The following is a 288358-nucleotide window of genomic DNA, read 5'->3' on the forward strand; positions in this document are numbered from 1 at the left end:
CTGCACAGGTCCTGGACCTGATGGGCCACCGCGTGAGCGGACTGCTGGGCGCGATGGACCTCAGGTCTGACCCAGCGGAGGCATTTCTTATGTTCTTGTGTTCTTATGACATTTTTGTGAAAAAAGCCAAGTTTTCAGGTGCTTGCGGAATAATTGGAGGGAGCCCGTGTTCCGCAGCGGGATAGTAAGATCATTCCAAAGCCCTGTGATTTTGAAGAGGAGGGATTTTCCCAGTTTACCCGCATAGAGGATACCATGTAGAAAGGGGGAGGCTAGTTTATGTCTTTGGGCGGGTCTGGTGGAGTCAGGACCCGAGGAGTTATAAGATAGAGGGATTAGGGGAGGGAGGATGCCATGACTGCATATATACTGAAACTGCACTATATCCTATCTGTACAGCATCCCGAATTCTATAGCCACCGGAATAGCCCAATCCTTGCCGTATCCCATTCCCTAAATTATACTACACCATTCTTCTTGCAACTCCTCTGGAAATGTTCTTCTTCTTGTAACTCTTCTGGAAAAGTCCAGAAGTCTCTTTGTAATCATCCTGGAAATGTCCAGATGTCCAGAACTGCAAGGTTGAGGCGGAATAGAAATCAGTAATGTAATGATCTTAAAAGCCAGGCAGGAGCATTTGAAATGGATTCTGGAAATCACTGGGAGCCAGTGAAGTTTGGCCTTCGTAAAAGGAGCCCTAAGTGCCTGGCTTATTTGCATATTATTTGCATTGTCCTTTAAGAGGCCAGCTTTAGGAGAGTACATGTAGAGTTGCCAACTGGCTGATTTTCGGCTGGCCTGGCTATTTTTTTGATGGCCGGGCTGGATGTCAGATCCTTAAAACTGGCACCAGAAAAAGTGAAATTTCTGTTACTGAACCCAACAGTCCAGCCTCAAGCCATCCTGCCACTCCAGACCAGTCAGGCCCCTCCCCCTCCTCTGTACAGGTCCAGTGTTTCTACCTCACCTTTTGCCTCCCTAAACTTGCCTTCACTGCAGTGGCTGGCCCTATCGGTAATTAAGGGCTAGATTCACTGAGCAAACCTATCGTGTACCAACCCGATTTCCCTCCGACCCAATTCACTAACCTGTGTACCGATCCGATGCCGATCCATGCATGCAAATGAGGGGATACAGCAGGGACGCGATTCACTAAACTTTTTTCTTGAACACCGATTGGGCTGGCCGATTAACATGAAGCGACTGCTGGGGACCAGTCACTCACGTCCTTTCCAACTGTCCTGCCAGCCCTGCAGCCCTGAAATAAACCTGCTCTCTGCCTCCCCGACTCTCTCTGGCTCCCCTGCTCTTTGCCACGACCTGTTCTCTGCCTCTCCAACTCTCTCTCTGGCTCCCCGCTCTCCTGCTCTCCGTCGCAACCTGCTCTCTGCCTCCCCGACTCTCTCTCTGGCTCCCCTGCTCTTTGCCACGACCTGTTCTCTGCCTCTCCAACTCTCTCTCTGGCTCCCCGCTCTCCTGCTCTCCGTCGCAACCTGCTCTCTGCCTCCCCGACTCTCTCTCTGGCTCCCCTGCTCTTTGCCACGACCTGTTCTCTGCCTCTACGACTCTCTCTCTCTCTGGCTCCCCGCTCTCCGTCATGACCTGCTCTCTGCCTCCCCCGACTCTCTCTCTGGCTCCCCTGCTCTTTGCCACGACCTGTTCTCTGCCTCTCCGACTCTTTCTCTGGCTCCCCACTCTCCTGCTCTCCGTCGCGACCTGCTCTCTGCCTCCCTGACTCTCTCTCTGGCTCCCCTGCTCTTTGCCACGACCTGTTCTCTGCCTCTCCGACTCTCTCTCTGGCTCCCCGTTCTCCTGCTCTCCGTCGCAACCTGCTCTCTGGCTCCCCTGCTCTTTGCCACGACCTGTTCTCTGCCTCTCCGACTCTCTCTCTGGCTCCCCGCTTTCCTGCTCTCCGTCGCGACCTGCTCTCTGCCTTCCCCGACTCTCTCTCTGGCTCCCCTGCGCTTTGCCACGACCTGTTCTCTGCCTCTCCGTCTCTTTCTCTGGCTCCCCACTCTCCTGCTCTCCGTCGTGACCTGCTCTCTGCCTCCCCCGACTCTCTCTCTGGCTCCCCTGCTCTTTGCCACGACCTGTTCTCTGCCTCTCCGACTCTCTCTGGCTCCCCGTTCTCCTGCTGTCCGTCGCAACCTGCTCTCTGCCTCCCCGACTCTCTCTGGCTCCCCTGCTCTTTGCCACGACCTGTTCTCTGCCTCTCCGACTCTCTCTCTGGCTCCCCGCTTTCCTGCTCTCCGTCGTGACCTGCTCTCTGCCTTCCCCGACTCTCTCTCTGGCTCCCCTGCTCTTTGCCACGACCTGTTCTCTGCCTCTCCGACTCTTTCTCTGGCTCCCCACTCTCCTGCTCTCCGTCGTGACCTGCTCTCTGCTTCCCCCGACTCTCTCTCTGGCTCCCCTGCTCTTTGCCACGACCTGTTCTCTGCCTCTCCGACTCTCTCTCTGGCTCCCCGTTCTCCTGCTGTCCGTCGCAATCTGCTCTCTGCCTCCCCGACTCTCTCTGGCTCCCCTGCTCTTTGCCACGACCTGTTCTCTGCCTCTCCGACTCTCTCTCTGGCTCCCCGCTCTCCTGCTCTCCGTCGCGACCTGCTCTCTGCCTCCCCCGACTCTCCTGTTCTCTGCCACCCTTTGCTGCAGTGTGAGCCCGTGGTTTTAACCCGCTTTAAACCTGCGGGTTAAAACCACGGGCTCGCATTGCAGGGAAGGGCGGCAGAGAGCAGGCAAGTCGGGGCCAGTAAAAAAAAAGTTTTAAAAAACCCCTGACAGCAAACACATGCGCAGACCATTTACAGGCAAAGTAGATGGTCTGCGCATGCATCGGGATCGTTTCCTAGCGGTCCGTGTCGACAGATGGGGGCATGTCTCCAATCGCCCCCATTAGAATATTCTGCTTCCAGAATCGATCGGCCCTGCCCGGATCAGTAACGATCGAGCAGGTTAGTGAATCGGGCCCAAAGACGGGATGCCTCCATGGGGCTTTCCCTCTCTGCCAGTGTTTCACCTTCTCTGATGCAATTTCTTGTTTCTGCACAGGTGAGAGGTGGTAGAGGGAAAGAGGCAGCTTGTCTTAATTATTGCTAGCCACTGGCTGGACATACTGAAGGTAAGAACAGCAGTGGGTTGTCCGTAAGAAAAAATTAAAAACATTTTTATGGGAGCAGAGCTACAATGCTGTTGAGGACCAGAGGCACCAGGAGGGAGGGGGGAGGGAAAGATGCTGCGGCAGTGGAGCCTGGACCGAAGAGCAGACAAGGATCGGGGGTCAAAGGAGCAAGAGGAAGAACCAATGGACCCATCAAGGACCACAGAAGGGGCAGAGAGATGCCCTGGCTCCAGGGTTGGGGGTGCAAGAGGAAGAGGGAAGGAGGTGGGACAGGAGCATAAAGAAGAAATGCTGGGGGGAGAGGGAGCATAGGGACAGTGGGGCACACAGAGCGGCAACGTGGATGGGGGCCATAGGGTTACCAAAAGGCTCCATAAAAAAAAGGACGGCATGATATATCCAGGTTTTATTTCCACTGCTGGGATGGATAGAGCCATCTGGATTTCACTTCCATTGAAAGAAATGGGAAGTAAAATCTGGATGTCCCAATCTCTGTTTTCTGGAGCCATATGGTTACCCTAGATGGGGAGGGGATAGGACCAAATGCTGGAAAAGTGTGGGATAGGGATATTGAGGGTGCAATGCTGGAAAAAGGGAGAGGTAGAGCAATGCTGGAGCTGGAAAAAAAACTGAGCCAGGGGGTCATGATGATGGAAAAGGGGGACACAGAGGGGCAGGCAAGGGGGAAGGTGGCTTCCGGCGCATCATACTGTAGCTTTCCATTGGAGTTGCCCCGGGTGCGGGGAAGGTGATCCTCTGCTCTCCAGTAGGTGGCGCCCGAGGCCCGCAGACACCTGCGGGTTTGCGGCGTCCCTAGTGCGGCTGCGCGGACCCTTAGCCCGGAGGAGGGAGCTCGAGGAGGCTCAGCAGAGCTCGGACGTCTCCACCGCATCCCCTTGCCACTGAGTGAGCGCGAGCCGCCGTCTGCAGGAGGGAGCACGCGGAAACCCTCGCGCCGGGGGCAGTGAGTACCGGGGCAGGAAAAGTTCGGTTGCAAGAGCTTGCAAAAAATTTTAACAATTGCAAATAGTCATAAATCCAGATGGGGGTGAGGAGGAAAGGGCTGAAAGTATCTCTTCTGCCCCCCCCCCTCCCCTGGGGGTGCGCGTGGCTCTGGGTATCAGGGTAGAAATAGACGTGCATGGGGATCTATTGACATAGACGCCTAGAGCTCTCGTTGAGGTGCAGGGGCTGGGCAGAGTTGTGGCTTGTCTCGTTGCCCCTGGAGACGACTCGGGCAGGGGAGGCGACCCCCAGGCTCGGGGGCTCGTCCCTGCATTTGCAAAACGTTCACCATCTGACTGGAAACGTTTCCGGAAATTCTCCCTTTTTTGTGCGTGACAAGTTTTAGGAAATTGGAGCACAGGGACCTTGCAAGACTTTACAAGGCTGTAATCCATTGTATCTAATGCTGATTTAATTGTGCATGTTGCTAAAATGTGACCCCTGGAGCAAATCTCTTTTCTTGAATCCTGGGCTTCAAGTCCAGACTGGAGAGGAATTTTTTTTTTTTTTTGCTACTGCATCTGGCAGAACTGGGCAACAGCTGGGGACCCTCTGCAGAAGAGGACAGGCTAATTTCAGCTGCAAGGGTTTGCTTCAGGGGAGTGGGAGCAGCTTCTTGGCAGGTGTCATAAGCATCCTGGCTATTTAACTGACTGACACCATTCCACAATTACATTCTCTGCACTGAGGATTTGGATTTATTTGGCCAGTGGAAACTGGCCTTCCCAGGGCTAAACGGCATGGTAAGGGGGCTACCGGCAAGACAGTAATGCAGAGGGCTAGCGGGGTTAACACGTGCGACGTTTCATCACGCGTTAACCCCCGCGCTGGCCTAAAAACTCAAGGGAGGCGGTAGCGGCGGGTGCGGCCGGCGGTTTAGCGCGCAGTGTTACACGGGTTAAACCGCTAGCGTGGCTTGATAAAAGGAGCCCAGAGTCTTGTTGCATAAAATGGGAAATAAATTCATCCCACCTTCATAACTCCCCTCCCCGCGTCACCTTTTAAGGCTCCGAAAATTCTATAAGGTTAGGGCTTGTCCTGAAATGCTGAGAAATTCTTCCACATGGAGCACATGTATTCTCTTATCAGCTCTTAAAATGTTTATTTATTTTGATTTATGAACTGCCTTTTTTTTTTTTTTTTTCATAAAGGGATTCGCCCAAAGCATTGAATAGCAATACGGTACTCTAGGACAGTGTTCTTCAATCTTTTTACACCTATGGACCGGCAGAAATAAAATAATTATTTTGTGTACCGGCATCGGTCCGCAGACCAGCGGTTGAAGAACACTGGGCTAAGTCGTGAGCCAGGCCCTGCCCCCATAGTCCTAATTGTAACACTATTTTTCATATATACACACAATATAATCTTATTAACAACGCATTGATAGCACTGCGGACCAGCAGTTAAAGAACACAGTTTTGGGCCTGATGCACATGCTGGCCCTGTGAACCGGCAAGAAATTTCTGTGGACCAGCACCAGTCCATGGACCGGTGGTTGAAAAACACTGCTCTAGGAAGCCAGTAGATGATTCAGATAGACCTGTGAGGCTGTAGGTTGACCTTGAGCTTCATTAGGACGGGGTTGTGCAAACGATTTATGACAGAATAATAGATCCATAAAAGAAAACCGAAAGCTTATGCGGCGTGACCCGAAGCAAGGACCGATTTGTTCTTGAAAGTTCAAGCGCAGGCTCTTCTGTCTTCTGCATCATTTTCACATTCTGCCAGGAGTTTTGGCTAGACACAGATCCTGGGTTTTCTCCGGGACCGCCAAGACTCGGCGTTAGGAAACCGTAAATCAGTGGTTCTTAAAGCTGTCCTGGGGGACCCCCCAGCCAGTCGGGTTTTCAAGCTATCCCTAAGGAATACGCATAATTTGCCTATAAAGTAGTTTCAAGTTTTATTAGGATTTTATATACCGTCTATCGAGGTTAGCTAAGCGGTTTTTACAATCAGGTACGCGAGCGTTTTCCCTATCTGTCCCGGTGGGCTCACACTCTATCTAACGTACCTGGGGTTATGGAGGATTAAGTGACTTTAAAAAAGAAGAATAATAAAACAGACAACCAATATGGTGTTCTGTGTATGCTATTCTATGAAAATTTTGTGATATTTTTGCAAATTTTAAATTAATAAATATGTACAATATTTCTAATTTTGAAATTTGAGTACATTGCTCTGATATTATAGTATATTTTTTTGTGGTGTATACTCTTTATGGATTTCTTTTTCTTATCTTTGGGGTTAAGTGACTTACCCAGGGTCACAAAGAGCAGCGCGGGGTTTGAACCCACAACCCCAGGGTGCTGAGGCTGTAGCTTCAGCCACTGCGCCACACACTCCTCTAAGTGTTAGGCATGCAAATTTCTCTCATGCGTATTCCTTAGGGATAGCTTGAAAACCCGACTGGCTGGGGAGTCCCCCAGGACAGGTTTAAGAACCACTGCTGTAAATAAAATAGACATACACAGCGCTGTACAGAGCCACAAAGAAGCCAGTCCCTGCTCAGAAGAGCTTACAATCTAACTTGGACAAATAAACGTGACATAAAGGGTTGGGGATGCAGAATCCAAGGTGAGGTTGGATCTTCTTTCATGATGTTCTTCTTCTGAAGCAACTGAGGGGGGGACCTCCTTTAAAACAATTGGGTGGACAGCAAGTGAAGAGATGCACAGGGGAGCTAAACAGGTACGGAGGAAGGGGACTGCGTGCGTTGGGAGGGGCGTTGGCACCACCGTCTTGGACATTTCGCTACGCCACTGACTGAGGGGGACTTTTAAAAGGGTGCACCCTCTCGGACAAGTGTCTGCTAATAATATTGGTCCCGTTTACTGATTCTACAAACAGCGCTGTACTGCCGCCTAACTTAATTGCTTTAATTGGTTTTAATGGGCGCGGTAGTTGACCCCCGCCATTAAAAACTCGTTAGGAAAAAAAGTAGATGCCTCTGAGCGTAAGCTTCATAAACGCATCTAAGGGTGTGTCTAACAGTGCCTGAGGTCAAAATAGACGTGGTTAGGGGTGGCGATGCCCTTAGGCGCCGTTAGACAGGATTCTCAAAAGAACTTAGGCATCTGCGGTATACCCTGCCCTACATGGCACATGCCTGAGTTTTGTGGTAAGTGCGGTTAGCCGCGATTCTTTAAATGGCACCTAAGCAGTGGGGTAGTAAGGGAGGGGGTGGACCACCCTGGGCACCGTCATGGTGGTGGCGCTGGCACCTTTCTGCCCCTCATTCCTCCCCCGTCACGTGCGTACCTTTACTCCCCCCACCATACCTCTAGCTCATCGCTGACGCAAGCAGCAGCTCCAAGCTGATGCTCGCACTGGCCTTGGCGCTCCCCTCTGATATTTCTTCCGGGTCCTGCGACTAGGAAGTGATGTCAGAGGACACGGGCTGCAAGTTAGAACCTAAGAATTGCTATACTGGGACAGACCGAAGGTCCATCAAGACCAGCATTCTGTTTCCAGCAGTGGCCAACCCAGGTCCCAAGTACCTGGCAGAAATCCAGAGAGTAGCAACATTCCAGAGCAGAGATTGTGATGTCACAATGCCTCATTTCACCAATGCCTAAGAGCCAAACTCATCCGTGATGTCACAGTGGCTTGATTGTCCTATAGTTGGCTCAGAACAAACAACAAAAGAAAAAAAAACCAACAGGGTCTGCAGTAAGAAATATGAAAGCAAAATAAGAAGAAACTGCAGACAGACATATTATGATGCAGGCCAAATTTATTGTATCAAACTAATGAGTGCGGTTAATTTTACCGCCTTAGAACAAACCAAGGGACCCGTTTTGGTTAACACGCCTTCATCAGGGGTCCCAGCTTGAAAAGGTATCAGTGAGAACCGCAAACAAAAGCCATTAACCTGTGCAGCAAACAATCGCCAAAGAGCGGCCTATGCATAAACTCCCTTATCAAATTGGGACCCCTGATGAAGGCGTGTTAACCGAAACACGGACCGTGTCGGGTCCCTTGGTTTGTTTTAAGGTGGTAAAATTAACTGCACTCATTGGTTTGATCCTTTAGTTGGCTCCACAAAAGAATTGCCCAGTATCCTGTTTTCAACAGTGGCCAACCCAGGTCCCAAGTACCCAGCTAGATCCCAAGTAGTAAAACAGAGTTTAGGCTGCTTATCCTAGGAATAAGCAGTAGATTTTCTCAAGCCATCTCAATAATGGCCTACGGACTTCCCTTTTAGGAGGTGCTGCGCACGCTGGGGAAGGGAAGGGAGACACGCATGAGGCAAGGGGGGCTGGGAAGAAGGAGGGGGTGCCTCCCACCCTCGCTACGCCAGTGCACCCAAGCGTGATTTTTAAAAAAATATATATCTTTATTAATTTTTCAGTCTAAAAACAGTGCATAAAGGAATACATACAAATAATTTGAAAAACAGCACTTACATCCATCATCAATATATATAAAATAAACCATTTTCACCCCCCTCCCACCCACCCTAATTCCAATGTATACAATAAAACCATACAACAGTACATACATGTAATTAATAAACAAATCCGAATATAATATCCCTCTCCCTCCCCCCTTCCCTGGATGTGCAAATCAAACCGGTAATGGGGGAATAATCCATTTAATTAAAATTAATAAAATTAGTCAATGGACCCCATGTCAGTTTAAACAACTTATTATTACAGAATTTTTTTTCTCGTATTTATAACACAAGCATAATGAATTCTACCAAAAATTGAATCTATCAAAATTCTTCCAATTTTTAGTGACCATTTTTGCATGGCTGCCCCAGTCATTATACCAAGTAATCTGCTTTTATGTCTGTCCGTTGGAGGAGTAGGAGATAACAATGTCCCACAGATTACCGCTTCAAACGACAGCGGAACCACAGTCTCCAGAATCAAATTAATTTGTCCCCATATAGATTTCCAAAAGTTGAGTATCAAAGGACAATAGAACAACCGATGATCCAGTGTCCCTATGTCTAGATGACAGTGCCAGCATCTATTAGATTTTGAACTATCTAACTTTAGTAATCTAACAGGGGTCCAAAAACTTCTGTGCAACAAGAAAACCCCAAGTTTGTCTCATAGATGCTGACGCTGTACATCTCATCCTCCAAGTCTAAATCCGTGGCCATTGAGTAGCAGAAATTTGTTGCTTTATCTCAATGCTCCAAATGTCTCTTAGACTAGTTGTAGTTTATTTATTCAGATACTAGTCTTTAAGCCCGTTACATTAACGGGTGGTAGAATAGATGTGTCTGTCTGTCTGTGTTTCTTTCTCTCTCTCTCCTTGGCCGCGGTCTGTATCCTTCTGTCTCCCCCTCCCCCCGAGCAAAGCTGTCTGCCCTCAGCACCCACCTCCCCCCCAAATGTCTCTCCATGGCCCTCTTCTGTCTTCCCCCCCAGAGCAAAGCTGTCTGTCCCCAGCACACCTCCCCCCAAAGCAGCCCCCTTTCCCTATCTCTCCATGGCCCCTTCTATCTCCCCCCAGCACACCCCTCCCCCCAAAGCAGCCCCCTTTCCCTCTCCCTGTCTCTCCATGGCCTCTTCTGTCTTCCCCCCCAGAGCAAAGCTGTTTGCCCCAAGCACACACCCCCTTTCCCTCTCCCGCTGACTCTCTCTCTGGTCTCCTTTCTCTGTCTGTCTTTCTGTCCCTCTCCCTGCCCCTGTGTCTTTCTTTTTTTCTGTCTCCCTCCCTCCGCTGTCTGTCTGTCATTTTTCCCCATTTCCCTGTGCAGCAGCATTTCCATCCCACTTCCCTATGCAGCAGCAACAACATTTCCCTCCAGAAGCAGTAGCAGCATTTTCCCCCACCCCCCTTTCCCTTCTCTTACCTTCTCTTCCCTGCTCTGTTCGGCCCCTCCCCCTTCTTTTACTGCCGTTGTCCTGCTCCATCCGGTCTGCTCCTGACCCTCCCACCGCCGACAAACCTCGGGGCTCCAGCCGCGTAGGCAGCACTTTAAACACGCTGATTCGCGGCTTTCTACTGCCGATTTCCTCTGCCGCGTCTGTCTCCGATGATGTCATCAGAGACGCGGCAGAGGAAATCAGCAGAGAAGGGCGCGAAGCAGCGTGTTTATAGTGCTGCCTACGCCGCTGGAGCCGGGAGGTTTGTAGAGTCGTGCGCCTTCAGCCCCCGCATGCGCCGTGAGGTTAGAATGTTGCCACAGAAGCACACCTCACGGTGCCACACCGCACGAATTTTCGAGAGCGCATGCGCGCTCTAGCGTTTTATTATTATTGATTCAGATATTAATTTATACCACTTGGCTGCCTGATACCCTAGCACAGTGGTTCCCATCCCTGTCCTGGAGGATCACTAGGCCAGTCGGGTTTTCAGGGTAACCCTAATGAATATGCATGGAGCAGATTTACATGCCTGGCACCTTCATTATATTCTGATCTCTCTCATGCATATTCATTAGGGCTATCCTGAAAACCCATCTGGCCTGGTAGACCTCCAGAACAGGATTGGGAACCACTGCCCTAGCAAATCCGTCTGGAAGCATAGGCTCGGCAAACTATACTGATTTTTTTAAGTTGCGCCAATCAGAGAACTCCTTCTGAATGGCCTGCTTCAACTGCAACCATTTATATGCTTGAGATTTTGCGATACCGAATGGTTGTTGCAGTTGTGAAAAGTCAAGCATTTTCCCATTTGATAACACATCATTCCAAAGTACGTATACCTGCCTGCAGCCAGTGCTTCCAGAGGATCTTAGACTCGCCAATTTGAATCTTGGAGTTCAACCATTCTTTGCACCCAAGTGTGATTGACACGTGGCTTTTGATTTAGGAATTACCGAATCTGGCTCTTAAGTGCTTAATGCATGTCACTAAAATGATAATAATAATAATTTTATTCTTATATACCTCCAGACTAAAATGGTTCTAGGCGGTTCACAACAGCTAAAACAGGTACATACAAAGCAGATAAAAGTACATTAAATTATGAATGTAAAGAACTCAATAAAAATTAAACATGAAGTAATACAAATCTATCAAATAGTTGTGTCTTTAACAATTTTCTAAAATCAAAATAAGAAGGAGCATCTAACATAATTTTACTGAACCATACATTCAGTTTAGCAGCCTGTAATCTGCGTGTAATCTTATCTGACTGGTTCAAAGAAAAATGAGAAATAAGATAGCCTGGTGACGTACCGAAAATTGATTTATGACAAATGCATGAAAACTTAAACAAAACTCTAGACCAGGGGTGTCCAACCTTTTGGCATCCCTGGGCTGCATTGGCCGAAAAAATTTTTTTTCTGGGCCCGCGCAAACGCTACAGCAAGACAGAGGAGGGAGCCGGCAAGACGGTAAACACCCGGGGGCAGCAGAGGAAAACACTGCACCGCCCTCGACCGGGACCGCACAAAATACTTCACGGGGCCGCAGGTTGGACACCCCTGCTCTAGACTCATTCGGCAACCAGTGGAGTTTCTGATAAAAAGGAGTAATATGCTTCATTTTTTTAAAACAAAAATGAGTCGGACTGCAGTGTTTTGAACCACTCTCAATTTTTTAAGAATTTTCTTATAGGCACCCAAATATATAATGTTACAGTAGTCGAGAATGCTTAAGATAGAAGACTGCGCTAACAAATGAAAAGAAGCCGTGAACTGTTTTGGATCCTAAGGAAAAAGCATTTTTCGCTTTTGCTTTGTTTTTGTTTTTTACTCTGAAGCAGGGGTGGGCGACTCCGGTCCTCGAGGGCCGGAATCCAGTCGGGTTTTCAGGATTTCCACCATGAATATGCGTGAGCTCTGTTTGCATGCGCGGCTTTCAATGCATGTTCATTGGGGAAATCCTGAAAACCCGACTGGATTCCGCCCTCCAGGACCGGAGTCGCCCACCCCTGCTCTGGAGGAAGTGTGAGCAGCAGTGTAGTCGCACACAGACCCCTAAAAGGAGTGATATTTTCCTTCTTATTCAGAAAGCTGTTCTGGCATCTTTTTGCTGGGAGTAGAATGAAACGGGGGACAAAATGTTACCGCATTATCGGTTTCCCATAACAAATAATTACCGTTTCACTTTAGGTTTTGTTTTTCTTTAGTTATCTGTGCAAATAATAAAACATTATCAATTAGGCGAAACAAAGAAAAATGTCATGCATTACAGAGCAGAAGACCCATTATTTAACAGAGTCATCTAATGCTTTCCAAACCCAACCTAAGATTAATTAAGATCCTCCTACAGACTTGACAAAATCACAATGATCTTTCTTTTCCTCTTCTAGGAGTAGAGACACTTTTCTCTGTGGCAATATAGAACTTCTATAGGAAGACAGTGAAGGGAGAACGGGAAGAAGTTGAGCCTGAAGTATGTCAAGGTAACCAGTGAAAGGAAAGCCAGAGGCCTATCGCAATCTGTCACACCACCGAAGGAAAGAAATTGCACAGACTAAATGGGCCGTTCATGACTTGTGGTGTCATTACCGTTTATACTCAAATATAAGTCGATCCGAATGTAAGTCAAGACCCCCATTTTCCCCCCAAAAGGAAGAAAAATGGTTGACTTAGATATAAGTCGGGCGGCTTAATATTCAAGTGCCCTGCCAGGCACCGCACCCAGCCCTCTTCCCTCCCTCCCTGTCAGGCTCTGTACCCAGCCCCCCCTTCCTCCCAGGCTCTGCACCCTTTCCCCCCCCTCCCTGCTCTGTCCTCGTACCTCCTCTGCTGATCCCTGGTGGTCCAGAGATACAGCAGGCAGGAGCAAGCTTTCCGCGCTACTAACCCGGTCGGTGGTGGCTGCTGCGAGATCGGGTCTCTTCAGCCGCTGAGCGACACCGAGCAGGAGCGCGCTTTGGCGCTCCTGCTCGGCGCTGAGCGGCTTCTTGACTGGCTGTCGCGAATTCTCACGCAAGCAACTTGATCGTTGGATTCGGATCTTTTTAGGATTTTAAATATACTTTTTCCACATATGCGAAAAACAGTCTTTTACATCTTGAATCCCTGAGGAAGGCGTCTTTAGCCGAAACACGGCCCGTGTGGGGTCCTTCTAAAAGACACAGGTGGAATGAGTTTTTACTACTGTTTTATTGTTGTTTGCTTTTATCAAGAAATCTTGAACAAATTATCTCCAAGGTCCGAGAACATTGTAGTTCCACAGTCTCGTTTGTTTGGACTCTCTCATTTCCTGTGGAAATTTGGGTCTTCCTGCTTTTTGCAATTTCTAAAACCATAAAGTTCTATGACATCACAATGCAGGTGTAAAGAGCCTTAGCCAATAGGGAGAGGAGATAGTGGATGCTGCGGAGGGGCCATTTGGCCTTTATCTGCCATCATGTTTCTATAACCATAAAGCTCTATGATCTCACAATGCGGGTGTAAAGAGCCTTAGCCTATAGGAAGAGGAGATGCAAATGTTAAGAGCCTTAGCCAATAGGGAAAGGAGATGCAAATGTTAAGAGCCTTAGCCAACAGGGAGAGGAGGAGGTAGTGGATGCTGCGGATGGGCAGACTGGATGGGCCATTTGGCCTTTATCTGCCGTCATGTTTCTATGTTTCTGTGCTAAATAAAAAAATTAACAGCATTAGCTATTCAAGACTGTAAAGTGCTGTAAGATATTTGGCACAAGGAAAGTGTCAAATGGTTGCTGTTCAGGGTTGTTCATTGTATCTGACTCATCCTTCTCTAGAAAGATCCCCAGGAACCAAAACAGGAATGTGAGGAATTTAATTTTAAAACTTCATAAAGATAAAAAAATAAATAAATAAAGCATCCAAGAGTTTATTCTTTAGAGTTTAGAGGTATCGGTAGACATTCTCAATTATTTCCCAGCTATTTATTACTGTTGAAAAGTGAAGAATGACTTCGCACTAAAACAAAAGGCATTTATTATGAAGCAGGGCAAAATCAATAGCAGAGTCTCAAACATGGATGCGATGTTATGACCCTATCGAAATGTAATGCCGCTCCGTATTTATTTTGCCAAGCTCCTATGATATCGCCCCGCAATCAACCCCAGAAAAGCAACAAAAATACAAATTTCAATCTGCCTGCAAGAGAATTTTCATCCAGTTCACTTGCCACCACCACCACCCTCACCCTCTGTAGGCCCTCCAGGCTCCTCTTTAATCATTTCTGGGGTTTAGTGGGGTCAGGGCAGGAACGATTCCTAGTCACTTCCAGTTTAAAATGATGTCGGTGAAACAAGCAATATTCTTGCAGTACTATGATTAGGAGTCAAGCCGCAGGCCCTCATGCAGCAGCTTGACCCACTAATGGTAGTACTGTGAGACTACAGCTAGGGGTCACCAGTGCCAGCACTGGAAGGATTGCCCCTGCCCTGACCCACTCCTCTCTTGTGGGTCTGGTGTGTATGTGTCCTCTCTGCTGCTATTCCCCGTGATTCCAGCATTGGTTCCTTTCCGTTCTCCCTATGGTCAACAGGCTGCTTTTGGCCAGCCTTTGGGTCTTCCCTCTGCCATGTCCTGCCTCCTCCGATGCAATTTCCTGTCATAGCAATATAAACTTAGATAATTGCATGTCATGTATCTTATGATAATACCATTATGTAGGTTGGTATATTTATTTATTCTTTTTTATTTATTTTTCAGTGGGATCTCTTAAATCTCTTGGATACAATGTTTTATGGGTCATCGGTGTCGAGCATGTCTCCCTCTTCTAAAAACAAGCTGAAGCGTCATAGCAGGATATTCACACAAGTACTTTACCGGACATTGAGCTACAGGGACCGTCGCTCGGTGTCCGCTCTCCCCGACCTTGGGAGCGATGACCCTGCTGAACTGTCTACCCAGCTCTCTGCACCCGGAGTCCTCAAGGTATTTGGGGGCAACATTTGCGCAGGAACAAACTACAAAAGTGTCCTGGCTACACCATGCTCCAGCGCCCGGGAGCTCGTGAAAGAGGCCCTGGAACGCTACGCGCTGAGCAAGCTGCACTCCAGCCACTTTGTGCTCTGTGATGTGATCGGGAGGTTTGAAGGCCCGGAGAAGCAGTGGCAGACCGAGTGTTTGAGGGTTCTAGGAGACAATGAAAAGCCCCTCCTGATTCAGGACCTTTGGAAGCCCAAGGAGGGCTTCTCGAGGAGATTTGAGCTGCGCAAGAGATCGGAGATGGAGGAACTGGCAGCAAAGGAGGTAGACACAATCACTGCTGGTAAGCAAATCAGACCCAAGTTGGAGCAATAGGTGACTAGATTATTCTTGCTTCATTTTTTCTCTGTGATGAATCGGTTTCTTAAAGAAAACTCTAATCTCTTCTTATCATTTGACAAGTATTCATTTCTAATTTAATCTTTGATATTTTTTATACCGATTCATACATTTACAGGCTCAGATTTTGGAGTCAAATTCTGTTACTGGTGTGAATGGCTTTATGTCTTGGGAAAGACTGGAGGGGGGTGATCTGAAATTCTTTTCAACAGAAAAAGAGGAGTCTTCCTTTGCCCAGCACAGCAAGAAGGAAAACACAAGAAAGGCAAAGCCGATGTTCCAATACAACACGTGGGATTTTATTGAAAGTTCCTACGGGAAGTCCCAACTAGGTTTCTTTTTTCCTACACACTTTTGGTTCTCACTGAGGACTCCTTGATAAGTTTCTTTAGAGGTTTGGCTGTCGGTACGTTCCTAAAGGTCTTTTTCAAGACTACCTGAAGTAGAGATATCACTCTACTATCCTGTTATCGGTTTGGTATGTCCCCTGAGGAAGGCCGTGTTCTGCCGAAACCAGGATCCTAGTTGGGACTTCCCATTGGAAACTTTCAATAAAATCCCTCGTATTGTATTGTGACATTGGCTTTGCCTTTCTTTTGTTAGGTCTTGATTTAAGTTTCTATCATTGTAAAAGATAACCGCTACCCTCTTGTCTGATTCCGCATTTTGCCTTTCTCCTGCCTTGTTCTGAATCCGATTTCCCGTTGATTGAGGAGCATAAAGGAATCACTCTAGTAAAGAATTATGTTTAATGTTTGTGGTCAGCCTTGTACTGAACCAACCCGGATTAGATCTGAGCCTTTGTTCCAACTACATCATGTTATTAAAATTGGAGAGGGCTACCCTGACCCAATTCATATTTTAGGTAATTTTAAGGGTCTGTGAATCCATACCAATCCAGTTTCTGAGCTGGTTCCGGAGTATGGAAACTCTGTATTATCAGTGGCCAATAAGGTAACAACGGTTAGATAACAAGGATTCAGCTTTGGTTGTCTTGTTTGGTTTGTGATTAGCTTCTGACCTGATGGACTACTGATACAGTTGCATTGTGGATTAAATCCTGGCAGGAAAAACTAATTCAATTCCATTCACACATTTATGATCCAGTGTCATAGAAATGCAACTGGATTGGTAGGATAGAATGTTCCTACTATTTGGATTTTTGCCAGGTACTTAGGACCTGGGTTGGCCACTGTTGGAAACAGGATACTGGGCTTGATGGACCTTTGGTCTGTCCTAGTAAGGCAGCTCTTATGTTCTTATGTGAGCCAAGTAAAGGACAGTCGAGCCATTGTGACATCACTGATGAGTCTCTTAGGCATTGGTGGAATGAGGCATTATGACATCACAATCTCAGCTCTGGAATGTTGCTACTCTTTGGGTTTCTGCCAGGTACTTAGGACCTGAATTGGCCACTATTGGAAACAGGATACTAGACTTGATGGTCACCATTGGTTATTCTTATGTTCTTAAGTCATTTCCATTAATTGCAGATTTTTGTCCTGTGGCATTTTGCCGAATTCCTTATTTTTCCTATTTTTTTCCCCCATATGTATCTGTCTCTGTTGGCAAAAATTGTTCTGACGTTTGAGATTATTGACCATTTTTGCGCTAATGTCGTTCGATAGTCCTTTTACTAAGGCGCGGTAGCTGATTTAGCGCGTGCTAAATGCCAACGCGTCCATAGGATATAATGGACGTGTTGGCGTTTTGCGCGCACTAAAATGGCTAGCACGCCTTAGTAAAAGGACGCCTTAGGGCTCCTTTTACAAAGCCGCACTAGGGCCTTAATGCGCGGAATAGCGCCCGCTAGCCGAATTACGTCCAAGGAGGGGCAATTTTCATCCAGTTTAGCACCCCCAATCATTTTGAAGAGTTGACCTGCTATGCATTGGCCATACCACTCTGAATTTAGGGTAGGGTGACTGAAAGGTACCGATTTTCTTAATAGGCATAACACTGATACAATTTGATTAATGTCTGTTAATTGCAGTGTCAACTGCATCATGTTTTGAAACATTGGCCTCGGTGGAAGTTAATTCTCTGTTCCCTACAATTTTGTTTTCCTTTTTTGCTTTCCTTCAGGCAGAAAAATCTGAGCAGGCCGCGGTTGGTCATTGAATCGGTTGACGTTTTTCCCTTTTCCTAATTCAAGGCTTCAGCTGTCACCTTGGTAACTGACTCACGGGCATCCTCTCTTCAGGAGAATGGAATCCATTCATCCTCGCTCTTTTGGCCTTAAAAGCACAGAAACGGACACACCACATCCAATACAGGACATGACCCGTTCCTCCAACCATCCGTAAGCCGTGTGCTTTCCGAGTTGCTTCTGTCCCGAAAATGCGCCTGGCTCCGTTTTTCCAGCTTATATCTTGCACACCCGCTGCTGTTTCTTAATCGGAAAATTCAGAGATAACAAAATACCTTTTCGGGAAGCCGAAGCAAAAACTCAGTTGTTGACAGCTGGGTGTTTTCTCTTAGTGGACAGAAGTTACACCTAGGCAGGTAATTATGAGTAAGATGTGTTATAGCCGTAATGCGTGTTAGTATTAGTTACTGCAGGATATATACTAATGAGATGCAAAGCATTCAAAACACCTCATTACTATGTAAATCAGATAACGCAGGAGCGTCGGGCCACAGAACCACAGCTCGTGGGCTGTATTTTAAACGGGTCGAGCAGTAATGAATAATCTCGCTCTTCTCCCGAAGCCCCCGCTGCATCGCCTCCCTGGCCCCTCCCTCCCCCACAGGCCTTTATTTAAAGAAATATTTCCTTGCATTACTCTTGAGTTTGCTCCTTCCATCCTCATCCTATGTCTTTTGTTCCAGAGCATCTTTTCAATAGGAAGACGTACATTTCCTGTACACATGGTAATAATAATAACTTTATTTTTAATATATCGCCATACCACAAACAGTTCTAAGCGGTTTACAAGGGAAGAGACTATATACAGACAGTGACATTACAGAGAACTTTCGAAATTACATTGGCATGTTTATCTGGAAGTGTTTTGGAAGTATATCCAGGTTGAAGTGGGGTCAGAGGAATTTGTCAAAGAGATAAGTTTTTATTGACTTCCTAAACATTTGGTACGAAAGTGCATTTGAGATGAAGTTGGTTAAACATTTATTCCATTTGCCTGCTTGGAACGATAGTGTTCTATCAAGGTATCTCTTGTAGGTGCAGCCCTTTGGGGATGGAAATGCGAACAAGTAGGTACTGCCTGTATTAGTTGTGCCTTGGAATTCGAATTGGTGAGACAGATAGGTTGAGGATGTATATGATATGCATTGAAATACCTTCCCGATCTCGCCTTTTTTCCAAAGTATACATATGCAGATCTTTAAGTCTGTCCACGTGTGTTTGATAACAGAGACCATTTTATAGTTATCTTGTCGTTATCGTTCCGTTGCTGCGGTCTCGCCACAGACGGACAGAGGCACTATCGCCTTCTTTTCTTGCGGACCATCTCTTTCTCCCTTCGCGTCCAAGAATCCTTCTGGCTTTTACTGTCACCTTTTTGACCATAAATAAGATCATCAGATATGATCACCCCTAGACTCCACTCCTTTGTGCATAGATCCAGAAAATATCAGTGACATCTCGTCGATCAATAAAAAGCTTGAAATAATTCAAAACTGGCTTAATTCGAATAAATTGGCATTAAACATAAAAAAGACCAAAACAATGTTTTTCACTTGGAAAAAAGACAATGACTTGAAGACCCCATTTGTCCCTAATAATACCCCTTTAAATTTAGTTTCCACTTTAAAAATTCTTGGGGTTGTAATTGACGATAAACTACTTTACCATGAACATATCTCTTACATAGTTAAAATTTGCTTTTATAAGTTACGCTTAATCCGATCAACCACCAAATTTCTTACCCCCAAATCAATCAAAATACTGATTCACTCTCTGATTACCGTATTTTCACGTAGATAATGCGCACCCGTGTAAAACGTGCACACGGGTATAGCGCGCGGGGAACACAATAGCGCATGCTAAAACCTCCTCCCGCCTACTCCGAACCAGCATCCTCCCCCCCGCTCGCGTCAACCCCCCTCCCCCTCTGATCCGAGATAATCTGATCCGGCATTCCCCCTGCGAACCGGCATCCTCCCCCGCGATCCTACATCCCCCCCAGCACCGCTCTGAGAGCGAGACCAGAAGGCTTTGAGCATGCGCAAATGCTCAAAGCCTAGTCCAGCCCGGCAGAGGAAGAAGGAGGATCTCTCTCGCACCACCCGGCCCAGCTCAGCCCAGCCCAAACCAACGAGGGAGGATCTTCGGGCACTGGCACTGGCACATGCTGTGCATTGGTGCTGGTGCCAGTGCCCAATCAGGTAAGAGTTGTATTTGCGGTGCTGGGGGGGATGTAGGATCGCGGGGGAGGGGGGATGACACGAGCGGGGGGGGGGGAGGATGCCGGTTCGCAGGGGGAATGCCAGATCAGAATGTAAAAAAAAAATTGTAAAACGCGCTCACATGTATAACGCGCATGGTTATGCATGGTTTGTAAAATCGTGTATAACGCGCGCGTTATATGCGTGAAAATACGGTATAGCAAAAATAGATTATTGTAATGCACTTTTACTCAATATCTCCCAAAAAGAAGATTACAGATCATAAAAAACACAGCGATCAAGTTAATATACAACGCCAAGAAATAGGATCATGTTTCGCCATTGATGATCGATGCCCATTGGCTCCCAGTCAGCCATCGCATATCCTTTAAGGTCATGCTGCTTATATTTAAAACTTTAACTTTTAATGAACCTCAATTCATATCTAAAATGTTAATACCTCATAACACCTTACGTCCACTTCGGTCATCATATCAACATCTCTTATCTGTCCCTTCCTTACAAATAGTAGGCACGAGAAGATCAGCCATGTTCTCCGTAATGGGCCCTCAATGGTGGAACTCTCTGCCACAATATATTAAAAATGAAAAGGATCTTACATTTTTAAAAAAAATCGCTAAAATCTTATCTGTTTAAAGATGCTTTTAACATTTAAATTTACCATAAATTTAAAATGTGCTCTAGTTTCAACCCCCCCCCCCTTTCCTTTTGTATTTTCCTTGTTTGTCTATTTCTTCTAAGATAAATTGTAACTTTTCCTCCTTCCCTCCCTTCTCATGTTTGTATTAAATTATAGAATTTTTTTTATTTGCCTTGTTTTTATGTAATTTATGCTATTTTTAAATTTTGTTCATCGCTTAGTAATTCAAATAGGCAATTCATCAAATGCTAATAATAAACGTGAAAACTTGAATAAACTTAAACATAGAAAAATTTCACCTCCTATACTACATAGTAAATTTATTTATTTATTCAATTTTCTATACCGTTCACCCAAGGGATCTCAGAACGGTTTACATGAATTTATTCAGGTACTCAAGCATTTTCCCTGTCTGTCCTGGGGGGCTCACAATCTATCTAATGTACCTGGGGCAATGGGGGGATTAAGTGACTTGCCCAGGGTCACAAGGAGCAATGACAGCAGATAAAGACACGAATGGTCCATCCAGCCTGCCCAACCCTACATGCTCCATAAAAATCATTTAATTACAGCTGGTTCTTGATCTTCCTGGGGCCTTTCGCGGTCTTCCTAGAGGGGGTAGCCTTTGGTGTCGTAAGGTGTGTCTCCTTGCTCGCAAATGCATTTTGAAATCTTGGACTGTCTCGGAGCCTCCCTCTTTTTGGTCCTGGAGAGCGATGGTGCATAATTTGGCCATGTGGGAGGCCCGTGAGGCTGTTGGCCACCCTCGTCGCCGACGTCATTTTTTGCTTGTCTGGGGAGTTTATTTGGACTCCTTAACTCCTAGAGGGCGTAGTCTCCTGTTGAATCCTCTGGTTTAGCTGGGCTGAGGCTCTAGGCATCTCCTGGGTTCGGGCACCGCTCCCCCTTTCTTTTTTTTTTTTTTTTTTTTTTTTTTTTATTTTATTTTATTTTTTTGTTTTTTGTTTTCTTTTTCCTCTTTTTATTAGTTTTCTTCTTTAGGGTTGTTGAGGGAGGGATGGGTGATTCCTTGGGTCAGCTGGGGGCCACCAGAACACGGGCCTTCGGTATTTGAAAGTTACGTCTTTTGGCTTCTGTTTGTTGGGGGTGGGGGTAGGGGCTGTTTTGGGGGGGGAGGGTGGGGTTGGGGGGTTGTTGGCTTTGTACGACTTTATACTGCACGGATTTGGGTATTTTTGGAAGCTTAGCCCTTTTCAGTGTGGTAGTTGTTATTTGTTGCTTTCTTATTCACTTAATAAAAAATAGATTTGAACATAAAAATCATTTAATTAAAATGGTCCTTTTTCTTAGATATTTCTGGGCCAGAAACCCAGAGCCCTTCCCAGTAGGGAGCTTAGGTTCCATCTACTGGAGTCTCCATCAAAGCTCACTCCAGCCCATCGTAACCATTGAAGCCCTCCCCATCCTGTCCTCAACCGAATGTAGATATTGGCCTTAGTTCCTTCAATCTATACCCATTATTTTCGGATTAGAGATGCTTTTTTTAAAACTCTGTCACTGTTTTCTTCTCCACTGCCTCCCTCGGGATCACATTCCAGGCATCAACCACCCTCTCCATAAAGAAGACTTTCCTAACATTACTCTTGAACCTACCACACCTCGACCTCAAATTATGCCCTCTGGTGTTACCATTTCCCTTTCTCTGTCCTTCTCCCTTTTGCATCCTGAATGCTTGAACATCCTCCACCTTTTACTAAGCCACTGAAGACAGAGAAAGTCCCTGTATATCAGGGATCTCAAAGTCCCTCCTTGAGGGCTGCAATCCAGTCGGGTTTTCAGGATTTCCCCAGTGAATATGCATTAAAAGCAGTGCATGCACATAGATCTCATGCATATTCATTGGGGAAATCCTGAAAACCCAACTGGATTGTGGCCCTCAAGGAGGAAATTTGAGACCCCTGCTGTATATAATATGTAAAGTGCTTTTGTTGTACCACAAAAAGGAATTTCATGATTTACAGTGCCAAATTCCCACCTGTGCCCTGGAAATTTCAAAGGGGAACTCTAAAGGGAGCTCCGCTGCAAAACCCAATGTGCATCTCCATGGGTTAAGAGAGACCCACAAGTCTGTTAATCAAAGCACCGATTTTTGAATTTGTTTCATAAAAGCCAAAAAGAAATTTCTTTGCATTGTCAGCCTGCCCCCTGTCTCTGACCCCTTTGCAATGCAGGTGAGGAAACTATGAACTGCAAAATGGGAAGACAGTTTTCAATAAACATTGAACGCAGGGAAAAATTGTTTTAACAAAAAAAATCACTCTAAAAATATTGGTTGCTGGCTTGTAGAATTACGTCTTGGTGGAAGAATGGCCATGTTTACAATTTCTCATGATCAGTTTGGCAGCTTCTTTCCAAAAATCGCTTCACAGCTCATTTTCTCGGTGGGGGAATGCCGGAGAAGTCAAATGCGTGTATCCGAAATCCAAGTACCACTGCATCAGACCTGAGTCGGGAAACCCAGTAACGTTTAGAAAGAAAACATGAGCTCTCTGAACAGATGCAGAAGACTAATTGTCAATGGCTACGTATAGAAATATTTAATTTACATTGCATATGTATCCAAAGAGGCTAAGATGAGATTCTGTATGTTTTGGACCGGGCCCTTCAGGGGGGGGGGGGGGGTGTCAAGGCATTCAGTGGCATTCTGTGGTTTTGAGATAGTGGTTGCATCCAGTCTAGAGAGAAACACAACAGCTAACAGCTACGGAATTGAGGATTTTGGAACTCAGCCGAGAGGTGGTAGACAGGAAGAGACTTGTGGTAAAGGGGCGAATGGAATGTTGTGTAGACCAGTAGTTCCCAACCCTGTCCTACCAGGACTACCAGGCCAATCCGGTTTTCAGGCTAACCCTAATGAATATGCATGACAGAGATTTGCATATATTGGAAGTGACAGGCATGCAAATCTGCTCCATGCATATTCATTAGGGCTATTAGGGTTTTAAAAAAATGGGAGCATATCACTCCTTTTTATTTGAAACTCCATTGGTTGCCGATAGAGTCGAGAATTATGTTCAGATTTTCTTGTATTTGTTATAAATCAATTTGGGGTTTGTTACCAGGTTATCTTGTGTCTCATTTTTCTTTGAGTCGCGCCAAAAAGACCACACGTAGAGTGCACTTGTTTTCATATCCCTCCATAAAATCAATGTACTTATAAATGATCTAGAAACAGGGACGAAGTGCGAAATAATAAAATTCGCAGACGACACCAAATTATTTAGTGGGGCTAGGACTAAAGAGGACTGCGAAGATTTACAAAGGGTCCTGAACAAACTAGGAGAGTGGGCGACGAGATGGTAGATGAAGTTCAATGTAGAGAAATGTAAAGTCTTGCATGTAGGAAACAGAAACCCGAAGTACAGCTATACGATGGGAGGGCTGTTATTGGGTGAGGGTACCCAAGAAAGGGACTTGGGGGTGATGGTGGACGAGACAATGAAACTGGTATTACAACCAGAATGAAAGAAGTTATCCTGCCGTTGTAACGGGCGATGGTGTGTCCGCTTCTGGAGTACTGCGTCCAATATTGGTCGCCATACCTTAAGAAGGATATGGCGATACTTGAGAGGGTTCAGAAGAGAGCGACACTTTTGATAAAAGGTATGGAAAACCTTTCATACACTGAAAGATTGGAGAAACTGGGGCTCTTTTCCCTGGACAAGCGGAGACTTAGAGGAGACATGATAGAGACTTACAAGATCATGAACGGCATAAAGTGGAGAGGGACAGATTCTTCAATCTTTTGAAAACTACAAGAACGAGAGGGTATTCGGAAAAGTTGGAAGGAGACAGATTCAAAACCAATGCTAGGAAGTTTTTTTTCACCCAGCGGGTGGTGGACACCTGGAATGCGCTTCCAGAGGGTGTGATAGGACAGAGTATGGTATTGGGGTTCAAGAAGGGATTGGACAATTTTCTGAAGGAAAAAGGGATAGAGGGGTATAGATAAAGGATTGCTACACAGGTCCTGGACCTGTTGAGCCGCCGCGTGAGCAGACTGCTGGGCACGATGGACCTCTGGTCTGACCCAGCGGAGACACTGCTTATGTTCTTATGTTATCTTAAGTGTGTTTTGACTTGGGCATTGGTAGGCACCTAACTTCGGTGCCCTTATTTAGGCCAAGAAACCCCTGGCATAAATATTTATTTATTTTTAATATTTATATACGGTATAAACCTAGACGGTTTCTATACATACACAATAAAAAATACAAGAAGGGGATGACATGGAGTCATGAAACTTACAAGTTAATCCACACTTTTCATTTCAATGAGGCAAATGCATCTAGCAAATGGGCCCAAGTATACGGAAACCAAGCCATTGTGACATCACCGATGAGGTTGGCTCTTAGGCATTGGTGGAATGAGGCATTATGACATCACAATAGGAAGGGCCGCTGAAAAGTTTTCAGGCCAACCAAGAAGAGAACGATGTGGAGCCAGGAAACTTACACGTTATTCCACATATTCACCCCTTAAGTTCATCATGTCTGCCCCCTGCTTCTTCCCACACCTCCTCCGCCACACCCATGCCTTCACTCCCCCCCCCCCCCCCCCCCATACCTCTAACTCTTCACCGGCATGAGCAGCAGCTCCAACCTGCTTCTCGTAAAATTATTATTATTCTTTAAGATTCTGTATGGAATGTTGCTACTCTCTGGGATTCTAGAATCTTGTTACTCTCTGGGATTCTGGAATCTTGTTACTCTCTGGGATTCTGGAATCTTGCTATTCTTTGAGATTCTGAATGAAATGTTGCTACTCTCTGGGATTCTGGAATCTTGCTATTTTTTAAGATTCTGTATGAAATGTTGCTACTCTCTGGGATTCTGGAAACTTGTTACTCTCTGGGATTCTGGAATCTTGCTATTCTTTGAGATTCTGTATGGAATGTTGCTACTCTGTGGGATTCTAGAATCTTGCTATTCTTTGAGATTCTGTATGGAATGTTGCTACTCTTTGGGATTCTAGAATCTTGTTACTTTCTGGGATTCTAGAATCTTGTTACTCTCTGGGATTCTGGAATCTTGCTATTCTTTGAGATTCTGTGTGGCATGTTGCTACTCTTTGAGATTCTAGAATCTTGTTACTCTCTGGGATTCTGGAATCTTGTTATTCTCTGGGATTCTGGAATCTTGCTATTCTTTGAGATTCTGTATGGAATGTTGCTGCTCTCTTGGATTCTGGAATCTTGTTACTCTCTAGAATCTTGCTATTCTTTGAGATTCTGTATGAAATGTTGCTACTCTCTGGGATTCTGGAAACTTGTTACTTTCTGGGATTCTGGAATCTTGCTATTCTTTGAGATTCTGTATGAAATGTTGCTACTCTCTGGGATTCTGGAATCTTGTTACTTTCTGGGATTCTAGAATCTTGTTACTCTCTGGGATTCTGGAATTTTGCTATTCTTTGAGATTCTGTGTGGCATGTTGCTACTCTTTGAGATTCTAGAATCTTGTTACTCTCTGGGATTCCAGAATCTTGATAGGCTGCTATCTTAATGCATTCTGCTTCATTTTTTTCAATCAAGTTCCTTATATTCAACTTGATGTATTTGATCTGTTCTATGTAGTGCAAGTCAGAATCAGATTAGACTCCTAACAATGACTTCTGATACAGTGGGGCTTCAGATAGCGAACAATGCAAAATCAAGGTTATGCAAAACCTTTAACCAGGATTTCTGGAAGAGCCTTGTTTTTAGATTTTTTTGCAAAACAGGGCACATACATGGTGGTCATGAGAATTTCCATGGGTAATAAATTCCACACTTTTGCAGTTTGACAGTTAAATGAATTGCAGCGAATCGTCTTATAACTGCAAACAAGCGAGATAACTGTATATAAGCGAGTTAGCCAATCGGCGGCTGTTCACGGCCAGTTTAACTCCCTTTAAATATCAGCCCGAAAGAAAAGCTGTGAATATGTGTCTCTAGCAGTTACAGGGAAAGCATCCGCCTCTCTCCATCGGAAAACTGGCATAACTTAACCTCCACAAGGTTGAAAAAATTATACAGTACATTTCATTGAGTTCTATTTTTAACACCTATTAGCTCATTATCACATTTGGATAAATAAACCTTGTAAAGTATTTAGATGAAACACCAATTTTTTTTTTCTAGTTTTTTCCAGCAGTGTTTTTTCCCCCCAATTCAGTAGAATCAGCTGGAGTAAAAGGAAATAGTGTGACGGGCCAGTTTCCATGATTTTTCAGAGGAGGAAAATAATATAAAAATGAAAAATTTTCCCTCCTATAGGACGTGGGAGTTACACTAGTGCAGGGGTAGGCAATTCCGGTCCTCAAGAGCCGGAGCCAGGTCAGGTTTTCAGGATCTCCACCATGAATATGTATGAAATGGATTTGCACTCACTGCCTCCTTGAGATGCAAATCTATCTCATGCATATTTATTGTGGATATCCTGAAAACCTCTCGAGGACCGGAATTGCCTATCCCTGCACTAGTGGGGAAAAAAAACAGCTGGGCTATTTTTGGTGGTTGGAACTGGAATAAATATATGTTGAGGTTGAGGCTTGAGGGAAGAAATACGTTTTCATATCTACATGGATGAATAGTTTATTTGTGAGTGGGAGAAGAGATGCAGCGGTGTCAGATAAAAGAAAAGAAAAAAATACGGGCTTCACTTCCTTCGTATGCCAAATATTTTTTGAAAGTTTGAAATCACATTAAATGGCACCGTGTATCCCTGGGAGAGATTCAAGAATTTGGATGTTTAAAAAATATACAGATGTAATGACACTGTTTGAAAATAACACAAAACCTCTTGCAGTTTTTTTTTTTTTTTAATTCTGTACAGTGATCTTAGAATATTGCAACGTACACCCTTGCCAAAAGAAAATAACTATGAAATTGCAAGTTATTGTTTCTGTAATTACAGGGCTTTCTTCTGGCTTCCACACACTTAGCTGCTCTGTTGTTTCCATCTGGGCCCATCAGGAAGCGGCTTTGGGAGCCCGACGCTCCCTGGTGGAGTTTGCAGGGAGCTGGAACACTGGTAGACAGATAGTAACCATTTCATTTGAATTCCAAACCCCAAATTATGGAGAAGGAAGCACATTGTAAAAGTTGCTCTCTCCTTTGAGGGTTTATGGCACTATAGCGTAGCACTATGTGCCCGGTACGTGGGTAACATTTCCTCCTGTTTCATGTTTTCTGTTAGCTGGATGGTAAAGTGTGGTACTGAAAACGTGGGAGACTTCAGCAGGTTGCAAAGAGCAGGGGGTGTTGATGCTGGACGCTCCAGGTTCTGCATTATCTCTTAGATTCAAACGGTTTTATTGATGCAAACATCATCAAATACAACACATATAACATCAAGGCACTGATTACAAGAATAATGCATCAATCAAATATAATAAAATAATATGCATAATAAACATATTCCATTTTCAATAAACCCCCACTTTATCTATATGTGACTATGTGTTTGAACCTTTCAATAACCCTCCCCACCCCATCCAATGGTACTCTCTACCCTAATTCTTCACTGTCTTTATATTTATTACGACTGGCCAGTTTTTGAGGCAGTGACGGTACAGGAGTTTAGAGCAAATCAAACTGACCGATTTAAATATAATGTTTAACGATATGCTTATCACGGAAACTATACTTCTCCAACCACTATGCACATCCAATACTTACAAATTTTTATAAATTTTTTGTGGACCTTCAGCAGTGACCTTCTCAAGGAAGTGTCAGTGAGAATACATATTCATCAAAATCTTCATCAGTCCATTGTTCATAATTCAATTCATTCAATCACTGAAGATTCTTTGTGTAACTTATATCATGAAGTGAAATATTACTTATAAATCAAAAAGGTTTGGGCTTTTTTTAACTTATCTCAATTGTATTTTTTTTAACTTATCTCAATTGAATTTTTTTTTTTACTTATCTAAATTAATTGTATTTTTTTTAACTTATCTCAATTGTATTTTTTTTTTTTTACTTATCTCAATTGTATTTTTTTTTAACTTATCTCAATTGTATTTTTTTTTTTTACTTATCTCAATTGTATTTTTTTTTTTTACTTATCTAAATTAATTATATTTTTTTTAACTTATCTCAATTGTATTTTTTTTTACTTATCTAAATTAATTGTATTTTTTTTAACTTATCTCAATTGTATTTTTTTTTAACTTATCTCAATTGTATTTTTATTGCCCACATGAATTCATATTTTGCCCATAAGGAAGGGGGGAAAACAGCCTTGAAACATCTTATGGGCGAAACATGAATTCATGTGGGCAATAAAAATACAATTGAGATAAGTTTAAAAAAACACACCTTTTTGATTTATAAGTAATATTTCACTTCATGATATAAGTTGCACAAAAGATTTTCAGTGATTCACGTATCTTGTCCTGTGGGTTTGTCATAGTCAGATTGTAAGCTTTTTCAAGCAGGGATTGTCTCGTGCGTGTTTAATGCACTGCGTTGAGTGGGTCTGATATTGCTATAGAGATAACAAATAGTAGCAATGTATGAAGCTGAATCTGTGTGAAAATTGGAGACAATTGCAGCACAGGATGGTGGATTACTGGAGAAGATGGTTCACAGTCACCATAAAAAAAAACAACCTAGTAGAAACATAGAAACATAGAAATAGACGGCAGATAAGGGCCACGGCCCATCTAGTCTGCCCATCGCAATGACCCTCCCCCACCTAATTCAGTGAATAGATCCCACGTGTCTATCCCATTTGGCCTTAAAATCAGGCACGCTGCTGGCCTCAGTGACCTGAAGTGGAAGACTCTTCCAGCGGTCAACCACTCTTTCAGTGAAAAAGAATTTCCTGGTGTCACTGGTCCTCCCCTGATTTTCCACGGGTGGCCCCTGGTTGCCGTGGGACCCTTGAGAAGGAAGATATCTTCTTCCACTTCGATGCGGCCCGTGAGATACTTGAACGTCTCGATCATGTCTCCCCTCTGATCGAGACGTTCAAGTAAAACAGACAACTGCAGATTGATTGATCGATTTGGTTGGTTATATATCCTGCCCTCCCCAAAGAGCTGAGAAGGGGTTACAGTTTTACTATCATGGTGTTACAATGTACTGTTACCGAAGGAAAATCTGGACCCATGGCCACTGCAGTAAACAGTCCCCGTGTCATTCTCTAAAAGGAAGTTCTGGAGTGAGGGAAGCATAGGATGAAGGTGAAAGGGGGAAGTTGGGGAGTAATCAAAGACAGTGCAGTACTTCTTTACCGAAAGGATGGTAGATGAATGGAATGATCTCTCAGTGAAGGTGGCAGAGATAACGATTGTATTTGAATTCAAGTATTCTTGGGTGAAGCCCAGAGGATCTCATAAGGGAGACGTAGGGATAGTAGACCTTCATAGTTGGTTTGGGTAGGCCGACTTGATAGGCCATATGGGCTTTATCTACTATCATTTTCTACGTTTCTATGAGTGAAATGGTGTGGTGGCTTTGCTAGTCCACTTTCCAAGGTAATATAAAGAAATAACGAAAAAATGAACACTAATGTGTCTAATGATGTTGATATTTTTTCTAAATGAGGAAAAGATCTCAAAACTGTAACATCTATTCTATTGTGTTGCAAGGACACATTAGGGCAGGGGTGCCCACACTTTTTGGGCTTGCGAGCTACTTTTAAAATGACCAAGTCAAAATGATCTACCAACAATAAAAATGCTAAACATATATATATATATATATATATATATATATATATATATATATACACACACCGAGTGTACTTTGTATTTATGTTCAAATATTTTTTTATTATACAGCCCCCCTCCCCCGAAGGCCTGACCCCCCCCGAAGGTCTGCACATTCCCCCTCAAAGGTTGACTCCCCCCCTGAAGGCCTGCACTACCCCTTGAAGGACTGCACTCCCCCCCCCCTCCGAAGGCCTACCCTCCCCACATCCATTTACCTAATTCCAGCAGGGAGCAGTCTGCAGAGAGGATCGCTGGTACTTTAGCGATCCTTGCAGGTTGCCATAGGCCTCAGGAGCTGTCTTCCCTCTGCCCCAAGCCTGTCTCTGACTTAGAGGAGGGGCAGGACCACGGCAGAGGGAAGACAGCTCCTGAGGCCTATGGCAACCTGTAAGAATTGCTAAAGTACCACCTGCCACCGGCCGTCTCCCATTCGTCCCCTTTGGAGATCCCCACAGGAATAAGGAAGTTAAATTAATAGAATACTTAGGCACAGAAAAACAAAGAAATACTTCCAAGAACTGCCCCATAAGAACTGCCTGTCACAATGCTCATTAGTGGAACTGAATAAAAGACAAGTACAATGGATTTAGAAGGGGGACGATCCGCCCGGGTGCACAGCTTGGAGGGGTGCACAGCCGGCCAGGTCCGGGTCATCCTGCCTTTCTTTTCCCCCGGTCCGCGCTCGGGGCTTGCGCCTGCCTGGTCCCGCGCCGACGCTCGAATGGTGCCGTCAACTCCCTCGAGTCTCGCGATAACCAACAGCACCATTTGGGCGGCGGGTGCAAGCCCCATGCGCAGACCGGTGGAAAGGAAGGGCAGGAGGACCCGGACGGCTGTGCATCCCTCCAAGCCGTGCACCCGGGGCGGGGGCGGACCGCCCCACCTCGGTACGCCACTGATTGGGAGGCCGATTTTGGGGTTTTTAAAATTGTATATCTGGCAGCATTAGGCCTCGCTCTTACCTCAATCCTTACAGGCGCTTCTATTTCTTGTGATGCGCTGAACTCCGTCCCCCACCGACCTTCACCCCGCCCTTCCAGCATTCTGATTGGCCAGCGTTCTTTAAGAGGCGGGCCAGTCAGGAGGGGAAAAAAAGAGAAGGGAAGAAGGGAACCTGCTGTGCGATCGACTGGGGTCACCTGAGCGAACGACCTGTCGATCGCGATCGACGCGTTGGGCACCCCTGCATTAGGGCATAAGTTGATATCATGGATCAAAAACCTCGTGTGAGTGCTTTTTGTGAAAACCAAAAAAAAAACCCTCTGTGGAGTGACGATGTTCCTAAATGGACTTTATTTGAAAGTGTCAAAGTTCCAAAGGTGCACTGAAATCATCCACATAAAATAATTTCATCCACATAAAAATAAATCATCCACATAAAATAATTTCATCCACATAAAAATAAATCATCCACATAAAAGTAAATCATCCACATAAGAGCCTTAAAGGACCTAGTCCGCTAGGGATACAGGACCCACGGTCCGCGTTTCGACAAAAAGTCTTCTTCAGGGGTCCCTGGGGGTCCTATAAAGGTGAGTACGTGGGAAACAATTGTGTGGTGAGACACTGCTTGTGTTTGCAACATTCTAGAGCTCAGATTGTGATGTCATAATGCCTCATTCCACCAATGCCTAAGCTCCGTCCTCATCTGCACAAGCCTCAAACACTTTCAAATCATAAGTAGCAAAAAACAAAAGGAATTGACCCCAAAATATCCACAAAGAAGAAAATCCAGAGAAAACCAAAAAAACTCTGTGGCGTGACGATGTTCCCGAATGGACTTTATTTGAAAGTGTCAGAGTTCCAAAGGTGCACTGAAATCATCCACATAAAATAATTTCATCCACATAAAAATAAATCATCCACATAAAATAATTTCATCCACATAAAAATAAATCATCCACATAAAATAATTTCATCCACATAAAAGCCTTAAAGGTCCTAGTTCGCTAGAGATACAGGACCCAACACAGGTCCGCATTTCGACAAAAAGTCTTCTTCAGGGGTCCCTGGGGGTCCTATAAAGGTGAGTACATGGGAAACAATTGTGTAGGGTCCTGTATCCCTAGCGGACTAGGTCCTTTAAGGCTCTTATGTGGATGATTTACTTTTATGTGGATGGAATTATTTTATGTGGATGATTTCAGTGTACCTTTGGAACTTTGACACTTTCAAATAAAGTCCATTTAGGAACATCGTCACTCCACTGAGTTTTTTTTGGTTTTCTCTGGATTTTCTTCTTTGTGGATATTTTGGGGTCAATTCCTTTTGTTTTTGGTGAGTGCTTTTTGTGCCTTTTCACCTTAAAGGGTCCTTTTATCAAGCTGCGCTAGCGGGATTAGCGAGTCGGACATTTTATCACGCGCTAACCCCCGCGGCCGGCTAAAAAACTAATGTCTGCTCAATGTGTGGCAGGCGGTTTAACGCGTGGTATTATGCGCATTAAACCCCTACCGCAGCTTGATAAAAGGACCCCTAAATCTTTTAAAATCTTTTTTTTTTTTCAGTGCTTTTTTAAATTTTAAATAGCAGATGCTTTAAGTAGACAAAATCACTTATCTCCTTCCCGATGGTGGCCAATACCGTTTCACATTTAAGCTTCATCAGGGGTGGGTTTATGTTTGTTCTTTTCCGGATTGTTCAGGCTCCTACCAGAAATTCATAACATCATTGTTTTCAGGCATCTGTTTTTCTGAATTTAGTTTTGCAGAAATGATGCATTAAAAAGTGCTCCCTTGATGAAGCCACCGTTGGGAAAGAGATAAGTGCTTTTGTCTACTTAAAACAAGTTTCAAGTTTATTAAAAGTTTGTTATTCACGCAATATCAAATAATTTCAATGCGTATGACAATAAAAATTTTAGGGAGACAAAATAAAACAATTTGTACAAGTAAACATACAATGTATGTACACAAATAATTAGTGATACATAAGGGAAGAAGGGTGAGCTACAATTTTTAAGGAAAGCAAAGATACATTTAAGGAAAAAAACATCAGGAGGGTAATGAAAAAATGTTTTACAAATATGGCTAAGCCTAAAAAGAGGATAGGGGAGGTTGTGACCTATACATAAGGTCTGGTTAAATTTAGGTATTTGAGTCTGGGATTGATGATAGAAGAATTATCCTATCTATGACTCAAATGCGCCTTTGTACAGGTAGCGTTTTAATGTGCTTTGAAATTTTTCTAATGAGGTTTCTCCACGTAGATAGATTGGTAAGTTGTTCCAAAGCTGGGGTGCTATGACTGAAAAAATCGTAGCTCTTCTGGTACCTATTATATTTAGAGAAGGGATAGTCAGCAAATGTTGTTCCGTTGATCTTAGAGTCTTGGCTGGAGATTATGGTATCAAAAAACGATGCAGAAATATTGGTTTGTTGGATTTTGAAGGATATCAGTGCAATTTTAGAGATTATTCTGTGTGAAATTGGTAACCAGTGTGCTTTTCGTAGAAGAGGTGTGACATGATCATATTTTTGGAAGTTGGTAATAATTTTTATTGCTGTATTTTGAATAATTCGTAACCTTCTTATTTAGAAACATAGAAAATGACGGCAGATAAGCGCCATAGCCCATCAAGTCTGCCCACTCCACAGACCCACTCCCTAAGTCTGCTCTAGAGCCCCCGCTCTAACTGACCCATCCGTAACTTCACCCTCTCAGGGATCCCACATGGGCATCCCATTTACCCTTAAAATCTGGAACGCTTTTGGCCTCGATCACCTGTATCGGAAGCTTGTTCCAGTGTTCAACCACTCTTTCAGTGAAGTAATACTTTCTGGTGTCGCCCTGAAATTTCCCTCCCCTGAGTTTAAGCGGATGCCCTCTTGTGGCTGAGGGTCCCTGGAGAAGGAAAATATCTTCTTCCACTTTGATACGCCCGGTGATATACTTGAACGTCTCAATCATGTCTCCCCTCTCCCTACGTTCCTCGAGAGAGTAGAGCCGCAATTTGTTCAGCCTCTCTGAGTTATGCCATGATACAATGTATTGCAGTAATCCAGCCTGGAAATAATCTGCTATTTAAATTTTTTTTTATTTTTTTTTTTTAAAAAAGCATTGTAAAAAAACAAAACAAAACAAAAAATTGAAAAAAGATTTTAAAAGATTTAAGGTGAAAAAGCACAAATAACACTCGCCACACACACGAGGTTTTTGATCCCTAAGAACTTGTGTCCTTGTAACACAACGGAATAGATGTCACCGTTTTGAGATCTTTTCCTCGTTTAGAAAAAAATATCAGACTCGCTAGTGTTCATTTTTTGTGATTCTTGGAGTGATTATTTCAACATAGTTGCTCTCCTCTATTTTGCGGTTGGACTAGAAAGACATAAAATGAAGGGCTCCTTGTACTGGCGTTTTTAGCGCATGCAGGATTTTAGCGCGTGCTAAACCCGCGCTACGCTTCTAAGTTAAGGCCTAGCGCGTGGGGCAATTTAGCACGCGCTATTCCGCGCATTAGGGCCCTAACGCACCTTTGTAAAAGGAGCCCTAAAAAAACCAAAGGAAATAGGGCAATACCTTTTTTTATTGGACTAACTCAACGCATTTGAAAATGCACCATAAAATGCATTGAGTTAGTCCAATAAAAATAGGTATCACCTTATTTCCTTTGTTCTCTTTCTTTTTATTGCCTATGTTTGTATGAAAAGCTGCCTTCGTCGTGTTATTTGTATACTAGTCTTTAAGCCTGTTACATTAACGGGTGCTAGAATAGATCTGTCTGTCTGTCTCGCTCCCTGGCTCCTTGCCTGCCTATCTCTCTCTGTTGCGCCATGTCTGCCTGAATCTCCGTGGCCCCCTTTCCCCCACCCCACCCCGACCAAAACAAGATTGCTGCCTGCCCCCAGCATACCCCTCCCCCCAAAGCAGCCACTTTCCCCCTTCACTTCCCTGTCTGTCTCCCTGGCCCCCTGCCTGCCTATCTCTCTCTCTGTTGCGCCATGCCTGCCTGTCTCTCCGTGGCCCCCTTTCCCCCACCCCACCCCGACCAAACCAAGATTGCTGCCTGCCCCCAGCATACCCCTCCCCCCAAAGCAGCCCCCTTTCCCCCTCCACTTCCCTGTCTGTCTCTCTGTCTCTCTCCCTGGCCCCCTGCCTGCCTATCTCTCTCTGTTGTATCATGCCTGCCTGTCTCTCCGTGGCCCCCTTCTGTCTCCCCACCCTGAGCAAACCAAGATTGCTGCCTGCCCCCCAGCACACCCCTCCCCCCAAAGCAGCCCCCTTTCCCCCTCCACTTCCCTATCTGTCTCTCTGTCTCTCTCCCTGGCCCCCTGCCTGCCTATCTCTCTCTGTTGTGTCATGCCTGCCTGTCTCTCCGTGGCCCCCTTCTGTCTCCCAACCTGAGCAAACCAAGATTGCTGCCTGCCCCCAGCACACCCCTCCCCCCAAAGCAGCCCCCTTTCCCCCTCCACTTCCCTGTCTGTCTCTCTGTCTCTCTCCCTGGCCCCCTGCCTGCCTATCTCTCTCGTGTCATGCCTGCCTGTCTCTCCGTGGCCCCCTTCTGTCTCCCCACCCTGAGCAAACCAAGATTGCTGCCTGCCCCCCAGCACACCCCTCCCCCCAAAGCAGCCCCCTTTCCCTCTCCACATCCCTGTGCAGCAGTAGGAGCCGGACGCCTCGTAGCACCCACACCCTGTCCGCTTCGTCCAGGCCAAAGGACACCCTCCTGCCGTTGCTCTCGGCGCCGCTCAAACTGCCGCATGCACCGCAAGCCGACGCACGCTGCACGTGATGCAAATCAAACATGGCCACGGAGTCGCACAACATGGCGGCAGGGATCACGGAATCGTAAGTGTGCATGCGCGCTTACGGTTTTATTATAGAGGATATCACTGCTCTGAATCTCCAGAAGAAGTTTTCTTTGTCTCAGTGCAAATATTAAGAAGAGCACTACCAGTAAAATTGAGAGGCAAAATCTTATCAAATATTTCCTGGCTTAAGTGAGATTCATTCTTTCATTGCATTTCAAGAGACAGCCCCAGGAGAGAGAAGGAAATGAAGATGCACTGCCTCGAAGGAAAAGGGAAGAGAGAGAGATATTATGGTAGGGAACGTTCAGACATCTGGCAGGTTTCCATAAAATGCTAAAGAATTACTTTTTCCGCCAGGGCTGGAAAGAGGGAGGTTTCGGATGAAATGTGAAGAAATGTTTCTTTGCTGGGAGTAAAAGATGCCTGAATTCATTTACCAGTAGTCATGGTTTCAACCAAAGCAAAGACAAATTATTTGGACAGATATACAGGGAAGCGATAAGGAGAAGAGGGAGATGCCTGGATGTTGAATACAGCCCTGCCGTAATGCGGTGAATGGGAACAGCCGAGTAGACTTTGGGGGCTAAAAATAAATCTTCTCTTGTCAACACTTGCGTCAATATTGGTACTACAGGTTCACGATCCTTTATCCGAAATGCTCGGGACCAGAGACGTTTCGGATTTTAAGAATTTTTCGGCTGACATCACTTCCTTTTTCCTTCCTGGCTGGATGTGACAGAAGCGGGCGGGGCCACAGTAGGCCGCGAATAGGAATGGCCGGAGTTGAGGCCTAGCTTCCCTGACTCTCAGCCCCATTGCTCTAATCAATAGCCCTCTTCAACAAGATGCATTTTACTGAAGGAGGCTAGTGCCAGGTCCTGTTCTACCTTTTTATTTTTCTTGTAATTCCTGATTCCCTCTTTTCCCATGCTCTCAATTTACCTTTTGTCTTCTTTCTGTTCTGTTCTCTTTTTTAATATCTTTATTCATTTTTAAGCCATACATAAGTGCAACATAATATACAATCATATTACACTATAAAAGCACTTAAAATCAATCAAATTGTAATCTATGACAAATAGATATATTACCCCCCATATTCAAAAATTGCACTCAAATTAAAAAATTTAATATTTTCTCACCCACCCACCCTTTACGTCAGGGCTGCCCAAGTCCGGTCCTCGAGATCTACTGGCAGGCCAGGTTTTCAGGATATCCACAATGAATATGCACGAGAAAGAGATTTGCATACCAAGAAGGCAGTGCAGGCAAATCTCTCTCATGCATATTCATTGCGGGTATCCAGAAAACCTGGCCTGCCAGTAGATCTCAAGGACCGGACTTGGGCAGCCCTGCTTTACGTGCATGACCAAAGGGCAAAATCAACAATCACTCTTTGCAAAATTTTGTCAATGGCTCCCAAATCTTCATAAACTTTTTGTAATGTCCCCGTTGTATAGCCATAATTCGTTCCATTTTAAAAACGTGACACAGAGACTCCCACCAAAAGGTTCAATCTATCCCAGTTTTTCCAATAATAATAATAATAAAGAGAAGTTTATTTTTATGAGATGCTATTTCTGTTCTTAACCTATTTAATTTGTTTTAAAAATTTTTGTATTGTATTTTTTTTATTGTAAACCGCTTAGATTTTGTCTTCTGGTTTTATATTTGTGGTATATGAAACAAATTGAACTTGAACTTGTGAAACGGCTGCATCTCGATCAACCGCAAGAAGTAAAACAGATATTTTCTTTTCACAGGTTAAATGTTTCGTTTTATCAAGTGTGGGTTAAATAAACTTCAAATGGGTTGAGCAGAGAAGTCATAAAATTGTGGAAAGGCTTCTACAGTTTTTTAATCATTGTCTAAGATGTGTTGAGACTAGTATCAATATGTAAACACTTAAGTTTGTCCCTTTCCCCTTCCCCGCACCGTGTCATTAGATTGCAAACGTGTGGAGATTCTGGTTCTTTCTTGGGGTTTTAATCAACTTCAGCAAATCATCAAGAGTTTTATATGAGCTAATTAGTTTCATTCTCATAAATGATGATCCATTCATCAATAAAATGACTCGAGTGCTGTAACATATTAAGTTTAATCATGAAACACGATTATTTAAGTATTATCATGTGTTTATTTTAATTACCGTCCTCATCCAGACTGCAGTAAAGCTGCTCTTGTAGGGAATTTGCAAACACAATGGCTGCTTGGATTTGAATTTCCTACTACTATTTATCGTTTTTATAGCGTTGAAAGGCGTACGCAGCGCTGTACATTTGACATTCAATAAACGGTCCTTGCTCAGAAGAGCTTACAATCTAATTTGGGCAGACAGGACATTACAAGGTTGGGAGGTTTCTGGCAGAAGGAGTAATAAGATCATAAGAATAGCCTTACTGGGTCAGACCAATGGTCCATCAAGCCCTGTAGCCCGTTTTCACGGTGGCCAATCCAGGTCACTAGTACCAAAACCCAAGGAGTAGCAACATGCCGTAAAGAATCTCAAAGAATAGTAAGATTCCAGAATCCCAAAGAGCAACAAGATTCTAGAATCTCAAAGAGTGGCAACATTCTGGAATCCCAGAAAGTAACAAGATTCTAGAATCTCAAAGAGTGGCAAGATTCCAGAATCCCAGAAAGTAACAAGATTCTAGAATCCCAAAGAGTAGCAAAATTCTAGAATCCCAAAGAGTAGCAACATTCCAGAATCCCAGAGAGTAACAATATTCTAGAATCCCAAAGAGTGGCAACATTCTGGAATCCCAGAGAGTAACAAGATTCTAGAATCCCAAAGAGTGGCAATATTCCACAATCCCAGAGAGTAACAAGATTCTAGAATCCCAAAAAGTGGCAACATTCTGGAATCCCAGAGAGTAACAAGATTCTAGAATCCCAAAGAGTGGCAACATTCCATGCTACCGATCCAGAGGCTTCCCCCATGTCTTTCTCAATAACAGACTATGGCATGGTAGATGATGACAGATAAAAGAGCTGTACGATCCATCCAGTGTCTATACAGCCTAGCATCCTTTTGGCCATAACTACCGCCTTGTCACGGTGGCTGCAGCCAGAGTCAAATCAGCAACAAAGCCTTCACAAACCCTCCCTCCCCCCTTTTACTAAACCACAATAGCGGTTATTAGCGCAGGGAGACGCAGTGAATGTTCCGCGCTGCTCCCAATGCTTATAGAATTCCTATGAGCGTCAGGAGCAACGCAGAGCATTCAGCGTGGCTCCCTTCGCTATTGCGGTTTAGTAAAAGAGGGGGAAAAGAACAAACAAAAGGCAAAAAAATCATAAAGAAGCTAATTAAAAGGAGCAAAATATTCTCCATACCTTTCTTAACCTTGTGCTTAAGGCTAGTTAGATATATTTTTTTTAATCTTTATCTTTTTATCTCTATTAAACTTCATATACTGCTGGGTCGCTGAGAATGTAATAAAATAAATACATAAAATCATAAATTTTTTAAAAAATTACCAGATTTCATGGGAGAAGATGATTCCCTACCCCAGAGGGCTTATCTGTGTTTGTACCTGAGGCAATGAAGGTGAGAGTAACAGAGCATCTGTGGGAGAAGGGGGGTTTGAACCTCCGCTTCCTTGAGTCTGAGTCCACTGCTCTGACCTGCTAGGCTATTTCAGCTTTCCCCATGCAAACATACAAAATAGTTTCAAAATTATGATAGGCATTTCCTTGGTTCCAAAATGCAGCTTGCTGTTTATCTCGATTCTTAAGGTGTGAAAGTGCACAATGCTGCCCATCGGAGCACCCCGTTTCGGTTCATCAGGGGAGCAGGGCAGGTTTCACAGCCGTCTCCACGGGAATCTCGGTGTGGCAACAGCTCTCCCTCGCACTTACAGAATGCCATTGGGAAACAGGAAAGAAAACGGATAAAGGCAAACTAATGGAACCCTCATAAACATCACACATTGTAAATCTAGATAAATATGGCAAAATTATAATTAATAATATGTAGCAAAACCCCCTCTAAAACAATTTTAGTATTTCAGAATACTTATAAATGGACCATCAGAATGTGAGTTCCATTAAAACATATTTTCGTAAGAGCACTCGCTCAGCTCTAGAAAATGATACGGGGTGGGGGGGGGGATCTATTTCCATCCCCATCCTGTCCCCACGAGTTCTGTCCCTGTCCCTGCCTCATTCCTGCAAACTCCGTCCTCATCTGCACTAGCCTTGAACACTTTAAAAATCATAAGTGCTCGAGGCTTGTGCAGATGACGACAGAGCTTGCAAGGATGGGGACAGAGACAGAGAGAGATCCCATGGGGACAGGGACAAATTTGTCCCCTTGTCATTCTCTACAGTCAGCTCCTCATTAATCTTTTCCAAAATCTTTCATATAAAAATTATTTTCAAAGTCCGTTATTCTTGTTCATTTGTTCGGGTTAATTAAAATTGCTATAGAGGTTGTTTGCTATTATGATATCTGACCCTCTGTTTAAGTAATTTATTAGATGGACAGTCCTGAGAATTCAAAAATTGTAATTAAAACACTCCCCCAGATGTTGCACATCATTAAATAGTTTTGTAGACACTGCTAAGAAGGATGGGAACCAACCTTGCTTAAAACTGATTTGTGGGGAAATAGGACAGCCCTGGTATGGTGGCCCTTACAAATATATATTGCATAAAATGCAATTAAGAATTTTCATTTATTTATGTAGTACCCTTTGGATTATTAAATGTGATTTTGGTACTATTACTTTAGTGTCTTCTATTCTGCCAATATCTTTTCGGTTCTAGGCGGATTACAAAAGAAATTGGTCTGGGTATACTCAGTGAAGTTACAAGATACATGATTGGAAGAAGCGGTAAGGTCCGGCGGTAACTTGATAAATTCCCTGAATAACTTGGTTTTTAATTCTCTCCTGAAGGTTTGGTAGTTGGACGTTGCGATGAGCAGGTTGGGAGAGGCGGTGGTCTAGTTTCACTGCTTGGGTGGATGGTAGGCCGTCGTACATTTTCTTATGCTGTATGCCTTTGATTGGGGGGGGGGGGGGTGAGTGAAGGGTGCCTGTGTTCTCCTTGGTCTGAATGTGTTATTCCTGGTTAGGCGATTGTTTAGATAGGTTGGTCCATCGCCATTCAGGGCTTTGAATAGCGTTCAATAGAATTTGTAGAGTATGTGTGCTTATATAGGGAGCCAGTGTGAGTTTTGGAATGCAGCGGTAACGTGGTTGTAATTTTTCAATGAGTATATCAGTCTGAGCGTTGTATTTTGCACTGTTTGTAATTGTTTAATCATGTTGGTGGGGCATGACAGGTATACGAGGTTACAGTAGTCTAGGAGTCCTGGAACTAGGGACTGAACCAGGAGTCTGAATTGTTTTTTTTTGTCGAAGTATTTTCGGATTGACTGTTTTGTTGATTTGGAGTTGCGTGGGGCAGCCTTTGTCTGTCACCGCTCCCAGCAGTTTTAAGTTGGGTTGCAAGGGGTAGGTGATGGAGTTTATTTCAATTTTTGTTACGGTTGGGGGTTTTGCTTTTTTCAAGAAGTAGGAATTTAGTTTTGTCTTGGTTCAGCTTTAGTTCATCCATTGTGTCACTGTTTCTAGTGTTATGTGTAGTGTGTTTGTTGTGTTGGAGGTAGGTTGGTCGAAAGGAAGGAGGATGGTGATGTCATCTGCGTAGCTGTATGAGGTTATGTCTAGCTTGTCCAAGCAAGTACCAAGTGTGGCTATGTAGAGATTGAAGAGTGTTGGCGAGCCTTGGTGGACTCTGCAGGGATTGGTCCAGGAATCCAATTTTTCTTTGTTTGTTTTAACTCTATCTCCTGGATTGAAGGTCTACCTCCTATGATTCCTGTTGTTTCCATTCAAGCCTTGGGCCTTTAAGCAGGCAGCTCACAGGTTAGATGCAACAAAAGCTTTATTAAATAGTCCAGAGTTCAACTTGAAGAACTTTTAGTCTAAACATAAGAGAAGAGAAAATTCCAGCCTGCAGGGACCCAACCAGGAAGTAATAAAGACTGGGGTTAGGGAAGCCCAGAGGGAAGAGGACAGAACTTCCAGGATGGGCTCCGAGACTGCTGCTGAGAAAACATTTTTGATGCCTTATTGAGGATTGGCTATCGTAAGAACGGGCTACTGGGCTTGATTGGTCTGACCCAGTAAGGCTATTCTTATGTTCCTTACATGATTAGAGGAGACAACTATGGAGAAGCCGACTGCTTTTGTAGCCTGCTGGAGAAAAGAAGCTTCTTTGGCCTTGTTAAGGTGGCTTGGTGAGGGAATGTGTTTTAGAGGTTGACTGAATTTCAGTTTCGATGCCTGGTTTTGGTCTTGGTCAAAAGGCTGCAGCCATGGTTTTGGTTTCAGCCACAACTGACCCCCCACCCCCATGTGTTCGATGGAAGCTGAAAATTAATGCTATGTCTCCGTTCCTCCTTCCCTCTTTACAAGAGTTGCCTTTCCCCCCTACCCTTCTGTAGATGCACCCCCCTCAGGTCTATCTTACAATTCCTGGCAGTCTAGGAGTACGAGTCAAGGCTGTCCTGCCCTCAAAATGGCTACATTGAGAAATGTCGTGCTCATATATAAATGATAGGGTCATTTTGTATTGATACTTATTTAATAACCTAGGCATGTGGCTATAATAATAGGCATGTATTTGACACGATATAGAAAAGGGATGGAATTCAATTAATGCAAAACTTTAATGGCTAATCTAATCTAATCTTCCATTTGTGAGTCGCACATACCTGTACAGGCTCAAGGCAACAGATCGGAGAGGGAGGGGCATGGAGAAGTGACGGGGCATTTTGAGGATGGCAGGTTTAGTAGGAGAAGTAAGAAGAGGGACCTAGGGGTGGTAGATTCAAAGGCAATGTTAGGAAATTCTACTTTACGGAGAGGGTGGTGGATGCCTGGAATGCGCTCCCGAGAGAGGTGGAGGAGAGGAAAACGGTGACTGAGTTCAAAGAAGCGTGGGATGAACACAGAGGATCTAGAATCAGAAAATAATATTAAATATTGAACTAAGGCCAGTACTGGGCAGACTTGCACGGTTTGTGTCTGTATATGGCCGCTTGGGGGAGGATGGGCTGGAGAGGGCTTCAGTGGCTGGGAGGGTTTAGATGGGCTGGAGTAAGTCTTAACAGAGATTTCGGCAGTTGGAACCCAAGCACTGTACCGGGTAAAGCTTTGGATTCTTGCCCAGAAATAGCTAAGAAGAAAAAATTTAAAAATTGAATCAGGTTGGGCAGACTGGATGGACCATTCGGGTCTTTATCTGCCGTCATCTACTATGTTACTATGTAGAAGTAGGGGGTGCCCATCACTAAAATGGCCTCATAGCTAGAAAGAGGTTGGGACGCGAGACCAATACCAGGCAGCCCTTCTACAGCCTGTGTCCCGTAAATGGCATAAACAAATCGGGATTGAGGCTGGGGTGAGTTTCAGCAACGCCAAAGAGTTGGGAAGTGGGACCGCTGCTGGGCAGACTGCCGAGTTTATTTATTTAAAAATTTAGATACCGCATATTCCCCCTCTTTTACTAAGACGCGGTAGCCGATTTAGTGTGTGCTGAATGCTAATGTGTCCGCTCAAACTCAGAGGAGGGAAATTTAGTGGTTACACCAGGAAGTATTTCTTCACAGAAAGGGTGGTAGATCACTGGAACAGACTTCCGGTGCAGGTGATCAAGGCCACCAGCGTGCTCGATTTTAAGAATAAATGGGACATCCATGTGGGATCCCTACGAGGGTCGAGTTAAGGAACTAGGTCATTAGCATTCAGACTTAATGGGGTGGGTCAATAGAGTGGGCAGACTTGATGGGCTGTAGCCCTTTTCTGCCGTCATCTTTCTATGTTTCTATGGACGCATTAGCATTTAGCGTGCGCTAAATGGGCTACCACGTCTTAGTAAAAGGACCCCATTGACTATGCGGTTGACAGATTACATACAAATCAACTCAAGAAACATAGAAGCATGACGGCAGATAAAGGCCAAATGGCCCATCCAGAGCATCCACTATCTCCTCCTCTCCCTATTGGTTAAGGCTCTTAACATTTGCATCTCCTCTTCCTATTGGCTAAGGCTCTTTACACCTGCATTGTGATGTCATAGAGCTTTATGGTTATAGAAACATAGATATATATATATGACAAGCTGAATATCTTCAAATATATAACCACACCAAATTGATATTCAAAATAGTTATACTGTCAAAAAACAAGTATAGTACTCTTTTCACTTTATATAAACGGTGAAAGACCTCAGTGTTTCTCAGAACTGAGAAACTAACTATGACAGTAAAGATACTATCATAGAGAAATACATCCTTGGCCTTATATTCTACCGTTTATTTTTTAATTCTTACTTAAACTTTTTTTCACCTAGTTATTATCATGTGTTTTTTTATAAAAGGATTTTATAAGTTTCTTAGAAAAGTGAGCACTTATCTTAATTTTTTCGCTGACAGAAAATCATTGAAGCAGTGGCTCATAATTAAAAATAATCCCCTGATGCAGCCGTAGGGCGAAACAGGGCCTGTTGGGATTTTTATGTGAATTGAACCAGCGTGAAGCGGAATTACTCATGATACCGCATTAGAACCTTTGAAAGACTCCTGCGGTGATTTTGCACTGTTAAAATTAAGATAAGTGCTCACTTTTCTAAGAAACTTATAAAATCCTTTTATAAAAAAACACATGATAATAACTAGGTGAAAAAAAGTTTATGTAAGAATTAAAAAATAAACGGTAGAATATAAGACCAAGGATGTATTTCTCTATGATAGTATCTTTACTGTCATAGTTAGTTTCTCAGTTCTGAGAAACACTGAGGTCTTTCACCGTTTATATAAAGTGAAAAGAGTACTATACTTGTTTTTTGACAGTATAACTATTTTGAATATCAATTTGGTGTGGTTATATATAGAAACATAGAAACATGATCACAGATAAAGGCCAAATGGCCCATCTACAGCATCCACTATCTCCTCCTCTCCCTATTGGCTAAGGCTCTTTACATCTCCATTGTGATGTCATAGAACTTTATGGTTATAGAAACATAGAAACATGATCATAGATAAAGGCCAAATGGCCCATCTGCAGCATCCACTGTCTCCTCCTCTCCCTATTGGCTAAGGCTCTTAACATTTGCATCTCCTCTCCCTATAGGCTAAGGCTCTTTCCACCTGCATTGTGATGTCATAGAGCTTCATGGTTATAGAAACACTAACGTGATGGCAGATAAATGCCAAATGGCTCATCCAGTCTGTCCATCTGCAGCATCCACTACCTCCTCCTTTCCCTATTGGCTAAGGCTCTTAACATTTGCATCTCCTCTTCCTATTGGCTAAGGCTCTTTCCACCTGCATTGTGATGTCATAGAGCTTCATGGTTATAGAAACACTGTAACATGATGGCAGATAAAGACTAAATGGCCCATCCGCAGCATCCACTATCTCTTCCTCTCCCTATTGGCTAAGGCTCTTAACATTTGCATCTCCTCTTCCTATTGGCTAAGGCTCTTTACACCTGCATTGTAATGTCATTCAGCTTTATGGTTATAGAAACATGATGACAGATAAAGGACAAATGGCCCATCCAGTCTGCCCATCCGCCGTAACCATTATCTCTTTCTCTCTCCGAGGGATCCCACGTGCCTGTCCCAGGTCCTTTTGAATTCAGACACAGTCTCCATATACAAACACTGGTAAAACGGATAACAACAGGAGTAACGCAGGAAGGCATTAGTAGTCAGATGCGTTTTTAACATGCTCTTGGAATTCATCCTCCCCACACTGTATCACAAAATTCCAGAAAAACAAGAACAAACAGCCGGTCAGGTTTCAACAGGATTAAAACAGGTAGACATTAATAGTCAGCTGCATTTTCAACATACCGGTATCATCCTCCCAGCACAATCTCATAATATTCCAGGAAAGCATTAACAAACGCAAAGAGGCATTAGCACAGGAAGGCATTCACAAATAGCTGCGTTTTCTTGAAATTAATCCTCCCAGCACAAAGTCGCAGAATACCAGGCAGTGCATTCCAGAGCTTGATGCCTGGCACAGACATCGTTGTTGCCCCAATCCTAACATGAGAGATTGACAACTTACCCTCTACCAAAGTACCAAAGCAGTTTACATTATAAAACAATTTTATGGAAAAAAACAAACAAGGATAATTAAAAACAAGGGAAGGGCGCACGTGAAAATTTGAAATTTTCAAGACATGGCACAGGAGGAAAAAAGGGGAGGGTTTACAATTTATAAAATAAAAAATTGAGAAGCTAATGGAAAGAACGATATGGAGATGAGGAAGACTTAGGTGATCCATTTATCTAAATCGCAAAATCATCCTTAAAGAGAGAAGCTTTAAGGCTAGATTTGAAATGATTAAAGTTAGTTTCCAGTCTTCTACAGTCTGTGCCCCCAAATTGGTTATCAGGTCAAAAGCGCGCCACGACAAAGGCGCGCCCAGACAATTGAGCGCAGCGCGGAGGCGTGCGCCGCTCTAAATTACTGATTTTAGGGCTCCGACGGGGGTTGTGGGGAGGGAACCCCCCCCACTTTACTTAATAGACATCGCGCCGCGTTGTGGGGGCGTTGTGGGGGGTTGTAACCCCCCACATTTTACTGAAAACTTAACTTTTTCCCTGTTTTAGGGAAAAAGATCAGTTTACAGTAAAATGTGGAGGGTTACAACCCCCCAAACCCCCCATAACGCCGGCGCAATGTCTATTAAGTAAACTGGGGGGGTTCCCCAACAAAATCCCCCTTCGGAGCCCCTAAAAACTGTAATTTTGTGCGGTGCGCACCTCCACGCTGCGCTCAATTGTCGGCGCGCGCTTTTGTCTTTCGCGTCGTTGTCTATGAACCCAAAATTGCCAGGGAGAGACCACCATTAAATATTGGTATACCATATATACTCGAATATAAGTCGATTCAAATATAAGTCGAGACCCCCGATTTTCCACCCAAAAAGGAGGAAAAATGGTTGACTCGAATATAAGATAGGGGCTTAATATTCAAGTGCCATACCCTGCCAGGATCTGCACACAGTGTTCCCTCCCTCACGCCCTCCCCTGCCAGGTTCTGCACTCAGCCCCCTTCCCTACCAGACTGTGCACCCAGCCCTCTTCCCTCCCTGCCCTATCAAGCTCTGAACTCAGCCCTCTTCCCTGCCAGGCTCTGAACCCAGCCCCCCTTCACTCCCTGCCAGGCTCTGCACCCTGTCCCACCTTCCTTCCCTCTAGTTGTTTAATGGTAGGCCGGGATAGGAAGGATCCCTCCCATCTCCCGTCCCGGCCAATATGAACAATTACCCCCCCCCCCCCCACATTCATGTACCTTTTCCCTGGTGGTCCAACAGTGTATCCCGTGCTGAATCCCTCCTGCCGATCTTGTGGCCAGCAGTCAGCAGTGCACCCAGGCCGGCACGCAGGAACGAGCTTTTCGCGCTCCTGCCTGGCCCTGCGCCACTCCCTGAATGGCTGCTGCGAGAGGTAATTGTTAGTATCGATGGGAGACGGGAGGGATCCCTCCTGTCCCAGCCTAACAGCAGGCCTTCAGCAAGTCCGGGAGGGTGTCCAGGGGGGGGGGGGTCACTAGGCGATGACCCAAATATAGGCCGAGACCCCCATTTTTGGGCCTTTTTTTTTTGGGCTCAAAAATCTCGTCCTATATTCGAGTATATACGGTACTTAATCTTAAAGCGGAAGTTGTGCAGAGGACCAGATTCAACTCTGGCCATTTTGTTGGGCAGATTGGATGGACTGAGCAGGTCTTTATCTACTGACGTTTACTATCGCTGAGTTTTACCAAATGGCTGTAGAGGTTTCTGCCGCGGGCCGGCGAGTTAAATGCTCCGACCGCTCATAGAATTTTTATGAGCATCGGAGCATTTAACCCGCCGGCCCATGGTGGAAACCTCTACAGCCGTTTAGTTAAAGGAGGCCTATATTTTGTTAGTATTCTTTTAGAGAATTTTTTGAATACGATAAGCTCAAAATAAGCATTTTCCTGTTGCCTAAAATTGTCACCCTTTTAAAGAATTCTACTCCGTTTTATGAAGTTTTATTTACACAGGGTCTGATATCTTGATACTGGTCAGTGGGTCAATATGCTCTGGGCTGGTGCCGCCTATAGGAGGGTCATCTTACTTCATTTGTTTTCAATATGCGAGATTCTAAAAATCCATTCAGCATCGTTATCTTAAAAAAAACCACAAAGTCAGACGGGAAACAAGAGCTTCAAATACAGAAGGGAAAGAATACAAAACAGGTTGTGCCCCAGAGAATTACAAAAACAACCCAAGTTTGTAGAGGGATTTTGATTTGTTCTGGAAAGCAAAAGTTTATCTTTCCAGTGTTATTCACAATCCCCAGCTGAGCCCTGCAGAATGAATTGGATCTATCAGAAAAAAAAACGCCCTTTTTAATTAGTTTTGCCACATTAAAAAAACACAGATGTCTTTTTTTTTTTTTTCCCCTTTGGATAAAACTCGACATGGTAACACTCTCTGGGGATGGCAGAGGACAAGTGTTTGGTCCTTTCTTCCTCCACACCCATCGTTAGTTTCACAGAAAAAGGGCTTTTTGAAAAGATAAAGTTTATTTTCTTTACAGAAGAAAGCTCTTCAGTTTGCACGTGGTCGAAGCATAAATAACTCTTTTATGCTGTACATGGTGGGGGATGCACTTAATGGCATATTACAACATCAGCAACCAAAAATTTGGCAAAGCTGAAACCCTCAGCTGCAGCTTTGTAATGCTCGGCTGTCTTGAATCTTTTTTCATTTATGTGGATAAAACCAAGACTGCATTGGACACAGTAAAAAAGCATTGGGCTTAACTCAGGTGATATTAGAGCTTCAAGGTGCAAAATACAGTATTAACATAAGAATTGCCGCTGCTGGGTCAGACCAGTGGTCCATCGTGGCCAGCAGTCCGCTCAAAGACCAGCGCCCTAGCTGAGTCTAGCCCTACCTGCGTATGTTCTGGTTCAGCAGGAACTTGTCCAACTTTGTCTTGAATCCCTGGAGGGTGTTTTCTCCTACAACAGACTTCGGAAGAGCGTTCAAGCTCTCCACCACTCTCTGGGTGAAGAAGAACTTCTTTACGTTTGTACGGAATCTATCCCCTTTCAACTTTAGAGAGTGCCCTCTCGTTCTCCCTACCTTGGAGAGGATGAACAACCTGTCCTTATCTACTAAGTCTATCCCCTTCAGTACCTTGAATGTTTCGATAATGTCCCCTCTCAATCTCCTCTGTTCGAGAAGAGGCCCAGTTTCTCTAATCTTTCGCTGTACGGCAGCTCCTCCAACCCCTTAGCCATCTTAGCCGCTCTTCTCTGGATCCTTTTGAGTAGTACCGTGTCCTTCTTCATGTACGGCGACCGGTGCTCTATGCAGTATTAGTTCAGAGTGGTTTGTATATGTATTTTATAACTTCTTGTTGTTATGTCCGTTGACTCATGTTCGAGTCCTAGCGACTCGATGAACTACAGATCTAAAAAGAAATCGGTTTTGTGCTAGTCCGGAAGGGTCTTCCAGCGTCATCCCCACAGTTGTTTTCAATGTGTCCAGCCATCTGATTGCAGATCTGGTTCCTTCGATCTTCCCAAACACGATGTCCTTCTCCAGTGAACCCCTCTTCTGATGGTGTGACCAAAATAAGATAGTCGTAACGTCATCATTTGGGCTTTAGCGACGTAGCCGGATCGATTTCTCCCAGAATCTATTTGTTAGTTCTTCTGGCGGTCCTTGGCACGCCTAAAATCCTTCTCCCGTACCAAAGCTCAAATGAATCAATCTTCCTGTCTGGTTTCCGTAATCAAAACATCCAGACATCCAAAAACCCACCTAAGTCAGCACCAGGATGTCCTAATTGATAAGATGTCCAAGTGCCGATAATCAAAACCCTTTTCCTGGACATCGAGTGAGACGTTTCTCCTGTTGTAGAAACATAGAAACATAGAAAAAAGCAGCAGAAAAGGGCTATAGCCCACCAAGTCTGCCCATTCCAAGTATCCCCTCCCCTGAATTTACTCCCTTAAAGATCCCACGTGAGTATCCCATTTTCTCTTAAAATCCGTCACGCTGCTGGCCTTTATCACCTGGAGTGGGAGTCTGTTCCAATGATCCACTACTCTTTCGGTGAAGAAGTACTTCCTGGAGTCGCCATGAAACCTCCTTCCCCTGATTTTCAGCGGATGCCCTCTGGTGGTCGAGGGTCCCATGAGCCAGAGCTCAAAGAGTCGGGTTGGTAGGAGTGTTATGGGCAGCGTTTGGGCAGAAAAAAAACCTCCCTACTCTGTATAGAGGGAGAAAAAAAAATCTCTTGTCAAAAAACCGGGCAAATACCAAATGTAATATAAATACATACACAAGGAACATAGTGGCACAAAAAATTCCAAGTGAGGTTATAAATTCCTAGTGGAAGCTGAAAGATCACACCAATATCTAAACATCAAAAGCATAGAGGCTATCAAGTACCATAACACTTAATTTTACGGCAGGCAGGACACCACATTCAGGGCTCCTTTTACAAAGGTACGTTAGGTCCTTCACGCGCGCTGGCCTCTACCGCCTCCTCTTGATCAGGCGGTAGTTTTTTCAGGCTAAAAACGCTAGCGAGCCCTTAGTGTGCTGCGGCTTCGCAAAGTTTGCGAGACACTGATGTATATATTGTTCGTTTACTGCTTAGCTATAAGCTATGGCTATATAGGTACCAGAAACTCCCCGACCCTGAGACGTCCTGTGTCTGTCTGTCCAAATTAGACTGTAAGCTCTTCTGAGCAGGGACCGTCTATTGAATGTTAAATGTACAGCGCTGAGTAGCCCTTTCAGCGCTCTAGAAATGATCATTAGTAGCGACAGTTCAGTGGCTTCTGACAGGGCCTTCATTAGTCTTTCTGACCAGCCTGCAATCCCGCTCAGGCCGAGCTCGTGGCCGTCACTGTGTGCAAAGTGCGTGCTTGGTTTAGCATCATGTTTTTTCTGGCTGTCGCCGGTTCTGAGTTAAGGAGTTCACGTCTTATACATTGTCCTATCCCGAAATAATGTTTATATCTGGATGATACACCTTCAGTCCGAGGTCAAGTTTTGATGGATTTCTGCTGGACATTTGGCTGGATTTGTTTAACATGGAATACAGGAATGTTTTCCTTGTAATTACTACTACGTTTATCATTTCTGCAGCACTGTACATTTAATATACAATAGATGGTCCCTGCTCAGAAGAGCTTACAGTCTAATTTGGGCAGACAGACAGGACATCTCAGGGTTGGGGCCTTTCTGAAAGAAGGAATGATACAATGGGTAAAGGTATCTGACAACAAGTTTCGAAAAAGTGGGCTTTTAGCTTGGATTTGAATACTGCTAGGGATGGAGCATGACGTATTGATTCAGGCAGCCTGTTCCAGGCATACGGAGCGGCAAGAGAGAAGGGACGGAGTCTGGAGTTGGCGGTGGAGGAGAAGGGTACAGATAACAGGGACTTACCCCATGAATGGAATTCATGGGGTGGGGAGCATAGGGGGAGATAAGTGAAGTGAGATATTGGGGCGGGGGGAGCTACAGAGTGAATGCACTTGTAAGTAAGAGGAGCTTGAACTGTATTCAGAAACGGATGGGGAGGGGGTAATGTGAGGAGCCATGATTCCTGATTACTATGCTGATAAAACAAAGGAATCGATATGTATGGTATAAATTTCGTTCTTAGAAATGGATACATAAATGAGCGCTTACTTGGGGAGAAGCGTGAGCCATGCTTGTAAAGAAACACTAACGGGATCTCCTTGATGTTGTAGGGATAAACGCCCAGGCTCGCAAACTGCAGAGAAACCGTGCCAAAGGAGCGACGACCGTGACGTCGGGATGCAAGAGCATCTCTGCAGCGCCGTCGTTTCGCCGCACTGTCAGTGAGACCAGCCTGAACCATGCTGAGGCACAAGATGAGAAAGTGAAGAGGCATTACTCAACGCTGCCAGAAGCCCTGTGGATCGAGGACTCGGTGAATGAAATGCATGGACCGTCGGGAGAGAGGAGCGGTGTCGCGCGATGCTCTCTCTATCAGTGCCCTCATCTCCTTCTCCTGCAGGGATACAACCAGCAGTATGTAAGCACATTCTCAAAGCTACCTGTTTACGCAGCCCACCCGTCTCCCACCCCTCCCTGATGAAATTCACAGTATGAAAAATTCCCTCTCGTCACTAGCAGATGAATCTAGACCAGTGTATCGCAAATTGTGTGCCCCGGAAGTTTCCAGGTGTGCCCCGAGATGCCTGCGAGGAGGAGAAGCACTGGCACCGGTTGACTGCTTACAGGACGTGCCTCTCACAGTGAGAGGCATGTCCTGTAGTCAGTCAGCCGGCGCCTACACCTCTGCTCCTTCTCGTCACCTCTTTTTCTGCAGCACCCCCCCCCCCACCCCCACTGACAATAATAGGAGACTCAGGGCCGTGGCTGGAGGACGTCCAGTCGTAGCCCTGAGATTAGTATGCCAGCAGCTTGAAAAGTTTGCGGCACACTGATCTAGACGAATGGGTTATGTCCGTCCACCAGCAGGTGGAGATAGAGAGCACTGAACTGTCTTCTGTAATAAAGGATGGTACGTTCTCTGGCTAGGAAATGCCGAAATGTGCTTTTTGACGAGTGATTATAATTGAACACTTCCATTTCTATGTTTACTATACCACCTTTCCAGGCCAGAGACACCTTGGGGAGGGGGGGGGGTGTCTTTTACTAAGCTGCCATAAGCACTCAGACGTCCTATGATACATTTTAGATCTGTGTGTGCAAATCATTCGTTAAATAAAATCTTTTCTGGGGAAGGGGCATGTCTGAGGAGCACAGAGAGAACATGTCTATGGATAGGGACAGATTCTTCAGACTGAAAGGGACAGCGAATACGAGGGGGCATTCGGAGAAACTGAAGGGAGATAGGTTCAAAACAAATGCAAGGAAGTTTTTTTTCACCCAAAGGGTCGTGGACAATTGGAATGCGCTAACGGAGGAAGTGATCAGGCAGAGTACGGTACAGGGATTCAAACAGGGATTGGACGGATTTCTGAGAGATAAAGGGATCGTGGGATACTGAGGGAGGAGCTGGGATGTAACACAAGTATAGAAAGCTAACCAAGTAATGAGTATAGAAACCAAACCAGGTCGTGCATGTGCAAGACCGGAAGGTTAGGACTTCGATAGGAAGACAGGACTTAAATGAGAAACCAAGGTGGCAAGGGAGCCTCTTCTGGTGATACAGACAGGTCATGACCAGTTTGGGCCGCCGCGGGAGCGGACTGCCGGGCAGGATGGACCTATGGTCTGACCCGGCGGAGGCACTGCTTATGTTCTTATGTTCTAATCAGTACATCTACATTACCACATGAGCCCTTAGGACCAGATTCTCAAAAAAGCCAAGTTAGGTGCTGGCCGGCGCCTGCCGGCCCCTAACTTAAATGTTTTAATTGGCTTTAAGTGGCATGATGATTAATCGTGCTATTAAAAATGGATTTTAAAAAATTAGGCACCCTCTGGGACGGTGCCTGAGTCCATGGCACCTATTGATGCCGAAAGACTGGAAGTGGGCGCGCTTAAGGGCGGCACCAGACTTTAGCGTTACTAGGTACCGCTGGCTGCGATTCTACAAGGACCCAGAAAAGCAGGCCTCTACATTCCTGATGCCTGGGGTCCTTTCCAGCTGCGATTCTGTAAGCGGCACCTGTCCGTGGTTGACACGTGGAGGGTGCTGCTTACAGAATCAGCCCCTTACCACCTACAAAGGAAGAGGAGGCTGCGAGGGGACATGATCGAGACGTTCAAAATACTGAAAGGCATCGATAAAATAGAGCAGGAAAATAAATTATTTACATTGTCCAACGCGACACGGACAAGAGGACATGGTTTGAAGCTAAGGGGGGACAAGTTCAGGACAAATGTCAGGAAGTTCTGCTTCACGCAGCGAGTGGTAGACGCCTGGAATGCTCTCCCAAAGGAGGTTATTAAGGAATCCACTGTGCTAGGATTCAAAGGCAAATTAGATGCACATCTCCTCACGAGAGGCATAGAGGGATATGGGTGACTAAAACTACATCAGGTGTATACCTGACTGGGCCTCCGCGTGTGCGGATCGCCGGACTCGATGGACCATGGGTCTGATCCGGAGATGGCAGTTCTTATGTTCTTAAGTGCTGACGTGATCATTTTTTGTCATTGCTGCATGCCAATGGCAAAATTAGTGAATGATCATGAATAAAAAATATTTATAAAAAGAGAGAGAGAGAGGAAGAAAAATTGCCTATTTTCGCATGGAGGTAAGGTTATCAGACGTCCGGATTTCCCCGGACGTGTCTGGGGAGTCTCTGGGCGGCTTTTCAAAACCCGGCACTTTGTCTGGGTTTTGAAAAGCTTCTATCAAATCGCTGCCCTTCTGCCTGACGAGAGCAGGGGGCGGGAAGGTACCCAGGAGACCTGAGCAGGCTCTCTTTTCGTTGCTCAAGTGGGTTTGTAGATCCCTCGCACACACTCTGGAGTGTAGACGTCGTCTGCTCGACACAGTGGGATTCATATCAGCTGCCGGGCATTCCAGCCGGAGATAGTGAGGATCTGAATTTCTTGGCAGTGCTGACGTTTCCATGTAAGTTAACAGGGCGACAGGCACGTCCTGTAGGCAGTCAGCCGCGCCTCTCCTCCTCCCCAGTGTGACGTGGCACATGTGAAATCTCAAGAGGCGCACTGGCATGCCGCAGCGCACAGTTTGCGATACACTGATCTAAAAGAAAGATACGAGTTTACAGAATGTGAATCATAAATGAAAAATACTGTACATCTTGTTTTATGGAAATGGTACCTTCAGCACGCTACCGTGTTTCCCTGAAAATAAGCCCTAGTTAATATCGACCCCCGAAGCCCCTTCCCAATGTCCCCAACACTCTCTGACTCCATCCCTGACACTAGTGCTACCTGATTTGCCGGCGGCAGCGCTTTCTCCCCCCCCATGTGCAGCATCTTTCCACCCATCATCAGTGACATGGCAGAGGGAAAGCCCCGGCGGGGAAGGCCGCGAAGCAGCCCATTCAGAGCGCTGCCTCCGCCGCTGTTTTTGGAGGCCTCAGAGCGGAGGTATGTTGGTCTCATGGTGGGAGGGTCGGCGGGGTTCTGCTGCACAGGGGGATGAGAGGGAGGGGAGGAAAGATGCTGCACATGGGGGGAGGGAGAAAGGAAAGAGGAAGAATTGGAGTGGAGGAGAGGAAGGGAGAGATGATTGTTGTACATGAAAAAAATAAGACATCCACAAAAATAAGCCCTAGTGCATTTTTTGGACCCAAAATTAATATAAGACACTGTCTTATTATCGGGAAAATACAGGTATTACTGTCAGATTAATTCTGTTTTTAGCTTTTATGTTTGTTTTTTATATTGTAGGACAATCTGGTTTACCTGCTAAACTGCGAACAGTACACAGTGGGCCAGAAGACCCCATCTAGCAAACCTAACATCATCCTTTCAGCTCCAGACATCTTACCTCTTCACTGCACCATTAGAAAGATCAAATCGCCAAGTCGATCTGGGCATCGCTCCGATGAAAAACTAGCTCTGGAACCTGGTCCAGGGGCCTATATTTTAGTCAACTTCTCTGAGGTTGGGAAAGCAACACTGCTTCGCCACGGAGACCTCCTCTCCTTGGGACTCTACTACCTTCTCCTTTTCAGAGACCCCGTCAGTACTCAGCCTCTGCCTGCCTCGGCATTGGGCAGGCTGAAGTCCCTGAGCCGAGGTGCCGATCCACGGGCCCTTTCTACGTGCAAGGTGTGTGGCAACGTACTGAAAAGCCGGTCATCCAGGAGGCACGGCCTTTCCTCGTCGTCATCCCCATGCAGTAGGAGTAACAAAGCCCCCCGGAAGAAACTGCACCTGGAGTTTGGACGGGCTGTGGAGGACGTGCTTTTGGAAAGAATTTTAGCGCTGATTGAACCAGGGGGGGATGACCACAAGCTGACGCCCGTCTTCCTGCTCTGTCTTTGCATTCAGCACTCTGCTACCAACTTCGAGCCTGGCGAATTTGGCCAACTGCTGCTCAAGATGGCAAAAGAAATGCAGAGGATAGTGTGGGTTAGTTTATAAGAAGAAGGGTTGGTTTGGGGTCAGGGGGGTGGGGTTTTCATAACGTTTTCCCGACATAAGAGCGATTGTAGATGCTTAGAATTTTGGAAAGTAAGAATGTGTTGCTAATGCATAGTCGGCTTCTAGGTCTCTCACCTGAGCAGATGTCCGGAAAATTCTAGCAGTGTCATCTGGAAACCTAATAGAAATACCCCTGGGCTTCTGGTAAGTACAGTTATAAAGGTGCTCTGGATAAGCCTGTCTCGAGAAGGCCTTTAATAGCGACAGCCTATGCCAAAACCCAAATTCGTTCTCATCTTGCTTCCCTGATTATGGCGCACCAAACCTTTACCGTAGCTCGAGCAGCCTAATATTAATATTTAAATGCATCGACGTGAACTGCTTGTTTATCGCACTTAACCCTCCCCACTAGAGAATGATACGGTGACAAAATTCATCACCGTTCCCGTCCCTGCGGATAACCGCGGGAAACCATCTTCATGTCATTCTTTAAGGAGAGAGGGAAGAATCAGAGTATAATTGGGCACAACCACTTTGCTTTGAAGAATGCTGGTGTAGAAGGACCGAGGTTGAGTAGCAACATTCCAGAGCTGAGATTGTGATGTCATAATGCCTCATTCCACCAGTGCCTAAGAGCCAATCACATCAGTGATGTCACAATGGCTTCATTATCCTTGGCTCACATAAGAATCAGAGTATGAATGGCCACAACCACTGACCCACAAGCTTTGCTTTGAAGAATGCTGGTGTAGAAGGACCGAGGTTGAAATAGACACTAGAAAATGACATGGGATTATTTCACGCGGTTATCCGCAGGGATGGGAACGATGATGAATTTTGTCATCGTGTCATTCTCTACTCCCCACCACCACTACCACCGTCTGGAATACATTATTTCTTTCTTACGTATCATGACGTCGAGTACAGCACAGAGTTTCAGTATCCACCTAGGTTAGCTTTTGGGTGGATGTTGGGTGACGGGACAAAAGCGCGCCGACATTGGAGCGCCGACAATTCAGGGCAAGACACCCCCCCACACACACACACTTTACTTCAGACTGTTCACGCTGCTGTTCGGGGGGGGGGGGAGGGTCAACCAACCCCCATATTATAGAGAAAACTTATCTTTTTCCTAGAAAATCGGGAAAAAGTTAAGTTTACTCTATAATGGAGGGTTCCAAACCCCTCCCCCCAACAGCAGTGTGAAGAGTATGAAGTAAACACCCCGCGTCGGAGCTCTTTAAAAGTCACTTTTTAGGCGGCGCGCTGGTATCTTGCGCCAAATTGTTGGCGCGCTGAAGTCTCGCGCGCAAATGACTATTAACCGGATGTTGCCGTGCTCTGGAGTCGCCACCATGGAAACCAAATATGGACAGAAAACTTGCGGTTATAGTTCTGTGCTCTATCAGTAACTGCTCAGTATGGTAATTTATGCAGTCCAAACTCAGTGTTAGTCTCCCCATCCTCTAGTTCAGGGGTAGGGAACTCCAGTCCTCGAGAGCCGATTTCCCCAATGAATATGCATTGAAAGCAGTTCATGCAAATAGATCTCATGCATATTCATTGGGGAAATCCTGAAAACCCGACTGGAATACGGCTCTCGAGGACCGGAGTTCCCTACCCCTGCTCTAGTTATAAGATGCGACAATTAGATGCAGGTCATTTTAAAAGGGTTCAGTGGCATTTACACTTGGAAAAGAGCACAACGTGAGCGCACATGGAGTTCAGGGCAGGTTTTGGGCACGGTCTGGGCGAACTTTTTAAATTTACATGTGCTTTCCGTTTTGCAAGAGGAAGACTTTTTTTTTTTTTTTTTAATGTCCCCAGCGGCATTTACACCTCTTTCTGAATCATGCATAAGTTCAGCTAACTGATGGGCTGGCGCTCTAAACCTAACGCCGGTGTTGGGGCCGATTTGGCGCTGAACTAGCACTGGCGTAAATCTGTGCAGAATGTTCAGAGGATTTTAGCACAAGAAACAATGTGTGCACCAAAGATTACTACAGAAAATATTTAAATCAAACAAATGTTAATGAGGTCATTAACTATTCCCTTCTTTATTTTGTGCTCTGGGACAAATGCTGGGTTTTGGAAAGTCCGTCCGGTCCTCTAAAAAGAGGACATGTCCGGGTTTTCCCAGACATCTGATAACCCTAAGTTTTATCAGACCTCAGGTCGTGCCAGTCACCTTGAAGTTAATGGAACAGGATACAAGGCTGATGATTTACCTAGAGCAGGAGTAAGCAATTCCGGTCCTCGAGAGCCAGAGCTAGGCCAGGTTTTCAGGATATCCACAATCAATATGCATGAGTTAGATTTGCATCTCAAGGAGGCAGTGCATGCAAATCCATCTCATACATATTCATTGTAGATATCCTGAAAACCTGACCTGCCTGTGGCTCTCGAGGACCGGACTTGCCTACCCCTGACCTAGGGCAGTGTTTCTCAACTCGGTCCTGGAGTACTCCCTTGACCAGTCAGGATTTCAGGATAACCACAAGGAATATGCATTAACTTGATTTGCATTCGCTGCCTCCATGATATGCAAGTGTCTCTCATGCATATTCATTGTGGATATCCTGACTGGCAAGGGGAGTACTCCAGGACCGAGTTGAGAAACCTAGGACACCTGATGCCTTTGTATTAGTCCTGAAGGGAAGGGGCTGGAATAGAGCACCCCCTGCTGCCCTGGAGGCTGAAAAGAAGTGTCAGAGCTGCATGCCAGGCAGTCCCCCACCCCATTAAGCCCTGGTTATATTATATAGTGCTACAGAACATCTGTGGTACTATACAGATACCCCACTGGAGTTTTGCGGTAAAAGATTCATGACTTTATGGTTTGGAGCATCAAGTGCCTGCACAGTCACAGATAAGGACCCTTTGCTCCACTTTAGTGACTGAAGTTTACTTTTGACTTTTAATCTAATCTAAATCTTAGACTTGTATACCGAATCATCTCTTAAAGTTAAGAGCTCGATTCGGTTTACATCATTAGGATTTCAGAAAAAAAGAATCTATTAATGCTCGGAACTGTTACCTAAAAAAAATGCTGGAACAAGTCCATTTTCAATGATTAGCAGAAAATCTGAAGAAATAGACAAGATCTTAGCCAGTCATAGAAGGTTTGAAAGGGGACAGTGGAGTGTCGTGATGGTCCCCAGTTGAATCTTTTGCAGCTCATCTGCAGGAGACTTGGGTTCTGAGCATTTCACATACACAAATTTATATGTTGACATGACATGGCGTGCATATATATATACAAAAAAGGTTTTGATAATTAATATGGATTTATCCTATATTTTTTGAACTTTGAGCACTATACAGATATATATAAAAGAGAGTCTCTTTCCTGTATTTCAGTCAACTGGGCAAAACCCATAAGAGAACACATCTGTTATTATAGATATAGTTAAAAGTGCATCTTTGCGGCTGTTTTGGAGATCAAGGAATTAAAGCTTTAAAACAGCCCATTGTATAATGCTTTTACCAGCAACACGTGACAGCTGAAAATTTATGGGGAAATAATAACATCGTAATAATCGTGTGTATTACCATCCATATTACGAGGGACCTTCAAAATGTTTCCGCACTTTTTTTTCCGTTAGACACTTTTTATTAAATATCTCAAAAGCAAATTACATCGCTTTTCCACATAGTCCACCCTGTTTTGACCGACTAGTCACATGACATTCTTCAACACGCCCTCTTACCGCTTCTCCCGCCCCCAACCATTTCCCGTAAAAATATGACAGTGCGGAAAGTTTTTGAAGGGTCCTCGTATAATAATTTCCCAGTTAGTGAATTCTTAGGTTTAAATTAGTTTCATACAATGTCTGCGTTATCTTGCGGGCTAGAAATTGTTGGAGGAGGAGGAGCCTAATGGTTAATGCAGTAGGCTTTGATCTTGGCAGACTGGGTTTGATTCTCACTGCAGCTGCCTGTGACCTTGGGCGAGTCACTTAACCCCCCATTGCTCAAAGTACAAAAAACTTAGATTGTGAGCCCACTAGGGACACAGAAAGTACCTGCTTGTAATGTGTATAGCACTGTGTATGTCTAGTAGCACCTTAGAAATGGTTAGTAGTGAGTGAAAACCTTACCCAAGTTCACTAGTGTATCACTGGTACAACTGCTGCTAGGTAAGGTGTCTCACCACTGTGATCTGGGGAGATCCTCCTAAAACCCTGGAGGCGCTCTTCCTTCTGTTTGCAAAGGGTGCCGGTCACACTAAATCCAGGGTACACTATTATAAGCGCGGAGGACAACGGCGCACCAATAATCCTGCGCTGACATTTCAGCGCAGGAGAAATGCACGCAGCTGCTTCTGCCGCTTTGAGGCTTTCCATTTTACGCTGTGAGGAGGGGTGTAGGGGGGAAGAACCCACCAACTACAGTAGAACTGTTCGCGCTCCCGTTGGGGGGGTGTTTGGAGGGGGAACCCCCCCAGTACACTAAAAACTCCCGTTCTCCTTCCCGTTTTTGGTCTTCGGGAGTTTTCAGTGTAGTGGGGGAGTTCTGCCCCCACCCCACCCCCAACGGGAGCGCAAGGACTTCTAAGTGTAGTGGGGGTGTTCTCCCCCCACACACCCTCTTATAGCGCAAAAGGGAAGGCCTCAAAGCGGCGGTGTGCTTTTCTCCTGTGCTCAAATGTCGACGCGGAATTGTCGGGGCGCCATTGTCCTCCGCGGTTTTGATGCATCACCAAATCCAGCCTTGTGTACTAAGACTACAACTGCCCTACCACACTTCGTTACGAGTCTTAATGCAATCTGTGTCCGGAGATAGTTCCTTTCTGACTTGTCTGTCTTTCCCTGTCGACTGTGTCCTTCTGCCTCACCGCTCTCTCCATGTCTGTCACTCTCAACGTCACATGTGTTCTTTCTTTGCAGGACAGAACTAAAGAGCTGGCAGAAAAGCAATCACAGCAGTAAGTTTCTTTCATCTGCGTAGCCGCCTTAAAACAGTAAAGTAAGCCAAGAGGACAAATGGCTTTGTAGCGCTATTAAACGAGATACAGATGGACAGATTAACAAAAATACTGGGTTTTTTTTTTTTAATGATAGCTTGGTGAAAAAATAATGTATATGTTCCCATTTGCTCAAAATTTCTCACTTATCTTTTTTTGTTTCACATACCAAATTTACGTATGTAGTGTTACTTTCAAAATTTATTTATTTTATTAATAATAATAATAATAATAACAACAGTTTATATACCGCAGGACCGTGAAGTTCTACGCGGTTTACAATGATTATAAAGTTACAGATTGAGTAATACTAACAGAGTTAAGATTTAGCGGTCAGTTATTGTGGGGAAAGATTGTTCAGTGTAGCTGCCTAAGTACTTTAGGAAAAGGTATGCTTTTAGGTGTTTCCTAAATTCCCCATAAATATTCACGAGCATGAGTAATTGTTTCAGATCTTTACCCCATAATGCTGCCTGATATGAGAAGAGATGTATTAGTCACCGAACACCTAGGTGGCCTATAATAAAAACATCCATAGTCACATTAAATAATACTTCAAAACAAACTTTTCTTATAGATGAGGAGTGAAGTGCAGATATAATAGATGGACCCAAGATGGGTAACATATGGAAAACATTAATGACAATAAGCTACTAGAACATAAAAATTGCCGCTGCTGGGTCAGAACCGGGGTCCATCGTGCCCAGCAGTCTGCACACGGTGGCGGCCCTCTGGTCAAATAACCTCACCCCCCTCTGCCACCCTATACCCTTCCAACCCCAACAATATCTGACTTCAACCACCCCAAGGAACATTACATTACATTAGTGATTTCTAGTCCGCCATTACCTCGCGGTTCAAGGCGTATTGCAAAAGGAGTTATCTGGCTATTTCCAGAGGTGTTCAGAGTAGAGCGGGTTGCTTTCAGAGAATTGGGATGAGTCTTGCGGTGTTAGTTTGTCTTCAAGGATTTCTTGAATAGCGGGGTTTTTATTTCTTTTCTGAATGATTTGTAGTCTGGGGTCGTGATCAGTAAATTGGAGAGTTGGGAGTCCAGTTTTGCTGCTTGTGTGGCCAGAAGGCCATCGTACAGATTTTTTTGTTTGACGTCTCTGGGGGATGCATGAACGGTTTATGGTTTTCCTATGTCTGGTTGAGGTAGTTTGGATTAGGCGGTTCTTTAGGTAGGCTGGGCTGTCTCCGTTTATGGTTTTAAATAGTAGGCAGTAGAATTTGAATTGTATTCTTGCTTGCATTGGGAGCCAGTGTGAGTCGAGGTATGCCGCCATGACATGGTCGTGCTTCCTCAGTGAATAGATAAGTCTTAGCGCTGTGTTTTGAACTGTTTGTAGTTATATCATGGTTGCGGTGCAGGGGAGACAGAGGATGTTGCAGTAGTCTAGAAGACCTAGGACTAGGGACTGGACCAAGAGCTGGAATTGTGTCCAGGGGGACAAAATGGAACTTGCTCTGTATGCCCTAGCAGGGGAGAAATATGCCCTGTGAAAGACTGTTATGAACATTATCATTCCAAGCAGGCAAATGGAATACATTTTAAACCAACTTTATTTCAAACGCACTTTTCGATCAAACTTTCAGGAAGTCAATTAAAACCTATCTCTTTGATAAATTTCTCTGACCCCATTTCTGCCTTGATGTATCTTTTAAGATACAGTGTTCCCCCGGTTGTTCGCGGTCGGCGGTTCGTGGTCCCGGTCATTCGCGGTATTTTCGGACCGCGGACCGCTGACAAGGAGAGGGCAGCAGGAGAGAGCAGCCAGAGCGCCGCGAGTACAGGAAATCACTCGCGGTACGCTCCAATCGCCTCTTCCTGCACTAAGTCGGGCCTTATCCAATCAGGAGCTGCTTTGACATTTGCTTTCTATTGCAAACGCAAGCAGTGTCTCACTTCCGGCTCACCACACAATTGTTTCCCACGTATTCACCTTTATAGGACCCCCAGGGACCCCTGAAGAAGACTTTTTGTCGAAACGCGGACCGTGCTGGGTCCTGTATCCCTAGCGGACTGGGTCCTTTAAGGCTTTTATGTGGATAACCTATTTTTATGTGGATGAATTCATTTTTATGTGGATGAAATTATTTTATGTGGATGATTTTGGTGTACCTTTGGAACTTTGACTCTTTCAAATAAAGTCCATTTAGGAACATCGTCACTCCAGGGACGCACAGCGCAGCGATGCTGGACCCCCCTCCGCCCCAGATACCCCCTCCCTCACTATGATACTGTTCCCACAATAGAGAATGTCCCGTCTTGTTTGTAACGGGTTAATCTTTTAGCAAGCAGTAAACCCACTTAACACAAGTTAAATGTTTTTAGTGCATATAAGCTCCAAAAAACAACCCACACTGAAGGAAATGAAACAAAGACCACCTCCCTTTTTTTCTATTTTAACTGAACTTTTCCACTGAGCTGTGTTCTATCTTGACAGGCAGGATCCTGCATCTCTGTCTCGCCTCACCATCGCAGATCTCATCCCCGATCTCCAGCATATTCTCTTTTGGATGTCCAACGCCATCGAGCTCTTGTACTTCACCCAGCAGAAATCCCCCATCTACATACAGAGCATGGAGGAGGAGATGGACATTAAAGGTACGGCCTCTCTTCATATGTTATAATGCTCACCCTCTTTGGCTAATAAATCTAATAAAGGATGCTGAAGCTTCAACCTATTCCTCCTTTTATCCTGAAATGTTCTTCCCCATCTGCAATACAGGCAGCCCCCGGGTTAAGAACGAGTTACGTTTTTAATGCTGTTCTTAACTCAGATTTGTATGCAACTCAGAACTTGTAGATTTTAAGACTCTTGCTGCTTATCTCTGCTCCTAGGGTTACCAGACGTCTGGATTTGCCTGGACATGTGCTCCTTATGGGGACATGTCCGGAAGGCTTTTCAAAGCCTGGCACTTTGTCTGGGTTTTGAAAAGCTTTCCTTCACATCGCGTCGGGCAGGAGGGCATCTGTGCATGGGCGGACGTCCTGCCCGACAAGAGCAGGCAGTAGGGACGGGACTGTGGTGGGATGGGTGGAGCTGGGTGGGCCTGGGGGCAAATCTAGGGGGTCTGGATTTTCCAAAAGGAAATTCTGGTAACCCTACCTCTGCACCCAGCTGACACAAGGGCCAACTGTCCCTACCAGTGTTCCCTGTAAGGTATAGCTTGCACAACCACACACTGTTCTTAATGTGGCCATGCATCAGTCCTGAATCTGCTAAAGCAAAAATGTAGGGAGCCTATGCCACTGGAAATACCGCTCAGTGAAATCACATGAAGCCACAACCATGTTCTTAAGTAGCAACATTCCAGAGCTCATATTGTGATGTCATAATGGCTCATTCCACCAATGCCTAAGAGCCAACCTCAGCAGTGATGTCACAATGGCTTGATTATTCCTATACAGGCAGTCCTCGGGTTAAGAACGAGTTACCTTTTTAAAGCTGTTCTTAAGTCAGATTTGTCTGTAACTCAGAACTTGTAGATTTTAAGATTCTTGCTGCTTATTTCTGCTCCCAGCTGACACAAGGACCAACTGCCCCTCCCAGTGTTCCCTCTAAGCTACAGTATGCACAACCACACACTGTTCTTAATGCGGTCATGCATCACTCCTGAATCTGCTACAGGAGAAATGTAGGAGTCTGTGCTCCTGGAAATACTGCTCAGCGAAATCAAATGAAGCCGTGACCATGTTCTTAAGTACGAGTTGTACTTCAGTTGGGCATCTAACTCGGGGACTGCTTGTACAATGTTTCTGCAAATTTAAAATGAATCTTCCTTAGCTTTTTTTTTTTCCTGTTCTCAGCACACACTCTGCTCTGCTCTCTGAAACCTTTGATATTTCTATGTGATTGTACTGATGTATCAAAAGCACTAGAAGTAGAAATTATTACAGGAAATGAGTTGATCCTGGAACCCGTTATACATTTGTTGAAGAATGTTGCAAAAGATGGGGTGGAGGGGGGGGGATGTGCACATGTTTTTCGTGGCCTTGTGACTGCACAGTGTGTTTTTGGAAGGCGCTGGAAAGTTATAGAAGGACACGACAAAGTGCTTGCAAAACTGACGGAGGTTTGTCGAACAGACAGAGAATTGACGGTTTGACAACACACGTTGCAGAGAGCTAGGAAGAAATGGCAGTGTTTTGAGGAGCGATATATTGCTTATGGTAGTAGTAGATGACGGCAGATAAAGACCCAAATGGTCCATCCAGTCTGCCCAACCTGATTCAATTTAAATTTTTAAATTTTTTCTTCTTAGCTATTTCTGGGCAAGAATCCAAAGCTCTACACGGTACTGTGCTTGGGTTCCAACTGCCGAAATCTCCTTTAAAACCTACTCCAGCCCATCTATACCCTCTCAGCCATTGAAGCCCTCCCCAGCCCATCCTCCACCAAACGGCCATACACAGACACAGACCGTGCAAGTCTGCCCAGTAACTGGCCTAGTTCAATATTTAATATTATTTTCTGATTCTAAATCTTCTGTGTTCATCCCATGCTTCTTTGAACTCAGTCACAGTTTTACTCTCCACCACCTTTCTCGGGAGCGCATTCCAGGCATCCACCACCCTCTCCGTAAAGTAGAATTTCCTAACATTGCCCCTGAATCTACCACCCCTCAACCTCAAATTATGTCCTCTGGTTTTACCATTTTCCTTTCTCTGAAAAAGATTTTGTTCTACGTTAATACCCTTCAAGTATTTGAACGTCTGAATCATATCTCCCCTGTCTCTCCTTTCCTCTAGGGTATACATATTCAGGGCTTCCAGTCTCTCCTCATACGTCTTCTTGCGCAAGCCTCCTATCATTTTCGTCACCCTCCTCTGGACCGCCTCAAGTCTTCTTACGTCTTTCGCCAGATACGGTCTCCAAAACTGAACACAATACTCCAAGTGGGGCCTCACCAATGACCTGTACAGGGGCATCAACACCTTCTTCCTTCTCTCTTTATACGGTGAATATCTTAACGTGGAGTACTTGACCTCATTTCGAGGGACCGTATTGTAAAGGGAGGGGGAAGGGTAATGGGGTTTGTTAGGTGTTCGAGTGATTTTGTCTCGCTGGATTTCGTTTGTAAGAGTACATATTAAATTTTTCAAATTATAAATGTTATTTAAAAGGAGTAGGTTTCCTTAAAAATTTTAGAGATCGGTTTTCAGGCGGCGTGGTCACCGTATCTATTTAAGCTTTCTGGCACCCGTGTGGCACGTTCTGGCACCCGAGTAGATATCTACAGAAACTTTTCTTGTGATTCAAAAAATACTAATACCAAACATCGCAAAACCACTAATAATTGAGATACAACGGTAAGGTTTTATTATATAGGGGTTCAAAGGCCTCAGAATCCGGACTTATGTACCCAAGTAGGGTTACACTTCTCCCTCCGTATTTGCGGTTTCTGCACTCGCGGTTTCGCTGAGTCGCGATTTTTCGCATGCTGTCTCCGCCCCAAAAAATTACATCATGAGTAAAGTTCCTTTTCCTTTACTGTACCGATAAAAAAAAAGTTTAGCGCTTTCCAACATTCACTCTGAAAATCGCTGCTTCCATGCTTTCTCCCACAAAATCGCTGCTTCAAATCTTTCACCCTCAAAATCGCTGCTTCCCAGCGTCCATAGAGAGAAACACTGCTTCCCAGCATGCATGGGAAAAAAATCGCTATTACCCTGAAAATCGCTGGGAATTGCTGCTTGCCTGCTATCAGCCTTTTTTTTTTTTTTACCCTGTTGAGATTATTACTAGAGAATGACACGGTGACAAAATTCATCACCGTTCCCGTCCCCGCGGATAACCGCGGGAAACCATCTTCATGTCATTCTTTAAGGAAAGAGGAAAGAATCAGAATATAAATGGCCACAACCCCTGACCCGCAAGCTTTGCTTTGAATAATGCTGAGATTGAGCAGCAACATTCCAGAGCAGAGATTGTGATGTCATAATGCCTCATTCCACCAGTGCCTAAGAGCCAATCACATCAGTGATGTCACAATGGCTTCATTATCCTTGGCTCCCATAAGAATAAGAGTATGAATGGCCACAACCACTGACCCGCAAGCTTTGCTTTGAAGAATGCTGGTGTAGAAGGACAGAGGATGAAATAGAAACTAGAAAATGACATGGGTTTATTTCCCGCGGTTATCCGCGGGGACGGGAACGGTGATGAATTTTGTCACCGTGTCATTCTCTAATTATTACTGTGCTACTGTATTGTTATTCCTCCCAAAATTGCGAATTTCAATAGTAATAATAGTGTCTGTTTCCAAAAACCGCGAATAACATATAAAAAGTTATTTGCGGTTTTTCCATATTCACGGCTATGTTCCGCCTGCATCCACCGCGAAAACAGAGGGAGAAGTGTATATTGTGAACGTTTCCACATACTTCAGTTCACGTCACAGGCTTATCCCCCTCACTCCCTAGTTTTATTATTTTTTTCAATCAATTTATTTTCTTTAATATCTCATTTTCTTCTTATCTTTATTCTAATTGTTTTGTTTTGTTTTTTAATTATTTCTTTAAAAGATAGATTCAGTATTTCTACCCTCATCTACCAACCGGAAAATCTGGTAACCCTATCCCTCCCCCATGTCCAGCATCTCATCTCCCCTTCATTCCCTCGCCCCCATGTCCAGCATCTCACCCTTCTTCCCTTCCTCCTGCTGCTGCCGTCCTTTCCTTCAGCTGAGTCAAATTCCCAGAGACATTTCAGCACAACGATGGCTCTCCAGGAGAGGCCTGCACCCAAGCACTACCCCAGCACAGGCCTGTGCTTAAGGCCCCACCTTAACTGCATTGAAGTGATACTTTCCTGCTGTGTGAGCGATGTGTCGCTGACCCATAGGGGGTTCCAACTTTTCAAAATGATTGAGAATGCAAATTGTAACACCATTATAGAAGCTCATAAAAACCGCTCTGAATTGACTCCCCCAGTCATTAGCAGCGATGCAGAAGATTTCAATAAACAATTTATTTTAAAAATTTCTATACCATTTAGAACTAAACGGTTTACATAATTTTACATACACAAAAATTGTAAAAAAAATAAAATCAGACAAACAAACAAATAATCCTCAGAGAACCATCTATAAAATAAATGCCAAAAGGCTTATACAAAGAGTCATAAAAAAATTCTTCAACCAGTAACACTCCTTAAGAATCACTGTCATAAAAAAAAGACATCTACAAATAACACTAAAGAATTTATACCTTCCTAGACACAATTAAGGAACTCGCTCGATATTAGGGTTAACCGGCTTTCACAGCACCCTCGTTGCTGGCATCTCTGATCATTCTCGAAATTCCGCTGTCCTGTTCAGACACCTAGTGGCAGGGCTGTTCCATAGTGCTAACACCAGCCAGCCCTCCTATACCGTGCTCCCAAAGCAAAATGATGGCGAGGGGAACTAAGCCCCTGTATGAATTGAATAAGGCAGGTCAAGGTAAGAGGGGATTCTCGTAACAAGATAGAATTGGCTGAAATTCACCCTGTTCGTGTCCTTGATTTCATCCTTTACAGCGAAAGTAGCAAAAAAAAAAAACAACAAAAAAAAAACCCCTGAGGAAGCTAGCTGAGTGTCAATTATGTGCTGGCTCTGGCCTCTCTGAGTTCCCATACTGATAAGATCCAGAAAGCAAGAGTGAGACAAAAGGAACAACAGCAATGCATTCCTTCCGGTTGCATTCTCGACATTTTTCTCTTATGAGCTAACTGTGATGCACACAGAGGTAAGACACATGCAAAATACAGAACATCTGCACCAGAAGAATGCTGCATTAATTGGATAAAATTCCAAGTTGCCGTACTTTTAAAGGGTATCTGGAAACTCTCTAATAAAACATTCAAACTTCTTACATCCAGACAGGTTTTAGGCAACACCACTCTACAGAACACTCATTAATAGGAATGACCACTTCCATACAATACTTTTTAGATCACCACCAATCAGTTCTATTAATTTCATTAGATCTTTCAGCTGCGTTTGATACGATCGATCATGAGCTCTTACTAAACAGGCTTCAGTCTATTGGAGTCACAGACCAGGTACTTTCTTGGTTCCAATCCTATCTATCCGATCGTACATCACATGTGTTATTCAATAATGAAACCTCTAATAATTTTTCTTCTACATTCGGTGTTCCGCAAGGTTCTATTTTGTCTCTACTTCTCTTTAACATTTTTCTTGCTCCACTTCTTACTCTATGTCAATCCATCGGCTTTAATGTTTTCGCCTACGCCGATGATATTCAATTATTACATCCTATTGATACCACTAATCCTGCGGATTTCTTAACAATCAACACGAAACTTGAAAAAATATCTCAATGGCTAAATAACAATTGCTTAGCATTGAATATTAACAAATCAAACATATTACTCTTCCCCTGGAAAGACAACTTCAATCTTAACTTTCCAATCACTATCAAAGGTCAATCACTGCAAGAAGTTAAAAACATAAAAATCTTAGGAATCATATTTGATCATAAGCTTACATTTCATGATCATATCAGCAGTATCGTTAAATTCTCTTTTTTTAGGCTCAGACAAATTCGTTCTATTTCCCAATTTCTCTGCGCTAAGTCTCTTAAAATCCTCATTCACTCTCTTGTTATATCTAAGATAGACTATTGTAACGCTCTGTATAATGGTATTGCTCAAAAGGAAATCAAACGACTTCAGATTATACAGAATACATCTATTAAATTAATTACTAAAGCAAAGAAGTTCGACCATGTTACACCGCTACTTAGGGATGCTCATTGGCTACCAGTTACACATCGGGTAATTTATAAAATTTGTTTGCTTACATTTAAGACTCTTTTTTTCAAAACTCCTGCATTTATCTATAAATATTTGATTCCATACTCCACCAACCGAACATTAAGATCCACAGAACAACATTTATTATCAATCCCATCTCTAAAAATCATAAGCACCCGTCGGCAGGTAATTTTCTCTGTATCAGCTCCCCAACTTTGGAATTCTCTCCCTATCTATTTAAGGGAAGAATCCAATATAGAAAAATTCAAAGGTAAACTGAAGAGTTTTCTCTTTAACGATGTTTTTGCTAATTAACCATCTAATTTTTTTATCACAGTATATTATTAACTCATAAGCTTCATTGAAGCTTTAATTCTTTCCCTTTCCCCTTTTGTGTTTCCCTTATTTGTTCCTTACTCTTTAAACATATTGTAACTCTTCCCCATATTTTTCCTCACGTATCTTGTTTTTAATGTATTGTCTGTCTTTTAATGTATTTTTCCCTCAAATTTGTAATTTTAGCAATTTGTAAATCGCTTAGAATTTGGATTAAGCGTTTAATCAAAATACAATAAACTTGAAACTTGAAACTTGAAACTTAATGTAGTCAAAAATATGCTCAGAGACCTAGAGGCAAAAACAAGGGGCGAACCCCACGAATGTCGCCTCGCCACCCAATCATTGCATATATTTGGACAAACTTTAAAAAAAAAAAAAACGTACTTTCTTCGCTGCTTATGCAGTCCAAATGATGGTCTATGTAATTAGTTGAATTATAACAAAAGAAGTTATATTTTATCGAGGGTTACGACGTGGCCCGTTTCGTTCCTGCGTCAGGGAACCGATAGGCAAGATTCAAAAGATTTTAAAGGTGGTGTTTGTCTCAAAAACAATTTAGTCAGCTCCTTCGAAAGTGCAGGCTGCTTCCACTGCGCTCAAAACGCGTAAGCAGCGAAGAAAGTACGTTTTTTTGAAGTTTGTTCAAATCTATGCAATGATTGGGTGGTGAGGCGACATTCTTGGGGTTCGCCCCTTGTTTTTTGCCTTTAGGTCTTTGAGCATATTTTTGACTTCATATGGAGATATCTTTATCAATTTAAGAAGTTTGAAAGCTCCTTTTACTAAGGTGTGCTAGCGTTTTTAGTTTCCCCTCTGTGTAGAGAAGGGGTCTCAAAGTCCCTCCTTGAGGGCCGCAATCCAGTCGGGTTTTCAAGATTTCCCCAATGAATATGCATGAGATAAGAACATAAGCAGTGCCTCTGCTGGGTCAGACCAGAGGTCCATCACGCCCAGCAGTCCGCTCACGCGGTGGCCCATCAGGTCCAGGCCTGTATAGTAATCCTCTATCTATACCCTTCAATCCCCTTTTCCTTCAGGAAATCATCTAATCCCTTCTTGAAACCCAAGACCGTACTCTGTCCTATCACACCCTCTGGAAGCGCATTCCAAGTGTCCACCACCCTTTGGGTGAAGAAGAACTTCCTAGCATTAAATATTGAACTAAGGCCGGTACTGGGCAGACTTGCACGGTCTGTGTCTGAGTATGGCCGTTTGGTGGGGGATGGGTTGGGGAGGGCTTCAGTGGCTGGGAGGGTGTAGATGGGCTGGAGTAAGTCTTAACAGAGATTTCGGCAGTTGGAACCCAAGCACAGTACCGGGTAAAGCTTTGGATTCTTGCCCAGAAATAGCTAAGAAGAAAAAATTAAAAAAAAAAAAAAATTAAATTGAATCAGGTTGGGCAGACTGGATGGACCATTCGGGTCTTTATCTGCCGTCATCTACTATGTTACTATGTCACATTAGTTCTGAATCTGTCCCCTCTTAATTTTTCGGATCTATGTGCATGCACGGCTTTCAATGCATATTCATTGGGGAAATCCTAAAAACCCGACTGGATTGCGGCCCTCAAGGAGGGACTTTGAGACCCCTGGTTTAGAGGATGTAAATTTAAAAGACATCATCAACATCTTTTCTCACATCAAGCAGCATTATAGGATAAAGAGCTGGAACAATTGGTTATGCCTACTACTTATGGGGAATTTAGGAAACACCTAAAAACATATCTGTTTCTGAAGTACAGTACTCCCCTGATATTCGCAGGGATTCTGTTCCAGGAACCTGGAGAGACTGGAGATTGTATGCTGTATGCTCCGACCGCCTCTTCCTGCACTAAGTCGGGCCTTATCCAATCAGGAGCTGCGTGTCACAGAGGCGGTTGGAGCATACAGCGAGTGATTTACTGCACTCGCCAGCGCTCCGGCTGCTCTCTCCTGCCTCTTCCACTGCCCTCTCCTTGTTGGCGGTTCGCGGTAGAGAATGACATGGTGACAAAATTCATCACTGTTCCCGTCCCTGCGGATAACTGCGGGAAATAATCCCATGTCATTTTTTAGTGTCTATTTCAGCTTCAGTCCTTCTACACCAGCATTCTTCAAAGCAAAGCTGGGCCCATTCATACTCTGATTCTTATGTGAGCCAAGGATAATGAAGCCATTGTGACATCACTGATGTGATTGGCTCTTAGGCACTGGTGGAATGAGGCATTATGACATCACAATATCTGCTCTGGATACCAGAGACTGTCATTCTGTAGTGTCTGTTTCAACCTCAGTCCTTCTACACCAGCATTCTTCAAAGCAAAGCTTGCGGGTCAGTGGTTGTGGCCATTCATACTCTGATTCTTATGTGAGCCAAGGATAATGAAGCCATTGTGACATCACTGATGTGATTGGCTCTTAGGCACTGGTGGAATGAGGCATTATGACATCACAATATCTGCTCTGGATACCAGAGACTGTCATTCTGTAGTGTCTGTTTCAACCTCGGTCCTTCTACACCAGCATTCTTCAAAGCAAAGCTTGCGGGTCAGTGGTTGTGGCCATTCATACTCTGATTCTTATGTGAGCCAAGGATAATGAAGCCATTGTGACATCACTGATGTGATTGGCTCTTAGGCACTGGTGGAATGAGGCATTATGACATCACAATATCTGCTCTGGATACCAGAGACTGTCATTCTGTAGTGTCTGTTTCAACCTCAGTCCTTCTACACCAGCATTCTTCAAAGCAAAGCTTGCGGGTCAGTGGTTGTGGCCATTCATACTCTGATTCTTCCCTCTCTCCTTTAAGAATGACATGAAGATTGTTTACTGCGGTTATCCGCGGGGATGGGAACGGTGATTAATTTTGTCACCGTGTCATTCTCTAGTTCGCGGTCAGAAAATACCGCAAATGACCGGGACCGTGAACCACCGACCGGCAACAACCGGGGGAACACTGTATTTAGGCAACTAACCTGCACAAACTTATTCCACAATAGCTGATCCCTAGAGATGTTAATCACTAGCTTTTAACTTTGTTAATTCCACTCAATTTGTAGCATCTTTTAATCATTGCAAACCGCATAGAACGTCACGGTCCTGCGGTACGTAAACTGTTATTATTATTAGCGCGTGCTAATCCCGCGCTACGCGGCTAGAACTAACGCCGGCTCAATGCTGGCATTAGCGTCTAGCGTGCGCGGTATTTTAGCACGCGCTATTCTGCGCGATAAAGCCCTAATGCAGCTTAGTAAAAAGAGCTCTGAATGCTTTATAGGAGACTGTTTTGTTTGTTTTTTTTTGCAGTTTCTAGATTTCCTTTCTTCAATCACTCCCAGTGATACTAGACCAAAAGCTTTTGGTTTCCCCAGTATTGTTTTGACTTACCGTATTTGCCGGCGTATAAGACGACTTTTCAGTACCTTAAAATCCTCCCCAAAGTCGGGGGTCGTCTTATACACCGGGTACTGTTTAGAGAGCTGCACGGGGACGCCCCTAGGGTCGCGGGGATCCCGTGGGGACGCCTCCGAGGGTCGCGGGGCTCCTGCGGGGCTGGATGCTCAGTCTTCTGGATGTACGCGGCTCTTCTTCTCCCTACCTTCTCTGCTTGCAGCACAGAGCCGAACGGAAGTCTTCCCGACGTCAGCGCTGACGTCGGAGGGGAGGGAGGGCTTAAACAAAGCTTAAACAAAGCCCTCCCTCCCTCCGACGTCAGCGCTGACGTCGGGAAGACTTCCGTTCGGCTCTGTGCTGCAGGCAGGGCAGATAAGGAGAAGGAGAATAGCCTTGCGGTTCGAGTGGCTACCAAGGGAGAGGGGCGGCCGCCCCGCCCCGGTTGCAGCACAGCCGGCCAGGTTCCCTTACTTTTGTGGCACTTCCCCGACCGACCGATAACAGCCCGGGTCCGACAATCCTCCCTGCCCTTAACCGCGAATCTAAATTACCTTCTTACAGCTGCTGTAAGAAGGTAATTTAGATTCGCGGCTACAGGGCAGGGAGGATTGTCGGACCCGGGCTGTTATCGGTCGGTCGGGGAAGTGCCACAAAAGTAAGGGGACCTGGCCGGCTGTGCTGCACCCGGGGCGGTAGAGAAGGTGTGCGAAAGAAGGGGTAGTCAGAAGGTAATTTAGATTCGCGGTTAAGGGCAGGGAGGTTTGTCGGACCCGGGCTGTTATCGGTCGGTCGGGGAAGTGCCACAAAAGTAAGGGGACCTTGCCGGCTGTGCTGCACCCGGGGCGGTAGAGAAGGTGTGCGGAAGAAGGGGTAGTCTTATACGGCGAGTATATAACAAAACTCTATATTTTAACTAAAAGTTGGGGGGTCGTCTTATACGCCGGCAAATACGGTAGTCTATTTTTAAAGGGAGCAGTTCTTGGTTCATGCACTCCAACCAAGCTTTTCTGCTTCTTTTCTTACTCTCATTTCCTAAATATCCGGTATGATTCTTCTACGTATCATCTGAGATTTGTTTGTGTTTCTTCCATTAAATAAATGACCAGCAGAACCTTGAGCTCAGATCCTATGAGATTTCAAAGCTAAGCAGGGAGAGATCGAGCCTGTATTAGGAGAAAATATTAAAAAACAAACAGGCCCTGCTGAAGTGTGGAGAGAGCTAAAAAAAAAAAAAATTCAGTTGCTCTTCCCCCTGAGCCACTCCAGTTACTTATTTAAAATATTTTACGTCCCATTTTCTCCATCAAATAAAAAAAGGAGATTTCGCAGTAACTAAAACAAATTCAAGCCCAAACAAATATCCCCTAAGGAGTTCTCTTGAAAAGGTATTAGAACACTCTGTGCTGTTCAAAATACTAAGATTAAACATTAAAACATGTGTGAATCTCTTCCTTGGACATTTGGCGGAATTTTAATATAGACATTTAAAATCCTATAACGTGGTTGGAATCTTAAAGATATTCTGACTGGCGGGGAGTCACAAGCGGTGTGCCACAGGGATCGGTGCTGGGGCCGTTACTCTTCAACATATTTATCAATGACTTGGAAAAAGAGGCAAAGTGCGAGGTCATAAAATTTGCAGATGATACCAAACTGTGCGGCAGAGTTAGGTCCAGGGAGGAGTGTGAGGACCTGCAAAGGGACCTGGAGAAGCTGGAGGACTGGGCAGACAAATGGCAAATGCGCTTCAATGTGGAAAAATGCAAGGTCATGCATATAGGGAAAAAGAACCCGTTGTTCAACTACAAAATGGGGGGGGCATTGTTGGGAGACAGCAGACTTGAGAGAGACTTGGGTGTGCTGGTGGATGCATCACTGAAGCCATCTGCACAGTGCGCAGCAGCCTCGAAAAAAGCCAACAGGATGCTTGGCATCATAAAGAAGGGCATAACAACCAGAACGCGGGAAGTCATCATGCCATTGTATCGAGCGATGGTGCGTCCACATCTGGAATACTGCGTTCAGTATTGGTCGCCGCACCTCAAGAAGGACATGGCGGTACTTGAGAGAGTCCAAAGGAGAGCAACGAAAATGGTAAAAGGGCTGGAACACTGCCCATACGCCGAGAGGTTGGATAGGCTGGGGCTCTTCTCCCTGGAAAAAAGGAGGCTCAGGGTAGATATGATAGAGACCTTCAAGATCATGAGGGGCATAGAGAGGGTGGATAGGGACAGATTCTTCAGACTGAAGGGGACAACAGGTACGAGGGGGCACTCGGAGAAACTGAAGGGAGATAGGTTCAAAACAAATGCAAGGAAGTTTTTTTTCACCCAGAGGGTCGTGGACACTTGGAATGCGCTGCCGGAGGAGGTGGTCGGGCAGAGTACGGTACAGGGATTCAAACAGGGATTGGACGGATTCCTGAGGGATAAAGGGATCGTGGGATACTGAGAGAAGTATCCAGGAAATAAGTATAGAAACCCAACCAGGTCGTGCATGTGCAAAACCGGAGGATTAGGACTTCGATGGGAAGATAGGACTTCAATGGGAAACCAAGGTGGCAAGGGGGCCCCTTCTGGTGATTCAGACAGGTCGTGACCTGTTTGGGCCGCCGCGAGAGCGGACTGCTGGGCAGGATGGACCTATGGTCTGACCCGGCGGAGGCACTGCTTATGTTCTTATGTTCTTATGTTCTTATTGTCATCTGTGGCTAAATTTCCACAATTAATAGGAGGATCTAACTTGCCAGAATTCACCCTTATAGAAATGAATTTATCAGGATGATTTAAAAAAAAAAATCCTGCCCCTTTGCCAGATGTCAAGTTCGTATTCCGCTCTTCTCCAGAAAGCTCTGAGTGGATTGCAGCATCTTTTTGGACAGTCCTTTGTGGTTCCTTTCAATCTACGATTAACAGGAAGAAAACAAAGGCATTAATAGTTTCAATTTTTAACTATTTGAAGGGGGAAAAGCATCAGTTTTACCTGCAAAAATGTCAGTGTGAAGATTGCAGAGAGAGAAAAAGTACATTTAAAGCTTAAGATAAGCATCACGTTACCTGATTATTCACCCTCACATCCAAGGTCTAGGGATATATAGATCATCGAGCACCAAAGCAGGACAAAATATAATCCCAAGCTCCAAATACCAAGCCACCTTCTAGAACAGGGGTAGGGAACTTCAGTCCTCGAGAGCAGGATTTCCCCAATGAATATGCATGAGATCTATTTGCATGCACTGCTTTCAATGCATATTCATTGAGGAAATCCTGAAAACCTGACTGGAATACGGCTCTCGAGGACCGGAGTTCCCTACTCCTGATCTAGAACTTCTGATTTACATTACATTAGGGATTTCTATTCCGCCATTACCTTGCAGTTCAAGGCGGATTACAAAAGAATTATCCAAGATGTATTACAACAAGAACTTACAAAAAAAAAAATAAATAAAATTGGTCATTTTCAAAAGGAGTAAGAAATGGGTAAGGTTATTTGTTTGGGGTAGTTGGCTTAGTGAGAGGTGGAGTTTGAGACTTGCGCTATTAGTTCTTTTTTCAGAGTTTTCTTGAAGAGTATGGTCTTTATTTCTTTTCTAAAAGTCTTGTAGTCGAGGGATGTCGTCAGTAGATTGGCGATTTGGTTGTCTAGTTTGGCTGCTTGAGTGAACAGGAGGCCATCATATAGTTTTTTCCGTTTGACCTCCTTAATTGGGGGGTATGAGAATGGGGTGTGAGTTTTCCTATGTCTGGTTGCGGTGTTGTGGATGAGGCGGTTATTCAGGTAGTTTGGACTATCTCCGTATAAAGTCTTAAATAGTAAGCAGTAGAATTTAAATTGTATTTTGCGAAATGAACAGTTTATGAACGTATTCAGATTGAAAATGCTGTCAAACCACTGCATTTAAGTTTGTATTGACTCCTGACGTAGGCGATCTTGCCGAAACACGGCCCGTGTCGGGTCCTTTTTATGTCTGACTGTGGTTTAATAAAAGTGCTTAAAGAGCCCTGCGGTGCTCGCTGGTTACTGGTCATTTCTACTGATCAGCTCCGCTGTTGCGCTGCTGCAGTTATAGGGACCATTTCTCCAAAGGAAGGCTATGTAAAACTTAAGAATAGGGGATTGCGCAATACTCTTCCTGAAATAGCTGCATTCCTTTTGCTTTGGTTGAAGTTGGGCCGTGAAGCGTAAAAGCGCCGCCTCTCAGTTCAACTCTTTGTCCTGTTCAATTTTGCAATGTGTGGCGCAGTGGTTAGAGCTACAGCCTCCGCACCCTGAGGCTGTGGGTTCAAATCCCTCGCTGCTCCTTGTGACCCTGGGCAAGTCACTTAATCCCCTCATTAAGCCCCAGGTACGCTAGCTAGAGTTTGAGACCACCGGGACAGATAGGGAAATATGGTAAAGTACTTAGGATATAAGTTGGCATATAAATAATTAAATAAATAAATAGGCCCGTGGTTATGCAACTGCAAGGCATTGCTAAGAAAGATTTTGTCTCGGATCTATATCGTAGTAGCACGGTGCAGTTTTCAGATTGAATAAAGAACATAAAAGGTCAATATTCAAAGAAAAGCCGAGTGCCTAAGTTCAGCACCTTTTTTCTGCACATAAAGTTATAAATTCAACTAAAAACAGAGTGGAGTTAGGACTGTATCTGATTTCAAGAAAGCATAGAGGGATCATCGTGCTTAGTAGGTGGTATGGGTGGGCAGACTGGATAGACCCATCATTTCCTGTTTCTTTCTAAAACTGAGCCTCTTAAATTAAGCTTACTATTTATTCATCTACATTTTGGTGACTAAAGGGGGGGAGGGTTTATCCAGCTGCCTTAGGGCAACTACCTGTGTTATTTGCCCCTTAACTCCACTTAAAAGGGTGCTAAGGTGGTTTGTCTTGCGCTAACGCAACATTAATAGTGCATGTAAAAAAGCTCATATGTAAATGTTATATGGTGGCACTGGGTATATCGCAAGATGTTGCATAACCGGTGGGCTTATTTTACCATCTGGGAGCATTGGACTGCAAAGCCACAACTCGATGGCTCCAGGTCATTGTGTAAAGGGACTGGCAATGGGGCCTGCCTTTAAAGCTGAACTCCCTCCCTCCTAGGCCACTCCCTTCACCCTCAAAAGTGATCCCCCCAATCTGACTAGCCCCCTCTAGCAGCAATTCCCACCATAAAACGCTCCCAAATCCTGAACCCCCGGTCCTCACTCTCTGAAGGATCCCCTCCTAATGGTAGTACCGTGAAGCTATCACTAGGGGTCACCAGTGCCATTTTGGATTACAGCACAAGTGAGGGCAGGAGAGATTGGGCATTGCCTCTGCTCAGACCACTGACTATCAATGGTCTACCTACTGTAGGCTGAGGTGGGGAAAGGGTTGGAGTATTTCAGGCTTTGGGGGGTTTCATAGTGGAGACACCACCACTAGGGGGCAGGGGCTAGTCAGAAAAAGGAGGACAGATTGAGGTATCCGGGTTTTATTTCCATTGAAAGCCAAGGAAGTAAAACTCGGATGTCTTAATCCGTCCTCCTTTTTCTGGAGCCATAAGGGGGGACAGTTTGGGGCTCACTGTGCAGGGAGCGGTTGTTGGGGGGGAAGGGTGCCCTAGAGGGTCATTCAGCTTGAGAAGAAAGAGGCACATCCTGTAGGCAGTCAGCTGGCACCAGCGCCTCTCCTACTCCAGCACCCTCTACTGGCGGCTCAGGACCCCGTCTTTGCGCTTGTGCAGATGTCGACATGAAAACATCACGCGTGCGCATGTTGTCATCACATCGACGTCCATGCGTTTCCGGGTGACGTCCAGCCGCGGCCCGGAGTTTGCAGTGCCGCCGAGTAAAAAAAAGTTTGCAGAGCACTGATCTAGGGGTTTGACTCCTTCGATCTCTGGAATATCAGGCCTCATTCTATTTCACGTAGGTTCTGCCTCTCAATTATCCTTATTGGGAAGTTCTGATGTAAAATACAGCGATGTTGGTTTGCTTTTTCCCCGCTCTTCTGTGCTGCCCTCGCAAGGCATACAGACATCATCAGTTACTTCTGGACTGAAGAAGCCTTTTCTGGAAACGTCAATCGCTCCTCCTAAACTTACTTGCTCCACTTCATCACTGACGCTGAAACCGTGGATTGAAGACAAAGTTTTATTTTATTTTTCTTTCCAGCTTATGATTTATCTTTAATCTTATCTATTGTTTTGCCTTTTGTCTTTGTTTTGTTCTATTTCTATTATTTAAATTTCTCCAGAATTCTACTGTTCAACGGCTCCCCCTTCTGCTTCTATTGCTTTCTCTCCTCTCTTCTACCTTCCAAAATGTCTTGTTAAAATGTTTATTTTATTTTTATTTTTCCTCTAACTCTACTTTTCACTTCTCTATTACCCTCCAGGTACTTTAGTTAGATTGTGAGCCTTCGGGACAGTAAGGGAATTTTTCAAGTACCTTTCTTATTTCTAATCTTAATGTATATTTTCTGTAAACCGCTTAGAACCTAACGGATGTAGCGGTATATAAGAAATAAATTACATTACATTACATTACTTTGAAAAATGGGCAGGGAAACGAAAACGCATTTCAAGCAAGTGCTTAAAATGAGCCTTGTTTGCACACATAATAAATATTTATGAGAGAGCTGCCGAGTTTATACATTCCACCCCGGCAACCATTTATTTCTGCTGACTTGGTATGATAGAGAAACATAGAAACATGATGGCAGATAAAGGCCAAATGGCCCATCTGCAGCATCCACTATCTCCTCCTCTCCCTATTGGCTAAGGCTCTTAACATTTGCATCTCCTCTTCCTATAGGCTAAGGCTCTTTACACCTGCATTGTGATGTCATAGAACTTTATGGTTATAGAAACATGACATCAGATAAAGGCCAAATGGCCCATCCAGTCTGCCCATCCGCAGTAACCATTATCTCTTATCCCACTTGCGTATCCCAGGCTTTATTGAATTCAGACACTGTCTTTGTCTTCACCACCTCTTCCAGGAGACTGTTTCACGCATCTACCACCCTTTCTGTAGAAAAGTATTTCCTTAGATGACTCCGGAGCCTGTCGCCTCTTAACTTCATCCTATGCCCTCTCATTCCGGAGCTTCCTTTCAAATGAAAGAGAGTCGACTCATGCACATTTACACTAAATAGGTATTTGAACGTCTCTTATATCTCCCCTCTCCCTATTGGCTAAGGCTCTTAACATTTGCATCTCCACTTCCTATAGGCTAAGGCTCTTTACACCTGCATTGTGAGGTCATAGAGCTGCCCATCCGCAGTAACCATTATCTCTCTTCCTATCCCACACCCTCTTGAATTCAGACATAGTCTCCGTCTCCACCACCTCATCCGGGAGACTGTTCCACGTATCTACCACCCTTTCTGTAAAAAAGTATTTCCTTAGATTACTCCGGAGCCTGTCGCCTCTTAACTTCATCCTATGCTGTCTCATTGTAGAGTTTCCTTTCACATAAAAGAGAGTCGACTCTTGCACATTTACATTACATAGGTGTTTGAACGTCTCTTATATCTCCCCTCTCCCTATTGGCTAAGGCTCTTAACATTTGCATCTCCACTTCCTATAGGCTAAGGCTCTTTACACCTGCATTGTGAGGTCATAGAGCTGCCCATCCGCAGTAACCATTATCTCTCTTCCTATCCCACACCCTCTTGAATTCAGACATAGTCTCCGTCTCCACCACCTCATCCGGGAGACTGTTCCACGTATCTACCACCCTTTCTGTAAAAAAGTATTTCCTTAGATGACTCCTGAGCCGATCACCTCTTAACTTCATCCTATGCCCTCTCATTCCGGAGCTTCCTTTCAAATGAAAGAGACTCGGCTCATGCGCATGGAAAATAGAAGCTAGATGGAAGAAATACTCTGGAGGTTATCAGAGGCTGAAACTTTTCACACTATTATATATTCAGTTTTCTATACCATTCTCCCAGGGAGCTCAGAACGGTTTACATGGATTTATTCAGGTATTCAAACATTTTTCCCTGTCTGTCCCGGTGGGCTCACAATCTATCTAGTCTCCCTGGGGGCAATGAGGGGGATTAAGTGACTTGCCCAGGGTCACAAGGAGCAGCGTGGGTTTGAACCCACAACCGCAGGGTGCGGAAGCTGTAGCTTTAACCACTGCACCACACTCTCGCCACATATATAGTGTAATAATGCAAATGCAAACACGATACCCTAGCCAAACAACTAGGAGGCTGACAATCCCAGTGGAATCCAACTGAATCTGTATTTAAAATCCGTTACAGATGTCTTTGAAAACCGCTCTGAATTGACTTCCCGGTCATTAGTACTGTAGTGGTTTACAAGCTTCCGATAAAAATATGCAGATCCGTCAGCCAAGCAAAGAAACTGAAAAGTGGTTTGCTGTGATAAAATGGCGTGAAGACTTATGCAATCAAGTTGTATTTTTCTAGAATTGTTTTTTTAACATTAAAGGTCTATTGTATAGGGGGAATCAAGATGGCGTCGGAGTGAGTCGAGCTACCAAGTGGCTCCTGCTCTGTTTGGCATTTTTTTCAATTTTTCAACTCTTTCTTATAGAAGTTTACCTGCTATGCCTAAGCGCAGGGGTAAGCAGAGGAGTGTGCTTCCTGCCTCCTCTTCCACTTCACTGACTCGGCAAACGGCAATAACATCTTATGTCGTCCCAGTTGGAGAGGGCGCATCCGCTGACCGAGGAGGGCAGACCTCGGTCTTGGAAGGCGACGTTTCGCTTAGCCCCTTTGGGCCCGGAGTTCCTCCGCGTCCCGGGATGATGTCGGGGACGCCCTCAGATGCACAGGAAGCGCCGGAATTGATGTCTCCGGCGGCGCTGCAGGTCTCACCCCTGACCCCGGATGGAAACCACAGCTTGCTGACTTCCTTACAGTCAGCATTGGAAACCGGAGGACCTGAAAGTCAGCGGGAAGCGGGGAAGGTGGAGATGGATCCTATGGTGGAGTCCCCCGGAATAGCTACCCCTGCTCCCCTGATTAAACCAGCCGTGATTGACATGGAGGCATTATGGAGCGCTATGGAGACTTTACATAAGGTATGCTCCCAAATTGTACTTTCCACACAAAATACTAATACTAAATTTAAAACTTTTGAAGAGAAACTCCAGCAACAGTCTCTTAGAATGGAGAAATTGGAGAAATCTGTGGCAGATGGGAAGATTACTACTAATTTACAACTTAAGGAGAAAGCTTTACTTGCTAGGAAAATTGAAAATTTGGAAAATGCTAATAGGAACCTAAATTTGAGACTTTTAAATTTTCCTGTTTCCAAGTTTCAATCTCCTAGGGATCTATTTCATTCTTTTTTGAATACTGTTTTAAAATTTCCTGAAAATAACATGCCACCATTACAAAAGATATATTACTTAAATTTACCAAAGGAGGATAAAGATAAAGGGAACGCTATACCGGGAGAATTGGATCTCACTGGTATGCTGGAGACATCGCAAGAAGATTTAATGACTAGAGCTACTTTATTGGTAACTTTTGTCTTTCTTCAAGATAAAGAATCAATTCTTCGTCTATTCTATAGGACTGAAAAGGTGGAATTTCATGGATTCAAAATTTCTATATTTCCTGATGTATCTAAGTGGACACAAGCCAGACGTAAGAAGTTTTTGGCTTGTCGTCAGTCTGTTTTGAGTTTAGGGGCAACTTTTCAATTACGTTTCCCCTGTAAATGTTGCATTACTTATCAGAGTAATAGATATATTTTTTATGAACCCGATCAATTGCAGTTTTTTCTTGAAGGTAAAGTAACCACAAGAATTCCAGATACCTCCATGGAATCTACCCAGCAGGCCATTAGTTAAATAACTCCAACTGCACTCTGTTATTTGTATTGTATTAATTTAGTTTATTTCTTGAAACCAACTACCCTTGGAAGTGATTGATTCCTTCTCCTCTCAGATTGTGGACTTTACTCATAGTTACTATGTGGTATTATTTTATAATTAATAATTGTTTTTCTTATTGGATTGTTATATTTCCTTCAAGCACTGATTGACATGTTAATTTGTAAAAGTATAAATAAAAAAAAAAAAAAAAAAAAAAAGGTCTATTGTATATATCTCTGAAACAAACCCCTACGTTAGTGCAATTTGAATTGCAATTTTTTTTTGACAGCATGACATAAAATGTGTGTCAGATATGAAGGCTTGAAATTGACCCTATTCTCTCCACAAGGAGAACACACGAGAAAACAGAAAATTGTGGAGAGTTGATGTCCAAGCTGATGGCTTGATTGGTCCATATGTTTCTAGAGCAGGGGTAGGCCATTCCGGTCCTCGAGAGCCGGAGCCAGGTCAGGTTTTCAGGATCTCCACAATGAATATGCATGAGATGGATTTGCATGCACTGCCTCCTTGAAATTTAAATCTATCTCAAGCATATTTATTGTAGATATCCTGAAAACCTGAATTGCCTACCCCTGTTCTAGAGGTTCCGGCCCTAGATGTATTTATGTGAATTGTTTGTTTCAATAAAGCCATCAGCTTGGACATCAACTCTCCACAATTTTCTGTTTTCTTATGATATGAAGCCTTAACAAGGCTCTGTAGGTTGGTCTCCCATTCGTTACCCTTCAGATTTTATTTTAAACCACTCTGATGGTAATCAAAATGGTAGTATAGCAAGTCAAATCAACTTAACTAAACGAATCCCTTTGTTAAGAAAGTGCATTAATCTCTAGACTCTGATTTCCATACTGTACTGCTTCCTTGCATGGCGCGTTCTCTGATGTTCATTTATCCAGTCAGCTGAGGTATTTTATGTAATGCGATATATTTGAAGCCATGATGTGAAGCTGTGTGATAATTTAGTGAATCAGATTTATACATTCCGATGTCATTATAACGTTATGTAGATTTAGCTTTAATGAGAATTATGTTTGTATTGTCAAACTTTTATGTCTGTTTCTATCTGATCCGCGTAGGTTGTATGTAGTATATATATTTTTTTAATAAATAAGTAAATTATGTACCAGTTAATATACGTACTCGTACTCATATTATCTAAAATAGTTAAGTGAGAATAATTTTTAAGCTGTATGACTCTTTTTGTTTTTATTTTAAAATTTTTTTTATAACATAAGAACATAAGCAATGCCTCTCCTGGGTCAGACCTGAGGTCCATCATGCCCAGAAGTCCGCTCACGCGGCGGCACAACAGGTCCAGGACCTGTGCAGTAATCCTCTATTTATACCCCTCTATCCCCTTTTCCAGCAGGAAATTGTCCAATCCTTTCTTAAACCCCAGTACTGTACTCTGCCCTATTACGCCCTCTGGAAGCGCATTCCAGTAGTCCACCACTCGTTGGGTAAAGAAGAACTTGTACAGTACTTCGCTTAGAAACACGTGATTTCTTTTAGCTTGATTATTGGTCATTGTTACCCGATTGTTGTATACCTAAATTGTTAAAATGTCAATAAAGATGATTAAACTAAAAAAAAAGAAACACGCGATAAGCGATCAAGTCAAATTTTAATAAAACTTGAAATATATATATATATTCCATCCAGTCGTGGTACTTTGACAGTGCTCCTAAAATACTCACATACACAACTACCATGATGCAGTTTAAGTGCTTATTTCCAAAACCCACCAAGGACCTGATTCTGTATAGGATGCCGTTAATAGTGGCTACCTAGGTGGCTGCCAATCACGTCAGTCATGCATCGGCATCCTGTTTAGAATTGTGTCTACACTCCTGGACAGACACCTTAAATGTAGGCCGGCATTTAACGCATGTTGTCTCACGTCTACAAAGATGTGTACCAAAGTTTAAGCCCATCCAAGGCCACTTCCAAGTGAAGCTACACCATGCCCCACCTTGGGTGTTCTTAAGCGTGGGTACGTGTCTCCATAGACGCCCTACAGAGGCCTACAATGTAGGAGTCCTGCCTCAAGACACTTTTTTTTCAAACATGCATCCCGATTGGCTGCCAAGTGGCGGTAGGATGCTACCGCAGCCTGCAATCGGGACATGCGTTTCAAAAATCGGGCCCTATCTGGTCTTAGCTGATTTTGGAAACAAATCTTACTTTAACTTGGCTGCAGGTGAAGGACAAATACACTTTTGATCTCAACAATTAATTACATTGGTAGATAACAATATCCTTTCATCCATATGAAACTATAGGTCAATTTTTTTGCCAAAAGTGGATTTAGCAGGTTTAGTAAATAAGCCCTTCAATTTTTAATGAAAATTAGAGAATGACACGGACACAAAGATAATCCCTGTCCCCACCCCCCACTCTGTCCCCATAGGCTCCATCTCCATCCCTGCCCCATCACCGCGGACTCTGTCCTCATTTGCATAAGCCTCAAACACTTATGATTTTATATTTAAATCTTTATAGTTAAGTATAAAAAGAAACAATATTCTGTAAAACTGTTTATAAATCCCAAACAGAGCCTTCCATTTCTATCCGGTTTTGGTACAACCTTCCCTAAGATTCGGTTGCCTATTTTCTTACCTCATCTGGGAAGGTAAATGGATTGCCTTTCAGACATGGGTGTAGAAGAGAACCTGAACTGTAGTGGATGGACAGGAAAATAAGTGTCTAATTAAATGTTAGAAATGTTCCTTGATGCCGGCAACGATGGATGAATCTGTCGCAGTAACAGTAAGATGCTTGAGCAGGTGGGCACATGATGGAAGGATGTTGCAGATGGAAGACAAGACTCAAATGATGTCATTTAGTTCATTGAAATCCAAAAGCAGCTTCTGCGGGGGGTTTTAATCATTGAATTCAGTTGACAATTATATAAGATATGCTAAGTTTTTACATATTGATACTAGTCTCAAGTTTTTAGAGAATGACATGGGAACAATGTTTGTCCCTATCCCTGCAGGCTCTGTCCCCCATCCCCATGTCATTCTCTAATGAAAATCTTCTTAATGACCTAGAGCAGGCGTAGGCAAATCCGGTCCTCGAGAGCCACAGGCAGGTCAAGTTTTCAGGATATCCACAATGTATGAGATGGATTTGCATGCACTGCCTCCTTGAGATGCAAATCTATCTCATGCATATTTATTTTGGATATCCTGAAAACCTGACCTGCCTGTGGCTCATGAAGACCGGAATGGCCTAACGTTGACTTAGAGTCAGAGTTTTGATAACCCTTAAGGGACTTCCAAGAGCCCCTAATTTTAAAATTTATTTTGTAAAAACAGTGTCTTATCAATAGAGCAGAGCAATTGGGAGCTCCTTGATACTAAACTGATATAATTGTTTAAGACATATAATAAATTTAGCTTTGTTCATATATTTCTGTCTTCTTCAGGTTCTAAGGAATCGCTGTTTTCCTCAACAATAACAGCCAGTGAAGAAGCAATGACTATTTTGGAAGAAGTTATCATGTACACGTTTCAACAGTGTGTGTATTACATCTCCAAGGTATGTACCTACCATCTCTCGCAAATCTTCAACAAGATAGGGTGAGGATATATCCAGTTGTGCACACTGCATGGTAACATACACTGTAAAAATATACAAATGTTTATCATAGTTCACTTGCTCTTTGTCTCTCTAAACTCTGATGCTTGCTTTCAAAGAGACATATACCCTGTGCTGTATGAGGGATATATGTCTTTGAAAGCAAGCAGAAACATAAAAATCCCCATGCCTTATCGTCTTCATCAGACCAGTCCAGAACCTGTGGCTTGTACCCGTTGACCAATGGATGAAGACAGAGAAAAAAATGTCCTGCATGTTTCACCCAATAAGGGCACTGTGTAATCTTTGCTCAGTATTTCTCTGTTTCCAGCAGATGGTGACAGGTGGACTGTGCAGCTCCTGATCTTTAGACTTTAAGCTCTAAAATAAAACAAAAAGGGTATAGAAAATTTAATTTGATCTGGAGCAGGAATGATAGTTTAAAGTTTATTTAAAATTTCTTATACCGCCTAATCAAACTTCTAGGTGGTGTACAAAATTAATATAATACAGTACTCCCCCGAAATTTGCAGGGGTTCCATTCCAGGAACTCCCGTGAAATTCAAAAAACCGCAAATGCGGTTTTTCACCTGTCAAAAGGCTGGAGAGGCAGGAGAGGGCAGATGGAGCACCAGCGGGTGAAGAAAATCACTGGCGGTCTGCTCTGACCGCCTCTCCCTGTAGTGAAGTCGGGCTATACCAATCAGGAGCTGATTTAAAGCGCAGCTCCTGATTGGTGTAGCCCAACTTTACTACAGGAAGAGGTGGTCGGAGCAGACCGCGAATGATTGAGTCCATGAACTGCGAATTCGCTGGGGAATGCTGTATAATAAACAGAAAAGATACCTTAAAACCAGATTAAAAATTAACAGTGCAAGACAATACCAGGGTATGTTAGTACAACAAATAACATGGCGTACAGACTTACTTCAAAGAGATGGGAGATGGGCAAGAACTAGAATCCAAGGAGAAAAGGGCACACGGCTGTTTTCTTCTTTCCCTTAAAGGGGTTTAAATAATTTGGATGGGAAATTGCTTCCTCACCTCAAGACATCAGAAGAACTCTGCAGTATTTGTCCCAGATTACACTAGCAGTTAGCAGAAACAGGTGGGAGTATGCACTCCTACTGTGAGAAAGGGATGGTTTTGTTTCCTCCATCTAGCCTCCAAGAGCCGGCGGCTGCACTTTTTCCAGATCATTAGGCCAAAGCACCAGTGTTTCCTACTGGCTCTTCCAACATGCCTGAGGTAATTTTCGGGGAGCACTTCAAGATTGGTGGAAGGGGGGGATAACTCAGAGAAGTCCAAGTTCCTTCCCCTCCCTTGCTGGTGGGCTACCAATAGCTTTGGCCATTAACCTTTTGATGCTTACAAAACAGGACTTCAGTTTTCCTCTCCCAACAAAGCAGGAACATCAATTAAACAATTCTATTCTTTCTTCCAGAAGTGGTATCCTCTTTTTAGGTATATCATATATTTACGTTTGCTCCATGTCTATTGTGTGCATTACATAAGAACATAAGAGTTGCCATACTGGGACAAATCAAAGGTCCATCAAGCCTTAGTATCCTGTTTCCAACAGTGGCCAACCCAGGTCCCAAATACCTGGCAGAAACCCAAATAGTAGCAATATTTCAGAGCTGAGATTGTGATGTCATTACGCCTCATTCCACCAATGCCTAAGAGCCAAACTCATCCGTGATGTCACAATGGCTTGATTATCCTATACTTGGCTCACATAAGAACATAAGAATTGGCATACTGGGACTGAGCGAAGGCCCATCAAGCCCAGTATCCTCTTTCCAACAGTGGCCAACCCAGGTCCCAAGTACCTGGCAAGATCCCAAGGAGTTAAACAGATTTTATTCTCCTTATCCTTAGTAGTACATAAAAATAACCAACCAGTTTCCAAAGTTGGGCAGATTTATTTTTCTCTTTGCAGTTTTAGGTAATACAAATCAACTTCTAAGACTATCATTGCCCGGTAGCTGAAGTAATATTTCATTAATACTGAACATTTTCAGCTGCACGGTGCCCTCACTGGGCAAAGTACGCAGGTCTTCTTCTCTTTCTCTGATTGATGAACACAACCCACAGGTCTTGAACTGGTCTGGTGGGACTAAAGGAAAGAAAATTAGCAGCTAAGATCTATGGGTCCAGTTTTTAAGTAAGTAAAATCTAGTAACCCTACCAATTTGGGAACATGACTCTCGAAAGTAGGACATAAATACTTTGAATAGCCATCCCACATATCCCCATTGTTAAACAAGAAATATATGTATATTTTTTTGGGTTACCCTAATCTTGTCCAGAGCATGCCCTCTTTAAATCTGTGTATCCTGTAAGCTCTGCCACATCCCTAAGCCTTCTAATTATAAATAAATTCTACAATTCTACCTAGCAGAAGCTGTCCAATTTGCTTATTTGAAGAGGAGAGAGACAAAGACAGGCAGTCTCTTCAGGTGCTATAAGGTCCTCCATTACCTCCTGCTTCAGCAGCATTATTAGGGGGTTTTGTTTGTATCCGTTCCCAGCGGTGTTACAGAAGCTATATTGTTTGGACTTGGAGTTATGAAATTGTTTTCCACGCACGCCGAAGCGTGCCAAGAACTGCAAACCAAAATGGGAGCAACGTCTCAGAAAATGTGCTTTGCCCCTCTGCTCCCCTCCCAGCCATATAGCTGTGGAAAATTCCATACATTGCAGCATATGACCCCTGGATGCATTTAGAACGTAGGGGGCCCTTAAACTTCCCCGGCCGCCCTACGTTCGTTTTGGAATTCACTGCACAATAGCTGCTCTGATCATGAATAATGAATGCATTCACGGAGGTGGCCGCGGTGCTTCTAGGAGGGGGTCTCTGGTTAGTCAGCACAAGTTAAAACCGTTCTTGACGGCCAGTGGCAAGGAAGCGTTAACAGTGCTTCCAGTGTTCTGGAAGAGACAGAAAGGCTGCTTGTGTGTGTCGGGCGGGGACTGCTTCAGAGACGTCGAAATGAACAGCACTCTGTGATTTCGGCTTTTCTGTGGATTCTTGCTGTCAACTCGGGGCAGATATCTTAAGATAACACACTAGCCAGAGAACTTCTGGTTTCTTTATGGTGGCACAAATAGAATCCAGGCCTTCTGCAGGAATAACAGGGTTTCCGACCAAGATAAATATTTCGTTTGTATTGTAACCTGACCTGTTAGGGGCATGTTTCCATTGAAAGAAAATTTAACCTATCTAAAGGAAGTCTCCCAGGGTAGGTTATAGCCTTATACATTTGTAGGAAGGAAAAAATAACTTTTTAAATGAAGTTATAGACTTTGATATTTTAGGGCACTTTCTGAGCCCTGTACTTAATTGTCCTGTTCTGTAATCTGCCTCTCTCAGAAATTCACGCAGAGTGCAATAAAACACACGTACAAAATACCTAATCATATAAAATCCTCAGTTGGAACCTAGCAGACAACACAGGCTCTGTTAGAAATGCAGGGAAGAGCCATAGAGGCATTGTTGCCCAGCCGGGCCAGCTCAACCATTGGATCAGACGTCCGGATTTCCCCGGACGGCTTTTCAAAACCCGGCACTTTCTCTGGGTTTTGAAAAGCTTCCTCGAAATCGCATCGGGCAGGAGGTCGTCCGTGCATGCCCTCCTACTCGACGAGAGCCGGCAGCAGGGGCGGAGCTAGGGAGGAAGGACTGGGGGGGTGTAATGGGGCGGGGCTAGGGCGGGACTGGGCAGGCCTGGGGGCTGGGCTTGGGAGTCGGAATTTTACTAAAGTAAAATCTGATAGCCCTAGTCCTAGCCCAGAGTGCCGGAAGTACAGGGGGTCAAAATCCCTGGTCCCCCGAGTTCACCGCCAGTGCTTCACTCGATCTAGAGCTTTCTCCCCCCTTCTCTCACCGTTCAACATTTTTCCCCTTCTCTCTCCAGCCCCTAGTCTGGCATTGCTCCCTCTTTTCCTTCCCTCGCGGCCCTCTGCGCATTACCTCTGCAGCGGCAGGAGGCTTATGGCCAGCCCTGGCTCTTCCCTCTGCTGCGTCCCACCTCTCTGTGATGCAATTTCCTGTTGGCAGAACGTAGCAGAGGGAAGACCCAGGGCTGGCCGAAAGCAGCTTGCGGTGCATGCTGTTGCTACCGGCAACCAAGGTAATGGTTAGAAGGCCGTGGAGGGAGGAGAGGGAGCAATGCTGGGCTAGGGGCTGGAGAGAGCTTAAGCTTTGGGGGCTGGGGGACTGCTTAACGCTGCCGTCAAAGTTGGCTCAGGGCGCCATACCGCTTTGAGTTGGCCCTGTTGCCCAGGAAGGAGGATGGTAATTAATTTGGTATCTGTAAATAACAAGTGGCGTAGAAAATGGGAGGGAGGGGGCGGTCTGCCCTGGGTGCAGTCCTGGTTGGGGTGCCAGCACCCATCCTCCTTTCCACCCCCCCCCAAGTATTCACCCCTTCCCTCCCCTCGTACCTCTTTAATTTTCCCTACGCAAGCACCATTACGAACTTGCTGCCCATGTCAGTGTTGCCTCTCTCCGACGCCACTCCCGGGTCCCGGGTCCTAGGAAGTGACGTTAGAGGGATAGCCTGGAAAATATCTTGATTGTGAGTGCTGCTTTTATGACGTGTATTTGATATGTATATGATATTTGTATGATTTATATATGTAGCTATATGATTCGCTGATTGTTCAGTTCTTCTTGATGTGACCCGCCTAGAACTTATTGGTGTGGCGGTATACGAAAATAAAGTTGTTTATTATTATAAAAAGGTACAGGGGAAGGAAAAGGGGGGGAGGCGTGCGGCGGGGGTTGGGGCGCTCCTCACCCTCGCTACGCCCCCATTGTCACCTCTTTAAGAATAAACGCTATCAAGTGTGATGAAGGCGTCTGGACAGCTGCCTTTGTTGTTTGTTGCAGTCTCTGTATGTGTCCCTACCAGCTCTCATTGAGGGTCACTCGTCTCCCAACGAAAACTGGCACGTTCCCTCCCATCTGCCCGAAGAAGTGTGCAGGGTTGTGTTGATCTACCAAGCGACACTGGACCTTCTGCACCAGTATGAAGTCCACCCGGAAATTGCGTCTCAAATGTTCGCCTACCTCTTCTTCTTCTCCAACACGTTGCTTTTCAATCAACTGACTGAGAAAGGTGAGTGATGCACAGATTTGCGACGCCTGGGATAGATGATTGCAATTCAGTATATTGTGGAATGTCTTCGTTTAATTCGCGTCATCTTCAAACTCTGCAAAATTCAGCAGCACGATGGTCACGTAAAGCGAAACTTTGTGATCACGTTGCCTCCATTTTTGATATACAGTATTCTCCCGAAATTCGCGGGGGTTGCGTTCCTGTAGCCCCCGTGAATTTCAAAAAACCTTGGCTTTTCAGTTCATTTAGAACCTGTCCCCTTAGGTTTATAAGTATCATCTGCCCTCAATTGCACTTCCCCAGAGAATTTTCTCCTATTTTAGAAACCCACATTCAACCCAGCCATTGTATTCAGTCAGTCATAAACAATTTCTGAAACAGAGAACTGCACAGGTATGGAGCTTGTGGGAATCCTGCGGGGATGGAAGGAGTTGCCATGGGGGTTTGGTCAAAATCTCTCAAGAATGAGGTTTAGAATGTACTGAGAGGCAGAACTGGGCATCACCATACCAGGAGCGTACCAAATTTTGGAATGTATGGAAAGAGAATGACGGAGCGTTAGAATGAGGCTTGGAATGCCCAGAGATGCAGCTGGAACACCAGACTGAGGCTTGGAACGCACACTGATTGATTAGTGAATACAAGGCTGTTGGGGTTGGGAGGAAACAGAGAGCAAGTAAATAATAGTGTCAAGGGATGGAGGAGAGTAATCGTGGAGATCAGTGAGCACGGAATGGATCTTAGCAGGTATGGGTTAGATTCCATTGGGGATGGGCAGGGATGGGTGAAATTTACATTACATTACATTAGTGATTTCTATTCCGCTTATGCCTTGCGGTTCTAAGCGGATTACAATTAGAAGAGATCTGGACATTACCGAGAGAATTACATAAACAACGATTCAAGTAAATTACATGTTATGGTAGAATGTTTCAAATTTAGAGATATCTGGAATTTTTCCGATAGACTTACATAGCAAGATTCTGGTAATTACAGAATACAGTGGGGGATAACAATAAATTTGGGTAACCGAAGAGAGTTACCTAACATTGAAGGTAATTTAAGGATATAGTGGGAAATTTTTCAGATAAAATTACATAGTAAGATTCAGGTAATTACAGGATACAGTGGGAAATAACAATATATTCGGGTAACAGAAGAGAGTTACCTAACATTGAAAGTAATTACAGGATACAGAGGGGAATAAAAGTATATTCAGGGTAAAAGAAGAAAGTTATCTAACATTGAAGGAGTAGAGGTATTGGATACAGATGGTAGATGCTTATGTAGGGATCTGAATATTTTAGGTAGGTGTGGTTGTTCATGGGGGGGAGAGCATGTGTGATTGGGGAGAGATTAGTGAGTAAGGACGTGTTTTTTGAATAGGAATGTTTTGATTTCTTTTCGAAACACTTTGATGTTTGTTGTTTTGATCATCAGATCAAACCCAGTATGAGTGCACTCTTAAGTGTGGCCGGTAGATATTACCACTGTGCAATGACTGAGACTTCTTGTCTCCCTCCCCCCCAGGTCTGTTAACACCGCCTCCTTATCATCCTCAGCTTGGCTGGCTCAGGAGCAGAACCCAAGTCCTCCACATGGCAGTACATATAGGGTTACCATACATCCGGGAAAACACGGACATGTCCTCTTTTGAGAGGACACTCCGGGCGCCTGGAGGGATTTCCAAAAGTCTGTCTGGGTTTTGGAAATCCTGAACTCGGAGGCCGCGTCTGGAAACCTTTGCACATGTGCGGCTGTCGCCGTGATGATGTCATACACACGTGCACATGCAGCTGACTGAATATTAATATTTATGTCAGCTTATCTAGTCCCTAGTAATTTCACACTGTACCAGGAACCGAAACTCTTCCAAATCAGACTTCATTTAATACAAAATATTTAGTACCTCAAGAAATACAATCGGGTTATCCCTTTCTGAATCCTATTTAAAGTCCTGTCCATTGCTCAAGTCTTTTATTCCAGCGTTTTCCTTCCTTCTCGAATTTCAATTGGAGGGGCTCCTTCAACAAAAACTCACAGCAGTTTGCTTAAATCATACCAACTACTCACTGCACACCAGTGGCGTAACGAGGGTAGGAGATGCGGGGGGGGGGGTGTGATGCCCCCCCTTGCGCATTTGCCACCACATGTGTGCCCTCCCTTCCCACCCCCTACCTTAAAGCTTCTCCAGCCTGCTTCTCGTGCTGGTGTTCCCTCTGATGTCATTTCCTGGCCCCGTGACCCGGAAGTAATTTCAGAAGGAGCCAGGCCAGCACGAGCAGCAGGCTAGAATAGTTACTTGCGCTGGCGAAGATTTTTAAAGAGATACAGGGGGATTAGGGAAGGGAGGACGTGACGTGAGGGGGGAGAGGTGATGGCACCCCCCAGCAAGACAGCACCTGGGACAGTCTGCCCCCCCCCACACACCCGTGCCCCACCCCTTACACTACTACTGCACACTTCCATCTCATAAGCAATAGCAAAACAACCTCTTCACACAGACGCTTTTTGCCAACTGAAGTGAAGGGAAAGATAGCAAAGAATAAGTGAACACGTAGTGTGTTAGTGCTGCCCTCTGTTGATGAATTATGGAGGTGAAGGCATTATTTTTCATGTAACCTGTGTAGAAGTGCAATTCATCTTTGTCGTAATCTTCTGAGTGTATAGTTTCATAAAATGTCTTTTCTCTGTGTAAAACAGGTTCTACATGTGGTAAAACCATTATAGAATTACCCTCAATGACAACATTTGATTTCAAGATATAAAACAAGCTGCAAATATGATACATAGTTTGGGTTTTTGCCAGGTGCTGGTGACCTGGATTGGCCACCGTAAAGACGGGCTACTGAGCTGGATGGACCATTAGTCTGACCCAGTGATGCTGTTCTTATGTTCTTAGCACATTTTCTAGTCCTCTTGAGCTTTGCGTTGTGGTTTCCCTGCTCCTATCCAGACCCGTAGCAAGATATTTGCTGCTTCCAGGGTGCAAGGTGGCAAAATTGCACCCTGTTCATTGCCTCCCATGCTTGGCCAGCATCTTCCTTTCCTGTATCTATACTCACCAAGTCCATCCATCCCTTCGCAAAAGCCCCCTTTCCAAAGCCCGTCCCCCACCTCCCCACAGGCCTCTCGGGCCTACCTGAAAGAGGCCCTGGTGGTCTAGAGCAGTGTTTCTCAACTTCTTCAAGCCAAGTACCCCCTAATAGAGAATGACACGGGGAAAAATTCTGTCCCCGTCACTGCCCCGTCCCCGTCTCTGCCGTCCCCTTCACCGCCCCGTCACCGTCCCCGCTGTCCCTTTCACCGCCCCGTCCCCATCTTCAGAGTCTTCTCCTCTCCATCCCCCCACCCCCAGCACCCTTCATGCGGTCCAGCAGCTCCCTCCCGCCGGCCAGCCTTGCATTTCCCTCCCTCCCTCCCTCCCTCCTTTTCCCTTACCTTTTCTTGTTGAAACTGGCGATTTCCATAAGGTTATGAGCTGTATTACAGCCGGAGCCTTGAAGTCGCATCGGGTTGCCTGCTAGAAAAGTCTCCGATGCAACCGGAAACAGGAAGTTGCGTCAGAGGAGACTTTTCTAGCAGGCAACGAGACGCAACTTCAAAGCTCCGGCTGTAATACAGCTCATATCCTTATGGAAATCGCCAGTTTCAACAAGAAACGGTAAGGGAAAAGGAGGGAGGGAGGGAGATGCATGGCTGGCCGGCCGGCGGGAGAGAGTGGGCTGCCGGATCGAACGCTTGTTCACCGCGCGTTCACGCTTGTTCACCGCCCCGTCTAACCATTCACCGCTCCACGGGGCGGTGAATGGCCTTGTCCCTGATCTCGCGGTGACCTTTTTTTTTGTCACCGTTTTGGCGGGTTACCCGTGTCTAGCCGCAGGTAACAACCACCGTGTCATTCTCTACCCCTAAGCCTAACAAATACCAACCGAGTACCTCCGCCCCTAACTCTACCCCCATAATAGTACTAATTGTAACGCAATTTCTTCTATCCATTTTTCATACACACACAATATAATCTTATTAATACATAATGGCAACCACAAAATTAAAAAAAAAAAACCCACAAAGCACACTGTATGCAGAGAAAATGTTAATTATCATTTATATTTGGGGAGGTTTCAAAGAGGTCAAGGCAGATGATTTTAAAATATGCAATCAGTAACAACTATAGACAAATATAGAGCAAAATATAGACAACAGATATAAATTCACAAAACTGACACATTTTGATCACTAAATTGAAAATCAAATTATATTTTCCTACCATGATTCTCTGGTTGCATTTCCAATATTTCTTTCTTTCTGCCTCCCGCACGCTTCCTCTCCTCCGGACCCCATTCCCTTCCCCAACATCTCTCTCTGTCCCTCTATGAGTCCAACTTTTCTTCCTAACTCCTCCATCCCTATTGGCAATATGTCTCCTTCTCTCTCTTTCACTGTCCATCTGTCTTGAGAGATCCAGGCCTCTCTCCCACCCCCCTCTACTGCCACATGTCTCCCTCCATCGCTATGTCCAACATTCCTCCCCCTTGAATCCCCTTCAATCTGCCCTCTCCACCACCATATCCAACATATATCCCTCTCATCCTTCTATTCCCCATGCATCTCTACCTCCCTCCTCTCTTTCTCTGCCCAATTTTCCTTTCATCCTTTCCCCATGCGCACCAACTCTCACTCATGCCCATCAATTCTCCCTTTCTATTTCCTCCCTCCTATGTCCCAAATTAGTGCCCCCATGTGTTGGCCTCCCTCGAAGCCAACACGCTGCATCACCTCCCCCCCCCCAGCAGCAACTCCACGCAAGGACAGGCCATGACGGCTGAAGACCCGCTGTGAAAGTCTTCATCAATGACCTCACACGACAACCCAATTAGCTGTATGTTATATATATTTATTAGTAATCAATAATAGTCAACTTACAAAGGAGAAGTCTCGGCCAATTGGGTTAATAGAGCATATACAGAATGCCAGCCTTTTGTATACCTAGTGTCTGTTCAGATTAATCCATTAATAAACTGGCCTTTTATACATTCTTAGTATCCTAGGACCATGTTAGTACATGCTATGTTCTTGATTTCTATTGGATATTTATAATTGCCATTTTCATTATCAGTTAATTGATCAGTCAACACTTATACTTTCTGAGTCATATTGAAGCGTGATGTCCTGTTTGCCTAATTTCCCTGACATATGTTCTTTTAATATCAAGAATCACTAATTTCCGAGCAAGGCCCATCCCATTCCTGTATTTATTTGCACCGTTATCAATTTCATATCCTTATGGTTGGTATTGTTTTCTGGTAAGTCCACTTTGACCTCAGTTATAGGGATGCGATAATTCCCTTCTGATGCTGGTAATTTCCGTTCTCACAAACAAACTTCTTGTTTATCATTGTCAGCAGATGCTAGTTTTTGTGTGAAAGATGAGTTTCGCACGAAACCTGCTTATATTAGCAGAGAGAGAAATCATATGAGACATGTGACTGTTCTAATAGTCTGTGCTTTCAGGCCTATGATAGTATTGTTGCCATGTCTCTGTTAATCTGAGGATTCACAAGGGTCTGTCTTCAACTCCAGTTTCATTGGAAGTCTTAGGATCTTCACCTGTACAGGTTTTTTCTCCTCCCCCTTCCTCACGGCACATGCATCAATTCACACGCTGCACGCGGCCAGCTCACAAGCCTTCCCCCTGTTCCTGTCAGTTTATGAATGTCCGAGATCTCCCAGCCCATCTATTAGATCTTCCTGGATGGATCTGGCTGAAATATGTCAGTAGTGTTGGAATCTCAGTGAGATACTCGCTGACCACGAATGAAAAGAAAACTTAATAGATCAAACTCAAAGTGGATTTATTTTTTTTGTTTACATTAACTCTTTGTTTTACTCCTTGCCATAAAGGGCCTACGCTGGGGTGTTTTCGTTGGTCAAAGGGGGTGAAAATCCGTGCCCGCCTGAGGCTCCTTCTGGAATGGATACAAAATGCAGGGTACGGGCACCTTGGACAGCAGTTCTTCGGTAAACTTTTGAGCGTGGCCAACCTCCTAGCCACACCCAGCTCCCAGCTGCTGCAGGTAAGAATCCACTTTCCAGATGTTTCTTTACTCAAGCCGCCACACGGCAAAGTTTCTCAATTATTTGTGTCTTCAACTCATTTATCCTGATTTCCCGTGTTTGTACAATGTTGACGGATAATCACAAGCCAATAAATTATGCCAGCAGACAAATAGAGGAAATATGATTTAATACTCTGATCACTGATAAGAACATAAGAATAGCCTTACTGGGGTCAGACCAATGGCCCATCAAGCCCAGTAGCCCGTTCTCACGGTGGCCAATCCAGGTCCCTAGTACCTGGCCAAAACCCAAAGAGTAGCAACATTCCAGCATCTCAAAGAATAGCAAGATTCTGGAACCCCAATGAGAACAACATTCCACAGCTGAGATTGTGATGTCATAATGCGTAATTCCACAGTACCTCAGAGCCAACCTCAGCAGTGATGTCACAATGGCTTGATTGCCCTATATTTGGCTCACGTAAGAACATAAGAATAGCCATACTGGGTCAGACCAAAGGTCCATCAAGCCCAGTAGCCCGTTCTCACGGTGGCCAATCCAGGTCACTAGTACCTGGCCAAAACCCAGGGAGTAGCAATATTCCATACTATCGATAGAGGGCAAGCAGTGGCTTTCCCCCTCTCTTTCTCAATAACAGACTATAGACTTTTTCTCCAGGAACTTGTCCAAACCTTTCTTAAAACCAGCTACGCTATCCGCTCTTACCACAACCTCTGGCAACGCGTTCCAGAGTTTAACTATTCTCTGAGTGAAAAAAATTTCCTCCTATTGGTTTTAAAAGTATTTCCCTGTAACTTCGAGTGTCCCCTAGTCCTTGTAATTTTTGATAGAGTGAAAAATCGATCCACTTATACCCGTTCTACTCCGCTCAGGATTTTGTAGACTTCAATCCCATCTCCCCCTTTATCCGTCTCTTTTCCAAGCTGAAGAGCCCTAACTGTTTTAATATTTCCTCATACGAGAGGAGTTCCATCCCCTTTATTGTCTTGATCGCTCTTCTTTGAACCTTTTCTAGCGCCGCTATACCTTTCTTGAGATAAGGAGACCAGAATTGAATGCAATACTCCAGATGAGGTCGCACCATGGAGCGATATAGGGGCATTATAACATTCTTAGTCTTGTTAACCATTCCTTTTTTAATAATTCCTAGCATCCTGTATGCTTTTCTGGCCGCCACCACACATTGGGCTGAAGGTTTTATCGTATTGTCTAAGATGATACCCAGTTCCTTTTCTTGGGCGCTAATCCACAAGTTGGACCCATGTTATTCTTCCCTATGTGCATCATTTTGCATTTGTCCACATTAAATTTTATCTGCTATTTGGACACCCAGTCTTCCAATTTTCTAATGTCTGCCTGCAATTTTTCACACTCCGTTAGCATTTTAACAAGTTTGAACAGTTTAGTGTCATCTGCAAATTTAATCACCTCACTCGTCGTTCCAATTTCCAGATCATTTATAAATAAGTTCAATAACACCGGTCCCGGTACAGACCCCTGCGGCACTCCACTGTTTACTCTCCTCCATTGAGAAAAATGACCATTTAACCCTACCCTCTGTTTTCTATTCGATAACCAATTCCTAATCCACAACTGAACTTTGCCACCTATCCTATGACACTTTTATTTTCTCAGGAGCCTCTCGTGAGGAACTTTATCAAAAGCTTTCTGAAAATCTAGATACACTATATCAACTGGCTCACCTTTAGCCACATGTGTATTCACATCTTCAAAGAAGTCAAGCAAATTCGTGAGACAAGATCTCCCTCGGCTGAACCCATGCTGACTCCATCTCATTAAATCATGTTTGTCTACATGTTCCACGATTTTATTTTTTTTATAATTGTTTCTACCATTTTGCCTGGCCCTGAAGTGAGGCTTACCACTCTGTAATTTCCCGGATCTCTCCTGGAGCCATTTTTAAAAATCGGCGTAACATTGGCCACCCTCCAGTCTTCAGGTACTACAGACGATTTTAGCGACGGGTCACAGATCACCAACGGCAGGTCAGCAATTTCATGCTTGAGTTGTTTTCGTACCCTCTTTCTGTCTCTAAGATAGCGCTATCGGTTCCCCCCGAGAAAAAGAAAAATGAAAGCACATAAAGATTCATTAACTGCATTTATGAAGAGATTCAGCCAAGGCGGGATACAGCATAGAGTTTGTTATCGTTTGCCAGTTTCTGAGCTGCAGTTAGACAGACAATTTCCTCAAAGCTGTGGGTAGATCTGTTTCAATGGGTATGAGTACATATTTGCACATCATTGGCGTAGATATAGGGCTCGTTTTACAAAGGTGCTTTAGGGCCTTAATGCGCGGAATAGCGTGCGTGCTAGCTGCTATGCCTCCTTTTAAGCATAGAAACAGAGAACATGACGGCAGAAAAGGGCCACGGCCCATCTAGTCTGCCCACACTAATGGCCCACCCCTTAACTATCTCCATGAAGAGATCCCACATGCCAAATAGAAACATAGAACATGACGGCAGAAAAGGACCACGGTCCATCTAGTCTGCCCACCCTAATGGCCCACCCCCTAACTACCTCCATGAAGAGATCCCACATGCCAAATAGAAACATAGAACATGACGGCAGAAAAGGGCCAAGGCCCATCCAGTCTGCCCACACTAATGGCCCACCCCCTAACTCCCTCCGTGAAGAGATCCCACATGCCAAATAGAAACATAGAACATGACGGCAGAAAAGGGCCACGGCCCATCTAGTCTGCCCACCCTAATGGCCCACCCCCTAACTACCTCCATGAAGAGATCCCACATGCCAAATAGAAACATAGAACATGACGGCAGAAAAGGGCCACGGCCCATCCAGTCTGCCCACACTAATGGCCCACCCCCTAACTCCCTCCGTGAAGAGATCCCACATGCCAAATAGAAACATAGAACATGACGGCAGAAAAGGGCCACGGCCCATCTAGTCTGCCCACACTAATGGCCCACCCCCTAACTATCTCCATGAAGAGATCCCACATGCCAAATAGAAACATAGAACATGACGGCAGAAAAGGGCCACGGCCCATCCAGTCTGCCCACACTAATGGCCCACCCCCTAACTCCCTCCGTGAAGAGATCCCACATGCCAATCCCATCTTTTCTTAAAATCTGGCACGCTGCTGGCCTCAACTACCTGTTGTGGAAGATTATTCCAGCGATCAACCACCCTTTCGGTGAAGAAATATTTTCTCTTGTCGCCAGGCGGTAATTTTTCTGCCAGCGCACCTTAGTAAAAGGAGCCCATAGAGTTTTGTGTCCATTGTCTGAAGCAAAGGTTTAAGGTAGAAATTAAATAAAATGGGAGACCGTGTGGTTCCCTGTGGCGTCCCATAGTTCAGTGCCCAAGGTAACGATGGGATATGGCTGAACAGAATGGATTATTGACTGTCTGACAAATTGGAATTTGAACCATGTACTGCCACTGTAATACCTGTTTCTGCCAGTCTTGTAAGCATATTAAGAACATAAGCATTGCCTCTGCCGGGTCAGACCAGGGGTCCATCGTGCCCGGCAGTCCGCTCCCGCGGCGGCCCCCCAGGTCCATGACCTGAAAGTGTTCCCTACCTAACCTAAAATATCCATACCCTATTCGCTCAATGTCCTGTAAGGTACCTCTATCTGTACCCTGTAATCCTCTTCGCTTCCAGGAAGTCATCCAGTCCCTTTTTGAACCCCAGAATTGTACTCTGTCTTATCACCTCTCCGGGAAGCGCTGTGTCCAAGGCTGCTGAGAAATCCAACAACACTGGTATTGAGCTATTTAGTCTGCCTATCCATACCTGAATTTTATTTCTCATTGCAGGAGTTATTATATAATTATTTTCTTAAGCTGATTGGAAGAGCACTCAGAAATCATTGCATGCCCATGAAACACTGCTTCTTGGCAGTGGCATAGCAAAGGAAGTTGCTTTCCAGTGCGCCCCCCCCCCCCCCGATGTGCCTGTCATCACCGCGCTCCTCACATCTTTGCCATCAGTGAGCGGGCTGGAATACCCACTGCTCGCGCTGGCTGAGCCTTCTTTCTGACATCACTTCCTGGCCCTGCAAACAGGAAGTGATGTCAGAGTGAGGGACGAGGCCAGTGCAAGCTACATGTAGGACAGCCAGGGAGAGGAAAGGTGCCAGTGCCCTCTCGAAGTTGGCACCCTACGTGTTCCACCCCCTTGCTACGCCACTTTTTCTTGGTTGCTCTGATAAGTTCATTTTTAGTGTATCTTTAGAAATAAATATAATACATTTTGGGATTCTGACCTTTGCGGTGAATATCCTGGTTTAGATGACCTGGCACAACCTGAGGGTGGAATTCTCTGCCTTGAGCTGCGCTCAGCTCCATTGTGTGCTGCGTAATTATCAGTTGGCCTCGAGCTTGGGGGGCCTCACAGCTTGGCAGCCGAGTGAGGAAGACCATGCTGCAGCCTTCAGGACAGGTGAGACCCAAATTAACCCAGAATGTTTTTTCTGTTTATTATTGTAGAGCAGGGGTTCTCAACAAGAGTCCTCGAGACACCCCTGGCCAGTCAGGTTTTCAGGATATTCACAGTTGAATATGCATGAGAGAGATTTGCATGCTCCATTGTATGCAAATGGATCTCATGCATATTCATTATGGATGTCCTGAAAACCTGACTGGCCAGGCGGGCCACAAGGACTGGTTTGAGAACCCCTGATTTAGAGGATACATCTATGCCAAATATTCAAAACTCAATATATGTATTGGAGTAAAGTGGCAAATGAGCTTCAACATAGGGAAATGCAAGGTCATGCATGTAGGGAAAAAAACCCCGATGTTCACTTACAAAATGGGAAACTCACCACTAGGGGTGAGCAACCTTGAAAGAGACCTGGGAGTGATGGTAGACACAACCTTGAAGGCGTCGGCACAGTGTGCGGCAGCCTCAAAGAAAGCAAACAAAATGTTGGGTATCATTAAGAAAGGTATTACGACCAGGACGAAGGAAGTCATCCTGCCACTGTATCGTGCTATGGTGCGCCCGAGATTCTCGGCGAGAGGGAGAATTAGAAGGGCTTGAGCATGCGCAGATGCATGCTCAAAGCCGGCAGAGACTGGGAAGAAGATCTTCAAGCGGCACCGGCACTTGTGGGCTGCATGCTGGTGCCAAAGGGGGGTGAGTTAAAGTTGGTTGGGCGGGGGGTTCCTGTTCTCGCGGGGGGGGGGGGGGGGTGCCGATTTGAGCGGGAGGGGGCCCTTTGCGAGTGGGGGGGGGAGCGATGCCGGTTATCGGGGGGTGCTCGCAAATCGAGTTAACACTCGGTGTGCGAGAATGTTTTGCTTGTCTTGCAAAACACTCGCAAACTGGGTTACTCGCAAACCGAGGTTTGACTGTATATCTTTTCAAAAGTTGTTAAAAAAGTATAAAATCAAGAAAACAAGAAAGTTGATAATTTATTTATAGAATGACCTTATGACGATTCGGATGCACAAAGCCAAGTGTCATGAAAATTTAATTGAACACTTGGTGGCATTTCAAAGGGTCTGAAGCAATATTATATAGAAGGTACTTCAGGGGTAGTTTAGAACACTTTACCCCAATACATATATTGTGGTTGGAACCTTCTATTAGCATTGAATAGCTAAGCCTACCATTAGAATTCTTGATGGAAATATTCCAAAACTAACACGTGCTGTTTAAAGTCTTTGCTGGGATTTTCACATGACTCCACATAAGACAGTAACAATTATATGCACAAGGACAAGTGGAGAAAAACAGCCCTCAATCTTTTAGCTCTAAACGAGCCACTATCATGATAGGTGCTGGAAAAAAAACTCCACTTAGACATCACGCTTCAAAGTTGTGCTTCCAAACATATGTTTCACTGTAAATTATATGAAACGCAAAGTGATGCAGTGGTTAGAGCTACAGACTTGGCTCCCTGAGGTTGTGGGTTCAAATCCCGCACCGCTCCTTGTGACCCTGGGCAAGTCACTTAATCCCCATTGCCCCAGGTACATTAGACAGAGTGGAAGCCCACCGGGACAGTTAGGGAAAAATGCTTGAGTACCTGAATAATTGTATAGGATATCCGGAATATAAATTATTTTAAAATAAAAAATCAAATAGAGGCAGTATGATTTAATACTCTGATCACATATAAGAACAGCCTTACTGGGTCAGACCAATGGACCATCAAGCCCAGAAGCCCGTTCTCACGGTGGCCAATCCAGGTCCCTAGTACCTGGCCGAAACCCAAAGAGTAGCAACATTCCCGCATCTCAAAGAATAGCAAGATTCCGGAACCCCAATGAGAGCAACATTCCAGAGCTGAGATTGTGATGTCATAATGCGTAATTCCACAGTACCTCAGAGCCAACCTCAGCAGTGGTGTCACAATGGCTTGATTGCCCTATATTTGGCTCACATAAGAATAGCCATACTGGGTCTGACCAAAGGTCCATCCTCACGGTGGCCAATCCAGGTCCCTAGCTCCTGGCCGAAACCCAAAGAGTAGCAACATTCCATTCAGAATCCTAAAGAATAGCAAGATTCTGGAATCCCAAAGAGCAACAACATTCCATGCTGCCGATCCAGGTTAAGCAGTGGCTTCCCCCATGTCTTTCTGAATAACAGGCTATGGATCTTATGAGTGGTGATAGCAATCCAGTTGTAGGAGGCAAATATGCAAAAGAACGGTGGCTACCAAAAACGCAGTGTAACAACAGGGTCCCCAAGTTTTTTTTCCTTTGAGACCGTGTTGTTACACTGCATTTTGGGGAAGGGAAGACGCGAGTGTGGTGGCACAGAAGGAGTGGGGGGGAGGGATGCAGAGAGGAATATGCAGGGGGGCGCCTCCTACTCTCGCAGCGCCACTGGGTGGGCGGAGCGTGGACAGGCCATTGGGTGTGGCTCCCAGGGATGCGCATAACTAATGCCATCGACATGGCGTGATTGGTTGTTCCTGAGGCATGCCTACGTCAAATTGCACTCCTTCTCTAGAGTGGCTTCTGGTTTTCCGTGTGGTACCATTTTGCCCAGGGCATAGGTTCCCTTTGAAAATTGACAGCTTTTGTGACAGCTTTCCTTGTGACGGTTCATAGACAAAATCGCGCCGACAACTGAGCGCAGACAACTGAGCGCAAGGTTGACGGCGCGCCGAAGAAAAGCACTATTTTAAAGGGTTCCGAAGGGGGGTGTTTGTGGGGAACCCCCCTATTTTACTTAACAGACATCGCGCTGGCGTTGTGGGGGGTTTGGGGGGTTGTAACCCCCCTCATTATACTTGAAACCAAACTTTTTGCCTGTTTTTTAGGGAAAAAGTTCCGTTTTAAGTATAATGTGGGGGTTACAACCCCCCAAACCCCCCACAACGCCAGCGCAATGTCTGTTAAGTAAAGTGGGGGGGTTCCCCCCCATGCCCCCCGTCGGAGCCCTTTAAAATAGTGCTTTTCTTTGGCGCGCCATCAACCTTGCGCTCAGTTGTCGGTGCGCCGTTGTCTCGCGCGATTTAGTCCCGTCACCCCTTGTGACAGCTTCTACTGAGCACAGATTTCTGGACCTGCCTCCGTACAGGGCTGCAGAGCGCTCAGGTTTTCTTGTATTTTCTTTTGCAGAGGACCTCCTGGAGTCTTTCGACAACCACCCACCGATTATTTTGCCCAGTGAAGGGTTTAAGGTGGACCTAGACAAGGATTCTCTGGATGACAATATCTATCGACATCTCCTCTATATACGACACTTCTTGTGGAGCTTGCAGAGCAAAGCCTCCGTTCCCAAAACCCTTCCAGAGACTGACCACCAGCAGGTAGCACACGTTTTCCTAAGCTGAAACCCTTATCTGACCAGCATATACCTGCCCCCACTCCTCCAGGCTCATCAGATGAAAATGAATGATAAAGAGGGTTACCAGATGGTGTCAGGTCAAAAGCACGCCGGGACAAAGGCGCGTGCAGACAATTGAGCGCAGCACGGAGGCGCGCGCCGCAGAAAATTACTGTTTTTAGGGCTCTGACAGGGGGGGGGTGTGGGGGGGACCCCCCACTTTACTTAATAGAGATTGCGCCGTGTTGTGGGGGGTTTGGGGGGTTGTAACCCCCCACATTTTACTGAAAACTTCACTTTTTCCCTGTTTTTAGGGAAAAAGTTAAGTTTACAGTAAAATGTGGAGGGTTACAACCCCCCAAACCCCACACAACACCGGCGCGATCTCTATTAAGTAAACTGGGGGGGCTCCCCAACAAAAACCCCCGTCGGAGCCCCTAAAAACTGTAATTTTCTTCGGCGTGCGCCTCCGTCTTGCGCTCAGTTGTTGGCGCGCGCCTTTGTCTTTCGCGGGGTTGTCTATGAACCTTACCAGATTGCCCCAAAGGAAAATCCGGACCCATGGCCACGCCCCCAGTCCTGCCCCGCCCCCCAGATGGCATCCACACATGCACAAATGCAACACAATAACATCGCACATAAGCGTGCACATGTCATCACCGCGTCTGTACATGCCCCTTCCCGACGCAATTTTGACGGGAAGCTTTTCAAAACCCAAAGTCTGGGGAAATCCGGACGTCTTGTAACCCTAAATAAGGGCCTCTGTAGAACAGCGTAGCGAGGGAAGGAGGAGTACAGGGCGGTGGCTGCGCCCCGCCCCACGCAACCCCCTCCCCCAAATAGCACATAAAATAAACAAACATAGATATTTATTACCTGTTCAATTCACACTTCTAGGCAGGGAACAATAAGACACATAACATTTGTTGACCGCATTACCCTTCAGATCGATGCGGTTTAACAGAGTAAAAATTTGCCGCAAACGCAAAATATGGTACAAAATCGTTACCAAGTTCCTAATTTCTTTTCCCCAGCATAAATCTGCCCCTAAGTTTAGGAGGTTAGTGGAATTTTGAGTAGAAATTTAGACACTCCTAGGGTTACCAGATTTTCCAAACAGAATTCCTATGCGCGTCGGAGCTGTTACCGCCGCAGCCGCACTAAGAACCGCACTACTGTTTTGTAAAACGGGGGTGGGGGGAGGTCAATGCTCTGCATCGTCTTTTACATTTTAGAGGCCAACGTCCGTAACATGCGCTAGGCCCCGAAGTCGTTAATTTCCGTCTCCTTCGGTGTCTGTCTTGCACGAAGCTGCACAATATGGTATACTTGTAAACATAAAATAAAACAGAGAGCTACAGCCAATAAACAACAGGATTCAAAAGTAAATCTCAAAGATAAGAAAAAGAAATCCCTAAAGAGTATATACCACAGAAAAATACTATAATATCAGAGCAATGTACTCAAATTGCAAAATTAGAAATATTGTACATGTTTATTAATTTAAAATTTGCAAAAATATCACAAAATTTTCATAGAATAGCATACACAGAACACCATACAAACACTACAAACAAACCAAACAAGATATAACAACATATAACAAGCACTATCAAACCAGGCTGGAAAAGGCTACACAAAAAATCATACAATGATATATATATATATATATATAGCTGTGTTCAAAAGTTCATAAATCACTTAGCTTGAGAGTGATTTATGAACTTTTGAACACAGCTATATTTATATATCATTGTATGATTGTTTGTGTGGCCATTTCCAGCCTGGTTTGATAGTGCCTGTTATATGTTGTTATATCTTGTCTGGTTTGTTTGTAGTGTTTGTATGATGTTCTGTGTATGCTATTCTGTGAAAATTTTGTGATATTTTTGCAAATTTTAAATTAATAAACATGTATAATATTTCTAATTTTGCAATTTGAGTACATTGCTCTGATATTATAGTATTTTTCTGTGGTATATACTCTTTAGGGATTTCTTTTTCTTATCTTTGACACTTGTAAACATAGCATAAAATTTTATTTCTATCCTACAAAACCTTAACAGTTCAGTGCTGTTAAAATAACCTTGATGACTCTTTGCCAATCTATTGGGGCTTTTTTTGTTGTTGTTTTTTTTTTAAATTTATCAAGTTTCAAGTTTATTATAAAATTTGATTAATTGCTTATTCAAAATTCTAAGCGATGAACAAATCAATAAAATTACAAAATAGGGGGACAAACAAAAGTAACAAAAAAAATGAACCTTACAAAACATATTGAAGACTAACTTTACAAACATAATAAAATGTGAGGAAAGGATGGGGACAGAAATACAATTTGGTTGATAGAAGAAAAGACACTTATGGTTGAAAACAATAGGAAGGGAAAGAACGAAGAATCTCAAAGAAGTTATGAAAATAATATGAAACTCCTAGACAGTCCTTGTAGTCATTAAATGCGTCTTTAAAAAGAAAGCTTTTAAGTTTTGCTCTTAAATTTATTACATCATCTAACAAATACAGGAAATACAAAAGTTCAAACATAAAGTAGTTAGAAATCATTTGCCAATCTATTGGTTTTAATGTATTTGCTTTGATATTCAGCTTTTACATCCAATAACCCTCTGGAAACAATAGCAATCAACAAGAAACTTGGAACAGATTCACAAATGGCTTGATGCTAACAGACTAGCTCTCAATGTTAATAAATCAAATGTTATGCTCTTTCCCTGGAAAGATGGTCCTAAGCTTAATTTTCCAATCACTATCAAGGGTTCCACTTTACAGTCGATCAGTAGCATTAAAATTCTAGGGGTTATTTTTGATTATAAACTAACCTATCATGACCACATTCGTAGTATTGTTATCATTCAGTTTCGAAATTCTTATGTCCAAAGTCACTTAACACATTAATTCATTCTTGGTAATTTCAAAAATCGACTATCGTAATTCTCTATTTAAGGGAATAGCCCAAAATGAAATCAGACGTTTACAAATTATACAAAATGCCTCAATCAAACTTATAATGAAAGCTAAGAAATTCGATTACGTGACACCTCTCCTTAAGAAAGCGCATTGGCTCCCAGTTGCTCACCGCATAACATATAAATTAAGTTTGTTAACTCTCAAATCTCTTCTTTACAAAACTCCCGCCTTTAGTCATACATTATTGATTCCCTACACCTCAACAAGATTGCCGAGGTCAAACGACCAACATCTATTAAGAGTTCCCTCACTCAAAATCATTAATACACGACGACAATTCATCTTTTCTATCACAGCCCCCCCATACATGGAATTCTCTCCCTATTTATTTAAGGGAAGAACGTAATCTAGACAGATTTAAGAGCAAGTTAAAAAGCTTTCTGTTTAAAGACGCATTTGATAGCTAGAAAGCCTGACTAGGAGCCTCAATTGAATCCTATTCCATAACTTTTTGGAAGCACATTGCTTTCTCCATTCCTTTTGGTTTTTTTCCAAACGTGTCTTACTTACTATCAACAACTTGTATTTCTCTTCCCATCCTCTCCTTTTGTTTCAATATGTTTTTGTTAGGTTAGTTCTAAGTGTTCGTTCTGTTTCCCCTTAAAATTTTGTAATTTTATTGATTTGTACATCACTTAGAATTTTGAATAAGCGATTAATCAAATTTATAATAAACTTGAAAGAGAATTATAAAAGCAAACCTTAAAGGACTTCTTTTTTTTTTAATTTCTTTATTCATTTTTAAACTTACATCAAGTATACAGTAAATATCAAACAATTATAATACAACATCACTTGAAAAATCTTCAATATCATACACCAAGAAGATTTAACCCCCCCCCTCCCAAATTCATATATAACTAATATATACCACATGAAAATAATATCTTAAGACAAATCAAATATATATACTTAATGGAAAACCAAGAAACCCCTCCATCCCAATTCCACATGTGTATTTAGATTGGGAAAAGTGTAACTTATTCATTACTATAATTTAATAAAGGTCCCCACACATCCTTAAATTTATTATAATAACCTTTTTGAACAGCCAACGCTCTTTCCATTTTATACACATTACAAACTGAATTCCACCAAAAACAATAATTCAGTCTTCTACAGTCCTTCCAATTATGTGTTATTTGTTGGATGGCAACTCCTGTTAATATCATCAAAAGCTTCTTAACTTTAGAAAAGCTGTGAAAACCTCCCTCAACCCTTCACCAGCATCAGTAACTTATCCTGGATGTAAACTGTAACCAGTTCTGAGCTCTTTGGGGAGACCGGAATAGAAATGTAAATACATACAAATACAAAACCAGCAACACCCCCGCCCTGAAATTTCCTACACAAAAACGTTTTTAACAATCTCTTATAATGTAAATAAGATGATGATTTTTTTTAAAAATTAAAGAACGCAGAGAAGTTAATCTGAATTCATCATTCTAAAGCAGTAGCTCCCAACCTTGTCCTGGAGGACCACCAGCCAGTCAGGTTTTCAGGATAGCCCTAATGAATATGCATGAGAGAGATTTGCATATCATGGAGGTGGCATGCATGCATGCAAATCTGTCCCATACATATCATTAGGGCTATCCTGAAAACCTGACTGGCAAACCACTGGTTTAAAGGAAACCTGAACAGAACTTTATCAATGGTAGATCCAGCTTCTTCCTCACTATTTTATAGAAATTCAGATCATAACATAATAATCAGCTTATATACCGCAAGGCCGTGAAGTTCTATGCGGTTTACAAAAGGTTAGAATACAGAGTACGGTACTGGGGTTCAAGAAAGGATTGGACAATTTCCTGCTGGAAAAGGGGATAGAGGGGTATAGATAGAGGATTACTGCACAGGTCCTGGACCTGTTGGGCCGCCGCGTGAGTGGACTGCTGGGCACGATGGACCTCAGGTCTGACCCAGCGGAGGCATTGCTTATGTTCTTATCCTCTATAATAAAACCCTAAGTGCGCATACGCACTTAGGGTTTTGTGATTCCTGCAGCATGCTATGTCCTTTCATGGCTGCTTGAGGCGGCTGTCGGCTTGAGGTGCGTGTGGCAGCTGTCAGCACGTGCAGGCCGTGGTGGCTCGAACGGCTGTTGATGTGTGCAGGCAGTTGAGCTGTGGTGAAAGGTGTTGTGAGGGTGCTGACAGAACAGGAGGGCAGACTCAAATGGAATGGAAGCTGGATGTTGGACAGGGGGAGCAGGAAAGAGGTGCTGCTGGACAGGGGGGAGGTAACAGGAAGGGAGAAGGCCTACTGCTGGACAGGGAGAGCAGGGAAGAGGTGCTGCTAGACAGGGAGGGGGGTAACAGGAAGGGAGAAGGCCTACTACTGGACAGGGGGAGCAGGGAAGAGGTGCTGCTAGACAGGGGGGGAGGTAACAGGAAGGGAGAAGGCCTACTGCTGGACAGGGGGGAGCAGGGAAGAGGTGCTGCTGGACAGGGGGGAGGTAAAAGGAAGGGAGAAGGGCTGCTGCTGGACAGGGGGAGCAGGCAAAGGGTGGTGGTGGACAGACGAGGAAAGAGAGAGACAGAAAGAAAGAAAGACAAACAGACAGACATATCTATTCTAGCACTCGTTAATGTAACAGGCTTAAAGACTAGTGTTCTTATATACAGTTAGAAAGAAGTTAGATGCCCAAATAATTAGAAATAAAGCTACAAGGTCTGAACGGTTTACTAAATTTGCAGTTTCGGTGTAAATTCAAATTAAGTACCCAAATATTTAGTAAACAAATATGTTTTTAACTGTCTCCTAAATTCCACGTAGGAGCCTGAAGAAAGGATCAAATGTCCTAAATCCCTGCCCCATAACGCTGCTTTCATTATTACATTTTTAAAAAAAATTTATTTATTGCAATTTCAAGTTAAATAGCATACACATGCATCAGGAAATAAAATTCAATTTGCATTCCAAATGATTAATGCAATAAATTAACCGAAATTCTGTATCAAAATATTAAGCAAATGAATTTCCTATAAGCCCACTATCAAGGGAGAGGAAATCTCAGGAAAAGAGGCATCTTTAAAAAAGAACAAACACTACACTTCAAACAGAAAACCGAGTACCTAGATGGCTCTATATTTATGGGTTTTCTTCCCTATTAAAAATAGAAAACTAAGTTTCTTCATTCAATTCCTCCTATCTGCGCTTGGGACCTATATTGGCCGTTCATCATTACATTTCATTTCTGTATTGTGTATTACAGAACGAAACCTCTGGTTATCATCCCCTTACAGAGAGGAACTCGGAATATCAGAATTCTTGCACGACCGATGGGAATTCCCTGAACCGATCACACCTGAATCGACAGAGAAGCCAGATAGAATTGGAGGCTGTAGGAAGAGCTTCTCTTGGTTGTTGTGCCAACGGTCAAGAAAGAGGATTACCCTCTTCTGAAGAACGTCTCAAGGAGAAACTCAGGCAACTTCAGCTGCAAAGCAGTCTGGGGAATCACCTCCCCAAAGCAAGCATGCAGCCACTGGACTCCTCCTGTCTTCTGACCCCTCCCAATACACCTTCGAACTCAGACCAGGGAACCACAGATCCACTGCAGATCGATGACTGCAGTAAAGCTGTTCCAGAGCCCAGAAGAGATGAAATCAAAACTAAAGCCACAGAAGGTAACAGAGATGTGTTTAGAGAAGCATGTAGCCGAGCTCTTATGTTCACTGCCCACCCGTTTTCAGACGGATTACTGAGATTGCTATCCTAGCTCAAGTACATTCAAAGGAGAGAAAAAAAACTGTATTCAAGCCTTGGATAAGATGTAAGCTTATTTTTCCATTTCTCTGGGTCCTAAGTACGAATGTGAAAATGTTCACCGACTAGCACCCGTTTCCACTACAACTTAAAAAAACAAAAATAGTCCCATTGGAATGGTGGTGTGGAAAAAAATTAAAGGATCCACTAGCCAGAATTGGATGTTTCCTGGTGGCCCAATGGGTCCCAAACTCTCATTCCCCAGCCACAATTTGGGCTAAATGTTTTAAATTCACCTCAAAGCCCCGCTCCTTAAGAAATAATGGTGAGGGTGGGATTCCCCCTCCCCCCCACTCGTACCCTGACTCACCCCAAGGCATTGGGGAGAGGGAGGAAGGTGAGGATAATGAAGGAAGTCACTTCTGTCACAGAGGCTGCCAGTCAGCTTCAAAATGGCACAGGATGACCCCTACTGGCAGTCTTGTGGTAGTACTACAACTGAACTCATCATTGTATTTTATTAAGGGGCAGGGCTCCAGAAGGATTGAAAATTTAAACCTTTTAATTGTGCTATGGAGCTGGGGAGCAGGCCACAAAGAAACTAAGGTTCCTGTGCACAGGCAGCTTCTATGGGGATAATTCTAGAACCAGGCACCTCTGTCTATTTAGGTGTCCAGAGTGCTTGATTGGCACATATTCTTTTAAAGTAAAGTAGGTGCCTATTTTCCATAAATATAGAAATCATACATCTTTGAAAGTTTATACAGATTCCTCAAATTTATTTTCAGGAATTCTGTACGGAGCAATTTTATTTTTATTTATTTTATTTCTTCCATTTGTGCGTTGCACATACCTATACAAGCTCTAGGCGACATTACAGAGGAAGGGGTTAGAAGAGGGTAGGGAGGACTTTGGAGGGCAGGAAGGAGTGGAGAGGAGAGAAGCATGTAGAATATTTCATAGATAGGAGCACCATCTATGTAAATGAATTAAAGGAATATGTAAAAAGGAATAGAAGGGAGGAACCGTTTAGAATTCAGTTAATAAAAATAATAGGAGTAAAACCAATGGAATAAAATTTAAAATTTCTAAAAATTAAGTCAGTGGATTAGATAGGCTTGCTGAGAAATTTCTCCCGTTCTGTGTCATCGTCTTGGCTTTATTTATCCAACCGGACGAGCAAGGACAGATCAGATCAGAGTGATTGTAGAGCATTTTGCTTGGCCTATTAAAGAATGTTTCCACTTTAGTGTAAATTCAAACCCAGATTAAATCAGATAAGTAATAACTATGACACTATTCTCTATGGTGACAGGTCAAAAGCGTGCACCGACAAAGGCGCGCCGAGACAACTGAGCGCAAGGCGGAAGCCCGCGCTGAAGAAAAACAGTGTTTTAAGGGGCTCTGACGTGGGGTGTGGGGGGGGAACCCCTCCACTTTACTGAATACAGATCGCACCGGCTTTGGGGGGGGTTTGGGGGGTTGTAACCCCCCACATTATACTGAAAACTTCACTTTTTCCCTAAAAAAACAGGGAAAAGTTAAGTTTCCAGTATAATGAGGGGGTTACAACCCCCCAAACCTCCTACAACGCCGCCGCGATCTGTATTCAGTAAAGTCAGGGGGGGGGGGTTCCCCACCAACACCCCCCCCCGTCGTAGCCCCTTAAAACACTGTTTTTCTTCAGCGCGGGCTTCTGCCTTGCGCTCAGTTGTCTCAGCGCGCCTTTGACTATGAACCGTTCTCTATAGTTACCACACGTGAGAATTAAAGCATTTTTTTTTTCCTGTAAAGCCATGTCACACTTAGAGGTTTCTTTCCTGGGGCATGATTCAGTCATTCCTTCATTCAACAGGTTTATATACAGTACTCCCCTGAAATTTGCGGGGGTTCCGTTCCAGGAACCCCCGCAATTTTTTTTTTTTTTTTTTTGTAAATCTTTATTAAATTTCCAAACTACCATAGTGCAAACAAACAATTTCAATATACATAAGTTTACACGAAATGCACATTAAACTTATAGGGCTCCTTTTACGAAGGTACGCTAGCTGCTACCGCCTCCTTTTGAGCAGGCGGTAGATTTTCGGCGAGCTCGCACTAATCCGGTGCGTGCGCTAAAAACACTAGCGCACCTTCGTAAAAGGAGCCCGTAGACATTAATGTACAACTATTTCCCCCTTCCCCCCACCAAATAATCAGACGAAGTATATATCTACAAGAAACCCTCCATATATTCACCAAATGAAATTCCAATGCAAAACCCTCCCCCCTCCCACCCACCCTGGATGTGTATGATTAAGGGTCGATAAAATAAAATCAGTTATCATTCCTTACAGAACTTAGTCAATGGTTCCCAAACATCCATAAATTTCTTATACCGTCCCTGTTGTACGGCCATCGAACGTTCCATTTTAAAAGTATAACAGAGAGATTCCCACCAGAAAGTGTCATTTAACCTGTCCCAGTTCTTCCAGTTCTTCCAAATGAGTTGAATGGCAACCCCTGTCATTATAAAGACAAATTTATTATTTTGAGCAGATATTTGGCTTTTAGCCCTCATTAACATTCCAAATAGGATGGTATTGTACGTCACTGCCACTGGATTTTCTAATATATTGTTCACTTGACCCCAAATAGATCCCCCGCAAATTTTGAAAAACCGCAAATGCGGTTTTTTGCCTGTCAAAAGGCAGGAGAGGGCAGCTGGAGCGCCGGCAGGTGAAGAAAATCACTCGCGGTCTGCTCTGACCGCCACTTCCTGTAGTAAAGTCAGGCTACACCAATCAGGAGCTGCTTTGACACGCAGCTCCTGACTGGTGTAGCCCGACTTTACTACAGGGAGAAGCGGTCGGAGAAAACTGCGAATGAGCGAGTCCGCGATTTGCGGGGGAACACTGTACTGCTTATCATGACATACCTGGGTGGATTACAACCATACATACATAAAATAAATACCACACTGAATTTTTACATAAGAGTAGTTGGTTTTTTTAAGCCAACAGCAAAAGTAGAGTAACATAACTAGTGCCATGGGGCATTGTAGGCCTTCCTAGAAATCTTAGTTTTTAAAAACTTCTGCCTTTTTTTTTGTTATAGGGAGCTTGCTAGTGCCTTTTGACTTCCCTACACCAGCTTCTTCCAGCCGTAGCTCGGACACAGATGAATTTTGCTACGTTTTTGTGGTGGAGCTAGAAAAGGGGCCCATAGGACTGGGGATGGGACTTATTGATGGGCTGGTGAGTATTTATTTAGCAAACGTAAATTTGCAAAGCCATTAAACTACATAATGTAAGTTTTTATTTCTATATTGCATAAGCCTTCCAGTTCTATGCAGTTTTCAAAAGAGGCAAAACTGACCAAAGTCAGCGAGCTACAACATAAGAGGTAAAGTTGATCAACGTCAAAGGACGACAAGCTGAGTAGGAATGGCGGTTAGCGTAATTACAAAGGTTAACCACTGGAGTAGGGGAGGAGGTCTACAGTTGGTAGGTGGAGTTGCATATTTAAAGTCTCTTTAAGAAGGGTTACAGAATTTGGAGAATAGTTGTGTTTTTAGGAGCTCATTATCTGCGCTTAAAATTATTAACCAAAACAGATCTCGGGGGTAACAAAAATAGAATCAACACTCACAAAATATATCTCAAAATAATAGTGCCTAAAAAATATATCATATACTGTAAAATTTATGCACAAGCATAAGAATGAAAATAAAAAGAATACATAAAACATGCAATGATAATGCGTGATGAATGTGCTCCGGACCGGTCAACGGAAATGAAGACCAATGAAACGGAGAACCATCATAGCAACACTCGAGTTTGCATTTGTTCCACTGTTATATTTGCCTTCTTTCTGCGCTCTATGAGGTATATATACATCTGGGTTTTGGACTAACGGAGAACTCAATGTTGCTATGATGGTTCTCCGTTCCACTGGTCTTCATTTCCATTGACCGGTACTGAGCACATTCATCACACATTATTATTGCATGTTTTATGTATTCTTTTTATTTTAATTCTTATGATATATTTTTAGGCGCTTATTCTGAGACTTAAAATGATTAAGACACCACTTTGTTTTCTAAAGATAGCCCTATTCATCAGAATGTAACATGGTAAGTGATAGCATTGAACATACTACCAAAAAGAAGTGGGAGGAGTCAAAATGCAATAAAAGCTACCTAACTACCCAAATCCTTTACCTGTCTTTTAATCTCTTTTCCCATCACTGTCCACCATATCAGTATGTCCAGAGTCTGTTAAAGTACTAGCCTCTACTATCTCCACTGGTAGGACATTGCAGGATTTTAAAGATAACTTCCAAATTACTATCAAATTTTTCAGTTCTATCAGTATTTTACTCTGGCATGTCTACCATCCAGTTCAGGTTATTTCCTATTCTTCATTTTATCAAATTGCCCCTTTACATCTTCCAGTGTTAGAGATTCGTTTCAGTTTCTCTGACTCATCAGCACTGAATACTACTTCTGGCACTGGTATCCGTGGTGACTGAAGCAAATAATTAATTTAATCTCTCCACTATGGCCTTTATACCCCTCGGAGATCTCGAGAATCTCGGAGAGAGCAGGAACTAAGGCCTTGAGTATGCGCAGATGCTCAAAGCCCAGCTAAAAGGACAACAGATCTTCGGGCACCAGCATGTCCTGTGCGTTGGTGATGGGTTCGGGTGGGTGATGGGTACAGGGAGGATTGCGGATCACGCGGGAGGGGGGGCCTTCGTGAGCGGGTGGGGAGCAATGCTGGTTTTGGGGGGGGGGGGAATGAATCAAGCGAGTTTCCCTTACTTTCTATGGGGAAACTCGCTTTGATATACGAGTAATTTGGTTTATGAGCATGCTTCTGGAATTAATTATGCTCATAAACCAAGGTTCCACTGTATTATGAAATGTGCCCTATTAAATCAGATTAATTAAATGCCACTGAAAAAAAGAGTTAGGCATTTCTGTGCCTGGCCTATGCTAGCCTCTAGGTCAGTGGTTCCCAACCCTGTCCTGAGGACCACCAGCCAGTCAGGTTTTGAGGATAAGAACATAAGAAATGGCTTCGCCGGATCAGACTCTAGGTCCATCCAGTCCGGTGACCCGCACCCGCGGAGGCCAAGCCAGGTGTTCCCTGCTTAGAAACCTTGTTTACTCGTAACCCTGATGAATATGCATGGAGCAGATTTGCATGCCTGTCACTTCCAACAGACATGAAAGAAAAACACACCTGAAATTTGTCTCCCCACCGGCTAGAGGGTGTAAATATAAGAGATACCATCAACAACTGTTATCGTACCAAGCAGCCACATGGGGCAAAGACTTAGAAAAACTAATTGCATATACAACCAACTATGGTGAATTTAGGAAACACCTAAAAACATACCTGTTCTTGAAATACTTAGATAACGAACCAGAACATCAGCCCCCTTTATAATACCACAACATACCCAAATCATTAAATTATAAACCCCAACCCAATCACCAACCATGAACACTATATTCAATTTAAGGAACATTTCTAATCATGTGTAAGCAGCACGGCACACAAACTGCTGTTAATATTTATTAATGTTGGAACTACCAGATGTACAATGTTATACCCTTTAATCCGCTGTATGTACAGTCTCTCTTTATTGTAACTACAGTTTATCTATATTGTAACTACAGTTTCTCTATATTGTAAACCACTTCTCTTTATTGTAAACCGCCTAGAAGTCGCAAGATAGTTGGCGGTATATAAAAATAAAGTTATTATTATTATTATTATTATATGCAAATCTCTTTCATGCATATTCATTAGGGCTATCCCAAAAACCCAACTGGCTGGAGCTCCTTCAGGACAGGGTAGGGAACCACTGCTCTAGGTCATGTTGCCATTTCTCTAATGAATGTGCGGTTGAACTGCTTGGTATCATTTGCAGCACACCCCTCTAAATACACCTGGGATTTATATCAGAACGCTGCTACCCGACAGTCCTGTGGCCTCGGATGGTAGACTTTCTATAGGAGACCGCATCCTGGCAGTGAATGGGACCAGCCTGATAGGAGCGGATTACAAAAGGTACCAAAAGCATGCTTCTTCCCTGGAACTCATGCCAGTGTCTACGTCACAATCCACTGTACTCTGCTCTTACCACACCTGGCTGTAATTTTGGCACAGAATTCAGTGGTTGTAGTGGCAGAGATGAACAACACCAAACAATGCATGCTCTGTTGTAGTCGTGTAAGCCAGCAGTTGGCACTGCACTCATTTGTTTTCAGTGGAACGATGCCTATTGAATATAGTTCAGCGACATTGCACTGCTTTTTGTCACACTCCTTTGCAGGGACGTAACCAGACGTGGCAATCTGGGTGGGCCTCAGCACAAAACGGGAGTGCCCCCAAATTCAAATCAATGCCTGAGCTAGCAGCAAGCCCCACAAGCCGAAGAGGTCCTGCTCCAGCAGCCCTGGATATTTACTGTAGCCAGAGGCGCTCTCCATAGGCTGTTGCCACTAAGCCGCTTTTCCCCACTCCTATTTATGTAGATAAAAAAAAAATGAGCATGTATGGGAGAAGGGTAAGCTGGTTCCCACCTGTGGCTCTGCCACTGGGGTAATCAGTAGTGCTGCCCGATTCAGGGAACATTTTTTTCAATTTGATGTGATTCAGCCTATTGAATCAATTTTTCGATTCGATTCACTTTTCCTGCCCAACTGGCTGTTTTTTTTCAAATACCCCTCTCCAACCCTACGCCAACGCTGTGGTGTAAACAAATAAAATATATGTTCTCTCTTTGTTAGGTCCTAGTTTACGCTCGCTAACACCAGCTCTGGCAGGATACACATTTCAAATCCAACATATTGTAATCACAAAATAGAAAATAAAATTAATTTTTTCTACCTTCTACTGTTATCCAGCATTTGCTTCTTTTACACTGTCTACCATCTCTGTCTCTCTTTTCCTGCCTTGTGCCTTGGGGGGTCAAACCTCTCTATTCCCCTCCATGCAGCATCTCTCCCTTCCTCCCCTCCTTTTTCATGTGCAACATTTCTTTCTCTCTCCCCATGCACCATCTCTCCCTGCCCTCCACCTTATTTCCAACATTTCACCCTTCACTCCACCATATGAAAGATTTCTCCCTCCCTCTCCTCTGTCCCCAACAGTTCTTCTCTCCCCCATGTGCATCTTTCCTCCCCTCCCATGTACACCAGCACCGTCCCAATCCTCCCACCGTGAAACCTGACATACCTCCAAGGCCTCCTAAAGCAGCAGCGCTCTGAACAGGCTGTTTCATGACCTGCCCCCGATAGGGCTTCCTGCTGCCATGTCACAAATGATGTTATTAGTGATGCAGCAGAGGGAAAGCCCCAGCGGGGAAGACCACAAAGCAGCCCATTCAGAGTGCTGCCGCCGCTGTTTTAGGAGGCCTCAGAGGTATGCCAGTCAGTTTTCACCAGGGTGGGGGGTCATTGAATCGTCAAGTCTGATTTTCTCAGACAATGCATCGATTCATATCAGGCAGCATTAGTAATAACTGGTTTGCTGAAGTATATACCATGTTCAACCAATTTGTAACCAAGAACTCTTAATGCCTTACCATGTACGCTTCCCACATGTACTCGTTGCCTCTACACTGTGCCTATCACTCTGACTTTCTCCCACTCAACTTGTATCCGCCCTCTCCACATGTTCTCAACGACTTCATTGTAATTATTTTCGCTGATTGTCCGGCTCTTCTTGTTGTAAACCGCCTCGAACTACCCTGGCTTTGGCGGTATATAAGAATAAAATTATTATTATATTTGGTGATGCCCTCCGGTAGTGTCTCATAGCCCTAGACTTATGTCGGCACTAGCCTACTCCTCTTTCACACCAGAGCAGCTGTTTAGTGCACTCCGAGTAAGGCAGAGGGCTTGTTTTTTTAAGTCTAACCTCTGGCTTTCTGGCTCCTGTTTTGTTACAGCGCAGTGGATCTGATCCGAACAGGAGGAAAGAAGCTGCGATTCCTAGTTGCCAAGTCCGACATGGAAATAGCTGAGAAGATCAGTTCTGGGTCCTCCTGTTAGCGCTTGTGTTGCAGTGGTAACTCTGAAGCAGGCATAGCCTTTGAAGCCAAATTGGATCACTGCTTCTGGGACCCTCTTGAAATTTGCACTTGAGAGCAGCTCTTGCTTTGGTTTGGTTTTGAGTTACATGTTACACATATTGTAAAAAGAAAATTGTATAGTTACATGGTTGGAAAAACCTGATTAGAATATGCCACTGTGATGGGCCCAGACTGCACTCCCAGGGCCGCAGCATACCTCAGCAAAATATTATTATTTTGTGGAATAACCTAAAAGTGACCAACAAAAATAAATAAATAAAAACAAGCAAAAAGAAACCTGAAACGGACAAAACAGCATTCAAGAAAGTATCTAACTAACCAGACAGCCAAAAACAGTCAGCAATAGCGATCAGGAACACTATTTTTTTTGGCTTTGGCTCCTACAAATTCTTTGCTAAGACCTGTGCTTTCTAAAGATATGTTTTTGGCTTTATAGTCTCCAAGAGCTTTGCTTGTAAGTGTTTCTAAATATGCCAACTTCTCTACCCGATCAGGCTCTGAAGTTGTTCATGCTCAAAGGCTCGATACTAAGACGTATGTGTTCCTAAAACGTTACCCTATACCAGGACGATTAAAAACCCACACGAGTAGTAAAGTCACGGGGGTGAGACTGGGAACTGGATTTTTTTTTTAAAAAACTTGTGTTCTATGCCACCTAGTGGGTGGATAGAGGCAGTGCACTCCAGCTCTTGTTGAACATGCCAACTGCTAGCACAGGTGTGGGTAGCCCCAAATCATTCAGCTATATTTGCATATAGTGGCTATAATAGATGTAAATCCTAAAAACATGACTGTCCCTCAACGATTGCGGTTTCACAGTCCTAATCTACAGCTGTAAAGGGAAATTAAGGCACATCACATGCAACTATAAAAGAATCTCATTTTATTGATCAGGTATCAATGGATAGTAGAAAGGACACTTACCTAAATTCTGAGAATGACACGGTGTATGTTGCCCGCCAAAACGGTGGAGGGGGGGGGGGGAAGGTGCTCACTGCAGGTACGGGGACTAGGCCATCCACCACCCCGTGGAGCAGTGAATGGCCTTATCCCTGCAGTTAAGGGAGGGAATGCGCACAGCCCCCTCCCTCCTTACCCACCCGAATCTGTCTAATCTAGCTAACTTCCGGTTGCATCACAGGAGAAGCTTCCGCACACAATTGCACAGACTGCGCCAGAGGGAAGGGTGGGTGCTGCGGGGACGGGGACAGATTTTATTCCCCATGTCATTCTCTACCTAAATTCTACAACATGGTGAAGCTGGAACCCCATCCACACCCTCAAAATTTAAGAGAGCCGTGAAATGTTTTCTGTTATTCCCCTAGAAGCCAAGAGAGTTAAGTCATAGACTGAAGAAGCAGGTTAAAAGTTACTTTCCAGATATGTATTTATTTTACAACTAATCACTACAAAAAATATCAATACTGACACTGGTATTTTTTATTTTTTTTGCTCTCACCATTCGTAGAGGCCTTTATACACTTATGGATTTATCTCATGTTTGAATGAATGTTAATACTGTACATCTATATATAATTCAGAACTAATGCAAATATGTTAATGTGCATAATTGTCTGTTCTCAGTATGAAAAATAACTGAATTAAAATCTCATTTGGCAAATCTCTTGCTGCACTAAATGTCAGTGGAAAACAAGAGACAGCTAGAAATAGCTTCAACTATGCCCGCTATGGCATTAACATACAGCTACTTTCTCCTAGAAAAACAGGACCTCACATGCAGAGTGCTGGGCTTAGGGCCCTGGCCGAAAACTGCTTTGTAACTGTTGCAGGCAGCACCTCAGATAAACTGTTATTACACTTCCCCTTCCGAATCTGTGGTTTCAGCATCTGTAGACTCAGTTATTCGCGGTTTTAAACCCATTTTCATTTTTCAGGCTATTTTAAGCCCTGTAAGCCTTACCTGGTGGTCTAGCGGGTTTTTGGGGCAGGAGCGATCTTCCCACGCTCCTGCCCGGTGCAGATCGCTCATAGGAAATGGCTCGAGAGACTACGAGAACTCAAGGCAGCCATTTCCTGTGAGCGATCTGCACGGGGCCAGGAGCGTGGGAAGATCGCTCCTGCCCCAAAAACCCACTAGACCACCAAGTAAGGCAGGGGGGGGGGCTTACAGGGCTTAAAATAGCCGGAGGAAGCGGGGATTAGGGGCAGAACAGGCCCAAATATTATTTGCGGTCCTGCTCTGCCCTTAACCCCTATGGATACGGAGGGAGAAGTGTATTAAAGACCCCCAGGTATAAGAGTGAACTTGGCTCTTACTTTCACAAAACCCTCAAGTGTACTCGAGGGATAGCTAAGACCCCCACCTTCCGCTGCAGAATCATCCTGCCAAAGGAATGATGCCATCTTAAAATGTCTTTGAGGCCCCAGAATGAAGCACAGTGTGTGATTTCAGTCGTCACTTAGCATCACCAGCTAAAAGGAAGCGATGCTGAAGTCAAAAGTGAGGAAGGAAGGCATACTGCTTCTGAACTAGATTTAACTCTGACAAGATCAACTTTTAAAAGCACCAAATACAATGGAAGTTCTTTAGAATGAGATTTAGCTTTTAGAGTACGATTACCTTGCTGTTGCCTATAATTACTTTTCCGTTAATCAAGAGTGCCCGATATCTCCGTGTCTTAGACTCAGAACTAAATGCACATCCCTATTTAGTGTAACTTTATGGGGAATGTCGCTCTTGTCCCATGATTGTTCTTTAGAATCGATTAGCAACCGGTTAGGCCGTGCTTTCATCCTGGTGCAAAGCCAGAGTCCTTTTGTAAAAGCCGACTGACGGTTCTCATGGCAAGAGGCAGGGAGACGATGGCATCTCGATGATACCGCACATTGTTGACTTCAGCTGATGGGGTCAATACAAACTGGGCAACGGTGGGCATTTTCAAGAGGTTCATTAACTCAGTTGCTCGGTTGAGGATGTCCTCACTGTCTTCCTCACCGTACATCGAGATCATCGCTGAGCTCTGCACACAGGACCTCATCTTGGACAGATAGAGTAATACTCTGCAAAAAAATAAGAGATTTCTCACTGAGCTGCTGCCTCAAAAGGAATTTGGGTTTTGAGGACAGGCTAAGGCCCAGTGTATTTTTTTTTAAGAAGTAACACAACAAATAATAGCATAGAAAACAACAATTTTAACCACCCAGTATGTATATTTATTCTTTTGACACAAATACCAATTACAGGATATGACCAGTTAAGATGTTCTCTTTACCCAGGACCATCTTTTCCATTAGTCCCTCCACCACCCACCTTTTCCATTAAATAAATGCAATATAAAATGAGGCAATAGTATTAATGTAGATGCTGCCCATTGATCAGCACAAACTAGCCCTCAGCCCTACCTATGCAAGTGCTTGCATTTCTACAATGATTTCTAGTTAATCACAAAACCTATTTAAGATTTCTTACATTTCATATTACATTTTTTGAAATGCAATGGAGCAGCCCTGGAGTGGCCTATAACTTTATATAAAACATTTTAAATAATCTAATGTGGCATCATTACAGTAACACATGCTGTGTGCCCTCAGGTTGATGAAACAACTTAACCTGTGTCCCCCCTTCTACCCTGCCTCCTGAAGTATAAAGAAATGAGCTTCTTACCAGCTTGTCTTCTTTCTTTTAGTCCCTCCAGACTGGCACAGAACAGATAGGTTTACGCTCCTCTGCCAGCAGGTGGAGACAGACACAATGACTTTTGGCAATGGTACAAGTGGGCTGTGCAGTCCCATTTGCAATCAGTCTAACAAATAGCCAAGCAGAAACTAACTAGGCTGAAAGCAGGCAAACTGGGAAAATCCCTTCTCTTCAAAATCACGGGCCTTTGGAATGATCTCACTACCCCGCTGCGGAACCTGGGCTCCCTCCAATTATTCCGCAAACAACTGAAAACCTGGCTTTTCTCTAACATATAACTTTATTTCCCTGTTTATATTCCCTCTATTTATATGCTCCTGTAAATCTCTCTCCTTTCTCTTCTTATATTTTTAAGCTTTGTAAACCGTGCCGAGCTCAACTTCCGTGAAGAAGATGCGGTATATAAACTTAAGGCTTAGTTTAGTTTAGAAAGCATTCCAACTCCACGCTCACATGGAGAACACAAAGGAAATGCCTGAAGCGGACATGTGAACACTGTTGGATACCGATTAGAACAAAAAAAGTCCCTCACAGTTCGCCAGCTAAACCAGACAAACCAAATGCCGCTGCTCTTATTATACTCCCCAACAACCAAAACAAAAACACCACTGCAGAAAAAAAACTATACTCTGTGAAAAACACCGATAAGGTGGAGTCTGTGCCGGTCTGGAGGGACTAAAAGAAAGAAAATTAGCAGGTAAGAACCTAATTTCTCCTTCTTTAGTGTCCCTCCAGACTGGCAGACCAGATAGGATGTACCAAAGCAGTACCCATCATGGATGGGACCCCTGAAGGGCCACATGAACACACTCACTGAACACCACGTCCCAATGCGCCTGACCGTCCACACGGTAGTGGCGAACAAAAATGGAGAGAAGATCGAACCGAAGCTTTATAGATATCCACCGGAGGCACAAGAAAAGACTTGGCCTAAGAAGCAGCCTGACCCCAAGTGGAATGAGCTTTGAGAAAATCTGGAACAGTTTTCTTCCGAAGAAAGTATGCTGAAGCGAAAGCCTCAGAAGAACCGTTCCCCTTACAAGGACCTGTGAGAAGGATAAAAAGATGATCCGACTGACGGAACTCCTGGGTCTGCTGAACCTAAACACGAAGGACCCTATGGACATCCAATTTCCAAAGAGCCCTCCCAGCTACCCAAGACCGGAAGGACAACAAACTAGTTAACATGAAAAGGATAGATAGGTTCCTAAAAGAAAAGGGGATTGAGGGGTACAGATAGAAGTAGAGGTAGGTTATAAGAATAGTCAGAAACCACTTCACAGGTCATGAACCTGATGGGCCGCCGCAGGAGCGGACCGCTGGGCACGATGGACCTTTGGTCTGACCCAGTGGAGGCAACTTCTTATGTTCTTATGAAAACACCTTCGGCAGAAAGGAGGAAACCGGCCGCAGCACAACCGCTCCCTGGCAAACTCCAGGAATGGAGGCCTGCAGTTCAGAAACACACCTCGTGGAAGTAATAGCCACCAGGAACACCATCTTAAGAATAAGGTTCTTCAGGAGCCCTCCTCCCCCCCCCCAAAACAAAAACCCACAGCTAAACAGGCAGTCCCTGCCGGCTCATCTTAAGCATGGCTCTGGAGCCATGACCAGCTGAGCAGTAGGGGAAGCACCGAAGCCGCCGATCGGTGGTTTTGGGGAGTCCTGCTGGCACAGCTTAGGCTCCAGAGCCGCGATCAAGATGAGCTGGCAGGAGGGAGAGTAGCAGTGGCACAGGAAAATGGATGGAGCTGATGAAAGAGAGACGGATGGGGAAAGAGGAGAAGTTCCTAGTGATGTGCTCAGGGGAGAGTTTGGTGCAGTGCTTAAAGCTACAAACCTAGCACCCTGGGGTTGGGGGTTCAAACCCACTCTGTTCCTTGTGACCCTGGAAAGTCACTTAATCCTCCCTATTGCCCCAGCTACATTAGATAGATTATGAGCTCTCCAGGACAGACAGGGAAAAATACTTGAGTAAATGAATAAATTAATGTAATGTCCCCTGGGAGGACAGTATAGAAAATTGAATGAATAAATAGTGTAACAAGTTTCAGCCTCTGATAACCATTGTGACATCATAATGCCTCATTCCACCAATAAGAGCCAACCTCATCAGTGATGTCACAATGGCTGGATTGTTCTATACTCAGCTCACTTTTACTACATTTTGCTTTCTAGAGTGGTGCAGTGGTTAAAGCTACAGCCTCAGCACCCACGCTGCTCCTTGTGACCCTGGAAAAGCCACTTAATCCCCCCATTGCCCCAGGTACTAGATAGATTGTTTCCGGATGCCAGTGAGCCCAACTGCTTCCTCTTCCGGCGGTCCCGCCCTTTCTCTGATGTGAGCCCACCGGGACAGACAGGGGAAAATGCTTGAGTACCTGAATAAATTCATGTAAACCAGGGGTGTCAAAGTCCCTCCTCGAGGGCCGGAATCCAGTCGGGTTTTCTGGATTTCCCCAATGAATATGCATTGAAAGCAGTGCATGCAAATAGATCTCATGCAGATTCATTGGGGAAATCCTGAAAACCCGACTGGATTCTGGCCCTCGAGGACCGACTTTGACACCTGTGATGTAAACGGTTCTGAGCTCCCCTGGGAGAACGGTATAGAAAATTGAATAAATAAAGAAAGTTCCTCTCCCTTTTTCTGGAGCTGCTCCACACCTTGATTGAAAAGAAAAAAAAAAAAAAAAATCCCAGCACTGTATTTTTTACCATATTATTAACCCCTCTCCACTTGTAGTACAATACCTGGGAATAAGGTCCTGGCTACGTGATGCCAGCTTGGTCAGAGTTGTCATAAGGACAGTAATAAGTCTGGGCGAACTCTTGGGAACGCCAGCTGAAGGGCGCAACTGTGTGATTTCAAACAGCAGAGCCTCCAAGACTTCAAAGAACTTGTTGATCTGGTCCACAGTGCATCTTTTATCGTACGAAACGGACAAGTATTCCCCAATAGCCCACACCTATAAAATCAATAAGGACACAATTGGTTAAGAACAGAAATTAAATACAGGTGAAGCAATAAAGCTATCGTCTGGCTCAGGACCACAAAAGCTCATACGTCCAGTTTGTTTCTTGTGGCATTTCATAAGCCGACAGCACCGTGATAAATATAGATTCCATCAGCTCCCATCCCAGGAACTTCTCTCTGCTAGCAGAAGGCAAGCGCCCTGAACAGATAAAATTACCGCTAACACAAGTTCTCATCTCAGCTGGTGCCCTTCCTTTAGGTGAGCTCCCACCACAAATCAGTTCAATAAGAGAGAGCTGAAAGCAAGCCGTGCCTGAGCACTGTACAGACACCTCACAATCAGCTGGGTTAATTGTGCTCCTGTGCTAAGAAAGGAAACTACCCTGAGGACATTTGCTAGAGGTCGCAGGGTTGCCTCACATTTCCTGTTTCCCTCCCTCCTCATGAATGTGCTTTGAACAACTATCCTCCAATAGAGGCTAAAATCTTTTTTCTTTTCTGGCCAAAACCAAATCTGTGGCCAAAATTTGCCAATTGGTTTTGGCTGAAACTGAAGCCAAAAGCTGCGCCACCCCCTCCCCTCTTCTTCCACCGAGCATAGCTAGCCCCACCCCAGGCCTGCCTTAGAGTCACTGACGGTCTACTGGTCAGTAGAGGCGGGAGGGGTCTGCTGTCGCTCCTGCCCGGACTGGCTCCAAGCACTGTTACTGAAGATCTCGGCAGCTACTCTGATGACAGAGACAGCAAGGCAGGAGCAACTGGTGATTGCTCGAGCCACTAGACCCCCCCAGGGACTGTAAGGTAGACCTTGGTGGGGAAAGGGGGGGGGGCAGCGTTAAACCCGTTACTGCTTCACGGAGGAGGAAGGAGCACACTTTGGGTACAGAGGAAGTTTCCATTTCAACCAAAAGTGAACCAGCCAATTTTGGCTGAAACCAAATCAAAATGCAAAAAAAACCAAAATTCAGTTGTGGCCTCTCTCCTCCTTCATGCTGTCAAGCCATTGCTCACATTAAACCTTTATTCTTTTTCCACTTCTGCTTTGACTACGCTTCTTGATTTTATTGTCAGAACCACGAAGGGAATATTTTATCTGCTGCAGAGATGGAAAAGGACAAAGTTAGTTCACAAAGGAATGATTTAAAATGCTTTTTATTCAAGGATGCCTTTAACTTATTACTTTTGAGCTCTTCCTCTTTCCCTTTCTTCTTCTTTTCCACGCTTCTTTTCCTAATTCTTTTTTTTATGTTGATACCTTTTTCATCATTGTATAAATTTATTAACCCATTATATACATTTGCTATGTAAATCCTCCCTCTTTTTTTTTAAATTTAAATTGTATTCTTTGTATAAATTGCTAGTTTTATAGCGTCTTATATGTTATTTCTTATTTTAGTATTATGTTTAATTTTATGTCACTTTTATATATTGTAATTCGCTTAGAAACAATTTTAATTAAGCGATTAATCAAATATAAATAAAACTTGAAACTTGATTTAAAAAAAAAAAAACAACAAAAACCCCTGAAACCCAAAAAAGGTGGCCTTTGACGGTGCTGTTTTGTCTCAGGGTTACACCCAGTTCTTACCACATGAGTGAAGAAATTTTCCTTATTCTGAATATTGGTAACAGTTCCAGAAAACTCCAATAACTCCTTGGATTGTTCCACTATCACAGAAGGGTACAGTTTACATAACGCCAGCAGCTGGGAACTCATCACTCTGCCAAAAAAGATGGGTGGATTGGGGTTATAGTCATAAGTCAATAGCTGATGATATAAATAAGCTATTACAGGCGTTCTCAGCCCTTTTAAAACAAGAGACTTTCTGCCAGGAAAATGGAGAAAAGGTTTATGTTCCACCGCGTGTGGCCAGTGGTTTTCAATCCAGTGCTCAGGAAGCACCTGGCCAGCTGGATTTTCAGAACATCCACAGCGAATATGCATGAGAGAGATTTGCATACCAAAGCAAATCTCTGCCATGCATATTTGCTGTGGAGATCCTAAAAATCCAACTGGCCAGGTGGTCCCTTAGGACTGGAGTTGAAAACCAGCAGTGTATTCGACTATCAGAACGCTTCCTGCTGAAAGAACTTTCTTCCCATGGGAATAGACCACTCCAGATGTGCAAATTTCAAAAGGGATCACAATTTATCAAGCATCTATTTTCTGCATGACCTACAGAAGCAGAGGCTAAAAATGAAGAGCCCAAGAATTTTCTGATTAGAGATCCTCTGTGTTCATCATATGCACATTAATTTTCTGACTAGATGAATCTCTTATCAGAAAATAATGGGTTTATATTGAAGGAACTAAGGCCAATAATGGGCAGACTTGCACGGTCTGCGTCCCGTATATGGACATTCAGTTGAGGACAGGCTGGGGAGAGCTTCGATGGCTGGGGATGGTTAAGATGGGCTGGTGTGAGCTTTAACGGAGACTCCAGTAGAAGGAACCTAAACACAGTGCCAGGCAGGGCTCTGGGTTTCTGGAAAAAGGACCATTTAAATTAAATGATTAATTTATGGAGCAGACTTGATGGACCATTTGGGTCTTTATCTGCCATCATACTATGTTACCATGTAATTGACAATAAATGCTGACACCATGTGCATGAATAATTGTGAATAGATTAACAGGCATGCACGGTGCTGTTTCTATGTGGAAGTTGCTTTGCCGATCATGCGTGAGCCAATATGCGAGGCTTTTGCAGGTTTCAAGTTTCATAAAAAATTGATATCCGGTCTTATCAGTCTTCTAAGCGGTTTGTACATAATAAAAATTGCAAAATAGAGTAACATACATTAAAACATACGGGACCTACTGGAACGATGGGATTAAGGTAAAGAAGTGCATTATAAAGTAGGAAAGAGAAAAATGGCGTTTAATCATTACAAAAGGATGTTAATGGCTCCCAAATTTTAATAAAGTTCTTATAATTTCCATGTTGTATAGCCATTTTTCTATTGAAGTGTACATCAGTTATTGTAGGGAGGGGGGAGGGAATTATATTTTATTGTTCATTTTAGAATATTAATGGGTTTGATGGGAGGGGTGAGGGTTAAATATATGTATTATATGATACAATAGTAAGAATATCAAGTGATGTTTACTATGTTACTGTTTTGATATTTGTACACTTGATGAAAGCTTGAAAATGAATAAAGATATAAAAAAAAAAAAAAAATAAAGTAGGAAAGAGAGCCGTATAGGGGAAATACAAAAGGAAGGGAGATCCCATCTGATAACCAAAGCAGAAATGAAGATGTTTCATAAGGTAAGTGCATTAGAGCAGTGATTCCCAACCCTGTCCTGGAGGAACACCAGGCCAATCGGGTTTTCAGGCTAGCCCTAATGAATATGCATGAGAGAGATTTGCATATGATGGAAGTGATAGGCATGCAAATTTGCTTCATGCATATTCATTAGGGCTAGCCTGAAAACCCAATTGGCCTGGTGTTCCTCCAGGACAGGGTTGGGAACCACTGCATTAGAGGTTGAATGCATCTTTAAAAAGAAACGTTTTTAGTTTTCCTTTGAAATGATCTAGCATGGGTTCATCCCGTAGTTCCGGGGGTAATGAGTTCCAAAGAGATGGTTCCCAAAGCAACGAGATCCTTCTTTCTGCAAAAGTATTAGCAGCCTTCCAGCCTCACCTGTGCACATCGGTCTGGAACCTGGGGACGCTGAAGAGCAGGCCGCTCCTGTCCAACAGCACCGCCACGAGCTGGTTTATCAGAACGCCATCTGCAAACTGAAGTCGTATCTCCGTCAGTGGTAACTACTCTTCGCGCAGGGCTGGGCCGCTAAGCAAAGTGTCTACACAATTGTTTAGGATCTTGGCAGCAAATGAAAACATTCTGCGCCACAGCAGGAAGAGGGAAACATTTTAAGTTTTACAACAAGTTGTTTAGTCCAGTGTCTTGCAAACTTTGCCAAGCCGCGGCACACTAAACATAGTGGCCGCGGCTTGAGGTTTCTGGAAGTGCACGGACGTTGACGCGATGAGAGGCACTTCCTGTAGGCAGTCAGCCGGCACCTCGTGGGTGCACCTGGAATTTGGGGCGGCACAAGGTTTGCGATACACTGAACTAATCCCTTGCAGCACATCTAGGAAGCTGTAAAAAGAAACAAGACCTGCACTCGATTCCCCTCCATCGTTTCAACATTCATTGTCCCAGCCATCGATGCCTGACGATCCCACCACCATGCCTGAACATTCAGCCAGACGCTTACCTCTGCTACCACCTTAAAAAACAGCTGCAGCAGGACAGGAACCGTTTCTATACACTGCGTCACTCGCGGGCAGCCAGCCATATCTACCAACATCTGGCGAAGCAAATGGAACCTGCTAGTAAGAAACCAGACCTATGGATTGCTGTTATTTTTATGAGAACATTTACACATTCTGCCTTTATCTAGTGAACCCAGAAGTAAATAATTATCTGCACCAGAGGACAGACTTGTAAAAAAATGCAAAGCTTCAATAGCTGGACTTAGGCAGGGAAACTCGTAGTGGCTTTATTAATGTCAGTTTAACTATAGGTGATGTGTTAGATGCCATCGACTCGTGTTCGAGTCTTAGTGACAATGATCATCATCAAGTTTTTGTGGCAGAATTCAGCAGATTGCCGGGCCTTTCTTCTGTGCAGTATAAATTAGATGTCACCATTGTCGCATCAAATGCGATCCTCCGCCTCTAACACTGACCATCTGCTGCTGCCCAGATGGGTGGTACATCATTAAATCTGACATCTCTGCCGAAACTCGTTTGCTTTGGGAGGCCCTGCTGGGAGTGAAACTAGCATCGATCAAAAAAGGGGGTATTTTGGATAATCCACTAAATATATTTTTCAAAAAATTTTTTCACACACTAGTGTCGCAATTTATCTGTAACTCAATGTAACATATAAGAATTGCCACTGCTGGGTCAGACCAGTGATCCATCGGGCCCAGCAGTCTGTTCTCGCTGCGACCCCTAGGTCAAAGACCAGTGTCCTAACTGAGACTAGCCTTACCTGCGTACGTTCTGGTTCAGCAGGAACTTGCCTAACTTTATCTTGAATCCCTGGAGGATGTTTTCCCCTATAACAGCCTCCGGAAGAGCGTTCGTTTTCTACCACGCTCTGGGTGAAGAAGAACTTCCTTACGTTTGTACGGAATCCATCCCTTTTCAACTTTAAAGAGTGCCCTTGAGTTCTCTCTACCTTGGAGAGGGTGAACAACCTGTCTCTATCTACTAAGTCTATTCCCTTCATTATCTTGAACGTTTCGATCATGTCCCCTCTCAGTCTCCTCTTTACAAGGGAGAAGAGGCCCAGCTTCTCCAATCTCTCACTGTATGTCAAGTCCTCCAGCCCCATAACCATCTTAGTCGCTCTTCTCTGGACCCTTTCGAGTAGTACCGTGTCCTTCTTCATGTACGGCGACTAGCGCTAGACGCAGTACTCCAGGTGAGGGCGCACCATGGCCCGGTACATATAACTCCTATTTCAGTTGAGACCGTTCATACGGTAGCCCATTTAATAAGCAAACTCTCCCAAGTGAAAAATAAACTAGGAGGCTGAAGTATCATATACAGTAGATACTATAGGCTCAGTACTTAGAACCTCTTTTAACATATTTCAGGTCCTTATCCTGGATTGATGAAATGCCATATAATCATTTATGTCAAACCTCCTTCCCACCCTTAAGTATGAACTTTATTTCTATCTAACTTGGGCTAAAACTGTTTTATATGCTGAGTCTGTAGCCTCTATACGATACTTCAACCTCCTAGTTTATTTTTCACTTGGGAGAGTTTGCTTATTAAATGAGGTGCCGTATGAATGGTCTCAACTGAAACAGGAGTTATATGTTATAGTGAGCTACAGATAAATTGCGACACTAGTGTGTAAAAAATTTGTTGGAAATGAGAGAGATTTGCATACCTGTCACTTCCATTATATGCAAATCTCTCTCATGCATATTCATTAGGGATATCTTGAAAACCTGACTGGCTGGGGGTCCCCCAGGACAGGTTTGGGAACCACTGTTCTAACCCATTTTAACTAAATTTTAAATTGTATGTTGGTTAGTATGTTTATTTTATATTTTACTGTAATTCGCTTAGTAAATTATGGATAAGCGATTTATCAAATTTAAAAATAAAACTTGGTAGTGAAACTACCGACAGCATAGCTTTCAGCTTTTCAGATGTGTGCAAGCCCGTGTACCGTGACTGGAGAACTACAGGTGAAACCAGGCCCAAATCACTGCAATGCAGCCCCCCTGATCCCAGAAATCGGATATAACACAGCAGCAGAACAGTCAGAAGACACAGAATCCATCAATAGCCCTATATCTTCCACTAGAACTGCATTGTCCTGTCGTACAACGCAGGCCACCCTGGTCTGTTTTCTACAAGTTCTATCTCTGAACGATACTTTTAAATATCAGAGATGCAGGCAGCGAGAAAGTCATGTGAAGGCACTGGGTCCCATCTTTATATACCTCAGAAAAACAAAATTGCATTTTTTGCTCATTTATCAAAAAGAATGTGTCAAATCTACTCCCAACTCCCTCAGGCAAATTGATCAAGAATTGCTGACACTTTTATACCCGTCAATAGTATCCCCGGGCCAAGCTTCACAGCGCAGGAGGTACTGAAACAGATTTTTGTAGTGCGAGTGGCGGAAGGCCTCCACAGAACTTGCCGGATGCAAAGCAGAATCTATAAGGACTCTCTCTGATGCAGGAGCAGACTGAGAGCTAGAAGTATTTGAAAAGAAGAAACACTAATTATTCAAGGACTGATGTCCCAGTGAGTATGATCAGCATTAAACCAAACAAACAAGTATCAAATGCCTCTAATGGCTTGTGCAGTACCTTAAGGGTGTTTTTATAGTTGAATAGAAACTCCCCCAGGACCCCTCCGATTCTTTTTTCAGTCTCAACTTCTTTGAGTGAGGAATGGAATAAAACGAGTTATCAAACCCCAGGGAAATAACCAGAGGGATTAATGTCCACCCCCCCTCCCCCTTTATAAAACTCTTAACACCAACTGACTGAATTTCCAGACCTCTAAGCACTCAATCTAAAAACCATATGATGAGATGTTCTTGTTTCTGAAACTCCACCTCAGCTAGCTAGCAGATCAAATAAAGTAGATGGAGATGGTCTTTCGGTGCTACCTGATGATGCTACCAGACAGACATCTCAATCATTATTTAGCTAAAACTCAGTGAAGAACGAAAGATTAGGTTCTTAATTTGATAATCTTCTTTCCAGTAGAAAAACTCACAAGTCCTGAACTTGTGGGTAGTGCATCTTCCCCCGTGAGGAATACATCATCTACATTTTCAACTCTACCTCCCTGCGTCATACATGGCGTCTGAGACATAATCCACCGACAGTATCGTCTGGGGGCATGCACTTGCCTCCGAAGTCAGAGCCTGCTGTCGCATTTTATAGCGGGTGCATACCACAAAGGAAGCTGTTGCCTTAAAACCCAAAGCCAAGGCCTCAAATTATCTTTTCAGAATCAGATCGAGCTTGCATTCCTGACCATCCTTCAGGAAAACTCCACCTTTACCAAGAAGTATGCTTTGTAACCTGTGCCACCTTCAGTGGTGCAAACAGTTGCTGAAAATTTGGAGCCATGGGGTATAGCTTTGTCATTGCTCTAGCCCCTAATCAGAGCAGATGAAAAAGACACCTTCTCAACTCACTTTCAGAAGAAAAAACTGAGGAGAGAAAGCAGTGCTCGATGATGCAGGGAGGCGGAGTTGAAAATGTAGATGATGCCCTCTGCATTCCTCGCGGTGAAGATGCACTACCCACACTCCCCCTATGCTCCGCCCTATGAACTCCAGTCATCAGGCAAGACCCTCTTATCTGTACCCATCTCCTCCACTGCCAACTGCAGACTCCATCCCTTCTTTCTTGCCACGCCGTATGCCTGGAACAGGTTGCCTGAATCAATACATCATGCTCCATCCCTAGCAGTCTTCAAATCCAAGCTAAAAGCCCACTTTTTTTACTCTGTTACAACTCCTAACTCCACTCACTGCTGTCAGATACCTAGACCCACTGTATCATTTCCTCTACCATTATCTCCCCAATCCTGAAATGTCCTGTCTAAATTATATTGTAAGCTCTTCTGAGCAGGGACTGTCTATTGGATGTTAAATATACAGCGCTACGTATGCCTTGCAGCGCTATAGAAACGATATATAGTAGTTCAGGACTCGTGTGCTTTTTGCACTGGAATGCTTTTAGTAACATATGAAACTCTGAAAGTGCATACTGTATCCAAAGCAGGGGTTCTCAACCCAGTCAATCAGGTTTTCAGGATATCCACAATGAATATACATGAGAGATATTTGCATGCGTGTCCTCCGTTCTATGCAAACCTCTCTCATGCTTATTCACTGTAGATATCCTGAGGTCTGGGTTGAGAACCCCTGCTCTAAGGCTATCAAGGAAGAGAGAAAAGAAATGGTCTCACCGAAGTTGCAGCTCCAGTGCAGCAGTCAAGCAGGGCAAGTCGAGCAGCAAATGGAGGATCTCAATTGCAGTGTCTGGCCCAATCAAAGAAGGAAGGAATTCCACAAAATCCGAGACCAAGCCTGGGCCGTTCCATGCTAGGAACTGTGCAGAGAAGCAGAGCAATCAATTTACAAACAGAAATTAAAGCTAGTGCAGTCCTCTACATTTCTGTTCCTAGCTTAGAAAGTAGTATACTTCCCCCTTAATATTTGCGGGGGTTAGGGGCAGAGCCGGGCCGCAAATATTGAAAAGCGTGAATAACTTTTCAGGACGACTGATCCTGCCTCACGGACTTCTCCACACCTTACCTGGTGGTCTAGTGGTGAAGCAGGGCAGTAGTGATCGTCCTATGCTCCTGCCCCGTGTAGAGCTGTCTACAAAAATGGCTGCCGTGATTTCCCGCTGTAGTCTTGCGAGACCACGGGAACTCACAGCAGCCATTTTTGTGGACATCTCTGCACAGGGCAGGAGCGTAGGACGATCGCTACTGCCCCACTTTACCGCTAGACCACCAGATAAGCTGTGGAGAGGTCCGGGAGATGGGGGGGGGGGGGTGATTCCGGGTTTCAAAAACCGCGAATAACCGAAGTCGCAAGTCCTAAACCCGCAAATCAGGAGGGAGAAGTGTATATATTTCAGTGTGTCTGAAGCACAACACACACATCAGTATCACTAAAGTAACAGGTTTGGAAATGAGTTACCTCTTTTGGAGTTAGGTTTAGGGCAGGGGTGTCAAAGTCCCTCCTTGAGGGCCATAATCCAGTCAGATTTTCAGGATTTCCCAAATGAATATGCATGAGATTTATTAGCATACAATAAAAGCAGTGCATGCAAATAGATGTCATGCATATTCATTGGGGAAATCCTGAAACCCCGACTGGATTGCGGCCCTCAAGGAAGGACCTCTGGTTTAGGGTGAACGTAGCTATTGAAATGAATCCTGTAAGTACTATAAGTTTGGGGTTTTTTTAGTGTATAGCATAGCTGGGAAAAGAATGAGAAAAGCTCCAACTTCTTATGTTTATATTTCTGGGACTAGCTCTGGGGGGCTTATCCTTCACATCCTTTTTGTGTTCTTTCCCTCGCCACCACATGCAAAAATTTAACACTCACCTTTACCAGGTATTCTATATAACTTAACCAAGAATCGTGTTATTGATGGATCTATACCTAATGTTTTTTTTGTCTCTCTTTCCTATCAATGATGTAATTCTGCCCTTCCACCCTCTTTTTCTGTACGTCCTGGGTCTGCTTTGTTTTATGTATCCCTAATTATTTTAACAATGTACGGTGCTTAGAAAAATAAGCAGATTATCAAATTTTAAATAAAACTTGGATAAGAACAGATGCTTAGTTTGAAGTGATGATTTGATTAAAATTGAAAATCAGAAAGAACTATACTTTATATAAATAAACAACAACCCAAAAGGGAAATATAGTAAAGACCTCTAATCTAGAATTACCACACCATATACAAAAATTGTGGAGAGAGAGAGGGAAAAAAAAAGTTTTGTGGAGTTTTTTTCTCAGAGACCAATGGACTGTGACTGGCCCTATTTGCATGACTTAGCTGTGCTGAAGTAAAGGGGCATTTCTATCTCTGAGGTCTCTTCTCTACACAGTTTTTGCATATGGTGTAGTAATTCTAGCTTAGGGGTCTTTATTTCCCTTTTGGATTGTTATTTATTGATTAAAATAGCCCGTTTCAGGTTGAAATTGTTCACACTACTGTGTTTTCTGCTTTGCAAGGCACCTAAAAGCAACAATGGTTTACCGTATCCCTGCAGTTAATGGCAGTTATCTTGTAGCAGCCCAATAAAACCATGTTGGCAAGTCACATGTGTATTCAGGACATCTTTAATCAAACAACCCTCCCCTCCTCCTGGTGAAAAGAGGAACTGCAATGCCTTGAAGCCTACTCTCCTTGACATATACCGCAGATTGGACCAGTGTGCTCAAAGGTTAACCATTAGCAGTTTTGGCACAGAACAGCCGACCTTGAGGAGGTTTGGGAAACTCTGCTGAAAGACACTGATGTTCTGATTGAAGAATCTGGCATTCGTCCTGCAGAAATGAATAAATTCCAAGGCCAACAGAGGCTGGTAGAAGAGCTCGGCAGGAATGCGGGTGAATAAGTGTCTGTAAACTGCTTCTGAATCGACTGCGGCCATCTCACCTGGAGAGAGAGCACATGTGGGAGTGAAGGTGAAGCCTAATGGTTGGCGCAGCGGGCCTGGGAAACTGGGTTCGATGATCAAAAACTACCAAAAAAACCCAGAAACTCATGGAACTCCTCAATTCAAACACTTTTGGAAAAACATTCCATCTAATACAAGGCATAAATATATTGCTTCATCTAATATAATAAAACACTAAGCTGAGCATGTGCACTCCCACCTGCGTGCGCCCGTTTTCTGTGAGCTGTAGGGCACCGCAGGTAGGAGTGCGCATGCGCGCGAAGCTCTCTCTCCCCCCCCCCCCCCCCCCGAGGCAGATGTCGGCCGCCGCGGCTGTTGGCGGCCCGAGGCGGATGTTGGCGACTGCAGGCTGCGGCGGCCAAACCCGGACGGCATTGTACTATAAAACAGGCAAGTTGGCTTTTCAAAACACCCCCCCCACCACCGCCGATGCAATATCTTTTAAAACCCTACCCCCCAGCTTTGTGGTTAAGGCCTGGCTTCTTCGGGCAGCAGCAGCGTTTAAAATTCGCTGCTGTTGCCAGCTTCGAATGGTAGGGCATGGAGTTAAGGAGGAAGGTATGGGTGGGAGGAAAATACTGCACAGGGAAGTGGGGTGGGAGGGAAATGCTGCAGCACACGGAAATGGAGGGGCAGAAAAAGGAAGGGAAGCAGGGGGAGCAGGAAAAAGGGGTTGATGGACAGGGGAAGAGGTGCTGATGGACAGGGGGGGGCAGAAAAATGAAGGCAGGCCTACTGCTGGACAGGGGGAGCAGGAAGGAGGTGATGATGGACAGGGGGAAAGTAAAACAAAGGGAGAAGGGCTGCTGCTGGATAAGGTGAGGAGTGATGGAATGGTGGAGGACACAGGGGAGGTAAAAGGAATGGAGAATGGACAGGGGGAGCAGGCAAGGGGTGGTAGTGGACAGCCAAGGAAAAAAAAAAAAAAAAAGACAGACAGAAATACAGAAAGCGGCTAAGGAGAGAGAAAAAAAAATAAAGACACACACACATATATTCTAGCACCCGTTAATGTAACGGGCTATAAGACTAGTAAATAATAAATACCTTTCTGAATAATAAACTAAACCGGGGTGATGGGGGGAGCATCAGGGAGACCTCACAAACCTTCTCTGTGCTTCCTCACCAGCATAACCTCTCCCCCCCCCAATTACAATTACATTTACTTTTTTACTGTCCCTGTATTAAATTATTTTGGAATTCAATTTGGATGCAGGTTAACCGTTTACTTGAAAATCATGTTGCTTTGTCTTATGATACTATTCTGTTTGGCATGGCTATGAGGAAAAAAAGTCAAATTTCATCTTATAATAACAAACTTCTATTAATAATGACAGGGGTGGCAATTCAGCACATTACGGCTAATTGGAAAAATTATAATCTTAATTGTTCTTTATGGTGGAATTCACTTTGTCACATTTTTTAAATGGAAAGAGCAATTGCTGTACAGAAAGGTAATTATAACAACTTTATAGAGATCTGGGGGCCTTAAGAGAATTATTGTAATGAATGAACATCGTTTTCCTTTCTGATGGATACATGTATTTTATTGGGGGGGAGGGGGGAAATTGGATGATTAATATTTTAGAATTGTTGGGTGGGGGAAAGGATTATAATTTCTACTTTAATGAATTATATGTATAAGAATGTCAAATGCTCTATATTTTATTAGTAATGTAATGTTTTAATATTAATCACTTGTCAGTTTTAAAATGAATAAAGAATTAAAAAAAAAAAGAAGTGCAATGATCAAATATAACTCAGTTCAGTGACTATAATAATAATAATAATAACAACTTTATTCTTCTATATCGCCATAGTAAGATGACTTCTAGGCGGTTCACATCAAAGAGGGCTGGACAGTCAGCGAATTACAGAAAGTAAATGGTGAAGGTACAACATACTACACAAGGAATAGATAGAAGAAAAATATATATATATGAGGGAAGGGTGGGTGGGGAGGTTTTAAATAATGTAATATTGTGTACTTGTTATAAGATGAAAAAATGAATAAAGAATTTGGAAAAAAAAAGAAGAAAAATATAAATTTAGTGAGGCTTCTGATTAGGAGATGAATCGGTCAAACAGTACGGTTTTATTGTGAATAAACAAACTACTTAACTTGGACTTTACTTCAATCTTCAGTCTTCCATAACCGTTGATGAAGGTGGCTCTAAAGTTAATTAAATCCTCATGCCGGTGAGGAGGCCCATAGGTTTGTGAGGACGTTGAGTCCCAAGCCATGCCCCTGAGGCTTTTTCCCCCATTTAGTTTATTATTCGGAAAGTTATTATTTATGAAGAAATATATTTATGTTTTACACTAGTCTTTAAGCCCTTTACATTAACGGGTGCTAGAATAGATGTGTCTTTCTTTCAGTCTCTCTGTCTCCTTAGCCGCTGTCTGTCTTTCTTTCTTTGTCTCTCTCTCTTTGGCCGCTGTCTTTCTTTCTTTCTTTGTCTCTCTCTCTTTGGCCGCTGTCTTTCTTTCTCGCTCCTTGGCCGCTGGCTGGCTGTCTCTCTGGCCCCCTGTCTATTTATCTCTTTCTCCCTGGTCCTCTGCCTATCTCTCTCTGGTCCCCCAAGCAAATCAAGATTGCTGCCTGCCCCCAGCATACCCCTCCCCCCAAAGCAGCCCCTTTTCCCTCTCCCCCTCCACTTCCTTGTGCAGCAGTAGCAGCCGGATGCCTTGCAGCACCTCGGACATGCTCCAGCTGTTGCTCTCACCGCCGCACGCCACCGCGCGCTGCAAATCAAACACGACCACGGAGTCACAAATCACGCTGTCAGGGATCACGGAATTGTAGGTGCGCATGTGCGCTTAGGGTTTTATTATAGAGAATTAGGTGGAATTATATTTGGATAAGTATTTGAACTGGGTTCGATTCCTACTGCAGCTCCTTGTGATTCTGGGCAAGTCATTTAACCCTCTGTTGCCCCAGCTACAAAATAAGTCCCTGTATATAATATGTAAAATGCTTTGATTGTGACCACAGAATGTCGATATATCAAATCCCATTCCCTTTCTCCCTTTAAAATGCAGAATTATCTGCTCTGCCCAGTAAAAGGATGTGGTCCAGCAAGGATGGAAAATTCTTCCCAGCATAAGGTCTAACGCTCACACCTAGATGATAACCCAACGGGTGATGGGAGTGAGCCACTTACTATGGTTTAGGAAGAACTGGGCAATTGGAAGCAACGCTTGGGCAAAGGTGAGGTCCTGACAGATTCTGGCATGTACAATCTTCAGAAAAGACACTGCCCGGTACACATAGGAGGAGTCCTGTCTGCACACGATATCCATAATGATGATGGCCTCGATGAGACACTGCAAGCGCAAGAAGGCCAGAGAGACAGGTGAAATACATTCCTCCGCTACCTTCCACCCCATTTTATCTTCAGCGTTATTCCCTGTACTCACAGCTTTCTGTAAATCTGCATCTGATTTCTTCACAGCCTCTGTTTAAAAAAAACCAAAGAGCAGGTTAGTCAAATGCCAGCTCTTCTTGTATATAGTACTTCTTTTGCCTTCGACTTAATATCACCCCTAACAAAGTGAACAATGGCAGAAAAAGATCAACTTGGCCTATAAAAGCTGCCCGGTTAAGATTCATCCATTTTGGATTGATGCACAGAGGTTCCCATATGTAGTCCAATAGCGACTCTGCTCCCCTCTCCCTCTTGTCTTTTACCTGATCTTTCAATCTATTAACAGTGTCTAGAAAAACAAAAACCAGCCTTCACATTGCCTCTGGCAGACTACCCCATGACTTCTTGGAAGCCCAAGGAAGCAATGCTTAACTTTCATCTTTTCTTCACATCTAAGACTACTGCAAATAAGTGAATTACTTCACTAATGCATTGTGAACTTTGTCAGATTTTCAAACTAAAAGTACCTGCTAACATGTGTGGATAGAAGTATATGCACAATTCCAAACGCTACCCCATACTGCAGGGAGAATGCATGCAATGGTACTGCACGTTCTTCTATCTGAATATAGGTTGGTAGTATTATAGAAACATGATGGCAGATAAAGGCCAAATGGCCCATCTAGTTTGCCCATCCACCGTAACCATTATCTCTTCCTCTCTCTAAGAGATCCCATGTGCCTATCCCAGGCTTTCTTGAATTCAGACATAGTCTCTGTCTCCACCACCTCTTCCGGGAGACTGTTCCCCGCATCTATCACTCTTTCTGTAAAAAAGTATTTCCTTAGATTACTCCTGAGCCTGTCACCTCTTAACTTCATCCTGTGCCCTCTCATTCCAGAGCTTCCTTTCAAACGAAAGACTCGACTCATGCGCATTTACTCAATGCAGGTATTTAAATGTCTTTATCAAATGTCTCTATCATATCTCCCCTCTCCCGCCTTTCCTCTTTAAGTCTGTCTCCATATGCCTAATGACGAAGACCAATGGTTTTTTTTAATTACCCTCTTTATATACTGCTTTGATAAATCAGATAAATATTGCCTTGTCAATAAAGTTATTTTGAATTCAAACAATTCTCTCTAAACACCCAGGAAGAAATCTAAAGAACTACTATATCCCATCTCTTTCACAATAAAGTCGCTGTACCTCATAATTTTATTTCAGTTTTCCCTTCTCACACAGAGTTGGTGGAGGGGAGTGGACGTCATCAGTACTTCTATGGTCAGTAAAGCTACCCCTTTCCTAGGATCAATACAAGATGGTCTGTCAGCCCTCAGTACTCACTCCTGTTGCTTTGCTCGATAAGCCGTTGGCAGTACTCAAAGGCTTTTTCTCGCACACGTTCCTTTGGCAGAAGCAAGCGGCTGGAAGTGGATGCGACAGAAGCCATGGACATGATTGAGCCGTCAACCTCTGATTTATCATCTGCAAAGTGCGAGACCAAACAAGAAACGCTGTCAGAAAAAAATGAGCCAGCTCTCAATTGTCATTCTACTTATTTTTTTTTTTTTTTTTTTATTTATTAAATTTTCATTCTTACAATAAATGAATAGCATAATATATAGTTTATAATAATTATAGTTGTATGTACAATATCATATCATATATATTGAATCCCTTTCCCCTGTTATTTGTTTTTTCATTTTTCCTCATATTTATTTCTATATTTCCCACCCTAACCCTATATTATTATTATCAATGTGTTAAGATATCTGATCTTTAGAATATTTAGTCAATGGATCCCATATTTTCTTAAAATTTTTTATATTTCCTTGTTGTAATGCCAATATTTTCTCCATTTTGTAAATGTGACACACCGAGTTCCACCAGAATGTATAATTTAGCTTGGTATAATCTTTCCAATTTTGTGTGATTTGCTGCATGGCAACTCCTGTCAATATTAAAAGCAATTTGTTATTATTTGCTGATATTGGACTTTGTGTTCTCATTGCAGTACCAAATAATATGGTATCATATGAGAGACCAATATGATTTTCTAGTAATATGTTAATTTGGGGCCAAATTAAATTCCAAAAGGCTTTTATGCAAGGACAAAAAAAAATTAAATGATCTAATGTCCCTATTTCTATTTTACAATGCCAGCATCTATTAGATCTAGTATTATCTATTTTTTGCAAGTGCGTCGGGGTCCATAACACTCTATGTAATAAAAATATCCATGTTTGACTCATAGATGCTGACTTTGTTAATCTTAATCTCCAGGACCAGAATCTTGGCCATTGAGATGCAGAAATTGTCTGTCCAATCTCAATGCTCCAAATATCCCTAAGTCCAGTTTTCTTTTTTTTATTTAGAAATCCATATATTAATTTATACCATTTTGCGGCTTGGTGTCCCAAGAAATCCGCCTGGAAACATAAAACTTGCAAACTATATTGGGTATTAAGATCTTTCCATTCAGGGAACCCTACCTGAATGGCTTGCTTCAATTGCATCCATTTAAAATATTGTGTTTTATTTAGTCCAAATTTATTTTGCAATTGTGAAAAACTAAGCAAGGAACCTTCTGATATGACATCATTCAATGTTCTTAATCCTGCATTTATCCATTGTTTCCAGACGATTTTAAATCCGCCAATTCTGATCCTGGAGTTTACCCATATTGATTGATTTAGAGATTTAGCTATTGGTTCTGGTGATAAGTTACTTATGTATCTCAATGTTTTCCAAGTATCTAAAAAGATTCTGTTATCTTTATATCTCTTAGGCATTGTTATGGTAATTAGATATAAAGGGAACAGGAGTCGCCATTCTAAATACAGCCAATCTGGTACATTTTCGATAAGATCTGGGAGGATCCAATACATACCCTGTCTTAAAATATAGGCTTGATGATACCTATAAAAATTTGGAAAATTTACCTCCCCTTCCATAATTGGTCTTTGTAATGATACTAAAGCGATTCTTGGTCTTTTCCCACACCAAACAAATTTTGTAAGAATATTGTTAAGTTTTTTATAAAATGACCCCTGAAAAAATATTGGTATCATACTCATTTGGTAACAAACCAGCTAAAAAAAAGCATTCTACTTATTATGACAGGGGTTGCCATACAACAGATTATGAATAATTGGAAGAATTGGAGTAGATTGAATTATAGTTTCTGGTGGAATTCTTTATGTCATATATATAAAATGGAAAGGGTAATAGCTACACAGCAAGGGTATTTAAGAAAATTTCAGGATTTTTGGGAGCCTTTAACAAATTATTGTAATGAATGAATACTATTTTCCCCCTTAATTATGCATATCCAAGGTTGGGAAAGGGGGGGAGGGGGGTAGATTTTGGTCTTTGTATATATGTAAGGAATATGGGGATGGGGACTATTATATATTTTTCTGTGTTCAAAGATTGTTATTGATTGGGGGAGGGAAGGGAGATAAATTCTAAAATGGATTATTGCAGAATATTAGGGGCTCCTTTTATGAAGCCGCATTAGCGGCTTTAGCGCGCGAGACTTTTCATCACGCGCTAACCCCCGCCTAGCCGGAAAACTACCTCCTGCTCAAGAGGAGGCGGTAGCGGCTAGCGCGGCCGGCGGTTTAGCGTGCGTTAAACCGCTAACGCGCCTTCGTAAAAGGAGCCCCAAGTGCTGTATCTCAGCTAAAAATGTTTTAAATTGCCCATATACTTATTGTAAGTTTTATAAATGAATAAAGAATTTAAAAAAAAAAAAAAATTGTCAACATCCACAGAAGTATCCTGGACTTCAATGCAGAAAAGCAAACTGCGCATCGTTTTTTGGTTTTTTTTTCTCCTTCTTTATTCATTTTCAAATTTGACAATAAGTGCACAAAATAATATATTTCAACAAGTTATTACACAATAGCACTTTGATATCTACTACATAAAAATCTAGTGATACGTTTACCCCCCCTACCTCCCAACCTTCATCATATTTTCAATCAGAATATACACATATTATAGAATATATATAGAATACTGCGCATCGTTAAGACCAAGCGAGTGCAATATTACTCCTGCACAGTTGGATTTACGTCAGGGGTGTCCAATCTGTGGCCCGAGGGCTGCATGCGGCCCCGTGAAGTATTTTGTGCGGCCCCGGTTGAGGGCGATGTAATGTTTTCCTCGGCTGCCCCCGGGTGTTTACCGTCTTGCCGGCTCCCTCCTCTGTCTTGCTGCAGCATTTGCACATTTGTGCGGCCCCAGAAACTTTTTTTTCGACCAATGCAGCCCAGGGAAGCCAAAAGGTTGGACACCCCTGATTTACGTCATGCACAAATTAATGTCCTGCACCCGGCAGAGAGAGGTCTAAGTGTAAAGGTGTCCCAAGTATAAGGCAGTAAACCAGTGTCTCTCATACTTTGAAGAGATTCCAGAATTTGACTCTGTTTTTTAAAATTCCCTTCGCCATGCAACAAATTACTCAAAATTGGAAAGATTATTTTGGTGGAATACAATTTGTCATATATTCAAAATGGAAAGAGTAATAGCAATACAAAGAGGGACATATCCTAAATTTATAAAAATATGGGGGCCATTGACAAAGTATTGTACTGAATGAATAGTAGGATTTATCTTCTTCTTTTCTTCTTTATCTTGTCTTCTTTATGGCACACATGGAGGGGGGGTAGTGAAAATAATTTTACATAACATGTTATAATATGGTATACAATATGTATAAGGTGATTGGAAAGTACTTGAAGGGTGGGGGATGGGAGAGGGGATAAAAAAAATTTGTTCAGAATATTATGTAATAGATATAAAAGTGATATTGTGTATTCATTAGTTGAAACTCAATATTTTGTACACTTCATGTAAAATATGAAAATGAATAAAGAATTATAAAAAAAAAAAAAAAGAAAGATTATACTAAATTAAATTATACATTCTGGTGGAATTCAGTTTGCCACATATTACATTACATTACATTACATTCGGGATTTCTATTCCGCCATTACCTTGCGGTTCAAGGCGGATTACAAAAGGTTAGTTTAAAAAAGACAGAGTTACAATGATTAGCTAGAGAGGTAAGTTGTAGGTCTAATAAACATTTAGCAGGTTGTTGAGGGTGAGGTGGTTTATCAAAGAGTTAATAGGTGGTCATAGTGGAAGTTCTTTTGTTATTATTAGTGCAGTAGTGGGTAGATCAAATGTCAGTTTTAGAGTTACTAAACGGTCGTGATGTTATTGCTGCTTCAGGAATTTCTTGAAAAGTTTGGTTTTTATTTCTTTTCTGAACGTCCTATAGTCTGGGGTGGTCATCAAGAGGTTGGAGATCTGGTTGTCCAGTCTTGCGGCTTGGGTGGCTAGGAGGCCGTCGTGTAGTTTTGTTCTTTTTACTTCCTTGATTGGGGGGGGTATGAATGGGGCGTGCGTTTTTTCTTTGTCTTGTAGTGGGTGCTTGGATGAGGCGATTGTTCAAGTATGATGGACTGTCTCCGTGTAGGGTTTTGAATAATATGCAGTAGAATTTGAATTGGATTCTTTCTTGGATTGGAAGCCAATGTGAGTTGATGAAGGCTTCAGTGATGTGGTCATGTTTTTTTAATGAGTAGATGAGTCTTAAAGCTGTATTTTGGATTGTTTGGAGTTGTCTAATCGTAGTTGCAGAGCAAGGAAGGAATAGGATGTTGCAGTAGTCCAGTATCCCTAGTATTAGGGATTGTACTATAAGTTGGAATTGTGTTCTTTCAAAGAATTTTCGGACTTGTCTCAGATTTCTCATGATTGCGAATGATTTCTGAATTGTTTTATTTATTTGCGGTTGCATAGTGCAGCATCTGTCTATGGTCATGCCAAGTAGTTTTATGGTGGTTTGGATGGGATATTTGATTGCGTTTATGTCTAAGTTGGTTGTGGTTTGGATCTTGTCATTTTCGAGAAGGATGAATTTGGTTTTGTCTTGGTTGAGTTTAAGTTTGTGATTTTTCATCCAGGTTGAGACTGTTTCAAGTGTTTGGTGAAGTATGTCTGTCATGTTAGGTTTAGAATGATCGTATGGGATGAGGATGGTGATGTCATCTGCATAACTATAGGTGGTTATGCCCATATTGTCCAGATGCGTTCCTAGAGAAGCAGTGTAGAGATTGAAGAGGGTGGGGGATAGTGGAGATCCTTGTGGTACGCCGCAGGGGTTTGACCAGGATTCTGACTTTCCTTTGTTTGATTTTACACTGTAGGTTCTGAGTTTTAGGAATCCTTCAAACCAAGAGTATACTTTATCTGAGATGCCTATTGCGTCTAAGATCTGTAGAAGGATGTTGTGATCCACTAAGTCGAATGCCGCAGTTAAGTCCAGTTGTATGAGAAGCATTTTTTTCCCTGTGCTAAGGTGTTGTCTGACGGTATCCATAAGGGAGCCTAGTAGTGTCTCTGTACTGAAGTTTGTTCTGAAGCCTGATTGCATGGGGTGGAGTAGGTTGTGGTCATCTATGTAATTGGTGAGGAGTTTGGCTACTAGGCCTTCTATAATTTTGACATATAGCGGAATTGAGGCTATAGGTCTAAAGTTAGATGGGTGGTTTTGTGGTGCTTTTGGATCTTTTTGGATTGGGGTGATGACGATTTCGCTGAGGTCAGCAGGGAATGTGCCTTCTGTGAGCGTGAATTGAATCCATTGAAGAATTGTGGTGCGGAATTTTACACTAGAGGTGGTAAGGAGATATGAGGGGCAATGGTTGAGGTCACAGGAGGCATGGCTGTATTTTTTGTAGAATTTGTTGAATTCTGACCATTGTATGTTGGGGAATTGAGTCCAAATTCTGTCTGCTGCCGTTGCCTCTTTTCCTGGAGGGTGGATTGTGATTGGGCTTTGATGGGATGGGTTAAGGATGAGAGTGGTTCTGGTGTTGGTAATTTTGTTCTTGAAGTGTTCTGCTAGGAGGGTGGGTGATGGTGGAGGAGTATTCGTGGTGGTTGTGTATGGTTTGGTGTCTGTTAATTCTTTCAGGATTTGGAATATTTTTTTGGAGTCTTGGGTTTCCGTGCCTATGAGGTTAGTATAGTAGCTTTTCCTCTTATCCCTTAGTTGATTTTTGTATATATAAGATGGAAAAGATGATAGTGTTACAACAAGGAAAATCTCATAATTTTGATAAAATATGGGGACCATTGACTACTTACTCTAATGATCAGATGTCTTAAGCACATGATTAGTCTATATTTGGGTTAGGGTGGGAAACAGGTATAATATGGTTATGGAAATATTGATAATATGGGGGGATATTTATTTATTATATTTATAAGAACATATGTTTGTAATTACAAGTGATTTGTGAAAATTTGTTGTATTGTTTTTAATTACCCTTGTTCAAGTTTATTAATACATTTGATGAATCGCCTATTAAAATTACTAAGCGATGTACAAAATCCAAGTAAAGAGTAATAAAGAGAAACTAACATTTTGACAATATAATTACATAAGATACAAACATGAGTCGGGAGGGATAAAGTAAAAGTTACAATTTTCAATTTTGGGTAGAAAAAAGGAAAAAACAAGGAGGTAAGGGGTAATTAAACCATAGCACAATTAGAAACCTCTCTAAAAGATTTAAAACATTTTAGATATTAAAAGCATCTTTAAAGATTTTTTAAATATTGTGACGTCATTTTCAATTCTAATATATTGAGGCAGAGCGTTCCACCATCACTGTGAACATATCAGATCTTCTTGTTCCTATAATTTTCAGAGAGGGAACTGAAAGGAGATTTTGACCAGATGAACGGAGTGGGCGTTGAGTACTGTGTGGGATTAGAGATCTAGATATAAATTGAGGTTCATTGGTTGCTAGTGTTTTGAAAATAAGCAACATTATTTTAAATATAATCCTATAGCAATACAACAAATCACATTCAATTGGAAAAAACATGACAGATTAAATTACACATTCTGGTGGAATTCTGTATGCCATATATACAAAATGGAGCTCACTATAGCAACACAAAAAGGACATATAAATGAATTTCAAAAAATATGGAAACCATTAACTGAATATTGTAAAAAATGATTAATTTTCCCATATATAGAATTTGATTAGAGAGAAAAATGGATGAGATCATATTTCTAAATACTATATAATATATTAATACTTGATATATAATATGATATATGGAAAGAATAAATTAAAAAATTTAATTCATATATTACTGAATAGAAGGGAGGGGGGAGGGGATGGGTTATTATTATATTAACTAAGAATTATATAAATTTAGTTTTCTGAAATATTAATATGAATTTTATATTTTCTTTTGATGTAACATATGAAAATGAATAAAGATTTCTCATTCTGTATTGATAGGGAGGGAGGGAGGGATGGGAGATTATTATATTCAATAATAATTGGATAAATTTAAATTTCTTATAAAATATTATAACTTTATAATATATTGATTTTCTAAAGAAATGTTAAATTTGATATTAATATGTGAGTTAATCAAGTGTGTTTGTTCAAGTTTATAATGAATTTATTTAAAAACACTTGTTGTAACATAAGAAAATGAATAAAGATTTATAAACCTTAAATATAATCCTATGACCGATTGGAAGCCAATGGGCGTCTATCAACCATGGTGAGACGTGGTCATATTTCCTCGTGGTCATATTAATTTGATTGCCGTATTTTGTATTAACTGAAGTCTCCTTTTTTCTTTCTGAGTAATGTTAAGAAGAAGTGCGTTGCAGTTGTAAGAATTAAAAAGGAATAAAGAATTTATAAAAATTAAAAAAAAAATTCCCTTCATAAGTATACACTAGAATGGTTCATAGACAACTGCGCGCAGGACAATTGAGCGCAAGACAGTTGTGTGCAGGTATGGAACACGCAAGCACGATTGTCTCGCGCTCATTTATCGTGGGCGGGAATGTCTTGCGATCATTTGTCCTGCATGCAATTGTGTTGCGCGCAATTGTCTGCGCCCAAAATGTCTGCGCATATTTGTCTTGCACGCATTTGACTTGCTACCCACTAGAATAGATGACATGCGCATCACTTACGCAAGAGTCTGTCAATGTTATGAGCGTCTGTGTGCGTAAGGATACAACCGCCCAGACGAGCATCATTCTTTTACCTGACTGGTCCTTGAAAACTAAACGGCAAGTAATTTTAGTTTTATTGTAATTTTTTATGCAGTAGTTTAACTTTAGAGAGTGCCCTCTCGTTCTCCCTACCTTGGAGAGGGTGAACAACCTGTCCTTATCTACTAAGTCTATCCCCTTCAGTACCTTGAATGTTTCGATCATGTCCCCTCTCAGTCTCCTCTTTTCAAAAGAGAAGAGGCCCAGTTTCTCTAATCTCTCACTGTACGGCAATTCCTCCAGCCTCTTAACGATTTTAGTCGCTCTTCTCTGGACCCTTTCGAGTAGTACTGTGTCCTTCTTCATGTACGGTGACCAGTGCTGGACGCAGTATTCCAGGTGAGGGTGTAACATGGCTCGGTACAGCGGCATGTTAACCTTCTCTGATCTGTTCGTGATCCCCTTCTTAATTATTCCTAGCATTCTGTTCGCCCTTTTCGCTGCCACCACGCATTGCGCGGACAGCTTCATTGACTTGTCAACCAGTACTCCCAAGTCTCTTTCCTGGGAGATCTCTCCAAGTACTGCACCGGACATCCTGTATTCGTGTATAAGATTTTTGTTACTGACATGCATCACCTTAAACCTCATTTGCCATGTCACAGCCCATTTCTCAAGCGTGTTTATGTCATGTTGCAGGTCTTTGCAATCCTCCTGCATCTTCACTACTCTGAATAACTTTGTATTGTCTGCAAATTTAATCACCTCATTCGTCGTATCAATTTCCAGGTCGTTTATAAATATGTTGAAGAGCGCGGGTCCAAGCACCGAACCCTGTGCCACTCCACTCGTGACAATTTTCAAGTCCGAGTATTGTCCATTTACCCCTGCTCTCTGTTTCCTATCCGCCAGCCAGATTTTAATCTATGTGAGTATTTCATCCTCGATTCCATGGCTCACAATTTTTCAAAGTAGCGTTCATGCGGAACCTTGCCAAACGCCTTCTGAAAATCCAGATATACGATGTCGAGCGGGTCACCCTAGTCTATCTGCCTGTTTACTCCCTCGAAGAAGTACAGCAAATTCATCAAGCAAGATCTTCCTTTGCTGAAGCCATGCTGGCTGGTCCTCATCAGATTGTGTCCGTCAAGGTGATCAATGATGCGGTCCTTTATCAGCGCCTCTACCATCTTTCCCGGTACCAAGGTCAGACTCACCTGTCTGTAGTTTCTTGGATCTCCCCTCAAATCTTTCTTGAAGATCGGTGTAACATTTGCCAGTCTTCCGGAATCCTTCCTGATTTGATCAACAGATTGGCTATTAGTTGAGCTATAGCCCCTTTCAGTTCCTTGATTACCCTCGGATGGATGCCATCCGGTCCTGGGGATTTATCATATTTAAGCCTATCAATCTGCCTGCATACCTCTTCTAGACTGACTGGATGGACCGTACAGGTCTTTGTCTGCCGTTATTTACTATGCTACTTTAGTTTCACCGTTGTTACAATTACCCATACATAGTTTAAAGAACTTTAAATAAATAACTCAAATTTAATTCTTTGTTGGTCTGCAATTTTATAATTTGAATTATAATGTGCCGCGAAAGACATTTGCTCCATTTAGTGCCAGAGCTAATACTATTGTAATGCCTTATATCAAGGAATAAGCCAAAAAGAACTTAGATTACAAATCATTCAAAATAACGCCATTAAACTTCTATTCAAAGCCAAAATATTTGCCACCAAACCCCCCCCCCTCCCAGTTAGCGCTCATTGGCTACCTCTCTCATATCGACTAATTTACAAACTACTACTTCTAACTTTCAAATCAAGAATGACACAATCCCCAGATTTATCGACAGATTAATCACTCCTTACAGTCCTATTAGATCATTACGTTCAAGTAATCAAAACCTACTAGCAGTCCCGTCATCGCGTCATAATTTATATGATATGACAAGGAAATCAGTCTTCTCTGTGACTGCTCCATCACTGTGGAACACAATGCCCACGTTCCTTCTTGAAGAACCCTCTTTAAATAAGTTCAAATCCAATCTAAAATTTTCTTGTTCAAGGATGCCTTTGATCTTTAACCACACCTACATATTTCCTCTTAGATTTCATTAACCCTCCATTTGACGTATTACTTTTCTATCGATTAATGTATTTCACCCTCTCCTTCCCTCTTATCTCTTAAGTATGTATTGGTGATTGGTGTCTACATGTATATTGTGTACCCCTAGCATAACATAACACCAGATTTCTAGACCGCATATTCATTGGTTCAATGCGGTTTACAAAAGTTTATCAAATTAATACAATGAAGCGATTAGTTCAGGAATTTTGATAAAAGGAAAGAACATAAGAAATGCCTTCACCGGATCAGACCTTAGGTCCATCTAGACCGGCGACCCGCGCACGTGGAGGCTAAGCTAGGTGTTCCCTGATGAATACCTTGTTTATCCGTATCCCTCAATGTGATTCGCAAGAAGGTGTGCATCCAACTTGCCCTTTCCGTTGTTTTCTAAACTATTCATAAGAACAAGCTGTAAGCAATTGGTATCGAAAATCTTTATCATAATGAGTTGCTTGATATGCTAAGGTATGTTCAAGATAAAGCTTACTTTTGTATCCCTTAACTGATGGGAAAACAAAATGAGGATGTGACTTTCTTCTGTTCTTGCGGGGCACTATATAAAATCTATCGACTAGATAAGAGGGAGCTAAGCCAAAAGCAACTTTATAGTATAGGCATTCCAGCTTAAAGATGACACGGGCCTCCACGGGAAGCCAATGCAACTCGCGATAAAAAGGTGTCAAATGATACTATTTCTTCAAGCCATAAATCAGTCTAACTACGGTATTCCGAATCAGTTTTAACCTGGTCATATTTTTCTTAGTGCTTGACAGATAAATGATGTTACAATAGACAAGATGACTCAGCAGTAATGACTGGATTTTTTTTTTTAACTACATACACCGGTTAGATATTTGATAATACGGGGACCATTGGCTAGTTACTCTAATGATCAGATATCTTAGCACATGGATAGAATATATAGGGGGTTAGGGAGGGTAATTCAATTTACTTTATTTGGTTGTAAGAATATTGACAAAAAAAGGGTTATTTACTTATGATATAAGAATATTTGAATGTAATTCAAGTGTTATGAAAAAATTGTATTTTAATATGTAATTTCACTTGATGTAAGAAATGAAAAGGAATAAAGATTTACAAAAAAAAAAAAAATGATATTTGATAAGCAGGATATCAAATTTTAAATAAACTCGAAAAAGTTTGAGAGACTCTGCAGTAAATATACATGAACTACAAGGTTGTCCTACTCAGGTGACCAGCAGAAAAGAAAGATGGACAGGAAAACAGTTAACGGCATAATTCAAATGAACTGTAACCAATCAGATGAATGTTTGGGGGGGCTCCCGGCTGTTAACAGAAGAGGTTCCTACCATACCAGAGCTTGTCGAGCTGGTGCTGTCAGTCCCACAGCACAGAAGCCACTTCCGCAGCATGGAAAAGGCCTGTAGGTTCAGCCATTGATCCTCTGTGTAGTGGTGGCCTATGGAGAGCACTGTGAAGAAGTCGGTGGCAACTGCTCCATCCACCTCAGTGATGGGCCCAGGCTGTGGGGGAATAGAAGCAAATGACAGCAGTGACCTCCTGCCGCGCTACTTTAGAAATTCAAACACATAGCAAGAACTGCAGCATCACAGCTATTCACTCCTGGTTCTCATTAGGAGTTTTCATATAATGAATACATATATCGCCACCTACCAGCTTGGTTCTGGGACTGGAGAAAAAGCCCCCAGATGGCTGGCCAATCCCTTGATGTATGCTCGCATACCTCAGCCAGTCTACCAGCTTTTTATTAATTAGATTGGTCTGATCTAAAAGGGAAAGCAAAGAAATTTAAAGGAATGTCCCCTCCTTTCCAATCTCTTATCATCATCTGCAGACCATAACTCCCACTATCTAACCAACAAATCCACATGCTGGGACCATATGGTGATGACTAGCAAAACCCCAAAAACTGAGAATCTAAAAAACAAACAATAAATACCAACAACGTAGAGTAAACTTGTACAAAGTTAACCTGATGAAGGGCCTCATACATCAGGGACATGACTCAAATTTCTTTCATGTCCTTTCTGAGGTGGTGTATTCATCATTGGTCATATTCACATTTTCTAATTATTCCTATTAGGCTGAATTTTTTTCTTCTTGGAGCCGCACACAATCGATATAATTAAGCTCGCAGGCAAAAGTTTGGCTGAATTATATCGATCATGTGCAGCTCCAAGAAGAACTTTAATAAAGAGATGTGGATTTGATACACTGAAGAGGTAGTATGGCCCCTGACGAAACCGAGGCGTAAAACGGTCGAGTAGCCATCGGGCTAAAGTTAAGTGCTTCTTCCATTCTTTTTAATTTTCACATCATAATCAAAAAATTCAGCCTAATAGGAATAATGTGAATAGGACCAATGATGAATACACCACCCCAGGAAGGACATGAAAGAAATTTGAGTAATGTCCCAGGTGTAAGAGGTCCTTTATCTGGTTAACTTTGTACAAGTTTACTCTTTATATTGGTGATGACTAGCAAAACTCACAAGAAAGGTCCTCCAGGACAGACCTCTCAGATGCTGTTCCATTCACCTCCCCTCTTGCACTTACCGTCACTCAGGCTCGCTGGGAAAACACTGGTGAGTTTAGAAAGGACTGGGAGGAGGTGTCGTAAACTCTGGCCCTTGGGAAGTCTACTTTCCATCATTTTTACAATACGATTTCCAATAGCGAGTGCTTTATTATTACAGCCCTGGGTACAAAACAAAGTATAGATTCACACAGCTTGAATAATCCTATGCACATTTTCAGTGCAATAGAAATAAGAATTGTTAAATGGGTTAGTAGTGTAAATTCTCTACCTTCTTTGCTATCCCTGATTTCGAAAGAAACTAAAGAACTGCCTTTTTGAGAACATAAACTCCATCGATGCTTAACACGTTTGCTCTTCCAAGGCAACCTACACAGCATTTCACCCTTCCAGAAACCACAAGAGCTCCCTCCCCAAACTTTACATAACATAGTCGCACCAATCTACTTGTATCTAACTCAACTGGAATGCGCTCCCGAGAGAGGTGGTGGAGAGGAAAACGGTGACGGAGCTCAAAAAAGCGTGGGATGAACACAGAGGCCCTGATTCTCTAAAAGTGCGTCCCGATTTTAGGCAGCTGTAGACGTCCTACAGCTGTCTAATCAGCCAATCGGGATGCACGTTTTTTTTTAAAAAATGCTCCCCAGGCAGGCCTGAAGGCGCCTCCGGGAGCCTAGGGAGACCCGCAAGATGCCTAAGCTCGTCTAAGGGCCTTAGGCGGGCCTTAGGCTGAACCTAGGCGGCCCTACGCGTCTCCCTAGTAGATGAGAAGCTTAAAAATGTAGGCCAGCAAAATGCTGGTCTACATTGTAAGTAGACGCGGCCGCTATACTTATCGCGGCAAGGGATCTCTCTGCCGCTATAAGTATAGCGGGCCGTGGCCCCTGACTGATCACTGGCAGGAGGGTGCCCAAACCCTCCTGCCCGAAGACGCACCCCCCTCCCCGACACTACCGACCCCCCCCCCCCCGACACTACCGACCGCCCCCCCCCCCGACATTACCGATCCCCCCCCCCCGACAATATCGGTCGCTGGCAGGAGGGTGCCCAATCCCTCCTGCCCGAAGACGCACCCCCCCCCCCCCGGCGCTAACAACCCCCACTCCACCAAACCTGTTCTTACAGATGGGTCTTGCACGTCGAGCAAGCAGGCACGCCTCGTCGAAATGAGGCGGGCCCGCCCCTTCCCGGCCCATCCCGCTGAAGCCTAAGGCCTGATTGGCCCAGGCTCTAGAAGCCTGGACCAATCAGACCTTAGGCATAGCGGGTCCGCCCATCCCCACTTAATTTAAGGCCCCGGTAGAAGGAGCCAGGGCCGATGGCAACTCCTGGCTCGTTTCCAAGCCTTTTTGACAATTTTCTTCGGGTAGCCCCTATCACAAAATTTATGGTACATAATATTAGCTTGATTAGTGAAATCTTCCTCCTGAGAACAAATACGTCTTATTCTTAAAAACTGCCCCGTTGGTATGCTATTGCTCAATATGCGCGGGTGAAAACTCTGATATTGAAGTAACGTATTTCTATCGGTGGTCTTTGTGTGGAGACTGGTGACGAGGCGATTCTGATGTTTAATCAATGTAATATCCAAAAATGAGATTGATTCTCTACTGAACACATATGTAAATTTAATATTTGGATCACATAAATTAATTTCTGAAAAAAATAAATGTAACTGTGCCTCGTCACCAGTCCACACAAAAAGAACATTATCGATAAAGCGTTTCCACAATTTGATGTATTTATAATATTTGGACCTATACACAAATGTACTTTCAAATCTGGCCATGTATAAACAGTAGGAAATCAATCTCATTTTTGGATATTACATTGATTAAACATCAGAATCGCCTCGTCACCAGTCTCCACACAAAGACCACCGATAGAAATACGTTACTTCAATATCAGAGTTTTCACCCGCGCATATTGAGGAATAGCATACCAACGGGGCAGTTTTTAAGAATAAGACGTATTTGTTCTCAGGAGGAAGATTTCACTAATCAAGCTAATATTATGTACCATAAATTTTGTGATAGGGGCTACCCGAAGAAAATTGTCAAAAAGGCTTGGAAACGAGCCAGGAGTTGCCATCGGCCCTGGCTCCTTCTACCGGGGCCACAAAATCAAGAATCACAAATAGCTTGCGTATTACCCTATAGTTCAAGAAGTAATCAGATAAAAAACATTATTTTAAAACATTGGTCAGTGTTACAAGTCCATAGGGGGTTAAGAGATAACCCAAAGTTTGCGTTCAGTAGATCTAGCAACCTAGGTGAACAGCTTAAATACCGTAAATATAAACATAACCATGAGCACAGACAGTTATCACCACATTGTAAATGTGGTCATTGTTGCAATTGTAAATATATAATGGAGCAAGATCAGATAGAAATTCCGCATTCTAACGGAAAACAATTTAAGCTGTCATCAGGTACTAACTGCGAGTCATCAGGGGTGATATATTGTATCAAGTGTCCATGTAACAAACTGTATATTGGCCAGACGAGCCGGATGATAAAGACCCGTATAACGGAGCATCTAAGCAATATCTGATGTGCCCGGGTGACTGCTCCACTTGTAGCCCATTGGTTACAGGAATGTCACGCAGTAGATTCTTTGCGGTACACAGTTTTATTACACCTTGGAGATTATCAGGGTAATATAAGTAAAATATTGCATTATAAGGAACAACGCTTCATATTTAACTGGAGAACATCTACAGCCACAGGTTTAAATATGGAAGTAGAATGGATCGCTTTGTAAATGATTCACTTCCGGTTTAGAGGGAGATATTCTGGTTAGGGTAATAGGTAATTGGATACGATGTATAAAAGTGGGGTCAGGTAGAGAGACGTGCTGGTATTGCTTGTCCTCCCCATGAGAGAGAGCCGATTAATAGGTATGAAAGAATATATGAAATATTTAATTATATATAACAAATGTTTAAATTTATGGTGTATTAGAATAGAGTTCGTGAGTTGTAATAGCATTTAGTAATTCATGTTTTATATTGCTTTTATGCTCCTAGTACCCCTCCTGACGAAAAAATTCTCAAAACTCGAGTTGGGGGGTAAAGGTAACCCGAAGGAGTTTAAAGCACAGCACTCTAGCACTTTTTGCACCAGGTCACTTTTACTCAGTGGTTATAAACAAAATTCAATTCAAAGAAAGACTATAAATGAACGTTTAGAAGATCTTTGTATAACCACTGAAGGTTGTCACTCACGCACAAATGATTACAATGTTGAAGTACTTTATGTATGTATGAAAGAAAAAGAAAAACATTTTAAAGAAAAAGAATAAAGCTGAGATTTTAGATAATTACTCAGCCTAACCAAGCCAAGAAAACTTACAAATTATTCCACATATTCAACTTCTAAGTTCAACACACTTGGCACACCTCCGAATCACTCAAAAATCGTCACCCTTTCAAATTCTTTTTAAGGTTTGGAAACAGAAAACAGTCAGATGGAGCAAGATCTGGTGAGTAGGGTGGATGGTCTATGCTACGGAAATCCCAACTGCGTCAAAACATCCACTGTTTGCCAGCCTTGTGAGCAGTTGCATTGTCTTGCAAAAAGAACTCCTTTCCGCAGCTTCCCTCTCCTTTTTTCTTTCAAAGCCTCTTTTAATCAGCATAGCAAGTTATAGTAGTATTCTGCATTAACTCTTTGGTCCCTTGGGAAATAGTCAGTCATTACAACCCCTTTCTGATCCCAAAACACTGTGGCCATAACTTCTCCTGCTGACTTTTGAGTCTTAAATTCCCTAGGCCTTGAAAAACCTGAGTGCCGCCATTGCATGGACCACTGTTAAGAACATAAGAATTGCCGCTGCTGGGTCAGACCATACGTCCATCGTGCCCAGTCCGCTCACACGGCGGCCCTCTGGTCAAAGACCAGCGCCCTAACTGAGAATAGCCCTACCTGCGTACATTCTGGTTCAGCAGGATCATAGTGGTGTTACCATGTTTCATCAACAGTAACTAGTCATTCCAAAAAGTTGGCACAAGATCACTGAAAATGCTGCAAAATAAACTTGGAAGTGTTCACTAGATGTCGTTTCTCGGTAGCATTTAAACATTTGAGCACCCGCTTGGCTGAGATCTTCTGCATGCCCAGCTGCTCATCGATTATCAGTAGTATCTCAACAATTGTTTTAGCCAATAATCTGCCAAAATCAGATCATGGACATGGTTAACAATTTAAGGACTTGACACCATTGGAGGCCCCCCCCCCAGACTTTACTGCATCTTCCGAATCAAAATCTCCATGCTGAAAGCGTGCACACCGCTTCTTCACTGTGGAGTATGATGGGCATTTGTGATTCATGGATTTCCTTAGGAGTTTTCTTCTGCAGGAGTCCCACTTGAAAATTCCACACTTTTCTTTTTATTTTTTTTTTTTTAAGTTTTTTTTATTGAATTTTTTTTTTCCATTTAACAACAAGTGTCATAAATTTTCATACAATTATCTTAACAATACACTTGATATTTTTATAATATATTTTATATATAACATTTCTTGTCTTATTTTTCTTATGGTTTTATATATCATATAATTGTAATTATTTTTCTTATAAAGTTATACAATATATATATTGTAATGATTTTATCAATTATTATTTAAATATGAACCTTTTCCCCCTCCCTTTATTAAGTTATTTTCATGTAAGAATATCATCTATTATAATATTTTATTTATAATATATGATAAAGAGAATAATTCCCTCCCCTTAACCCCTCTCCCCCTCCTTCTTTATACTATTTTCTTATCATGGGAAAATGAAATTCAAATATTGCAATATTCTGTTAATGGTCCCCAAATTTTCTTGAACTTATTCATATATCCTTTTTGTGTTGCAAATGCATGTTCCATCTTATATATATGGCAAACTGAGTTCCACCAGAAATTATAGTTCAATCTGTCCCAATTTTTCCAATTACGTGTAATTTGCTGTATTGCTATTCCAGTCATTATAAATAAAAGTTTGTTGTTATTTGATGAGATTTGACTATGGGCTCTCATTGTAGTACCAAATAGAATTGTATCATATAAAATTCCACACTTTTCGTCGACATGGTTCAACCAATGATCTGAGACAATGTCAAAACATAGCAATACGATTCTGCAACTTGGCACTTTGCAAAATAAAATAACACACTTTTCAGCTACAGTGGCAAAATAGCGCTCAGAATTTAGAAAGTTGGTTGGGTTGAGAACTTTTCAGCACCCCAGATGTCTACCCAAAATGTTAGGAAGTTTTTATTATGCTATTAAAATCTTACTTTAAGTTGTACTTTGTTGACAGTACTACAAATGAACGTAGCAATTAATAAATGTGGGGTTCAATTCTTACCTGTGCCAATAAGATTGAAAACACCAAGCTCAGTAGTTTTGTGTCATAAATCTGGTCACATGATAAGGTGAAAGGGTCATAAGGAGACACTTCTCTCAAGATGGCTGTGCACAGTACTTGAACTTGCAGCGAGACCTTTGGCGCACACAAAACCCTCTGCAAAAGCTCCAGAAACATCCTTTCCAATCTACAAGGGAAAGAACCATCAACACAGCAGAAAAACACAAGTGCTGGTATCTAACCATTTGGTTTTGTTTTTTTTAAATAAATAGCATTAAACAAAGAAAACTCAAACATGGGGATATCTTTTTTACTGGACTAGCTTTTGAGAAGTCTTCAGAGGAGTGAAGAGACTGTTTTGTTACACTAAGTTTAAATATGACAGAAACAACAAATACAAGCTTGCGTGCAGTATTGGAAGCAAGTTACAAATTCCATCTTACAAAGGAAAAGATTTCCTCAATGTGGAATGTGTTACACTGGGAAAGAAATGGGGGAATTATGGATGCTTAACTGGAATAAATAAAAAAAAATCTAAACCCTATCAGATAAAATAATGTTATACCAGTGGAGATTAGGGTTTTGATTATTGCACAAACTGCATGTCAGAATATGAAAAAAAGATGGTCCGTGGGGTGGTGGAATTAGAGAATGACACGGTGGCAGTTTAGCCGCGGGTAACCCGCCGAAATGGGGAACGAAAACTAGCAGTCGCTGTGACGACGGGGACAAGGCCATTCACCGCCCCGTGGAGCAGTGAATTGTCTTGTCCCCGCAGTGAGGCATGAAGGATCGCGCGGTCCCCGCAGCCCACACCCGCCTGCCCAATCGATCCTAGTGATTAGCCAGCTCTCTCCCTTCTCCTCACCTTAGTTTGTAGGTTTTCTTTTTCGACGACCCGCACGCTATCAAAGAGCAGCGCACCCGCTGCTGCTCAGTTTCGATCTTCTGCTCCGACGCAACCGGAAACAGGAAGTTGCAGCAGAGCAAAAGATTGAACACTGAGCAGCCGCGCGTGCGCGGCTCTTTGGGAAAGCATGCAGGTCGCCGAAAAAGAAAGCCTGCAAACTAAGGTGAGGAGAAGGGAGAGAGCTGGCTAAACACTAGGATCGATTGGGCAGGCGGGTGGGGGCTGCGGGGACCGTGCGATCGCCCGTGTTCCCTGCTCAAACTGGAAGGAGGGAGTGAAAGGGAAAAGGATTCTGGGCCAAGGGGATGAAGATGGAAAGAAAAACCCACAGCAGGAAAGAAAGGGAAGAACAGGCAGGTGAGCCAGATGCTAGAAGCAGGGGGGGGGGGGAAGAAAGAGGGAAAAAAGCTAGATGGGGTTGAAAAGAAGAGACACACTGGTATGGAAGAGGAAGATAGGGGAAATCTGGACACAGGAAGGTAACAGAAAGAGGGGAAATTATGTGCATGGGGCATAGGGACAGAGACATAAAGGGGACATGCCATGGGGATGGTATATGGACACAGGGGGGGGCAATGGCAGATACATAGGGGAGATATTAGAAATGGGGAAAATAGGAGCACAGAAGCGAGATGGTTTGTGGGGATGGGACAGGGACCGAGCTCGCAGGCTCCAGTGGCTTGCACAAATTACATTGTAACGTGCCATGAAAATAAGAGGGAGGAAGGTAGATAGATAGGCCACGCGAGAGGAGCTGAAGGGTGGTAGAAAGGAGCAGATGGTAAAGGAGGGAGGGAAGGGTGGTGGTGGAAAGGAATAGGACAGACACTGAAGGAGGGTGGAGAGGAACAGACCCTGAAGGGAAATGTGGAAGACAGAGTGGGAAGAAGACAGATGCCAGACTATGGGGGAGCGGAGGGAAGAAGATGGGTGCTAGACCAATTGGGGGGGGGGGTGAAGGGAGTGGCACAGTAACAGCAAATGGAAGACGCAGAGAGAAGACACACAGTGGATGGAAGGAATTGAATGAGAAGATGTGGAAAGCAGAAACCAGACAACAAAGGTAGAAAAAAAAAATTCTATTTATTTATTTATTTTTTTGCTTTAGGATAAAGTAGTATATTAGTTGTGTTGATAAAAATTTATAAACAAAGCCATGCCAGCTGAACATCTCTTTCTTTAGTTCAGCAGCAGGAACTTTGATTTATAAGAAAGGAATAAGCTAAATATTACAGTACTAAGGCTTATATGGATGCAGCGGGTACGGGGCGGTGAATGGGATGGCAGTGGCAGTGACGGGGCGGTGAAAGGGATGGCGGTGACGGGGCGGTGAAGGGAACGGCGGTGACGGGGCGGTGCAGAAGATGGTGGGCCGGGGGCGGTGACGGGGACAGATTTTTTTCCCCGTGTCATTCTCTAGGTGGAATTTTCTAGCTGGCAAAAAAACAAATAATAGTAGCATTCCATTCTACCGATCCAGGACAAGCTGTGGCTTCCCTCATGTTTGTCTCAAGAGCAGTTTATGGACATTTCCTCCAGAACTTGTGCAAACCTTTTTTTTTTAAACAAGCTATACTAACCACTCTTATGACCTCCTCTGGCAATGCATTCCATCTGACTCAGTTCACATACAAGAACTGAGCACGTATGGGATGTTGGCAGAGCCGATTAACACTATAGTGGACTCTAGGCAAACATATATATGTGGGCCATCTACCAGAATTTCCCCGTCTCCCTGATTTACTTCTTTCTCATCCTTACCCCCTCCTCCCAACATTTATTTTTCCAGAATAGCAGAGAAAGCGGATATGGTAGCAATAATACTTTGTGGGTGAGTAAGAGGACCAGGCAAGTATGTGCCTGAAATGAAGAGGCTTAATGGTTAGAGCCGGAAAACTGCCAAGTTAACCAGTTCCAGAAGCTAGTCCTAGATTAGGGGTTACAAATAGCACACATTGGATCGGGATGCAAGTTCAACAACCAGACTGGGCAAAAATGTCTGCCTCCTAAAACTGGGAAACTTAGCAAATCGGCAGTAGCGAGTCAAGAACCAAAGAAGTTGTGCAAGTCATTTTCACCCTCCATTGCCTCTGGTACAAACTAAAGGTGCCAAGAGACAAATGAAAGCAGCAAAAATAAAACAAAACATAACTTTCTTTGGTGTTCAGAAAAGATGTAGACAGAGAGAAGGCAGTATTAGGATAGTTCAAATGAATTTGTCCAGGAAACTTAATAGCTAGCTAGGTAAATTTCCCGGGCTGAAAATGTCTCTTTATTTAGTATGCACAGAGGTACATTTGCAGCTCTGTTTATATGACACAAAAATATATACAAGTGCATGCATCTCCACCCCATCATGCAAAGTTCTTTCCTACACGCTGCAGCAGACCTTTCACACTTTCAACAATCCCATTTCCCCAGAATACTCACTAGTTCTACAGCTTTCTCCAAAATTCCATACACGGCTTTGCCCCCTTCTTCCTATAACTAGAAGCCTCCCCCATTGTCAGGATCCTACCACCTTCTGTGCACTGGAGTGGGGGGGGGGGAAGCACTGGAAAGCTATACAAGGCTAAATTGTGAAAAATATCAAGATTCTTTAGCCATCCTGCTGACTTTAAGCCTGGTATTTTACAAAATTTGTGAATCAAAAAAAAATAAAAAAATCCAGACAGTTGGGAATCTAATGCTCCCAAATCCTCAGTACATCTGACACAGCCCCCCTAAACTTTTGGGCCTGAGGCTTACTTTACCTATGTCTTAAGCCAGATAATAGATGTAAAATCTCCTTAGCTATTATGTCCGTTGGAGCTGTTGCCACTTTAAAATAAAACTGAGAATCAGAAAACTGGCGGTAAACGAAGTGTTCTTCACCACTACGGCACCCCCCCCCCCTTTGTTCGCTTGCTGTATAGTTATGGATGGATCAGTTCTTAGGAGGTCTAATACTTTTTGTTCCTCCCTAGACAAATTATGATACATCTTTTTATGAATTAAATCCACCCCTTCGACTATCTATTCTGAAAATAAATAAATAAATAAAGAGAAACCTAGTCAAATGCATTTCAGTTTAGGGCCCACACTGCTCCTTGTGACACTTAGGGCTCCTTTTACTAAGCTGCGGTAGTGTTATTAGCGCGTGCTAACTATGCGAAAATACTAACGCCAGCTCTATGGAGGCGTTAGCGTCTAGCGCAGCTTAGTAAAAGGAGCTCATAATCCACATTGCCCCACAGGGCCAGATAGGGAAAATGCTTGAGTACCTGAATAATTTGCAATCCGCATAGAATTGTAGGATAAGCGGAATATAAATTATTTAAGACATCAGGGATTTACTTCCACTGCTTTCAATGGAAGTAAAACCCAGCTGTGTCAAATCTGTCCTCCTTTTTCAGGTTGTGCTAAACCAATATCATCAGGGTACAGTCGTATCTAACAACTAAAAATACAAATAACGTACTGTGTACTAAATTTAGCAAGAAAAACCTCATTCACACTTTCTCATTGAAAATAAAGCAAACAAGACAGAAATCAAAATATACACAAAAACATGGAGAAAACAGACCTCATACACGGACAGCCAGGACTCTACAGTACCCTAAGCCAGTGATTCCCAACCCTGTCCTGGAGGAACACCAGGCCAATCGGGTTTTCAGGCTAGCCCTAATGAATATGCATGAGAGAGATTTGCATATGATGGAAGTGATAGGCATGCAAATTTGCTTCATGCATATTCATTAGGGCTAGCCTGAAAACCCAATTGGCCTGGTGTTCCTCCAGGACAGGGTTGGGAACCACTGCCCTAAGCTATCCATATCATCAGTGGTCTGAAAAAACTCCATACATATATATCATCAATTTTTCATTCTTTCTTATCAGTATCAAAATCTTTTTTCTGTCCTTATGTAGAATGAGAGGTTAAATCTGCCAAAATATTATAACAATGGCAACAGTTCTGAGCAAGAAGTAGTTCATATAAAGAGGTCTAAAGAACTGTATGAAAGAGCATCTGAGAAATGCTACTTGAAGATAAGTTTGCTCTGCCTGTTTATATCACATTTCACTAGACCTCTTTAAATGAACTTGTTACTACTTTTTGCTCAGAACTGTTGCCATTGTTATAACATTTTGGCAGAATTAACCTCTCATTCTACATAAGGACAGAAAAAAGATTTTGATACTGATAAGAAAGAATGAAAAATTGATGATATATATGTATGGAGTTTTTCAGACCAGTGATGATATGGTGATGGGACAAAAGCGCACGAGACTTCAGCGTGCCAACATTGCAGCGCCGACAATTCGGTGTAAAACACCAGCGCGCCACCTAAAAAGTGACTTTTAAAGAGCTCCGACAGGAGGTGTGTGTGGAGGAAATCCCCCCACTTTACTTCAGACTGTTCGCGCTCCCGTTGAGGGATGTGTGTGTGTGTGTGGGGGGGGGGGGGTGCAACCCCCATTATAGAGAAAACTTAACTTTTTCCTTAAAAAAATTGGGAAAAAGTTATGTTTACTCTATAATGGATGGTTCCAATCCCCCCCCCCCCAACGGCAGCGTGAAGAGTATGAAGTAAACTGGGGGGGGGGGGGTTCCCCACTCACACCCTACATCAGAACTCTTTAAAAGTCACTCTTTAGGCAGCACGCTGGTGTCTTGCGCTGAATTGTTGGCGCTGCAATGTCGGCGTACGAATGACTATGAACCAATGATACGGATAGCTTAGGGCAGTGGTTCCCAACCCTGTCCTGGAGGAACACCAGGCCAATTGGGTTTTCAGGCTAGCCCTAATGAATATGCATGAAGCAAATTTGCATGCCTATCACTTCCATCATATGCAAATCTCTCTCATGCATATTCATTAGGGCTAGCCTGAAAACCCGATTGGCCTGGTGTTCCTCCAGGACAGGGTTGGGAATCACTGGCTTAGGGTACTGCATGTCCGTGTATGAAGTCTGCTTTCTCCATGTTTTTGTCTATATTTTGATTTCTGTCTTATTTGCTTTATTTTCAAGGAGAAAGTGGGAATGAGGCTTTTCTTGCTAATTTTAGTACACAGTAGGTTATTTGCATTTTTACTCCTTTTTCAGGTGCCATATGGTAACCAGTTGGACTCGGACAGACTGGGGCGGGGGGAGGGGAGGGAAGCAGCCGATCGGGGCTCACTCACTTCTTGCCGTACTTGGTGGCGGAGGCGACGAGGTAAAGCCTTTGCAGGTTATCGACTGTTTCGCTGCCCAGCTCCAGCTGCTGAAGGAAACCGGCGATCCTGGCGCAGAACTTCTGCAGCTCCTCGTCCTGGATCTCCCTAGGGAAGAGAAAGAGAGACGATCAGGGACAGGCTCGGGGGGGGGGCAACTCCTTCCCGTTCCCCGTGCACACCTGGCCTGTCGAAGGTAGTTGTCCGCCCCCGCTGTAAACATCTCGCCCGAAAGCCGCCGGCAAAGCGGCTTGCTTTCCTCCAACCGGTTTACTTCCGTCCCCTTCTGCTGACGTCAGAAATTGGGCGGCGGCCACACGTGCCTTGGCGTGGTGGCGGACGCTGGCGGCGCTTTAGGGCCGGAGTGCGGCTGCGCCTGGTCTGCGGGGCGGGGCCCGGGGGCGGGACTTAAGTGCAACTCGCGAGCCGCAGAATGCAAACGAAGCTCTAGGTTCACTTCATTCTATTACACTTATAGAGTTACTGTAGTAAAAGAGCATAGATAGAATTAAAACAAACAGTAGGGATAAAGGTACTACCTTTAAAAAAAAAATTGGATTTAGTGCATTGTTTGATTAGTTTTCGAAGATGACCCTTCCGATCAGAAAGGGTAACTTACTGATTGCTAGGTATTTCCATTGCAGAAGGGCAGGCAGACACTCCCTCTCTTCAGTGCAATGACTGCAGTGGGGGCAGCGCTTCCAACCACAGCCACCCAGCAGGAAATCAAAGCCCACTCTAAAATAACTTGGAACACCCTGCTGGCTTACTAATTTCTGGCTTTTCACATTAAAAATATGTAAATGAAATTCGTTATTGGATGAAAAATGTCTAATTATGTGTAAATGTGGCCAGAAAAAGTAGACGTGCAGGAGAGGTATAGGAAATTGAAATTAATGTATTGATCTTGAAAGCTTAAGCCAGTTTAAAGTGCCTCTGAAAACCTACTTTGTAAAAATTAGACATTTTACTTGATTTTTGCTCATTACTCTTAGCTTGTTTGACAAGGCCATCTATGTATAAGGCCATTTTTTTGAAAATTATCATGACAGATGACATTTTGAATTTTTATTTATTGTATAATTTTCTTACACTTCCTCAAGGCTAAGGTTGGTGACAAAGTAGCATGTCACATCTTTTTATTCGGTTAATTTGAGTTTAATATTTTATCTTAAAAAAAGGGATTGCCTTTATTCATTTTATTTAATTCTACATATTATCACCAACAGTGCAGTGTTTCAACCCCCTCTCCCCTCCCCCCCCAACAGCACTGTTTAATATCAGAAACCAGTTAATACCAAGTTAAAAAAATAAAAAGCTTGCTTTAAAGCCTTCAGGCCATTTGTAGCTTGAAAGCGCCGACACTGCATGTATGGGCATCTATATTTAGGTTGCCATTATTAACACGCCCAAGGTCCAGCACCCAAGAAGAAACAAACCCTGAAACAATGGTACCTATATTACATCTTAGGAACACCAGGTAAACGAGCATAACCTGGAAATCTGAAAGACTGAGAATTATTGTATTTTCAACATATGAACCTTCCCCCCTCCTCTGAAGAATGCCTCTGCTGCAGAGCAGGAGCAACTGCACGAACGTGTCTTTAGATCATAGAAGTCAACTTTTCAAAATTATCGGGGGTGTTAAACCCTAAGGAAATTACCTCTCGCTGGACATAGTCAAGGAGTTTGTTCAATATTTGGGGTGCTTGAGTACCCATAGAGCTGGCTCCTATGACATAGAGCAAAAATAGTTTGGAGACCTATCTCAAAGGGGTAACTGATGAGTGAAAGACCCTGCTTGCAGCAGAGCTTGTATGGAGTGTTTCAGATTGGCAGGAAAGACAGAACAGAGTGAAGCCCACCAAGTGTACAAAAGGAGTTGCATGAAGAGATTGGGGAATATAATGAAAGTGTTCTTAAATTGACTATCACAAAGAGCTTTGAAAACCGTGTCAGCATTCTGATAAAAGTGAACCATAAATAATTGTGCATTAACACTACTGTACAATCAATTTTCAAATAAAGTTCCACTTATTAATTGCACCTTGCTTTCTGCCGATTCCTTGAGAAGGTAAGTGATCATATCCAGCTCTAGCCTATGCCCAGCTTGAGACAAACGTTTCTTTTTGTCCCTGACCTGAGGAGCTAGCCGATGCCCAAGACTGTGTGTGAGTGAGACCAGAGCCAAAGGGCCAGTTGTGCCTGGAGCAGCATTGCAACCCCCCATTAGCGCACTCCAAGGATCCTGTTGCACAACAGGGACAGATGCAATCTACAGTTATTCCTGCATTAGTGACTACGGTCTTCAAAATGGCACTGCTAAGGGGTTTAAACTGCCATATAAAAGGGAAAAAAAGGCTTTATATGCCAACTTGAATCCTCTAGTGCAGTGGTCCCCAACTCTGTCTTGGAGGACTACTAGGCTAATCGGGTTTTCAGGCTAGCCCTAATGAATATGCATCAGAGATTTGCATATAATAGAAGTGACAGGCATGCAAATCTGCACCATGCATATTCATTAGGGCAAGCCTGAAAACCCGATTGGCCTGGTGGTCCTCCAGGACAGGGTTGGGGGACCACCGCTCTAGTGGAAATACTCAGAGACTGCCACTAGAGGGCAGAGAACCATTTCAAAGAAGGCTCTAGAGCAGGGGTGTCAACATCCTTTGTCCAAGGCCGCAATTCAGTCGGGTTTTCAGGATTTCCCCAATGAATAAATGCAAGTAAACCGTTCTGAGCTCCCCTCAGAGAACGGTATAGAAAATTGAATAAATAAAGATGTTTAAATGCTTGATAATTTGTTTCAAATAAATAAATTAAAAAATATATTAAGAAACAGTACTGGCTTTCGCTGCTTTACTAACCCACAAGCCCAACTCCATCCCTAAATTCATCAAACAGCTTATTCCACTCCAAAACAGCCCCTATTCTATATGCCTCTCTCTATACCACCCTCTCTTATAGCAGCTGTATTCTAGACTCTTTCACCCCCGATCCATGTATATTTTAAACAGATTATATGTGCAACATGAAAACTGTGAGAACTAGTTTGATCATCAAGCTTTATTCTTCCACTTGGTGGCAGATCCAATGATTTTTTTTTTTTTTTTTAGAACAGCACAAAAAAAGGTAGACCCGAGCTTGCAGCTCTGCTCTGAGAAATATGCTGCTAGTCTCATCCAAACTCTCTAATTACATGCGATAGAATCATCTCTACTTAATCCATTGTAAAAGTTGTGGGAAATAAAAAAAAAAAAAAAAAAGGATCCTCACATAGCTTATGCTCCCCCTACCCTGAAAAAAGTAGTGTAAGGAAAACAGAAAGAGCTGCAGTGTTTACCCATTTTTCATACAGAATTTTATTTCTGGTTTTAGAAACAAAAAGGCTGAGGAGAAAACTCCCCTAATCACATACATTGACTTTCAGTATACAGCATAAACAGGAAATAGTTGAAAAAAATAGAATTTAAAAACTTTTTATTACAGCCTTAAAACATTAACCTAATATATTAGAAATCACATTCAGTTTTCAGATTATTTAAAAAGTATGGCTCCTCATTAAAAAAAAAAAATACTGTTATCCTCAAAGTGTTACTGTTATCCTCAAATGAAAACACTGGTCTCAGATTAGATGCTGGATTTCAAGAACAATTGTCTTTACCCACATCTAATTCATCTTTACAATTTTTCATGCATCACATGGCTTGCACATTCAGGGTGGGCGTAGAGGACTGTTGAAATGTCATATATTTAAGATCCATGAAGATCCCAAGATCCATATATCTAAGATCCCTGAACCCTGAGGCTGTGGGTTCAAATCCCTCGCTGCTCCTTATGACCCTGGGCAAACAACTTAATCCCCTCATTGTCCCAGGTACACTAGATAGAGTTTGAGCCCACCAGGACAGATAGGGGAATATGACAAAGTACCTGAATGTAAAACCACTTAGGATATAAGTGGTATATAAATAATTAAATTATTAAAAAATCTCTTTGCAGACAAAGAGAATGTTTTCAATACTATTGATTAAACACCATGAAAATAATATTTATATCGATATAAAAAAAGACTTTGGGGCAAATTCTATAAGAAGCGGCCAAAAGTTGGGAAACCGATATAGGCACCATTCAGCGCGATTCAAGCACAACTGGGTGCTGTTTAGTGAATCACGCTGGAGGCATCCATTAAATAGGCCAGCTCTAGGCACAACTAAAGGTTAGGCGCCCACGCGAGCACTTAAGAGCAGTGATTCTGCAAGAAGGCGCCTAACACGTAGCCACGGCCAACATGCAAAGCGTCTATTTTTTTGAAGGCCGCCTAAATTTTTAGAGGCGCCTTGTTACATAATCGCGCTTTCTTGATAGGCGCCTATGTTTCAATCGGTGCTGATTAAAAAGCTTAATTGAGCTTGTTATTCAATTTAGATGGCCGCCTCCAGAATAGGTGCCTAATTTTAGGCACTGGCTACAGAATTTGGACCTTTATGCTTTTTAATTCAGGAGCAAAAATATACCAAGATTCCCTCTCCCCTCTGACTTGTAAGTGCTGACTGCAACTGGCAAGAAGGATGCTCCTTTTCCAGCCATGTGGATATATTCAACCATTGCACTGGCTGCCAATTTAGGCAAGAATATTGTTTATGTTTGGTTGTATATGTTTTAAATCTTTACATGGTCTTTTACCTAGTTATTTTCTTGACCACTTTGAATTGGTTAATAGAAAACGCAATACACAGGGTTCGCAGATATTTTACTTTCAATCTATTAAAAAATGTGTTTACAAACAATTCTTTGGCAGAATTCTATCTTATCAGGCCGGTATATGGGATAAACATCTTGGTAATTTTATATTAAAGTGCCAACATTTATCTGGCATTTAGAAAATTGTTAAAAACATACTGTTTGGCAAATTTTTTAACCAATGGATTGTAATTCACTGTGAATGTCCAGTATCTTTACTCTGTAAACCGTACAGAACTGAGAGGTAGCTGCCTTATACAAACATATTGTTATGCTATATAAAGGGACAGTTCTATCCAGTTCAGTCCTAATCTGCTACTGTAGTTAAACCTTCTGCAACACAGACCATTACAAACTAGAATCTTCTCTACTGACCAGCACAGATCCCAGACACATACTGGATTTATTTTGCATAGTTAAGCTGTTGCTACCAGAAGTATATTTGATTGCAAAATACATTTGCCATCCTTTGCGATAATTTCATCAAGCGCAGAAAAAGCCACAATAATTGCATCAATCCAAATTGATATATTTAAATTTTAAACTACTAGTTCCTTCCCATTGCATGATTAGTTAGTTACCTTTTCTTTTCAAATTTTGGCATATTTGGATACCGCATGCTTCATTAATCTGTGAACAACAGAAAGAAAAGAATTTCCCTCAAATGAGAGATGAATTCTCTTCCACGACAAAACAATTTTGAGAGTAAAATTATTCTTTCAAATGTTATTGTTCCAACAGTATTCAGCTTCTTTCTAGCCCCTTGGACAGACTAAAAACTGGTCAATAAACAGGCCAATTAACCCAAATAAAAGAAAGTCTCTCAACTTGTAGCTTACACATTACGTCACTACTAAAATGCTTAATTCACAGATAATTCAGATCTTTGTGATTTGAGAACGTATAACTAGTACATAGGCTTGTCGTGCCACTGGGGCTTCCATACATCCGAGCTGAAAGCTGCACTATTGGTAGTTCACTGTTGGGCAGACTAGATGGACCATTTGGGTCTTTATCTGCCATCATTTACTGTGTTACCAGCAGGGTCTCCCAAGGCGGACAGGTTTCAGTGGAGTTGTCAGACTAACGATGTACCACCCATCTGGGCAGCATCAGGTCGCTACATTGTGGAACTCACTCCCATCAGACAAATAACTAAATTTGAAGCAAACCTTAAAACCTTTCTCTTCAAAGATGTCTTTGGGGTATAAACCCAGAGCCTAATCTGAGTTACAAAACATACCCCCTTTTGTCTTTTTTTTTTTTTCCCTCCCCTATCAATTTTTTTTTTTTTAGGGAAACAATGTAACCCTTTACTCTTTTTCCCTCCCCTATCAATTATTTTTATTTTATTTTAAGGAAACAATGTAACCCTTTTGTCTTTTTTCCCTCCCCTATCAATTATTTTTTTATTTTAAGGAAACAATGTAACCCTGCCTACCTTTTGTATCGTTTGTAGTCTTCCTCATTGTTTGTATCATAGTTTTAATGGTATATGTCTGACCACCTTGTTTTAAATTATTTTTAACTTTGTATTATGTAAACTGCTTAGGATACTTTTTAAGCAGTATATCAAGCTTTAATAAACTTGAAACTTGAACATGAGTCAATGGCACCTAACAACAACCAGTAGATAAAATCCTCCATCATACTAAGAATCACTGCAGCTTAATTATAGTATCCAGGTCTTCAAAACTCAAAGAACTACAAAAATAAAGTGAAAGAACGTGGCCTGATGAAGTGAACACAGGAATAGTAAGTTCTACATCCTTATTATCTCATTGCTTTAAATCATTCTTTCTATGTTTAATTTTGAAACCATTTGTCTATCGCGGCAAGAATTATAAAAATCACCATCTGGCCGATTCTAGATAATGTCCTCCCAAATTTGATATCTGGTGACTTGGCAAATTAAAGAAGATAGAACTTAGCTTGGACAAAGACAAAATTTTTCTTTGGATGGAGTTAAAAAAACAAACAACAAAAAACTAAAGATTCAGGAGGCATTGATGAAGGACAACCTGGTTATTCATCAGATGCTGAAATCTATGGAAAATACAGATGATTAAAAGGTTTCTTATGGAAGCAGTAAAAGTCCGGAGTCCTCACTTCCTAGCATTTTTAAAGCATATTATGTGCCACAAGCTAAAAGAAGGGAAGCAGTCTGAGTCTTTAATTGACACATTTTCTAGAAGCGTCAGCTGAAGACACTGTTGTTAAACAATTAGGTTTGGACTCAGACTGGCTTTTGAAATTATTTTTCAAAGTGCCTCATTTGCAGTTTTGGGGGTAAGTCTGAAGGAATTTAGTTGCAGTCTATGGCCATATGCCATGCAGAAAGGCTGCTTCTGTAACCTTGCAATCCCTCCCACAAGGCGCTGTGCATACTACATCCCCAGCCTACCTGTGAAACAGAAGAACGGCCTGAAAATAGAAACCAAGCCCTGTATATGGCAGTGCACTTTATAGTTTCTAAAGTTTTAAAAATAGTATTTGTAATAGCACAGAAATGTATCACTCATGGTGAACTTTGACTTCCAGATAGAATAAGCTCAAGGTTCATATACAAGTTTATGAACTGACAGACAATATCAAGCGTCTAGCATACATTAAAAAAGGTATATCAATGTCACAGAGCAAAGGGTCTCTAGAATAAGTGGGCTTCTAGTTTTAGGAGTGTATTTTCCAGCCTCTTAGGTTTTTGAGGGTACAAAAGCATCAGTTATAAGGTATTTTCACACCAAATGTATTATTGCTGGGCACTTTTTCCAATAGAATCAAACATGTATGTTTGTATCTCTTAGGAGTCATCAGAACAGATAAGGCATTCAGAGTGGAAGAAGTGGAGGCATTTAATCAGCAAACTATTTTAATTTTATTGCATCAAGGGTGTTATCAGTTTTGTTTTGGGTTAAAACTTAAAATCCAAAACCCTAACCACAATCTATTTTGTGAAAATTCTACACACACACATCCTCCGTATAGATGGCCAAGAAGCAGTTATTTAATATCTAAGTTGAAAATGGAAAGATGGCAATATAAAAAGCAATTAAAAAAAAATAAAGTCACAAGAAGATGTTGCGAGGTCAATAGCCAGATCTGTTTGGCAGGCTAAGGATACCTCAAAATAATTATCTGGACTAGACTCAACATTAATGACCCTGTAAGATTGGGGTCCCAATTACTTTAGACAGGAATATATAGTGATGATCATTGACATCTACAACTATGCAAACTGGGTGGTGTGGCAGTTTGGTGGTGGCAAGGAACCAGCTAGAAAAGCCACAGGGTCCTAGAAGGCCAGAGTTTTGGTTAACAGGCAACCCAATATTGGTAGTTATCTGGATTCCTATAAAGCTTTGTGGTTAGGGTACAGGATGAAAACTTTGCATGCTTATCTACCAAAGGAGGAAGAAAATTTTATAAGTAGTAACTGGGATACAGCTACACAACGTGGAGAGGAATAACTGGGCAGGCTAAACTAGGTGCTCTTTTTCTTCCATTGGCTATTCTGTATTTATCTGCTCTCCTCCAATCCTCTAACAAGGATTTTCTTCCAACTGGTGCTTATGGCAAAAATTTGTAGTAACGATGAAAAAGGAGTAGGGAAGGGACACAGAGTCAAACTGCTGTGAGGACAATCAATTTATTAAAATATAAATGTATAAACTGAATCCCAACATGGTCTGTGTTTCAGCTAGGATAGCCTTCTTCAGGGGTGTATAAAATGGAAGCCCAGTAAATGGTGCCAGATTACTACTAATCACAAAGGAACTGCACTCAAAGCCTATCATCAGACACGGTGTCAAAAAGAACGCTGTGCCGATGCTGAAAGGAAATGCTGCAAAATACAGTGGAGATACTATGTATTTTGCAGCCAAAACACAGACAGTGTTGGGGTCCTGTTTATATATTTATATTTTTATGCCTATGATTTTATGCCTGCTGAATTTTATGTATATGACACATTATATATGTTTTGAATATATGATGTTTTAATAAATTGATTTCCTCACAGCGGTTTGACTCTGTGTCTCTTCCCCACTCCTTTTTCATCGTCATATCTTGCACGTGGGGTTGTTTTTTTTCTTTTGTATTCTGTGAAAAATTTGTAGTAAACAGGACCATGGCTCCAAAGCCTTTACCAAAGCTATGAAGGTTTCTTCATGGGAAATGTCTGCCATGCAGAGTATACCATCAGTTTATTTTATTCTATTCATCCTTTTTCATACTTAAATCCTCTCTATACAACAAGTCATGCCAAACCTGGATCAAATCTATTATTTTATTAGGATTTAATGTACACCTTTTTGAGTATTTAGAACGTTATATGACTTAAAACAGATCTTTTGTGGATTATGGTAAAATTATGTCCTTACCTGATAATTATCTTTCCTTTAGTCACAGCAGATGAATCCAGAGGACTAGTAGGATTACATCCATCAACCAGCAGATGAAGATAGAGAGCACCGAGTTGTCCTCAAGTATATCTTGGATGCACAGCTTCCTGGCCAACCAGTATAGGTCTTCTCAAAGCAGTTGAAATAAAGCACATAAAAGGCATGAGACATACGAAACATATGAAACTTCTTTCCCTCACATGTGCTACCTGAACCACTGATGCTTTAAACTCAAGAATGCAATTTCAGCCGAAAGGCATGCCAAAACCGTGCCTGAGAGCGACAAACCCCACAACAAGGTAGGGGGCTCTGGATTCATCTGCTGTGACTAAAGGAAAGAAAATTATCAGGTAAGGACATAATTTTACCTTCCTTGTCATCAACAGCAGATGAATCCAGAGACTAGTGGAATATACCAAAGCAGTCCAAACGTAGGAAGGGAAATAAACAAGCGAACGTGAAATCCCCCATCCCCAAATTCTGCCCTGCAGCACACGTCCAAGAAGATATGAAATTCCAGAGAGTATGTATCCCACGATCATACAGAGACTAACCCCCTTAGTACATGTGAGCAGGAGCAATCCTCACCCGAGAGCACCATGCTGCGGAATTCACAGCTACAGTACCCCTCCACAAATAATATGAGTGTAAAGCAGCATGCTATCATGTCTCCCCATCTAACTGAAGCCCTCTCAAAGGGGTATTCCATGTCAAGTGATCAAGGGCTCCCTGCATGACCATCACGGATTTTGATAAAACTTTATGCACAAAGTCCCACATGTATCAAACGAACTTTGGTAAAGTTTTAGTTTCGCCTGTGGAATATTCGTGGAGATATAGCCATTTGTTTGACCCCATACTGCAATGACATACAGTACGACAGTGACATTCTGACAACTTTGAGACACAATATCTCACGAGCTATGTTTCCAAAAAAACTGAAACTTAGCTACCCTGCACAACTTTTGGAGCTCTATTCAGTGCTACCAATAATAATTTTTGTCGAGCACTGAGTGAATGGCTGAATTACAGTAAACTTGGCCGAAAAAATTAGTGCTCCAAAAAAAGTCAAAGTTTGACATTACTTAGCTCCCACAATAACTGAATAATAAATGCGAAATTTGGCGCATAATGTCTCAGTACAACGTTGTTTTCAAAAGTACAATTTCAACCTCCAAGCTCTTTCCATTAGTTTACAAATTAAGTGTAAAGTTGCTAATTTGTGTAAAAAGGCCAAAAATAGGGTATTTTCAGCCTGCTTTTACAGAAAAATACCTTTCAGAAACTCTTTCAAATCAGTCTCATTAGAAAGAGCATATTTCAAACCCCCTAGAAAAGTGGGCTTCATTTTTCAACGCAGGTTAACAATGCCCGAAAAAGGGGGACAAAGTTGGGAGATGTCACCATGGCAACGGCCTACGTTTCAACTTACAATTATGTCACTTTTCACACTGTTTTTCCCTGTTTATTTTTACTCAAGCTTTGGGTACAATTATAGTGTTCTTAATTAATGATTATTCCTAACTAGAAATTGAGGTGATAATTTTGTTGCATGCAGATCACAAATTACAACTTGTTTTCTTTTTCAGATCCACATTATTATTAATTCAGTTTAAAATGGATGCCAACGAATCGACTAATAATAATCCTTTTTTGCCAGACTGTGCCATTGGGCAAAAATTGTTATCAAAGTGTCATGACGGCACATTTTATTCTAAAAAATGCGGGCTCATTTTTTTACATACGGGATTTAGGAGTAATCATTAGTGATGACATGAAAACTGCCAATCAAGTGGAAAAGGCTTCCTCCAAGGCAAGGCAAATGATGGGTTGTATCCGTAGAGGTTTTATCAGCAGGATGCCAGAGATCATAATGCCACTGTACAGGTCCATGTTGAGACCTCATTTGGAATATTGTGTTCAATTCTGGAGACCACATTACCGGAAAGATGTGCTGAGAGTTGAGTCAGTTCAGCGGATGGCCACCAGGATGGTCTCGGGGGCTCAAGGATCTTCCGTATGAAGTAAGGCTGAATAAATTGCAGCTGTACTCACTTGAAGAACGAAGAGAGAGAGGAGACATGATTGAGACATTTAAAAATATCACGGGTCGTATCGAGGTGGAAGAGGATATCTTTCGTCTTATGGGACCTTCGTCCACCAGAGGGCATACGCTGAAAATCAGGGGAGGGAAATTTCATGGGGACTTCAGAAAGTATTTCTTCACTGAGAGGGTGGTCGATCATTGGAATGAACTCCCACGGCAGGTGATTGAGGCCAACAGCGTGGCAGATTTCAAAAATAAATGGGATATTCATGTGGGATCTCTAATGAGGTAAGGGCAGGAGGTTGGTAAGCAAACTCATGGGGGAAGGGTCACTGGAGTGGGCAGACTTGATGGGCTTTGGCCTTTTTCTGCCGTCATTTTTCTATGTTTCTAATTTGTCAACCGATGAAAAATTGCTTATCACTCGGCGCTCTGAAGTTGAACTGATGGATAAAGACCAAATCTGCCTCCACCACAAAGCAAAGTATCTCGACAAATACGAATTAAAGCAAACATCGTGTTGTAATCCATTTGAAAAGAAAAATCACATTGTTCAAAGTGGATTGTTAAAAGTCGATCTTGCCATGTCTAATGATTTTAGAAAAGTGGCAAAAATAAATATCAAGCCAGGTCAGAAACTTTGCAGTAGGTGCAAAGCCCAATACGTTTCAATGAGTGAAGCTACTGCAGCATCTTCATCTTCAGACGATTTTGATATCAGCATTTCCGATGCAGTTGATCAAAGCTTGACTGCTTTAGGAACCTCTCCATTGAAAATTCGAAGGTTAGCTAGTAGAGATAAAGCCGGCTATGTGATACGAAAAATTGAACGTGTGCAGAATGTGATAGCCAAGAAGATTACATCTGCTGCTGGAGTTTCAGCTGAAGAAGTTGGGCTGTCTCGTCAGTCTGTAGAATGCAAGTTATGTGAAGATTACACTGACCTCATTGAAGAAATGAAAACGAAAATTGCAATATCCAACAGGTCAATGAAAGTTCAATTATTGACGATGGGCCCCAAAAAGTTGGTCAATAAAGGAAACAGCAATGAAGTTTGGCGTTTCAGAGTGCATGGTCAGAACAGCCCAAAAAGTAAAGAAAGAGAAAGGCATTTGTTCTATACCTGATGCAAAAATTGGCAAGTCCCTTCCAAAAGAAATTGCAAATAGAGTTCAAGATTTTTACGAAGACAATGAATTCAGCAGAATATGTCCTGGCAAAAAAGATTGCATTTCAGTCCGCCTCAATGGTTTAAAAGTACAAAAGCAAAAGCGGCTGCTGTTGTGTAATTTAAAAGAGCTGTACGTGGCGTACTGTAACAAATACGGAACTGAAATTGGTTTTTCCAAATTATGTGAGCTCAGGCCAAAGTGGTGTGTAACCGTTGGTGCATCAGGTGCACACTCCGTGTGTGTCTGCACGATACATCAAAATGTAAAGCTCATGCTACAAGGCGCCAATGTCAAACACCAATTAGACACAATCCTTGATGAGGAGAACCTGCGGGATCCCCGTCAACATGGATTTACTAAGGGGAGATCCTGCCAATCCAACCTGATCAGCTTCTTTGACTGGGTGACGAGGAAGCTAGATGTTGGGGAGTCCTTGGACATCGTGTACCTGGACTTTAGCAAAGCATTCGATAGTGTACCACACCGCAGGTTGCTAAGTAAAATGAGTTCTATAGGATTGGGCGAGACATTGACAAAATGGGTTGGGAACTGGCTTGGAGGTAGGCTTCAAAGGGTAATGGTAAACGGCACCCCCTCTGAAATGACGGAGGTGATCAGTGGAGTGCCCCAAGGCTCGGTCTTGGGCCCGATCCTGTTCAATATCTTCATAAGTGACTTGACAGAAGGGCTCCGAGGTAAAATAACATTATTCGCCGATGACGCCAAGCTAAGCAATGTAGTGGGCAAAAGCACAACGGACAAAAACTCAATGCCCGACAACATGATGCACGATCTACTCCTACTGGAGCGCTGGTCTAGGACCTGGCAACTCAGTTTCAATGCCAAAAAATGCAAAGTTATGCACTTGGGTAGCCAAAATCCATGCAGGACTTATACCCTTAATGGTGAGATCCTAACAAGAACAGTAGCAGAGCGAGACTTAGGGGTGATCGTCAGTGAGGACATGAAGGCTGCCAATCAAGTGGAGAAAGCTTCATCCAAGGCAAGACAAATCATGGGTTGCATACGCAGGGGTTTCGTCAGCCGTAAGCCGGAGGTCATTATGCCATTGTATAGATCCATGGTGAGGCCCCACCTGGAGTATTGTGTGCAATTTTGGAGGCCGCATTATCGCATGGACGTGCTGAGGATGGAGTCGGTCCAGAGAATGGCCACTCGGATGGTCTCGGGACTCAAGGATCTCCCGTACGAGGAATGGCTGGAAAAATTGCAGCTATACTCACTCGAGGAGCGCAGAGAGAGGGGAGACATGATCGAGACGTTCAAATATCTCACGGGCCGAGTCAAGACAGAGGAAGATATCTTCTTTTTCAGGGGTCCCACGGCAACAAGAGGTCATCCGTGGAAAATCAGAGGCGGGAAACTGCGAGGTGACACCAGGAAGTTCTTTTTTACTGAAAGGGTAGTTGATCGCTGGAATAGTCTTCCACTTCAGGTGATTGAGGCCAGCTGCGTGCCTGATTTTAAGGCCAAATGGGATCGACACGTGGGATCTATTCACAAGGTAAAGGTATGGGAGGGTCATTAGGGTGGGCAGACTGGATGGGCCGTGGCCCTTATCTGCCGTCTATTTCTATGTTTCTATGTTTCTAACTACAAAGTTCTTATGGAAAAAACTGCGACCTAAATGTCAAGGACTGTATGCTACAACGATGTCAAAACTGCCCTGGTGAAGAAGCACTAACAGCATACCTGGAAGAAATATTCAAGGATTTAGATCCAGAAGAATCAATAGAACTTAAGCAATGGGTTCACGCTGACCGTGAAACATTAGAAACAAGTGTACTAACCATGGACAACTTTATTGAAAGACTTGCAAGCAAGATTTGGAAGTTGACAAGCCACCATTTCATTTCAAAACATCAAAGTGAATATTTGAAGATGTTGAAGACAGGCTTAAAAGAAACGGAAATGATCGTTTTGATGGATTTCACTGAAAATTACTCATTTGTTGTACAGGATGCCGCCCAAGGCTTTCACTGGGAAAATTCACAAGCTACGGTACATCCTTTTGTTGCATATTATCTCAATGAAGTGGGCACATTGCAAGTTGTAAACTGTTGCATTATTTCTGATCATATGCAACATGATACGATATCTGTACACGTGTTTATTCAAAAGTTGATCGAATTTTTGGTAACTCAAACAAACATTACCAAAATATACTACTTCAGTGACGGCTCAGCTGCACAATATAAAAACTACAAGAACTTTGTGAATTTGTGCAATCACAGAAATGATTTCAACATTGAGGCTGAATGGAATTTTTTTGGAACTAGCCACGGAAAATCACCCTGCGATGGAGTTGATGGAACAACTAAACGACTGGCTGCCCGGGCTAGCCTCCAAAGACCATCAACGGATCAAATATTGACGCCAAAGGATCTATTTAACTTTTGTGACCAAAATATACACGGAGTTAAATACATTTATGTTCCAAAAGAAGAAATTGAAGAAAGCAAAAAGTTTCAAGAAGAAAGATGGCATGAAAGCAGCACAGTAGCCGGTACCAGAGAGCACCACCAATTTGTACCAGTCGACTCAAACTCGGTTCATGTCAGCAAAGTTTCAAATGACACAATAAATTTTGTTGCCAAAATTTCTGATACTGTCATTCCAAATTTGAAAGTGTCCGAAATCTTTCCTGGTTGCTACGTTGCCTGTACTTACGATAATCAATGGTGGATAGGCAACGTTGTTGAAGTCTCAATTGAACAAAATGATGCATTGATAAAATTTATGCATCCTCACGGTCCAGCTCATTCGTTTTATTGGCCAGAAAGGCAAGACGTTTGTTGGGTTCCAGAGCAACACCTCATCTGCATGCTTTGTGCAATGAACAGAGCTCAAAAAGTTGTGCAGGGTAGCTAAGTTTCAGTTTTTTTGGAAACACAGCTCGGGAGATATTGTGTCTCAAAGTTGTCAGAATGTCATTGTCGTACTGTATTTCATTGTGGTATTGGGGTCAAACAAATGGCTATATCTCCACAAATATTCCACAGGCGAAACTAAAACTTTACCAAAGTTCGTTTGAGACATGGTGGACTCTGCATATGAAGTTTCATCAAAATCTGTGATGGTCATGCAGGGCACTTTCCAAGAATCTGATCACTTGACATGGAATGACCCAAAGCACAAAGTCTATAAGGCACCCACAGTAGGCAAACTGCTGACCATAGTCAAGAAGAATGCCAGAGGAGAGGCAAGGTATTCCCTTGTAGCCAGACACTATTCTGTACCCGGGCCATGAAGTGTCAAGTGGCTTTCCCAGAGTCCCAAGGACATACAGTGGCATCAAAGATATACCTGAGGACAACTCAGTGCTCTCTATCTCCACCTGCTGGTTGATGGACGTAATCCCACTAGTCTCTGGATTCATCTGCTGTTGATGACAAGGAATGAGCTATGTAGTTAAAATTAAATGCAAAAAGAAAGTTAGCAGATATATATTATACCTAAGAGCCATTTTTTTGCTCTGAAAATTGCCAGAAAAATCAGCGTGTTTCATTAAAGACAGTAACACACAAAGCCACAATCTCGGTGAGGATGTTTTAGCATATAAAAAGTGACATACAATAAACAAAACAGAAAAAAAGACTGGGAAAAGAAACTAGAATATGTATTTTAATGATCTGTACACTGTAAATCCAGGTTAGCAGCATACATTATGAAGCACCAACATGTGAGAACTGGATTGAATAAGTAACACAAGGACAAACATTTATCATCTCAAAGATTTCATATATTATCTTTAGCTCAAATCAGAAAAAGGAAGTCATGCTTCATTATAGCTTTTGTTCTTTAAGGATTAAGGTGATAACTCACTCTTAAGAGAAATGTAGACATTTTCTTTCAACAGACAGCTGAAGAATGAGCAGCAGTTCAGAGGTAGATCATCTTTTTAAAGGTACTCACAGAACCCAAGAAAGCAAACTAGAAGATCCCAAAATATCTCTCTCACATATCTCCTTTTAAATTCTGCAGATTTTAGGACATAATGCCTGACCTCACACAACTCTCTAAAAAGAGATTAGGTTAACTTGCTGATATCTTTTCTAGTAGATAGGTGTGCCATTCTTGAGAGTAGGGTATTCCCCCCCATACTTGCAAGCCAAGCAGAAAGAATCCATTCCATAAATGCTGAAGGCTTGAACAGCTGGTATACTGTAGGATCTTCCTCTTGGCTTGCATACTTACTCCTGTTTGCAATCCTATATTGCCCAGCAGGGAAGACTCACTCTGTGACAACAAGGGCATACAGACTGATCCCTTGCCTTCTGATTCCCTGTCAGAAAGGTCCACAGGATCCTGGCCAGTCTCTGCCAATAACACTGATGCACCCTTGGAGCCCAATCCCCTTGCGTGAACCCTGGTTCGCTGCCAGACCTCATTATGAGGATCCCGGCTATCCAAATAAGCTCTCCACATCTAATTAACAAATTCAGGAGAAATTTACTAGCTAGCAGAAACCCCTTTAGGTAACTCTACTTTACATCTCTTGGGCTCCGCGGCATCCACGCTCTTACACTTAGGTATGCCACTGTTCCAGGGCTCTAGGAGGGGGTTTCTACAGTAGACAGGCCTCCAAAAGTTCCTCAGCCCTAGAGATTAAAGGGGAAGCCCCCACATGCTGCACTGTACATGGCACAGGGCTGATCTTCCAGCACCCAACCAGCACATATCTGGCATGAATTAGGGCTAAAGGAGCCCGAGAACTCCATCCCTGCCAGTTTTGAGGCAAACCAAGGTGATTTGAAGGATCTGGAGATTCAAGATGGCTGTTGCAGCAGTGTTTTGGTGCCAAAATACAGTTCAAAAACAACTTTGCTAAAGGGAAAAAAAAAAAAAAAAAAAAGGAGAGAGAATAGAGGTGGGGGACCCTACAAGATGTGGCATAAATCTTCAAAAACAGGTTTTTCAGAACCTCCCTTCCGATTCTGCCCAAAGCCTGTAATAGCCTTACTCACTGATATATGAGCTCTGAAGGTGCTGCAGTCCCTCAGTTCTAGGCAGTAGCTGATCTGGGAGAAGAATCCCTGCCTCAGTGTTTGGAGCCCAGTGCTCCAGACACTGAGATCTTTGGGCTGCTAGTCAGACACATTAGAAAACAAAAACAGGCAGCATATATGGTATACAAATTCTTATAAGCAATGTTTGAAAACCTCTGGCCAAAAGGTTACGTCCAAGTGTCTAAAAATTCTGCACGTGACAAAGCAAGGAACTGCTATTGCAGTATGAGGTTCTGAACCTGTGAAACTGCAGAAGGCCTAAGATCAAAGAGAAGTTACAGTAACTGAAGAACCTCTGCAGGGACACGTAAGGACTGAGGGTTGAACAGAAATGGGAGAGAAATGCAGACCAAACTGAAACAATTTTAAACACATCCTAAAAGGGAAAGACTTCTTGCTTGGCTCCCAGGGTTTCAATTTTTTTTCATTTGCTGATAAGAATGCTCTCTCATCTTCACCCCAAAAGACACTTTCTAAGCTGGCAGCACCACATCCTAAGGAGAAATTAGGTTCTTACCTGCTAATTCTCTCTCTTTTAATCCCTTCAAACCGGCACAGACAGATGAGTTTACGCTCCTCTGCTAGCAGGTGGAGACTGAGAACACACTGATGAATAGCCAAGCAGGAACTCAAAACTAAAAGCTTAACTTGCGTAATTTGATTTCATTGAACAATGAACAGTGCAAAACCAAGCACAACTGATAGAAAAGAATTAGAACAAGCAACCAGAACTAACCCCTCAGTTCGCCAGCTACACCAAACAAACCAGATGTCTCTGCTCCACAATTACCATTATACTCCCCAGAAAAAAAGAAAAAGAAACAAAAAAAAACTACAAAAAGCACGCGCAAAAAACACAGGGTAGGTTTTGTGCCAGTCTCCTTCTTTATCGTCCTTCCCCTTCTTTATCGTCCTTCCAGACTGGCACAGACTGATGGGATATACCAAAGCAGTACCCATCTTTGCCTGACCATGGCAAGGCATACAGTTGAGGCTCGTCTGAAGAAGATATGGGGAGGGATCGACCACCCGTGAGGTGGAAATGGTTGTGTGTGACCCCCAGCTCTGTCCGACAAGAAAATATGGGCAGATAAAAAAAAGGCCACTGCCTAACCTTTCCAAGGCCTAAAAGAAGACTGCCTAACCTTTCTGCCAAGGCCTAAAAGACTGCACAGGCTTACCACCTTTAACATGCTGGAGACTGAGAACAGAATGATTCTATGAGGGCCTGCACAGCCCACTTGTATTGTAAGAATTCAGTGTGTTCTCAGTCTCCACCTGCTGGCAGAGGAACGTAAACCCATCCATCTATGCCGGTTTGGAGGGATGATAAAGAAAATAAACTAAATAGGTGAAAATCCTAAGTTAGAAATGGAAAAATAAGCTACACATTAGAACAGAAGTTCCCAACTGGCGTTCCCGTAGGAGAATGTCAAATCTTCACAGCACATCTGATCACCTGCAGTACCAAATAGGTCAATAGGCCATGATATTTTTTTTTTTTTAAAGTACAGACCAGAGTTTGTGTCCCATCAAAAGTTTAATGCCAACAGTTGACTGATTCTGAACTCAGGCAGTTACCTAGAAGAAAAGATGCTATGAAATGTCAATGACTAATGTTTCAGGCGTCTCACAATGTGTTACAGTCGCTCCAGATCTACATGAAAGACAGCTGAACTGAAGAAAAATGTAATACAGAAAAGGAATAAGAAAAGAATGAAATATGAAATGAAGCAAGTGGAAATACGCAATAGGAGTCTGATGAGGTCATTTCAGAAGTTATCAATATGCTGTTAGCTCTAGCCAAGCTTTCTTCCCTAGCAAAACGTGATCTCACATTTACAGCCATAGGACTCAAAGAGACAACAATGGTAAAGGGGTTGGGACTTGATATACCGCTTTCTCTCTGTGGTTTACACAAGAATTAGTTAATGAGCAGGTAAGCAGGAGCACACTGAAAGTATGCAGTATTTTCTTTTTTAGAGAGTATCTATACTTCTGTGCTATTATATATTAATCTCAGGCTTTCTCAAGCTTTTGCTAGACAAAAAAATTAATGCAGGCGATGATGATATGGTCCAATCTGCCCATCCATATGGTTTACTATGCTATGTAATGTGCAATATTATATCCCGCTGAACCCTCATTAATTAGAGCTTTAGGCAGGTTCCAGGCTACTGTCCCTTCCTCTCCCTTAGATATCCCACATGCTTGTCCCATGTTTTCTTAAATTATGATACAATCCTTGTTTCTACCACCTCCACTGGGAGGATGTCCCATGCATTCATCATCCTTTCTGTAAAAAAAAGTATTTCCTTAAGTTAATCCAGTCTGTTCCCTTTCACCAGAGCTTCCTTTCAATTGAAACACTCTCCTCCTGTGCATTTATGCCATGGAAGTATTTAAATGTCTATCATATCTTCCCTCTCTCGACTTTCTTCCAAATGACCATACTGAGATCTTTAAGTCTTGACTCCATACACATTCAGAATTGTTAACTCAAGCTTCTGAAAAGTTGACTGAAGCCAAATATAGAGCACAGCTACTAAAATCAGAAGAAAAGAAAACTGCTCTCCCCAGTCCCCAGTAGTATCACTTTTATTCAAAAGGGCCCAGAGCTATCAGCTCACTCTAATAAGGACTCAGAGTGGCAGGTAGAACCAGTCCCTTTATTATCTGGGACTTTTAGCTTTTATTTATACAAATGTGTACAGAGGGGAGATGAAAAAAAATGTAAAAGCATAGTAGCAAGTTCCAGCTCTCAGATATATGGCAAGAGATTACAGAACAGCACCAGTCCTATAAAGCAAGCTGACTTTTTAAGAAGTTTACTTTTAACCCTTGAGTGCCAAAATTATAAGTGCTCACTGAAAACAGACACCCTGCTGCTCCTCAACACGCTCACTGCCTCTTTTCAAATCAAACAGAATGACAGATGACAGCAAAATTATGCCAGGTAACAGCCAGATGAGGAGGAGAATTCCAGAAGTGGTCGAGAAGCAAGATGGGCGTGCAAAAACCCCAAAACAAAACACATTAGCTTAAGAGACTCTGGAGATTGCAAGCTTTCTGGGAAGATTATTTACTGTCAGTGTAACATGCATTTGCAGCAGATGGCATGCACTAACAGTAGTGTTTGCAATAGTGTAAATTCACTGGCTGCATTTATTTATTTTAAGGAGGTGGCAATGTTCTGCTATTTATTATTTCAGATTTAATATTTACTAGAAGGATTATTTCTGCTACTGGAAGAAAATTCCTTGTATTTAGTTCAACTAGATATCTTTCATACTTTGTATTTTAGAATTATCAATCTTCCTTTATGAAGAGGTCCACTTTTCCATGTATGGTATTTATCACATCTACATGCCGCTCTTACTGGTTTTGTGCTGAAGCATGAGCCTCTGTTCAGCTGCATTCAGCTCCAAACCTCACCTTCAGGTAACAGCCTATGCTCCAAGTTCTGCTCTCCACTACAACCTTGGCACTTCAAATACCACAGCCTTTTACCAACAACTGTGGCATCAAAATCAGTGGGTAGTACTGGCAAAAATGTAAAAAAAAACCCCAAAAACCACCCCATAAACAACTGCCAATACATATCCTTTCATGCTACCACTGTTTTATTATAAAATATTTCCAAAGTTAATTCAGCTGATCAGAAAGGAATCCCACTTGGGAAACAAGATCATACATACGGAAAATGGTATACATGATGGATGTGCAGACTTTCCTGTAGTTTTCTCAGCAGCAATAACACCTAGATCACGATCCATAGAAAAAGCTGAAAGGAAATTAATAAAATAAAGCAACAGAGAATATAGAAATTAATGCTTCCATTCAGTCTTAATCTCCATAAGGGTGTGTTGATAAGTAATTGCAGCCTGAAAGATTTGGTTTGTCAGTCCTCTCACACATAAATACAAATCCACATAAAATTTTTATACAGTTTTTTTTTTTGTTTTTTTTAAATCTGCTTTTATTTATTTGGTACCATGTTGCTTTAATGCTGTCACCATGGTATCTTCCACTAATCCTCGTTTGAAAGTCACAGCATCCCTGCAAACGTACAGTCCATGTCCAAACACTCAGTGCCAGACCTGTTAAGGCATTCAAGATTAAAAACCTTCTTCCAAGGGTGAAGCTGTTTCTTTGAAACATTCCTTTTACAAGGTGACCTGAAAAGCAATCACTTTCCCTCCGTGTCTGAAGAGCATGGGGAATTATCACCAGCAGTCATACAATCAGTTGTCTGTATCATATTTAAAAATCTAAAGTTGACAAAAATAACTAAGATTTGTGCAAAGTCCAGTACAGCTGCAGGGATTTTTTTCCTCAAATTTATTTTGGCACCTCAGGAGTCCTAAGAACTGTGGACCTGTCCTTTCAAACTAAACAAAAACAAAGAGTTATTTCCGGATCATAAAACTTGTCTGTCTTCTCTGCTCTAGTTTCCTTCCTTCCTCAGATGTTGTGTGTCTAGTCACTCGCCACTTCCCTGGGATTGTGAAGCTGTGGACGTGATGACACCTGCCTGAGCTGCTGTCACTGCTCCAATAGGATCATCCACACGGGCTTTTTTGACATTGGGTTCATCCGAGGACGAAACTGTACAGAGGGCCTCGGCCTCACAGGCTCGAACAACTGCTACGGGAGTGGATGAGCTGGCCTGCGCAGCAAGAAGCTGTAACGGGTTTGTAAGAGCTGAGAAACAACAGAGAGTAAGATCAATCTTACTACCTGGGAGATAAGGTTTAAGAATATCATCATACACTAAAATTAACAGAGGCAGGGTGCACACTGTTCTGGTTAACCCCAAACTAAATTAATGCCTCAAAAAATAAGAAAAGAAAATGAAAATAAGAGAAAGAACATTTTATATAAGCAAATTCAACCTGCTGCTCACTGACTAGTTTTTACAGTTCATATTTGATATACCACTAATCACTCAAAGGAAGTCTAAGTGTTTTACAAAAGCTTCTTACTATTGAAGTACTTAATAAGTTGTAGGGCTGATATATTGGCAAGAGGAGCAAGATGGTGCTGATAACACCAACAAGAGACAAGTCCTGATAGAGTAGGCGAAGAGCAAGCAGGTGAACTCTCAGACTGGAAGTATACTCCTAAACAGCACTTTACAGGAAATGAAGTGGCACACTTTCAAAGGCGTTTCCTTTTCATCTGGTCTCTCTCTTTCAAAAAGGCAAAGAAGTGGCAGTGGTGGATTAGGGGGTGGGAGTAAGGAGCTCAGAACCTGAGCTACACTCCTGCTGCCGCTTATGTAAATTTAAGGCATGTGGAGCCTAAACCTTTAAAGGCATCCCCTTGCTCAACTGAAGCTCAATTACCAAAACTGAATCAGGAGCTAATTTAATCCTTAGCAAGTACCCTCACCTCAACTGAAATTCAGTTGCTCAAACTGATTCAGGAGCTATTCCAAAGACTAAACCAGGAGCTGCACGTCAGATTGACATACGTCCACTGGAGACAAGAGAATACCGAGCATTCTAAGGGAGTACAGTGCCCTTGAGGGGTGAATCACATGAAAATACTTTTCTGTCTCCAACTGCTGGTCAATAGACAAACCACAAGTTCTAAATTGATCTGGTATGGATACTAAGAAAAAGACTGATAGCTGAAATGCCAAAAAAAAAATAACCACACAGTACAAATACACACTTCTGCATTCTCTATGTAATCTAGAAAAAAAAATAGTCTGAATTTTAATGGGCAAACTAACCCAGACCTGGTATGTGTTCATAGGACACGGCACCATACGTATTTCCACCAATGCTGTTTGTTGAAAGGGTGTGCTTCCCATTCTGTGTCACTGCTCGAACAGGAAGTTGGTGCTGCCCCAAGGTCACAGGTGTGGTTGACTGAAGAATGGTGACTGTTTGTCCAGGTATTCCTTGTGACATTTGACTGGCTACTGTTTGGATAACTCGGCTGGCAGTGGGAATTGTAGCAAATGCAATGGTTGGTTTTTCTTCCATACCTGCTGAAGCATTAAAAAAGCAAAGAAATTATTTCTCACTTCAAGAATCTCCAAGAGGTAAGGATATTAAAAATGAACAGACAAATGCCAAGTGAACAAAGAGCAAACACTCGACTTCAAGGGACGATGGGATAAACATGTAGGTTCACTCCGGGGAAATGCTTAAAAAGAGGGTTCTTGTTGAGGAAGGGTTCTTGGAGTGGGTTCGCTCCGGGAAATTCTTAGAGGGAAGAGGTTCTTGTTGAGGGAAGGTTCTTCAAGTGGGCAGACTTGTTGGGCCGACGGTCCTTTTCTGCCTTCATACTTTATGTTTCTATATTTTAAGCAAAATATTTTTTACTTGATTATATTGCAGTTATTCTGATGAACCACCACCTATTTTCTAACAATGGATGGTCCGGAATCTCCTTTAGTTCAGCAGCAAGCAGAATCTGCAACCTGCTGCTCTCCCTGACATGACTTCCTGGTCCCGTGACGAGGAAGTGACATTAGAGAGACAGCTAAGGCTGATGTGAGCAGCAAGTTACAGATGCTGCTTGCCGCTGGCAAAGATTTAAAGAGGTACATGAGGAGGGGAAAAGGAGAGGTGTCGTGGTTAGAGCATGTTCTAAAGGTCACCACCGTTGGTTTGGCAAAACTGTTAATCTGACAAAGGTTTGGAACCACGGATGTTGGAAAATTGGTGGTGTACCTGTAGTAGTTTATTACTGTACTAGTCTTTAAGCCTGTTATATTAATGGGTGCTAGAATAGACGTGTGTGTCTGTCTTTCTTTCTCTCTCTCTCCTTGGCCGCTGTCTGTCTGTCTGTCTCTCTCTTTCCTCGGAAGGAAATATTGAGTTAAGTGCTTACTTTTTCACTAAATTTTGAAAAACAGTAAAAAAGTTAAAAAAGTAAAAAAGAAAATTATACAAATAGTGAATCTATAACGGTGTAATATAAGACCAAGGATGTATTTCTCTATGACAATATGATTATTGCCATAGATGGTTTCACAGGAATCTTCCTGAAAAACACTGAGGTCTTTACCATTTCTACAAATTGAAGAGTTTATGGCACTTGGTTTCCGATAGTGGAATTTTATGACTATGTTTCTATAATCATAAAGTTCTATGACATCACAATGCAGGTGTAAAGAGCCTTAGCCTATAGCAGTGGTCTCAAACTCGTGGTCCACCAGGTCCTATTTTGAGGCCCTCGGTATGTTTATCATAATCACAAAAGTAAAATAAAACAGTTTCTTGATCATATCTCTCTAGCTATAAATGACAATATTATTATTAAGACTTAGCCAAAAGGAAAGATTTATAAACTATAAAGAGTTTTACCTTATGCAAAGTTGTCATTTCTTTAATAAGACATTAACTATTTTTTTTTCTGCAGCCCTCCAAGTACCTACAAATCCAAAATGTGGCCCCGCAAAGGGTTTGAGTTTGAAACCACTGAGTTACACAATCTTTCCACTTGTTGAGTTACTAGTTCCACATACTGCTCATTTTATCTGGTGAAACAGTTGAGAGAAAGCAAAGAAATCAATGTTATTTTTAAGAAAAATATTTGTTCTACCTCTTGTTTCCCCAAAGCCATCTACCACTGTTCCTTGTGTTTCATGGACAGTTCCTGACAAGTTTGGATTGGCAATTATGTATCCATTAGCAGAGTTGGCAGAAGTGGTCACTACCCTGACCATGGTGACTGTGGGAGCCTGTTGTACAACATGTATTGCATGTCCAGAGGGTTGCTGGGGTGCGACTATTGAAGTTGGCATATAGGTCACTGGCTTAGCCATTAGACTGGATTGGCGAGGAGGAACTGCCATTATTACAGGCTGGGCACTAACAGGAGACCCTAAAAAAAACAAAACCATTATTGGCGTTGGTATCCTTTAACTTATCAAGGTTAGAATCAAAAGTTATTATATCAACTTTTCACTTCTGGAGATCAAGTTCACCATGAAATTGACTTAGCAGTCTGAACATTGTCTGAAGTGACCACTGACCTGCATAATGGACCACTGCTCGAACAGTTATGTAGAGAAACAAAAGATGTATTCAAATATCCATATAACAATTTATACCACTGTGCGGCTTGGTGACCCAAGAAATCCACTTGAAAGCACAGGAATTCCAAACTATACTGAGAATTAAGAACAAAAAACTGTTCTTAGGGATATTTGGAGCATTGAGCTTGGGCACCAAATTTCTGCCTCTCAATGGCCACGTTTTTGGTCTTGGAGAATAAAAACTACAAGGGCAGCATCTATGAGACAGACTTGGTTTTTTTTGTTGCATAGAGCTTTTTGGACCCCAGTTCGGTTACAGAAGTTGGATAGTTTGAGGTCCAATAGATGCCAGCATTGTGGTTTAGAAGCTGGGACATTAGACCATTTCATATTTTTCTGTCCCTATATAAATGCCTTTTGGAAGTTAATTTGGTCCCAAATTAATTCATTGTTAGAAAATCATGTTGCCCTTTCATATGATACTATATTGTTTGGTACATCAATGAGATTTAAAAGCCCAATTTCTGCAAATAATAATAAACTTCTATTGATATTGACAGGGGTTGCCATTCAGCAGATTACAGGAAATTGGAAAGATTACACTAAACTAAATTATACTTTTTGGTGGAATTCAGTATGCCATATTTATAAAATGGAAAGATTTGGGGGCTATTGATTATTTATTCTAATGATCAGACATCTTAAACACCTTAGTATTGGATAAGATATAGGGGGGGTGGGATTGTGAATGATAATAATTGTTAATTATTAATATATGGGTGGGTGGGGTGGGATTCTTTTATTTGGAGGAATATAAATAAGATTGTCAAGTGATTAGTTAAAAATCTTTCTGATTGATTATTATACACTTGTAATATTTGAAAATGAATAAAGATTTATAAATAGAAACAAAAGATGTAGCCATTTAAAACTTATCTGCAATATTATATGCTAGGTCAGAATACATTTTAATAACTGAGAAACAAAAATCTTGAATCAGACACAGAGGTCCTTCATACTCTGCATCTCATAGTAATTACATATAAAATCATTTCCCGTGCAGACCTCTACTTGAATCCTCTTGCATGGGGTAACGTCACTGACGGAGTCTGCCATGGAAACATTATCCCATCAATTTTTCTAGAAGCATTTGGGCCATCTCACTGTGAATGCACATCTGTTCCCACGAACGATTGGTGCATGGGATTTTACCCTATTACTAGGCAGAATCTTCTCTAGAAATGACAAATGATCTTCCATTGTAACCCACCGTTTATAACTCTTTTGTAATCCGCCTTGAATCGCAAGGTAATGGCGGAATAGAAATCTCTAATGCAATGTAAAGTAATGTAACTTGACTCCTTAGAGAGGTGGGAGGGTAGTAAAGATTTAAGTCCCACTGTCCTTAGAGAAAGCACAGTTACTTACCGTAACAGGTGTTATCCAGGGACAGCAGGCAGATATTCTCACATGTGGGTGACGTCATCTACGGAGCCCCAGCGCGGACAGCTTTTCAAGCAAACTTGATTGAAGTTTCAAGTTTGCTACACTGCACCACGCATGTGCATGCCTTCTTGCCCACTAGAGGGCGCATCCCACCTCGTGGTCCTCAGTTCCATAACTAGCAAAGAAGCCATCCTCGGGGAGGCGGGCGGGTTGTGAGAATATCTGCCTGCTGTCCCTGGATAACACCTGTTACGGTAAGTAACTGTGCTTTATCCCAGGACAAGCAGGCAGCATATTCTCACATGTGGGTGACCTCCAAGCCAACCAAAAAAGGGCAGGTGGGAGGATGGCAAGTTAGGAAAACAGATTACGTAACACCGACTGGCCAAACCGGCCGTCGTTTTTGGACAAAGTGTCCAGACAGTAGTGGGAGGTGAACGTATGAACTGAAGACCAAGTGGCAGCTTTACATATGTCCTCTATAGGAGTAGATCGGAGGAAAGCAACCGAAGCTGCCATCGCCCGGACCTTATGCCCCGTGACTCGACCCGGGAGCGTAAGACCAGCCTGAGCGTAGCAAAAAGAAATACAAGCAGCCAACCAGTTGGACAAGGTGCGCTTGGAAACAGGATGTCCTAAACAATTAGGATCAAAGGACAAAAACAATTGAGGAACCTTCCTATGAGACCTGGTACGTTGGAGATAGAAAGCCAACGCCCTCTTACAGTCAAGCGTGTGGAGCGCCGTCTCGCCAGGATGGGAGTGGGGCTTAGGAAAGAACACAGTAAGGACAATGGACTGATTGAGGTGGAAATCAGACACAACCTTAGGTAAAAATTTAGGATGGGTGCAGAGAACCACCTTGTCATGATGGAACACAGTGAAAGGCGGATCCGCAACCAAAGCATGCAACTCACTAATCCGGCGAGCAGATGTGAGGGCAATCAGAAATACCACCTTCCAAGTAAGAAATTTCAGGAGAGACTTGTCGATAGGCTCAAAGGGAGGTTTCATCAGTTGAGCTAAGACAACATTCAAATCCCAAACGACAGGAGGAGGCTTCAGAGGGGGACAAACCTTGATTAGACCCTTCATGAAACGTGTCACCAAAGGATGAAGGGCAAGAGAACGTCCATCCAAGTGCCGATGGAAAGCCGAAATGGCACTGAGATGTACCCGGACAGATGTCGTCTTCAGGCCGGAATTAGACAAATGTAACAAACAGTCCAGTACCGAAGACACCGGGACCGAATCCGGATCCAGATGACGCGAGGAACACCAGGAGGAAAACCTGGTCCACTTCTGGGAATAACAAAGCCTGGTCGAGACCTTGCGCGAGGCGTCCAAAACTTCCCGCACCGAATGAGAAACCGGAACCGAAGTCAAGGGGAAAGGAACCAAGCGGTCAGGTGTAACGACTGAAGATTGGGATGCAACAGCGAACCCCGACTCTGAGATAGCAGAGAGGGAAACACAGGCAGAAGCAGAGGCTCCCTGATACTGAGACGAAGAAGCAGGGAGAACCAGTGTTGACGAGGCCACCGAGGCGCAATGAGAATCATAGTGGCCCTGGATGATTTGAGACGAACCAACGTCCTCAAGATCAGGGGAAACGGAGGGAACGCATAAAGGAACCTCCCTCCCCAGTCGAGAAGAAAGGCATCTGCCTCTAGACGGTCCGGGGCGTACATCCGAGAACAATACAGGGGTAGTTTGCGAGTCTCCGGAGAGGCAAACAGATCCACCTGAGGAGTCCCCCAGCGGTCGAAGACCTCGCGCAGGACTCTGGCGTTGAGTGACCACTCGTGCGGCTGGAGAAGCCGACTGAGTTTGTCTGCCAAGCAGTTCTGTTCTCCCTGGATATAGACCGCCCGTAGGAAGATGTTCTGGGAGATCGCCCATTCCCAAAGGCGCAGAGCTTCCCGACAAAGGGACCAAGAACCTGTCCCACCTTGCTTGTTCACATAATACATGGCCACCTGGTTGTCCGTCCGCACAAGGACTACCTGATCGCGGAGCAGGTGGCAGAATGCTCGAGCCGCCAGAAAGATGGCGCGCAGCTCCAACACATTGATGTGACAACGTCGGTCCACCGCTGACCACAGGCCCTGGGTCCGCAGACCGTCGAGGTGGGCCCCCCACGCATACTCCGAGGAGTCCGTGGTCAGAACCTTGCGATGTGGAGGGACGAGAAAGAGCAAACCCCCTGAAAGATTCGAAGAGTCGGTCCACCAACGGAGCGAGCGTCGCAAGGAAGGAGTCACCGTTATGCGAGAAGAGACAGGATCGCACTCCTGGCGCCACTGAGAGGCCAGAGTCCACTGAGGAATTCTCATGCGCAGTCTGGCGAACGGAGTGACGTGGACCGTAGAAGCCATGTGGCCCAGAAGCATCATCATGCGCTGAGCCGACACCACCGGTAGCTGAGAGATCAGACGGCCCAACCGAACCAAAGCCTCCAACCGAGGAGGAGGGAGGAATGAACGGAGGCGAACAGTGTCCAGCACTGCGCCTATAAACTGAAGTGATTGGGTGGGCCTCAACTGTGACTTGGGGAAGTTCACTTCGAACCCTAGTCGTTGAAGAAAGGCGATAGACTGTAGGGTCGCTGAGATAACCCCCTCCCTGGTCGGGGCCTTGATCAGCCAATCGTCCAGGTAAGGGAAGACCTGAAGCCCCCGAGATCTCAGGGCTGCAGCGACAACCACCATACATTTCGTGAAGACTCGAGGGGACGAAGCCAGGCCGAAGGGGAGGACCCTGTACTGCAGGTGTAGCTCGCCCACCTGGAACCGTAAGAATTTGCGGAAGGCAGGATGCACCGGAACATGGGTGTATGCTTCCTTCAGGTCCAGGGAGCACATCCAGTCCCCTTCCTCCAAGAGAGGATACAATATCGGAAGTGACAACATCCGGAACTTCTCCCGGACCAGGAACTTGTTGAGCTTCCTGAGGTCTAGAATGGGACGCAAATCCCCGGTCTTCTTTGGGACCAAAAAGTAACGGGAGTAAAACCCCCGCCCCCGCTGGTCGGGGGGGTACAGGTTCCACCGCCCGAAGCCTCAACAAGGCCTTGGCCTCGGCCAAGAGGATGGGGAGCTGGGTCCGATTGTATGGGCAAGCCCCCGGTGACTGTTCTGGCGGCGCAGAGCAAAAGTTGAGAGAATAGCCCTCAGAGACGGTCCGGAGCACCCAAGCGTCGGATGTTATCTCGGTCCAGGCCGCATAAAAGGACCGGAGTCGACCCCCGATGGGAAGGGGGTCCGGCGTGATCGCGGAGGGGGGCCCGCCCCATCCGCCTATCCCGTCAAAAGGACGGCGCTGGCTTGGCAGGACCCTGCGCTGGAGTTTTGGTTTGTACCCCTCTGCCCTGTCGAGGGGGGCGCCGAGGCGGTGGCCTAGAAAAAGCCGGGGTCGACTTTTGAGGGTACCGCCTCGGGGGAGGCCGGAAGGGTTTCTGCGGCGTGGCCCGAGGTTTCGGACGGACCAAGGAGGCCAAGGAGCGCTCCTGTTCCGAGAGCCGTTTGGTCGCCGCCTCCAGGGATTCATCAAACAATTCGGACCCCACGCAAGGTAAGTCCGCTAGGCGTTCTTGCAGGTTTGGGTCCATATCGAGGGTGCGTAGCCACGCCAACCGGCGCATAGCTACCGCAAAAGCCGACACCCTCGATACCAGCTCAAACGTATCGTACACCGCATGAAAAAGGTACAAACGTAATTGAGACAGGTTGGACATAAACCTGTCGAACCCTTCCTTGCGGGAATCCGGCAAGGCTTCACGATATTGGGGCAGATCCTTTACCATGCCACGCAGATAGGATGAAAAGGTAAAGGCATAATTTAAGACCCTGGTTGCCATGAAGGAATTCGCATAGAGGCGACGACCAAATTTGTCAAGGGTCCGACCCTCCCTGCCGAGCGGGACCGCCGCAGAAACTCGGGAGGGTTGCGTCTTTTTGAGCGCAGACTCGACCAATAGGGACTGGTGGGAGAGTTGAGCCTTCTCAAACCCCTTGGGTGGAATCGTCCTGTACTTTGACTCCATCTTAGACGGCACCGCTGTGACTGTAAGAGGAGAATTTAGGTTCTTAAGCAAGGTCTGATGAAGGACCTTATTCAAGGGCAGCCGAGGGGATTCCCTCGGGGGAGTGGGAAGGTCCTGCTCCTCGAGGAACTCTTTCGTATATTGCGATCCAGCCATGAGGTCCAGACCCAAGGCACGCGCCATGTCCTGCACAAAGCTGGAGGAGGACGGGCGGGCAGGCGGCGAGGGAGTTCTCGACCTCTCCGCCGAACAGAAGGGGGATGCCTCGTGAGAATAACGTGGCTCCCTACCGGACCCCGAGCCCCATGAGGCCAGATCTAATGGTCTCGAGGGGGGTCGGGGAACGTCTCCGCCTCGAGGAACCCCTGGGAGACGTCCCAGGCGTCTGAGGGACCGAGGCACGCCCCCTTTTTCTCGGCGAGGAGTCACGAGAACCCCCTCTCGCCGGGGAACGGAGCAGCCTCGGGTTATCGAGATGAAGCTCCGAAACCCGTAAGGCCTCGCCCCCGAGCGGCGAGGAGCGACCACGTCGCCGAGGAGAGCCTCGCGAACGCTTCGGCTTCCTCGGGCGGCGCCTCGCTCGAGGCCGGCCCGAGGGCGAAGAACCCCGGGAGGACCTCGAGGAGGAGGAGGAGGAAATCCGTCTCACTCTGCGTACCTTGTCCCGGGGCCGTACGCTGCTCTCAGGCGGGACCCCCGAGGTCGAGGGCAAGGTCGAGGCCGAGGTCGGTGGTGCCCCAGTAGCCGAAACCGAGGGAGTCGGGACCGAGGTCGCCGAGGTCGGTGCCCCCGAGGCCAAAGCAGTCGAGGTCGCAGCCCGCTGCAGTTGTTCGAGGGCGCCAGACAGCTCCGAGGAAATCAATGCTCGGAGCAGGTCCTGGAACGCCGGAATCCCGACCATGGTAGGCAGGTCTGAGGCCGGGGGATGCTCCCTGGAGTGCGACCTCGGTCTCGAGTATTCCCTCGGGGCATTAGTGGCCGGAGTCCTGGGCGGGGCCGAGGTCGACCCACCCGCCGCAGAGGAACTCGAGGATGGCTTCTTTGATGACCCTGGAGTCGGGGATGGAAAAGAGGACTTACCCGAGGCAGGTTTGGTCACCGACGTCGGCTTCGAGGTCGAGGCCGAGGGACGCGGCGAAGCCGAAGGCGCCGAGGCCGAGGTCAAGGCTGGGGCCGAAGCCGAGGCCGACATCGAGGCCTTCCCGGGCGCGGAGTCAATTGCGAAAAGCTCCGCCATCCTGGCGCAACGTCAACGGAGCGCTCTGGCCTGAAAAGTGGAACACCGATCGCAGGAATTAGTCGGATGCTCGGGTCCAAGGCAGAGCAAGCACCACCGGTGGGGGTCAGTGATGGACAGTAACCGCTGACACCGGGTGCATTTCTTAAAGCCCGTCAAGGGACGGGACATGAAATAGAAAAGGGGCCGGGAACGAACGACGTTCCGCGGCCGCGGCTCTCGGGAGCCCCCGGAGCCGAACGGAAGAAATAAAACTTTTTTTTTTTTTCGACGAAAAACGACAGCCAATAACGAAAAAACAAGAATTAAAGCACAGCGACCGAGCTAAATAACTCCGACGCGGTGTCAGAAGGCCGAAAAATAGGAGCTCAATTTCCACAGGGCTTCTGGCTCCGCGGAAAAAACTGAACTGAGGACCACGAGGTGGGATGCGCCCTCTAGTGGGCAAGAAGGCATGCACATGCGTGGTGCAGTGTAGCAAACTTGAAACTTCAATCAAGTTTGCTTGAAAAGCTGTCCGCGCTGGGGCTCCATAGATGACGTCACCCACATGTGAGAATATGCTGCCTGCTTGTCCTGGGATAACACATGTTACAAGTAACTTTTGTTTTCTCTCAAGACAAATCTTCATGCGTGAGACTTCCTAGATACAAGCTACTTTCACACAAGGTACCACAGCAGGGTGTTTTACTGTTATTTCTTTTAGAGCAGCTTGGAATGGAAGGCAGGCAGGCTTAGGAAAGGTGGAGTTGAATTCTAAACCAAAAACATTCTCTGACCAAATCTATTGTCGCACTGGGAGTCTTGCATTAGGCATTTGAGGGATGTGAATATACAGACAGATGTCCATGTCAGAGCTCTACAAATCTCCACTTTATGGAAGCTGATCTCAAGCCGCAGCCACAGCTCCAGCATTATGAGCCTTGACATGACCCTCTAGAGCAGTGGTTCCCAACCCTGTCCTGGAGGACCACCAAGCCAATCGGGTTTTCAGGCTAGCCCTAATGAATATGCATGAGAGGGATTTGCATATAATGGAAGTGAGAGGCATGCAAATCTGCTCCATGCAAATTCATTAGGGCTATCCTGAAAACCTGAGTGGCCTAGTGGTCCTCAGGGGTGTCAAACTCAATCACAAAAGGGGCTGAAATCTGAAAAAGGCTAAGTCATGGGCCGAATTTTTAATTAAGATACTTAAGAGTCCTTTTATTAAGGGAAGCAACCTGATTTAGCGCGCACTAAATGCGCACCTTAATAAAAGGACCCCTTAGTCTTAGTAGAAGTATAGGGTTACAACCTCTCCAACCCCACACCGGCTCTGTGATGGAAACAAAATTTTTAAAAAACTGTTCCTCTCTCCTTTAGGTCCTAGTTCACGCTTGCTGTCTAACACCAGCTCTGGCAGGATACACATTTCAAATCTGACATATTGTAATCACAAAACAGAAAACAAAATTATTTTTTCTGCCTTTTGTTGTCTGGTCATTATTAAATCATGTTGGTCCCAGGCTCTGTGCTCTAAGACAATGAACTAAGATAGTGATAAAACTTGAAAATACTGGATTGTAAGCATATAAGTTTCCATGCAAAATCCTGAGAGGAAAGCTTGCATTCAAGTGAGGGGGTGATCTGGTATTCTCTGTATCGGTGTCTCAGAGACTACCTATTTGTGTTCTGTATTTTGCACTTATATTCGGGCATTCTAGCCCCTCTCCCCCTCCCTTCCGGCCAGGACAGCCCGAGGCAGCTAAAATCCCAAACTACAATTCAAAAAAAGTCATAATTAAAAATGTAATTACAATGACAATTTTAATAACAGATTTTAATTTAACGGCTAATAAAACACCAAGCCCCAAATAAGTCTAGCCTACTAGGCAGTCACATGTCATTTTTTGAAATATGCAATGATGTTTCTGAAATAGGGGTGTGGTAGCTCGGGGGCTTGTGGGCAAATGACTTAAGTGTATTCTTTTTACTTCCTTTAAGCCTGTTCTGTGAGCTGTACATTCTTCCAGGTAGGTTCATGCCGCATCATTTGTAGGTTCACGCGGCCTGCAGAGGATTGCTGGTTGGCTTTAGCGATCCTAGCAGGCCGCCATAGCCTCAGCTGCACATTCCCTCTGGCGCAGTCCCGCTAACGTACGGGACCGTGCCAGAGGGAACGTGCAGCTGAGGCTACAGTGGCCTGCTAGGATCGCTACAGCCAACCAGTGATCCTCTGCAAGCCGCATGAACCTACAGATGATGTGGCGTTTGTACCGGCGGGCCAGCTTTAGGGGAAATTTGAAATTGTCTGGTGGCCCAAATTTCAGCACACCACGGGCCAGAGTTTGACATGTCTGCTCTAGGGCCAGCCCAGCCTGGGCATAAGGTGAAAGAAATGCAGCCTGTTAGCCAACTGATAATTTGAATTTGCTAATGGTAGCCCCTTCCTGTTTGGGTCAAAAGGAATAAAAAGCTTGGTGGACTTTCTATGGGCTTTAGTCCACTCCAGAAAGAAGGCCAAAGCTCTCTTGCAGTCCAAAAAAGCAGTGTGCTTTCACCATTATGGGTATGCAGTTTTGGATAAAAGGTTGGAAAAATTAGGAAGGAACTTAGGATGATTCTGTGCACCTATCCAATTGTTAAGAAACTTAGTGTTACAGTGGGTCTGAGACTAGGGCTTGGAGCTCACTAATCCTGCATGTTGAATAGCTACCGCCAAAAATAAGACCTTCCAGGTCAGAAACATTATGTGGCAGCTGGATAAGAACACCGAGGTCCCATGATACTGTGCAAGATTTGATGACTTTCTCCAGGAAGAGTGATTTGATATGGAAGCAGCTACTCCTATTAAATCCATACCCCTCTACCCCTCATCAAAATACCCTTCAACCCACGTTTTCCCTAGAGCCTGCAAAAGAACACCAGGCCGACAGATCAGTCCAACTTCGAGGCCTAAGAGTATCCATCACACAATCACTGTAAACCTTGCTCTCCACAATGCCTTTATTTCAATTTTAGACCACCTTAAATTATTCACAAGATTCTCCACTACTGCTCAGTTCTCTCAGGACCCCTGCAGTGAGTCCACCTGCAACTGTATTTGGTGAATAGCCTTGACCTGCTGACCCACTGTATCTTCAAATCTTCTCTACCACCTCTGCCACCTTTTTTTTTCTTTTTTTAATTTTGCAAATTTTAAACATACATTTCAAGTGTCCCTTTTAGAGACACAGGGCAACATACAAAAATCTAAACAGAAAGTAGTATTATTATAGCAAAATTCAAAGAAAGGGAAGGGAAAGGGATTGGGACTTGTATACTGCCTTTTTGTAGTTTTACAACCACACTCAAAGTGGATTTAAATCAGCCCAAAGAATCACAATACTGGGCTCTCCAGATTACAGGAAAGGAAGATTAACAGAAGGAAAGATAAATTTAAAAAGTAAATTTATAAAAAATGAAATAAGCCCACAAGTTATATCAAAGACTTAAGAACATACATTACTCTAGAGAACCAACATCAGCAGTAATGAGGTGGGTTGCCACCCATAGACAACCTCTTAGTTCCCAAAAAAAAGTTTAAAAACTGTATCGAGGAAAATGTTATTTATGAGAATAGAGGGTGACCAAGCATTTACATGAAAACTGTAGAAAAAAAAAGCCCTCCATTCCTGGATTTAACAAAAATTATCTACTTTTCTCATTTGAGTTTCCTTTGAAACATCTAGAACACTGTTCCCCAACCCTATCCTGGAGAACCATCAGGCCAATCAGATTTTCTGGCTAGCCCTAATGAATATACATGGAACAGATTTGCATACCTGTCACTTCCATGATATGCAAATCTCTCTCATGCATATTCATTAGGGCTAGCCTGAAAACCTAATTGGCCTGGTGGTCCTCCAGGACAGGGTTGAGAACCACTGATCTAGAACACCCAAGCTTCCATATTTAAAAACAACTTTTGGTGATGATGAAAATAAATCTTCAGAACCATATTCCTTTCCAAAATGGATGTGAAAGTCATAACTAAAGAAGCAGAGGAGACACTACCTATATATCAAATCCAGCCAGTATTTATTAAGATTCCCTTTCATCCAAAATTTGATCAGATTTCAAATTTTGAGGCATTTTTGTATCCAGTCTCTTAAATAGCAAATACAACTTTTGATATGAGGGAAGTCTTTCAGATGAAATATCTAGCATTTCCTTCAAATCTCTCTGCAACACATCCCTTGGTGTAATTTTTGCAACCTGTGAAAAATTCAAGAATCTGGGATTCCTACTCCTTGTATTACTAGTTTCCAAACTTTCAACATTAGTTCTTCAATTTCCAAGAACTTTAATCAATGTACTATGTATCTGTTTAAAGGAATCAGATTCTCAGATTCAACCACCAGAGCCACAATTTATCATGGAATATCAGAAGTGATCCAAATTATTTCAAAGAGCAAGTAACCCATTGAGATAAATTATTCACCCAGGGAACCATAAACTTTCTCTAAATCAGCAGTAGTCTGCCAGATATTTTCAAGAGTAAACTCCGAAAAGCACAGTTACTTACCGTAACAGGTGTTATCCAGGGACAGCAGGCAGATATTCTTAACACATGGGTGACGTCACCGACGGAGCCCTCGGTACGGACCTTTTTAACTAGAAGTTTCTAGTTGGCCGCACCGCGCGTGCGCGAGTGCCTTCCCGCCCGACGGAGGAGTGCGTGGTCCCCAGTTAGGATAAGCCAGCTAAGAAGCCAACCCGGGGAGGTGGGTGGGACGTAAGAATATCTGCCTGCTGTCCCTGGATAACACCTGTTACGGTAAGTAACTGTGCTTTATCCCAGGACAAGCAGGCAGCATATTCTTAACACATGGGTGACCTCCAAGCTAACAAAGAGGGAGGGGGGATGGTTGGCCATTATGAAAATAAATTTTGTAACACAGATTGGCCGAAGTGTCCATCCCGTCTGGAGAACGCATCCAGACAGTAGTGAGTAGTGAACGTGTGAACTGAGGACCAAGTGGCTGCCTTGCAGATTTCCTCGATGGGCGTGGAACGGAGGAAAGCTACAGAAGCAGCCATAGCTCGGACTCTGTGGGCCGTGACAGCTCCTTCCAGTGAGAGACCGGCCCGAGCATAGCAGAATGCAATACAGGCAGCAAGCCAATTTGAAAGTGTCCGTTTGGAGACAGGACGACCCAAACGGTTGGGATCGAAAGACAAAAATAGCTGAGGGGATGTTCGGTGAGCTCTGGTACGATCAAGGTAGTAAGCAAGGGCACGCTTACAATCCAGCGTGTGCAACGCCTGTTCCCCAGGATGCGAGTGAGGTTTAGGGAAGAAGACGGGCAACACAATGGACTGGTTGAGGTGAAAAGCCGAGACCACCTTGGGAAGGAATTTAGGGTGGGTACGCAGAACAACCTTGTCATGGTGAAAAACAGTGAACGGTGGGTCAGCAACCAGTGCATGCAGTTCGCTAACTCTCCTGGCAGAGGTGATGGCAATTAGGAAAAGCACCTTCCAGGTAAGAAGCCTGAGCGAAGTTGTGGCAAGAGGCTCAAACGGAGGTTTCATGAGTGCTGATAGAACCACATTCAGGTCCCAGACGACAGGAGGAGGCTTGAGAGGCGGTTTGATATTGAAGAGACCTCTCATAAATCTGGAAACCAGAGGATGAGCCGTGAGGGGTTTTCCGAGAATAGGCTCATGAAACGCAGTGATGGCACTGAGGTGGACTCTGATGGAGGTAGACTTGAGGCCAGCATTGGACAGCGAGAGCAGATAATCCAATACAAGTTCCACCGCTAGAGAGGTGGGTTCATGATGATGCCGGAGACACCACGAGGAGAATCTGGTCCACTTCTGATGGTAACATAGGAGGGTGGCCGGTCTCCTGGAGGCGTCCAAAATGAGGCGGACAGGTTGAGATAGATTCTCTGGAGAGGTCAGCCCGAGAGAAACCAAGCTGTCAGGTGGAGGGAAGACAGATTGGGATGCAGTAGAGACTGATGCTGCTGTGTAAGTAGAGTAGGAAACACAGGAAGAGGAATGGGCTCCCTGGAGCTGAGTTGAAGCAGGAGGGAGAACCAGTGTTGACGAGGCCACCGAGGGGCGATGAGAATCATGGTGGCGTTGTCCTTGCGGAGCTTGGACAAGGTCCGCAACATCAGAGGAAGTGGAGGGAAGGCATACAGGAATCGATCCCTCCAATCGAGCAGGAATGCATCCGGGGCCAGACGGTGAGGAGAGAAGAGTCTGGAGCAGAAGAGGGGCAGCTGATGATTGTGAGGTGCTGCAAAGAGGTCCACCTGCGGAGTGCCCCATCGAGCAAAGATGGAGAGTAGAGTCGGAGGGTCCAACGTCCACTCATGAGGTTGAAGGATGCGGCTGAGATTGTCGGCCAGGGAGTTCTGTTCGCCCTGGATATAGACCGCCCTGAGGAAGAGATTGCGGTCCGTGGCCCAGGTCCAGATGCGTAGAGCCTCCAAACAAAGGGGGTGAGATCCGGTGCCGCCTTGCTTGTTTATGTAGTACATGGCGACTTGATTGTCTGTGCACAGGAGGAGAACCTGAGGGCAAAGAAGATGTTGGAAAGCCTTGAGGGCGTAGAACATGGCTCTGAGTTCCAGGAAATTGATGTGATGTCGACGCTCCTGTGGGGTCCAAAGACCCTGGGTGCGTAGATCTCCTAGGTGAGCTCCCCACGCATAGGGGGACGCATCCGTGGTGATGGTCATAGTGTGAGGGGGCAGATGAAAGAGCAGACCCCTGGAAAGATTTGAGGAGTTCAACCACCATTGGAGAGATTGCTGAAGAGACGATGTCACAGAGATGGGATGAGAAAGAAGATCCGTAGTCTGAGACCATTGGTTGGCGAGAGTCCATTGAGGCGTGCGGAGGTGGAGACGTGCCAGAGGAAGGACATGTACTGTCGAGGCCATGTGTCCCAGGAGGACCATCATTTGTCGAGCAGGAATGGAGGAGTGTTGGAGCACCTGACGACAGAGGTGGAGCAGAGTCCACTGACGATCGGAGGGAAGAAAAGCCCTCATTAGAGTGGTGTCCAGAACAGCTCCGATGAATTGAAGTCGCTGGGTGGGAAGTAAGTGCGACTTGGGGTAGTTGATCTCGAACCCCAGGAGGTGGAGGAGAGAGATGGTGTGATGAGTAGCCTGTAGCACAAGTTGAGATGAAGGTGCTTTCACCAACCAATCGTCCAAGTAGGGGAACACCTGGAGGTTGTGAGACCTGAGGAAGGCCGCAACTACTATGAGGCATTTGGTGAAGACTCTGGGTGAGGAAGCGAGGCCAAACGGTAGCACCTTGTACTGATAGTGGCGGTGCAGTACTTGGAACCGCAGATAGCGGCGAGAAGTCGGATTGATGGAGATGTGAGTGTAGGCCTCTTTGAGGTCCAGGGAACATAGCCAGTCGTTCTGAGAAAGAAGAGGGTAGAGTGTGGCAAGGGAGAGCATTCTGAACTTCTCCTTTACCAGACACTTGTTGAGGTCCCTGAGATCGAGAATTGGACGGAGGTCTCCCGTCTTTTTGGGTACCAGGAAGTAGCGGGAGTAGAATCCCTGACCCCATTGATCTGGAGGTACTTCTTCGATGGCATTGAGAAGGAGGAGGGATTGAACCTCCCTCAGGAGGAGGGGGGTTTGAGATGAGTGAGAAGCAGACTCTACGGGAGGGTTGTCTGATGGAAGAGTCTGGAAGTTGAGAGAGTAGCCGTGGCGGATGATGTTGAGGACCCACTGGTCCGATGTGATGACCTCCCAACGGCTGGAGAATATGGTGAGACGACCTCCGATTGGTTGTGGAAGAGGTAGCGAAGGTGGAAGACTGGCTATGCCCTGGAGAGAAGAGTCAAAAGGGCTGAGACTGCTTGGCAGGCTGAAGAGGCTTGGAGGGTTGAGTGGTCTGAGAACGAGCCTGGGAATGGTGCTGTTGTTGACGGGGCCGCCGAGGTTGTTGAGGAGGCGGATTGAGTGGCCTGGCTGAGAACCTGCGCTGATAAGACGACTGAGGTCGATAAGGACGGGCAGGCGGAGCCTTCTTCTTTGGTTTGATCAGGGTGTCCCACCTGGTTTCATGGGCGGAGAGTTTCTGGGTGGTGGAATCCAGTGACTCTCCAAACAGTTCATCCCCGAGACAGGGGGCGTTGGCTAGACGATCCTGGTGGTTGATGTCCAGGTCGGAGACTCTCAGCCAGGCCAGGCGGCGCATGGCTACGGCCATGGCAGAGGCACGGGAGGTGAGCTCGAATGAGTCGTATATCGAGCGGACCATAAACTTGCGCAATTGAAGAAGGCCAGAGATGTGCTGTTGGAACAGTGGGACCTTGCGCTCTGGCAGGTACTTTTGGAGGGCGGACAGCTGTTGGACCAAATGTTTCATATAGAAAGAAAAATGGAATGAATAGTTGTTCGCCCTGTTGGCCAGCATGGCATTCTGGTAGAGCCTCTTGCCAAACTTGTCCATGGTCTTACCCTCTCTGCCAGGAGGGGTAGAGGCATAGACACTGGAGCCCTGAGTCTTTTTTAAGGTGGATTCAACAAGAAGGGACTCATGGGGCAATTGAGACTTGTCGAACCCTGGGATAGGGATGACACGATAGAGGTTGTCCAGTTTACGGGGGGTCCCCGGTACCGTAAGGGGATTCTCCCAGTTTTTGTAAAAAGTCTCCCGTAGGATGTCATGCACGGGAAGCTTGAGGAACTCTTTAGGAGGTTGTTCAAAATCTAAAGCCTCCAGGAAGGCTTGAGACTTTTTTGAGTCAGATTCTAGAGGAAGGGATAGGGCTGCAGACATCTCCCTTAGAAATTTCGAAAAGGAGGACTGCTCCGGTTTGGAGGTGGCATCGGGTGCCGACGGGTCCTCATCAGATGAGGAGGGATCCTCCTCGGTACCGGGAGGGGATTCCTCCCATAAGTCAGGGTCCCGGACCTCTGGTGCATGTCGAGACACCGGGGTGGAAGGTGCGGTATGGCGAGTCTTGGATAAAGATTTTCCAGAGCGCACCGAAACGGTACCAGGAGAGGAGGACCGGCGTCGATCCCGGTCCCGGGAAGTATGACGCTCTGCCTGGTGCCGAGGAGGATCCGTCGTGGTATGGGAGTGAACCACCGGATGGGTATGAAGTTGCTCAGCCGAAAGAATCGGCATGGAGGTGTTGATAGGTACCGAAGGGGTGGATACCGGGGGTTCGGTACGGGGCTCGGGCCGGTCTGGTACCGGAAGGAGCGGTGCCAGGATAGTGGGCAACAGGTGCTCGAGCTGTCGCTGTAACTGTTCCTGGAGTTGAACTTTTAAGATGGCCGAAATACGGTCGTCTAGGGGTGGCATCGGAACCGCTTTCTTTTGCTTCGGTTCCTTAGATGCCGCTCCACGCCCCGGTGATGAGGAGGCCGATGACAAGGCACTCACCGAGATCGGGGCGGAGCGCTTGCGGGGTCGGCGCAAGGCCGGCAAGGTCGGTGTCGCCACCGTAGTTGGAGGGCACTCGAGGGAAGAGGGAGGCTTCTTAGCCGGCTTACCTGGCGCCAGAGACGCCGATGCGGGGTCGGGCGGTGTCGAAGAAGACGGTGCCGATTTCTGTGGTACCGCTGTCGATGTCGAGGAGTCCATCGCCGACCCGGTGCCGAACAAAAGAGTTTGTTGAATTCTTCGGTTTTTGAGTGTTCTCTTTTTAAGAGTGGCACAGCGGGTGCAGGAGTCCGCCCGATGCTCCGGACCCAAACACTGCAAACACCAATTGTGTGGGTCAGTGAGGGAGATCGGGCGTGCACACCGCTGGCACTTTTTAAAACCGACCTGCGGGGGCATGAAGGGGAAAACAGCCTCCGCAAAATCGAACCCCGAGGCCTGTATAATGGCAACAGGCCCCGCCGGGGCAAATCGGAAAAAAAAGGGGAAAAAAAGCAAAGTTTTTTTTTTTTTTTTTACAAATCAAAGGAAAAAGAAACCCGAAGGCAAAAGAAGAAAAAATAGGGAAAAAAGCGCGAGCGGGAAGGCAAAAAAGTGGTTTCAACGGCCGTTGAAAAAACACACGCGTCTTCTTCGCTCCGCGGAAACGAAGAAACTGGGGACCACGCACTCCTCCGTCGGGCGGGAAGGCACTCGCGCACGCGCGGTGCGGCCAACTAGAAACTTCTAGTTAAAAAGGTCCGTACCGAGGGCTCCGTCGGTGACGTCACCCATGTGTTAAGAATATGCTGCCTGCTTGTCCTGGGATAATGAGCTTTCACCCTGCCACCCTGATTAGTCACCTCTCTTCCAGACAAATTGTGCTAACAAAGCCATTTCAATCACTTTCACTCCCCCCTCTGCACCAGTCACACCTTCTTTTCATGGCACAGAGAATGCAGACTTAGGTGATCTTTGCGCCTGGGGTTGCAGTGGGGGACCTCTTGGATATGACATGCTCCAATGAAGCATTGGGATCTCCCATGCTCCAAGCTGCTGCCTACAGATCCTTCCATTCAAGTCTCTGCTCATGCAACAGAAGAATCAATAGGACCCAAGACTGGATTTCTCCCTGGGTTCCTTCCTTTCCTCTTGCCCATAGCAGGTAAAACTTCCAGAAGGCTGATCCCATTTCTCTATGGATATTGGCTATGACTTTCTTGATGTCTGGCCAAATTATCACAATGTCTTTTCAGACCTCCGTAATCCACTTTTTAAGGTCCTCTTTTCATGTCAGAGTTCTACATTAACTGATCATCACTTACATTGTCTACTTCGGACTCTGATTCAGATCTGATATCTCCAATGCATATGACGCTACCATTTTCCAACTGTTTTTGCTACTCACTGTGGCTCAGTTGTCATACATTGATCAGAATGCCTCAAAGGCCTTCCTTGTAGACATAGTTCCTATTAACAATTGGATCCCAATTTAATTTAATTTAATTTTGGCATTTTGGAAATCAATATGGGGCCAAATTAGTTGCTTGTTGGAAAATCCAGTGGCATTGTTTTATGATACTGTATTATTTGGTATGTCAATGAGGGCTAAAAGCCAAATATCATCTAAGAACAGGCTTTTATTAATAATGACAGGAGTCGCCATACCACAAATTACGAGCAATTGGAAGAATTGGAAAAGGCTTAATTATAGTTTTTGATGGAATTCACTGTCATATGTATAAAATGGAAAGGACATTGGCCATTCAGAAATGGAATTTGGGAACCATTAACAAAATATTGTAACGTTTAAATAGTATTTTCCCTTTAAATATGCACATCCGGGAGGGGGGAGGTGGGGGGTTGATAGGTTAATGAATTTTGAATAATTGATATGGATGATTATAGATATTTTATGCATGGGCATTGTGATTGTTTAGGGGGGAGGGGGTATTACTTCTGTAATGGATACTATAAGAATATTAAGTGTGATATTTGAGTATAAAATGTTGTATTTACCGTTACACTTAAGTATTGAAAATAATAAAGAAGTAGGAAAAAAACCCAATTGGATCCCATGCAGAAATTGGGATCAAGCCATTTCTCGTTTTCTAAAGGCAGGGTTTTGCTAAAACACTCACATGGAGTTCTTACAGAATGGTCATTTCTCAGGCAGATGTCACTTCCTCTCCATTAGTTTTCTGTTTCAATGTTCTCCTTCCAGTGACAAATTTAACTGCACTTTGATCACCTACCTAGCATCCCAATCACTATGTTGTGTGTATCAATTTAAATAGCCTATTGTCAGTCTAATATAAAACAGATAAATAGTAATTACATGTGCTATTTTATATTTTTATTTTATGAATCAATTTTTGAATTGTCTTGTAAAACCCCACAAATACAAAAGATGCTCTATAAAAGTGTTTTATAAGTAATTATAAAGATAGACCTTAAGAGACTATAATTGTTCCAAAATAAAGCGGCAAGACTAATCTTACGCAAAACCAAATATGAGCAGGTAACACCTCTCTTTAAGTAATTATATTGGTTACCAGTCAGAAGCAAGGTCCAATTCAAGTTAACATGCATGGTATATAAGGCTATATACAGCAAAAACACAGCAGGTCTCACATCTGCCATCCAAAATCACACTATCCTTCCACAACTCAAGGACAATCCCAACAATGTAAACTATCACCCCCCCCCCCCCTCCACTCGCCATGTTAGAAGGAAGGCTCTCTTTGAGACCACCTTCGAGTTTCAGGGGTCCAGAATCTGGAACAACCTCTCAGGCAGCTTTTGACAAAAACCCACATACTTCCAATTCCGGAAAGCATTGAAAACTCACCTTTTTTTCTCAATGCATTGACCCATTCCCATGCAGTCCCTGCAATTTCTATATAATATCTATTTCTCTGTAGCAATTCTAATATCATGTAAGCCACAATGATTCCTAGCTGACATTTGCGGGATACAAGAGTTGGTATGGTATGGTTTAAAGTTTGGGGTATAGATGTTTTGAGTTCTCCCATGCTTAAAATGGTTCAATCAGGGCTTAAATTTCCAAAAATTGTTTTCCAAAACCCTTCCCCCCTTTCCTAATGGCATCCTATCTCAGAGGTAAGGGGGACGAAATTAGGCCCAATTGCTTAGGGCCTACCTTTCCTCTTTCCCAGTGTAACAGTGCCACTGCATACAACTCTTCCTGCCTGAACAATGTCAGTACCAAGAGTAAGAATTTTCCTATGAAGTCAGAAAAGAGTTATGATGTCAGTATAGTTTGTGAAAATATTTATCAAAACTGAACTCGACAACTCTGACTGGATTTAACACCATTGCACCACATTTCTCTTGCAAAATGAAAGATATTTACCAGGTGCACTCTGAGAATACCGATACTCTGGGACAGATGCTAGCTTTGATCCAAAATCATGGTCATGCTGAACAGGTGAGCCTTCACGAGATAGGCACTCGGGTGTCTGTAAGCCACTAGAATGAGGGGACATCAGACCTGGATGGGTTGGTGAGGCAGGAGCACTCCTGAAAAGCATAAAAAAATACAGCATGAACATTTCAGCACAAAAAAGCAAACATACATACTCAATGGCCTTTTATTAAAAAAAAAAAAAACAACTCAGGGAGCAGGTGGTGGAAAAAAAGTATTACCAGTACCAGGACAGGGATGGCGATAGGGTGGGTATAAAGAGAGTGGCAACAGTTAAGAGGAGGGCCCTCCCAAGCAGGATTCAGCTCTTATCAGGAAAGAGCTGCAGAGCCTGTGAGGGTGATGCCCTTAGAACTGGGGCTCCTGGTACAGTCCTTGGGACACATCTAGCTTCACACATTTTAAAGATACCCACAATTAACATAGAAACATGATGGCAGATAAAGGCCAAATGGCCCATCTAGTCTGCCCATCTGCAGTAACTATTATCTCTTTCTCTCTCCGAGAGATCCCAAGTGCCTATCCCAGGAGCTCTTAAATTCAGACACAGTCTCTGTCTCCACCACCTCTTCCGGGAGACTATTCCATGCATCTACAACCCTTTCTGTAAAAAAGTATTTCCTTAGATTACTCCGAAGCCTATCACCTCTTAACTTCATCCTATGCCCTCTTATTCCAGGAAGGCAAATCCAGCACATGCAAATTCATTATGGAACTCCTGAAAACTTAACTGACTAGGTGTGCCCAGAGAGATGGGTTGAGGACTCCTACCTTAGAACCAGAACAGGAAAACAGAGGCTACTGTATGCAAGTGTCAGGGCAGCAGATTGTTACCCAGGGGTTCAGGGAAATTGGGGGCTTGCCACAAGATGAGAATGCCACTGCCACCTAATACTGAAAAAGCAGTTTGGTGGTACAGGACTGGAGCTATATTGGAGGGTAGAACCCTTGTAGAGCTGAGGCCTGGAAGAAATGGTTTGTTCAAGGTGAATTAGTAATAGAGTAGATTTGTGCAGAAAAGCTACATATTTACAGTACCACTGAAGAAACGGTAGTGTTGACATGTCTTCCTGAGCATAACAGAATGAAATGCACGCTGCCAGCCAATTAGACAACGTACGTTTAGAAACGGGACGTCCCATTTTATTTGGATCAAAGGACAGAAAAAGTTGAGGAACTGATCTGTGGGGTTTCGTACGCTCTAGATAGTAAGCCAGAGCCCTTTTACAATCCAAAGTATGTAAAGCTTGTTCTCCAGAATGAGAATGAGGTTTTGGAAAGAAAACAGGTAGAACAATGGATTGGTTGAGATGGAATTCAGAAACAACCTTAGGGAGAAATTTGGATGTGTACGCAAAACCACCTTGTCATGGTGAAAAACCGTAAAAGGTGGATCTGCGACCAGTGCATGAAGCTCACTGACCCTCCTGGCAGAGGTAAGAGCAATAAGGAAAAGTACTTTCCAAGTGAGAAACTTGAAAGGAGAGGTAGCCAAAGGTTCAAATGGAGGCTTCATTAAGGCGGAAAGAACCACATTGAGATCCCAGATAACAGGAGGGGCTTTAAGAGGTGGTTTCACATTGAAAAGCCCTCGCATGAACCTGGATACCAGGGGATGAGCTGAGAGAAGTTTTCCATGGACTGGCTCATGAAAAGCTGCAATGGCACTGAGGTGGACTCTGATGGAAGAGGACTTAAGGCCAGAGTCAGACAAAGAAAGCAAATAATCCAACAATGTCTCCACTGCCAGAGAAGTTGGATCAAGATGATGAAGAAGACACCAGGAGGAAAATCTCATCCACTTCTGATGGTAACATTGCAGAGTGGTTGGTTTCCTGGAGGCATTGAGAATGGAACGAACAGGCTGAGATAAAAGAGTATCATGAGATGTCAGCCCGAGAGATACCAAGCTGTCAGGTGCAGAGACTGGAGGTTGGGATGTAGAAGGGTTTCCTGCTGTTGCGTAAGCAGAGAAGGAAACGAAGAAGAAAAGGTTCCCTGGAACTGAGTTGAAGTAGAAGGGAGAACCAATGTTGCCTGGGCCACCTCGGAGCAATCAGAATCATTGTGGCTCGTTCCCTCTTGAGCTTGAATAAGGTTCTCAACATTAGAGGCAGCGGAGGGAAGGCGTACAGGAACAGATTCGACCAGTCTAGGAGAAAAGCATCCGCTGCCAGACGGTGAGGAGAGTAAAGTCTGGAGCAGAAGAGGGGCAGCTGGTGATTGTGAGGAGCTGCAAAGAGGTCTATCTGAGGAGTGCCCCATTGAGTGAAGATAGACTGCAGAGTTACAGGATCGAGTGTCCACTCGTGAGGCTGGAGAATTCTGCTGAGTTTGTCCGCTAAAGAATTCTGTGCTCCTTGAATGTAGATAGCTTTCAGGAAGAGATGGTGATCTATGGCCCAATTCCAGATCTTTTGGGCTTCTTGGCATAAAAGGCGAGAGCCTGTCCCACCCTGTTTGTTGATGTAGTACATCGCAACCTGATTGTCTGTGCATAACAGAAGAACCTGAGGAAAGAGAAGATGTTGGAAGGCCTTGAGGGCATAAAACATCGCTCTGAGTTCCAGGAAATTGATTTGATGCTTCTTTTCCTGGGCTGACCAAAGACCTTGAGTCTGGAACTCGTTCAAGTGCGCTCCCCATGCATACAGAGAGGCGTCGGTGGTGATGACTAGTTGGTGAGGAGGCTGATGGAACAGAAGACCTCTGGATAGATTTGAGGATACCAACCACCATTGAAGAGACTGACGAGAGATGATGTCACAGATATGTGTCGTGAGCAAGGATCCGTCGCTTGGGACCACTGAGTAGCAAGGGTCCATTGAGGAGTGCGCAGGTGAAGACGTGCGAGGGGCGTGACATGAACTGTAGATGCCATGTGCCCCAAGAGTACCATCATTTGCCTGGCTGAGATGGAAGGCAGTGAAAGTACCTGCTGACATAGAGACTGAAGGGTCTGAAGACGATTGGATGGTAGGAAAGCTCTCATGAGGAGTGTATCCAGGATCGCTCCAATGAATTGAAGTCTTTGAGTAGGGATGAGATGAGATTTGGGTAGATTGATCTCGAACCCCAAAATTCGTAGAAACTGGATGGTTTGGTTGGTGGCCAGGAGAACTGCTTGAGCGGATGTGGCTTTGATCAACCAGTCGTCCAGGTAAGGAAATACATGAAGGTGGTGAGAGCGTAAAAATGCCGCTACCACAATGAGACACTTGGTGAATACCCTTGGAGATGAGGCTAGACCGAAGGGCAGCACCTTGTATTGGTAATGACAATGATTGATCATGAATCGGAGATATGGTCTTGAGGTTACATTGATCGGTATGTGAGTGTAAGCCTCTTTGAGATCGAGGGAGCATAGCCAGTCGTTTTGATTTAGAAGAGGATAAAGGATGGCTAAAGAAAGCATTTTGAATTTTTCTTTTACCAGATGTTTGTTGAGATCACGAAGATCTAAAATTGGTCTGAGATCTCCTGTTGTTTTGGGGACTAGAAAATAACGGGAGTAGAATCCCTGCCCTCTTTGATCTAGAGGAACTTCTTCTATAGCGTTCAGAAGGAGTAGGGATTGGACTTCCTGAATAAGGAGGGCAGATTGAGGACTGTGTAAAGCAGACTCTTTTGGCAGGCTTTGAGGTGGAAGAGTCTGAAAGTTGAGAGAGTAGCCGTGGTGGATGATGTTGAGGACCCATTGGTCCGAAGTGATTACTTCCCACCGGCTGAGGAACAGAGAAAGTCGACCTCCTATGGGCTGAGGCAGGAGAGCAGGAATAGGGATACTGGCTATACTGTGGAGAATGAAGTCAAAAGGGCTGTGACTTCTGCTGAGGAGGTTGTTTCACAGATTGTTGCTGCTGCTGCTGTCTGGGAGGCTGACGTTGTTGTTGCCTCTGACGCCTGGGTTGCTGAGCAGTGGCAGGTAATGGACGAGCTGTAAAGCGGCGTTGATAGGCCGACTGCTGTCTATATGGTTTTGGCAGAGGAGGCTTCTTTTTATTTTTAAGCAGGGTATCCCAGCGCGTCTCATGAGCAGAGAGCTTTTGTGTGGTTGAGTCCATGGAATCCCCAAAGAGCTCATCCCCTAGGCACGGGGCGTTGGCTAACCGATCTTGATGGTTAACATCAAGCTCGGATACCCGAAGCCAGGCCAAACGGCGCATAGCCACCGACATTGCTGTCGCTCTGGATGTAAGTTCAAAGGTGTCATATATGGATCTAACCATAAACTTACGTAGTTGGAAAAGAGACGACAAGCAGGTATGAAAAGGTTGATGCTTTCGTGAAGGAAGATATTTTTCGAAAGAAGCCATGGTGGTAAGGAGATGCTTTAAATAAAAAGAGAAATGAAAAGCATAATTACTAGCCCTATTTGCTAACATAGCATTTTGGTAGAGCCTCTTACCAAATTTATCCATGGCCCTTCCTTCTCTGCCAGGAGGGACAGATGCATATACACTGGCTCCTGAAGTCTTTTTAAGGGTGGATTCGACAAATAAGGATTCGTGTGGAAGTTGAGGTTTGTCGAATCCAGGAATGGGAATTACTTTTATAGAGAATCCAGTTTACGTGGGGCCCCTGGGACAGTTAAAGGAGTCTCTAAATTCTTATAGAAAGTTTCCCTCAAGATGTCATGAAGGGGAAGTTTCAAAAATTCCTTTGGAGGCTGATCAAAATCAAGGGCATCCAAAAAAGCTTTAGACTTTTTGGATTCAGCCTCCAAAGGAATGGACAAGGATTCACACATCTCTTCAAAAAACAGGAGAAAGAGGAAGTGACCTGTTTGGAGGATGGGTCAGGGACAGCCGAATCCTCCTCCTCTGAGGAACATTCGCCTTCAGAAAGAAAGGGTTCCTCTGAGTCTCCCCACAGATCAGGGTCTCTGACATGGGAAGAATGATCCCGAGACTCAGGTGTCGACGTTTGTAAGTGTCGGGTCTTGCGCACCGACTTACCCGACCTCATCGATACCGAGTCAGGAGATGTTATCGGTCGCACCGGTGCCGAAGTCTGTACCGATTGATGGTGAGCTCTCGGCTCCGGTGCAAGGACTGGCATCGATACCGATGAGGTTAGGTGATGCGGTACCGAAACAGTGGAAGCGGGTAAAACGGGTTCCACAATCGGTATCGATACGGGTTGTTCCACAACCGGTACCGATAGCTCGGTGCGGGCCGGCACCGGAAGGTTCGGTGTCATGATAGCAGGAAGGAGTCGTTCTAATTGCTCCTTAAGCTGCGCCTGAAGGATGGCCGTAATACGGTCATCAAGGGATGGCACCGGTACCGCTTTTTTCTTCTGCGGTACCTGCGGTGCCGCTCGACGCCCCGGAGATGAGGAGCCCGATGTCGAGGGACTCACCTCTATAGGGGCGGAGCGCTTCCGCTGGCGTCTTACAGGCGGCAGGATTGGACTCACTGCACTCGAGGCCGGAAGACGTTCCAGCGGGGAAGGCTTCTTAGCCGGCTTACCTGACTGTTGAGACGCCGGTGTGGAATCACGTGGCGTCGAAGACGAGGGTGCCGACTGAATCGGTGCCGAAGCCGGAGTCGAAGGAACGGGGTCGGACATCTCGGCACCGAATAATAATCGCTGCTGTATTTGGCGATTTTTTAATGTCCGTTTTTTTAGAGTAGCACAGCGGGTGCAAGTAGAGGCCTGATGCTCAGGACCCAAACACTGTAAGCACCAGTTGTGTGGGTCCGTGAGAGATATAGGCCTAGCACACCGCTGGCACTTTTTAAAACCGGTTGAGGGGGCATGAAAGGAAAAACGGCTTCCGCCAAATCGAAGGCCGAGGCTTCGATGGTGGCAGAAGGCCCCGCCGGGGAAAATCAAATTAAGAAAAAGAAAAGAAAATTATTATTTTTTTTTTTTTACAAAAAAGAAAAGAAACCAAATAAGGCCAATAGCCAAAGTTTACGCGAGCGGGAAGGCAATAGAAAAAAGTTTCAACAGCCGTTGAAAAAAACGCGTCTTCTTAGCTCCGCGGAAACTAAGAAACTGAGGGACCGCGCGCCTCTGTCGGGCGGGAAGGCACTCGCGCGTGCGCGGTGCGGCCGAGCTAGAAGGTAGTATACAAATTAAGTTGTCCTAATCTTAGACAGTTAAACTGTTGTTTCAATTATACATCACTGTGCACTGTGACTAATTTCTTAGCACCCCCTCCAAGGCGGGAAACATCTGAGAAGAATGAACACTAAGTGGATAATGGTATATACATACACCCACCCACCCCTCTGACATATTTGGAACTTATAAATGCAGAAAGTTATGTACCCTATCAAATCCTCACCATTCAAAGAGGTTCACCGGGGACCAGCTACTTACAGATGAATAAATAGGCTGATTTTAAGATCTCAAGCATTATAATTCCTTTGGATGTATTATGCGTCTGTCCTTGAGTCTCTGCTTAGAATGTTCCCATATATTTCAAGTCTCTTCATAAAACTTCAAGGTATTCTTTTTATAGCAATCTGTACATACAGCCTATGGTACTTTCTGTTTTCATACATATTCCTTTCCATATATAGGTTAAGTAATGATACAATAGCCTTAGTTACAAAACAACAGAATAAGGTTCCTTGTGACTTCCTCTTTTTTTTTTTTAAAGTCTGTAACCGTGCATACAAGTTGCTTTTACCTAGAGGAAAGTGGTCCGAAAGGGGTCCGAAAGCAGGACACCCCCCTCTGTCTCCGTTTGCGGAAGGCCTGCTCCACTAATTTCACTTCTGATGCAGGGTCAATACGCCAGAAGGAACCTTTTCCAGGCTCTTCTTGGGAACGCGGAACTTTGATAAAGTAGCGATTCAAGGATAGGTTGTGCCGGATGGAGTTCTGCAAGAGAAAGAGACCTAAACTGATTATTACACAGACATGTTGGGTAGGCCTCCACTTCCTATATAGTTTGAAAATATTCTTACCTGCCAGCCTTTGTCAGCTGTCCTGTAATAAGGATAATTCTTGGTGATATGTGCATAGATTCCACTTAGTGTTAATTGTCTATCCTGAGCTGAAGAGATAGCCTGTACTATTAGCTGAGCATATGAATAGGGTGGCTTTGTTTCATCCTACAGAAAAGTGAAGAAAAGAAAAACCACAGGGCAGTCAGGATTGGCTCAACATTAGGTAAGACTAGGGATGGCAGACTCTTGGGGATAACCAAAAAGCCCCACCCTCCAAACAAAAAAAGAGACCATGGAACTGATGTTTATAATACCGGGATTTATTGAGTTAATGCTTGGATATAAATGTGTATACAATCTTCAAAATCCAGAGACTTGAAAAGTATGGGCCTGACATGGGCCGTGTTTCAACATAACCATCTTCCTCAGGGGTCCTAAGGTATTAGGTTAAGATCAACAAATGTGGGTGAAGACAAAATACACTGGAGAACTGTTAGAAGAGCTTGTACTACAAAACAGCCATACAATCTCCAAGAACCATCAGCACATAACTTTAACATACATTTTTATAAGATGTTTTATAGGTTTGAGTTTAATTATCAAAATCTTGGGTGGGGGGTGGATAATAAGATTAAAGATTCACCTAGAGAACTGACTACTTTTGTTTCAGCTCTGAGGACAGTAAACATTTGTTAAGGAGGTCAGAGGAAACTTCTGCACTCAGAAAAATAAGATATCTGCTTCAACTTAATTAAAGCAATAGACCTATTCTATAGCTACGTTACTATTTCAACTCTGTCTCTCAAATCTGGGAGTTGAAAAATCAGAAAGGCTGACTTCTGAAGACAATCAGCTAAACTCATTCACAGTCATCTTTCCTTTACCTTTGGGCTGTCGCCTCCAGATGTATCTCCTTGCTGCTCTGATGCAGCTTTTGCTGCATATTCTGCAGCCAGTTGCAAGTCTGAGGCAATGTTTCGACTGAAGCGATATCCTGAGGACCCTGCACCACGGGGACTGGCTGGGCAGGAGTTTGGAACACTGCCAAAAAATAAAAAGAGGAAAAGACCAAGTTAACTGCATATCATGGATACTTTAACTTTTCGTTAGACTCATGAATAACTTATTTGGATCTGACTCTGACCATGCCCTTCAAGGCAAGGAATGATTTATGTATCATGTAATTCTACTTATCTTGGCAAAGATACACATAGCCATGCATTACTTCTATTGTCTTATACTCCAACAGACCATTAAAACGCATTTCAGAGCCTATTAAGAGCAGGACAATAATCCAGAACTATTTCATGTTTTGTATATTATGCTTTTCTGCCGGTATATAGTTATACTTTATGAGTACCAGCCATTTTTGTTTTTTTAGCATAGGCAAAAAATGGATGCACTATCCTAAAATACAGGATTTGTAACAAGCATTTGTTTTGGATTTGCTGTAACATCCCTCTATTTTTTTCATATTGATTCTAACACTGAAGATTCTGCTTCTTGGACCAAGTTCTTTAATTTATCTAAATGTTTAATTAGAACAGAACTAAGAGACCTAACCATTTATGCAGACAGGAATGTTTACATGCAAGTTCTGCTTCCTCCAATCTTACAGTGTTTACCAGCTGAAACCCTTTTAGAACTACAACTTTCTTTGGAGTTACTCTACCAAAACCAATGGATGACCCACTGCAAGTTAATGGACTCTGCTCCCCTATCAGGATAAGAATATAAGAGTTGTCATACTAGGACAGACCAAAGGCCCATCAAGCCCAGTATCCTAATTCCAACAGTAGTCAAATCAGGTCACAAGTACCTAACAAGATCCCCAAAAAAGAATAAAACAGATTTTATGCGCTTCAGAAATGACAGCCCGTATCGCCAGAAAGCCATGCATCAAATGGACTCGATGCTTAATTGGCAGGGCATCTGCATCGACATAGTTGAAACATCAGTTACAGAAAGGCATGCATCAAATAGACTCGATGCTAATATGCCAACGATGTAAGTATCAATGTCTACCGGTACCTCCCATTTGCTGAAGTCCAACTTCAGACCTTTATGTGGAAATAAAGAAACAAGAGAAGAAAAAACTTTTGACATTAATCAATAGTGTTTGATTTCTTCTAATCCAGGGGTGTCAAATGTCAGTCCTTGAGGGCCACAATCCAGTCGGATTTTCAGGATTTCCCCAATGAATATGCATGAGATTTATTAGCATACAATTAAAGCAGCGCATGCAAATAGATCTCATGCATATTTATTGAGGAAATCCTGAAAACCCAACTGGATTGTGGCCCTCAAGGACCAACATTTGACACCTCTGTTCAAATCTATAGCCCCAATGTCAGATACAGTCAGAGAAAGCAAGCCGGGGTGAAGTAGAAACAAGGCCGAAAATCCATCGATGATCACGGAGGAAGTCAAGATGGAAATGTGTGAAGGCTGCTGAAAGAAGTCTGAAGAAAGTCCAAAATGTATTTTCCTTTCTACTTTGCTTGTTTTTAAAAGAAAAGTAGTAGAACAGAATGAAGAAACTTGAAATACTTGAAAAAGATTTATATGAAAAATAAATGGGAAGGCAACTTGACGGAGAAACAAGAGATACATATTCTTCACTCTGCGGAAAACAAGAAGCTGACGACCTCACGAGCTGGCGTCGGGTGGGAAGGCACTCATGCATGCCCTATGTGGGCAGTTTTAAAGCTTGTTAAAGCTTAAAGTGGTTCTACACTTTTCACTGTCCGTACTGGGGCTCCACGGATGACATCACCCACACATGAGAATATACTGCCTGCTTATCTATGGATAAAAGAGTAAAACAGATTTTATGCTGTTTATCCTAGAAATAAACTGTAGATTTTTCCCCAAAACCTTCTTAACAATGGCTTATGAATTTTTCTTTTAGGGTATCAGAAAAGAAATTTTAAAAAATACTATTCAAAAAACCATACTACCCAACAAATCCCTGAAATCAACCTAACACCAAAAGAACCATCTCTACTCTCCAATACAATCTAATGCCACAAGAACCACCTCAACTTTCTGTATCAACCTTCTCTACTCTCTAATTCCTCTGGAAATGGCCAGATTTCTCCTTGTGTAATCCGCCTTGAACCGCAAGGTAACGGCGGAATAGAAATCACGAAATGTAATGTAATTAGCCAAACCTTTTTTAAACCCTGCTAAGCTAACTGCTTTCCGTATATTCTCTGGCAACGAGTTCCAGAGTTTAAATACATGTTGAGTGAAGAAATATTTTCTTTGTTTTGCTTTAAATCTACTACTTAGTAGTTTCAATACATGCCCCCTAGTCCTAGCATTTTTGGAAAGAGCAAACAAGTGATTAACATTTACCTGCACTCAGTATTTTTTATACACCTCTATCATATCTCCCCCTCAATTGTCTTTTCCAGGCTAAAGAGCCCTAGCAGTTTTATACTTTCCTCATAGATAAGCTGTCCTGTCCCCTTTATCATTTTTGTCACCTTTCTCTGAACCTTTTCTAATTCTACTATATCTTTTCAGAGGTAAGGAGACCAAAACTGCACACAGTATTTGAGGTGTGGCCGTACCATGGAGCAATACAAAGGCATCATTACGTTCTCATCTTTGTTTTCAATTCTTGTCCTGATAATTCTTAACATTCTACATATATAATGCTCTCAAACTAGAAGGCAGTTTCTAGCCCCAAATACAAAAATAGAGCATTTTTCTATGATTTACTAGGATTAGTTAGTAAAATGGATTAATCTTCCAAATGCACTATAATTTATTCCTCCACAAAAAAAGAACGGTGCCTTAAAACAGTATTGTTATGTTTTAAGAAGTTCATATATGCTTCCAAAAGTTTACATAGATGCTGACCACTACCCCCCTACCTTTCCAGAAAACAAATGTCTACTTTCAACAGTAGTGTTTTGGGAAATGAAACAGTATCAACATCCCCCTCCTTCCTAGTATGGGCAGGGTGCCAGGCAGTTTGCTGGGCAGATCAGGGACATTCGGCTTGAATTACAAAATTTGCTTTCCTCTCTTCTGCTCTCCAAGGTGGTGCTTTTCTTGGAAAGGAAATACACAAAACGTGCACAGTAGAAACTGCAGCAATACAAAAAGGACAACTTAAGAAGAAAAGCAGGGTCAGAGAGGACAGCCCAGAGTTAGGCATGCTCAGTGCAAAAGGCTGAGGAGAAACACAGTAAATAAACATTTCCAAAAAGAAAACTAACCTTCCACTTTGTCCTCCAGTCCAAGCCACAACCCATTTCTACTAGCCAATTAGAGAAAAGCAAGACAAACACATGCCAAATTAGGAAAGTCAGCCCGGGAGGGGAGGGGATGGTGGTAGAATAGGGAGGGGCCACAGAGCTGAGCTGATGAAAACAAATCTCAAAAGGCAGCTGGCCCCAGCACTGGTTTTCCAAGCCTGGCTGTTTCCTTGTAGGCATTCCTCAAGAGGCCTACCCTGCTAGTTTGCCACAGCCTTTGCCAACTTTTTTTCTAGATTGACTACGAGGCCAAGCATTTATGCCCTCCCTAAAACAAAGCATAAATATGGAGAAGCTGGAATAACAATTTGCAACATGTATAGATTTAACTGCTAGAAATCATTTATGCTGCAAATCAAAGGAAACGGGACAATGTAATGTTTGCTCTTTACAGACGGCAGACAAGAGGAGAAGATACCAAGATAATATGTAGAGGGGCATTTTCAACAGGACATTTAAGTCTAATTTGGACATATGAAATATGGTAGAGAAAATGTCTATTTTCAAAACAGCCATCTTTTATTTTTGAAAATGACCTATGTAGATATTTTGGTCCTTAGTATGTCTATCTTTTTTGACCATTTTCAAAAATTAAAACGTCCACCTGAAAAATGCACAAAAGCAAGTTTTGCAGACGGACCCAACTATCTTGTCTGATCAGAGCAGGGGAATCCCCATTAGTTCAGCTGGTTTTAGTGCAGCCCTGCTGGCTCAGCTGATGTGGATTCCCTTGCAAGGATCAGCTGAATCGGCAGGGAGAAAAAAAATCTCTCTCCCTCCCTCACACCAATATCCTATACCCTTCCTCCCCCCCCCCCCAGACATCTCCCCACATCCCCCAACAACCCCCGTACCTTCAGATTACAAATTGGTAGGAGGGAAACCCACTCCTTCCTGTCTATAGGATTGCGTGCTCAGAATGACGGGCCTTCCCCATCCCAAAGCATTTTGGGATGCAGTGGGAGGGGCCTAAGGCCCTGATTGGCTCAAATCACGATTTTGAGCCAATCAGAGTGGTTTACATTGAACAGGTACTCTTAAGTATCTGTTCCAGTGAGCTCACAATCTAACTATGATATCCAGGACAATGGAAGGTTAAGTGACTTACCCAGGGTCACAAGGATCAGCACTGAGATCAAACTGCAACTTCAGGGTGCTGAGGCAGTAGCTCTAACCACTAGGCCACTCCTCTACTCTGATTCAGAAGGAAATGCATTTCTGTTTCTATTTCTCAGGTGCTGTTAACTCTTCATGAAGGACCCGTGCAGAAATGGTCTAAATTGGTGCAAATTTGAATCTTCTGAACAGCAGCATCAATCAAGCTTTCAACCACAACACTGTTGTCGCTGCTCACAAGTTTCAAACTTGTGCTAAAATATACACTACCCTGCAAGACTTTTCACATTATCTATACAATTCAAAATGCATTTGTTTTATTTTCCACTGATCTACACAAGAAACTATTTTCAAACAAGGAAAAAAACAATTACTGACATATTCAAAAAGTATGAATAAAGAACAAGTTATTTAGGTAAGTGTCCCCAACCTTGCACAGTAACATGGTACACTTTTATGCCCATTTTTCCTGGCAGGATTGAGATCTTTCTTCCAATTTACATTTTTATTGGTTAAAAAATAAAACATACAAGATGAAGCATTATAATAAGTCAGTTATGGATCTTTGCTGAATTTTTCAACATGAAATTCTACCCTCTACTCCTCAACCCCTCTGTGATGTTAACAACTGTGCCTCCAAGAACCACAATCACTCAAACAAAAGAGTTAAAAACAAACAAATCTCTTCTCAGGAAAAGGAAGAAAAACTACTGGCAGTCAGCCCACAAAATATATTTTCCACTCCTGATTAGATTTGTTAACATAACCCCTTGATTCAAAGAGCAAGCTATATCAAACTTTTAATGAGATGTCCAAATAAAACCAAACATTGGTGGCAAAAAATAGATACCTCACGACAAAGTTGCTCTAGAATAGAATTAGGAAATCACAATTAAAAAAACACATACACTTCTCAACTTCTCAAAGATGATGAAAGAAAAATGTGTTTTTAATGATAATTGAATCTCATTAAGAGAAATAGATGAATATGTATTTAATGTTACCATATTGTTATTGAATGTTAAATCAAGGAAAGAACCAATGATTATATTATGATATTTTATTATTCTAATTAAAAATATAATTTAAAACCTTTAAAATTATTAATTATAAATGTGGACATAAGTTAAAACCTATTAAAATATTTAAAATGTAGTTTAAAAGAATGTTAGAACTCTCTGAATAGTAAATTCAGCTGGAATTTTTACATGTAAGTTCTGCTTCCTCCAATCTTATAATGTTTACCAGCTGAAACCCTTTTAGAACTACAACTTAGAAACATAGAGTATGATGGCAGAAGAGGGCCGGCGGCCCAACAAGTCTGCCCACTTAAGAACCCTCCCTCCCTGGTGTACCCCTCTTTCATGCATAACTTTGTAATACTCCCACCTGTTTGTCCCATCGACTTTTGAAGTCTGATACACTACTGACCTCGACCACCTGGCGTGGAAGTTTATTCCATCGATCAATCACCCGTTCAGTGAAGAAGTATTTCCTGGTGTCACTATGAAATCTTCCCCCCTTAAGCTTTAGTGGATGCCCTCTTGTCGCCGTGTGACCTGTAAGAAAAAAGATTTCTTCCTCCACCTCAATTCGACCTGTGATGTATTTGAATGTTTCTATCATGTCCCCCCTTTCTCTGCGCTCCTCGAGAGAATATAAGTGTAGACTGGTCAGACGTTCTTCATATGGAATGTCTTTAAGTCATGAGACCATCCTAGTGGCCATTCTCTGGATCGACTCCATTCTCTTCACATCCTTTCGATAATGTGGTCTCCAAAACTGGACACAGTACTCCAGGTGAGGTCTCACCATGGATCTGTACAGCGGTAGTATGACTTCAGGCTTCCGGCTGATAAAGCACCTCCTGATGCAACCCAGCATTTGTCTTGCCTTTGCTGAAGCTTTCTCCACCTGATTGGCAGCTTTCATATCTTCCAGGATGAGAACTCCCAAGTCCCTTTCTGCAGTGGTTCTTGCTAAGTTTTCGCCGTTCAAGGTGTATGTTCTGCATGGGTTTCTGCTCCCAAGATGCATCACTTTACATTTTTTGGCATTAAAGTTTAGTTGCCAAGTACTGGACCATTGTTCCAACAAAAGCAGGTCCTGCTCCATAGTGTTGGGCCTGGTTGCGTCACCAGGCTCTGCTGCTCTTGCCCACAATGTTGCATAGTTTAGCATCATCAGCAAATAATGTAATTCTGCCTTGAAGTCCCTGAGTTAGATCCATAACAAAGATATTAAATAGCATCGGACCCAAGACCGAACCCTGTGGCACTCCGCTGGTCACTTTTGATGTTTTTGAGGGAATACCGTTCACCATTACTCTTTGAAGTCTGCCGCTAAGCCAGTCTTGTACCCATGCTGTCAGTGTTTTACCTAGTCCTAGTGAGTTCATCTTGTTTAATAACCTACGGTGTGGAACACTATCAAAAGCCTTGCTAAAGTCCAAATACACAATATCCAGGGACTCACCCTCATCCAGCTTTTTTGTTACCTAGTCAAAGAAGCTTATCAGGTTGGATTGACAAGACCTTCCTTTTGTAAAGTCATGCTGGTGGGGATCCCTTAATCTTTCATCATCCAGAAATGTGTCCAATCTGTTCTTGATCAATTTCTCCATGAGTTTACTCACTATTGATGTGAGACTCACCGGTCTATAGTTTTCAGCCTCTGACCTGCATCCCTTTTTGTGGAGTGGGATAACATTGGAAGTTTTCCAGTCCTGGGGAATTCTTCCCTTGCTTAGGGAAAGATTGAAGAGTACAGCCAACGGCTCTGCCAGGACATCACTCAGTTCTCGAAGTACTCTAGGGTGTAGATCGTCCGGGCCCATAGCTTTGTTTACTTTCAATTTAGATAGTTCTTGGTAGACTTCGCTCGCAGTAATTTCTACGTCCCGGAATGGGTCCTCCAAATTCCCTTTTGTCTGTAGCCGAGGACCAGACCCCGGTGCTTCGCAGTTGAAGACTGAGCTGGAGTAGGTGTTGAGTATTTCTGCTTTCTCTGCGTCCGAATCTGTAGAGTTGCCGTCAGCTTTCTTTAGGCGCCCAATACCACCTGTGTTTTTCTTCCTGTCGCTAACATATTTAAAAAAGGATTTCTCCCCATTCTTTACCTGCCTAGCTATATTTTCTTCCATCCAGAGTTTGGCTTCTCTGACTGATGTTTTAACTTTCCTGGATTTAGCCAGATAGGTTTCCTTAGCTTCCGGTCGCTGTGATTGTTTATAGTTTATGAAAGTTTTTCTTTTTTGCTTTACTAGTTCTGAGATCTCCACGGAGAACCACTGTGGTCTATTTTTCCTGCGTCGTTTGCTCTTTGTATTGATGTATAGGTTGGTTGCTCCTTGCAGGGTAGATTTCATAGTCTACCATAGCTCCTCCACATTGTCTGTTGTGCTCTGGTTTTGCAGTTCTTTGTGGACGTAGTCCCCCATGTCCTGAAAGTTAGTTCCTCTAAAATTTAGAACCTTGGTCAACGTGTTTGGTCTAGTGAATCCTTTCTTGAGGTGGAACCAAACCATGTTGTGGTCGCTAGATGCCAAAGTATCTCCCACCGATACTTCTGTTACACTGTCTCCGTTGGTGAGCAACAGGTCCAGGATCGCCTCGTCCCTGGTGGGTTCCAGTACCATCTGCTTGAGGTGTGCTCCTTGCATGGAGGCAAGTAGCCTTTTGCTGCCGCCGGTTGTAGCGTAAGGTTTGTTCCAGTCCACATTGGGCATATTAAAGTCTCCCACCAGCACCGTATCTCCACGCAGTGTGATGGTCTCGATGTCATTCATTAGATTGTCGTCTGCATTCTCTTTTTGTCTTGGTGGTCTGTATACAACACCAAGATATAGGTATTTGTTGTTGCCCCTGGCAAGGTTCACCCAGAGGGATTCTCCCGTGTACTTGATGTCTGTGATTTTAGTGACTTTGATGTCATCTCTAATGTACAAAGACCCCTCCGCCTGATTTGCCCTTTCTGTCTCGATGGAGTAAGTTATATCCTGGCATGACCACATCCCATCCGTGGGATGCTGAGAACCATGTTACTCTACCAAAACTTCAATATATGATAAAAGAAAAAATTGATTATTTTATCAGTTTTAATATGTTTTCAGGTTGAGACAAACTACCCTTAGCTATTACCCAGGTAAGTATGTTCTATTTCTATTTAAATTGTGAATGTGTTTTAAGGGAAGATTAGGTACTTACCTCAATAATTTTTCTGTTAACACAGCATACAAGTCTTACTACAACTATTTTTCAAGCGAAAGGAACCCGATGAGAAATCTTGATGAAGCTGACATTGGGAGGCAAAACGGGACCCATTGGATAATCATTATGACATTAAGCTGATTCAAGCAGTTTCGGCATCACGGTCCTTGCAGCATTAAAGCCACTAAGTTTGAGATAAGTGGCTTTTTGATTGTTTCTCTGCACAGAATTAGTGTTTAAGTTATAAGTAAAAGTCTTTTGGATCAAATTCTGATGCAGTTTCAATAATACAATATGTTGCTAAATGTTTTTGAAATAGAGGCAGTCATTTAATCTATATATATAAAATCGGAGGTATGTATGTGTGTATGTATGTATGTATGTATGTGTGTGTGTGTGTGTATGTGCCGCGATCACGCAAAAACGGCTTGACCGATTTGAACGAAACTTGGTATGCTGATCCCTCACTACCTGGGATGATATGTTCTGGGGGTCTCGCGGCCCACCTGCACACGTGGGCGGAGCTACAAACAGAAATTCACATTTCACCCATTCATGTCAATGGAAAAAATGTAAAAAGCTGCCATTCTCACAGTAATTCAAAAACGGCTTGACCGATTTGAATGAAACTTGGTATGCAGATCCCTCACTACCTGGGGTGATATGTTCTGGGGGTCTCGTGGCCCACCTGCACACGTGGGCGGAGCTACAAACAGAAATTCACATTTCACCCATTCATGTCAATGGAAAAAATGTAAAAAGCTGCCATTCTCACAGTAATTCAAAAACGCCTTGACCGATTTGAACGAAACTTGGTATGCAGATCCCTCAATACCTGGGGTGATATGTTCTGGGGGTCTCGCTGCCCACCTGCACACATGGGCGGAGCTACAAACATAAAATCGTATTTCACCCATTCATGTCAATGGAAAAAATGTAAAAAGCTGCCATTCTCACAGTAATTCAAAAACGCCTTGACCTATTTGAACGTAACTTGGTATGCAGATCCCTCACTACCTGGGGTGATATGTTCTGGGGGTCTCGCAGCCCACCTGCACACGTGGGCGGAGCTACAAACATAAAATTGAATTTCACCCATTCATGTCAATGGAAAAAATGTAAAAAGCTGCCATTCTCACAGTAATTCAAAAACGCCTTAACCTATTTGAACGTAACTTGGTATGCAGATCCCTCACTACCTGGGGTGATATGTTCTGGGGGTCTCGCAGCCCACCTGCACACGTGGGCGGAGCTACAAACAGAAAATCTTATTTCACCCATTCATGTCAATGGAAAAAATGTAAAAACCTGCCATTCTCACTGTAATTCAAAACCGGCTTGACCGATTTGAACAAAACTTGGTATGCAGATCCCTCACTACCTGGGGTGATCTGTTCTGGGGGTTTCGCGGCCCACCTGCACACGTGGGCGGAGCTGCAAACAGAAAATCAGATTTCACCCATTCATGTCAATGGAAAAAATATAAAAAGCTGCCATTCTCACAGTAATTCCAACTATAAAACACTTTCTATGACACTATATCCACTAGGGACATCGTTTCTATTCTACCACGGACACCATACATATAGAGTTTGTATGTTCTAACTGTGTTTGTAACTGTTTCCTTCATGCACCCCAGTTCATAATGTTATTACATTACATGAGTACTCACATATCCTGAACTAGGAACACAGGTTCCATTCTGAACCGGGAACAAACTGCATGGAGTTTCTTTTCAACCTGAGTTTCCACATATTGAGTTGTTTAAATCAATACTGAAACTTTTGGATGCCACTTATTCCAACAGATCTTCCTTTTCAGTTTAAGAGATTGCAAATTCTAGTGAGACTTGCATTCTCTATCACAATCAACAAATCACAGGGACAGACTATTACGTACTGTGGAGTGGATTTAAGATCCCCCTGTTTTTCCCATGGACAACTCTATGTTGCTTGATCAAAGGTGGGTTCACCCAAGAATTTATATGTTCTTGTTCCTGGAGGTGAAACTAAAATTGTTGTTTATAATCAAGTTTTGTGTTAGTTGTATTGTATTCATTTTGTCAAATATTTCACATTATAATTTGATTATTGTACTTTTTATAAAGCTGTAAAAAAATAATTTCATTCACCACTATAAAGTATCTTTATTTCAATCCATTTACTGTGCTATTGCTATAATTAAATACCCGTGCAACGCCGGGGCATCAGCTAGTTATTTATAAATTGGTGTTTGAAAAAAGATAAAAAGATCAATGATATAATCAAATAAGGCTGATATTATTGCCATAGTAAATGTTAAAGTTTTTTGATTCATGAAAGATACCTTCCACCACCTTATAACCACAAGAGAACTTTATATGTTCCATGGTGTGGTGTTCTGAAATATTTTCCTTCACTTAGGCATCAAGGTATTTTGGTTGACCCTTTTTTGAGGACCCTTGCCCACAGGACCACCTCTATGGTTGCTGTCATGGAATCCAGAAAGCTGTATGTAGTGCCACACATCTTTGTCAGTTTCAATATGGCGGAGGCACCAGGATGAAAGTATACTCCCAGGTATTCCAGTTTCTGAACTGGTTCTAAGTGACTCTTGCAGAAATTTACAATCCAGCCCAGATCCTTTAGCAGCTGGAGTACTCGAGGCAGGGCCTGTTCCCCTTCCTGTTTGGACGTGGCCCTGATCAGACAATTATCCAAATTGTCAATGGACTGCAGTGTTCAAGTCCTACTACAGATTTTCTATTGTCTTCAGATCTGGGCACTGACTGGGTCCTCTAAGACATCCATTCTTTGATGCACCACTTCACTATCGCTTAAATTGCTTTGTGCATAGGATCGCCACTGAAAGGTGAATCTTCTCTCCCATTGCAGGTCTTCTGCAAAGTGGAACAGATTTCATGCCTATACCTTGCAACATCCATCTTCTTTTCAGTCTTCGCAAGATAGAAAATGGAGAGTAATAATAATAATAATAATAACTTTATTTTTGTATACTGCAGTACCAAAATAGTTCAGAGCGGTTTACATGACAAGACACTGTACATCTACAGCGAAATTTACAAATAAGTCAATCAATCAATATAACTTAGCAAGTCGGGAGCAGGCAAGAAGGAGATAGAGAGGTTATAAACAAGTCAATCGACGTGGCTTAGGAAGTCGGGTGCAGGTAGGTAGGAGGTGCAGGTAGGGAGGAGGCAGGTAGGTGGGAGGAGCAGGAAGGTGGGAGGTACAAGGCATAGTTAAAAGTAGAGTTACAAGGAGGGCGGGAGTCAGAGATATTTGTCAAAGAGATAAGTTTTGATTGACTTCCTGAAAGTTTGGTAGGAGGGAGAATTAGAGATGAGAGTGGATAGACATTTGTTCCATTTGCATGCCTGGAACGCCAGGGATCTGTCAAGGAATTTCTTGTAGATGCAGCACTTTAGGGACGGGAAGGCAAACAAGTGGACGTTACGTGTGCGGGTGGGGCCAGGATGGACAAAGTGATCTGATAGGTAGATTGGAGACGAGCCTGTTAGGGTTTTGAAGCAGAGGCAGGCAAATTTGAAGATAATCCTCGCCTCCATAGGCAGCCAGTGCAGTTTTTTGTAGAAGGGGCTTATATGGTCAGATTTTTTGAGATTATAGATGAGTCGAACGGCTGCATTCTGAACGAGTCTTAAGCGTTTGATGGTTTTTTTAAATGAACCTAGGTAGATGATATTACAGTAGTCTAGGATGCTCAGGATTAGTGATTGGACCAGTAATCGGAAGGAGAAGAAGTCAAAGTAGTGTTTGATGGTGCGAAGTTTCCAGAGGGTTAAATGGTCAATATTCTAAACGGAGAAGGGTAAATAGTGGGGTTCCCCCAAGGGTCTATGCTGGGACCGATGCTTTTTAACATATTTATCAATGACCTAGAGATGACACAAAGTTCTTAAATCACAATTGGATTCTAAAAAATTGCAAGAGGACCTTGTGAGACTGGGCATCAAAATGGCCAATGATGTTTAATATGAGCATCTGCAAAACGATGCATGTTGGAAAAATGAACCTAAAAGCAATGTTACTTACCATAACAGTTGTTATCCAGGGACAGCAGGCAGCTATTCTCACGTCCCACCCACCTCCCCTGGGTTGGCTTCTCTGCTAGCTACCTGAACTGAGGAGACACGCCTGGACCATCGGGCGGGAAGGCACTGGCGCATGCGCGGTGCGGGCATCTCGAAACTTCTGAGTTTCTTCAAGCAAGACATGCTTGTGAGACGTCCGTATCGGGGCTCTGTCGGATGACATCACCCACTAGTGAGAATACCTGCCTGCTTGTCCTGGGATAACTATAGCTATGTGATACAGGGTTCCACGTTAGAAGAAGTCACCAACCAGGAAAAGATCTAGGTGTCATTGTTGAGGATATGGTGAAACCCTCTGCACAGTGTGCGGTAGCAGTTAAGAAAGCAAATAGAATGTTAGGACTTAGGAAAGGAATGGAAAACAAAGACGAAAATGTTATAACGCATTTGTATCACTCTATGGTGTGGCCACACCTTCAATACCTAAAACCCAAAAAATAATATAGCGGAATTAGAAAAGGTACAGAGAAGGATAACAAAAATGGTAAAAGGGATGGGATGACTTCCTTATGAGGAAAGGCTAAAGCGGCTAGGGCTCTTCAGCCTGGAGAAGACATAGCTCAGTGGAGATATGAGAGATACATAAAATAACAAGCAGACCAGAACAGGTAGATGGAAATCACTCATTTACTCTTTCCAAAAATACTAGGACTAGGGGGCATGTATTGAAGTTACTAAGTAGTAAATTTAAAACAAACCATAGAAAATATTTCTTCACTCAACGTGTAATTAAATTCTGGAATTTGTTGCCAAAGAATGTGTGGAAGCAGTTAGCTTAGCAGGGTTTAAAAAAAGGTTTGGCTAACTTCCTAAAAGAGAAGTCCTTAAGCTATTATTAAGATGATGTGGGGAAATCCACTGAATATTCCTAGGATAAGTAGCATATAATGTTTGACTCTGAGATCTTGCAAGGTACTTGTTACCTGGGTTGGCCACTGTTGGAAACAGGATACTGGGCTTGATGGACCTTAAGAGTGTCCCAGTATGGTAGCTCTTATGCTCCCTTGTCCCTGCCAAACCACTCCACAACATAATGCTGTCACCAAAATATTTTATTCTAGAACAGGAGTAATCAATTTTTGTACACAGAGGGTCATAAGAATGTCAGTACTATCCTTGATGGGCTGTGACTTGTCATACTGGAATCAAAAAATCACAGAGATCCAAAGACTATCTGTGATAACTAAAAACAATGGAAACAAATTGCTACAGTAGCTTCCTGAAAATATTTGTCAAATACAGTATTTAATGTCACCAAAACTCTGGTTAATAATGTTTTCTGTGTCTACTTTCAATGGTCTCACAGGCTGCATAGAATTCCATGGCAGGCTGAATTTAGCTTGTGGATTGCAGGTTGTATGCTGTATTTCTTATGTCACACGTTGTTTTAGCATGAAGACAGCATTTTTCCTTACCTGTACGAGGTGTTTTCTGTATACAGAATTGACCAGGAGCACAACTGGGTGGTAGTCATCACATGTCACTGGGACATAACTGCTATCCCAGAGCTCAGAACTTGGTTAACTAATTACATAAGAATTGCTATAGTGATCAGACCAAAGGTCCATCTGGCACAGCATCCTGCGTTCAGCAGAGGCCAAGACAGGTCACACAATACCTTGCAGAATCACAAAAAGCAGCAAGATCCCATGCTACCTCTCTCTAGTGTACCCTAATAACAAATTATGGACTTTACTACCAGAAATTTATCCAGGTCAAGGACTGAACTCTACAGAGCAAACTATTACGTGAAACTGTTACTATTAGCTAAAAATCTTACTACCTATAATACAGCATAGACAGTGAAGTTATGCAAATTTAAACTAGAGATGTTGGGGGGTGGGGGGGGAGGCACTGTCTATATGTTCTTAGCGTAAAGGTTCTCCACCATACCATTCTCCCTCTCTTCTGCTTGCCTGTAAACACTGCAAAGTTATTCCAAATACAGTCAAACCTTGGATAGCGAGTAAAAGTGTTTTTTGCAACATGAGCAAAACATTTTCTTAAATTTTAACTCGATAAAAGAGTGTTGTCTTGCAGTACGAGCACATATACATGCGTCAAGTCAAATACACACAATATATGTGCGTTGCATCACTGATCGCGCTGAACATAATACATGCACCCGCAGTTCAAGCGCGCATAACATACGCACATCTCATACTGAGCATGGCTGAACGTAATAAAAGCATCACGCCCAATTCGCCCACAGTGTAGTGACAGTTTGAACCGAGTGAGATCTTACAATACAAGTACATACAATACTGTATTTTCTATTAAAGTTTTTGGGATGTGGAACGAATCATCCGAGTTTCCATTACGAGTGCTTTGGATTACAAGTATGCTTCTGGAACGAATTAAGCTTGCAAACCAAGGTACCACTGTATTTCAAACAGAAGCAGCACCATGATGCATCACCTCTGGCGGAAATAAATCAGAGCTTGTTCGAGAACAGAGCTCATAGTAGATGTTAAACCAAAAGATCAGTGACTTCTACACATCTGTGTACTGCCAGCCTCTTGAACGTTACGACTTTCACTGCCATAAATATCAAGTTAATTATAAGCAACCAAGTATAAATTTGTTTCTCATGAAACTAAAGTTAATTAAAATGTCAGTCATTTTCCAAACAGCTGTGCCCCATAGGATTCCGACCCAACACTACAGAATAAACCTACTTTTCCTTTAATCACCTCAATTGTCCATATTCAGAGAGATATTTATTATTTCAAAAGATCCATTGCTCAACCATGTGATATTAGGAGTAGCTGGCATACTAGAGCTATGTGAATATATAACTGATGCCAATACCATAAGAAAATTAGGAACAGTTCATTAACCCTGTACATAGTGGAGGAGACACAGAGCATTCACTAGGGAAGTGGCCCACAAACTTTTCCGGCCAGCAGCACACTAAATGCAGTGCCCCAGCCGGAAGGCTCCCAGAAATCGATGCGATGATGTCACACACATGCGTGATGTCATCGCATCAACGTCCACGTGCGGAGGCCAGTCCTGCCACAACCCTGCTGTTACAGGGATCCGGGAGGTGCAGGCCAGGAGGAGAGTCATCCATGCCGGCTGATTTCCTACAGGACATGCCTCTCGCCGCGAGAGGCACGTCCTGTAGGCAGGCAGCTGGCATGGACTCTCCTCCTTGCCAGTATGTCGCGACACACCAGAAATCTCAGGAGGGACACTGGTGCACTAGGGTAAGAATCAGAATTTGAATCTTAGAGATTCTAAAAAATGCAGAACTGTGTAACAGGCATGGTGATGTCTGCCTAACGGTGCGGGCAGTCCTAAAGCTTAAAGTGATACTACACTTGTCACTGCCCATACCGGGGCTCTGTGGATGACGTCACCCACATGTGAGAATATGCAGCCTGCTTGTCTAAGTATAAAGACTTAATAGTCTAAGTAGCCAGCAATTCTAGTTTGATCATCCAAACATCCAGCCTCAACAGGCTACATATAATAATAATAATAACTTTATTCTTATATACCACCAGACCATGCCAGTTCTAGGCAGTTTGCAACAAGAGAAACTGAAACAGTCAGCAAATTGTACAGAATCATAGTAGAATACATGACAATGAACAAAACAGTAAAACCAGTTAAAAAAAAACCAAACCTTAGGTTACAAATCTATAAAATAATTGCATTTTTACTAATTTTCTAAAACAGTAGTAAGATGAAATACATGGAATAATTTTACCAAGTCAATCATTCATTTTGGCTGCCTGAAAAGCAAGAGTTCTATCAAGAAATCTCTTGAAACAAGATTTTATAGTAGGATATGCAAATAGATGTACTCTGCGTTTGGACTTGTTAGACAGATCCAGGAGAAAATGGGAAACAAGGTAAGCTGGAGACATACCAAAAATTGATTTAAAACAGATACCGGCAAATTTGAACAGAACTCTGCCCTCTATTGATAACCAGTGTAATTTTTGGTAGTAGGGACTGATGTGCTCCCATTTTTTCAAACACCCACATTTCCACTAGGATAATATATATTTAAAAATTGTATAGCCCACTCAATTCTGCACTCTGGGCAGGTTTCAACAAAACACAGAAAAAAAATCCACAATACCATAGCAAAAACAATCAAAAACAAAACCCCAATGTACATTTGCAATTTATAATTCTAAAGCAAATGCCTGTTGAAACAAAGAATCATAGTCAACCACTAATTACAGAACTTCCAACCTGTCACACAGACCCATTTGCCTGTTTGATTCTATATCTAAATAGCAATCATTACATTACAAAGCTTTTTTATATTCTGTCATAGCCCTTATGAGTTCCATGCAGATTACAATAAAGCAGATGACTGGAAACAAACCCAGTTAAACAGGCAATATTGAAAAAAAATCATAAAAACAATAAGTTCAAAAATTTCTTGAATAAAACTTTTTAAAAGCTTTCTAAAATCTAAATAATTACCGTATTTCCTCACATATAGGCCACCCCCTTGTATAGGCTGCAGAAAATGCCTATGCAAGTTTTAAAACTGATAGAGAAGCCGCCCCATTGTATTAGCCGTGGCTTATCTACCAGTAACTGGGGTAGCCTATACTGTTTTAAAAAATCATTCCCTCGCCACCTCTCTTTGCTGGATGGCTGCCTCCTTGAATCTCACAGCCAGCAGTGTAGGGCAGAAGCGATCTTTCGATTTCCAAGCCAGCCCACGCTGCTTCCTACAAGGCTTTGCCGTCAGTTCTCATGGGAGAACTGACGACAAAGCCATGCAGGAAGCAGTGGGGGGCCGGGCTTGGAAATTGAAAATATCACTCCTGCCCTGCACCGCTGGCCGCGAGATTCGAGGAAGCCGCAATCCAACGAGGGAGGTAAGGGGGAGGGGGATGATTTTTAAAACCAGTATAGACTGCCCCAGTTATGCAAGCTGCACCCTTATATAGGCCGCAGCCTATATATGGGGAAATACGGTAGTTTCTGACCTAATAGTGAGAGGAAGTTTATTCCAAATAGTCAGTTTGATAACTAAAGAGCCTCCCAGCAAGAACCAAAGACTTACCTAATAGTGCCAGTGGGGGAAGGGAGGGGGCTGATGAGGCTCCGGAGATCCGGCTCTGGAATATGGATCTTCAGAGGTGATATTTGAGGGTAAAGTGGTCGAGGTGGAGAAGGTGGTGCTTCTTCCTTCACCTCTTCTTTGAGGTACAGAGCCGTGAACTGGATCTTTATGACAGTGCTAGGAAAACGGAACGTACATCTGTGCAGAAAATAGAGAAAACCACAGTGTTATCTTTGAAGCATAAATACTAGGGCTGTACTTTGATTTAAATTTTTTAATTGCAAACTTAATCGCATGATCCAAACATTAGAGTTGAAATAAATTTAGCATATGTAGTCCTACTAAAAATAAAATCAGGTGATTTTACTTTTATAATCATCTCTCCTTCATAGGAACCATCTTTTCCAATTTCTTTACCCCTCCCCTTAATGAATTCCATTGCCTTCCCTCTCTCTCCCTTCCTCCCCTCCTTAACCATAAGATAAATCTCCTGAGAACACCCCCCATATTCCTCTTTTATCCTCCCTCTTCCCCACTTGCGATTCACACCTCTCTCTCTCCTTTTTTTATTTGGGCACTTCTTCATACCTCACTGCACACTCCTGTAGCTTCCTCTCTGCTCCCCTCATGGCCCTATGAACTTGCCTTGCCCGCCCCTGCACTGAAAGCAGACTGCTTCTCATCAGGCCTGAAGCCTCTTTCTCTATAGTGTCAGAAACAGAAAGTTCCGCCTGATAGTGCTCCGATAGTGCTTCCTCTTTCCGACGCTACAGAGAGAGGCAGGCTTCAGGCCCAGCGAGAAGCAGCCTACCTTCAGAGCAGTGGTGGTCAAGGCAAGTTTCCAGGGCCGTGAGGGGCATGAAGGAGTGAGTAGGAGAGGGAGCTGCCGGAATGTGCACTGAAGTATGAGGTGCCCAGAGGGATGTTTGCAGATCAGTAGTGGGTCCAGTTAAATTAAATATTTTAGTGTGCATTAAATTAACATATTAATTGCATTAATAGCGTGTTAAATGTACAGCCCTAATAAAAACACCTTAATACAAGCTATAATAAGAAAGTAATAGAATGGATAAGTGTGGATATCTATGGTACATTTTACATTTTTTCCTGTACGGTTGACCTAGTGAATGCATCGCTGGAATAGCATTATCCATCAAATATTAACAAGAACATTTGAACCAAGCACTAATACACAAATCTATTAACAGAACCCTACCCACTTATGGAAATGATATACAGCAGGTGGTTTATCTGGTAGGTTCACAAATCTCTGCATCGTGTCAAAATGCCCAAATATTCTAATATTTAAAGGATTTTACTGCTTGCCTGTGTACTACAGGGTGAATTGATTTAAATCGAGGCAATGTAAATTACTAAGAAGCGCCATTATTTAAATGAGGCCTTGACAAACTTTTCTTTCATTTAAGAATGGGGGTGGCCCACACCCTCTCTCTCTCGCTCTTCCCCCTCTCGTTGTCTCCACTGAAGCTGAACAGTTTGAGGGGCAGGGAGAATCTTTTCTGAACTCTACCATAGCACCTTTAGACTCTTGATTTACTGAGGCTAATTCCCCATGCCATGTCTAGTGGAAAAGACAATTTAGTTAATCAGGCCATTAATACATACCTGCAGGCCACTGGCAGAACTGCACAGCAAGAAGCCCTCCTCTCCCTCCCCCCATAAATCATCACCTAATATTGCTGTTTTATCCCATTCCTCCTCACCAAATCTCCTCCTTCCTTAAAAGCAGCCATCCCTCATCACCCAGCAAGCCAGCCATCCACCCCTAGTCCCTAACCCCTCCCCCAAAAGGCAGTCAGCCCTCCGGTCCCTATCAGCACCCCAGCAAGGCAATCCAACCCAACTCTAGTAAGTCAGTTGCCCCACCCCAGCCTGCCCTCACCACCCAGGAACCCTCTCCTACTAAACCAATCAATCCCTTCTCCCATAAGCCAGACTACCTCACCCCTCATGCACTTCTCAGCACCATAGATTCTTTTTTTTTCCAGAAAATTTTTAATTACATATCCAATCAAAGATACCAAGTATGGAAACGGTCACAAAAAATAATACATTCATAAACAATTTAAACAATCCATCAAGCCCACATCATAGGAGATTAATAACTATATTAAAGTAACTACTGAAGAAAAGACAAGAATAAAAATATCAAGAACAGGGCTTAATAAATTATATAAGAATAGCCTTAATGGGTCAGACCAATGGTCCATCAAGCCCAATAGCCTGTTCTCATGATAGCCAATCCAGGTCACTGGTACCTGGCCAAAACCCAAAGAGTAGCAACATTCCATGCAGGATCCCAAAGAGTAAAAAGATTCCAGAATCCCCAGAGTAGCAACATTCCATGCTACCGATCCAGGGCAAGCAATGGCTTCCCCTGTCTTTCTCAATAACAAATTATGGACTTTTCCTCCAGGAAATTGTCCACATCTTTCTTAAAACCAGCTACGCTATCCGCTCTTACCACAACCTCTGGCAACGCGTTCCAGAGCTTAACTATTCTCTGAGTGAAAAAAATTTCCTCCTATTTGTTTTAAAAGTATTTCCCCATAACTTCATCAAGTGTCCCCTAGTCTTTATAATTTTTGACGGAGTGAAAAATCAATCCACTTGTACCCGATCTACTCTACTAAGGATTTTGTAGACTTCAATCATATCTCCCCTCAGCCGTCTCTTTTCCAAGCTGAAGAGCCCTGACCTTTTTAGTCTTCACCTCATACGAGAGGAGTTCCATCCCCTTTATCATCTTGGTTGCTCTTCTTTGAACCTTTTCTAGTGCCGCTATATCTTTCTTGAAATAAGGAGACCAGAATTGAACACAATACTCCAGGTGAGGTCGCACCATGGAGCTAAACAGGGGCATTATAGCATTCTTAGTCTTGTAAACCATCCTTTTTAAAATAATTCCTATCCCTTTTTAAATATTTCCTAGCATCCTGTTTGCCATTCAGGCCACAGCCGCATATTAGGCTAAAGTTTCATCATATTGTCTATGATGACACCCAGATCCTTTTCTTGGGTGCTAACCCCCAAGGTGGACCTTAGCATCCACTAACTGTGATCTTCCCAATGTGCATCACTTTGCATTTGTCCATTTTGCATTAAATTTCATCTGCCATTTGGACACCCAGTCTTCCAATTAAATACACCTTTTTTTTTAATAGCACAACAGATTTTTATCATAATCTGTGGCCACCATTGCAGTAGGAGCTTTTTTTCTCTACATAGCTCAGTGCAAGACTCTTGTACTAGTTTCAAGACTTGAGAATAGGAAATCAACCTATACTATGCAGCTCAGACTCATACAACCACATGGTGCAACTGCATATACCCCAAAAAAAGGAGGCGAGGCAAGAAAATTTCAGGTTCCAGAACAAAATTTCTAGTCACCATTGGCCTGGTACCTGATTTGACAAGCCCCTATTTAAATTGTTGCTTTAAAAGAAACAACATGTACCTGCCAATTGTAGTGTTTAAACTTTTTGATTACATTCTTTTGTAATGAAAATATAATAAAGTTATATTAAAAAGGATGAACACATGACGCTAGTAAGTAGTACATTTCAAACAAATCAGAATAAAAAAATAAACTCTGGTATTTGTTGCCAAAGAATGTGGTAAAATCTAGCAGGGTTTAAAAAAAAGAGTTTGGACAAGTTTCTAAAAGAAAAGTCAATAAAGCATCATGAAAATGGACTTGTGAAAATCTGCAGTTTATTCCTGGGATAAGCAGCATAAAAATTTGTGTTACCCTTTTGGTATCTTTCCAGATACTTAAGGCCTGGATTGGTCACTACTGAAAACAAGAAATGATGTTGATGAACCTTCAGTCTGTTCCAGTATGGCGATGCTTATGTATGTACTTAAAGGGGAAATTTGGACTTACCTGTTAATTTCCTTTCCTTGAGTTCTGCCAGACCAGTCCAGACAAAATGGTTATACCATAACAATTTATTTTATATTCCGCAGTAAGCCTTACAGTTCTATATGGATAACAAAAACAGAAGCTGGTCATAACCAGGAATCATAACTCATAAATATGCATTAAAAAAGTAGCTACAGCATACACTACAGCATATAAAATGCAATCTCGTGTAATTCTGATCCAATAAGAATTTCCAAAATAAATGTGTTTTAATCTGACGCCTGAATTCCTCATCATCTGTAGCATATATCTACGGTAATTTTACAGCTTGGAAAGAGGACAGTTTCTCCACATTTATATCTCTTCTTACCCCTCAGTGAGGGGGAAGACAAATGGATTAATGTTGAACAAAAATACTGAGTAGAGCGGAAAGGGTAAATGTGAATCACTTGTTTACTCTACAAAAATACTAGGACTAGGGGGTATGCGATGAAGCTATTACTTAGTAGATTTAAAGCAAACCGGAGAAAATCCTTCTTCACTCAGTGGTGTAATTAAACTCTGGAATTTGTTGCCAGAAAATCTGGTGAAATCAGTTAGCTTAGCAGGATTTATAAAAGGTTTGGATAATTTCCAAAAAAAAAAGTCCATAAGCCATTATTGAGATGACTTGGGGAAATCCACTGCTTATTCCTAGGATAAGCAGCGTAAAATCTGTTTTACACCTTCAGATCTTGCCAGGTATTTGTGACCTAGATTGGCCACTGTTGGAAACAGGATTCTGGTCTTGATGGACCTTCCGTCTCTCCCAGTATAGCAATTCTTATGTTCTTATTTTTCTAGAAGGTCTAGTAGAGGTTTCAAAAATAAAATGTTTAGCCAAGTAGACTGGAGCCAATCCATAAAATACTTACCTGAAAATGTAAACAAAATTCTTGCTTGTACTGGAAGCCAATTGATCTTAATATAAAATGATAAAATTCTGTCCGACTATGTTCAATGAATAAATTAAACAAAGCTGTGGATTTAACAGTTTGTAATTTTTTCATTAGTTGAAGCGGATAGCTCAAATATACAATAGTCTAACATACTGAACAATAAGGCTTTTATAAAAGTAAGCAAAACTGTTATTCTGAAGAATATTTACAAATACAACAGTAACCTCTGCCCCCCCCCCCCCCATGTTACCCTAAGGCTGATTATGTGCACAGGAGACAGGGCAGAAGAACATTATTATCAGGTAAAAAAAAGGTAAATAGGACAAAAATAAATTCAGGGTTCTGGAACATGGAACCCCAGAGATGTGTGCAAAGAAGTAGCCAGATGCTCAGAAAAATTCTCTAACAGCTCCCACAAAACTATTAACTAGAGAGAGTCAAGCTGTTTCTCCCTACTACTGCTACTTATCACTTATATAGTGTTGAAAGGTGTACGCAGCGCTGTACATTTTGACATTTATAGATGATCCCTGCTTGGAAGAGCTTATGTTTGTTTATTCAGAATTTGATATACCACTCCCACATTTTCATGACCTAAGCGGTTACAATGTAACGTTAAAAACAGAAAGGAACTCCACAGAACATATTCAAATAGGACACTCCATTGAACATATTCAGATAGAAAAGGTAGAGACAGAGAAAGATACCAGATATATACATATCTTAACAAGTAATAATTACAGATGGAAACCAAAATTACTTTAAAAATAAAAATAAAGTACATTTAAGCAAATTAGAAATTTAAAGAGAGAGAATTAAACTAACGTGAAATAAAGGTCCAATTAAATAAAGGCAGGAGGGTCCTAAAATTCAGTATAAATCAGCAAGATAATAAAATAAAATAAAAAAACTCAGAAAAAATTTTTTAAAATAAAATATAATTCTAGTAAGTAAAAAATAAAGCTTTAGTTCAATCCAAATAAGAGCACCATGACCATTTTCACTTAGTTGATAGAAAATCCTTCTCTGACAACAGACAGCAACATCCGATTTCCCGATAACCTCCAACTGGAAGAGGTATTGTGTGCCAGATAATTCCTCTTTGGAGCAGTATCGAAGCCACAGGGGAGAAGAAGGGTTCTTGCAGGCCATCAGCAGGGAGAAGCAGCAATCTGCCTGCTGTCATCTCTCCCATAACATTGGGTGCAGGCACCGGCAGACATTGGGCGCAACGACCCATGGAAGACAGGAGGCCCAATGAAGATGATTCGCCTCCTTCGATTCTCTCATCTCAGTCGTCCAGATCACGTTCACTCGTTCAGTGGCAGCCTATCTCCGCCCTCAAGCCGGACGTCTCATCAATCACCTCCCCCCGCCACCTCATCACCAACTCCTTTAGCCTTGAACACTGCCAGAGACAGAGCACGCTGTAGGGATTCAGGAAGCTTGTTCCAAGCATAAGGTGCAGCAAGGTAGAAGGGACATAGTCTGGAGTTGGCAGTTTGAAGAGAAGGGCACGGATAGGAGGGACTTACCAGCTGTGCAGAGCTCACAGAGGGGGGAGGAGATCATGGGGGCAGATAAGTGAAAACAGATAGTGAGGGCAGCTGAGCGAGAGCATTTGTAGGTCAGTAAGTGGAATTTGAATTGTATTCAGAAACAGATGGGAAGCCAATGAAGTGACTTTAGGAGAGGAGTAATGTGAGTAAAGCGACTCTCAGAATATGAGTTGTGCAGATGGATTCTGGATGGATTGGAAGGGCGCAAGATGGCTAAGTGGAAGGCCTGAGAGTAGTGAGTTGCAGTAGTCTAAGTGCGAGGTGATGAGGGCGTGGATAAGTGTTTTGGTAGTGTGCTCAGAGGAAGGATCCCCACTCCACACTGCTCCTGTCCCCTTCTTACACACACTCTCCACTTTTTTTCCCCCGCCTGAGAACAGTAAAAGGGAAACACTGAATCTATCAAATCAGCCAATAGTAGCTCACTGCTCTTGGCAGTGGGAGGAGTCCACCCAGAGTACAAACAGGCTCCTTGTTGCCACGACATCAGAAGAAAATAGCAGCTCTCTGCTGAATTCCTGCACCATGAAACCTCTGAAATAGGGTTACCAGATGTCTGGGGAAACCTGGACATGTCCTCTTTTAAGAGGACTGTCCAGGGTCCCAGATGAACTTTCCAAAACCTGGAAGTTTGTCTCGGTTTTGGCTAGCCATAATGAGCTCCGGCCACATCTGGAGGGCATCTGAGCATGCGCGGATGATGTCATACACATCCATGCATGCTCCAGCCGTAGCTTGTTGGAGAAGGAGAGAGGAGGTTTGTGGGGGAGGGGGTGGGGCAGAATGGAATGGAGCTGAAGGCAAGGCCAGGGGCAGAACAGGGTGAGACCATGTGTCTGGATTTTTACAGCCCGAAAAATGGTAACCCTACTCTGAAAGATTCAGTGAACACAGGAATACCCCCTCCTCATACAATAAAGCTTACACATAAGTGCAAAAGATCTAGTGGTTGTAAAGAAAATTTAGAGACTAAAAGTATGGCTAGAATTTTTATAATTGAACAAAACTGATGCTCAATTTGGTTTATTGTAACACTTGATTCACTGATATCAGGAGAACTACTGACTATTGTATTTTTCACTCCATAAGACGCACCTCACCATAAGACGCACCCCAGATTTAGAGGAGGAAAACAAAAAAAAAAAACATTCTGAACCAAATTCTCCCTGCCAGATACTGCACCCAACCCCACACTCCTTGCCAAGCTCTGTACCCTGTCCCCCCTCCCTGCCAGGCTCTGTACCCTATCCCCCCTCTGGCGGTTTAGTGGTAGGCCGGGACACGGTAGACAGGGATCGATAGAGGTATGAAGATAGGGCAGGGAGGGGGGGGACAGAGGGCAGAGCCTGGGAGGGAGAATTAAGAGTCTGACAGGGGAAGGAAGGGTGCTGGGTGTAGAGCCTGACAGGGGAAGGAAGGAAGGGGGCTGGGTGCAGAGCTTAGCAGGAAGAGTGCTGAGTGCAGTGCCTGACAGGGGAGGTATGGAGGGAAGGGGGCTGGGTGCAGAACTTGGCAGGGAGGGTGCTGGATGCAGAGCCTGACAGGGCAGGACACTTGAATATTAAGCTGCCCGACTTATTCGAGTCAACCATTTTTCCTCTTTTTTTGGGGGGAAAGGGGTCTCAATTTATATTTGGATCGACTTGTATTCGAGTATATACGGCAAATGTAAGAGCAGGGACAGATGGAACCCTGTGAAACACCACATGGATTACTCCACTTATCCAACAAACAAATCTTCATTTATAACTCTAAGATCATGGTTTAAAAAAACAGCCCGAAATCCCAGTATCATCCAAAATTTGCAGGATATTAACTAGATCAAAAGTTCTTGATAAATCAAAATAGAGAACCAGTGCATTTTTCCCCCTCACTAAGCAAAGAGGGCTAGATTCTGTAACCAGCGCCAATATTGGCAGCCGCCTTAAAAGCGGCTGCCGATTACATGTCAATCACGCATCGACACCGGTTTCAGAACTGCAGCACCAATTGGAAGGAAAGAGGTTGCTTATTTAATCACGAGTAGTATTTAAGACGTTGGTACTGATTTGCAATGGTAATTTTCTCAAGCTATGACTATGTACCATCCATATCACTCATTGAGATCAGAAATGGCATTGTGACTGTTTATGGATAGTTTGATGCAAGTAAAGTACGCCAGCACTAGAACAACAGCTATTTCTATAATTACTATATATACCAGTGGTCTCAAACTCGCGGCCCGAGGGCCACATGCGGCATGCCAGGTACTATTTTGAGGCCCTCAGTACCTCATGCAAAATTGTCATTTCTTTAATAAGACATTAACTATTTTTTTCTGCAGCCCTCCAAGTACCGACAAATCCAAAATGTGGCCCTGCAAAGGGTTTGAGTTTGAGATCACTTATATATACCGTATAAACCGATCCAAATATAAAATGTGGTAACCTTTCCTCCCCCCCCCCAAAAAAAAAAAAGGAAAAAAGTTGACTTCAATATAAACTGGGGGTGGTGGGGAGTGGGGGCTAATATTCAAGTGCAGTACCCTGCCAGGCACTGCACCCAGTCCCCACTCACTCCCTCCCTTCCTTGCCTGGCTCTGTACCCAGCCCCCCTCCCACCCGATGCCATGCAGGCCTCCAACGGGCCAGCCATAGATCTAGTTGGGGGGGGGGGGAACGGGACAAGAGGGATCCCTCCCACCTTCTGTCCCGGCCAACTCTAAGGACTTTTACCTCCCTCCTGCCTCCCTGACATACTTTTCAAATCCCTGGTAATCCAGTGATGAATCAGGGCAGGAGCGATCTTCTTTCGCTCCTGCCCCGTGTAGAGCTGCTAGCTGAAATGTCAAAATATACAGTGTTGAGTACGCCTTTCAGTGCTAGATAAGTGATAAGAAATAGTAGTACTAGTAGTAGTCATCGGCCGGGACAGAAAACGGGAGGGCCTTCCTGTCCCAGCCTACTGCTGGACTACCAGGCCTGCAACAGGTCCGGGAAGGGGAGGCAGGTGGGCAATGATCCAAATATAAACCGAGACCCCCATTTCTGAGCCATTTCATAATATGCAGAGATTTTAAAAATTGATGAAAATGTCTTTTTGTTGAAACTTTTATGGGTAAGGAGCAATGAAAATGTGAATGAAGCAGATGTAGGATATTTGCTGATGTAATGTTTTATCTTATGTTTAGGTTTTGTTAAATTATAAATTTGTATGTATTTTGTAACCCACTTAAGTTTAAGTGAGTAATAAGTTTTTTTAAAACAAATAAATAAATGCTGTCCTGTTGACATTAAGCATTCTAAATCAGTGCTGTCCATTTTGCACATTGATGCATGAGGTTTGAAATGCTGATTTACCCTCGAGTTTTTTTAATGGCTTGTATTTATCAAACTTTACACTTTTGTTTAATGACAGTATTGACTTCAATGGATTTGACACACACTCCATTTTTTCCTTAAAATAGTGAAAGCAATAAAATCAATATAGGTCTACAGCAGGGATCTCAAAGTCCCTCCTTGAGGGCCACAATCCAGTCGGGTTTTCAGGATTTCCCCAATGAATATGCATTAAAAGCAGTGCATGCACATAGATCTCATGCATATTCATTGGGGAAATCCTGAAAACCCGACTGGATTGCGGCCCTCAAGGAGGGACTTTGAGACCCCTGGTCTACAGGTAAGATGAAGCTCCTTTATTAACCCCTCCCCCCCAAAAAAAACCCAAACAACCCCAAAATAAAACAAAGGACAATTTTAACCAAAAATTTTAAAAAACAAACACCATGCATGCATGCAGGTTCTCCCAACCTAAAGAAGGATATAAAACTGCTTGAGAGGGTGCAGAGACGAGCAACAAAGCTAATAAGAAGTATGGAGAACTTGGAATATGAGGAACGACTCAAGAAACTGGGACTGTTCTCCCTTGAGAAGAGGAGGCTGCGAGGGGACATGATCAAGACGTTCAAAATGCTGAAAGGAATCGATAAAATAGAGCAGGAAAATAAATTATTTACATTGTCCAACGCAACACGGACAAGAGGACATGGCTTGAAGCTAAGGGGGGACAAGTCCAGGACAAATGCCAGGAAGTTCTGCTTTACACAGCGAGTGGTAGACGCCTGGAATGCTCTCCCAAAGGAGGTTATTAAGGAATCCACTGTGCTAGGATTCAAAGGCAAATTAGATGCACATCTCCTTACGAGAGGCATAGAGGGATATGGGTGACTAAAACTACATCAGGTGTATACCTGACTGGGCCTCCGCATGTGTGGATCGCCGGACTCGATGGACCATGGGTCTGATCCGGAGATGGCAGTTCTTATGTTCTTATGTAAAACTACACTTCCCTCTCCGTTTAAAACCGCGAATAGGCGAATCCATACATACGGAATTCGCAAATACGGAGGGGGAAGTGTACTTTAAGAATGAATTCTGGTGAAATAAAAGTCTTAAAAGAGGTTTTAAAACTTACAAAAAGAGTGTAGCAGCTTTCTTAAGACATTTTGGAAGTTTTTCAGAATTCTTTTTATAATAAGTGAGTTCACTTTTATAACACTCTCTGATCTTGGGGTGGGTGTTTGTGTGTATATATATATATATATATATATATATATATATTTCTTTTTTTTTAAACAGTGTTTGAAAAACTTTAGTTACCTTTGGTGGCAAAAGCAGTTTTTAACTTCAGTTAGGCGAGCCATCTGAATTGGTTCTTTATATTGTTCCTTTTGAAGTTTTAATGGCAAGTATTTGGGGGATTTCTTTTTTAATCTGTTTTTAAGTCAGTTGGATTATGCTGTATTTATTTTTATGTTTTATCATATAGATATATGCTCCTGAAGAAGCAAAATGCATTGGGGCTACTCCTGGGAGCATTTTCAATAAACTTATTCATCCACATTGGATTTCCTAGTGGACCGCCTGCCTTGAGCACAAATTATGACAAAGTAACTGTAATTCCCCATATTACTATATGGGCCTCAGCTTGTAAATCGCCTTGAAACCTACACTGGAAGTGTGATACAGAAATTCAGATTAAATCTGACAAAAAGGTCAGTCCTGTTTATGTTGGATAATCGAGACTGTACTATACCAGGATATATTGCAGAACCTGTGAATGGCAGTTCTAACTAATGAATTAGTTTGGTTTCTATGTTGTTTGAATACGATTGTGTAAATAGCTCCATCTTGGTTGAGAAATAAAATAAAACACAGAATGTTACTATAAATATACATTTTCCCTATTTCTGTTTCTCACTGTTTTAATATATTGAACAAAAGGTTTGAGAAATTATATTCCATTCTACACATGAGGGAGAAAGATGACAAGGAGTAAACATAAGCTTTGGTTGCACGCCTTCAATCTGATATGTTTTTATGTCAACATACCGTAGACTCACTGTTTGAACAGTGTTTGATCATAAACAGATTTCAACGTGCTCAGAAATTATAAATGCAAGTGATATATAGCTTACGACAGAATAAATATGGCTGGCAAAAGACAGATGTAAGAAGTTGGCACAATTTAAAGCAAAAATACACAAATCAGCACGATCTTCAAACAGAACGCATTCCGCAACCATAAGCAAAAAGAAAGATTTGCTGCTTCAGTTAATATTGAAGCAATTCTAAAACCAGGTGATCAACTATCAGCTATCTGGGCAAAGGCACCACCATCGCAAATAAATTAATCCAACATCACTCCCCCCCAAAAAAAAAACAAAAAAAAAACCCCAAACACCACAACAGCCAGACATTTAAGATATCGTTGTCAAATTACAGATTACTGAGATATATCATAATCATGAAATATACTGTACTACATGGGTATATATAAGAACAGATAGAGAGGGTAGATGCTAGGCATGGTAGAACCAAATGGGAGAGGCCACAGGGCTTGTCAAGGAGATGAGTGAGAGAAGTAGTGAGATCAAAGGATAGAAGTACAGTGTAAGGAGGAGGAGTGGGTGAAAAGAAGGGAACAGAAGGCCAAGGAATGTATGAGGAGAAATAGGAGAGCTAAAGGAGATAAAGAAAGACATTTGTAGTGAGGGAAATGAAAGATGGACAGCACTCACTGGAAAGAACAGAAAAGCAGGATAGAGAAACTGGGATCAACTTGATTGGAAAAATAAAATGGCCAAACAAAATGTGGTAATTAGTATTTTAATGAAGGTTAGTTTAATTGTATATGAAGTTATTTTGCATTTAAAATGTTGTACATTGCAGAGAGCAGTTTGAATCTGCAAATTGTAAATGAAATGTTTAATTTATAATGAACTTGATATACTGCTCTTCATATAAATACTGGTATAGGTGAAAAGGGCAAAAAAAGCCACTTCCACCCTCTTGAAGCATATCATATTTATGCAAAACAAGAGCAAGGAGAACTACTGAAATTTAGCAACATTCAAGCAAAATATTTATCAAATAAGAGGGTACATCAATCTTCCTGTCAGTAAAAATTAGCAATGCAAATCTAGTACCCAGAGTGTTGGAAATTCACCGATGTAAAAGATTAAATAGGCCTAATAAACATAATAGCCTTACTGGGTTAGACCAATGGTCCATCAAGCCCGGTAACCCGTTCTCACGGTGGCCAATCCAGGTCACTAGTACCTGGTCAAAACCCAAGGGATGTAGTTAGAAGTTTAGACAGTTTTCCGTTTGCTTAACAGACCAGATACCAGGTTTTAGCTACACACCTCTTTGTGTTCTCTTCTCTCTGCTCTGTGGTTGCATCATTACAAACCCTCTCAGCATCTTAGTTCATCTCAACAGGTGTCACTGGTTACACCGTCACGTTCTGCAGTCAGGCCGGAAATGAACATTCAAGTAGTTTGCACCAGCTTTAAGGTATAGAAGGAAACTTTCGTTCAAGAAAATAAAATCAAGGTATGGCTGTCTTAGTGAACTTCCTATTACCATGGATGTTACTGTGCTTTGATTTATTCTGGTCTATTACTATAAATTAAGCCCTAGATTCAGTAAAAGGCACTCAAAATTCAATGCTCAGTGATTCTGGGATCCGTGCCCTTTACAAGATAGCACATAGTGCTGGGATCCGCATGGCAAGATTAATTTTTTGATGGGCTCTAGGCACCCAAGCACACTGGGTCCCCTAGAGTAACATAGTAACATAGTAGATGACGCAGATAAAGACCTGAATGGTCCATCCAGTCTGCCCAACCTGATTCAATTTAAATTTTTTATTTTTCTTCTTAGCTATTTCTGGACGAGAATCTAAAGCTTTACCCGGTACTGTGCTTGGGTTCCAACTGCCGAAATCTCTGTTAAGACTTACTCCAGCCCATCTACACCCTCCCAGCCATTGAAGCCCTCCCCTGCCCATCCTCCTCCAAACGGCCATACATACCGTACAAGTCTGCCCAGTAACTGTCCTAGTTCAATCTTTAATATTATTTTTTGATTCTAAATCTTCTGTGTTCATCCCACGATTCTTTGAACTCAGTCACAGTTTTACTCTCCACCACCTCTCTCAGGAGCGCATTCCAGGCATCCACCACCCTCTCCGTAAAGTAGAATTTCCTAACATTGCCCCTGAATCTACCACCCCTCAACCTCAAATTATGTCCTCTGGTTTTACCATTTTCCTTTCTCTGGAAAAGATTTTGTTCTACGTTAATACCCTTTAAGTATTTGAACGTCTGAATCATATCTCCCCTGTCTCTCCTTTCCTCTAGGGTATACATATTCAGGGCTTCCAGTCTCTCCTCATACGTCTTCTGGCGCAAGCCTCCTATCATTTTCGTCACCCTCCTCTGGACCGCCTCAAGTCTTCTTACGTCTTTCGCCAGATACGGTCTCCAAAACTGAACACAATACTCCAAGTGGGGCCTCACCAATGACCTGTACAGGGGCATCAACACCTTCTTCCTTCTACTGACTACGCCTCTCTTTATACAGCCCAGAATCCTTCGGGCAGCAGCCACTGCCTTGTCACACTGTTTTTTCGCCTTTAGATCTTCGGACACTATCACCCCAAGGTCCCTCTCCCCGTCCGTGCATATCAGCTTCTCTCCTCCCAGCATATACGGTCCCTTCCTATTATTAATCCCCAAATGCATTACTCTGCATTTCTTTGCATTGAATTTTAGTTGCCAGGCATTAGACCATTCCTCTAACTTTTGCAGATCCTTTTTCATATTCTCCACTCCCTCTTCGGTGTCTACTCTGTTACAAATCTTGGTATCATCTGCAAAAAGGCACACTTTTCCTTCTAACCCTTCAGCAATGTCACTTACATACATATTGAACAGGATTGGCCCCAGCACCAAACCCTGAGGGACTCCACTAGTCACCTTTCCTTCCTTCGAGCGACTTCCATTAACCACCACCCTCTGGCGTCTGTCCGACAGCCAGTTTCTGACCCAGTTCACCACTTTGGGTCCTAACTTCAGCCCTTCAAGTTTGTTCAACAGCCTCCTATGAGGAACTGTATCAAAGGCTTTGCTGAAATCCAAGTAAATTACATCTAGCATATGTCCTCGATCCAGCTCTCTGGTCACCCAATCAAAAAATTCAATCAGGTTCGTTTGGCACGATTTACCTTTTGTAAAGCCATGTTGCCTCGGATCCTGTAACCCATTAGATTCAAGGAAATACACTATCCTTTCTTTCAGCAACACTTCCATTATTTTTCCAACAACTGAAGTGAGGCTCACCGGCCTGTAGTTTCTTGCTTCATCCCTGTGACCACTTTTATGAATAGGGACCACATCCGCTCTCCTCCAATCCCCAGGAATCACTCCCGTCTCCAGAGATTTGTTGAACAAGTCTTTAATAGGACTCGCCAGAACCTCTCTGAGCTCCCTTAGTATCCTGGGATGGATCCCGTCTGGTCCCATCGCTTTGTCCACCTTCAGTTTTTCAAGTTGCTCATAAACACTCTCCTCCGTGAACGGCGCAGAATCTACTCCATTTTCTCGTGTAACTTTGCCAGACAATCTCGGTCCTTCTCCAGGATTTTCTTCTGTGAATACAGAACAGAAGTATTTGTTTAGCACATTTGCTTTCTCCTCATCACTCTCCACATATTTGTTCCCAGCATCTTTTAGCCTAGCAATTCCATTTTTTATCTTCCTCCTTTCACTAATATATCTGAAAAAATTTTTATCTCCCTTTTTTACATTTTTAGCCATTTGTTCTTCCGCCTGTGCCTTTGCCAAATGTATCTCTCTCTTGGCTTCTTTCAGTTTCACCCTGTAGTCCTTTCTGCTCTTCTCTTCTTGGGTTTTTTTATATTTCATGAACGCCAACTCTTTCGCCTTTATTTTCTCAGCCACTAGGTTGGAGAACCATATCGGCTTCCTTTTTCTCTTGTTTTTATTGATTTTCTTCGCATAAAGGTCCGTAGCCATTTTTATCGCTCCTTTCAGCTTAGACCACTGTCTTTCCACTTCTCTTATGTCCTCCCATCCTAACAGCTCTTTCTTCAGGTACTTTCCCATTGCATTAAAGTCCGTACGTTTGAAATCTAGGACTTTAAGTATCGTGCGGCCGCTCTCCACTTTAGCCGTTATATCAAACCAAACCGTTTGATGATCGCTACTACCCAGGTGAGCACCCACTCGAACATTAGAGATACTGTCTCCATTTGTGAGGACCAGATCCAATATCGCTTTTTCCCTTGTGGGTTCCGTCACCATTTGTCTGAGCAGAGCCTCTTGAAAGGCATCCACAATCTCCCTATTTCTTTCCGATTCCGCAGACGGAACATTCCAGTCCGCATCCGGCAGGTTGAAATCTCCCAACAGCAGAACCTCCTCTTTCCTTCCAAACTTTTGGATATCCACAATCAGATCCTTATCAATTTGCTGCGATTGAGATACCCCTTCATGGCCCTGCTCGCCCCTGCCCCCTTCCCCATGTCCCACCTCCTGCGGGAGTGTACCTCTGGGCCCAGCTCCACAAGTCCAAGTAGCACCCTCTTCCTCCTTCATATCATCCAGTGCAGCCAAACTTCAAAAGGCCATGGTCAGGACTCCCACACGCCACCCACAGCTGACCTGGAAGCCTTCCCTCTGACGCAAAATCCCAGGGTCAGAGGAAAGGCTTCCAGGCCAGGCGTGGGCAGCACACAGGATCCGCTGCCCCATGGTCCCATGAAGACCATGGCAAAATGAGTTTGGCTGCACAGAACAATGAGGATTAATGATCTTTGAGCTCATGTTTAGCATCACAAGTCAGAAGTACTAGTTTGAGATAAAGGTTTGCCAGAGAAATTCACTAATGAAGAAGTTGCAAGAACTGAAAATAGAAGCCTTTGGTGCTAGAATTCTCAGTCATATGGATGATCATAAACTGTTTCCAAGGAGTCCATAACAAGAATTGAATACAGGGAGTTTGTGACCGACTTGATTTTTTCCTTAGTTCTCCACCAACAGTACAATCAATTGTTAAAACCTTAATATTAGGCCTGCTGCATTAGGCTTCCAAGAATGCTGGACAACCTTCCTAGGAGGGCATAGCTACAGACCTAAAACTCAATAAGCAAGAATGGTTTTGGATACCAGCCTCACAAGTTTCGGTAGCTGTGTGGAGTATATTCATCATAAACACACTCCTCCAGATAAACGCAGAATCTATATACAAAACTTACTTGAATATCTGCAAATAGAGCAATGAAAAAATAGTGAGAAGCAAAAAGCCTCAGAACCTACCCTGATGGCAGCCATTCAGACAACAGCGCGGGCCCAAGTGGGAGCGCGGAAAGCTTTGCTCCTGACCGCCGCGCTCTTCTAACCTCTGTGCCACTGGCTGGGAAATAAGAAGAGGAGACAGCTAGCGAGCAAGGAAGAGATTTTAAAAGGTACCGGAGGTGGGGGGATGTTTAAAATACCGTACAAAAAAGCTGTCTAGGAGGGATTTTAAAAAGTACTGGGGGAGGGGGAATGTTTAAAATAGCATACATAAAAAAGCTCTCTAGCAAAGGATCTTAAAAGGTACCGGGGGTGGGGGGATGTTTAAAATAGCAAGACAGCAATCTAGGGAGGGATTTAAAAGGTACCTGGGGGTGGGGGGATGTTTAAAATACAAAAAGAGCTGTCCAATCTCTCACTGTACGGCAACTCCTCCAGCCCCTTAACCATTTTAGTCGCTCTTCTCTGGACCCTTTCGAGTAGTACCTTGTCCTTTTTCATGTATAGTGACCAGTGCTGGACAAATACTCCAGGTGAGGGCGCACCATGGCCTGGTACAGCGGCATGATAACCTTCTCCGAACTGTTCGTGATCCCCTTCTTTATCATTCCTAGCATTCTGTTCGCCCTTTTCACCGCCGCCGCACATTGCGCGGAAAGCTTCATCAATTTGTCGATTATAACTCTCAAGTCTCTTTCATGGGAAGTCTCTCCAAGTACTGCCCCGGACATCGTGCATGAGATTTTTGTTACCGACATGCATCATTTTACACTTATCCATGTTGAACCTCATTTGCCATGTCGATGCCCATTTCTTGAGCTTGATAATGTCACGTTGCAGATCTTCGCAATTCCACTGTGTCTTTACTACTCTGAATATCTTCATATCGTCCACAAATTTAATTACCTCACTCGCCGAACCAATGTCCAGATCGGATCGTTTATAAAGATGTTGAAGAGCATGGGTCCAAGCACCAAGCCCTGTGGCACCCCACTGGTGATGCTCTTCCAGTCCGAGTATTGTCCATTTACTCCCACTCTCTGTTTCCTATGCTCCAGACAGTTTTTAATCCACATGAGTATTTCACCCTCAATTCCATGGCTCGCAATTTTCCGAAGTAGTCGTTCATGTGGAACCTTGTCGAACGCCTTCTGAAAATCCAGATATACAATTTCGACCGGGTCGCCCTTGTCTATCTGCCTGTTTACTCCCTAGAAGAAATGCAGCAAGTTCATCAAATAAGATCTGCCTTTGCTGAAACCGTGCTGGCTGGTCCTCATCAGACCGTGTCCATCAAGGTGATCAATGATGCGGTCCTTTATCAGCGCCTCTACCATCTTTCCCTCCTTCTCGAGACCCAACACGTCCATCTCTCTCTCTCCATTCTGTGCCTCAATTGACTACACTTCACCCTCCCGATTCATAGTTTAAGGACTCATGATTTCAATTATTCGTGATTTCCTAAAACCAGAATCACCCCCACCTCCCTCCTGGACCTTACCTGGTGGTCTAGTGGTCTTTCGGGGCAGAAGCGATCTTTCTACGCTCCTGCCCCATGCAGATCACTCATACAAAATGGCTGCCGTGAGTAGACTACAGGAACTCATGGCAGCCATTTTATATGAGTGATCTGCACGGGGCAGGAGCGTAGGAAGATCGCTCCTGCCCGAAAGACTGCTAGACCACCAGGTAAACAAAACTTTAAGTTTATATACCGCATCATCTCTATATAGAGCTCGGCATGATTTACAGGAACTTTAATATAAGGAAGGAAAAACATTATAAGAATTAATGATTATAAAGAGGATAGCGAGATTTACATTTTTGAGAATATAAAGTTTTCAGATGCTTTTGGAATAATTGGAAGGTCCGGGATGCCGGGGTGAGGTGGTGTTGGGTTAGAGCCAACCCAAAAGTTATTCACAAATTTTCAATATTCACGAGCCGGCTCTGCCCCTAATCCCCGCGAATATTGAGGGAGGAGTGTATATCACTTTCTACAAAGTCCCCATGCAAGCTGATGCATTTGTAATATTGTTCAACTAGCTTCTGCATTCCTGTAGAGAATAAATTTTCCAGTTGCTCCGAAGCCAGGTGAACATCGCTTCAACACTATGTCCTGTTCAAAATCCACTAATATACACTAACTTTATTAACATATTAATAACTAGATGTCAATGCATAAAATGGGAGTTTTGGTAAAGTGACATGTGTTAAAGTGGTAGAACACAAAAGTAGCTGATGCAGTGATTTGTCCAAGATCAAAAGCAGTTATCAGCTGGAAAAGTGGAATCTAAACTCTGGTATCTGGGCCTGCTGCTCTAACCACTTAGCCACTCTATACGATAAGAACTTAAGAATAGCCCTACTGGGTCAAACCAATGGTCCATCAAGCCCAGTAGCCTGTTCTCATGGTGGCCAATCCAGGTCACTAGTACCTGGACAAAACCCAGTAACTTTCAGGTATCTAAGAATATTACTGTGGTTCTGTTTGTTTACATTCCTGAAAGCATAGCCCTCTGATGTTTTTGTTCCTCCTTCAGTCTTATGCATTTTAGCATTTCAAGTTACTACTGATGCAATCACCATGCAGCTACTCATGTATTAGAAAAGTAAAATATTTCATGTCTCGCATTCTTTCAAAGTTAGTCAAGTGTATCTGAAAACTTGGGTTTTAGACATGGTTTTAGCAGCGTTCATTTTTTATCTGAACTATTATTGTGTACTTTTACATTCATATTTACTTAGTTTGAATTGTTTTTATAATCTACTCATTCCAACCTCAATTTTGTTCCTCCATGGCTTCAACTCATTTCCTGGCCCTAAGCCAGCAGCAGCAGGAACACTTTCTACCAGCTCTGTGATGGCCAGAAGCAACAAAAGTTGCCATTTCCCAGATCAGACACAGAATGGCATCAGGTCCCAAGTTAACTACTGTGCAAAAAGCGTACTCCTGTTTTTAAATCTGTTACCCGACACAAGAAATGGAGACAGTAATGACAGCAGACAACTATTTCCTCTGGGCTCTAGCACCCACTGGATTAAATGAAGTTTGGGTCTGACCCAGTTAATTTACTGTTTGTGGACATAGGGACTATCAACTAAAGAACAAAAAAAAATTCATTCAGCATGTTAAGGTTATGTGCTCAGTAGTGCTGCTCGATTCATGATTCGAATCGGTTCACCGATTCGAATCAGTTCGTTTTTGTGAAAAACCGGACTCACCGATTCAACCCCGATTGAAGTTCATTATTTTTTTCATCGCCGGTCGCCACTCGTTCCCATCTAATATAACTTCCGGTTTTGCAAAACCGGAAATTACATCAGAAGAAACGAAAGGTCGTGGGAGCGTAGAGGGGGGAGCGAGCAGAACTCATGCAGCGGACCTCAGAAGCAAACGGTATTTTTTGCTGGCTCTCTCTTCGCATTTCTCCTCTCTTCCCCGCGATTCCACATCCAGTCGAGTAAGTATATGAACCGGCAGGGGGGTGCTGAGAATCGGCCGGGAGGACTGAGAATCGGCAGGGAGGGCTGAGAATCGGCAGGGGGCTGGTGAGTCTGGGGGGCTGGGGATGGAAGCTGGGAATCGGCAGGGGCTGGCGAGTCTGAGGATGGAAGCTGGGAATTTTTGATATGATATTGCCTTGGTTAAATAAAATGTTTAAACTTAACAGTGAATCGAATCAAAAAATCGATTCAACAGAGTGAATCGAATCAAAATATTTTTCTCTGAATCGGGCAGCACTAATGCTCATTATCTACTGAAAATTAGATCTTTGCTCTCTGCAGATGGGGGAGGAGGGGACAGTCAGTATAGAAGTAGTTCTCATGCCTTGTTGAGGAGAAGAAGCCTCCAAAACACCTGCCTTAACCCTTTCAGGACCAAGGGACATATTTGTCCCATAACTTTAAAATCCTATAAATTTTGATTGGGATAGTCTACAGTTCTAAATTTGATATGTACGGATTCCATATGATACTGCCTTTACGTAAACAAACTGGTTCCGACATTCATTCATTAGCGTCGTTGCCAGATTGACGAGAAGATTCACTTGCCACACTGTCCATAAGCCAGAAGTGTGATTTTTTAAATAAAAATAATGATATTTCACAAAAAAAATCAATTTTTTGGCATCTGCAAGCCCTTTTTACCATAAAAATGTCGTCAAAACCACAAAAATTGGCCTACGATCCTTATGGTCCTGAAAGGGTTAAGATTATATAGCCATAACTTGAAAAGCTTTCACTATTTTCTTCCCATGCAATTCTCTATACTCTTAACCTATAGCAACATCCAGAAAGCATTCTCCAGTGCTGAATATGGCATATACTTGGGAAAGCATCATGTCATTACTATCACCTTTCACCACCCCAAAAATATATATATTTTATTAATTTTAAATGCTGTATTCCATTTCATAATCTGGATTTTTAATAAATCAGGGCACTATTCGTGTCACTGCCCCCTTCCCCACATCCCATTATAAAACTTTTGAATTCAATACTGGTATGCTCACTTTGAACTACTTTCTTATTTGGATATCAAGAAAAATCACAGGTTAACCAGAATTGAATGGCACAGTCATTGTTTCCCCATGTAATGTTCATATAAATTCCAACTTATATCATTACCAAGTGAAAAATTTCCAAAAGAAAGCAATGTACTAAAAATTAAGTCATAGGAGTTGGGGGATCCAAGATGGCCGACACATGTTCTAAACGTCAGAAGATATTTACTTTGTTTTTTTGAAAATTTCCCTCTATGAGAAAGTGGAGAGTGGGCAGAGGCAAACACTCTTCCAGGCACCTGCCATTCCTCAAGTAGGCCTACTCAATGTTTTTATAGTTCTTGAAGGATTCCAGAGCCTTGTATGAGGGCTGGAGCAGTTCACAGGGTTGTAAGTTTCACCAAGCCCATACTTATAAGTTCTAGTGCTGCTCGATTCAAACTGATTCACCAATTCACATCAGTGAATCGATTTATTGTCCTAGAAAAGCAGACTCACAGATTCAGCGCCCCCACTCTGGTGACACCTGACATAACTCCAAGGCCTCCTACAACAGCAGTGGCAGCAGCACTCTGAATGGCCTTCCCCCGTTGGGGGCCTTCCCTCTGCCACATCACTGATGACATCAGTAGTGTCGCAACAGAGGGAAGTCCTAGTGGGATATGTCATGAAGCAGCCCGTTCAGAGCACTGCTGCTTTAGGAGGCTACAGAGGTATGTCAGGTTTCACGGTGGAAGGATCAGTGGGGTGCTGCTGCACAGGGGGATGGGTGGGAGAGAAGGAAAGCTGCTGCTCTGGGGGATGGAAAGATGCTGCACATGGGGGGAAAAAGAGAGAGGAAGAATTGTTGGGGTGGAGAAAAGGAAGGGAGAGATGAAACAGAGGTAGAAAGGGGTGAAGGGGATAAATCCTGCATATGGTGGAGAGGAGGGAGACATGCATGAAGGAGAGGGAGAAATGTTGGACAAAGGGTGGAAGGCAGGGAGAGATGGTACATGGGGAGAGAGAAAGAAATGTTGCACATGATAATGGAGGGGAGGAAAGGAGAGATGCAGCATGAAGGGGAATAGAGAAGTTTGACCCAGGGCAGGGAGAGAGATGGTAGACAGTGGGAAAGAAACAAATGTTGGATATGACAGTAGAAAAAAAAAATTATTTTCTATTTTGTGATTATAATGTCAGATTTGAAATGTGTATCCTGCCAGAGCTGGTGTTAGACAGCGAGTGTGAGCTAGGACCTAACAGATGGATATTGGAGAAGAGCAAAAAATACCAAAGCCCCTATACTTTTGCTTCATTGACTACAGCAAAGCTTTTGACTGCATAGATCACGATAAACTATGGAGAACTCTATCTCAAATGGGAATACCCAAACACATTAACTCAGCTGATAAAGAGCCTCTATGAAAATAAAAAAGCTGCAGTAAGAACAGAATATGGCAACATCGATTGGTTTCCAATAGAAGGTGGTGTCAGGCAAGGATGCATCTTGTCACCTTATCTATTCAACTTTTATGGCGAAGCCATCTTAAGAGGAGCAAATTTGGAAGAAGACAGCGTTGGTTTCAAAGTTGATGGCCGAAATATAAACAACCTGTGCTATGCAGATGATACAATACAAAGGCAGACATGCTGTATCTACTAAGAAAAGTCAAAACCAAAAGTCTTAACATGGGATTAGAACTGAACATAACATGAAGATCATGAACATGGAAATGATGAAGATTTTGAGCTTGAAGGCGATATAATAGAAGCTTTAAAGGTTTTTAATCTCTTGGGTTCTTTTGTAGACAAAGAAGTAACTAGAAGAGAAGAAATACATTGCAGAATAGCACTTGGTTGCTCTTCAATGAAGGCTCTTGACAAAGAATTCAAAGGCATGGAAATAATCATAATAATTATTTATTTTTGTATACTGCCATACCCAGGGAGTTCTAGGCGGTTCACAACAAATAGATGAGTTACATACAGTGCAATTGAAAAAAGAAGAACATAACAAGGCAATCGAAGGGTCAAACTAGTTTATATTGACAATTTAAGTGAAGGAGGGCTAATAGATGAGTTACACTCCAAAGATCAGACTTGTCCACACACATTTTCTCAATGGTCAATACGAATGCAAAAACTGGACACTACGGAAATAAGAGAGAAAGAATATTGACTCTTTTGAGCTTTGGTGTTGGAGAAGGATTTTAAGCTTACAATGGACCGCCAGAAGAGCTAGCATTGATTCTTGAAGAGATCAAACCAGCTATATCACTAGAAGCTCGCTCAAGGGTTCTGCTGCACAAGGGATGGGAGGGAAGCTAAAGAAGGGAGTGAAGGATAGAAGCTGGGTAAGGGTCCTGTGCTACACAAGGGAAGAGAAGCTGGGCAAGGGTCCTGCTGCATGAGGAAGGGGAGGAAAGATGCTGCACATGTGGGGGAGAAAAAGGAAGAATTGGGGTGAAGGAGAGGAAGGGAGAGATGATCATGTACACACCCCAAAAATAAGACCTAGTGCGGTTTTTGGGCCTAAAATTAATATAAGACACTGTCTTATTTTCGAGGAAACACGGTAGGGGTCTAATGCTAATTTACATAATATACAGTTTACAGGTTAAATTTGCCATAGTTACAGTGCAAGATTTTTCAATACAAGTTTTTTCCTGGCTACTCCATCTCAAAAAGGATATAAAACAACTAGAAATGTGTCAGATAAGGGCAGTAAAAATAAACAAAGGGACTAGTACGTTTAAAAAGAAAGACAAAACAGGCTAGAGCATTTCAATGGGAGAAGACAGTAGCGCATATGTAATGTAATGTAATTTATTTCTTATATACCGCTACATCCGTTAGGTTCTAAGCGGTTTACAGAAAATATACATTAAGATTAGAAATAAGAAAGGTACTTGAAAAATTCCCTTACTGTCCCTTACTTACATATATGATAAAAGCTTATGAAAAATTATGACCAAGGTGGAATGGTTAAACAGTGAACATGTATTTAATTTGTCAAATACAGACCAAGAAGATACTCCATGGATCTGATGACCATCAGATTAAAAATAAAACCTTTCAATAATATTTTCAACTAGTGCATAATTAAGCTGTTGTAAGGATGTGGTCAAGGTGAAAAACAGAGGGATTCAAATAGAGCGCTGCATGGAATGGGGATTGCAGGAATCCCACAGGTATAGAAGTAGTTCTAGGGGATTCTCACAGCCAAAATCTCTGGTGGCTCTAGAATGAGCCTTGGAATCCAGAGACCATTAGACCACCAGACTGAGGCTTGGAGGAGGAGTGGACTAGTGATTAGAACCCCTGGCTCAGCACCCTGAGGTTGTGGGGTCAATCCCCATGCCACTCCTTGTGACCCTGGGTAAGTTGTTTAATCCTCCATTGCCCCAGGTACCATTGTTATATTGTAAGCCCCCAGGATAGATAGGGAGAAATACTTAAGAGTACCTGAATGTAAACAGAAATGTGAAAAATAAATAAATAATTGGTTGAATGGTGAATACCATCCAAAAACCCATGGAAAGCTGTTGGGGTTAGGAAGACACAAAGGGTTGCGAGCAAGTAAATAATAGTGTTGACTCCTGTAGGTAAGGGTGAAAATGGAGCTTAATTGTGGGGATGGGTAAAATTTCTGTCTCCCTGCAACTCTAGATTCAAAACAAGACTGAACAAGTTCCTGGAGGAAAAGTTACCTAAGTGGACTTGCTACAGCCATTGTTTCTGAAAAAGAACTATTTGGAAATACATCTACTTTTTGGGATCTGCTTGCACTTATGATCAGACTTGGGCACCTATGGAGAAAGGCTGCTAGGCTTGATGATGAATATGCAAATGTTATAACTTACAGAAACTGAATGGTGTCCTTTGGCAAACAAACAAGAAGACAGTTTTGTCTGGTAAAAAAAGAAAAAACTAACTAAACTAAACCTTAGGTTTGTATACCACGCCATCTCCACAAGAAGTCTGCTAAATTAAGCAGGGGGACTACATGAAGTAAACAAAACAGTGAACGAACAGTAAAGGGCTAGTACTTACGGGAGTTGTTCAGTTTAATAATTATAATTACATAAGCTAAGAGAAAGAGGAGGTGACTGTTTACAGCAATAAATACAATACCTTCGGGACAGAAGAAGAAAGAATGCACTGCTATTCAAGGAGTTATCTACAATGAGATTAATTAAGGCAGCACTGTAAAGGAAGAGATGGAAATGGACAAACTCTTTATAAATGAAAGAGCTATAAAGAGATAAGATATCACTGTGTTAGGGTGTATTAATTTAGAACACCTGGTTAAACCTCTCCTAAAGAGACATAAAAATATAACATGGATAAATATTCTTCTACTTTTCATGAAGAAAAAAAACCATGCCAAAGGATAGGGTAACAGCAGTTAATGTAGATGAGTTTAAACAAGGTTTGGAAAAGTTCATAGTCTACTATTGAGAGAGATATGAGGGGAGATCTGATGCTTGCCCTAGGATTGGTAGCATAGAATGTTGCTACTATTTGGGTTTTTGTCAGAAACTTGTGACCTGGATTGGCCACTCAACTCGGTCCTGGAGCACCCCCTTGCCAGTCAGGTTTTCAAGATATCCACAATGAATACTTAAGTCAGGTGTCTGTAACATGGGGACTGCCTGTATTTGCTTTTCAAACTAGGATTTACTGAACCTTAATGGTGGATATCAGCATATTAGCACATTTTGTGGACAGTCTAATAAGTTTTACAACTCTCACCATGTGCTCCATAGTTTCCTGTTAGACTGTACATTTTATTGAGTCATACAGTGGAAATCATATTGTCCATGCTTTGTAGTATGACTAGAGCACCATTTTTAAAGATTATTTCTTCATATATAAATCTCTCCCAGTTTTCTATTAAACAGGAAGCCCAGTCTCCTTGAAAGGTGAATGAAAATGGCACTGTAAACATTCTCTACCTGTCTCTTTAAAAATGTGTACCTAATAAAAAGGGCAACAGTGAGTGTGGTTAATATATAACCCAATTTAACACAGCTAGGAAAACTACTCCTTGGCTGCTTTTAAATATTGACATTCTGTGCTGAAATATAGACTACTATGAAAGTCTCTTCAGGCACAAAGTAAACATCTAGAATGAAAATGCATCACCTTGAGCACCCTTAATTCAATAAGATCTAGGAAACAAAACTTCAAATTAAAATTAATTTTGCTGAACTAACAATTGAAAGCTGATTATTACCATAGGGCAGTACAACCAAAGCACACAAAATTTTAAATTCAGTATGTATTTACTAACATTGACAGCTTGTATTTGCTGACGCCTGTAAAAAAAAAAAAAAAAATCCATTCAACCACCCAGGAAGGGTTTGCCAACTGCAGACAAGACAGACAGGGGCAGCTCAACTGCAGAAAGAATTAAGACTAGACAAAAACAATAGACTGTTCCGTCATGACATGTAGAACTGGATCTCCAACAAAACAGTTATGCGTACAGTTTTTGCCTCATCTAGTTCATAAGACAGTACATTATGTTTCCCTGCTTGAACACAGATTAAATAAAAGATACAGCTGTATTTATTTGGAAAATGGTTTTTCTAAGCAACGAAATAAACTTTGCATGCAAGAAAATCAAAAAATAAGGAAGAGAAAACACACAGGACATGCTTGTTTGTCCATTTAGTAACCAGCAGTATGTGAGCATTTTCTTCGCCCCATTCAACCCGGAAAGGGGGGGAGGGGGGACTCTTGTGTTTACTAACTCACTCTTCCTCTCTCCGCCAGACATTCCCTCTGCAAACACACAGCCACATTTCCGGTGCTGCTAAAGATGTTTACGTTTTTTTTTCTTTAAATACTTGATATGCCGCTTAACTAAAGCACAAGATCAAAACGGTTCCCCCCTCCCCCAATAATCCCTTAGCCACGATCCCATGCAAGCACACTGAATTATGAAGATGCATCACAGGGAAGGGGGGTCACGTTCCTATTTCTGATCCCCCCCCCCATGGAAACGACCCTGCCCCTGCGAGCTGACCGCCCCACTTACTGCCTGGGCAGCTGCAGCGCCGGCGCGCCCCTCCTCTGGAAGGCCCCGTCCACGAAGACGCCGTTCTTGCCCAGGCAGCGCAGGTAGAAGTGCGGCTCGTGGAAGGCGAGCTGCAGGTGCCGGCGCGAGATGAAGCTCGAGTGGCCCATGTTCACGTCCACCGAGCCCTGGCTCGAGTTGCGGCCTATGGTCACCGCCGGCTGCCGCATCAGGAACTCGAAGTCGCGGCCCTCCAGGCGGGCCAGGGCGGGCGCCTCGCGGCCGGCGGCGGGCAGCAGCCGCGGCGACGACGACGACGAGAAGGGCGGGAAGGCGGCGGCGGCCGCGCGCACCGGGCTGCAGGGCGCCGAGCGCAGGGCGAGGAGGGCCCGGGCCCCGCTGTCGTCGCCCGCTTCGGTCATGAGGCGGCGAAAGACAACAAACGAACCGAAACACACGCGCGCACACGGAAAAAAACACAACCCCGAGGCGACGGTTCCGCCGGGCGGGGGGGGGGGGGGGCTGCGGCCGAGCGAGCTGGCGAGCGGGACGGACGCGGAGTGGGGGGGGCGGGGCCCCGGCGCTGACGTCAGACGCAGCGTCCGCGACGCGCTTGCCGGCCTGTGGGATGATGGTGGCGGGGAGCGGATCCGGGGTTTACCCCCCTCCTCCCCCTCAGCCCTGCGTCCGGGATTTACCCCCGCCGCGTGCTCCGCAGAATCTGGTCGAACGTGGGATTTCTTCTGAGGCGACAGTTGGAGATTGTGGGAAGATACCGTTCGTTGCTAAGGAGATGAGGTTGCAAAGGAGAAAAGGCAAACCACCCCCCCAAAAGAGGGAAAATGCTGCAGAAACGAGGTGCAAGGTATACAAAAGAAGATTCAGTGGAGCATTCCAAACCAATGGGCCTCTAGTGTGAGCCCACGGGACCCAACACGGGCCGTGTTTCGGAAAACACGCCTTCGTCAGGGGTCCGGCGTGTGGTGGTACATCAACTCAGAGAACCTAATAACTGTCCTCAGGAGGACGGTCGTCCGCAGTAATGCCAGGAAACTGCTACTCGAAGACTAGCCTTACTGGGTCAGACCAATGGTCCATCAAGCCCAGTAGCCCGTTCTTAGGGGTGGCCAATCCATGTCCCTAGCCAAAACCCAAGGAACAGCAATATTCCATGCTACCGATTCAGGACAAGAAGTGGCTTCCCCCCCCCCCCTTTCTTTCTCAATAACACCTACGGACTTTTCCTCCAGGAACTTGCCCAAACCTTTCTTAAAACCAGCTACGCCAGTGGTCTCAAACTCAAACCCTTTGCAGGGCCGCATTTTAGATTTGTAGTTATTTGGAGGGCTGCAGAAAAAATAGTTAATGTCTTATTAAAGAAATGACAATTTTGCATGAGGTAAAACTCCTTATAGTTTATAAATCTTCCCCCCCCTTTCCTGAAGGCCTGCATGTTCCCCACTTCTTTGCAGCGTCCTCCAGCTTCCCCCCTGGCCTCCCAGTCTTAGTTTCAGCTAATTAACGCAGCCTGCAGAGAGGATCGCCGATGCTGTAATGTTTCTTGCAGGCTGCCATGATCCCTCTGCCGCAATCCCGCCCCTCCTCTGACGTCAGGGGCAGGATTGCGGCAGAGGGAACATGCTGCCGAGGACTACGGCAGCCTGCAAGGATTGCTGCAGCACTGGCAATCCTCTCTGCAGGCCGCAGTAATTATCTGAAGATAAGAGTGGGAGGCCAGGGGGAAGCCAGAGGACACTGCAAAGAGCGAGCAGCACTAGTAGAGGCTGCGGGCCGCAAAATCGTACCTGGCGGGCCGCATGTGGCCCCCGGGCCACGAGTTTGAGACCACTGAGCTACGCTGTCCGCTCTTCCCACAACCTCTGGCAGTAACAAAAGTATCTGCAGTGTTGGGCCACGGAATGTAGACCTGCTGCATGCACAGCCTAAAAATTGAGAGCTAGGGCTCCTGGGCTGGATTCCCACTGCCGCTCTTGTGACCTGGGCAAGTCACTTATCCTTACAGTGTCCCAGGTATAAAATAAGCGCTTGGATATAATATGTAAACTACTTTGATTGTAACCATAGAAAGGCAGTATATTAAATCACACCACCTTCCCCCACACAAGCACTCCCCAGCTAATCAAAATATCATCCCCCCCTGTCTCTCAACCTCTCCACTGCTTGCCAGCTGTTCTCCCTATCTAACCAGTTAACTCACCTATCAGTCTCAATCCATTCAGTCACACAGAAACACATAATCTATGTCTGTCACTTTGTTTCTCACCCTTCCCTCTTCCTGTGACACTGCTAGTGGAATGCTTTATGTTTCACCTCTATATACTGATGTTTGTCAACATTTTCTTATTTCTAATCTGAAGAAAAAGGGTTACCTTGGAAAGCTAATTTTAAAAATGCATTATTAGTTCTATATATTACCTTTAAAGTGGACTAACACAGCTACCACATCATTTTACTACACAATATTCTAAATGAGGTCTCTCCAGTCCAGACAGAGTCCTATATAGGGGCATCGATACCTCCTCTTCTGGTCATTCCTCTCCCTATGCACCCAAGCATACATCTAGCTTTTGCCATTGCTTTTTATACCTGTTTCGCCTTCCTAAAATCAACATTTTTGATTACACCCAAGTCCCATTCCTCTTTCGTGCACAAAGTTTCTTCATCCCCTATATTGCACCATTCCCTTGTGTTTTTGCAGTCCAAATGCATGAACTTGCTTTTTTAGCATTAAATCTTAGCTGCCAAATTCCAGACTATTCTTCAAGCTTTGCTAGGTCCTTCTTCATGTTATCTAGTTGCTTTGATTCACCACTCCTCTTTTTAGCTTCGTGGATCCTCATATTCCTCAGGGCACAGGCTCTTATCCTCCAGTTCTGATACTGACTTTTCTTGTGCAGCCTGGCATCTGAGCCAATCATGGCTTAGGCCCCTCCCCATGCAACACATGATGCACCGAGGAGAGAAAGACCCGCCATTTTGGACAGGCGGCCCTTGGAGTAGGAATGACTGAGCATGCCTCCTGCTCCCAACTTCCTTGAAAGGTATGGGGGGTGGGGGGGATTTTGGGGGACCTCTTGTGGCAGGAGGGAATGGGCATCCCTCCTGCCTTTTTTGGGGGGGAAAGGGGGAGGGTAGGGGATGTTTGGGGGTGCCTAGCATGGGGGTGGAACTTAGGTGGCAGGAGGGAGTGGGCAATCCCTCCTGCCATTTTTTTCTCATGGGGGAATGAGCATCCCTCCTGATTTTCGCTAGCGCGGGGGAGGGAGATTCCCAATACCGCATTTGTCAGGGATCGTTGAGGAGAGTTGTCATCGGTGGGTGGGGGGGGGTTCTTCTTTTGGGACAGATGTTGTGTGTGTGCAACATGCACAAAATCTGTGCCCATTAAAACATGGTTTCCTGCCCCAAACAGCTGAGTGGCATGAAGCTGCTTTTGGGGCTTCCCCTGCTGGCTTTGCACATGTGTGAGAGTTGCTCTCACAGCAATCAATTAGGTGGGAGAGACGGAGATTACGACAAACTTCCATGTGAATCATTTGCATGCAAGCCTTTCAGTGCATCAATAGCTCTTCTTGACTCAGCCAAAAATTGGCTTGGAGCAGACCCACACAGTCTTACCAATCCTCTTTAGTACATCTTGCTGTAAGACTCTGGCACTTCCCATGGTGAATTATAAGCAGTAGTGTATTAGGAAAGCTCCTTGCAATGGGCTAATTGCATCAATGTGTGTATACCTCTGAGTCAACCACCAACCCATGGCTGTGTGCACAGTGGGAAAATCCTCACTGTGAATTTTCAAGGCAGAGTCCAGGAGTGGTATACCATTGCCTTCTCCTGTACAGTATGCGGCTCTACTATGTTGCTGTTGTCCAAAATAGGGCCCTAGCACCTGGTATTCCCCAGTGGTACCCCACCCAGGTACTAGCCAGGCCTGATCCTGCTTAGCTTCCAAGAACAAGAGTGGCCCTACCCAGGGCAGCAGAGCTATAGGCAACTGCATTAATACAGAATTTCTAATAATAATAATAACTTTATTCTTCTATACCGCCACAATCTTGCGACTTCTAGGCGGTTTACAATCAAGAGTGCTGGACATTCAGCGAAATACAATAAGTAGATATTCAGAGGAAATACAGAGATCAGAGACCTCAGGAGGCAATAGTATAGAAATACAATTTGCTGAGCGAAAATGTAATATGTACATTTTAGTAGGTAATGTCCGACAGGACCTGTTGGGGATAAATAGCAACGTAAAGTTACGATAAGATGAAGATAACAAATTATATTTATAACAGTGCTGTAAGTTCAGGTGGAATAGGAAGGGTGAGGGAGTGCGGGTCAATTGGAACAGGTATGTTTTTAGGCGTTTCCTGAATTCCCCGTATGTAGTGGGTGAAAGCAGTTGGTCTTGGTCTTTGCCCCATAGGACTACTTGGTGAGAGAGAAGGTGTTCGTGGTGTTTTTTTTCATTTTGCAGCCTCTAAGTGGAGGGGAAATGAGTTTTGGGGGTGTGTTTCTCTTGAGTTTGTTATTAGAAAATGCGAAAAGGTCCGTTATGTACTTGGGGGTCAGGCCGTATAGTACTTTGAGGCAGAGGCTGGCAAATTTAAACCTTACTCGGGCTTCCGTTGGTAGCCAGTGCAACTGCCAATAGTAGGGTGTCACGTGGTCGAATTTCTTCAGCCCGAAGATAAGTCTGACTGCAGCATTTTGCATTATTTGTTCTTTATTCTGAACAGCAGCATCCATGAACACTCATATATTACTATAAAATTACTAAACCTTTTTTTTTTTAAGCCCTTAGCAAAAACAAACTCTGCTGTTACATTTCTCTACTCTACTCGACATGCAGATCATGCCACCTATAATCAAACCCAAATGAATGTCATTTCTTCACAGAATTAAGTTAAAGTTTCTCCTCTTAAACCCCAATGGAAACGATCTTTGCCCGGACTCAATATTGGGGGTGCTCAAGCAGCCACAGTGGCACGTGCCCGAGCAACATCATAGGTGCGTGCCGGACCCCACCCCTCTGCCCCAGTAAGCTGACCGGTGCACTTACTGCCTGGGCAGCAGCAGCGCCGGCACACCCCGTCCACGAAGACGCCATTCTTGCCCAGGCAGTGCAGGTAGAAGTGCGGCTCCTGGAAGCTAAGCTGCAGGTGCCGGCACAAGATGAAACTCGAGTGACCCAAGTTCATGTCCACTGAGCCCTGGCTCAACTTTGGCCTATGTTCACCACCAGCTGCCGCATCAGGAACTCAAAGTTGCAGCCCTCCAGGCGAGCCAGGGCAGGTGCCTTGCGGCCGGCAGCAGCAGCGATGACGAGAAGGGCATGAAGGTGGCAGTGAGGGCAATATACCGCTGTAGAGAAATAAAGGGGGCAGTTTGCAGTATTTTTGGGTTGGTGTCTATGGCAGGTACCATAGTAACCAAAGATAAACATTGCAGCCTCTTAGATGAAGAGAACTGTCTCTTAAGCTACTTGAAAGGATTGAGGGACTCACCTAGGGACCTACAGGAGAATAACCAGGAAGGTGTCAGACATCATAGAAGGGATTAGAGAGAAAGGGGATGCTGTCTGGAACTACTGCCAGCGCCAAAGAGGGGGCAACAATTTCAGTTTTTACACATGACTCCCCCTCCTGCTAATCCATTCTAAAGAGCTGGGATACAATGTTTATTTTATTAATTTGGACTGATGAAGAGATCCACCTAAGGCAGTATACAGCAGGTATAATTCAACATAAAACTTACAATTTTGTTAACAGCATGATAGTAGTTAAAAGACCAAATATAAATATAAATACAGTGAATGAGGTAGAGTTAAAATCAGTAAATTGAAACTTAAGCCCCCTTCTACTAAACCACGCTAGCGGTTTTTAGTGCCGGGAGTCGCGTTGAATGCTGCAAGCTGCTCCCGACGCTCATAGGAACTCTATGAGCATCGGGAGCAGCGCGCAGCATTCAACGTGGCTCCCGGAGCTAAAAAACGCTAGCGCGGTTTAGTAAAAGGGGGGCCTAAATAATAGGACTACCATGAAACAGTTTCAAAAATATATTTATTTACAGCACTGAAATTCAAGCAAGAAATATAAATCATGCAAAAAGCATCTAATAAGCACAAATTAGAATATTCACATCACATAGAGCTCCTTTTTGCTGCTGCAGTAATCTCGCCAATGCTCATGTGGATTTAATGAGCATCGGAGTGCTTGCCGCACGGCAACTGCTACCGCAGCTTTGTAAAAGAGGGGAATGGATATGATGCTAATGCTTTTCTGTAATGCAGCTTATCCTATAGCCAAGGGGTCAAATGCAGATATTAGATGGGGACAAGATAAGTAGTTCAGAGCATGTTGAGATAAACAGTTGGGAGGCTAAACTCGAGGCAAATTGTTTATACAGGTCTAAAGTGTATTTAGATTTTAGCAAAGCTTTTGACAGTGTTGCACAGAGACGTCTAATAAATAAACTGAGAGCTCTTGGGATGGACTGGGTCAGGAACTGGTTAAGTGGAAGATGACAGAGGGAAGTGGTCAATGGAGATCGCTCTGAGAAAAGGGATGTTACTAGTGTCCTTTTCTCGTTCTCTCCAGATGAACATCTGTGTCTACCCATTTGTATCGATTCTTCCCCAGTTCAAATGGACAGTAAAGTCAAACTTGTCGGAGTCATTCTAGACAAGGACCTCACATTTCATCAGCAAATTAGTGCAGTTACGCAGAAATGTTTTCATAAGCTTAGGCTCATCCGCTCTATCTCTTCTTTTCTTGATTCCCTCCTCTATCAATATCCTGATTCACTCTCTTGTAATTTCAACCATAGACTACTGCAATGCTCTTTATCAAGGTATAACCCAGAAAAAAATCCGCCGTTTACAACTATTGCAAAACACTGCTGTCAAATTAATCAATCATGCAAAAAAATTTGACCATGTCACTCCTCTCCTCTGCAAAGCACATTGGCTACCCATCACTCATTGCCTCACCTATAAAATACTGCTCCTCACCTTTAAAACAAAAACTCTAACCAACCGGTGTTCATAGATAAACTTTTGATCCCATACTTATCATCCAGGGCCCTCCGATCTAACCATCAAAACCTACTCTCCATACCGTCAATACGCGAACTGTTTTACGATACCACTCGCAAATCCATTTTTTTCAGTCACCGTCCCCTCTCTGTGGAATGCCCTCCCATTAGATCTTCGATTAGAGAACTCTCTTGAAAAATTTAAAGCCAAACTTAAAACTTTTCTCTTTAAAGACGCCTTTACTCTCTAATACCTGCTTCCGTTTCTCAAACCTTTAACTCTTGTGAAGCCTTGAAACACCAAACATTTCTTCTGAAGCGATTCCCATCCTAATGTTTTACCACTCTCCATTTACCTTCCTTTTTTTTTACTAATTTTACTTTGATGTATTTTAAAAAAGTATACAGATTGAGATCTTTAAGTCTGTCCCTATACACTTTACCACTACTTTACGCCTCCTAGCGGTCATGGATCCAGCAATTTTAGGAATTTCAAGCTTGGTCCTTCCTGTCCCTGGGATGCCCTCATCTCCTCCACTTCCAGAGCAGCATACTGGTTCTTCAGTTCAAGGGCGGGTAGAGTAACAGTACTAATCTTGCAGGGTTCCGTAATCTGAGTCCAGCTGTCTTCCCACAGCACAGCCTCTTCTTCCCTCTTGAACCATTTCATCAATGCACCTCTCATTCTCATGGATGCTTCTCAATCTTGCCACCTCCTCTCTCAGTTCCTTTACTTCCTTAATGATGGATTCAAACTGAAGACAGCTGGCACATGGAACCACTCCCTCTGCCTGGGTATCATTTTCTGTCTGCACAGAGACAGAACCTGTAAGTTGAGCAGCAGGTTTGGTGACATGATGTTTCCCAGTCATAATGTGGTTGTAGAAGTACTTACACCTGGAACAAAAAAGAAAGAACAGAAAAATCCTACCAAAGTGATGCCCCGTTCCTGGTTGGCTGAAGAGCTAAAAAATGTTGTGCTTTGGGGTGGGCGGGTGGGAATTAACCTCAACTGTGGAATCTGATCTTTAAGAAAGTCCTCAGAGTTCAGGTACTCGATAATTTTTCCCTTTCTGTCCTGGTGGGCTCACACTCAATCTAATATACCTGGGGCGATGGAGGGGGGGAATTAAGTGACTTGCCCTGCATGGCATTTGAACCTACAAGCTCAGGGTGCTGAGGCTTTAGTTCTAACCACGGCATCACACACTCCCTTTGTGGCTTTGGAAAAAGTAGGTGCTGGAAATATAGGCCATGGTTTTCAAGGCCTATATTTTCGGCACCTACCTTTTTAATGAATTGCAACTACAGAGGCGCTTTACGGCACTTAATGCCACTTCTGGCGTTAGCTATGCCTTCAGTGGCATTAGGTGTCAAAGCGCCTCTGTAGGTGCCTTTGTTTGAGGCGCTGGTAGGCGCCTACATTTTCCTTTTTAAATTATTTATAAAAAAATTTTAAATGGTGTTTTCAACTTAACCCCCCCCCCCCTTTATACAAAACTGTAACATGGTTTTTAGTGCCAGCCGTGGTGGTAACAGCTCCAACACTTATAGGAATACTATGAGCATCAGAACTGTTACTGCCATGGTTGGCGCTAAAAAACACACTACGGTTTTGTAAAAGTGGGGGGAGGGAAGTACCAAAGTCTAACTTAAGGCACTGGTTATAGAACAAGGGCCACTGTGTCTTGTAGTTTCCAGATGAGAAAATCTACCCAAAATAGCAGGTATGTGAATGGATTGCAAAGGCTACTTTTCTCAGTTCAGTTTTGCCTTCGTGGAACATTGAAAACACAACTGAAGCTCGCTGCATTCAGATCTGTAAAAAGGCACTTTACTCTGCTAACAGATGTAATTTCATTTACAGGTCTGCATCTTTCAGCTTTTCTGGATTGAGCTGCAGCCATTAAACTTAAGTACCAGACAGGGAGATGGGGCTTAGCCCATCTTTTAGTTGTTCTCCTGATCTGACAAGCCATTCAGGCTCTTCATTTAGAATTACTCTAGTTCCCTCTGCTGTTCTCAGTGCCAAGATGCCCCAAGAGGGTCCCAAGAAGATTATCAGCTAAGTCTGGAACATAAAATGAAGAACACAGAAAGCTGAAGGTCCAGGCTTCCCTCTTGCATAAACCAGATACCTCAAAAGGAATTATATTGCCACAGGTGAGGCAGCGAGTATGTGCGTATGTAGAACATCACATGGCCTGGCTACAAAATAAGGTTTATAAGCACCAAGCAGTGCTAGAAAGATTATCGCCTGAATCATTTACTTCTTTCTTACATATAAATACCATACCATGCCTACGTGATGTAAATGTACATGAGTTGAGTCTCTTTCATTTGAAAGGAAACTCCGGAATGAGAGGGCATAGGATGAAGTTAAGAGGTGGTAGGCTCAGGAGTAATCTAAGGAAATACTTTTTTACAGAAAGGGGGGAAGATGCGTGGAACAGTCTTCCGGAAGAGATGTTGGAGACAGAGACTGGGTCTGAATTCAAGAAAGCCTGGGATAGGCACGAGGAAGAGATAAGGGTTATTGCGGATGGGCAAACTGGATGGGCCATTTGGCCTTTATCTGCCATCATGTTTCTATGATTCTATAACAATAATGGTCTATGACCTCACAATGCAGGTATAAAGAGCCTTAGCCTATAGGAAGGGGAGATGGAAATGTTAAGAACCTTAGCCAGTAGGGAGAGGAAGAGATAGTGGATGCTGCGGATGGGCAGACTGGATGGGCCATTTGGCCTTTATCTGCCATCAAGTTTCTATGTTTCTTTACATTTTTCTTCTATACTGCAAATTTCAGTTAGGATTCAATGCGGTTTACAATAAGATTAAAAACTGAGGACATGAACACTGAATGAAGGAGGTAGGCTCCTGAGATTTCGTTATACGTCCAAGGAGAAAAGGTGGGTCTTAAGTTTCTTCCTGAAATGGTGAGAATAAACTCTATATCTAACAAAACATATGTAGCTTACATCCTATGGTGGTGGATGGTATTAAAAAATAAATTGAACAGATGGAGATTCAGTGCTGCTCTTTTGCAAAGCGATTAGTTTCATGTAATTTTTCACTGTTGTAATGCCATTTTGAGTTGAATTAATGTGTATGTAAATGAGTTATGCTTTACATATTTATTGCTTTATTAATTGCATTTTATTCCCGCTAATATTCTAATTGTGTATTTGAATTTTAAATGATCTTTACAGCATTGTCGTTAGCTGATGAGAACAGTTTTCTGACTGGAAAAGTGGGGTAAAAATTCAGGAAGAGAACAAAATGAGATTAATTAAGAAGCCTTGAGCTTTTTTGAAAGGATACATAAATATTGGCAGAGTGAAGTCTGAAGATTAAGCATGTTTGCAAAGCTGTCTGATCAAGCACATCTGAGACAACTTATAAAGTTTCCTACTCCTCTCATTGTTATACGAGGGGGCCACTGAAAAGTTCTCAGCCCGACCAACAAAGTTGGGGCAGTCTTAGGGTTAACTCCTCAATACACAAAGACCCTCACTTGTTAGGGTTAAATTATCAGTCTTAATATTTCTTGATCCATGTATATGAAAAAATTTTCTTTAGATTCAAGAACTGACCATCAACTCGTGGTACATAAATTACTTATCCTTTATTCTTTATTGCTTGCCCCAACAATTGTGTGCCCGACGGGACCCGTTTCGCCAAAACAGGCTTTTTCATGGGTTCCAACATGGAGCACTATATAATACAAATATAAAAGACATTTATAGAAAGCATGTTAATTCACTAAGTGTAATATATAATATAATATAACCCTAAAACTGCGTCTTAACTTCTAAATTTCTCTAAACACATTTGAATACTTAATTTTACATAAATCTAAAAATATTTAAAAGATTTTAATATTTAATATTCAAAATCTAATGTGTAATAAACTCAATATTCACCCTCCAGTCTTAGGGCTACCAGATGTCCAGATTTCTCCTTTTGAGAACATGTCTGGGGATCCGGACGGCTTTTCAAAACCTGGCACTTTGTCCGGGTTTTGAAAAGATTCTGGTAACGCGTGACCTCGGGATGGCATTCGCGCATGTGTGCGACGCCATCGGGTCACACCGGCGCATGTGCAAATGCCATTCGACGTCGCTCGATCGTGTAGGTCGAGGGGGGTGGGCCTGGGAGGCAGAATGTGGTGTGGCCAGCCGGAACAGGTCGGGTCCGGGGGCAGGGCCATTGGTCTGGATTTTCCATTTGGAAGATGGTCTGCACGTGCTCAAAGATCGCTCTCCAGCAATCCGTGCGGTCGGTGGAGGAGTGTGCCAGCAATTGCCCCCATTTGCATGACATTGCGTTGAGAATTCGTTGGCCTGCCACAGATCGCACACGGATTGGGCAGGTAAGTGAATCTAGTACTAGATCTGTGCGCCCCAGTTTATAGAATGTGCCTTCCAAATTGTGCACATAATGTCTAATCAATGCCAATTAGCATGAGGTGTTAATTACCAATTATCAGCACCATTTGGTCCTGTTAAACAATTGTGGGTGCAAATCAGCTAAATGCACTGATCTGTGTGCGCAATGTATGGTGCTATATACAGAATTTTGGGGTTTGTGGAAAGAGCGTGCACTACTTCATAATGGAGGGACGCTCTTTTCTTGACAAGCCGCACATGTGCACGCTAATTTACATATGAGTAGTTCGCACATGCATGGTGGTTCCACTATCAGGAAAGAGCGCACCCTCTTTCCAAAATAACGGGCTCTCTTCCTACATAGAGTGCACTATTATTGGCGAACTATGCAATGATATGTCATTGACGTCTCCAATGTTGTTGCAAACAACAACCCATCTCTAGCTTGTTTAGCACATACCGTTATAGGAACGAACCTCACTCCTGGACTAAAGTATGTTAGATGATGTCAGCCTCTGAGACTAACCTTCTTCCCGTGGATGGGAGGAAATATTTAACAGTAGCTTTCCAGCTGCAGATTATCACCCCAAGGGCTGAAACTGGGGGAAGGGGAGATTATTCAGTCCAGTGGGTGTTCTCAAAGATTATAAAATCTCTGCTTGACATGTTGCGGGAAGGGGGCGTGGAGACAACTGCCTGATTTGATTTAATATCACGATATACCCACTTTTCACACAAGTTTTAAAGTGTCTTACAATAAGAAATTAAAAAAAACAAAACAAAATACAATACAATACATAAATAACACAACTAACATTGAGTTTTAAAAAAATCAAATTAAGAGACACCAAGTATTTTGAAACATCCAAATGGCTTGGTGCTGAGAGGGCAGTGGATGCCTGGAATGCCCTCCCGGGGGAGGTGGTGATGAAAACATTGACAGAATTTAGAAAAGCTTGGGACGAACATAGAGGATCTCTAATTAGAAAATAAATAATATAAAACAAACTAAGGTCGGTACTGAGAGTCCCATATATTGTGATTTGGTTTAGGATGAGCTGGGGAGTAGAGAATTACACGGGAATAAATTTTTCCCCGTCCCCGCAGGAACTCATTTTCCATACCCTGTCCCAGCGAGTTTTGTTGCTGTTCCTGCCCCATTCCTGTAAGCTCTGCCTTAATCGCACAAACCTCAAACATTGATTTTCAAGTGTTTGAGGCTTGTGCAGATAAGGACGGAGCTTAGGCATTGGTGGAATGAGGCATTATGACATCACAATCTGAGCTCTAGAATGTTGCTACTTAGGATTTGAAAGGGTTTGAGGATTGTGCAGATGAGGACGGAGCTTAACCATTGGTGGAATGAGGCATTGTGACATCACAATCTGAGCTCTAGAATGTTGCTACTTAGGATTTTGAAGGATTTGAGGATTGTGCAGATGAGGACGGAGCTTAGGCATTGGTGGAATGAGGCATTATGACATCACAATCTGAGCTCTAGAATGTTGCTACTTATGGTTTTAAAGTGTTTGAGGCTTGTGCAGATGAGGACGGAGCTTAACCATTGGTGGAATGAGGCATTGTGACATCACAATCTGAGCTCTAGAATGTTGCTTCTTAGGATTTTAAAGTATGTGAGGCTTCTGCAGATGAGATGAGTCCTCTTTGACTCTGTACATTGATGGTACATCTGGTAGTGCGATAGAAATAATTCATAGTAGTAGTAGTAAAAGGAAACCATAATGGGCCCTGATTCTGTAAGTGGTGCCACTACATGCCTACATTGAGGATGCCTAGCAACGCCTAACTGAATTCCATGCAAAATTAAATTTTTCTGAATTGGTTTAAGTTAGGTTTACCAGATTTACCCGGACAGGTCCGGATGATTTTTCAAAACCTGGCACTCTGTCCAGGTTTTGAAAACCTTCCCGATCAGGACCACATCAGGAGGGCGTCTGCGCATGCCCAGATGCAATGCGGTGATGTCACATGCGCAGATAGATGTCTCCCAACGTTGCTAGAGAATAGTTAAGCTCTGGAACGCGTTGCCAGAGGTTGTGGTAAGAGCAGATAGTGTATCTGGTTTTAAGAAAGGTTTGGGCAAGTTCCTGGAGGAAAAGTCCATAGTCTGTTATTGAGAGAGACATGGGGGAAGCCACTGCTTACCCTGGATTGGTAGTATGGAATGTTGCTACTCTCTGGGATTCTAGAATCTTGCTACTCTTTGGGGATTCTGCATGGAATGTTGCTCATATTTGGGGTTCTGGAATCTTGCTAATCTTTGAGATTCTGGAATCTTGCTACTCTTTGGGATTCTAGAATCTTGCTACTCTTTGGGGATTCTGCATGGAATGTTGCTCCTATTTGGGGGTCTGGAATCTTGCTAATCTTTGAGATTCTGGAATCTTGCTACTCTTTGGGATTCTAGAATCTTGCTACTCTTTGGGGATTCTGCATGGAATGTTGCTCCTATTTGGGGGTCTGGAATCTTGCTAATCTTTGAGATTCTGGAATCTTGCTGCTCTTTGGGATTCTAGAATCTTGCTACTGTTTGAGGATTCTGCATGGAATGTTGCTCCTATTTGGGGTTCTGGAATCTTGCTAATCTTTGAGATTCTGGAATCTTGCTACTCTCTGGGATTCTAGAATCTTGCTACTCTTTGGGGATTCTGCATGGTATGTTGCTCCTATTTGGGGTTCTGGAATCTTGCTAATCTTTGAGATTCTGGAATCTTGCTACTCTTTGGGGATTCTGCATGGTATGTTGCTCCTATTTGGGGTTCTCAAATCTTGCTTACTCTGAGATAATGGGATGTTGCTACTCCTTGGGTTTTGACCAGGTACTAGGGGCCTGGATTGGCCACCATCAGAATGGGCTACTGGGCTTGATGGACCATTGGTCTGACCTGGTAAGGACATTCTTGTTCTTATAAGATAGTAGAAGAAGAGCTGGCATGTAAAGCTTAGAAACATGATGTCAGATAAAGGCCAAATGGCCCATCCATTCTGCCCATCTGCAGAAATCATTATCTCTTTCTCTCAACGAGATCCCACATGCCTATCCCAGGCCCTCTTGAATTCAGACCCAGTCTTCCGGGAGACTGTTCCATGCATCTACCACCCTTTCTGTAAAAAAGTATTTCCTTAGATTACTCTGGAGCCTATCACCTCTTAACTTCATCCTATGCCCTCTCATTCCAGAGTTCTCTTTAAAATGAAAGAGACTCGACTTTTGTACATTTAAGATGTTGAAGTCTTTTCCCATACACCTCATGAAGATGACCATGCACCATTTTAGTAGCCTTCCTCTGGACTGACTCCATCCTTTTTATATCTTTTTGAAGGTGCGGCCTCCAGAATTGCACACAATATTCTAAATGAGGTCTCACCAGAGTCTTACACAGGAGCATCAATACCTCCTTTTTCCTACTGGCTATGAAAGTTAGTAAAAGGACCCCTTAATGACTTATTTTATATATGGACCTCCATCCTGCTATTTTTTCCTGAGCAATTAGGATCCATATAGATCTGCATGAAGATTACACACGTGGGGATCCGTCATCCATTTCCACCGAACACATGGGATTATGACCCGCCTCCAACTTGCAGCCTGCATGGAAAGGGTTAACGCCGGAAGCGAGTTCCAGGAAGTAGTGGAGCACGTGCAGACCATGTGGCGGCCTGGCCCGGCCCGAACCCTCCATTGGATCGCGTGAGTTCCAATACAGTGTCTCCCCCCTGTTAGGACCGAGCCCCGCCCACCCAAGCTGCAGCCCCTCCCTCCGCTCTCTACCCAGAGTTACGTCAGCGGCCGGGTCTCTAGTGTTTATAAACAGACTGCAGGCAGCTGAAGGGAGAGTCCGGAGCTAGATCGCGATCCGGAGTGTGATCGCATTGGGCTCTTTGCACTCCGTGGTGCTTTTTCTGCTTTGCAAAGTCTCACTGGAATTTCATGCATTTCCATTTCCATCTTTGCGGCTTCACACAAGTTTCCATTTTACGATGCACCGAGCAGCAAAACAAACAGATTGTTTGAAAGAGGTAGTCCAGTATCATCTGCCTTTCTTACCTAAAGATATGCATTTGTTTAAGGCTTTATAACTTTTTAATGACTTGTAGAATCAGTTGAAAGGGCTGATGTGCTAAAACCACCTGGGTCACAGCTGAGCCTGCCTTTTAGTCCAAGATCGGATGGATAGAGCCCAGCTTAACCCCTCTAATTATCATCAGCTCAGACATCATGGATGCTTGAAGCTCATTTTAATAGATAAACATCAAGGACTCTTTAGCTGCCCCATCGGGGTTGCTCTATCAATAAATATTCTAACAGTTAAAAAGTGACATCTGTAAAAAAGAAAAAGTAATTTAATGTCAGTAAAAAGTGACAAGAACGGGGACTGTTTGTCTCGGATAACTAGGCACTGCAGGCTTCCATTTTCAGGAGCTGGGAACTAAAAAAATTAAACTCCACATGAGAGTAATTTTTATAAAGTTGTGCCTAATTAATGTGGTTTTCATGTGCCTATTTTCTGTCTGCTTTATAAAATATTAGGGTAGGTGTGAAAGAACGTGCTTCTGCTCCAGGGCTGGTGTAAATTTTAGTGCACACTTTCTGCACAAGGAACTCCCCCCCCCCCTCTTTTACAAAACCGTAGCACGGTTTTTAGCGCCAACCTTGGCGGTAACAGCTCTGATGAACATGGGATTCCTATGAGCGTCAGAGCTGTTACTGCCACGGCCGGCGCTGAAAACCACGCTATGGTTTTGTGAAAGAGGGGGGGGGGGGGCTTATAATTTATTTTATTTATTTGGATTTATTAACTGCCTTTTCATGAACGAGATTCACCCAAAGCAGTTCAATGCGTTGAATAATAATTACGAGGGGGTGCTGAAAGATTAGAGTGAGAGATTAGAGAAACTGGGCCTCTTCTCCCTTGAAAAGCGGAGACTGAGAGGGGATATGGTCAAAACATTCAAGATAATGAATGGAATAGACTTAGTAGATAAAGACAGGTTGTTCACCCTCTCCAAGGTAGAGCGAACGAGAGGGCACTCTCTAAAGTTAAAAGGGGATAGATTCCGTACAAATATAAGGAAGTTCTTCTTCACCCAGAGTGGTAGAAAACTGGAACACTCTTCCGGAGTCTGTTATAGGGGAAAACACCCTCCAGGGATTCAAGACAAAGTTAGACAGTTCATGCTGAATCGGAGCGTACGCAGTTAAGGCTAATCTCAGGACACTGGTCTTTGATCTAGGGGCCACAGCGAGAACGGACTACTGGGCACGATGGACCACTGGTCTGACCCAACAACAGCAATGCTTATATTCTTAAAATTTCTCAGCCCAACCAAGAAGAGAATGACGTGGATATGGTACAATCAATGATCCAAAACAAGGTCAAAAAACCATAGAATTTTGTTTCTGCAAATTGGAACTTAACGAAATGACAACACTCTTTTCAGCCACAGTGGCAAAATAATGCTTAGAATTTAGGAAGTTGGTGGGTTGGGCTGAGAACTTTTCAGGCGAGGAAGAATACCAACATACGTACAAAATCAGCAAATGACAAACACTAAACAACACAATGCAATGACACAACACACCAAAAATGTCATAAAAACGTCTAAGCAACTATGCACAATCACAAAATATATCTTCAAAAAGATAGCTCAGTGCTAGTACGGCCCACAGACTAACACAAGAAAGCAGAATCTCAAACACACACAGTAGGTACCCAAAGCACGCTCAGATAATACAGTTATTAGTAAGGGGTGTGGGTGGGCCAGTGAATTTCATGCAGAGTCTTGCTCTCATTTCTACTCGTAACCGGTTAGTGGCAAAATTCAGACTGCTAACCAGTTAAGTCAGTGGCAAAAAGGCTGTCCTGACTTTAGCTGCTGAGCTCAATGGGCACCAGTCTCCATATTGGCTGGTGGCAGGTTAACTTCTGGATAGTAGCATAGGGTCTCTGGTGCCCCCTCCTTCCCTCCCTCTCAAAGACATTAAAGTTCTATACAGGCTCCCTACCCCCACCTCCTGTAGCCTCCCACTCAGGTCTGCCTTCAATATCTCTGGCTAGGCTTACCATATGGCTCCAGAAAAAGGAGGACGGATTCAGACATCCGGGTTTAACTTCCATTGGACACAAGGATGACAGATCGAGACATCTGCTTTTTACTTCCATGGAAGTAAAACCTAGCTGTCTCAATCTGTCCTCCTTTTTCTGGAGCCATATAGTAACCCTATTGGTGGTCTAGGAAGATCTATGGGTAGCCCATCGCAGCTATGGGCTCAAAATAGCCAGGTTACCTCTAATGGTAGTATACCATGAGACTGCCTCGGCTCAAAGCACCAGGGAGTGCGCAGACATCACGTACATGTGTGACATCACATCGACATTCACGCATGCACAAGGGGCCCTCCAGAGAAACCCTGAAATGCCAGTAGGGCGTGCCAGCAGGGAAGTCTAACAAATATCAACTGAACCACAGACCTCCCATACTCCACCCTAGACCCACCCAAGCTCTTCCCCAGATCCCGCCCCCTTGACTAATTGTAATGCTATTTTTTCCATTCATTTTTCATATATACACAATATACAAAGCAGATATAAATTCTCAAAACTGACACATTTCTATCACTATATTGAAAATAAAATCATTTTCCCTACCTTTGTTGTCTGGTGACTTTATTTTTCTGTGCTTTTAACTGTTTCCGGGGCCTTCTTATCCATTGACTGTTTTCTCTCCATCTTCACTTTCTGCCCTGCATCCATCTTTATAATAGAAAGAAACTGACTATAATGTATATACACCAAATTCAAGAGAGTGAATCTACTTTACAGTACACTCAGAGAAGTGAAACTCCGAAGAGAGAGCAACTCCCTCTTGGAGCAAGTTTACCATCCAGTCAATGCATATTTGATTTGTGTAGGTCACTCTCTGTGAAATCGTAAACACTGTCCTAGTGATACATATGAAACCAAGTTACAGCATAAGAAAAAAACGCTGATTAAGAGAATTTTGAAAATTATAAATAAGAACAGTGTTTACCATTTCATAGAGAGTGATCATCGAAATGGGCCGGCCTAGCAAAAGCCCCGAGGCTGCCTGATGAAACTGCGTCTAAATTAATCCTAGCAGTTGCTGTGTGGCCAAGCTAAAAGCACACTGAGCTGCCTCTGCTGGTCCAGGTGTGCGGAGAGAAGACGAGGAAGGCAGGAGTCCCAGGACATACGCGACGGCAGCAGGAAGACGCTGCCAGTAGACATGCAGCGCTGGCACATGAACCTGTCAGCGAGAGGCAAGTCAGCTGGCCGGTGCTTCTCTTCCTCCTCAGTGTGCCGCGGCACATTTGGAATCTCAGGAGGAACACGGTTTGCGATACACTGCTCTAGAGGATATAGTGGTCATTATAAGTGTAGACAAATCAAATGAACAAGGAAAAATTCAGAGATGTTCAATAAATCTATTTAAAAATAATAGAGAACAAACTCATATCGAGTGAATTTTAATACCAGACCTCAAACACCCAAAGCACTACTTTTTAATTTTCTCATGCCCTTACTGGGGTGGTGTTTTCATCATTGGTCTTGGTAAAGTGACGTGTGCAAATTAATTTTCTTAATTTTTAATTAATTTTAAACAGGCTCTATAGAGTAATAAAGTGCATATAGTGCTATGAAGGAAAGGATATCCAAGGTAGGCATGGGAGGGGAGGTGTGGAGAGGGGGTGGGCTAGTTGGGGCTCTGTTGTCTTTGGGAGAGGGAGTCGAGACTTGGAGGGGGACTTCCTTTATGTGTAGGGTTACCAGATGTCTGGATTTATCCAGACATGTCCTCTTTTTAGAGGACTGTCCAGGCATCCGGATGGCTTTTCAAAACCTGGCACTATGATGCCATCATATCATACCTGAGCATGTACAGATGCTCTCCAGATGCAGCCCCAAGCGTGACAAAAGGAGGTTTGGGGTGGAACTGGGTGGAGCCACATGTATGGATTTTACAAATATAAAATCTGGTAACCCTATTTATGTGGGTCTAGGGCAGGGATCTCAAAGTCCTTCCTCGAGGGCCGCAATCCAGTCGGAATATGCATTGAAAGCAGTGCATGCACATTCATTGGGGAAATCCTGAAAACCAGACTGGATTGCGGCCCTCAAGGAGGGACTTTGAGACCCCTGGTCTAGGGCAATATTTAGCCAGGACCTGCATAGCATCTGGCGGCAAACAGTAGGTATAAAGCAATATACCCTGACACTGTGCATGTGTGAGCAGCATTTTATGCTGTTACTATGGGAAGCACCATGTGAAATGAATAAGGGGAATTAAATCAAATCATATCAAACACCTGACTTTTCTTTTAATCAGCTAGATTTGTGTGCTCTTCCTTATGAGATAAACAGCAGGAAAATAATAATTACAGGGAACAAATTATCAATTAAAAAGCCCTTCCTGCAACCTACCACTAGATGGTGCACATTAGCCACAGAGAAATCAGTATGAACTTTAAAAATGCTTATGCAGTACTGTATAGCGTTTTAGTTTAATCACAGAAATGAACACTGGGCATTACGAATGAAGAAAGCAGGAAAAAAAAAAGGTACAAAAGTCTAGGTAAATAGTTATTGGGTTACTGGGCAGATGGAGTGGAGATCATTTTCTTTTGTTGACTACTGTTCCAATAGAGGGATTTGGCTATATGGCAGAGGTGATGGGCTGTATGGTCCAGTGAGCAGGATGGTGAATCTCTTACAGTAGGGATGTTGTAGGAATTGGTCTGAGGTTCACTTCTAGCCATGGTGGGGAAAATGATATGTGAAGAAAGACTAAAGAGATTAGGCCTCTTCTCTGCTAGGCATAGGGTTAGCAGACATCTGGATTTCCCCGGACCTCTCTGGGGGATCCAGCTTTTCAAAACCCAGGCAGGTTTTGGTTACTCGTAGGGATAATTGAGCCCGTACTGAAACCCCTTTATTTAATGATTGAATTTACAGTGCAACCGTCATCTTAGTGTTGGATTTAAAAAGGAAAATTGTACCAATTTTTCTGGATTTGAGTTTCTGTACTATTGGTATTTATAGTTTTGGGGTTTTTGAAGCCTATTCGGTAAACTGCACCCCCACCACCAACTTTTCCCTGTCACTTCAGCGCCCCACCCCGAACCTAATCTAAACTTTAAGCTTATATACCGCATCTTCTCTATAAATATAGAGCTCGACACGGTTTGCGAAAGTGGGAGTTGGTGGTAAGGAGAAATGGAAATTTACAATTTTGAAAATAGCCAAGTTTTCAGGTGTCTACGGAAGAGTTGGAAAGAGCCCAGGATGCGCAGCTGGGTAGGGAAATTATTCCAGAGCTCTGTAGTTTTGAAGTGAAGACATTTCCCTAGTTTTCCAATGTAGGTAATGCTTTTTAGTGAGGGGAAATATCATTTGAGCTTTTGGATAGATCTGGTGATATCAGCTCTCGCAGCATTCCAAGACAGAGGAATTAAAGGGGGAAGAATACAGTGCAGGATCTTGAAAGTTAGGCAGGCACATTTAAAGTAGATCCTGGAAATTACTGGGAGCCAGTGGAGTTGTGGTTGAAATGTTCTCCGGCGCGAGCAGCATCTTTCACCTGCTGCTCGCGCTGGCCTCGGCTCCCTTCTGATGTCACGTTTTGTTCCTGCAACCAGGAAGTGACGTCAGAAGGCAGCCGAGACCAGCACGAGCAGCGCCGGAGAACATTTACCCAGGGGGATGGAGAAGAGGCGCCGGTGCCCCCCCAAAAAAGGCAGCACCTGGGGCCCCCTCACTACGCCAATGTGCATGCGGGGGCCCCCTATAAGTCATTCACAACATGGGACAGCATCCAAGCGACCACAGTACCTTTACCTGGGTTTTTTTTTCCCTATTAAAGCCGCAGGAGAGTGTGATCAAAGATAAAGCACAGCTAGTTAAAGGAGGAAAAAAATAAATAAAAGCCTGAGAAAATGGTCTCCTGTTTCTCATCCAGTTTGTCACTGGTTTATGAGGCAACGGAGAAAATGTGCCTTCTTCCATCACAGGTGCTATCAGCATCCGCTCCTGACCAGCGAAATAAAAAACTCATTAGCCGAACCATGTGTGTGGTGCTGGCAGCTGAACTTTATGTATGTTTGATACATCTTTTGAGTACACACTACGGCCATTAGAAGCGATGGTTCACTGGCGCGCTTATTATTAGTGTTGCCAACTGGGAATGTGTCTGCAAATGTTTGCTTTTATTACACTCGCCTTCCCCATGCTTGAAAACCAGGACCTGAGCTTCTTCTGCAGGTCTGTACGTGAGAAGTAGATTTGGCTGCTCTGGAGGCAGCAGAAGCACTTAGGCTCGAGAGAAGACAGGGCACATGGGAGATAAAGCGGTCACGAACCAGCCCTCAGGTTTTCCCACTCAGAAAACCACATTAGCCATGATCCCGGAGCCCGAGTCCTGGTTTTAAACTGGCATAGGGAGAGCAATTTTCAAAGCTACAGGATTTACGAGGAAACTTTCCTGTCTGGAAATTGCTAACAGTATGTCCCTACTGCTACTATTATTTTATCATTTCTATAGCGCTGAAAGGCATATAGGCGAGAGTGGTTAAAGCCTTAGCGCCCTGGGGTTGGGGGTTCAAGAACGAGAGAGCATTCGGAAAAATTAAAAGGGGACATTCAGAACCAATGCTAGGAAGTTTTTCTTCACCCAACGGGTGGTGGACACCTAGAACGCGCTTTCAAAGGGATTGATAAGACAGGGTATAGAAACATAGAAACATAGAAATAGACTGCAGATAAGGGCCAAGGCCCATCAAGTCTGCCCACTCCAGTGATCCTCACTATCTATCTTTGCGGATAGATCCCACATGTCTATCTCATCTGGCCTTAAAATCCGCCACACTGGTGGCCTCAATAACCCGAAGTGGAAGACTATTCCAGCGATCAACCACCCTTTCAGTGAAGAAGAACTTCCTAGTGTCACTGCGCAGTTTCCCGCCCCTGATTTTCCACGAATGCCCCCTTGTTGCCGCGGGACCCTTGAAGAAGAAGATGTCTTCTTCCACCTTGATGCGGCCCGTGAGATATTTGAATGTCTCGATCATATCTCCCCTCTCTCGACGCTCCTCGAGTGAGGGGAGATATGATCGAGACATTCAAATATCTCACGGGCCACATCAAGGTGGAAGAAGACATCTTCTTCTTCAAGGGTCCCGCGGCAACAAGGGGGCATTCGTGGAGTTCAAGAAGGGATTGGACAATTTTGTGAAGGAAAAGGGGATAGAAGGGTATAGATAGAGGGCTAGTATACAGGTCCTGGACCTGATGGGCCGCCGCGTGAGTGGACTGCTGGGCATGATGGACCTCAGGTTTGACCTAGAAGAGGCACGGCATATGTTCTTATGTTCTTAAAAATACAATTTAAAAGAAGATACATTGCATGACGGAAGCATGGACTTATTAAACGAAACAATCAGTTGGGAAATTTGATCACATCACCCCATTCTTTCGCGAAGCTCATTGGTAACTCATTACTCACCGTATCACCTATAAAACCCTAATGCTAGTCTTCAGAATCAAACTTTCACATATCCCATCCTTTCTTGATAAATTCATCATCCCTTTTTGCTCTTAGATCGGCCGATCAGAATCTTCTGACCATTCCCTCCATCAAAGAATTTTATTTCACTAGGAAATCAAACTTTGCCGTAGTGGCTCCTACTCTATGGAACGCCATGCCACTTCCTCCGTCTTGAAAATTCTCCTGACAAATTCAAGGTCAGATTAAAAACGTTTCTATTCAAGGACGCATACCTCAGCACTTAAATATTTCCTTCTCAATAGCTAGAAAATGAAACACCAACCGCTTTTAAGAAGCGATCCCATTCCTCAATGTCATTCCCCCTCAATTTTCCCTCCCTTTTATACTTTTTCTATTTTTTTTAAAGATGTATTTATTACCTTTCCCTCTCCCTTTTATCCTCAAGCGCATGTTTGTACCTGTAACTTGTCTAATAAATGTTCACACCTCCCCTCCTTTTTTTTTTTCTTTTTAATTTATTTTACTTTTTAATTATTATTTTAACATTGTAAACCAGCCAGATGTCTCGATGGTCGGTGTATTAAAACTTAATAAATTTGAAACTTGAAGATACAAATTTTTCAAACAGTTGGGTCTTCAATAGCTTTCTAAAATCAGGATAAGAAGAAGATCCTAGCATAATTTTACCAAACCAATCATTCAGTTTTGCAGCTTGAAAA

General features: G+C 43.4%; 3 protein-coding genes across 9 annotated transcripts; 1 reads left to right on the plus strand and 2 right to left on the minus strand.

Moving 5' to 3' along the window:
- Nucleotides 1–3891: 3891 nt before the first annotated feature.
- RADIL (Rap associating with DIL domain) lies at nt 3892–122271 on the plus strand. 3 transcript variants are annotated; one of them, XM_033914421.1, is made up of 16 exons: nt 3892–4079; nt 12344–12436; nt 14667–15228; nt 51568–51875; nt 55184–55870; nt 60772–60809; nt 63299–63459; nt 86632–86744; nt 91681–91909; nt 97814–97986; nt 102277–102427; nt 105568–105758; nt 111978–112392; nt 115568–115707; nt 118394–118533; nt 120419–122271. In XM_033914421.1, exons 3-16 carry the CDS (start codon nt 14694–14696, stop codon nt 120519–120521), a joined length of 3384 nt encoding a protein of 1127 aa, XP_033770312.1. In that variant the 5' UTR covers nt 3892–4079; nt 12344–12436; nt 14667–14693; the 3' UTR covers nt 120522–122271. The 3 variants fall into 3 exon arrangements, with proteins under 3 accessions (XP_033770312.1, XP_033770314.1, XP_033770313.1); XM_033914423.1 differs by having other exon boundaries at nt 55184–55567; XM_033914422.1 differs by lacking the exon at nt 12344–12436 and having other exon boundaries at nt 3893–4079.
- Nucleotides 122272–122678: 407 nt separating this feature from the next.
- Nucleotides 122679–166831, minus strand: AP5Z1 (adaptor related protein complex 5 subunit zeta 1). Of its 3 annotated transcripts, none has more exons than XM_033914737.1 (17): nt 166673–166831; nt 166473–166598; nt 160383–160569; nt 155045–155186; nt 154143–154255; nt 153823–153991; nt 142638–142778; nt 141343–141380; nt 141087–141249; nt 137722–137900; nt 135684–135826; nt 133796–133945; nt 131432–131546; nt 130852–130949; nt 128786–128918; nt 126975–127189; nt 122679–123583 (listed from the first exon to the last, which is right to left on the minus strand). In XM_033914737.1, exons 1-17 carry the CDS (start codon nt 166711–166713, stop codon nt 123313–123315), a joined length of 2424 nt encoding a protein of 807 aa, XP_033770628.1. In that variant the 5' UTR covers nt 166714–166831; the 3' UTR covers nt 122679–123312. The 3 variants fall into 3 exon arrangements, with proteins under 3 accessions (XP_033770628.1, XP_033770627.1, XP_033770626.1); XM_033914736.1 differs by having other exon boundaries at nt 131432–131543; nt 166461–166598; XM_033914735.1 differs by having other exon boundaries at nt 166461–166598.
- Nucleotides 166832–187484: 20653 nt separating this feature from the next.
- On the minus strand, nt 187485–265326 carry FOXK1 (forkhead box K1). 3 transcript variants are annotated; one of them, XM_033963875.1, is made up of 9 exons: nt 264670–265326; nt 237109–237306; nt 219243–219399; nt 218377–218523; nt 218097–218290; nt 211379–211545; nt 191446–191727; nt 189623–189883; nt 187485–188586 (listed from the first exon to the last, which is right to left on the minus strand). In XM_033963875.1, exons 1-9 carry the CDS (start codon nt 265068–265070, stop codon nt 188366–188368), a joined length of 2028 nt encoding a protein of 675 aa, XP_033819766.1. In that variant the 5' UTR covers nt 265071–265326; the 3' UTR covers nt 187485–188365. The 3 variants fall into 3 exon arrangements, with proteins under 3 accessions (XP_033819766.1, XP_033819768.1, XP_033819769.1); XM_033963877.1 differs by having other exon boundaries at nt 189623–189880; nt 264670–265324; XM_033963878.1 differs by having other exon boundaries at nt 189629–189883; nt 264670–265211.
- Nucleotides 265327–288358: the final 23032 nt, after the last annotated feature.

This window comes from Geotrypetes seraphini, chromosome 11, assembly GCF_902459505.1.
Source record: "Geotrypetes seraphini chromosome 11, aGeoSer1.1, whole genome shotgun sequence".
NCBI lineage: Eukaryota > Metazoa > Chordata > Amphibia > Gymnophiona > Dermophiidae > Geotrypetes > Geotrypetes seraphini.

What these genes read in the sequence shown, in the direction of transcription:
- RADIL (XM_033914421.1), top strand. Translation starts at nt 14,694, where the DNA reads ATGTTTTATGGGTCATCGGTGTCGAGCATGTCTCCCTCTTCTAAAAAC. An exon ending in TGCTGCAGCCTTCAGGACAG is followed by an intron (nt 102,428 to 105,567) that starts GTGAGACCCAAA and finishes TTTCTTTTGCAG; the next exon opens with AGGACCTCCTGGAGTCTTTC. An exon ending in CAAAACTAAAGCCACAGAAG is followed by an intron (nt 112,393 to 115,567) that starts GTAACAGAGATG and finishes TTTTTGTTATAG; the next exon opens with GGAGCTTGCTAGTGCCTTTT.
- AP5Z1 (XM_033914735.1), bottom strand. Translation starts at nt 166,713, where the DNA reads ATGTTTACAGCGGGGGCGGACAACTACCTTCGACAGGCCAG. An exon ending in AACTACCTTCGACAGGCCAG is followed by an intron (nt 166,599 to 166,672) that starts GTGTGCACGGGG and finishes TCTCTTCCCTAG; the next exon opens with GGAGATCCAGGACGAGGAGC. An exon ending in GCCACCAAGTACGGCAAGAA is followed by an intron (nt 160,570 to 166,460) that starts GTGAGTGAGCCC and finishes TTTCCCTTGTAG; the next exon opens with ATTGGAAAGGATGTTTCTGG.
- FOXK1 (XM_033963875.1), bottom strand. Translation starts at nt 265,070, where the DNA reads ATGACCGAAGCGGGCGACGACAGCGGGGCCCGGGCCCTCCTCGCCCTG. An exon ending in CAGCTGACAAAGGCTGGCAG is followed by an intron (nt 218,291 to 218,376) that starts GTAAGAATATTT and finishes TTTCTCTTGCAG; the next exon opens with AACTCCATCCGGCACAACCT. An exon ending in TGAACACATACCAGGTCTGG is followed by an intron (nt 188,587 to 189,622) that starts GTTAGTTTGCCC and finishes GTTGTTTCTCAG; the next exon opens with CTCTTACAAACCCGTTACAG.